The sequence below is a fragment of the Pempheris klunzingeri genome, chromosome 23, assembly GCF_042242105.1.
Source record: "Pempheris klunzingeri isolate RE-2024b chromosome 23, fPemKlu1.hap1, whole genome shotgun sequence".
Taxonomy (NCBI): Eukaryota; Metazoa; Chordata; class Actinopteri; order Acropomatiformes; family Pempheridae; genus Pempheris; species Pempheris klunzingeri.
In genome coordinates this window covers 9,410,678-9,645,607 of record NC_092034.1, presented here as the reverse complement: position 1 = coordinate 9,645,607, position 234,930 = coordinate 9,410,678, and the positions used below count along the sequence as shown (strand labels likewise).

Genomic DNA, 234,930 nt, shown 5'->3' with positions numbered 1-234,930 from the left:
CAAATAAATATTCAACATGTCGAGAAACATCTACAAGATTGAGTGTTACAGATTTTGCCACGTTATAGTACAACTCAAATCAAATTGTGGTTTCATTTTGTTTCAGAATACACTTTTATATGAAATGATGACTGTGAGTTTTGTTTCTTCTTTCTTACAGTGTGATCACAGCACGAGGGGGGATCTCCTCACAACCACTACGGGAAGGAGTAATGGTTAAGGCGACCGATAACACCCTCAGCATACATCCAAGCACGTGAGTATTCTGTTAAAAAGTTGACTTTGTTGAGAAAGCCTTTACTCAAAAGTGTCGATATCTTGACAGTCACAACTTGTTTAAACCTACAAGCATTTATCCAAAAACCAAAGGTGTGACATGTTAAGCTCAGGACTTTCATCACACTTTCACTGGTATCTGATGGAGGTTACAGGCCAACATTTAAGGGCTTGTTTTTGTTTGTGTCTCTCATTTTTCATATGAATTATTTATTTTTTTCCCGTCGTTTTGTCCTCAAAAGAAAAACATAGCACTTATGATTTGTTCAAATGCCTGAAACAGCGTATATTCAGGCTTTCAGTACCTGGCAAAGATTTCTAGTGGCAGTGTAAAATGATGCCTCTTGTGTGTCAGAAACAAAAGGCATAAGTAGTGGGATGTTGTTATTAGCGTTAGTGTAGCTAGACAGTCAGCAACTTCACTTCAATTTCACACCATACCCCTGTCAAACTCCATCACATGAAAATCACCTGTGATCCTTTTTTGTAGCCTGTGTTCAAGCAAAAGTTCAGTCAACGTTTCATCCTTTGTTTTGGGGCTGTGCGCCTGTTCGACAAAGGTGGACAAATGTTGCATCCAAATTGTCCAATTTGATACTGAAACCGTGCCTGTAACTATGTGTGCTTTGATTCTAAATGACCCATCAGTTCTTAATCTCTCCGAACTCAAATAGCGTGTCATTTTTGCCGGGCTGAGAGCAGCCAAGAAAATGATTGCAGCCTGCTGGAAGCCACCTCACTGTCTTACTATTAGATCTCCTTTTCTGTCACATGGAGTGCTCAACAGCTCGAAGTAATGGTGCCGATGATAACATGCCTGACATAGTAAAAATAATAATGAAATAATAAAACAAACAAGAGCTGCTATGACATGAACAGGGAAAGGCTTGTCTGTTTCCTTCAACAAGTTAACGCTGATTTCATTTTACCAAGACCTGGATGTGACTGTCTTTTGCCAAGTAGTTCTACTTTTAAACACGACCATGATTTCTATTCTTAATCGCATTTTTTTTTTTTTCTCTTTAATCCAAACCATGATCTTTCCTAACCTTAAAGTGAGCCAAGTGCACATCCACACATTTCCCCACAAGCAGCTGAAGGAGAGCGTCTAGTTGTCTAAACACTTTAAGCACTGCTGCATATGTGAGTGTCAGCACTGTGGAGATGATAATTCCTAGGCTTGCTAGCATGGATAAACAGAGAAAATGGCTTCTACATTATTGGATTCACTTTGCACAACAACTGTCCCCATAAGCCTTAATTTTCCTGAACAGCTTTATATTTGGCAGGAGTTTCTCACAACAGCATGGTGAGTAACTGTACAGAGGTTTTATGGTGCCGTGCATCACTTTATGGTGTTCAATTATGACTGTGTCTCAGGTGCTTAACTCTCTCTATTTAGTAAATCCATCGTTGGCAGCTGGAAATTTAGCATTAGCATGTTATGGACACAATTATACGTACTGCCATACAACTGAAATGTTGGTGTTTACAAGGAAAGAGACAGAAATGAGTCTGTCTTTATACAAATGATTTGACTCAGAGACAATGTGTGCTACATTTCCCCCCTTTTCCTTCTGCTTATTTTTATTCATTAACTTTTCAGAGTTTAGCTCATGGCATACTTGAATACAATTACAAAAATAAACAACAAAAACAGCCAATTTCAGCCTGATGTGCAAAGATTTTTCAGTTCTTTTTTTTCTCCATTTGCTCTTAGGAAACACTAACTCTGTGGAACCAAACACATTCTACATTAACTTGGCACAGTTAACTTTGTGAATATTATATAATACCCCAATATGCATATTGTGTCCTCAACAGCAGGACCCAGTAAGGCAGGTGCTCACAAGGTCCCCCAGTTTGGTATCAGTGTCCTTTGATTCTCAATGTGTGCCAGAAAATCAAAACTGCTCTAATAACTCAAGCAACAGCACTATGTAGACTGTTTTTCCTGAGTTAAGTAGAGTAATCAAATATTTAACAAACAGCAATTCAAATGCATTATTGATTGTATTTTACCCATGATATATCCATCTTTAAAGAGGAAATAATTCTGTTGTAGTAAGAAATCTTTGGCTGTATTGATGCTTAATGGATTTTTAAAGCCAAAACAGTTTCCTACACATCCAAAGGATACGCAGCAACATCAGCATTCATACGGAATCACGCGTCATCGAGTGCAAATCCAATAGTTATTGTCCTTTTAGCTCAATTTGCGGTCTTCACTCAGTCCTGAGGGGTATATCTGGCTCTTTAGCTGATATATGGTCACCAGCTGTCAGCCAGTTGTGCTTGTCTGATAGAGTGTAGTTGGTTTTGAAGAGAGAGAAAATAGCTGCCTGCTGCCACGAATGATGAGAGCCGGGAGAGTGAATCAAAAACAGCAACGTTTTGGGCTCAAAAACCAAAACAACGAGCTGGTAGAGCTGAAAGTAACAGCAGAGTCTGGTGATTATTATCTGTTGGGTCATCTGCATGAGCAACCCCATTCACATACGAGTAGTTATGCCATGAACTAGAAAAATGAAATGAAATGAAAAATAGAAATATTGATTATAGTGGCTTTGAAGTTGTAAAATTGTAAGATAGTGCAGGGTCAAACTTAAAAAATATACAATTGTATTGCCGTGTTCCCTGATTGGGGTTAGCTACTGTAATGAAATAGGTCTCTAACCCCTGTTTTTCTTTTGATAATATGAATTTTCATGGTGATGTTGGTATCCTGATGACTATGTGTGTGTGGGTGTTAAATTCGATTTAGTAAAAACACTTCACCTCAAACATTGAACCCAGTCTAATTTTGCAATTTAGAAGAGGCATCTGAAGATGAACGTAATTTTTTCCTGGAGTTCCTGGAAGAATCCTGTACGGGCACTGAAAGCTTTTTTATCTCTATCTAGAGGAAACTTAGTTTAGAATTAAGATGAAGAAATCTCTATCAGCATGAAGTGAGGAACACAAATGTGCTCATCCACTTCCTGTAAACAGTAGACTGGCAATGATAGAATAAAAAGTAGTTTTAATGCTGCTGACGGTCATTAAACTGTTGTCTGATCAGGGCTTTTTCTTTGTTTTACAGCTTTGACTAGAAATACCACTCATTCTTAATTCATACGTTTTGATTTAGAGTTTCAGCTCCCCTTTTTTTTTTTTTTTTTAAGTTTTCAAAAAGTAAACTGTTATATATTCATGCAGTTCAGGGACACTTCCTATCACTTTCATGATTTTCTGTCTTTTTCGGCAATAAAACCAGATACAGTGGGGTCTACCTCGTCTTCATTTCCATGTTTTTGAAATGCTTTTTCATTTCAGTGGAGAATGTGCAAAGCTGTTCATACTTTAATCATGAAGAATGTGTTATACAGATGATAAAAAGGAACTGATTCGATTCTGACTAGTACTGTTAGTCTGTAGGCATCTGCATCTCCAATATTGGTGTAATATTCATGTTACTCCTAATGTTGAGACTGATATTTTGTAGTTCTTGTATATTTTATGTAGTCGAGATGGCGGCAGTATATCGCACGGCACTTAAGGTATCGCTTTGAAGCTACCTGGTTTATGCAATTGTAATGGCAGGCAGCTTTGGTCAGTCTTCTACCTGGATAAATCCATTTGCATCGGGGGTGCATGGAAAGCAGTGCCGGGGAGCGATAACGCTGCATCTTTTCAAACGTGGGCAGCCGGTTATTTTTCATCGGGCCGTTCAGGAGTTCAAGGTGTTTCTCAGACAGGAAACAAGTGCAAAAATGTGCTTTACCAGGTCTGTGCTCACATGGGCTCATTAGTGGAGCACTGGGTGAGTGATTGCATGATTACTTGTTATTGTTTGATTGTAATTAGGATTATTAGAGTGATTAATTGGCTATAGGATGATTGAGAGGTGGGATTCTGGCTGGCTCCAGCTGGAGTGCAGCTGGCGCCAACCTTTAAAGGTCATAAAAAATAAATAAAAGAAATCTGTGTTGTGATCACTGCTTTGCCGTCAAACGGCGAGGTATCTAAAGATGTATCTGTCATTGTCAGGTATAGCAATGTGAAGACATTTTTAACTTATATTTCATACAATATTCAGGTGAAAATACAGCCAAGAGAACAGCCGGACCCACAGTAGATGTAGTGGGATAAAAAGATGCAGCCTCAACAGCCTCCAGCAAATTGATATATATTAATAATAGGCTTCCAGCGAGAAACAGGACCATGAACTCTTCTGTGAGGATGTATTGTGAAAAAAGAAAAAAAAGTAACCTTGCAAGCAAACTATTTTTCCCTCAAGGGAACAGTGGTTGGATTTTTTTTTTTTTTTTTTAGTCATCAAGGAAAAATCTTCAGCCGACATTACTTTGATTGAGCAAGTGATGGGCAGTTTTTTTTTTTTTTTTTTAAAGAAGTCACATTCTCAAGAAGCGCTGAAACTTTAGAGAGGCAGTGGATTTCACATAAATATTGCAGTCACAGGCGCACACACAGAATGTAATATAACATAGGTCTCCTTGCCAGCCTCAGGCAAGATATAGTGTAGGTAGAGCCTTTGGTTTGGAGCATGTTATCTAGTGCTTGCTGCTAGGTGGAGCCCGAGTATACTGCGAGAGCGGCAATCCACATCCGAGTTTTTCCTCTCACCTTTCACTGGCTCTCCAAACCCTCGGTCTCCATACAGAATTACTCCCAGCCAGTGCGCTCAATTGGTTTGTCATAGTCGCAGAGAGCTCAGTTTTTGGACCCAAACATCTTAGACTCCTTTCTCCCTGCGAAGCTTTTCTCACAAGAAACCCCCTCCCTCCCTCCTCCCTTCCTCTTCCTCCTCCTCCTCTTCCTCCTCTTCCCTGTCAAATTCTTCTGGATACTCTCTCTCTCTTTCTCTCTCTCTCTCTCTGTTGGTGCGCGTTGGTGTGCGTGAGTGGCGAGGGCTGCTGGCGTTTCGCCTTTCAGCTTTACGGGACGTGATGTAGCCCCCACACAGAAGGACGCCTTGTGCCATAGAGGGATGTAAGGGACAGCACCGTGGATACAACGCGAGGAAGCTGCCGTTTCTCCCGCGACATCACCAGGACTTTCGGATTCGGGACGCACGGCAGATTAAACCGAGGCGATTTTTAATTTTTTTTTTTTTTTTTACGAGGATATTGAACGGAGCGACAGGAGGCAACTATTTGGATTCGTTGTTCTCCCCTCACCGACCCCTGTGATCAAGTCCATTCCTCACAACACAGTGCGTAAGGACGGTGCCCGGCGCCCGAAAGACAGTTTAGAGAGAAACCATCGCTCGTACTTTGGATGGAAGGACGCGAGCTTTACCTCCTTTTCGCCAGTCATTTCTAAATCCGCGGTAAGTGTGACTGTCCCCCCCCCCCCACCCCCGTTTGTGCGCATACGCACAGTTATCTGCAGATTCAGCTCAGGGCGATGATAATGCCCATGAATGAATCCCCGCAGCGGTGTTGATGTGCTGGGTAATGTCAGTCTTGGCATGCACTCCACTCTTAATTACTTTAACTGGGCTATCGATGCGTTCAGGTGCAATCAGCGCCGATCAACGCGAAACATATTGATGACCAATATGAAAATTGCAATTTCCTGTTGGACTAATTAATCCGTTCAGTCAGAGGGCTGGATTATGATCTAACGTGTCCGGGGATTTGTTGATTAATGAAGGTTTTTTTTCTTTTTTTTTCTTCACCATTCACATTGCGCTTGAAACAACGTGCTCCTGGTCTGGAAATGGCTTTGCTAAGAAGTTGCATATTGGATGCACACCGATGAATGAAGTTTTTTTTGTTTTGCATTCTGAAGTCTTGCAGTTTAATAGCAGACAGATCTCTGTGTGAATATGTTGCCCCTGCCGCGTTTGGGTAAAAGCTGAGACAGTGGCTGGCTGTGAAACCAGAAATTGTGTCTTTCAAAGGTGCCTGAATGAAGAAATGTACCAATGCAGGCCTGTGCTTCCTGTTGCAGTTTGTTGTTGAGAAATGCTCTGGAATGTGAGGAGAGGTGCAGTGATAGGTTGAATTATGTTAAGAATAAAATATGCAGGTTGTTGGTATATGCAGTGTAGAATCTTCATGTATTATTTACTGGCTATCGTCCCTCAGTCTGTTGACTCATTTACATTTCTTGGCTTTTTTCCTCAAAATATCCATCGCAGACAAAAACACACAGCACATATATTTGAATGCACGCGTAGGAAAAGAGGGAATGGTGAAAGGTTGGCCATGCTGAGGAAGACATGACGTCCTGTGTCTCTTTGTGAGGAGTGCAGGGTCGAGGGGCCACTGTACCGAATGCTTTGATGTGAGGACAGCACACTGTCTTTCAACATCAAAATCAAAGTGGAAAAGGTAACTAAGCATATCACTTCGACTCGCATCTGAAGTTTTCTCATCACCACACAATGCTGCCCTTCATCCGCAGCTCACCGTTTGAAACGTGGCTCCGTCTCTGCAGAATTTCATCCTGAATAATATAACAGCTTCTACACGCTTCAGATGTGTGACTAACTTCTCACGATGCCCCTGCGTTTCACTTTATCCTCAACGTTCATGTTGGTTGTACCCTTGTTTGACAATATCAATAATTATATTCAATGATGCAGGACCATCTGTCACAGAATCTGCATTGGTAAAAGTGCCCTCAAGCAAATGACACACACACTGACACACACACCACTCAGGCACACACACACACACACACACACACACACACACACACACACAGTTTCCTCTACCAGCAGTAGAAACCTTGACTTCCTCCTCCAGGGGAAACAGAAGGGGACATTTGATGCTTTCTGACTAAACGGTTATGTCAACCAGCACTTTGTTTTCGGTGCGTCTCATCTATTTTGATTCAGCTAAATGCTCCGCGTGGAATATAATCAAGGCAGTATTTAAAATAACAGCAGCTGAACCTTTCATCTGGTGTGATACCTGATGGGACGGCGCTGTATGAAAATAAAATAATTGTTCCCTTGCCTTACCTGAAGCTGTTGTTGTGTTGCAGTCCATTGTTGGGAGATAGCTTGGTGGACATGAGACAGTGATATTGATTGAAATGGTTATCTTGGGTAAAGGAACACAGTAAGATAGTGATGGGTGGTAGAAATAAACATGGAAACAACGCGATGTACTCTACTATCTTTTTTTTTTTTTCTTGCAGCGCTTGAAAAATGAAGTCTCCTTTTCTTTCCCAAAAATGTTTGGAACCCTTTCCCCTAAAACTCTTTAGTGGATTCATTAGAGGCCTTTTAACAGAGGTATTCAGACCCTCTTTTGTCTGCAGAGTGACTCATTCTATCGGACATTTTTTCACAGCCCAACACTTTGTACTGGCACATATTTCCTCCTGTTGTATTGTATTCCACCAATATGGGTTAATTTGTTGTCCTCATTGGCAAGCATGCTTTTTTTTTTTTCATTCTGGTGTTCGTTCCTCAGAAGCAACCCCACTCTCCGCGAGCCTCTCTGATTCCCTCTTTGACCCCACTGATGTAGTGTAGTTTTTCAATCCAGCTAGTGAATTTCTTTCCATTGGCAGTTCCATTTATTTGATTTGATTTTTTTGCCTTTTTGGACACGATCGCAAGTCAGGAGGAATCCAATTTGTCTTTGCTGTATGAATAGAGACATGGGCTCTCAGATTTTCTTCATTAAGTTAGCTTATGTGGGGTACAGCTTCATGGCTCATTATGTACGGTGAAGGCTTTTACTGGTATATCAATTTGGATAACCATTCTTCAAAGAGTAACATTTGAAGAAATACTCTGTCAGTGGCACACACACACACACACACACATACACATACTTGACAACATGTTTTGAACAGCAGATTTAGGTTAGATGCAATGAACTGGCATTGATGTTATTTTTCTTTTCAGATGAACTTCACCTATCGTATGTTTGACACTGAACTTTTTTGTAGCGAGACCTTAATCCTGCAAGTTAAACCCAATGCTCACAACCCAAATAATAAGCAACCCTGGTCTGAAAAGCAGTATAGCAGATTTACTGAGTGAATGAAATCCTTTTTATATACCTGTACCTAACTGCTTGGTCTGTAGTGATCTGGCATGCCACTGTACAGCTGAATATAATGCTCAAGGTCATTCGCTGCACCTACATTTCAGATGTTGGATTCATATTTTCTTGCCGTGAATTTATAGTCATCTCTCTGGGGATCACAGGCTGTGGATTGCTTTTGATGCAAAGCTTTTCATATTCCTCCTGCCTGTTTTTGTTTATCAGAGTCCTAAAAAATGTTTTGTAGTTGGTACAGATAACAAAAGCTGTCATTAAACTCAAACTGTATTTGGCAGTTAGGAATTACAGTTAGGTTTTAGCAAATGCATTTCAAATTGACCCCATTGACCCCACCCCCTTGTTTTCAGCCGCCGCTAGTCCGTCAAAGCTGTCAGAGCTAGCAGGGTGCCCACACTGCACTCCTGAAGAAATATGACATGATATGATAAAACTTTTAGAAAAACGAAAATGCAATTTCAGAGAGAAGCAGAGAGAAGGGTCTACAATATGAGATTTACAGGACTTCAAAGTGAGTGTTGGAAAAACAGGTTAAAAAGATAAAGATAGAAGCTAAAGCCTATAATTCACAGCGTAAAGGTGAAGCACCTCATTGCCTGGCGATCGAGACCAAAGACAGTGAAATTAAAGGGAAACTGTAGTGATGTTCAACCAGCTTTGTATTATTCAGTGTGAGCAGTATATTTAACATTAACTGAACAATGTTTAACTTTCCTCTGTGTCTCCTGCACCTCCGCTCAGCACCAGCAGCCATTTACCGGCTCTGCGGTCGGGGCTGGCTGATGCCGCGCCGCGATTGGCCAGTCTGGGTTCAAAGGTCAGGACGTGATAAACGGTCAATTCCAGCAAAACTGATGGTCTACATGGCCACTAATCACTTGCCTCTTTCATACACTGTGTCAGCAACTTTGCCGCCTTAAATTCTCACAGCAATGTAAGAACGTGTAAGTCATCTTTTTGTGAAAAATGAACCGCTCCCAGCCACTCAAATGTAAACTGAATATCTTCTGGGTTTTGTACTGTTTATCAGAGAAAAACCAGACATTTCAAGACATCACCAAATATATTGGAAATTGTGATAACCATTTTTTTTCTCCAGGCATTTTAAAGACCAAATGATCAAACGATTGTCAAGAAAATAATCCGCTGATACTGAAAATAATCAGCAGTTGCAGCCCTAGTTTCCTGTGTTGGTGTGTTGTTGAGGCAGAATTTGATGAACGTGCAGGTCAGGTTTCACCCTTGCTCAACTTAAACCGGCAAATTCACACTGTGGGTCAATAGAAACACTGATTCACTGTGTCTGGCATTCATCTAACAATGTGCCATCACCTTATTTTGTTACACTCCGAACTACAAACTGCAGTATCTCTCTCACGCACCACTTACACTCTACTTGAAAGTTATTTATTACCCACACTGGTACTTTTTCAGGGCTTTCAGGTCATTGTTTTCCAGCATTCATAGATCCCTTGCACAGAAACTTTTATGTTAAATCTCCTTGCAGATGACATGACTGATAAAGGATTGAATGATTTTTTTATTTAATTCATCATCAGCAGCACAACATGAGATCCTTGAGAAGTCACAGAATAAGGACGCTACAGAAAGAGAGTTTTCTGAATTCTCACACAAGCTGTTCAAATGATTTAAAAGTTATTTTGCAGTTGACTGATTGTTTATCCCTGCAGCTAGATGTGGACATGTAAGCATTACTGAAACATCTTCACAGAAGGGAGATGACACTTTTTTTTATTTTTTAAGCTGATTTTTTTTCCCCCCTGTGATTTTGAATAATGGGTGGCTCTATCACCAGTGTAATCCCATAGATGGGGTAGCGTTAGTGGCTAAAAACATAGTTTACATGCTCCATACACAATTTGAACTTATAGTTTTTGTCTTTTTAACTATAAAACTTAAACCTGTGGTTAAGAATAGAAGGCAGGTCACCGATTGTATTCACATTCCTGTGGGTCAAATCTCACACGCTGCTACAGTGAGGCCCTTGGTTTTTCTAAGGTCCCAAAGACTGAAGTTATCATGCTGTTAGGAATGAGACAGGTTGGTCTGCTGGGGCCTTTTCTTTGGCATGAATGTCACAAAAAGAAAAAAGCAAAAGCTGAAAATAAAAAAGAGAGCACATGGCCGAGGAAAAGGTCCTTGAGGTCCATGCTGCTCAACACTTTAGCTGTCCTGTCTCATAAAGAGCTTGGACACAAAGGTTTTGACATATGCTTTCACAACCCCCTGCAGGAAATGGGGGTTACAGTTGAGATGGAGACTTCAGCTGGTGGTTGATGGAAAGAACAGACAATTAGTTTCTTGATTCTGTGTAGCACTGTGAAGAATGAACCCAATGTCTGGGAGTACTTTAAGTGTAAAAGTCAAAGAAAACAGCAGATAACTTGGACAAATAGCATATTTTCTACAGATACTGCATTTATTGAAATATACTATTGAATACAAGGTCAACGGACTTGAGCTCAGGCTTTTTTTATGTAATTTGCATGTTTGGCATCATTGTGTTTTGCATGTTTATCAGAAAGAAAGGAAGATCTAGGAAGTAGGAAGTACAAATGCACCCTCATATATATGAGAGAGAGAACATTCTATGCATTTCATATCAGATAAAAGGTTTGAAAAACACAGGGTGAGGCAGCTACATTTGTAAGAGAAAAATCCACACTCACTACACCAGTGCACCTCTTATTTACCTCACAGATGGGGATTATCAAATTAATTCCAGACCCTTTCTCTGGAGCTGGTTTATAACCCAAAAAAGCAGCTTGGATAAGAGAGAAAAGGGTGTGTGGTGCGTTGATGAGCCTCTTTAAATCAACAGATTTGTGGGGGATTTTATGCCACTCCAATGAGTGTAGCATGTTAAGGATGGGGTAAAGTAATGGAAACACATTTTACAATTCTGACAAGCAATAGCAAAACAAGTGTGGATTTAGGCAAGGATGTTACGTCGTGCAGAAGTGAGAGATAAGATCACTGGTTGACCGTGAAATCAATTCAGGCTACTATGCCATTTTTTACTGTCACCTTCACAGAACACACTAAGCCTCGACTTTGTTTTGAATTCCACTGGCACGTCATTTTAATTTATGCATTCAATTTTAATAAAGACCTGCAAGGCTAGTACATTGTCAAGCTCAATTGCAGATGTTACTATGACCTATGCTTTAAAAAAAAAAAATCTTCTGTTTTAGACTGCAGTTTTTGTTATCTGCAAGCTACCCCTCCACCCTTAATTTGACACATACTTAAGTTGTCCCTAGGGGGTTCAAAACACTTAGCAGGCGCCTTGTAACACTCAACTGCCTCTGCGGGCAAAGATACAAAGACTGCATGTCAAGGAGATGCGAGCACAAAACATTAACTAGGTTGTGCAGATGCAAATATGCGTTCATTTTATGAATGGAGATGGAGATGCCATCTTTGTAATGCTGCATTCGTACGAGAACATTGCTTGTAGTTAAGGGCCATCATATTATGTCTGATGAGTGAACAGCACAGTGATCAAATCAGTTGTAACTTATTTGGTGAAATCAGCACTGATGTTTTTAGGAATTACTTCTGTAGTCCAAAATAGTATTTCTGTTTTCCAGTTTGTTGTATCACATTGTTAACCCCAGACCCACTAAGGCAGAGCTTGCCCAAAGAAATTGAATGCCAACGAGTGAAAATGATACGTTCTCGGCTGGAGCACAGATATGGACCCAAAAATGTCAACTTAGCACTTAAACCAATCCAAGCCACTCTTACGACCCTGTTGGTGGTGTTAAAAGGTACCCAAATGCTATCAAACTGACAAAGCCTGACGGAGCGGCAGTACATCAGCGTCTTTACTACTCTGTAAAATCTGATACATTTGTCTATGTGCATTTTACAGTATGACATAGAGTTTTTTTTTTTGCACCAATACTGATGGCTATCCTTTGTTCGGAGGGTTTTTTTCCTCGTGAACTTTGGACCAGTGAAGAGGATTCAAACAAAGATGCAATGCTTCTCTGAGACCGAGGCTCTAAAAGAAGTTAATTTATGGCCTGTTTGGGAGGCAGGTTTGGGCTTGAATACATAATAAGGTAGTGCACCTGCAGCTGCATACAAATGAATGGAAATGACGGTTAGTATTTACGCCTCCCTAAACCATTGGGACCTCCTGATCTGACCACTAATTGGCCAGCAAAGAGAAATGAAGATGGCTTCCTTGTTCACTGGCTGCTGTATCTGCAAATATCAGGTTCAAGTGTATGCATATCAACTTTGCACCACTAATCTTGCACCAGTTATCAAAAAGTGCACCCTCAACTTATAGAGTAAACCAGTGCACGAGAGAAATAGATGTGTTGATGCTTTCTGTTATCACAATTTGCTTGATGACATAAAGTACTGTAGCTCCTCAGCTTGGCTGGATTATAAAGGCAATCAGACCCTTAGGCAATATATTGTCCAAAATATTCCGAAACACTGAAGAACACTTAAGTTTCACAGTGTTACTGTTACGTTTGGATACAAATTTCATTCCAACATTTTTTCCAGTTTGCCATACCATCTGCCTTCCGCTTGAAAAGAGCTTGTAATGGAACACAAAGCATGACTGCCTTGCAGAAATGTTGATAACAATATCCTGCTGGATCATACTTGATAAGATTCACAGAAGGAAGACGCATTTTTGCAGGCGGTCAATTAAAGTATTTTTACACACATGGATAGCTCCACAATGATGGATTTATGCTTCTATCATGCAGGGTTGTTTGCTTTTTTGTCTTGATTATGAGAAGACATTTGTCAAGCATTAAATCAGGGTGTATTCGTTGAGCTGATCAGAATCTGCTTCCACTTGTGACTTCAAAATGTATTGCAGCATTTCAGCATCTCCCTCTCTGCCTGTGACTTAGACCAAATTGATTTTCCTAATCGATAGCATGGGATTGGATTTAGGAGTGTGGGAGTGGGCGGTGGGATCTGGCAGGACCGACTGTCTCAGCCATCGGGCTCCTCAGGAGTCCCTTGTTCATTTCCGTCTTTATGAGCTTCTGTTCATGGGGAATAGTGCATTTTAAATCTCCGTGCTTTGTACACCTGCTTCATCTCAGGTTGGTATAATGACAGCAGAATGGTGGGACTGGCAAATATAAACTTCCCTGCCAGCCCTTTGTCACCTCTGGAATGGAGATGACTGAATTGATGCAACGCCCCAGTGGAGCAAAACGGTTTAAATGACAACACATTTTTGTCTCACCTTGAACTTAATTGACTGCCTGAAAGCTGGCGTTTGAAAACTGCTGACAGAATGACTTCTCCTGTTGTTTGGAAACGGTAGCTATTGACAAAGCCTGTTTTCAGACTGCTGTCACACCTGCATGCATCTGTATACCACATTCATGAGTAAGGATCAATGGCGTCTTAATAAAGCTGTGCATTATGGATGGTTCATGTGACACATATTACTTCTAACAGGCTTAATGTCTGTATGCATTAGCATGTCTTGCATTTCCACAGGGAGGAGAAGTGGCAAATGCGGTCCTTATGATTCAAGGGGCGGATTAAAATACATGGATTGGTATTTAGTCACATTCCTTGCAGTTTGTTGTTTTGTGTGGTTGTTATTCCCATTTCAGCCTGCTAGTTAGAAAAGGCAGTTGTTAACAAGATGCTTTATGACAAGTAGGTTGATGACCCAGGTGTCCACTAGTGTCTCTGTCAGGCATGACAGCTTGAGGACTGGGTAGCAGTTATGCTGTCATTGGAAAAGACCAGATACCCTCCCTCCTTGCCATCCACTCATATATTGGTCTTGCCTGTGATGCTGAGCCACCACGGTGCAATGGTGGCAACTGTGGGATTTCTTAGAGGGGAGCCACAAGACTGTAATCAGTCATTATGTCAGAAGCGAGCCCCGTGAGCCTCGCTCCAGCTCATTCAGCCAAATAATAAGCAGCAGATAACGGCACTGGCGTGCAGGCAGGAACACAGCCCCCGCAGGCGAGGAACTAGAAAACAGGGGGCCTATTCCTCTCGTCTGCCTACGCAGGGACGTTACCTTGGTTCAAGGGCTAGATCAAGCTTTTCATACCGAGGACTGAAAATTTCAGTTGTTGTTCAGAGCGTCAGTAAATGAAAACACACTTTGAGGTGCTAACGGGGAATAATCCTTACACTTGCACTTTAAAGATTTTTCGTCTAATGATTGCAAGCAGAAATATGCTTTAGAGTTAAAAGCTTTGTTTAAATGCAAACTCAGATCAGGTTGCTTTACAAAGGCTAAACTGGCTGCTAGATGATTTTGCCATATAGAATGATGTTATTGTTTTTTTCTTAATGTGTTCTTGCATGTTTTTGCAAAAACATTCTAGTGTTAGTTCCTATGATTAAGTTTTCAATTCAAGTAAATAAAGCCCTGTAACTTGTTGTCTGTTGTTGTCTGATAAATTTTATATGGATATATAGAATGTTGTCAATAAACCAAACTAACTAGCCACAGGTGGATCCAGATTAGCTTTGTTTTGTATTTGCTAAGATATTCTTGCAATGTTTAATCATTCAAATGCCACCACAGGACTGCTGATGTTGTGATATTGAATTTAAAAAAAAAACCCTCCCCCTTTAAGCCCCATCCCTTTCCCCTCCACCCTCATGCAGTTTTGTCATTCCATAACAAGGGTCACAGTCCCCCATTGTCTCGCTATAACATTCCTCTGCATGTTATTATTGACTGGTTCTGCTGGGCGAGTGGTGCCATATAACATCCATACATCACTGGGAAGACAGAGTGACAGACAGTGGGAGTTGAGATGTCAGATCGTCCTCTCCAGGCAACTGACATCCACTCCCTTCCTGTTCTCCACAGTGATACTCTATCTTCTGACAGAAGCTGCATTGATAGTTGTAGTCCCCGGCTTCTGCACCTTGCTAGTGCACTTGACATTCTCATGATATAAATTTTCTTTTGGTGGATTGTGCAGGAATAATTCTGCTTCCAAATAATTTTTTTTTTTGAAAAGTTCTCAAGCAGCTCGGAACAGACAGAGATATAAATGTTATTTGTTCATTGAGTGCCATAATATAATTGCCTCAGTACTGTATGCATGCAAAGATTGATAGCTAGATTAATCTCATCAAAATGTTAAGCTTTTATAATCTTCTCATGGAACCCTTTTACCCTCTCATACATAATAAATGTAACTAAAAGTCAGACTAACATAGAGCAAATAGCTTAACACAGTATCATGCTACATGGAAAATAGGAAACGGCAGCATGCCACCAGACAATGAGCTCATTCAGGTCAACATAGGTCAACCCTTTATGGAATTTCTGCCCATAATGATTAATAAGGTAGGTACAGTTATTGCTTAGGATGTCATCAGTGGAATGCTGGAGATAAGCAGTGATCTGTAACCCAGTCTCATAACACCTGCGGTTTCTCTTTCTTAATGCATTGTTCAGTCTTTGTCTGTTACTGTTGTGTGCTTTACAGTCTCTACTAATGAACAGTTCATTATTGATTGGTGTAGACAACAAGGATTGCTTTGTTCCACAATATCTTATCAGTTCAGCTTCTCCCATAGAGGTGTCGAAAGCGGTAGAGAGACATCTCACTTCTTTTTGGTATCTCCCGACCAAAAGTCCTTGTAGCAGGGGTCCTGTTGTCGATCGGGAGCGCTGTGAAAGGTTAGGCTCCTGTAATCTTGTTTATGTTTTTGGTCAGTAGTGAGCCTCCCTAAGCCAGCTTTGTGTCAAACGCAGCGGGAGAGGCCTTTACAGTTGCAGCAGAGCAGAAATAATTGGTCCAGCAGCTTGGATGCAGCCATGACACACAGGTAATTTGCTAATTTCTGTCTCTAAGCTGATGCTATCAGTGTAGGAAGCTGCAGCTTTCGGAAAGAGTGTGAAAAAGATTTATACTCTTTATGTTGCTTTGGTTGAAATGGGGAATTAAGGGGGACAAACAAATTGTATACAAGAGGTTTTTGTTAGATTTTTGTGCCAGTTTCTGCAGTAGCAGTTCCTGAATGTTTGACTGTATTTTTAAGGGGGAAAAATCAGATTGTGATAGTACAATAATTAAACATAACCCCCTGAAATCTTCCATTAAATGTCTTCACCACCTTCCCCCTTGTTGGGTTTGTCGTTTCCTGCTGTGCAGTATCTGTCACTGCAAACAAAGTGCACATGGTGATTCAGTGAATTGCCACGGAGCAGTTGTCAATAACCCGATCTTCCATACAATCAACATGAGTCCTGCCTACGTGATGCCATAACAGTAGCAAGAGAAGACGTTTCCCCTATTTAGATGACTTTGAGCTGGCCACCTCCAACAGATGGAGAAATTTGGACGGGAAAGTCTGAAGAAGCCACTTTTAATTATACTGCCAGTAAAGGATGAAATTGAGCAGGAATGAAGTGCTTTTTGTGCATCGATTTTTCTCAGCATCTGTGGATGCGCTGGAGAGAGGGAGAGACAATTGTAACCTGCCCTATCGCTGCACTACAGGCAAAGGGGTCTCCATGCATGGCCTTTTTTTTTCTCGCTTTCTTTTTAATACAATGAGACATCAAACCATCCTTCTCATCTAATTAGGAAATGCCACTGAATTGAAAAAGAACTCGGGCAGGTCTTGAAAGAGGCTACACAAGCGCTTTACCTTTATAGAGTTTTGATGGTTTTTGTGATGATTTCTGACATCTGACAAACTGTGGCCAGTCTTTGGTGTGGATTTTTGTAACTTGGATGACAAAGTGTGGCAAAGCATGTGGATGGATCCTTTGAGCTCTTTCCCCCGAGGATCTCTGCCCATTTCAGGTGCTGTTTCCAGCAATCTTAAGCCTTTATTTTGGCAGAATGTCACCTCACTTGGGTATCCTGAGAGTGACTGCCACCTTGATTGCCCTCAGGTTCCCGCAGGATTCCTGCCCAACTCAGACACTGCAGATGACTCTGGACTATAAAAAGATAAGTTACTTTGGAAACAGATGAGAGCCTGACTTTTGTTTGCTTGTTTTTAGATGACGCTTTCTCCTGTTTTCTTGAGAACTTCCCCTGACCACACGCTTTGCACAGTCACACCAGCAGATGCGACAATTCGTCATGCATAAGAAACCCCACTCCGTCAGCCATCTGTCTCCTTGTGTCTGTTACTGTGTGCCGGCAGTTTGTTTTCGTACCCATTACCCATATACAATTTTAATGGCATGCAAAATATGCTGAACCAATCTCATGACCTCCGAACTTCATTCTAAAATCTCATTCCCGACCTGTATGTGACCCAAGTAACAGAAACCAGAAAATATACTGACTGTCACCATATATTGCTTCTGAGACTTGTGGAAAGATTTGCCATTTGGTGCCCCGCTATACTGTTACCTCCGTTGGATAGCTGGAATGAATTATTACCTCCAGTTAAAATGAAATTTGACTCCCCGACCTGATTTCTACATTGCCTAACAAAAACAACATGCCAAACCATAACAGGTCAAAAGCAAGGAGGTCTGAGGGAGCACTTTAACTGCTCAGGGAACTGATACCAAATTCAGGAGCCATTTCACCAAGCCAACTCACAATATGTAAACCAGCACATACTGACAAGAATATTTAAACACGATGGAACAAGGTGTGAAATTAGACCATCCGTATTGCTAGACAAGAACACGAACATTGGACTATTCTGCAAATACCTGGTTTACATTCGATGTCAACTTTTTAAAAATTCCTGCTTTCTGCAACTACGGTACGATTAAGATCTGGGAACACAAATAGCAAATAAACTGCATGTAAATTATGGTTAACATGAGGTTAGGGCATGGTAAGGGTTAGGCAATGAAAACACTTGATTATGGTTGGGGAAAGATTACAGTTAAAAAAAGTAAATTTCATATGGGCTACATGAAGGGCACATTACTTCCTGAAGCTACACTGAACGCTGGCATTAGACTTAAAACGTCAGTTGGGGAATCGTCGAATATGGACATATAATTCTTCGGATACTAGACTGAATGAGACAGTTGTGGTGATGAATATGCTCTTGTTGTACTTGCAGCATGCCCAATTAGACACCACCAGCAGGAGTATGTTGAGAATATGCCATTTGCTTCAGCGATCCGGGTTGTATGCCCCCCCTTCTTTCAGTTTCAGTGAGCATTGGCAAACGCAGCACACTGCTGCCCATGATTATGATTTTTTGTGGTTCTCTCACCGCCACCCCACCATCTTTTCCTCGCAGTCACATCCTTGTTCAGACAACTAAATCTGACATTTTTGGTGACATTGGAGGTGGGATTTGGGTGGTTTTAGGGTAGCATAAAGCTTATCCATACCTTGTTCTGTACTACCAGCAAAAGCACATACAGTAGAACATCCAAGTGTTTCATTTATCTCTTTGACCATGAATCCCTTTTTATTAAGCACACCTTTTCTTCTCACATTGTGCCCATGCATCAGTGAGGCTAGCTGCTATTTCTTCTCCTATCCATTCAGTTCAGTCACATTTGCTCATTGCAGGTGACTTGATGAGAACATGGCCCTTATCTTTTGCTTTGCCCAAGAAGAATTGAAGCCGTTTGCTCAGCCCATATAGTAACATTAAAGCAGTCAATTGCTACATGCTATCACATCAGCCACTAGCATGGAAGAATGCAGTGCAAGCTTTCAGTGATAGAAAGATGCCTATCATTCTTTGCTGAGCTTTTACTCTCCTCAGGGCTACGTGTTTAATATGACTCTACAAATGTGATTTAGTGGGCAGATAGCCTTGGGGTTCAGGGGTTGCTGCTGCAGAGACCTCTGGTTTGTAGTATATGGCAGCAACGTATGTAGGTTAAGGTTATCTTGCCAGTGTTGGATATGTTGTGGAACTGGATATAGCAGAGGAATTCTTCAAGAAAAGGCGTGGATGATGTAAGCGAACAACCACCACGGCTTTTTGCTCTGTCATCAAGGGCAACAACACAGACCACAAAACTTTTTAGAATTTCCAGATCATTTCATAATTTTCATCAGTTTTTCTCTTTCCCTGTGATAATTTGTTGCTTATCCTTTTGAGCAGACTTGTCCCTCCTGCATATTTCCTGAAAGCATTCTCTCACAGAGCATCAAATTCATGCGACATGTTTTCATTCAACTCTCATCCCACCCTGTCGGTATTCATCCTCGATTCAATTACTTTTTGGTTTCAGCAGAGACTCATTCTATAGTATATTGCTCTCCGATGCGTGTTGCTACCCCACAGATTTATGTCAGAGCTGAAGGATGGCTGTCCAATTTTCTGCATGGGTGGCAGTGCTGGTGGCATTGTGTGTGTTTTAAAAGCTCTCGTCAGATGTGCGTTAAGGATGTATGGACCACACAACCACGCAATTCTTCCAGACGGAAGGCCATTTCTGTCACATCCTGCCATTAGCTTGTGTATCGTAGTGATTTGTCACGTAAGTTCCTTTGGTCTGAATGTCTGAGTGCGTGTGTGTGTGTATGTAATTCAGTGACTGTGCACATGCATGTCCTAGCGGTTAAATTACTCAAATTACCATTTTTTAAAATTAATGTCAGGGATAATAAAAATGTTACCACTTGAATGGTCACTTCATTCAACCTTGTAATATGGAATGAATACTAAATTGGAAATTAGTTAAACTAGTCACATTTGTTGTTTTCTGCAATTTTGGCAGAGTAACTGATGGTGGAAATTAGCTTTCTGCAATGTTTAGAAAAGGAAAATGCATCCTTTCACTTTTCAATGGCTTGTTTTCCTTTGACAAATTTGGCATGAACAGGGTTTATATTGGATAACAACATTTGCAAAAACTGTGATCCCATATAGGTCGCATGATACAACTCCAGAATCATTCATTCTGACAAGTCTTACAACTGTTTCCACTCTTGGTCTATTTAAGAAGATAGTCACACATTAAACCCCATTTTTGGCCTCAATAGTCAAAGTTATCTCATCAGAATCTGTCTAGAGTAAAAATTCTAGACAACCTAAATCCGTCACATACCAGTAGAAGGCTACCCAGCATGGGGGCGCACGGCCTATTACTGTGTCGATGCAGTTATAGTTATGTCTTTCTTTGTAGTCACAGTGAAAGGTTGACGTGCCCCACGATGGCCGCCCCCTCCTCACAGGGGTCCTGCGATATCTCGCTTGTCTCCTTCCAGGCCTGAATGGGCACATTGTGCTCCTGCCCGCTGCCGCTCTGCAGACCACTAGGTCCTCCACACACACCTGTCAAGCCATGTCCTTGGCGCCTTGGGTGCTGAGACACTCCAGAGCCCCCCTGCTGCACACATGGTTATTGAACCCTTGCTCACTCATACATACACACATACACACACCTAAAAGGAGTCGGATAGGAGCAAATAAACACATGCATTTGTGCAGACCTGTGTGAAGACCCAGACATGTTTATGCAGAGGCGTACACAATTCAATTTCACATAAACAAAGACCATGCATACATGCTCTTTTACCCCCTCCCCCCCCAAAAGACTTGACTTTATTGGAAACACACCTCTCTCCTCTCCCATATGCTAAGGTTATATTCAGTGTGCAGGTCGGCCTCAGAATTCAAAAAGGGTCAAGTTCCATATTTGTCAGGGTGGGGAGGGCAAGGGCACAGAAGGTTGGTTGAGGTGCACAAGCTTGCACATGGAAACAGGATTTAGAAGTAAACTACCTGTAACTTGATCCACTGCTTCAATCAGTTGCAGGTTTTCTGTTTTTGGCCTGAGAAGGGGCGAACCTCTGGGGGACATGGTGTCCCTTCCAAATGTGTGTGGTTTACATCAGTGCGAAAACGACGGAAAGAACATCAGTCAGCAACACTTTTATTATCAATTAATCATTTTAGAGCTGAAACAATTGGTTAATTAGTCTATAGACAGAAAATGAATGGCAGAAAATCATCTGGTTAGAGCTTCTTAAATCTGAATATGGGCTGGTTTTCTCTGTCTTTTATGATAGTAAAACCATTATGTTTGGGTTTTGGACCATTGGATGGACAAAACAAGATATCTGACGATGTCATCTTGGGCTTGTGGTAAATTATTATGGGCATTTTGTATTGTTTTATTGCATTTTATAGACCAAACGAATCAACCCATTATTTCAAAAATTACTGCCACATGAGTCGATAGTTGCATGTTGCAGCTTCTCCATTGTGAGAATGTCTTATATCTTTACAAACTATATCCTTTTGAGCCCTTGAACCCTTTTTCTGAATCAGTTTTTCAGTGCAAAGATGTTTTATAGGCTAAAGAAATGCTCAGTTTATCTGAAAAATATGGCATTGATTCATTAAGAATGAAAATGAATTAGTTGCAGCCCTGGATTACATCAAATCAGCTTCAGAAGGACATCATTTATAATGGCATGACACATTTTAAGAGGACTAAATAACTCATGACCCACTGAAAGTAATCCTTTTTTTGATGTCTTGGAGCTCTCATCTCAAGTACATCCTCTGTCTTACTGAGTGTCTCTCCATGGCCTTGGCCGGTAACCCTCCACAGAACAAATGTGCCTCTCCTTGTGGTGTTACTATCACAGAAAAATGCTAAATGGCTGTTTGTACATGCACACAACGTGCACCCTCGTGAAGGACCTATGGTGTCAAGTCCCACAAGTGTCACCCATACAATTTTCCCCTCTATTGACTTTTATGTTCTGCTGCAAGGTTGGTCATCGTGGTGGGAATATGTATGTATTCCAAATAAAGACAAGCGTGATTATCATAATGATATTCCACAGCTGAGGTAAACAGCTCTCTAGCCTCGGGAGAAGGGGACATTTCCATGTGAATGTATGGCGTTTTGACAGCTTATTTTTGACTATACATTTCATGCATTTAGTATTTGGCGCCGTAGACGTAAAGCCTTTTAAGAATCAGCTCTGAGCCGGCATTGCTGGTGAGATCATGTGATAGCAGAAATCTCGTTTTGGCTTTAGAAGCAATCTCAGGCCCAAAGACTATGAAAACATGATATTTACATAAATATTCAAACACATGAGATTGCATACACCCACGTATGAAAATTTAAAAAGGAGGCGTTTTGTAGCACTTAAACTGAATGCATTATTCTGGAGGCTGTATGTGTTTATCACCTCTGTCTTTTCTATGTTTTCTCAGACAAATGGACCCAAATAAGAACACACGCATGCATTCAGAGGATCGTAACCTACAGACTCATATCCTGAGGTTCATCCCTTTCCAATTAAAGCCAATTAGGGCCCGTGTATAAGCACGTCTTAAGGGAGGGGACCGCAGTGTTCAGTTTTGTACGTCCCTCGTCCCCTCATCTCATTGGTATGCCAACACAGAGTGTGAGAGAGACATAGGGACTGAGGGGAAACATAGACATAATGATAAAAGAGATGTAGGATTATGAAATATGGGGAAAAAAAAGCAAGAGAAAGAACGAGACCACACGAGACAGGTGGATACTGAGAAAGTGAAGGGGCAGAGAATTAGAGACAGACTAGAGAATGAGGAAGCAGACATGTAAGTATACATAATCTTCCTGCAGTTGCCAGCAACCTCAGTCAATTGTTATCAGCTTCCCTGAATTTAATGTGACCCTTGGGGGTAGGGATGCTGCCCATGCATTATAAATGCTGCCCATTGACTTTGGTTGGTAAGCTTTTCCTCCCTTCTGAATGAACAGTCCCTGATTGGCTATGATTACTTAGCCAATAATAGCAGTGCAATATAATTTCTTCAATTTACATTTCACGAACAGGGTGCTTGTTTGTGTTTCACACTTCGATGTCGTGATGAATGACTCTCCTTTGCCTTTATGTTTTCATAGAGTCAGTAGGATTATACGCTTAACATATGCAGACTATTCTACACATTGTGAGAGATGCAACAGTTACATTTGGTGAAAGTCATGGTATGTTATACTAGAAGAGCAGCGTACCTTGGGGTGCAAACTAAATCTTTATGAAGCCCGGTTATTTCTGTCTCTGAGTGTAGCTCATTTGAAAGTCTGTATAATCTGTGACATAGCTGCAAGTAGTCGAAAAGGTACTAAGGGTGCATACTGCATACTTCACATGGGAATATGTAGGTTACTCAAAGCTGACTCTACTTGTAAAAGATGCCACCATTTCAATACATTTTCTGTTCATTAGCCATATCTCCTTTGCCTTTGGCCTCAGCATGCACAGGCCGGCTTGTCAGTTACAGTGTCGCAACCACAGGGTCATTTAATTTAGAGCCCTGCTCCGCCGATTAGGGCTTTTGTTGTGAGCAGCCGTGACTACTGTAACGTGGGTGTTTGGGTCAGCGATGGGCACAATAGCTTAGTTACTCTCGCTGACTTCCTCACTATTGCCTCTCCCTCTCTTTCTCAGCACATTTTCCACTTGGCTGATAAAATAAGCCACTCTTTGATGAGCTTTCGGCAGGCCACGGTGCCGTGCCTCAGTAAATGCTTTTATAGAGACACACCACAGGCTGTCGACTTGGATCAGTCATACAGCGGCTGCATGCGTTCGCTGCTTTCTCATATGTTCTTTTGTCTTCACATTGCAAGTTTTTTTTTTTTTTTTTTTTTTTTCCCCGACACACAATGATAAGCTGGTGCTGGAGCTGCTAATATATTTCAAGAATGCCTTAAAAGTAGAAAATGCAACATGTTGTATTGTGAGTATTGTTAGTCCGGCCTTCTTTCTCTTCAGTTAGTCAAATGCACGCCCATGCACTATTCATCACGATTAGTTGTCTACCTTGAAACAGCATGAAGCCCGAGGGTGAGGCAACCAACAGCTGCAAAACCAACACAGGCTGTGGAGAAGCAGACAGCGAGTGTAGCCAACCGAAAAAAAGAAGAAAAAAATTATGATATATATGCCAGTATATATATATATATATATATATAGATTTTGGTCTTGTCTGCATCATGTGTAGCTTTGTAGTTCTGTTTAGTACTATTTTTTCTCCACTGTTGTTACCATTTACCTCCATGATGCTTTTGTTCAGCTGTTCAACACATTGCACTTGAACTCAAGTGTTGTATGTACTTTATCTATTCACACTGTACACATACATGAATGAAACAATTGTCAGTCAACAATTGCCAGCTCCAGCGTCTTTGATGAATTCAAACAAGTTCATCATCGTCAGCACAGACTATGTAAGATAATGGGGGGGGGTCAACTAATTTATTTGTGTGCTTTTGAAGCAAGTGTTGGTCAGCTGCTACATTGTAGAGAGCGCATCCACACAAATAGAAGAGACGGATTATTACTCCACAGCAGATTGTCGTCGACCCTTGATAGCTTGAATTTTTCTCCCAGTTTTAATGCCTTCTTTAGTTTTGTTGAAATGAACTTTACAAAGCGTGATGAGACTCCACATCTTTCACAGCAGAAAAGCATCGTTACACCCGACATTACTGTCTGATGCTGAGAAATATGGTTGGTCGCACTTGTGACCACACTCAACACTGATGTCCAGCACATTGTACCACAGTGAATCACTTTTGGAGTGTGAAATCAAATTTGGGTGGAAGTTCGTGGCAGTGAAAGCAGGACAGTCGGCCTTTGTGTCATCACTTTGTAATTTAGAGAACACTCCTTTCACCATGGGAACTGGAAAACAGAGTTCAGTAGATAATGTGATGAGGAAAGGGCCCAAAGGAGGTTCCTAGAAACTTTTTTTTTTTTCGTCTGTGTTAATGCCATGAAGTAGCTACATTCAGCACCTCCTCTTGTGCTTGTGTATTCCTGCAACAGGGAATCATTCACTCACAGACAGCGAGTGATCCTGGCTGGCTTACTTGGCAGTCCAACAAAACTCTTTCCCATTACATTCTACTCTCTGTAATATCCTTAGCAGTCAGTAAAAAGTTAATAACATGATGTAAAACCAAAATCCCACTGTCAGTTCGGTCCCAGCAAGCCTTTCTTTCCCCCTGTTATTTAAAATGGCCTTTCTGAGGATGTTTTGAAACAAAACTCAGTATGCAGAGATGGCATGCTGCGTTAGCTTGCGTTAACATTTGCTTAATCAGCTGCAGTGCAGAGCTGTCAACAGTAGCATTCAGTGGTGTGTGTCCAATATCAAAAACATTGTCAGATGTGACTTAATATGTTTGTCATTATTGCCATTAGTAGCTGCGTATACAGCTGCGGCAGTAAATATGACACCACTTTTGAAGGTCATGATTATATCTGAATATTTTTGATTAATGCCAAGTTTGTTTTTTTTACTATTTTATTCATGTACAAATGAGAAAAGTTTGTGATAATGGTTGATGCACTCATATCTTATTTAATACTGCCAATACCATACATATAGCCCCCCAGACAAATGTAGCAAAGTAAACAATTTATTTTTAAAATTGCAATATTGCAAGAGAAAATGTGCAATTAGCTAGTTTTCTCAGATTGTTCAGCCCCAATGCCAGCTGTGTGGTGCTGCAGTGTGCAATGCAATTCCAAGTAATTCCACACTTGTGTTTTCCCTATTAACAAGCAATATGGCATTAATAAGCAGCTATCTCATACAGTGTCACGTTGAGTCAGCCATGCCTAGTACTTCAATAAAACTGCATATCGTTGGAATGAACATCATAGTAGTAATGATACAAGAGTGCTTGGAACTGCCTGGTGTACATTTCTCTGGTCCAAAAGCCTTTGAAGATATTTTGGAAGCCTCAGTTCTCAAATACTGTCGGTACTTTAACACAGATGATTACAAGAGAGCAGGTTTGAATTGGGCTTTGACTGTGTCTCTAGTCAGTGAGGAAGATCAAGCAGAGGAGCAGCCAATGTGGGTTTCATAAGAGGTAAATATGTAAAATGTAAAAAGATTTGCACAATTGCTAAAATTACTGTAAATTAGGTCTGGATTTAAAAAAATAATGATAATACAATCCAGTGTAAGCAGATGATGAAAGCCAGCTACAGACCATTAAACTGTCTGGAGTATAATTTTTATTTTCTGTTGTCTGTGAACTCTGCCTCTCCTTTTGTGCAACAGTTTGGAAAGGAACACAATCATACCATATTGCAACAATCCTAACCACAAACACTTCCAGGCATGCTAAATGACTGGCAGATGCTCTGTTGACCAAACTAGCTTCAGCGGTTCAGCTGAATTGACCTATGGCATCTGCTTTCTCCGCCAAAATCTCAAAATTTGATCAAACATAATGAACAGCAGATTTAATGCAGCACGTCCCCAGCACTTGTTCACAAGCCAAGATCGGTCGACTATTGTGCCCAGATGATATTTGGAAGTTTGGCAACATAATTGAGATTTTTTTTTTTTTCTTTTGTAGCATCTCTGCACAGTTTGAAAAAAAGATGGAACCATTTTGCTCAGCATGTTTTTGATCAGTGCACAATATCACAACGCACACACACATGCACAATATCAAACCTGATAAGCGCTAAAAACACAAGGATTTTTTTTTCTTTTCTCTTCAATTTTGTTTGTCTGTGCTTTGTTTATGACTTAAAACGTGTGCCAGTGCTATTAAAAGATATGTTGACATGTGACGGACAAACCAAATTGGTTCGAGTAAAAAAAAAAGAAAAAAAAAAGAGGTCTTTTTAATTCAGTCTAATCCAATATCTACTTAATTTGCATAGTAAACACAGCACTACTGATTAATCCTTTTTTCATTTTGGCTTATTATTCAAGACCTTAACCTGCTATAGACACCTCAATTACAAAAGCTTTGGTGCTCAACACTTTTATGATTGCAGGTGAGATTTAATTAGAAACCAGGTAAAGATAGTTTGCATCACAATATCAAAAGCGAATAAGGAGACATGTTTTTCAGCTTTGGAGGTGAAGAAGAAACATGCTTTTCAATTTCGCTGGATACAATTTGAATTTACCTCAGTGAGACTGTTCATTTAGCTCATTAACTCAGCCATAATTAAACTTAACCACTTCACCCGCGCACATTGGTGTCAGTCCCAGAAAAGGTTTGTGTTGAATATGATGAGTGACAAATCTAATGAGCGGAGTGAGGGCTAAAAGAGAGAGAAAGCAGCACGTGCGAAAGATGGATTGATACAAAGGCGAGGAGTCATAGCTGGAGAGTAAAATGTGTGCGAGGGCGAAACGAGACGGCGGAAAAGGTGACTGGGGCAGGCAGTCATCAAAATGCTAATGTTGTATGGGATATTTACTGCAGAGTGTTAATGCAGTTTAAAACAGGCTCTTTGTCCTGCAGCCCATCACCAAGCCCCTGTTGGGCCCTAATAAATCAGCCATTAAAAGCTGATGTGACCTGAATAGCACTTCATACAGCAGCAATCCGGCTCCATCACCAGTGTGGGAACCAGACAACAGCTGAAAAATTTATGAAGATGCCACTTAATGATGGTCAACCTAGAAGACGGAAATCCAGAGTTTGAGCCTGATGTGACGGTGATAAACTAACACTTCTGACACTGGAAAGCAATTATTTTCAGTTGTTTTTTTTTTTTTCTTTTTTGAGTTGCAGTAAGAAAAACTATGTCCAGGATGTGCACAGGCCTGTTGAAAGTAACAGACGTTAAAAGTTCCTCCTGCTGGACTTTTTAATTATGTCCCCTGATGAATGTTTTTGAAAGAATAAGTGCTGCCATGTTTGACTATCCGCTTCTATCTCCTAACCTGCTTCCTCTGTCTGTTTCCTCACAGGGACAGGGCATGGTTTTACTATCTGGAATGTGATATACAGGATTTGTGAGGAGAATCGCTCAAGAAATCACACTCCTTCTCGCGCCAAGGTATTGTACAATTTTTTTAGCATCATTTCTGACAGCATTGGACTTGACAAAAGGAGCGGAAAATGTGTCATTACACGTCACGATCCCATTGATCCCACACTGAGCACGAAGACACTTTCCACCCCAACACAGCACAGTAATGAAGAGTATTCATGTGGGCCAATTGGACTTGTTCATTTTGTGCAATAGGATGTTTATGAAAATGATTCATGATAGGTACTCATCTTCATATGCAAATCTGTGGGACATCACTGGTAAGCCTTTAATTTCTGCCGCCAGCGACAAGGTAACCATACGTATCTACCGAGCGTGTTTGGATTTCATTCCCTGATGCAAATGATGTTTTCGGTGTAATCATGCAAAAGCGCAGCTGGCTTCCATTTCTCTACGCCTGTAGTCTCTCCCCCCGCCCCCCCTTCACCACCAAAACCTTCATGCACCGAGCTCTTCCTCCTCTCCCTGCCTGTTTGTCAATGTTGTCTTCTACAACCCTGTGTTTGCTCTCTGCTTCTTGTACTTATCTTCTCTCCCTTTCCTCGCTCACTTGTCATGCCAGCTAAAGACCTCCCCTCCTCATCCCATCGATACACTCACACACAAACACACAAACAAACACACACACACACACACAGGCGTCCCTCCACCACGCTACCTCCACCAACCCTCTCCACACTTAATGGAGCCACCAGCCTCGGTGCCTCCTGTGGTGAGCCTGGATTGAATTCAATTAGGGAGATTGTTTGCCCTCCAGAGTTTACTGGTGGGCTCTGTGGATGATAGGTTTGCCTGCTGACGTCCCCCTCCTCCTCCTCTCCTTCACACACGCACACACACACACACACACACACACACACACGCACACACACACGCCCTGCTACATCCACCTAACCTGTTTCCCCTTCATCCAGCCCAATGCAGCCACCCCTCCTTTCCTCTTTTCCAAACAACTTCCTTGCGACAGTGCATGTATTTTCGCACATACATTGTTTACATTGCTTCCCAACCCCTGTTGATGTTGTACTGTTATTTTACAACATTTCATTCAGTGAGATCAAGGCATAACAACTGTGGGAGAACGTGTCCCATCGCCTGCATGGTAAGGCCTCAGGGGCTCATATTCTCCATGTGTCAATTTCACGAGAGTTGATGGGACGGCAGATTTCAGAGGAGAACAATTGGGAAACAGTTGAGCTCAATCCCAGCAACCATGCACACATGCTAAATTAATCCCATTTTGTGAATGAATTTGCCAGTTCGCCAGCATATTCGACACAAAAGAAAGGACAGCAAATGTTGCTGACACAGGAGGAATGGTCACATTAGTTTCAAGGTGAAAATAGAATTGTGCTGTCTTTTGAATAACGCTGGGAGCAGCAGGCGGTACTTATGCGCGGCGCTGCCTTACACCTTTTTAGATATGAAGTGTAAATCTGGTACGCACATAACAGCCCTGGTCTCTATTCTGTGTAGAAACACATTTTAGTGACTTGTCCTGCAACCCGCTGCTTTCCTCCAGATGCCACGCTGTGTGACTGTGTACTGGTGCTGCTCAGAAATCAGATACTGTATTAGTGCTGAAAGATGTCAAATTGATTAAAAGCTGGGGATCACTGTGATGATAAATATCCTAATGCACCCCGACGTGGAATTACAACCTTCATTTGATGCACCTTCTTTTGCTTAATTTGTGGTCACTTTGGATTATGTCTCATTACTTAGGGGAGATGTTTTTTTTGGGCTAAGGAAGGCAGAAATCCAAGCACAATAGTTTGATTCTGCAAATTAGAAGGTGAGGCAGTAAGAGATTTCTGGGATTAAGACATGAAGATGATATTATGTAGGCAAGATCTTTAATTTTGAAAATCTGGAAACTACAAACTTCGTATGTACGAACCTCTTCACCCTCTTACAATGCTTTGAATACCGTGGTTGCCCATAGCACCACCCATTCAAGTTAGTTTGACCATAATAGCCTGTGATGACATTGGCCCAGTCAAGTTTGGTTCTGTTATCTTAAAGCCCTGCCATTTGTTTTCATAGTGTGATCCTGCCCGGACTTCTCCAAATGATGCAAAACAGGTCATTTGAATGGAAAGGCAGTGAAATCCTTTTGGCCGATGTCAGCAGTGTTCTTGGATTTGAATCCCGTCCAGAGATAGTTGACTTTGCACGTCTTTGTTGTTGTGTCCTGTTACTTCGGCAACTACGCTCAGCACCGGAGCAACCTGGCTCAAGGATACCAGGCAGAGCCTCGCAACCCTCTAAATGACCGAATTATTTAAAAGGCACACATAGCTTGATGTAGAAGGTGATAGGTGATAATGACAAATTTGTTGACCCTCTGTGCAAATTGCTGTTGTCTTGACGACAACAACCTGCAGGAGATGTATTTGCTCCGACACGTTTGTGGTCATCTTGTCCCGACAGACGGGAGCGTTCACATGAAAACACTCCTGCAGCTGCATGAAAGTGTCACTTAGTCATCTCATCTTCCCTCATAATCTTGTAAAGGGCAAAAAATAGAACGCGCTTACCAAACCACCACACTAAGACTTTTATTTCCCTTTATTTTTATTCCTGTTTTGCTCTGAATTTAAGGCAGTTGTAACCTCAGTTATTCTTAAGCAGATATATTTATCTGTTTACAAGTATACAAGTCAAACACAATTCTCATGTCTTCATCATGATTTTTTTTTGTGATTTCTGAATGCATGTTTAATCCTACAAACTCTGCGTCTCACTGTGGAGTACCTAACAGTGTTGAGATGGTCTTCACACATTCACATAACTGTAAAATCAATAGGTCAGCTGCAATTCATTAAAAAGTTAAAAGGAGTTAAAGGAATAGGTAGACATTTTTTTTTTTTTTTTTTGCCAGGAGAAAATTCTCATATCTTCCAGTCAGTATGAAGCTGGTTAGCTTAGCTTTGCACAAAGACTGGCTTGTGTTGTTTGTTGATCGTTTAATGCATACAATTGGCAAAGTATAAAAACATGTACCCCAAGAAATCATTGAGCTCTTGAACCATTTCTTTACCAGAAGTCTAGTGGAGTGATTTTGGGGAAAAAAATACACTTTTGTAGCAACTTGTAGTTTTTCTCTCTCTCAATCTATCTCTCGCACACCAAAAGCCCACATTGTTATTGCCTGTCACAGCCCACCTCCTCAGTCTCAGAGGGCTGTGTTTCACTTGCCTTGATTGGTAGAGGTGAGAGTCCCTTCGACAATGGTGCCCCCCTCCTCCAAGTCTGACAGAGAGAAAGGTAAATTTGGACGGAGCTATTTCGGTATGAGAAGGGGTTACTGGGATGTTAGCGCAAGTGTCTTGTCATGTGCCCGGCTGCTCCCCCGGTACCTGCCCTGACAGTTTGGGTGTCTTAATAAAACAACACCCTTGACAGCGAGCTCACTCTGCAGCTCAGTGGCCTCGCTCCATCATCTTCTGCCAACTCCTCCTGTCCTCCTCCTCCTCCTCCTCCCACTGTGTCTTTCTTTTGCCCCCCGCCCCCCCCCCCCCCCTTCTCCTCACCGTGACCATTTATGCTAATGTAAACGAACAGGACGATCTGCTGATGACGATTAGATTCAAGCACTGCTTGCACCTCTGGGGCTACGCTGATATCATCTGACATGACAGAAGAATCCAAAACAGCACACTGGCCCTAATTTGAAAGACACTGCTGTTATTTGAGCTCCAAGGCATTGGGTTAGAGATATGGTAAGTGGATACTGAAGTCAGTCTTTGCAGTCACATGTTGATTTAGTGGAAGCTGTTCAGATGTATTCAGTCCAAAGAGATGCCTACTAACTTGAAGTGTTTTTTCCTCTTTGGTTTTTGTAACACCGAGTCTCCATTGAACTTCGGCTGCTCCCTGTCCAAAGCTTGAGCTCCGGCAAGGTGTGCAGCTCTAATCAGCTCTGTTTGATGTGCGGAGGCAGCAGGCTTTACGGAGGAGCCAAGATCTCTTAGGACATTAAGGGTAGAGGAAAGGGAGGAGAGGAAAAGATTACTGCTAGTCTTTTTATAGAGGATCACTCCATCTTGTCCTTTTTAGCTCACTCATTAGTTCTCGCTTCCCCCCGGAGGGTGATTCTCTCTTTCTGTCTCTCACCAACACCATGGCCACTTCCCTCGCTTTGGCGAGGAACGTTTCTGGCTATCGGTTAACCAAATATGATTCCCCAGCCTTTCTGTCATTATCAAGTCACAGTCAGAAGGCGCTTGTGTGGTCAGAGCTACTCCCGTTCTGGCAGGTATGGGGGAAAAAAAAAAGATCGGCCCAGGAGAGGAAAAGAGAGACAGATGAATAATGATTGCACACGCTTTCTTTTGTTGGCAGTGGAGGCTGTGGAGCCCATGACATGCCTTTTCTTCATTTTCTTCCCCCAATTCCCTCCATTTCCACCCTCCCTTTGGCTAGTACCTGTGAAATCAGACATCCCTCTGTGCCCGTCAAAAATAACCAACACTCTGCAACTGCCTGTCAGGGGAGTTCACCGCCTTACAACCAGCATACACACTGAGGTAATCAGAACTTGTCAAATGTGAAGTGTCCTCTGCTATGACTGAGAGTGTGCTCTGTGTTTTCCCATCCAACGTCTGGGCTTTGGCTACGGTGTAGGTGTACTAATGGCCTCTTTATCAACAGGGATCATTAAATAATGTCCTGCGACTGCAAATTTGGCAGCAAAATTGTTGTTTAGCAGAGGAAAATGGAGACACAGATGGATAATAGGAGCTCGTTGTCACTGCCAGCCTACCAGCCAACCCAGTTGTGTGATGGAGCATTTTCATACACTTTCATGACCTCTTATGATTATACATCATTTTCAAGTACACCCACCGCTCTTCCTTTCACGTATTCCCAAGTGGTTTATGAAAATTTAATTTACATATTTGTTCTCCATATGCATGACCCACGCCTTAGCCTGTCTTATAAAAACACAACTAGAGGAATTATTGATTTGCATCTGTTTATCTGGGTTGAGCACCTCCCTGCTGTCAGCCCCGTGGTCTGCGTGTGAGGATCCCAAAGGTGCCATCACACCCGTCTGTCCTTTTTACAGTGGCTCTAAACCGTGGACAGGGGCTGCAATCTGTTTCCACCCTCCCTTGAATTTTATTTACAGCCGCAGCCTGGCAATAAAGCTCAAAATTTATGACTTACTTTTTAATTAGAAATAATGTCTTGTAGAGTTTAAGTGATGGATGGTTTAATCAATATATAGACTGCGGCTGGCCCAATGATGAACGTTGCTATTGACAGCAAGCAGAGTAGCCTAACTTAACACTTTCTCTTTCAAAGAAATATGTAGTGTTTTGTTTGGTGATGGAAACTATACACTGCCCCTTTCTACGCCTCTCCTCATTCTTTCTCTTTCCATTTCACTGTCTCCTGCTAGTCTGTCAACACTTTTTCTCAACAGGCAATATTTTCTCCAGAGTGAATCAACCTCCCCTGTCACACTGTATTTGGGCAATTATTTTCCCTCAGCAAAACCCTATTGTGTTGTGTGCCACATTTGCTCAGGTTTAAGTAAAATGAGTGTTGAAGGTGGGTTCACGTAAGTGGAATTTGACAAGCTGTGAGGAATGTAATTCTTGAATAGGTAGAGATTTTTTTTAATGGGTAACGCAATTTCTCTTTTTCAGGTTCAGAGAAAAGAGAGAGCAGAAAGGATTTTCAAGTAGAATAATTAAATAGCAATCAAGTCAATGGGATTTGTTTCCTGGCACCGTGGATGATTGCGTAATATACACCGGGGATAGAATTATGGTACTTGACAACTGAAGTTCAATTTTGTCACTCGTGGCTTATTGTGAAGTGCTCAAACACGGTTGTGTGAAACTCAGTGTGGCTTTTCATTCACCAGACAATACCAAACACTGATCAGAAATGGGAACAGTTTAAATTCTCTGTCACTACACAAAAAATGCCAATTTTACTGCAGACTAATTTCAGTACAGATGTCATGGTTGTGATGGTCAAAACATGTAGAACTGTTGTTGGGCAGATATTGCAATGCATAAATTGAGCTATAGTACTCCACACTACTACTCCCAGTAGTACACATGACAATTTACAGAACATGTTATAAAAGTTATATTAGAATAACCTTTACTAAACACATAACTTTAGAACTGATACGAAAACTGTCTCTATTCTTCTATTCTTTCAAATGCCTACCACGTAGTAAGGGAAACTATATTACACAGGCTCAAGTCAAGGTTAATTGTTAATAATTAGAAACTCTAAGAAACAATAGCCACACCCACATTCCTGCCATTGTGGGACTGTTGTGCTGTTATTCCGCATCCACGGCCACGTAAAATGTACAAACACAGAATTCTGGGGGTGGAGGGGGTAATGTTGTTCTGCTTTTAAGCCAGCAGCAGACGCACTAATGAAGACGACACGCTGCTGTTACACGCCGCACGCTTCGTGCCTCTTTTGCTTCCGGGATTCCAGCATCCTATCTGAACGCACACATTGAAGAAGCACTATGCCGGCAGTATTTGATTTAGCATAAAAATGCAAAGCTGACTCAGTGACGAGTCTTGTTTATGCCAATATTGCGAGTTCTTTGTGTATAGAGGGCGAAAGGTGACAGAATGTTTGTGCCCTTCCTTCAATGTCACAAAGTAATAGTTGCAATGTGATGCTAACCATTCAGACCACCTACCTCAAAGAGAACACTAATAGACAGGATAATCTTATCCATATGCACACACACACACACCAACATATCACCTGTCCTCTAAGACCAACCACAATGTCTTTCTTTCTCATTGATTAGTGTTGCATTCACTGCCCAGGGCAGGCAGAGGCCTAAATAATGACTTCATGCTTTTGTTTTCATGGTCTCTGGAACAGAATAAGCATGAATGACATTGATCCCAAGATATGTAGCTTGGCTAGTCCCTCTAGTCAATGGTTAACTGTTCTTTGGGCAATTCAAAGCATCCAGGCTCTGTCGCAACTGACCGCACTCCTGTAGATCTTGACCTGGGTACGTTTTCTTCACCCCCCTCAGCCTAATTTCCACTCATTTCTCCATTCCCTCGTTGTGCTGGCATGTCTGAGCTTATCTGCCTCCTTTGTGCAACATAAGCTTGTAGATAAGCAGTATATTGGACTGGGTTACTCATGTCTGTCTTGTTCATTCATCAGAATCCTCTAATTCCCCCCAGAAACCTATTTCCCAGACTGCAGGTGGCCCGTGTTGTAACACGGAGGGCACGCCTGATCTCTCCAAAGCAAACATAGACATTAAGTCACCGCTGCTGCTTTTGTATTCCCTGCGAGTGCCAGTAATGTCCCGATTTGTATGTGCACTGTGAGTGTACACATGACTAATCTCAGGCACAGCGTAAAAACATGCCACTGATAGGTACGCAGCTTTAGCCGAGATTAGCCATGAAGTCGGGGAATTATTCATTTGTTGTATTTGCCCCCTCTTTATTCCTGGTTGACAGATAGCACATACAAAATAAACAGAATCCTATTGGGGTCTTTAACAGTGGTTACCCATAAGCCCCCGTGTCCACAGGTGTTTCCCCTTGTGCTATGTCTTTAAAATGCACAGTCTCCAGTGGGTTTTAAGTTGTCTTTCTCAAAGCCTGACCCAATTCTTGTAGTTTCATGACACACAGTACAGTTACTATGTTAGAGGAGGGTTTATTGGGAATGCGCGTTCACTAACCTACGTAAGAGTAATGCCCTGAGACTCCAACTGGTCCTGGTCGCTGGTCAGGGTCACTGCCAACCATGATCTCTGTTGTGGGTAGTTAATTAGGAATTAGAACATGGCATGACCCTCAGGATGTTCTCTATTGTTAGAATAATGAACACCTGGATACGGCGTAGAGCAAAAGCGGGGAAAAAAATTCATTTGGCTTGTGCAGAAGTCATTCCATTAAGACTTTTGAACTCTTGTGGCCTTTATAATTACACACTAGTATTTTTTTTCCCCATTTCTTTCCACTCTTTCCATGTGAGACTGTAATTTTTTTTTGTTCACTTTGGAAGATTTAAGGGCGCGAGGTAGTGTTCTGTAGTTGAATAAATTGGATTCCTATTTGTCATGTGATATATGGTATAATACAGTTGGAGATACACTGACATTTATTACGCACAGATTAGAATTAATGCAATCCTATCCAGTGCCAATAAAATCCTTTGCAAACCAATTTAACTCTCCTCACTCTTTACCTTAATGCGATTGCTGTAATTCAATAATTTGACGATTCTCATGGGTTAGCCTGATTGATTAGCGCCATTCCTCAATTTTATGAAGAAATTTATCAAGAAGCCTTTTGCAAGAATTCCAGAGTTATATATTGTTTGTCGTAGACCATAAAAGCTTTTCTTTATCACTACATTTAAGTCGTCTCAAATATCTTTCTGTAACAGACTTAAAATCCAGGTAGAAATGAAATCTGAGAGAAGTATAACTGGAGATAAGGCAAGTAAAGGAAAAGAAAATACATTTTGCCATATTACACTCTCTTGTTTATATTGTTTGGGAAGTTTTGAACATCGCCCCAACTTGAATTTCCTCGTGAAATCTGTATTACCTGGTTATATCTAATATTCCATTTGTAGCGTCAAAACAAACACTGTCTTGGTGCTGGTTGTGTATTCGGAAAATAATGCAGCACAGGTGGAGCGTGGGTTCCATGGCTAAAAATACATACCCGAAAAATTACATATATATTCTCTGTTTAAAAAAAAAAAAAAAAAAAGAAAGAAAAAAAAAATCCAATTTAGGATGTAATTCGCGCATTGCTTTTCTGGTGCAGCTGGTGCGTTCATGTGGGACGACAGCGATTTCGACATTCTTCTGTCTACAAGGCCCGGTTTTGCTCCCGTCTGCCATATCATAATCATTTGGCCGGATGCCTTGATTCGGATTGGTGAATTGTTACACGCTGAGGATGATACATCTGCTCACAGGCCACATTATTTTATCAACTGCATTTGCAGGTCACAGCGCAGTGCAGAGGGTGGTGTGTTTTTCCCCCCTCTGTCTGTGCTGGCAGTGAGCACGCCCCAGCACACACAGTCCCTAGATGCAGTCTGGCAGGCCCAGTGAATCATCTTCCCGTCACAGGTGGGGGAAATACAACAGCGGGATTGGCAGTCCAAAGGTGGCGTCTGGCCCACTGTTGAGTGAGGTGTTTGGCTTGCTTCCGCTGGAAATGTGGATATGTCATATTTTTTCATGCAGCAGAGGAAAAGTAGTCATGCAAGTTTTTATTTTTCTCTAACCAGAAAGAGCAAACCAGTCATGCTGTAGATCTTACAAGCAATGTTTTTATCCACATTTCCAAATATGCGCGGCATTAGTCTGCATATACCTCGGTGCGATTCTTTGCCCTGCTCGTTTGTTTGTGTCTGCATCTCTTTAAGTGTGGGTGTGCTTCTCTCGCACTCTGCGTGTGTGTGTTCGAGAGGCTGTTTCATCTGAGCTCTTGTAGCAAGGTGGTTGTGAGGCCCGCTGATCAAAGGGAGAATCCTCAGGGCCAACGAGGGCCCAGCGCGAGCAGCAGATGTTTCCCATCTCTGTTAGCGCCTCAGTTAGAGCTATCCTTATTTAACCAGCTCCGGCTAATGGCCCTCGCTGGTGTCGAATACACTGGATCGCCTTTCTTCTCTTTTGTGCGGAACATGGGACAGAATGCAAAACGCCAGGGATATCTTGTTCCTCTGTGACACTCTCATTGTGCTCCTTGGTGAATTTCTGGCCAGAAAAATCCCTTTCACAGTAATTGGGTGTGAATGAAACACTTGCGCCTGCCTATTGTCTACAGTATAGACTTGCATTCAGGCCAGTGGTTAAACAAGCCAAAAGAGAAGGCAGAAAAGGGTAGAGAAAAACTGGGTGGGAGGGGGGGTTGTAGGAAGTGTACTGCAAAGTGAAAGGGATCAAGAGAAGACATTGCTAGAAAAAGAACAGTGCTTGCGGAAAATGACGAAAAAATGTGAGCTTTGTAGCTTGCAGAAAATGAGGGAAGCAAAGAATACATTAACTGCAATAGCAAGGAAGGAGGAGAGGCACTTTTCAGGAACAGCCAGCCAAGAGAAATAGTTTGCAGAATGTGAGAATAAAGACAATTTGGAAACTAGGGACCGGAATACAAAGTGGACAAGCACATTGGTTTAACAGGTTCTTCATATGGCATACAGGAGAGTGATTGAGAGATTTGGTGGGCCTAATTGTGCTGTACCATCTGCCCAAGTTACAGAACCTGCCAGGCATGTGACAGTTTCCAACAGGCTCAGTGATGAGCAGATGTGTGCAGGAGAGTGCACCCTCATGCATGTGTGCGTATGCGTGTGTGTGTGTGTGTGTGTGTTTGTATTTAAGCACGTCAATCTCTTTAATTTGCGATCGCATCTTAGTTTAAGGAAATTAAGACAAGAATTCTTGTCTCGAACTACAGAGAAGTGACAAATGCAAATACACATTGTAAAAGTTATTTTTTTGCATAATTGCGTCTCCCTACGTGTGGTACTTTCTTGTGTACTTTATTATTTGTAAGATCTGTCAGTGATGTTGCAGTGGTCATTGTCGCTGTCAGTATTGCTATTGATATAACAGCCTGACAAATGTCATAGGCATAGAATGAATTTCCATAAATCAATCAAGCATTTCCCCATGTCATTTCCACAATGAAATGGATTGCCGGTGGAATTAGACAAAGGAAACCAACAAAATGCTCTACACAAAACATGCATACTAATTCATCCAGTAAATTTGTTTGCTATTCAAACAGATGGCCGACAAGGGAATGTTTTCGAACCAAAAGCGCAGTCATCGTTTGTATTAACAATGCACTGACCAGAAAACCCACAGGAAATTCCTCATTCATTAAATCAATTAGTCCACTGAGATTTGTAATTTGTAATTGAAAAGAATAGGTTGACATTCACGGAAATGCTCTTACTCCCCTTCTTGCTGTGAGAAGAAGAGAATTAGCTTTCATAACACCAATGCTGGAAATGAAGAGAAACAGCTAGCCCGGCACACGTAGCTCACTAATTACCATGTTATGATTTAAACAGATATATGTTTGAAGTGCAACATTTTAATTTGTGAGTAATTGAGGTGCTGGTAGGTGGATTTGGTTACGTTTAGACAGTCAGGTTAGCTGTTTCCCAGTTTTCAGTCTTCATGCTAAGCTAAGCTGACTGGACGCTGTACAAACATGGGAGTGGCATCCATTTTCTCAGCAAAAAAAGAATCAAAAAAATGCTTACCTATTCCTTTAAGTATGTTTTATTTTTCTTTCTGGAGGACATTTGACCCCAAAAACATGCCATAAGCCCAATATTTGTACAAACCTGCCCTTACACACATGGACAAATCCAACCACTAGAAAGTGCTTCTTGCTGCTTTCGCGGCCAAAATGTCTCTATAACTAGACGGTAGAGTATACACATCAAACAAAAGGAAGCTGTTTCACTAATGAAGCTACAGTATACTGCTCTCTACTTACAGATACAAAAAAGTGATAGGATTCACCTGAAATTAGACACCTTTGTCTCGCCAAAGGGGTGACATCGGATTAGCAAATAAGGTAATTGCATTTGCATATCAAATCACCAACAAGTGTCTTGCTGCTGCTTCGTCCATGCCAGGGGTTCCATTTGGCTGTTGTATCTCCTCATGCTCTGTCTGGCTGAAGAAACTTGTTGCCACCAGCACGTCTTACATCATTAGTATTATTACTATCATTAATGAATTATAAAGACATTAATCTACATACTATTTTATGTGTATCTTACCGACATCTTTCAGTGTTCATTAAAGCCAAAAGTTCAGCAGTGAGCTCATGGCTATTGAAAAAGATTTTAATTCATTGCTACTTATAAAACCCAGCTGAACTCTGTTGTCCTCAGTGTGAACATTTAACAGCCTTATTCATTGAGTTATCAAGCCGCAGTATTTCAAGCGAAAAAAAAAAAAAAAAAATTACAATCAATCCTTGTAAATGTCCAACAGCGATCCAAGCCACAAAATGTGACAATAAAGTAATGGATAGTTAATTTACAAGCCAGGATAGGGTTGAATCCTACAGATGATTTTAACAATATGACAAGTAAATGTAAAATGTAAACCTAAATTGCAGAAGACTTTACATTTGACATGGAATATGTAAAGACAAAGGAATCAAAAATTCTATGTTGTATTATATGTGACGTTGTCATATTTTTTTTTCTCTCATGATATTCTGCATGCCTGTCTCCTTTCCTTGATTTGGCAATGGATGACAGGAGATGTTGGCATGTGTTTCATATTCTGCATACTCATATCCCCAAGTCCCCCTCGTAATTAGTATTCAGTAGATGCACTGTTTGGCACAAGGACAAAAGTTTGCATAATTTATGCAAGGCCGTCATCAATTTTTGAAAAATGGCTCCGGCCTTTTCTTGTGCTTTTAACTAAATAGATGCACTTCAGCTTGGACATAAAACGACCACAAGGAACAGAGAAAACTTTATTTATATCTTTACCTAAACTTTGAACCAATACAGACTTTAGAGAGTATATTAGGGTTGCTATGTCCAGCTCAAATACATTTATTTTACATGTTCTCATGAGCCTGCTATGCTCTCCCATCGGGATAGTGCCACTACAGTGTATGAAAAATTTAAAAATAATACTTTGTAAGGCATTGTCTCTGCCTCCCGACGAAGTCAGCTTCTCAGATAAAGTATTTGGAGATGAACTGGGTATGATAACGTACAGCACACTTCCTCTGGATGTGTCCCACAGGGCTCTCACCTGAGGACTTGGAGTTATTTCCAGCATATCGCTCACAGGAAGGAGGTCCTCTGAGAAAAAGAAACTTTGTTATTTCCACGTCCCAAGAGAAAGCACTCTATATTTAATCTAATGAAGGAGGGGACGTTGTAAATAAACCCCCTTTATTGTAAACCTCTTCTCCTCTTTTGTCCATACATCCCACTTTCCATCCCTTTCTCCCTAATCCTGATTGTAAATGTTTTTCTGCTGCATTGTCCACTGGTTTAGTAGTCTATGGCTTGGACATTGTAATCCTTCTGTGTTGCCAGACCATGGAAGGGATGTTGGATGTACCTCTGGCTCTTTTGTTTGATGTCTTATGAGGACAGAAAATTGGCATTTTTCCTTTAATTTCTAAATAGGCTATATTTAGTGGACTGGAGACCATTATCCAGAATTCTGGAGGTAAATGGCAAGGCTGAATAATCTTTTTGGCTCCTCTGCTTCCTCTGTTTTTTCAGTCTGTGGTGATAGAGTATGAAAAGGAACATACAATGTTATGTTTTCTCTGTTTTATTCTTAAATCTGCTGCATACTCCGAGGTTCTTACAGACATTTTTAATCTCCAAGAATGATTATACTATTATATTTTCTTTGTATTGACATGTACATATAGCTTTTAGAATCTATTTTTTAAATAATTGTTATATAAGCTGTATTTGGATAAGGCACATCAAATTCTCATTATATTTGGCAGATTGAATCAATCTTGCTGGCTGAACCCTGTTGCAACAACCTACTGACTAATAGTTTTTCTTTGCTGAAAAACTAAAGCTTTAGGATATACTGCATGTTGTTGCTACACAGTCATTTCAGTAATGCTTTAAATGGGCTATGTTTTCATGCAGACCAAGCTCATCAGATCTACTTCTCTCTCCATGCCGACTTAGCATTTCCATTTAAACCTGCTGTTTGCATCCGTGGAACCAATCAATAACTCAGCAGAGTGTGTTATTTGCATGGCAACTGCTGTGGAAATGACAAAAAAAGTACAGCTATGAAAGGGAAGTTCTGTGCAACACGCTTTTAAAGGTTGCTTGACAGCAATTTGCCCTCTGACCTTGAAAAAAGATTTGTTTGGGAAGAATAAATTCAAGAAAAAAATCAGTCTTTGACTGCGCGTAATGACCATTTGACTCTGCACAGGAAAAAAACAAGGGCAACGATGCAGAAATATTTTGAAAATGGATTACTAGTAGTGTTCTTGCCCAATCGCTCATTTAAGAGAGAAAACAGATCGATGTGCTTCACTTGGTTAGGGGACCCAGGGGATGCATTATTTGTCCATGACAAGAAGCTCCAAATCCAAAAGATTTTTGCCAAGATTTCAGGATGCCAGACAAATACATCAGATGCATCTCACTTCACAACCTGACCTCCAGAGCTGCGGAATTTGAATACATACATATTAACAAAGAATAACATTTGGTCACGGACAGACTTGTCTGATAGCCCACTTACTCTCTGCCATCTATTGTGTTGTCAGATTTGAGCCCGGCCATTTATTACAGCTTATAATAACTAGTGTGGAGACAGTGATGGAGGATGCTGAATACTCAACCGTATTTCTTACTGAATTTCACTTCAAGATAAAAAATAGTAAGAAACGTCAGTGGCACATCCTCACGTAGCGCGCAATTCAGGGATGAGCTAATGTGTGTAACCTTTGCCGAAGTCTTTAGGTGGAAGGATCTTTGATATACTGAAAGCAGTAGCATGAGGACACATCTCCGCCTTTTTTCAGCTACCAGAGACAGCTTGAGTTTATCCTTTTGTCCACCAGTTTACAGACAACACTGCTGAAAGTGGATATGAAGCCATATGGCACCCTGAACCCTCAAACTACAGTTGTCTAAGTGCTAAGTGCTTCATTTTTCACACGAGCGTGAGGTCCACCATATTTATAATTCATTTAGCGGAAGGGCAAGCTTCACATGGTAGACAGGACATTATATGCATATTTAAACAATTTAACACCCACAAAGTGCGATGCCTTGTCTCTGCTAATACACTACAACGTTTTCAATTTTTCCTAGCTGTTTGAAGATGTGACCCAGGATACGTTGCCCTATTTAGAAAGCAATAACGGATAAATTGCTTTGCAGAAGTATAATAAAGGAGCGCTGTGAAGGACCGCAGGCGCTAAATAATTTAATTTTCAATCGTTCAAATGTGACACATTATTAAAATTTTAAAACCAGTTGTTTTTTTTTGGTGACCTGCGGGGTGTTGCTGTGTTTATTTGGTGGAAAATATATCATATGCAGCTTAGACATTATCTGTCAGTGCATTCGTACGAGTTCAGTTATGCGCACAACACTTGTTCCCTGCCATGCACAGGCTCCATATGAACACAGATGTGCATTCATGCTTCTCACACTCAATTTAGCATGAAACGTGAGCCAAGTTTCAAGCCCTGGCTTTAATAACCGTGCTCTGGTGTTTAATTTGCGGGTCATGCTGTTGATGTGGTGTGCTGTGCATGTGCTCCATGTGAATGAAAACGTACTTTGAATTTGGCGTGTACACCTTGTGTGTTTTGCTCACAGCTGCATGGCACTGACATACCGCCGTAAGAAAAAACCAAGCTACTCAAATCCCACATAAAGAAGAGGAGAAAAGAAAAACACCAAATTTAGCCAGATGTTATGGTTTCTCCTCGTTCAGCCAATCAGTGGGAGTGTAAACACACAAGTTTGGCGATACTCGGCTCGTTTAGATTTCCAGGTGGTACGCAGGCATCGAATCAGGCAATGCGCTTCACGTATTGCAGTCAACAATGAAAACAGTGGAAGGTGAACACCTCAAAACTTTTAAACAATGGATCCTTGAATTTAAACTGAGGCAGACGAGAGCAGCTTCTCGTTTCCAGCCCGCAACTGTCGATTTTGGCATCTGCTGGCAGATTTTATCAGCTGTAGCATTGGCTGCTTAGCTTAAACATGTCAACATTGTTATCATCAAATTGTATGTTTTTGCTTTTAATGTTATTAGAGTAAAGGTATATTGGGTGAGGGCTAACTTCGGCAAATATTATGCCATATCATATAACATTGTCAGGGGTTGCTAGACTCTAACTTTTCCTGAATACAATAAAGAAGAGGACGCTGACTTTTTTAAATTGTAACCTGCACCTACAAGATAATATATGCATGTTAATGACATGCTCCTTGTAAGTAACACTTGGTTACGACTATAGGTAGTATAAGTGCAGCTTAGATGGACACACCATTTAATCTATTCCTTACATTTTTCCTCTTGTGGTTTTGGTTTTGGAAGGGTTTAAAAAAAAAAAAAAAAAGAACCTACCCCCCACACTCTTTAAATGTCAAGTATCACTCTTATTGCAGTCCAACATACACAGCTTTAATGTTATAAGAAATCCAGAGCTTGGCAGACCTGCTGTACTTAGTAATGGTCGCTAAAACTATGATTGGAGAATTGTTTTTATACTGAGGGATTTTGTGCCGAGTATGTTGACAGTGTGTCTGATATGAGTTTATGCGAGCTGCACAGCAACTCAGTTTATTAAAGATTAATACTTCAATGTAATGTTCAATGACCTTTTAATAATAATAATAATAATAAGTCCACTAAATCTGAATGGATGCTTATGTTGCACATTGCAAACTTCAGCTCAAGTTTTTCACACACACACACTGCTTCACGCAAATCCTTTAAATTTTTAAGGGATTGTCAAAGGAACTGTCGGCATCAGCTTGCACGCAGGAAATCACTCCGATATACTGAGTTATTGGTACCATTTGCGGCGAGCATTAGTGCATGGATACAGGCTTGGATCGCTGAGGTGTGCTTCAATCTGAATAATGATTTGCAGAGTCAGACTGAACAGAGGACATTTCTCTGTGTCACTCCACTTAACATGTACAGTTTTCATCCCGGTGACAAGTCCCTGCGTTTGATAGAATGTCTGCTGGGAAACTTGTGGAAAGATCTCGCGTGCTGCTTTCCTCACAAAGCTCAATTAAACTATGTGGTGTTTAAATGCAGTGTGAAAAGAAGAAAAAAAAAACGCCGTTGGCTGAACACATCAGTGGGAAAGGGCAGGGGGACTGAGATTTTAAATAAAGTGTTACTGTGTACTGGTCTGAATCAAGCTCTCACAGTCAACTGTACTTTCCCCTTGACATTGTCCTCTGATATTACATCGCTATTATTATGTTAATTCTGTTAGTAGTAGTTAATGTATCTTCACTCAGTCAGTCATAAAATAGCATTAGCCATCATGAACCTTATTTCCCCTAATGATGATTCAAAGAAATCTTTGTGATGTTCACATTACAGTTGTAGCACAATGCTTGGAAATACGCACATACTAGGACTTGGCTGATGTCTGATGCAGCTCAGGGCCGTATGCGAGGTCAAAGCAGATGCCGCCTATATGCAGATAAGGCTGCAGCGGTTGGAGCATAAACGATTGCACTTCGCGCTCGTGGGCCTTTTCCTCACACAGTTTAGACAACAGAAAACAGGAGCAGCGCAGCACATGTTGCCATAATCAATCACTTTCGAGACTCAGTCGCTGTGATGTGTCAAAAGGATGGAGGGCATGATTCTCAGCGATAGGGCTGTTAAAAATTCAGGCTTCTGAGTTGATGGCATCAGGATATGTTGTGGTAGGAGGCTCCATCAGAGCTGAACCAGTGTGGAAACTCAATTCTCAGACCCAGTGACTATGCTTACATGCACATAGGAATCCAGGTTATTAAGGGAAATCAGGCATGGAGACAGGAAATCAGACACACATTTACTGTGATGATTACTCTAAAAGTTCTGTTAAACGTACACATGGTCAGTAATCAAATTTCTCCTTTACCCACTACTATATATTTGATGCGAAATAGGAAGAATTTGTATTGCTAATAATAGTGATATTTGTGATTACTAATGTTTTAAAGAATGTTTCGTTTCATTATTCTGTGAGTGTTTCTAATGGGTTTCACTTTTACCTTTGTCACACATGAAGTACAAAAGATGCTTGATCATGAGTAACTAATTTTTGTTTCAGCTCACAGAGAAGTCTTAACCTGGCGAAGCAGGTTTCTCTTAATCATTTACTCTGCTTTAAGGAAACCAGATCTTAAAGGACACGTCTACAATTTCTTATTGTCAACAAATTCCATGGAAATACATCTAAACCATTAATGCCTGTTTTTCAGTATTCTCTGACTTTCCTACTCTTTTGTACCTATTTATTCCTGCTGAAGACCTACATTTTTAAATTCACAAATGTATACTTACACATTAATTGATACGATTTAACAAGTAGTTAATAAAGCAGCCCGGCACTGCAGTTTTTAGCAGGAATCAATGGTGGAAGTGTTGGAGTCTATTTTCTGCTATGGATTATTACACATTTGATGCTGTAGTGAGTATTTGCAGCATTAAGACAGTGTATGTGGGACTGACTTAAAATAAACTGCAAAGCCAATGTTCATCATAATGATGTAACATGTCACTTAGTGCAATGGTGTGACTGATTCTAACCCTTTTTTAATAGCTTTTGGACAAAAATGTAGCTGAATGGCAGGGAGGAATAAGCTATATTAGGGTTTGGTAACAAAGACAGTACTTATTAGTAGGATCAAGTCATGGTTGGTTTTCATGGGATACATTTACACTAAAAACAAAAATAGAATATCTTCACACTTCCCCATGTTCAGCTTGTCCTGCTCAGCAATGAGAGTTTCTTCCTCTTACTTCTTAATGCTTTAACATCCTTCAATGTGAATATTTGCAGCAGTGAAGGAAACCTCCCAAGCTAAATGCGCCCAGTGATTTACATATAATCTCACACTAGGCTATACCATTCCGATTTTGAAACTGATGAGAGTCGGATCTACCATTAACAAGAATTTAACACTCCCCATTGGCTGCATCACATTACTCATTTTTCAATTTCTTTTTGGAAGTATCCATCAAATTTGATGAAGCCTCTCAAACTCAAGATGGTAACAGATTTTTAGAGGGAAGGCAGCCCCTGTTCTGGGACTTCTAAGTCATCTGTTAATCAGACACAACTATAATTATGTGAATTGCAAGGCCTATCTCCATTTGTATGCCCGGCATGGCCAAAAGTTGCCAAACTATATCCATTCGAAAAATTCTTGACAAGAGCACTGTGGTGTTGGCTGCTGTTGCGCTATTTCCACCCCTCCCGATAGGCATATTGGGTTATAAATATGAGATCCACCACTACTGTCTTGCACAGATGATGTTATTAGACTAGCCAGCCTGAGGCATCAGCTGTGTGTACTGGACGTCTGTCAGAGCAGAGTCCTCCCCTCCCCCAACTCCAGACTCCCCACTGTGCTGAAACCAACTGGTCCAGGAATTCCATGCCAGACTCATGGAGAGTCCCATAGACTCCTTTTTTGCTCCGAGTCCAAGTCAAAAGAAAGAGTGTGACACCGAAGTAGACCCCTCTCTACCCATGATGTAAAAGTAAAACAAAAATCTCTTTTGCCTTGGCCAGCTTCGTGGGGAATCAGGGTGGGGGTGGATTGCTAAGGGGTAGTGGGTAGGATAGAGTTTCAGAGTTTGCTTTAAACGTGGACCCCCACACACTCCTGGTGGCCTGTTGTGCAGGTTGAATAACATTCCAGTGTCGGCCTGATACAAAAATGAAATGAGGAGAATGAAAACAGAAAGGATGGAGGTGTGGAAAGTCTCTTTCACTTAAGCTTTGGGCACCCGACTCCCGCATGGGATAGATGTGGCTGACAGGACTCCACAGAAATTGAGTCGATATTCTTCCATCTGAGAGAGTGTGAGGTTTTGATCAAAGAGGATCATCAGCGATGCAAAAAGAGCTTCTGAGAGACGGGCATCAGTGTCAAAATGATTTGACACTGACGCCATGAGTCAGTACACAACCCTAAGATTTTTTAAATTTACAACAAATGGGAATGCAGATGGGCATTCTGACATCACATTTTTGTCTAACAGATGTTTTTTTAAAATGCTGCATTGTCTGGGTTAAACAAGATTAAGAGTCCACCTCCACAGTCGCAGCTGTGAGGTTGTGCCAATGCATAGCAGCGCTTAGAAGCATGCTGACATGCTCATAATGACGATGCCAGCATGCTGATGTTTAGCGGGTGCAGCTTAGTTCATTCTTCAGTTAGCATGCAACATTTGCTAGGTAGCACCAAACACAAAAATACAGGTGTACAAAAGTATAGTTAACAGTGTTAAAAAAAAAAAAAAAAAAAGGTGCTAAAAAAAGATCAGGGGTTGATGAAATTTACCATTTTTATCTCATTTTTCAGCAAAGACAAATTTTTCTGCAAAGACACTGTAAAGGTTGTTGATTTGGTTAAAAGAAAGCATGACTTAAGCAGGAAAAAACTAGCTGGATTACTTGTCTTTAAAACTTCATGGGCCAATGTTTTTTGGCCAAATTAAATACAGGTTGTGCCCGGAGACCTCCCAGCATTGATACGCTCAATATTGATTGCAAAAAAGCCAATGCCATAAACCAAGTCCTCTGTTATACTGTCTGTGTAAACAGAAGGCAATCTCATTAAAATGACTGTGCTCTGAGTGGGTCTGCGAAATTTCCACTTATTTGGGGTGCAGTACTCTGGAAAGTCAAAAGCAATTACTGACTTCCTCGCTTTCATCCGCTCTGTGGAGAGGGCAGAATGGTGTTTGTGGCCACGGCGTAAGTGGACGAATAACATTACACCAGAGTACAATTAGGACTTGGACTTGGGTCACAAGTCGTGATGATTGTGCGCTATGTCAATTAGTGTTTTAGAGAGATGGAGAAGGATGAAAGGAAAGAGCAGGAGGTTGAGGGTGTAAGAGAATTTGAGGATGAATCTGTGTAAGGGTATTTGTCATAGATTAAGACGGTGTGTGTATGCGCTTGCTCTGTTTTCCACAGTGTATCCCAGCTGCCAACAAACACACCATATTACATTTTCTGCAGAGGATCTGGGTGCAAACCCTATTATTATGCTTTCCAGTCCAATCATACAGCAATTGTTAGGCCTTCCAGGTCCATCTATCCAAACCCTTTATTTGAATACATATTCTTCATTTTTAGTTCTTGGACTAAAAGCTGTTTCTGTAACAGATTGTCCAATGTGTGTGCATGCGTGGAAACTCAAATCACAGCACTGTAAAAGCCACGGTTTACAGTCTGTTCCTGTACTTTGACATTCGCTAACTATCCCCGACTGTTATACGACTGTCTCACCCCGGGAGACCTCCACTTTTAGATTTAGAAAGGTTGGCGGCTGACTCCAACCCAAACACATTCTACTGCGCAGCCAAGAGACACAGGGGCAAGGTCACTGGGTTGTGTGTGTGTTTTCACGCCACTCCCCAAAGTGCGTCTGAGTGTGTAAAAACACAAAGGCACACACAGGTCACAGAGTGTCCTCTCCTCCCCCTGTGTACTGCAGGTACTCTTCGTTCATGTTCTGTTTTGACACTAAGAAAATATAACCAACTCGCCCAACCATCCCCTCGCTCGCACACAAAGCAGATAGAGCAACCAGCAATATCATCAACATGGTGTCAATGTGATTCTCACTTTGTGGTCCCCAATTCACTTAATTAAATCCCTTGTGTTTGCAGATTTGTACTTCAAGCTGAAGTCTTTAATGACTTAATTAGAATTACTCAGCATCTAGTGAAATTAAACCAGTACCTCCTAAATGTTTTTTTTTTTATAAGTAGCTCAGCATGAGAGTCCATGCTGCTGAGTCCATTACACAAGTACTACATTAGTTGGAGACATGGTTTATGCAATGCTGCTGCAAAGCTCAATTTTTCTTTTGTGTCCACTTATAGCCAATAAAATACTCTTAGTGGGCCGCCGGAAAAAGTACATTATTATTATTATCAATAAAAAATATTGCTGACCAATAACCATACCAAATCCTAATTTTAATTAGTATTATTAAGAAGAAGGAGAAGAAGGAAAAGGTTACTTGAAATTCAGTAGACTTTCAGATTGAGGTTGATACAATCCCAGGGGCCCCAGCTATCTCATCAGGTTTTAGAACTAGTGGTGAGACCTGGCACCTCGAGACCAGCCATGATTTGTCAGACCTGAGAGCATTTGCCTCAACAAGAGAGGAAAGTATTGCTCTCTTTGTCCAGAGACATACCCCATGAGGACGTTTGCCCAGACCAATCAGACTTTGATCAAACTCCATTCTATACTATCTGAGTGAGGACTGAGGGACCCCGCAGCCCACAAGCTCTCTACACTTCACTCCATACTTTACTCGCCAGGCACCTCTTCCCTGTGGCTTGGAAAAACAAAATACCCAATTATAGATGATTATCTCTGAGCATTTTGTGATAAGTTGGGCTTGGAGAAGACAGGGGGAAGATGTGTTGGCAACTAGAGGGGCTTCATGGGGTGACCTGAACCATAATGATTTGGAAATGGTTCATAGGATTTTGGCTGGGCAGGCAGCTGCTGCCAGTGTTGTCTCTTTTTACAGCAGTCGGTGTCACTTGACTGTGAAGTGCCTGGAAACCACCAACAAAAACAGTTTGAAATAAAAAAATAATGTTACTTTATTACCTTATGGTATTATCCACATTCCTCCTCTACTTGACATTTTCAGTTCTCATTGGAAAGTCAGTCCTTGAGCATACCACCATGTATCCACAAGTTTATTCTTGCTTGCTGATCGATCACTCCAAAGCCAGGTCACTGTGGTCTTTGACAAGAGGAGCTCTCTCGCATTTCAGCCAGCATTTTCTGAAAGCTTCTAGACAACACAAAAGGAGCCTACAAAGCAATTCCCTGTGATGACCCTTGACCTTTGTGTCAACTATGCTTGGATGATTATTTACCTTTCAACACCAGGTGAATACAGAGATCTGATTCAACAAGGAAATGGACTATTGCTGACCACAGACAACAAGGCTGGAGTGGTTTGAATGTTTGCTCTGTTTTTTTTTTCTCCACATTTTTCATCCTTGTAATGTTTTCTTTTAGTCTTTTTTATATATATATATATATAAACAAACTATTGAAAGTCTTTTTTTCAGTCAGGCTTATTTACTCTCATTCAGTTCAAAGCAGCATAGAAAATAAATTGGTGACTGTAGACAAACACTGAGCGATGTTGCAGAACACTGGATTGATGCAATTGAAAGTTCTTGCCATGTTGAGGGTTGGGAAAGCAAAGGTTAACTCATAGCACTCACTCACCAAGACGTTTATTTCAACATGAGCATGTTTGAAATAAAGATGGTACAGCCACAGGAATGCACCACGAGACAATATATGCAGGCACAATAATTTTCAAAGTGCCAGAATTATTTATATACTGCACATATTGACTTGTGAGGTCCTTTCAGTTTCACAGATAACGGAGGTGAAAAAGAATGTATTTCAGTCCTGGCGCTAGTGACTCAATAACATCTCGCAACAAAACCGACCACAATATATACATCGATTATTTGTTCACACTTTCCCATCGATATTTGCACATTCAGGAACATTGCTGGGACCAGGACATTTCACACTAACAACTAACAAAAGATGTTTTGGCCGAAATATCAGTTAACCCTCAATAAAAAAGGGCCTTTAAGTCATTATATTACATTGAATTTTGTTCTTAGAAATACGTTGAAAATGTTATGTCCTGTTAGGGTAAAATTTTGCAAATGAGACCAATCTAAAATGATATACGTCAATAATGGAATGTAGAAGTTGGTCAAAAACAAATAGATTCAACAAATTGATGGGTTTTGCTGCTACAGCCTCACTTGGCTGTTATTGTATGGGGGATAATGTTGGCGAACTTTAGACAGAAAATGAAGAATAATAAACTATTCTGTGCTCTCTCTTGTGCTATTGTCCTGCTTATTGTGCTGTTGCATTTGTGTTAACATTTAATATCACCCTGTAATTGTCATTTGTCACATTTGCTGCTGCTCAACAAAAAGGTTTAGCTTGTTTCCGTGCAGGTATTCTCTGCGATTACTGAGTAAACTTCCTGGTGTGCAAAGAATGACGCAGTAGTGAATGATCTAAATTGCCACAGCAGTTTTCGGAGTTTCTGACCTCTCTTGCTGCTTTTCCTCAGTCGCTGGCTTCGCTAATGTACTCCACTTCTTTCCAGCTTTGCATTTGTATGTATGAATTCAACGTTTAGTGGACATTGATGGATACACAAGCATACACACACCTGCCTTCTGTTCAAACCACTGGATCTTTCGGTTTCTTTGTTTCCCTCCCCCTTCCTCTCTCTCTAATTGAGCTGTGAGTAGAGTCCAGGTGGAACCCATTTGAATTCCCTGTGGTCATGACCATTGTGGTTGCTTGTGACACTGTCATACCTCTCATTTCCAGACCATTTACAACATATTCTTGCCATCGGTAACACTTGGGATACAATCATTATGCCACCTAGACACACCATAGCAATTTGTGGTCAGAAACACTAACACAGACACACAGGACCAGATGGAAGGCAGAATTAACATTGTAATCAAGTCTGTATTGAGTGCATGCAGCATCATACATAATGCACTTTAGTGCATCACATTTGCCTAGCCCGGGATGCTATACAATTCATGTTTTAAGATTTCATTATATTCTGCACTTGGCTCGGCATCAGATAATGATATTGAAATGCATGCGCCATTGGGATCAGTGTTATTGACATTGGAATTTGCTGTACCCCTGATTCAGAGGCTGAGCTGAAATTGCTGTTGTTGTTTGTGTGTGTGTGTGTGTGTGTGTGAGACTGTGAGTGTGTGTGTCTGCGATTTTTTTTTTCTCCCTTCTCAAATCTGGCAGGGAATTAAGTGTGTGTTGGAAAATTATGCAAATGCAGTTAGAGGAAATACAAAATGCATAGAAATTGAGACCTGAAAAAGTCAAATACAAATAAAAAGAAAATAAATGGAGGTTGTTCTCAGCAGATTCCCTCCAAAGATGGCTCAACCAAGTTCAGGCTGTGCTGAAAAATGATAGCAGTAATTAGAAAAAGGCCTGGTTTGGCTTTGTTTCACATGTGAAAGGATGTGGCCTGTATTGTTTGTTTGTATGCTTTAGAGGTCATAGTTACAGTGCTTCAGGGCCCGTTGGGGCCTGTGTTGTCCATTTTGAACAGTAAAGAGGTTTGCATTAGATGGACGTCATACCATTTTGTTCTGTGTAACCACAAGCTCATTCAGATATATTTATAGCTTCAACAGGCTTTCTTCTCAGCCTGTAGCCTCGCTAGGTGGGATGTAAGGCTTTACTTCGGCACAGCAGTGCTTTGAGCTAAATGCTAACATCTGCATCCTAACTGCTCACTAAGGCAAAGTAACATGCATATTTTAAGCAGGTATGATATAGTTTCTCAATAGCACGGCTAAGGATGATGTTAGCTTTGCAATTCTAATTAATGCTAAGGGATGAATGCATGTACCAAATTTCATGCCAATCCATCCAATAGTTGTTATTCAGTCCGGACCAAAGTGGTACACTGAGTGACTGACAAACAGACAGCAAGACATTTCCATTCCTACAGCAATGCCTCTAACTTGGTTAAATATCACGTTAAGACTGTGGCGTCACGGGCGAGGTCAAGTTTTTTCACTACATATCTATCATGCTCACAACCTTGCCAATGCTGTGAACTTGTATCTATGAAAATTGCTCTGGTCAGCATAATACATTGGCAATATCTTGATGCAGCTGTCTAAAAAGAAATCTATAAAGTGCATTGGGAATTACCCGTGGGGTCACAGTGTTTTAGATCTATATGTTATATCTCTTTATTCGGGAGCATTTTTGCTACGACGCAGTCAAGTCCCCAGCAGTCATGTAATGTGCCGCCTTTTAGCTCACATCCAAAATCAAGCATGGCCAGATAATGGCTTGCAGTGTTTGTGGGCACAGCATGCCAATTGCTCCTGGTAGGTGATTAATGGCCAACAGGTAAGGTTGTCATGGTAACCTGCCCACCTGAGCCACTAAAGCAACAGCCGCTGAAGTGAAGGGTGTACATTGGATTCACTCACTCTGCAATTCTTTACCTTCAAACTGTCAGCGAATATCCCTTTTCCTTTACATCATCGTCTTTTATTTTCTTTATTCATTTGTGAATCCATTTCATCCATCTTTCCCATTTATCTCACTGATTTCCCCTTTTCTCCATCTGTCCTCCCACCCTCTTATCCTCCACCTCTGGATCTTTTACATTCCTCCCTTTCCCAATTCTTGATAGTCCATTCCTCTTTCTCTCCTGTCCTGCCTATCACCCCGCCTCTTCCTCTCCTCCTTCCTTTGTCTGGGATCCATTTGTGCTGCATTAGGCAAGATATGCTGAGAGAGAGAAAGAGAGGGAGGATAGAAAGAAGGAAGACGTGGAAAATGGATAGTGTCTGAGCTTTGCATTATAATGGAGAGCTGTCTCAAGGCAGATTTGGCCTGTCTTTAAACGATGCATCTATCTGCATTTATTCACCCAACTGTACATCTGCTCTGCTCATCTGCTTTGTGCTTTTATTTCTCTCCTATGTGGGAATGTAACCCCATCCCAATTGTATACTTGTATACTGTTAAATATTTGTAATGGTAATTTGTTTTATTTGTTTTGCAGCTAGGTTTTTTTATTGTATGTGCAAGCAATTTCCTGTAATGGATTGTGCTCCTATTGTCTTGTAGTTGGGAAGTGTTTTGTGTGTCAGGAGGGGTTGCAATGCCTTTGTGCGCATGGAAGGGAGGAGGGATGGTCCCATTATTTACCCCAAGCCATCAGTCACACTCAACAAGCCTATCATATAGGGCCATTCAGAGACTATGCCGGCTAAAGTTAGTGCTATTATCTGCCTGTCAGTGGCTAGCTGTGTTGGGGTCCCTTGTGGAAAACCAATTGTATGAGTGAATGCCTGCTGCTCACGTTGTCAAGCTCCAGGGATGCGCACAGTGCCTTAAAAGAGCACTCTCCATTTACCTTCAGCTTTTCACACCTTTCAACTTGCATTAGAAAAGCACGATTTTGACATTTCTGCTGTGTTTAGTAATATGAAATTGACTGCTCAATTTTAAACCATCAGCAAGGTTTGGAAGCTCGTCCGAGCGGAAAAAATAGTCTTCAACTCTAGAAGGAAAGGATCATCTTGGTTTTAATCATCTCAGCTCATATCCTAAGATTTCCAAGTGAGTGCTCATCAATCAAACTGTATGCAGACAGTGTGCTTGATTAATATTCATTTTATATGAGACACTTAATTTGCATGAACACACTGTCTGTCTCATAAAAATTACCAAGCCCTCCCCGTTGGCGTGATAAGCATCTGGACATGAAACAGTTGAAAATCTGAAACATGGTGCTTAACCCGGCAACACGATCCCACTTCATTACATAGTGTTACGTGGGAGGGCTTCAAGCAGGCGTGACTAGTAACATCATACTTAGTATGCCCCCATCAGATAACACCGAGGATCAAGTTTCACTTTGTTGCAGAAGCATTGTGTTGAATGCGTTCGGATTAATGAAAATCATCTTTGGTTTCCCCAGGTCAGGAAGCGACAGATGGAGAAATGCCCTTAGGTAGTGATGTGCATCAGTGTGATGGTTATCTCACCGTTGCTATTAGGGTTACAGAGATGAGAATGTGAACAAATATAAATCCATCATGAGAAAGGATTTGAATGATGTATAGTCATAGCAAAAGTAGGCATCCATGTAATATATACATTATAAGATAAAAATATATTTTTATTTTATTTGTTCTTTAAGAATATAAATATATTTTAGGTACCATATAAAAATGCATATAGGCTTTAAATGTAACCTTCTTTGTGACAATCATATCTGTAAAACTGAAACAATATGTTGATTAATCGATTAGTCAGTTACGGAAACAAAATCTGTGCTTTTAAGCAACTTTTTCATCAATTAAATATTTCCGTTACTTTTCAAGCGAAAATGCCAAAACCTTCCTTGTGTCGGCTTTATTGTCAGTGATTGACAACTGAAGATTTGTAGGCGTTGGAAAACAATTTGATGACATCACCTTGGACTTGAGTTAAGCAAAAGCATACATTTACAATTGAATTTCCAAATGTAATTTGACATTTATTTATATTCATTGAGAAACAGCATTAAGCTTGGTAAAACATTTTATCCATATTGCCCACCCCTGACAACAACACTCAGTCTGTACCACTAAGATCTGTTCTATTGTAACCTGTATCACATGCTTCTGCCGGTCCATTACAAGGGGAAATGGGGGGGAAAACATTTGGATTCATGTGCTATTGTTTGCATTCCAATGAAAACAGTCAAAAAGTGAAAGTAGAAGACGGAGCAGGGTTCAGTGATGCTGCTCGGCAATCACGGTGGAGAGACAGCGACTCGTATGGAAACTAGTAGTTGTGTATTTAAATATGAAAAGTATATGTAAAAAGCTTGTAAAACAATTGGCGTACTTACACACTGGAAGAAAATGAAGGCAGAGACAATTTACGGCAGGAAGGCTGACCAGGGTTAAAGAGAATATATGACGAGGCTTCCAACAATTTTTCATGCGAGAAATGACACCATAGTGGCGACAGGTAATGCACCCAATGCCCAGTATGTTATGATTACATTTTTTTTTCCCATAGAGCTGATTTAGGTTTATAGCTTGCTCTCCTGAGAGTTAATTTTTTTTTTATTTCAGGTGTTGTCATTGACAAAGCGCAGTCGCACATCACGTCTAATTACTGTACAACATAACACATTTGACTCGCACCCAATTCAGAGAGCGCAGGAGTGTTACCAATGTCACAGTAACGGGAGGTGTTCAGCAGTAAATCAGCAAAGCGACTCTAAAATCTCATATTTATACGAGTATTCCAGATATGTGTTTTTGTCATTTTCAATATTACCGTACATGAATCGCGAGTGTTTATGAATTTATGGGTTTGAACACATTAAAGCTGGAACCACATGCAAGAGAGCATCCTGTGTAATTTTGGATCCAACGTAAATCAAGCTAATAGGTGCCGTTTCCCTGAACGCTCTTTGCCTTCCATTTGTCTTTTTCTCCCAAGTCACGTGACTGCTGTGGGACAACCTTTACCATCTATATCACCCAGCTCTGTTTTGCTTTAACTAGACAGAAAAGTCAATTAATTAAATCTGTCAGGTTTCATCTAGGCTCCGTTGGCACACGCATGATGACTGAAATAACAAAAACAACATCATCGCTGATTAGAAAAAGTTGTTCTGCAGGAAATGGCGCGGCAGTAATGAAGAAGTCTCCTTGATGTGGCCGAGAACAGAAGCTGCGGTCGCTGCTAGGCCCCGCTAAATGTTGGCCAGCTTATCTAAGGGAGTTATACTAAATCCCCCTCAGAACAAGTACCCTTGAAACGTCAGCACCATAATGTATCATAAGGCTCCTTCTGGAATACAAGACGAGTTGGCAATGCCCGGCTACCTCTCTGTCTTTTTTTTTTTTTTAACTTCCTCCTCCTTTTTTTTTCTCCATTGAACAGGGTCCAAACCCTTCTCATAAATATGTATTTTATGTTCGTCTTGCGGTTGATAGCAGTTCCTGTATCTCAGCCCACACGTTTTTTGAGAGCAAATTAACAGCTGTGATAGTGAAGTGTTTTTCATTTTATGTGATAATTTCTAAATAACACCTGTGCAAGTAGTTTCTGCTTTATCGGTTGTGCTGTGAGATATGGCACTGACTGAAATACACACAGATGCATGCGCACGGCAATGCACGGGGAGCTGTATACTCTCATTGTCTTCTGCCATAGAAACAGCCTCTATATACTGCTGCGTGCTCCCTGTATTTTTTGTGACTGTTCGGGTGCAAACCTGCTAAAAAAAAAAAAAAGCCACATGCCAGTAATCACACCATAGAAATCAGCTTTAGACTGTCTTCTCTGTGATATGTCTTCAATATGTTGTTGTTTCCTGAGCATCTTTCTTAGTCTGTTTCTCTGCCACCAATTTAGAAGTTGTCGCACAGTATAAACTTCATGTCCAATTTACCGCTTGGACAGTGTATTTGAATGCGATTATTCCTGGAATAATGCATTTCTTTGTCAAGGGAGTCACAGTATCTGATTTGATGCCATATTTAATTTAGCTTTCCTGCAGCTGTCAGGGCATTTTATTAAAAGTGCTGTTTACTCACAAGAATATTTCTTTGATCGAATACGTTCTTTTATATTGCTATTTTAATGTCTTAAAAGTCCTGCCATATATATATATATATATTTATATATTCATATTCAAGGAATGACAATAATACAGTAGATGTGGTTCAGACTAGTTGCTCTAGTTTTGTTCATTTGGGCCTTTTGCCAAGACTTTGCAGATGAGCGCACTGATTTTAAACCTCTTAATATTGCCCAAATGGTCTGTTTATGTAGAGACTCATGATTGGCTTGCTGCCCTTCTCTTAAACCCATTAATATCTGCTCAAAAAATCTGATTACTCTAATGTGGGGGATTAAGAGCTGGATTTTGAAATGGGGAAATGTCGCTGCTCCCAAAGAATTCAGTGACATAGGAAGCATAACTCCATACAGGAACGGATGTGGAGATAAAAAGATAGAGATGTATTGAAGTACAGTGTTGGTTTAATTTGAGATTTTGATGTCAGTCAACCTCCCCAGCGCTTTGTGCAGTGCTCAGGTTTTGACCTTTTGTAACCAGATTTTCTGGTATCCCACGATGGACTTAACTCTCCGCAGTATTAAATGCAGTATAGAATGCCTAATGTGGAAGGATAATGCTTGTGTGGAGGATGGCAGCCTTGTGTGTGCTCTTTGGCTTGTATCATTTTGCGGAGATTATATTTCTGCAGCAGATCGTGGTTGATAGTGGATAATAGAGGGGTTTGGATTGCCTAATCATTAAAGCTGACTTAACCTTAATATCATGATATGGGTTTGATGGGGATATTCTCATTAGCATATAGAAAAAAATATCCTCATTCTGTACTGTTTTTTGCATTCATACTTCCTTCATGGGGCGTGGAGTTGCAAATTTTCACACACTCTTTTCTGAATATTGACACATCCTGTTAATTTCACAGCAGTCACAAGACAACACCACATAAATCACATCTGATGTGTGCAATTCACTTTCTGTTAACTAGCAAGAGCTTAGCGATGACTTCATCCAGTGTGACGGCACTCCCATGAGCTTAGAGGAGGTCAAGGCGAGATTCTGGCTCATGCAGCCCTTCAGAGCGGGCCTCTGGAGAGGCTGGCCATTTTGTTGACTGGAATTTTGGAGCGAAGCCCGCAAGCGCAGTAGTCATCTCTTAGGCCGTGCAAATACATATACAGGTGCAAAAAGTCAAACTGTGAAGTTATGGTTCACGCCCACAGGAAAGGGAAAACACTGCAGCGTTTCTTATGTCAATTATCAACAGCCTATGCAAGAAAACACACAAGGTCTGGAACACATATGCGGGTGCAAAGACGGACGCAACATGCACTCACACACACGGCACAGCCTAAAGCAGCGTGTGCTTCATCGCTCACTCCTTGTCTCTCTGTGGGAATGATTTCTTGGTACGGTGGGGGAGTTAACACATTGATGAGCAAATAACAACAGAATATACAAAAATACATTTTGTGGTTCGCACTGTCTCAGTGTTTGGTCGATCACACCCGGTATGAGTTCAGCTGACTGGAGGTTGAGCAACTTGCACCCAGTCACTTCATGACAATTTGAAACCCACAATGCCATAAGGACTGCGCACAAGGATGATAAAGCCATGGTGAATCCATCTGTTGTTTTTCTTACTGGAAAAATGCATTCCTATTAATCCTGTAAACGAATAAAGAGCTCATTCATATCAAATCTTCTGCTCGGCTGACATGTATAATTTCCTATTTGTTTTCACAGATTTTGGACAGCATCTGGCCTTGGAGCAACACAGACTTGTGGTCTAGTGGGAAGACTGGCACAGTGGAGGGAACTGTGCCATAAAAGAAACACCCGATTCGGGCATTCGCCAGCAAAAGACTGACCTCAACTGGGACCTTCAGCAGCGGGCGGTAAGAGGAGGAGGCCATGTGGACCGCACGCCTGCTTGTCCTCGCCAGCCTCTTCGCACCAGCCGCTCTGGGTGAGTTTGGCTCGTTAGAGTTGCGCGTGTTCGTGCCCATGTGGACGTGCAGATGTGGGCACCAAACATAGCTCTTGCCTTTTGGGACTAACATGGTTTTAAAGCCGTATCAGAATTTCATCCTTTTGCCATTTAAGTGCCAGATTCTGTCAGCCAACAGTGATAAAAGCCTCAGACTTTGTCTGCCTCCTTTTCACCGTCTTTCTTCCTCCTCTCACTAATTATCAGTCTTTTTACTCCTGAAACCTTTTTCTACACTTTTCTTATTTGCTCTCTGCGTCTGTTTCTTTCTCTCATTTTCTACCTATTTTTAGATCTATCCCTCTCTCTCTTGTCTCAGTCTCTTGCTCTCCTGGTGATAGGAAATGAACTGAAATTACTTTCAAAGAATCATTAACACCGTTTTGGCTTTGTGGCTCATGTTTAGTACAGCGAGAACTGCAGGAGGAGAAAAAGACTTCTTTTATCATTTCACGCATTAAGATCTTAAGATTAAGTTGCACAGTCTTTCTTTTCCCTTGTCTCAGTAAACAGAAACTGCCATAGTTTTGCAGCGTTTCCCTTTGGCCCTCTGTGGATTGTTTCAGAGGCAAACTAAATGAAGTCATTTAAATTCAGATTAAAAGGCATCAATGGTGGTGGCCGGGTGCAGGGATGGTTACTGAAACCTGGTATTAAATGGGCCCCAGGGCTAAAACATTAAAGGCCGTAGTATTGATAAGCTCCAACGTCACCGGTTCTGCTCTCATTATTGTAGAAATTAAAAAATAGATTCCTTGTTTATTCATAAACATTATCTTATTATTTATCTCACCAACTCTGTTTCTAATTATAATAAGATTAAGTCATTCATCTATGATTGCACTTTCGCCACTCCCAACCCAGAAGAGAGGTCTCTCTCTCTCGGAGTTTGTCAGATATGCGAGGGGGTGGGGGCCAGCTCTCTCTGCCTCCCTCTCTCTCTCTCACACACACACACACACACACACACACACAGACACAGACCCTGCTCTTAGTGACAATGGGGGAGAAAACTAAACACTCAAACTGCTGACAGTGCCCAAGCTGCTCTTGATTTGTTGCTTTTTTTTCTTTTTAAAAATAACAATAAACGATAAGAATAAAGTTAAAGAACCGAGCCGATAAGCAGTATCAGCGAGAGCAGTACTACTGTTAAAATCTTCATGAAACCCATCCCCTGTCGAGTGGTGTGTATGTGTGTGCGGATGGGGCAGTTGGTCACAATCAACTAGGGTTTTGATGAAGGGGAAGTTGGGAGAGGGGCAATAGCCCATAGCAATGTTAATTTGATATGGCTAATGGGAGATTTGAAGCTAATTGAATTGTTTTTGAGCTGTGATATCTACGCAGCACGGTGGCAACTGGGTTCACCATCCAGTGCTAATGAAAACACACTTTCTGGCATCGTTAGGTTTGCCTTAATGCTCAATGGAAAGAGTTCAGGGGACAGCAACATATCATGCATCTCTATTTAGAGAGCTGTAGTGACCAAATGTTGAGACATTATGAGGCAGATAACTGAAACTGAAATTGAAATTCATTTTTGCTCAGGAATCACTATCTATCCTTTGTGTTTCTTTTAATTTTGACTAATTTGGTCACTTTGTAATAACCAGAAAGATTAAAAAATAGATATTTTTATGTCTGTGCATTGGCAAGAGCCATGCTTGATTCCAAATGAATTATTATTTCCTAGTACTATTTATTCAGAGAAGTTACAGAGATATAGTGGCATACACACAACTGCATTATGTTATATTTGTTGTTACCTTCAACATCAATTTTAAGGCACACAAACCAGACAAACCCATCCATTCATAGAGAACCATATTCTAGACTGCAGTGTCAGTGTTATTGGTCTTTATTGTTGTAACCTCTTGACCCGGTATTTGATTAGCATTGACTCTAAAGTGCTGTCTACAACAGATGTGTCAATCAGACAGCATGTAAGCGGTTTCGGACCTAACCATGTGAATCTTCTGTCCGTCTGCTGCAGTTTAGCTGCACTTTCAGACACCATTATTTTTTTTTCAAAGATATGCACACTGTCTTCTTACTAGGAATCTATTGTCCACAAACACCATTGGAACAAAAACCATTTAAGCATGTCTTGGGATTAGAGAGATGCATATCGATGGTCCATTTCGCTGGATAAACACTAACTGTTGGACCACCAGCCTCAGCCAATTAGAAAATGTCATGGGGGATGGATGTGAAGAGGTTTAAAGAAGACAGACTTCTGAGAAATGCGGCTGAAACGTGTCTGCTGCAGACACCCCATGACATCCAGTTTATTTAAAGGAAGTAAGTCGTGTTTTGGGATGTTTTAGCCCATTTACCACAAATCTAATATACTTTGCATTAGTGCATTACTTTTTCCAAGCACACCATAGTTTTCTGGATTGGTTACTGCATTTTCCGATCTTCAAAGCTGCCAATGCTTTTAGTTTATATCAGTATGGTATGCAAAGGTAGGAAAATGCATTCATCAATCTTAAAAGCTGTTTGAACCATTTGGAAAGCGCATGCTTTGTTTGTCATAAATGGGCTTTAACGTGAAAAAACACCTGCACAGTCCTTTAAATCAATCACTCTGCTTTGTTACTCTAACCCTAACAATCAATCATGTATTGATCCCATTGGAATTGGTGGCGTGAAAGTGACAAGTCATCTAGCAGCTATGGGTAAATAATTTGGCAGTTTTATGAAGAAAACCCAGCCCTGATCCTATAAGCGGACATGGCCAGCTGTTGCCATTGAATTGTTCTCCAGCTGGGGTGGCTATAGTGGGAATATTCACCACGATGTCATTGTGCATGTTTCTCCCTGAGAGTGTTGGAAATGGTGTACTCCACGGGACGCTGGCCTACTTTGGGATCTATAGTCCCTTTTGTCTTCATAGAGTCAGGCACAGGCATGCACCTCCAAGTGCACTGATGAATGGAATCAAACACACGAGCAGCACCGTTTCTGACACCCATGCCAAGTTTGACATGCTGTAATCACAAGCTGTATACAGAAAAATGCACCATGTTAGCCAAAAGACTTCCAATGGAGCTGCACAGTGTCCTGCCTTTTCTTGTCCTTATTTCTGTCAACACTTCCCCAACTGTCTGACACTTAACACTTTTCTAAGGAAAATAAGGAATATTTCTGGATAGGCGTCGCAGCAGCACATAAAAAAAATCCATATCAGTTTAAGAAGCGATGGGGATGTGTGGGTGGAGTTAAACGTCTTTTGTTCGTGTATGTGCTTGTATATGGGCTTGCATGTGATTCTTTTTGTGTGTGTATAAGTATAGCTACAAAGTCTTGCAAGATTGATAAAAGGTTCTATCACAGATGGAGTCACTGGGTTGAAAAATAAGTAAAAAGCATACTTTTTGTATTTGTTTTGGTAACAGTGAATAACAATGGAAAAGCAATGTCCCAAAAACTCCGTCCATGCCTGAGCACATTAATCATGTGTTTCTGTGCATGTAAAATGTTCCAGGGAGGATTTTACATTCATTCCACTTAATACCACCTCATGGAATCAGAGACATGGCAGCTATAATGGATGACGGTTCCTGTTCCAATCCTAGAGATGAAAGCCTGACACATATTTTTCATGGTCAGATACTAGTACATGCATCAAGCCTGGAAGGGGATAGGTATGTAATGAGGGATGGGCGAGACATCGAGGAAGACGTGTGCCTAAGGCATCTGCACAGCATGTGTGTGTTTGTAGGTTTCTGTAGCACTCAGAATAATGTCAGGTAAGTGCCAATTCTGCAAAAAGGCTAAGAAAGATGTCCATATTGCTTTTTCATTTTCTTTCCTTTCATTCAAATAGCCCTACACTGTCTCTCAGAGCTTATCCAGAGCTGAATCCAAGCCAACGTACATCTTACACATCAACATGCAAAAACCCTCTGTAGCTCACATAGCGTATTAGCACCAATGTACTAAGATAAGCTATATCTAAGCGTTAAAGGGATCGTTCAGATTATTTGAAGGGGGGTTGTGTGAGGTACTTATCCATAGCTGGTGTATTACTTACAGTAGATTGTGGTCACCATGCCCCCAGTTTGGAAGACCTGGCAGGTGTCCTGGCACAGTTGGTTAGCAATGTTCTGCTGTGGATGTAGTCAGCAGAAAACTGTGTTTTAGCAACCTAAAAAAACAACAACATCACTTTAAGTTTAGCTATATTTAGAAAAATGTCACTGCTTTACATCGGCGTCAGACAGCCCTTTCCATGGAGCTGGAGCTCTCTTAATCTTAAACGCAATCTGCTTCAGGTGATACACTAACTGCAGATCACTACCTCGTACAACCCCACTGCAAAACATCCACACTGTCCCTTTAAGCTCCAATGTCAGTCTCGCTGTTCCCGTACGCGATCCACTTAATTAATCTCCTTGTGCCAGGGCACCGACTCCATCCGCTAAGGCATCCCTGGATTTGCCTAATTTACTTAATTAATTAAACAAATGATTTATTTGAGCTCATATTTCAAAGGGAGTGAAAGTTCTTTGTAGAGCCTACTGAGGCATGTATTGTTTTGTTGTGACTGTGAGATGCCTGTTGAAGCATTGAAAGTAAGTGGGCTTCGGAATGGGAAGATGTCAATCATTCATTTGCAGCGACATAATGTACATGCAGATACAGTACATCAGTGCAGGGGTAAATTATTTATGCTTTTGCATGCGACAGTCGATTAAGGAAATAACTTTCAGCAGTGACTGAGCTTTATGAAGGTGAATAAGGGGAGGATCACACTTGAATTGTTTCACTCTGCTGAAAGTAAATAGAAAGTTTCAGTGTAGGTTTTGTACAGCCAAATTCTCAAAAAGAAAACAGGCCTCATATATTTTGAGGTGTCATATGAGTGGGTGGTGGAAGGCTCAAAGTTACAGAAGTGGGCCAAGAAAATTGGGAAAACTTTGTGCAGTGCTTTTTGTACCAATCTCAACTACCAACTGATTCCCAACCAATAACTACTGGTGAGATGCAGCTGAACAAGGCACTTCATCCCAAATTGACCAAATAATGGTTCCTATTGTTACGAAGTTGTCTGGCTGGGCTCAAATTTGAAGCACAATCACATAAAACTATTTTGTCATTACCACAGCAGTTTACAAAGTGTTTCAGATCAGGCCCAAGTCAAGTGTCAAGTCTAGTCAGTATTTCTGTGGAAAGTGAACATGCCTGTCCCCATTATACACCATGCGCAGGCTTCCTGTTTCTTGCAAATGAGCATGCAACGTATTTTGTCTTGCATTATTTTGGTTTCTTGTAATAAGATTGAATACATTACAGAACTTGTTTTACAATGTATGTTAGCGACAGTGGCCACAAACCATCTAAGATAAAATGCAAAGAAATAACACTGAATGTTCTTAAGTAAACCTGAAATTTTATGGATGGACTGACATTGCCATCCCTCGGACCACACCGCTAACATGCCTAAATACTATTATATTCAGCCTCGTTTGTGTGTTTATTTTGTTAGAGCCTTAGTGCTAGCTCTGCAAGATAGTATGCCTCATTCACACTGCATGAGGCTTTAAAAATGGCTCCAACATCCCTCAAACTAGAGCTTGGATTGTGCAATGTACTGCACATACTGCTGCAATAAATGTCAAGGCAAGGCCACAAAAGTACTAAAGAGGCGCAGGAAGGAAAACATCAGCTTGTGCCTGTTGACAATAGCATGTCCCCGGTGCATGGCCACTGCACTCCATCTGTGCTGGAGTGCAAATATCACACCATTCATGATGATAAACATGATTCAGTTTAATCTAAAGTATAGCGCTGATAAGACCAGACATTTTTTTTTTAAATGCAGTGCTTCTTTTGAGCACTGGATCAGAGTTCTGACTTTAATATAATGGTTAAGCAATTTGCTGGCAAAATGTATAGTTTAAGTCATTTTGTTACTTGACTTTCACATAAAAGTTTGATCGCTTTAGAATATTTAGAATATTCTTAAAAATGCCCTAGGTTTAATGCTTTAACAGATTTTTTATTTTATTTGCCTCTCGTTTTCCAGGGAATGGATTACGCTTTTTCCCCAAGCCACACAAGGCTTCCTGAATGTAGATAATAGTGCTGCAGTGATGGGAAAAAATTACTTAGTTTTTATACATACCCTAAGGGCGGCCTCCACAGTTGTCATTTGGATTCCAGTGTATTCCATAGCACCTTTCTGGATGCTATTTGGTTGTTGTTGTTGTTGTTGTTTTTGTATAGCAGTTTTTCACTTCGTCAGGGCATGTGGCCTTATTTAAATAGAATTAATAGATTTGAATTAAAGGAAATGTACTGGGTTTAAAATCAACTTTTCTTTGTATTCAGCTCCCATTTCCATTTTATCCCCAATAACATTATGTGTGGCATTTGGAATGGCACTCAGAAATCCCCTCCCCTTTTTATGTTCTTCTGTAATGAGTGAAAAATCAATATTTGCTTGATATGGGGAATAAAAGAATGGCCTTTGCTGCCCATGGCATCAGTATTGACTGCATGACATTGCCAAATTGCTGTCAGAACTCGCAACCGATGAGGAATGAATGACAGGAACATTAAGAATGGCCGGGTGGGGTTAAATACCTCTGCATGTTTTATAGGTGTCAATACTGTAACCTGTGTATGTCTTCCAAATAAATGAATTACACTTACCATTCATCCGGCCCAGTTACGCCGGCATAATTTGGTAAGCGCTGAATGATGCCATTTAAAGTGGACTTGCAGCTGGCCGAATGGTGTTTAATGAGGACAGATATTGACAGCAAGGTCAAGTGGCAGTGGCTGCAAGTTTACATTAGGCTGCATAATGTGCGCGTGTGCATAGTGCACGTACATGTTTGTGGTGTCTGGCAGCGTGGAGAGAGAATTGTTAAGTAACCCCGCAGACCAGCTCACAGGGCAAAAATGGTGGGCGTGCAGTACCACAGGGTTTCCCACACTGCATAACAGCAGGGGTCAGGCAGTAATTTGGGGTGTGGGCGGAATGCAAGGAGCAGGAAGGGCAAACAGAGACCACGCAGAGACACAATACAGCGACCTATGCTTTACTCAATTTGTGAAATTAATTACTTTTTCCTTCCGGAGCCACATTGTGAAATCTTCACAAGTAACATCTGCTTTTTATCCGTCACCTGTAAAATAAATCTAATGCGTGTGCATACATCTGGCAGTTTGCATGTGACATACTTGCACTCCAATGCTGTGACAGACTGGGCAAATGATTACATGTTGCAGTGTTAGATTCTACAGTGTGCAGTATATGCAAATGTGCTGGGCTTTGTATTATAGGCCCCCTAAGCTGTGTTTCTACCATAAGGCTTTCACAATCATGGGTGAGGGTCTGACAGTGTGTGAGTGAACCCACACACACACACGATTAATTGTTACTGCAGCAACGCATGATTATAAAACATGCCTCAAGGCTATACTATATACATGTTTGCTAATTATACAGATTAGAATCTCCCCTTTTAAACCACATGTTGCAAATAACATGCATTGCTATTTTTTATTTAGATTTTTTTTGTGTATGTGTGTTTGCATGTGGGAGGGAAGTTGGGGGCGGCTATCTATCTATTAAGGCTGTCTTAGACGATTCAAGAGATTAGATTGTATCTAGGTACACAGTAGGCAGATACATTTATAATGATATGATATACTGCAAGTTAAAGCCCATTTAATGCAATTTGATTCAGCTGCAATTAGGATTTGATGTTTATTACTTCTTTGATGATAAATATGTGACCAAAATAAATAAATTATTCACAGAATTGTTATTTCAAATACTGATTCAGAAATGCTCCAGAAAATTGCCACACAAATCAGAGTTAACATGGGCAGCGTCCCTAAGGTGGGTGAATTTTTTCAGGAAAATGCTGTTTACTGAATATTGTTTACCTCAGTTCCTGGATCAGTGCCACCCCTCTGAATTGGGTGTTTTTACTAAAGCAGTGTAGGTGCATGTGGCTATAAATATAACAGCCCGTGGCTTCTGTAACCGGGAGGAGTTAGGGGTCAGCTGCAAGTAGCATCAGCATCAAGTTGTAGTGTTTTTGGCATTGTTCAGTGACATCGACGCATGCAGATCTTATTTCAAGAGAGGCTCTCTGAGAGCCAGTGAATGCCTACTTCAGCTTATGTAACATGTTGCTTTAACGGCCACGCAACAGTAAACAGTAAAGTGCTTTTCCAGTTGCTGTGGCTGAGATACACCAGCACTTTCTATTAATGAAAAAGTCAACGCCATGGCATCCTGTCACCAGAACAAGAAAGCAGTCTTGCAAATGAGGATCATATTCCTTTAACAATTTTTTTTTCAATAGGACAGCAAGAACATCTGTTTTCATTTGTGCATTGTCTGTAAATTTTGATCATAGTCTTCTATTGTTTGGCAAGTGTTCTGGGAGTAATTGAGGACATTAGAGAACTGCAGAGGAAAATGCAGGTGCCTTGGTACAACTCAGAGGACAGGGTGAAGCGATACCACCTTTGTTTGGCCAACATAGGGAATAATTGAAAAACAAAAGAGACAAAGGATTAATTAACTGTTGTTCCCTTTGATCCCTCTGTCTTTGTCTTATACAGCACTCAAGCTATCAGGGTGAATTTTAATGCCTTGATACACAAACTAAAGATCCGCACCATTTGCCTCAAACTGAAGTTCACCACAGCTGCAGTGGGCCAATTATGGGCAAGACGGTCTGTGACCCTGCTCTCTCTTCCCTTTGCTCCGTCATTGAATAAACCAAGCAAGCACAGAAGCGAGTGATTTCATCTCAGCGAATCAATATGAAGTATTGTTAAGTCTGCATTCTGAGCAGGTGGGGGGGTTCAAATGATACTGTGGCACAGATTAGCCCATGAGACCTTGAGGATAAGACAGAGAGGGAACAAGCAATAGAGAGGCGGTGGTGGGGAAGGTGGGGCGATACTGGAGATGGCCTTCAATATGGCCCAGTGGCCTTGTAGGGGAATTCAATACAGCCATTGACAAAAGAAGGCTTCCATTGTGGAGGAACCAGCCTCCTTTGGGAACCTGTTCCATTTCCTTATTAATTGTGCTCTCATTAAAATAAAAGGAAGGGGAGAGGGGAACGGATAGTGCGAGAGTAATGGTAGCTCTTCAGCGTGGCCTCCTTGTTTGGAAGGATGCCAGGGTCAAGTAGTTTACAGTTCCAGTTCTTTGCTCGGGATGGAAAATACACTGTAGTTTATGTATTTAATGTACTGCCCGCTCAGTACACACAGATATACGCGCACAGTGCTCCCTTTATCTTCCTTCTCTCAAGCCTCCAACACACAGGAACACAAATCTTCCTCACTGGCCCCCAACGCATCATCTGCAGATGTACAGTATCAAGACTCTGGAGGCCACAGCTTGGCCTCAGTCTCGCACCACAGCTGTTAGACATGGGAGGAGTTGTCAGCTTATGCCATGGATCACTGATATCCTGACCAAATATACTCCCTAAAGTCGCCCTTGACCTCCTGCTTAAAAGATAATTCTGGTTTATTACAACTCGGGTCATATTTTGTAGTTTTCTGTAGCATCAGCATCAGTTACGGTGACATTGAACAGCGGTGTTGAAGGTCAAAGTTGAACCAAGAAGTCTGTAAATTGTGATGGATGTTTACAACAGGCAGTCTGGCTCAGTAGAACGTTAATAAAGCTGATAACAATTTATTTTTCAAATAGCATACTGTTTGGATGACCGGACTGACAAACGTCATCACAAAATACAACATAACAAACATCTGAACTTACTTTATAGTTCAGTTTTGTACATTTTCTCTAATTTTAGTGTACTTTCAACATTAAGGCTTATTCTAGATATCGTCTTTGTTCCTTATGAACCAATGTGTCGTGCTCCATCAACATCTTGTGTAAAGTAAAATACAGAGGCCAACTGATTGAAAGTATGAATGCAGTTGAGCGTATGAATACATTTATTGTCCTTATAACCATCCTTTGAACTTGTTTTCACTGCTATCTTTGGTCCTCTTCTCCAATATGGATCTGCAGCCTTTTTCCTCTAATAGCTTTCAAGTGGCAAGATGTGTATGTATGTTATGCTTCTGTTCAGCCAAGTCTTTCTGTCATCTGTTGAATATCCCCCCCCCCCTCATTACACCATTCATTTCATAGGCTATTCTATGGAGAGATGGAGAATACCAAAGTGAAGATGTCTTCTTTTGGGAGGAGGTGGGGGTAGAAGGCAGGAGTTATGATTTCCAGAGGACCCTACAAAAGACCAACTGTGTCAAATGAGAAAAATTGCAGGTGCACATTCCCAGTGGTGCACTCCCTCTTGCCTCCCACTCTCCACACACATATTAACACATGCAAGCGCACACACACACACACACACAAACTCACTGCCTCCGTGATCACTGCCCCTCATTTTGTGGCAGGAGGAGGTGGGGTGTGGGGGGTTAGAAGCAGATCCTTTTTCACTGTGATAATACTCTCCTTTCTCTGCAACGAGATGGACTGAGGAAAAGGCTGAAACTGGAGAGGCAGAGTGAGCGATGTCATTCCACAGCAAGCAACAGCATCAAACAATATGGCACGCCATTTTTATGGGCCCACTGCAGATGTTTCTCAGCTGCATGTTAGCCCTGCGCATACAATGGTGGGCATTTTGTATCGGGGTCATGGTGAAGATCATGGGGGCCAACCTTTAACTGGGAGGTCCGGATTTAATCCCAGATGCCCATATTTCCATGGTTGCAGCGCAAACATGAACTGCGAATAGCTAATACAAAATTACTCTTCATGACATTGATTTGCCAAAAAGTCCATGTCTCATGTTTTTTTTAAGGCTTCCTCTGGGGACTTGCTGACTTCCATGACAACATAACACTTCCCGTTTAAATCGGTTGAAGTAGTGCTACCATTTAGAATGCGACAAATTGCACATATTAAAGAGTTATGAGCTGTTTCACCAAAGATTGATTACTCTCCTCTGAGATACACAGATACATTTAAATACATAAAGCATGATGGGAGACATAGTGCCGAAACTGAAAATGTAGTTTTACTGGACTAAGTCGGAAGTTCCCATCAGCAAAGATCTTACGTCCACGAAACTCTGGCATTAAGACACACATCAGAGTGACTTTTATTTTACACTTTGAACCTAAACGCCAGTTTAACACATTTAACACTTGCATGAACTCGCACACATTCATTCACACATTCGCCCTGCAACTGTACTCACTAAGTCATGTGGATATTATGGAAGCGTTAAAATCAGGTGTCTATTGGCATTCGTTAAGCTCAACTACATGACTGATGAATGTGACTACCCGACTCTGAAGATTTAGGGCCCATCTCAGCTTGCTTGAGAGATGTTTAAGAAGAACTTTCAGTGATTTGAAGGAGTTTCATTTTAAACTAATATATGCAAACACCGAAGCTTCTCTGTTTCCCACTGACACGTTTGCCAAATAAATTAGTTGTGTTTTTGAGGTGCAAGCCTGCCTCAGTGTGATATTGTATCACGCATCACAGCTCTGCACCTGCTTGTGTGAAACCATGTGTGGCATGTTTTACCTAAAATATCGCATTCCCTCCCATTTCATGCTTCTTGTGCTCGTTGTCAGATTCCAATATGCCACATGTTAAGAGTTGCGGCCAGATGATTTGATGCGTGAGCACCATGTACATGTTGCTTCATACATATTCAGTGCTCATTATCTCCGCACAATAACCCCATGTCTGATACCTGTCATTTTGAATACAGAAGAAAAGACGATCAAAGGAGATCATCTTAGCTGTGTGTCTCAGATATAGCGTAGCCACCCAGGCTAATTTCAGCAACACTGTCTTGATTGCGTACATGTGGAATGAGATTACTTCTCACTCATGTGGGTGGTTGAGGAAGCACATTTTCTCACAATTACCTTCATCTCCAACATTAGTTTTGTGTCTCTTACCCACTCTTATCCTTAAAACCTTTTTATCTCACTTTTCCCAGTACTTTCCCTTTCTTTACAAATCCACCTTTGCAGCGTCACACATTTCCCTCTATCTTTCCTGTTTCTTTTGCTTCAGCGCCTTGACTGGCAGTATGTCAATGCTAACTATATTGCCTTGCTACGAGCTAAGACAATCATCTCCTTAGCCACTGTTGCCCCACTCCTAGAAATCTAATGGCGTGTAAATGGCACACGAGTGGCTTGTGCTGTCCCACGGGACAGACTGTGGCATTGGGAGAGGATTGACATAAGACTGAGTGCTACATCTTGCCAGTGATGTTGTAGCTGAGGGAGGAGGAAGTGAAACAGAGCAAGCAGGGGGCCTGATTTAAAAACAATCCTTGAACGATGTTTGGTAAGCGTAGGTGTATGGACGAGATAGTAATATCCCCTATAGAGAAACACCCCCCATCTGATGCATAATGTATTAAAGTGGGCATATGCACATGCAAACACAGATGTTAAGAGTGAATAAACCACAGGGGAGATAACAAAAGAAGTGGGTTGCTGTTAAGTACAGATGCAGACAGCCTTTAATCTGCTGATGCCATCTAACACATCAGATTGCACCACCCTTATTGCAGAATATAGGGCAACCCCCCAACACCTACCACCACCCCCAACTGCTGCCCACTTCATCTCACTCATCTATATTCATTCAAATACCTTCGCACTGTGGCTTTCTTAAACAGGTTTTATCATGCACCGGCTGTGTGAAACCATGTCGAATATTTGCAATAACACTAATACAAAAGTGCCAGATTTGTGCTGTGACTAGAAATGTTGTGTTTGGCAAGTGCTTCATTTTATGAATGCAGCTCCAGTGGCACAAATAATTTGAGAAATATGAAGTAATGTCTTTGTTAACCTCAAAACATAACAGATGCATATGCATGAAATCACATTTTAATTTTGTCATTTAAATAATTTCTTGTTCTTAATTATGTAAGTAAACATTACAGCACTGAGCTTTAATTGGTATTAATTCATGCTTTTTGCCCCTCGGATATTACACTGCAGTAAAACTTACACTCGCTGGAGTATGGGAAAGAGAATTGGCTTAAGTTTATTTCCAAACATGCTCTGCTGCAGAAAACAAATCACTACAATGGAATTCATATCGGTCCTTGTGCAGGGATACTTTTGATAAACTAGAATGCCAACAAGTTCATACAAGGACGCTGTGAAAGCGAGCTTCAGTTTCCAGTCTTCAAATGGCGAGAAATTGAAAAATGCTCATCCTGCTCTACCCCAATTTCCCAACAAGGCCAAATGTTTCATACAGCCTTCACAACAAACAGAAAAGGAAATTTCATCTCAAGATTTCATCAACAGCCAATATGCTGTTTCATGTAAATTATGTTACTATCTCTGCTTGTTTCAAGTTGAAAAATACATTTGTTTTTTTTTATCAGCTTCCAGCAAATTACTGACTGTTGTACATGTGATTGATGTACTGTTGAGTGTGGTGGTGTGTTCATTTGTCTCTTGTCATGCCAAACCAGTTACAAGTTATGAGTTTGGTCGTGAAAGCTGGGGTAGGGTTAACCTGTTGGCCGGTATATCACAGTTCTACTCTATTTACACTCATTATTGCACTATTAATACCACTATAGTAAGTAGAACCTGAGGGAGCCATTCAAGATGGTGACATTGCCTGGTTTCCTATTCATTATAAGAAAAATCATTTTCCAGATGTTCTCTCATCTGTTTGTGCTGTATCTCATGTGAAATAAACTCATGGGGCTTGTACAGTACTGTGGGTTGCTATGGCAAAGAAAGAAGTGAAGTCAAGCGTTCACATGAATGGCGCATCCTTAAGTTAAAATGGACAACTTTTTGCTTTAGCTTATCAGTATGAAGTTGATGTTGGTTGCCCAATGTAATGGATAAAGAATAATGACACCATCAGCACTTAGATTGTTTCATTATAAACAATCACTGTTACTATGCAATTCTGTCTGGGTTCCAGTGGGAAAAATTGATTCTCAACTTGTCTCACCAAGAAAATGGCGTCATGCTCTGCTCCAACAGACCACCATTCAGATGCTTTTGCTTTTTGTATATGATTAGTAACACAACCTGGTTACTCATTAATACACCTGGATGTTTGACTCAGTCTTTATCGTAGCACTGAGATCAGGGTTTAATCATCTTCTTGTCCTGCTTTTCTGTAGTAAGCACTACTGAAAGCTACTATATTTTGTTATGATCAAGGAGTTGAAGAGCAGACAGATGGCTGAATATTGGAGGGTGCCGATCCGGTTGTCTAATTCCACTCGAATTTAAGTTGTACTTTACATTAGACAGTGTATCACCTGCTGGACAGGGGCCATAGTGAAGTAGGTATCAAATCTACAAGAAGAACCACCGATTTGCTGCGACCAAAATAGCTCCCTCAGAATGTTTTAGAAAGTACCATAGTATGCATGTTTTTCGCAGTGATTCCCTAGCCCCTGTACTTCAGTGTTTTCCTTGACTGAACACTGAACAACCTCCATTTCCTGAGAGGTTCAGATTAGCGAGGTTTCACTGCAGTTTGTCTCACTTCACAATGCTAAACTTAGCCATGCTCTTGCCTCCAGTGTGCTGTTAGGCAATTCCATCTGATAATGTGCGGTGAAAGAAGAGTGAGGAAAAGACCTCTTTCCCCTCACACAAGACGAAAATCAGCCTGTTGTTTCTTTTCTTTGACCTCAATTACGATCAGGGCATGTGTTACTATAGGGGCATGTTGAGTCATGTCTGCTCTGGGAGTGTGTGTGCGTCTGTGTGTATCTCTTATGTGTATGTGTGACAGGCATTGTGTTCATTTTAGCCCAAGAGGCACCATACAGTAGGTGGGGGCCAAGGTGCATTAGTCTTGGCTGAGATGTTCCCTTGAGTGATCCCGGCGCATGTGGGTGGGTTACAGGAAGGAGGGAGAAGGCAATGAAAGGAGGGGAAATAGCAAAACGATGTCAGACATGGGGGGGGGGGTTGAACAAAGCCCAGCTCGCTTTCACGAGCCGCTGCCACAGCAGCTGCCAGCTCCACATACTTACCTCCGGTTTGGACCTCCGGACAAAACAGCACTTCGCTGATAGGATGCAGGACACACGTGTCCGCTCTGTTTACACCTCGGAAAGGAAAATTAGGAAATGACCAAAACTTAAATAAAAGTTCCATATAAATCTGATCAGGTACCAACTAATCTCAATAAAAAAACAACATCCTGCTTGAACCACAATTCCTCCTAAACTAGAGTGGATTTGACCTAAGAAATTAATGTTGTAATTTGCACACCGAAGTGGTTTTAAACATAAGACCTTGATGGGAGACTTGCTTCCCATTTCCTCTTTTTTTTTTTCCTTGCTTGCCACGGCTATGCACTTAATGAATTGAAGTAGTGATTAATTAGATGAAAGTGCTTGCTGGATAGAAAGACTCTTCACCCTTGTGTTCTGAGTATGTGAATCAAGCCTTTATGGAGTGATGGCAAGGTACTTGATATTTGTTACTGGTGTGTACGCAAACATAAGGTTACTGTCCACTGGAAGTATATCACAAAGGGATCCACAGAGTTGCTGTGCTCTGCAGATTTCCCCCCATCTAGCGGCCAATTTATTAACTTTCAGCGTGTCAATACATCGTTACAGTGGGGAAGAAAAAAAGCAATATGCTGCTGCTCTGCAATGACTATTATCTTTTCCATTTCATCAGGTAGAAGTTGCATGCAGCTTCTCATTAAAAAACTACAACTAAAAAACGAAAACAAAAAACAAACGTTTCAAATATTCACCATGTCAGGTGGTTGATCTAGGAAAGTGCATTTATTACGACTACACTGTATCTGGTCGTCCCTCAGAGCTAATTTGTTAACACCAAAGAGCTAATTTCCCCCCAGGCATCACGGGCAGTTTGACTGACAGTTAGAAACTCGCATTTGCACGTTGCCGCCCCGCAAAAAAACACCATCAGTCTTTCCCCTCAGCTGGAATTTGCAAAGTGCGTGATGTGTTGCCAATTAATGTGTTCAAATGTGTGTCAGTGAATGCGAGCGGAGGCAAAACAAATGGCTGGCTCATTCGGCGTGTTGAATGGATATCTGGGTCCTGTCATAATGAGTAATGCTAATTGTCCTTAGCAGCATCATTGGTCAAAGTGTCAAAAGCCATCAAGTCGATTTGAGAAGTTTGTCACGATCGTTCCCGTGGTCGGCTCATGAATTCATCATTAAAGAGGCGCTATCTGTCATCCTGCTGCACATGCGTCAATAAGATGGCTTATTTAGTCTAATTTTTAAAGCTGTGGGACTTTTTCCGAAGTGCGTCTGACCACCTAGGCAGTGTAAGCAGCAGTGATTCCAATCCTCAAATTCATCTCATGCGGCACAAACATTGTTTTATTGATGCTGTTCTCTTAATCGCTCCATCCGCCGAGTTCCTTGACAGTTCTGCTCCTGGATAATTTTGCACTCCGCGTTAAAGCCTCTGAGATTTTTGCTTGCCTTAGGCCATAAGTAAATGTAATTTACTTGGGAGAACAATTTGCCTGAACTGTTTCTCACTTCAAGATAAATAATCCCTCATGCATTATTGAAAATGCTATATTTTCTCAGAGATCACTGGATTTCTCCCCCTTGTTGCAAAGTAGTCGCACAAGTGACTTCTTCTTTTTTTTTTTTTTTCCCCTTCAGAAAATGTCATTTGTTGCAAACTAGGAAGTGGGTGTGACAGGCTCCCATTGGTCTAATCAAATAACGGTATCCAGATTCATGCACTAATTAATCACTAGCTCTGGGGGCCGGACCCTTCCAGCGATTCTCGGTGGAAAAAAGAGACATTTGATCTGTTGAATCAGCTCCCTCGCCGTCTCCTCCTCTCTCTTCCATCTATCTTACATTAATTCAATGAAGTCAGAGTTCATTTAAATGCAACCCACCATCACACTCACACACACATTAACTTTTCAGTTTGTATCTTCTGCTACACAAACTCTCCTTTGAAAGAATAAAATATTGTATCTTCATATTCTAACAGCCTATGGATTTTTTTCTCTCCTTTTCTGGGAAGGTTTTTGGCACTTTGCCAGACTTTCCGGCTGGCTAATTGTAGATAGAATTATTATTTATTGGGAAACTATCTGCTGTGTGTGAGCTTTCGCACTCAAGCTGAAGCCCGGAGATGATCTAAAACCATGTTTCTCTTGTTGAGAGCTGTCACAAGTCCGCGACATCTGTTTATCCGAGTGATGTTGGCTCATTGAGTCAGACTCATTGTAATTATGTGTGGTGGTTGACCTTAACCCCTTCACCCTGACATGTTTTCTTCAGAGATGAAATGAAATACAAACTCCCCAAGGCCCCTGTTTTGTTACTAATGATGACTTTTAAATGTCATTGTTACTCTGCTCCGTCTGTGCTTCAGTGCCCGGTGGTTCAGAGACAGTAATGAGTCTTTGCCCTGTATCTGTGACCTAAGAATAAGCTTTGCTTTTAAACAGCAGAATTACTCCCTTCTCACTATTAAGCCTACAATCAAACCTCCAAACCATTTCCCCCTCGGTGTGGTTTTTAGAAGCTCTGCAGGGGAGCGACATTTTCCAAATGAACATTTTTCCCTCTGACCTTTCTGATGCCCTTTTTGGTGAGTAATTGCAGTTTTTGAAATATTCATTTGTGAGTTATGTCATTTGCAAGCATCATAATTAAAACCACTGCTCTGTGGTGTGAAAGTAATGGAAGTATCCAGTGTGACCCTCACAGTTTACTTTCCCCAAACTCCTACTTCTTTTTCCCCCCAATATTCAGCAGTGCACTTGTCTGACGAATTATCCAGGGAGAATCTGCAACGGAGAAAAAAGAGAGATACGCACTGCATATAAATACTCTTCTAAAGTATTATCCAGAAAGGGAGGGAGAGAGACGAATTGAACAGAGCATGGTAACTTAGATAAGAGGATGGACTTTCAATAAGACTATTTCAATTTTCGATAGCTCTGTCAATGATGTGTACAGGTAGACAGCGATACGTGCGAGCGGGGCAGGATGCTGGCTCTGGCACCCGAGGAATATGAGCCCTATCAATCACCGCCTCCGGGCACAAATGTAATTACACTACAGTTGTTGACTAGCCGGGTAATCTGAGACATCACTGGCATGCATTTACTCTCTAACATTAGGGGATTGCTGGTGCCCATGTTGACGGCACAATGCTCGCTACTCTCTCATGTGTTTTTAATGCTTCTTTTGGGGACGCTGGCATGAATAGAGCCCTTGCTTTAACAGGGTTGCATTATTATTGATTAGTATTCATTATTACTAACTAAGCTTTGTTATTTCATAATCACACAGGTCAAGATTTATGATGTAAGCTTGTATAATAGAAACCACTGAACAGGACTTCTTGGGTGTTTTTTTTCCGCACTTTGGGTGGCAGCTCTTTAAACGAGAAGAAATTCATGCACAAAGGCAGGAAGATCAATAATCAAAGCAACATTTGTGTTTTTCATTCATAGTCAATTGCTTTTAGTCAGTTGTCAGTTTTAAAGAAGTTTGGTGTGATCTAGACCAGTACTTTTCAGGGGGTGGAATAAATCTTCCTATTAAGAGGAAGATAATTGATAGCTTTCATCACCAGAATGAATGCAGTTATTTCAGTCTGATATGTTTCAATGGTAAGTGCGCTTTACTGTGTTGGGGCCTGAATGATCTATGAGAGAAAATGGAATGACACGATAATGCAGGGCTTCTTTTGTTGTTTCACCTGTCTCTGTGTTTTCTGTTATTGCTTATTGTCAGGGAGATTGTCAGAGATTGGAAGTGGTACCTGGATGACATTTGAAAATGGCAGATATTGTGTACTCTTACAAAAATGCAGTGGCCTGACCACTTATGTCTGTATGACGGATATCATTTTTTTACATTCTCAAAAACTACATGTGGGTATTTTTTTATCACAGGTAAAGTGTAAAAAACGTGGATGTTTTTCTATGTGAATCACAAGTAAGATATTGTCTCACATGTGATATGACATGGATCATTTCGGTTACATCGTCTGATGTTTCACATGCATTATCATGAAATATCTTAAGACCACATTAACCTATGTCATGTCAATGTTTGCATGTGAAATGTGTTTCATATGAAGTGAACGCCAATGTGCTTTTTGTAAGGATATACATGTAAGTTTGCTAGATGCACCTGTAGAAAAGTGTTTTTATTGTTTGTTGTAGCTTGTTTAAAACACTGCAATATGCTGACATTAATATTTCAGTGAAACCTTTTTCTTGGTTGAAAGTTTTAGGGCAATTAGTGGGAGATTTACCCAAATTGACTTTACAACTGGCCTAAGTTAAATTTACATTTTTTACACGTATTTTTAGTTTTCAGTGTAGTTTTTTTGGTCAGTTAGAATAACCTTGCTACCCAGTCTAACTTGGATAAAACAAACAAACAAAAAATCTGAATGAGATGGTATAGAATGAAAATCTGCCAGAAAATATTTTTAATTATCATAACCTGAATCACAACCATGTCATATACATCAAGAAAAAAGTAGCTGTAGAGACGTGAAAAATTTCCAATCTCAGGAATAAACGTGGAAGCTGAAATGCCTACATGTGTTCTTAACTACTGAATATGTGAAAGAAATATCTCGCTGTATAATGTTCACTTTATTGGTCACTGTAAAGAGTTGATAGGAGTCCCAGAGAATCTTGCGCACATGTCATTTAAAAAATGTTGCTTCATTTATTGTTGCCACTATTAATCCTGATATTGATTTCAGGTGATATCGCCTCACCCTATTTTCACACGTGGACACACTCTCCCCGTGCCTTTCTTTTTTTCCATCGTTCTGTCTGTCGTCCCTGATGAATGTCTGTGCTGCACGTCGTCCAGCGGTGGCTCTCACCGCTCAGACACTCGTCTGAGAGGATGTTTATAAAAATCTATAACTGCCACAGTCCTCCTACAGTCACTCGGGCCACTGTTTACGTTTCTCGCTCATTTTTTATTCTCGCTGTAAACACAGAACTCATCCAGTCTGTTGTGCACATGCCCGCTCGTGCGCGAGTGTGAGCCTCCACAGACATGCGTGGGCGTGCTTGCGCCTGTGTCAAAGAGAGGGAAAACAGCAACCTCCGAACTGCCGTTGCTCGGCCCCACTAGCCCTCCTGGCCATGTTGGCTTTGCGGTGAGCAGCAGATTTTTGCCAAACAGACTCTCAGTTTTGGCTTGAGGCTGTGAGCACCTTTTGACCCTCTGCCTCCTGCTTAACTGAAGTGCATTGTGTCACCTTAAAAGACAAAGCATGAAGCAGCTCTTGTGGTTCATTTTCTTGTGTGAAAGGAAATTGTAACAATTTACATGCACTCTGCTCTGGTCTCTTTGTCTCTGCATTTCTGTCTCCCTCTAATTTCTCAGTTGAATGCCCATGTAATGAATGCTTATTTTCTCACAGCCAAATGCAAACACCATGTCTATTTTCTTATGTTTGATCTGTGTCAATCTCACACTCTCTTTCCACAACTCACGGCCTCTCAAGGGCCCCTGCGGTATTGCTCATCCTCCACCTCCAAACAACCAGCATCTTGCCCGCCCACACTCTGTAGACCAGGGTGGACGACCTTTTCTCATATGTCTCAGTGTCAGACCTTTTGATTGCAGGCCCTCCCATCTGTTCTTGTATTTTCCTGTAGGAATACACTTGACTTTTTTATGGTCTCAGCGAACCCTTACTCCAGGATGAAGCTGTTTTCATACTTAAGTGCAGAAATCCTTTAACCAAAGTAGAAAAGGCAGGAATCAGAATAACACATTCTTACATTCTGCCCCCCCCTCCTCTTCTGCAGCCTTCAGTCGAGCACCCATCCCCATGGCGGTGGTGAGGAGGGAGCTGTCGTGCGAGAGCTACCCCATCGAGCTGCGCTGCCCGGGCACAGACGTCATCATGATTGAGAGCGCCAACTACGGCCGCACCGATGACAAGATCTGTGACGCAGACCCAGCACAGATGGAAAACACGCGGTGTTACCTGCCAGATGCATACAAGATCATGTCTCAAAGGTAAGGACGTGTCACCGGACAACAGGTCCTCCTTAATGTTAAGCGTTAAGTCAAACAACATATGTGTGACGTGACATATATGTGCTTGTTGAAAAAAACGGGTAAAATAAACATTGTGTATGAAGGTTAATAGGCTGCGGGGCTATGGTGTGATCCAGTTAGGAAGTTTATGGTACATCTTCTTGTTTCCACAAAGTCATCCAAAAGTAGTTCTGCCAGGATATCCACAGAAGTCTTATTAAATGGTCTTCCATTTGATTTGGAAAAATTAAGGAAAAGTAACAGTCACAGGGGTTATCAGGGCAGCGAGGGAGCACCTACGCAGTTGTACATGTGTGTGACAAAGAAAGCTGTGTTTATGTACACGTATGTGCTGTGTAGTGTCCACAGATGTGTTGATCAGGTTTATATTTTCCCTTATTTTCCAGCCTTGGAGTGTGATAATTGATCTGTTGGCAGTTTCAGGGCAGACCATTAGTTGTCTGTATGTGTGAGATGTGGTCAGATCTTTTGGATGCAATTATTTGTGCAACCTGCACTTTGACAGCGTTTGAATTTCTTCAGGTTAGTTGAGACGGCAGAAGTGGGGATGTGGTTACAGGAAAGTATATAGTTTAATTTAGTTTATATATATAAAAAAGTGTAACATAAGCATTATAAGCATTTATACTCAGATGTCTCTGTCTAGGAAAAGTGACATGAAGTCTCACCAATTAGGTGAAATGAGTCAGTTAAGGTATGAGTTCATCTCAAGTGATACAGCTTATTGCAGCATGTACCACGCAGTTACCTGGATTTAGAGGAAAATTACCAGACTGTCTGCAAGCTTTTTTATTCTGAGATACAAGCTTAAAAATTGCTTTGGACTGTTGTTGTACTCTTGTAGGACAGTGTTTGTTGGTCTTGGTCTTTACTCACTCTAAGGCTTATTTGAACTCTTGATTATGTTCGTTTTTAGACTGGAGTGGCTTTGGCATTCCTGTCTATATTTTTTTGCATCAGGGCTGGGCAATAATATGGTATTACTTTATAATTTTACTAATTTCTGTTGTCCTAATTACTGATTTCAACCAAATTGTAATCATTAACCACCAAAAAGTCCTGTGTGGTTGTTTTGAACATGTGAAGGGGTTTTTATTTCAAGTATTTCATAAACACTAGAGCACAATGCATTGCTTTAAATATTTTAAAGTGTATATGTTTGCTCTGCTGTGGAAATGGTATACATTTTTCATTGTTGTTGTCTTAAAAAGGTCTTAACATTAAATATGCTTACAAAAAGTGTGCAGAAAAGTGTTCATCCTCTTCTGAAAAATGTTAAATATTTAGTATCATCAATTTATTAAAGTATCACCATTTTATTTATTTAAACTTATATTTCCTGAGGCAAAAAGAAGTAGAATTCGAATTTCGGTTAAACTTTGATATATATCTAGGGTCGAAACACATGTTTACATACTGTAGGTGATTCACATTAAGGGTTACAATCAAACCTCTTTTGTATCTAGTCATTTTAAAGCTCTTTAGATAATGACACTAAATGACGGTAATAAAAAGGGCTTGTTTGTAGTCGTATTTAGAATAAAGGAATACGAATATTTTCATGTATGAATATGTACACACACAGCCACACTTACAAGCACAAGGCATGTGCTATTAATGCTGTAGAACAATTGACTCAAGTGGCTGTGTCTGTTAAAAAATCGAGAAAACATCATCAGATATTCAGTTAATGAGATGACGCTGTAATTCACACCTGAGGTCTGCCGAAATGGAATATAATGGGGCTCTACTCAAGACGTGTTTTTCTTCATGAAGCACCTGTATTTATTGATCTTGCTTCAGAGAATATGGACATCTAATGGCTTTGTGGAAAAATGGTATGCAATGTCGCACACAGTATCTCAGTGATTTGTCTTGTGCGATAAATACAAGGACTGGCCCTTGAGATTTGTAGAAAGTAGAAAACACTATGTTTATACAGTAAAGTCAGTACTGTTTGAAAATGAATACAAAAGCCCTCCTTTACGTAGTTTTGTGGCTTTGTGACATTTGCCTGTTACGGATTCATTGGGTGAAGAATCCCAGTAAGCCATAAGCGCGTTCAAACCGAAGGTTCACCATACCTGGCTACTACTCTACATCAGTCGTAAATTTGGTCTGACACAAATCAATGTTCATTTGAAATTATATGAATACATTATCAGTCATTTGTCAAAATAAAAATGTGCTGGATGAGCTTCGCTGCCAGATGTGAGTCTTGTTTTTAGAATTATGACCCTGTTGTGCAGAAACCGGGACATGGAGACCTATTTGTCAGGGCAGATAGAGTATAGTCTTACTGTGCTTTGGCTTTTCCAGTATAATGGATTGCTAGCATTAAGGTAATATATACACAAGTTTCGGGGGTTTTAACCAAGTAGTCTGGATTCAAGAAAATGCAGAGCTTAAGGCGAATGTGGTGTGGATATATGTATATCCAGTCTAGTCCAGCCTTTGTTGACTTATTGCAGCACTTAGAAGGGCTGGACTTGATCTAAATTGCTACTCTGAGTTAACGTTTGTCCACTTCTTTTTATATCCAACGCTTTAGTTCCACATAGGACGGACCCCTTTGAGAATACTAATGGACCTTTGGGCTTTATCAAACAATTGCTCCTGGCTTTTTACTTTGGTACCATAGAGTTTAGATAATCAGCTGTGCGAAAAGCAGCTGATGGTAAAAAGAGCCAGTTTGAAGCATGTTGTCAGATAATTGATGCACCCTGTAGCTCCCTTGTTCTCCAGCCGCCCACTCAGACTAAAAATCCCTGCTGGAATGAATCAACGGGTCCTGCTACTGTCAAGAGCACAAAACTAACATAAAGTACTAGGGAAAAGCAAGTCTTTTTAGCATCTCGTCGCTACTGGGGGTGTTTCAATGATGCTAAAAGGTAACTACAACCCAATTCAGAGCCAGAGCACTTTATCTTGGGAGAGGAAGTTGCTAAGTAGATGAAAGGTGTGGGCGGTATGAATTGAGAATGGGTGGGGAGGAATGGTGCCAAATTAGGGACAGGGTGAGAGGGTACAATGATATTTGTGGCTGTAGCGACACAGCTACACATTAGCATTCGAAGGTTAGCACAACAAACGAGTGCCACCCCCGACTATTTCATTGTCGAGCTGTCAGAGCCGTTGCTAGGCACCTGCGGCTAAGCTCATTAGGGTTAAAAAAAAAAAAAAAAAAAAAGCGAACAAAATAGAAACAAGCAATCTGAACAGGGAAAGTCTTCAAAGACTGATGATAAAGCCGAGGTTAATGCACAAAGATTTGACTCGATACATTTGTTTTTACAGATATATTCTGTGTGATCTGAGTGAGGATAATGTTTGAAAGAATGAACTTCAGATTAATGTCACTTGTTGGTATGTCTTAGTTAATTTAGTGTTGCTTTCTCTTTTTAAATTACAATGAACTTGTTTTGCAGATTTGTGGCCTGTAAGCCAACATGGGTGCAATTCTTACATTTATTTTTTTCTTCAGTAGCCTGTGTGCCTTATCATCTTCAATGAGTTGATATCAGCAGTGGTGCAAGCTCAGTCTTTCATTAATATTTTAGCTGGATTTTCCTCCCTTGTCTCGTACTTTTCTGTCTCCTTTCTGCACCTCTATTGATCCTGCAGTATGTTTACATGCACACTATAACCCAATCACTGGAAACAACCCAAACAATGTAATAGTGTGATTAAAGCATTTACATGATTCACAGTAACCTGATTTCCCCAATAATTGTGGTTTCCATGGGTGGCTTGATTACAGAGCTGATGTCTGGAAGGATATGTTGTAGACTGCAGAAAACAAACAGACGGAAATGGGCAGATTCGTTGTTGTTTGTGGGGGTGACTACATAAATCCTCCACTGTTTGTGTTGACACTATAGTCGGAATCAGTATTGTATTTTTAAAGCAGATACCAATGCTGTTATCGTGCAATCACAATATCGTTTTCCACAAAATGTCAACATGCAGTTTTGACAATGATGCTTTCAATTTTTTTGTTTTTACTTATTTATTTTTTCATTGCAACAAAAAATAAGAATAAACTGATATTCAAACAATGCAATGGCGACTGATATATACCCCCTGAAAGGTTTTATAAAACAGGCATTATACATTTAGAGAACCCATTTGTTAATTGAAATGTGAATTCTAAAATTGCAGTTTGATTGATGTCTTTTACAGAGAAATTATTGGTTTTCTGTTGTTACGAAATGGTCAAATGTGTTGATTCCTTGTATTTTTACTGCTACAACTGTGTGTTTTAGCATGTGGTGTGGAATTGGGACACAGCAGAGTCCGCAGGATTGGCGACTAATCTAATCTGATTATGTTTACTGTAATTACAATCTTAATTTAACAAAGATAAACTGGTTAAGGTGCAATGATCTGGGCATTACCTTAAAATCTAATTGGCATTCTTGTGAATGCACTGATAGTATTTTCCTCTTGTGGGACTCTGCCCCCTTTTCCCCCTCGCCTGTGTACCACCTGCCTCTCCTGCTGGCACCAGTTAAGTCGTGTTGACTGGCAAGCGTGGTCGTTAGCATTCACATCCCGTCTGAAGATGAGCCACGCTGTTGCCGGCTTAGTCTGTGTGCCAGGCTCACATCCATCACCGGCAAATGCCCAGCCATGTCACCGGCTCTCGCGAGCTGTCAATATACATTTAGGCAGCTCAATCCCCCTTCTCCCCCAGCCCCTGAGAGCGCTCCATTGATATTCAGCTATCAAACCCAAGCGCTACCTTTTTCAGCGTTTAGCGCACTTATGAAGGTGTATACTGGGCTACTTCTGCAAGGTGCTTGGTTCCATTAAAGTCCTTTAAGTGAGAGCTAATAGCCCCCTGTACCTGAGTGATAGCACACCACTGAGCTTGTGAGTGCTGTAATGCATCTCAAAATGAAGGTTGTCTCGCACCATGCTGTGACAGGATGAAATGAATGGGTCCCTTTCATTAGCCATTCCTCCCTTTGTGTTGTGCACATCATGGCTGTGCAGAATCCACAGCACATAAACACGTCACCTATAGTTGGTGCCATGCTGCAAGCTAGATAGAGGCCAGTGATGCTGTAATTCACACGTTACCAAGGATTAATTTAGCTCAATTTTGAGGACATTTGCATAGCGTGTACACACATACTCCAGCCTGTGATTTTGCAATCATTGCTATTCCCCTGTGGGATATTTTTGGAGCTCATTGTTTGGAAGCTGAGGCGTCTGTTGAATCTGCCTTTCTTCAAAACATGTATAGATCTAGTGCCATTCGCCACTGTTAGAAATCACTGGAGAGGCCAGGCACTTGTGCTATCAAACAACAGTGACCCTTTTCTCATCAGAGCCCCAGTGTTTCTCTCCTCCCTTTTTTTGTGTTCCCCTTTTCCTTTCCCCAAGGCGGTGTGGCCTTCACGGCCAGTAATTACAGGCTATATCAAAGCTATATATCACCTTATATCTCAGTAGACCTCAGCAGACACCTTTAGGGACAGCTGATAGCATTGTGGCAGGCTTGTGCATGACCCCTGAAGGAGAAAAGCAGGTCAGGAAGGAGCAACCCCCCACCTCCTACCAAACACATACAGCAAAACACTGTCCAAACTCTCCTTTTGTATCACTTTATTTTGTTTTTTTCAGTCTCTCTGGGATTCTTTCCATTGCTATGTACTACACTTGTCATTTCAAGGAACAAAGAAGAACAAAACACATTTTTTTTTGTCGACCAGCGTTTTGTGTTGATGCACATACAAATGATGAAGGTTAATAGATATCACAGCTTGATGAGTCTCTGGAGGACAATAAAACTAAACTAGCACAACCTGTGATTTGAACCTGCTGGCCTCGTGACAGTTGACATTTGACAACCTTCCTGTTAATGACGTTTATGCGGGAAATAAAGGCATCCAGGCCATTATTTACTTCACCACACTTGGGCTGGAATCCATGAGACAAATGACTCTCCCGCTAGATGAAAACATGTGCTGACAGAGGGACAAGAATGATTGAGGGATAAGACGGGGAAAGCAGATGGGAGGATCCTTTTTCCTTTGCTGATGATCTTCCCCATACGTTCCAGTTCTCATTATCCTTGGCTTTTGACCTTATTTCAGAGTTGAAGGATTTGATGAGATATTTGTTTGAGCAGGAGAGTAGGATTAACTGAAGAATCCCCTTTGGTTCTTTTGCCCATCTTCATTTAAATCCCCTCATTTCAAGATGTTATGGGTGTAGGTTTTTCTGGGAAGAAAACGCAAATTCTGAGATGCATCCATGCATCGCTCAATTACCAAAAATACTAAGGAGATGAAGATTTATACCCATAAAATTCCTTTTAACACATAAGATAACATTATTCCTAAAGCAGCAAAGGAAAATACTCAAAATTTGTCAATCAGGCTAAGCGGTAGTGAAACATAAATAAACATACAAAACACAAACATGATGGTTGTAATTCCAAACAGCTTAAAACACAAGCACATGCCTACCTGTCCTCACTTGCCCTCAGCTCTGAGGGTGGCTCGGCGCATATGAGAGCCTGACCATCTGCCTCATACTCTCTCGCATATCCCTTGTCTCAGTTTGGTTTGTAGGGTTTTGTGCTTAGATGTGTGCAGCATAGATAGTTTTACCTTTGCATATTCAAAAAGGACACTACATGAAAGAAAATTAAATAAAAGATCAAACCTTTAATCAATGTGTACAGATATCAGTGTTTATCAGAAAAATGAAATGATTACATTATGGAAGGGCATCATAAGATGTCATTTGGCTATTTGCATGTTTTGCTTGCATTAAAGAAAGCCGAAACAGTATATTCACATAGTAGCCTTATTATAATCTTTAATATAAGCAAGTAGACCGCTGCCATTGACATTAAGACAGAGCTTATCATGCTGAGCAGCTGTGAGAGTAATAGCATCATTGTTCATGCGTGACTCCCAAAGCCCTATCACAAGTGGACGTCCTTTTTTTTAAAGTTGAGGTTTGCATAAACATTTAACTGCCCAAACAATGAGATGTCAAATGCTTTAATTTCATGGCTTTCATGTTGAAGTGCAAATATCACGCAGGTTCTGCTTTAAATTAAAAAGTTCTATTAGGCAGATTGTAATAAAAGGGGCTTTGTAGCACTTAATTATATGGAATGATCCAGTGCTGCTACCCCTGCTACTATTAGTGATTTCATTCCAACTGTGCCATCCAACCTCGAAACACAATATGAAATATTTGTATATATGTACACTTTACACCATTTTCTTAACAGCATATCAGATTATATTAAGTGCATATTTTACATTAGTCACTCAGCAGAGTATCTATGAGGTCCTGACTACAAGCTTTTTCTGCCAGCCTGTCTCTATTTATGTGGGAGTCATTGGTTTGTCTTGCTTACTCTTGGTTGGAGGCTGTTTTTCCATGATACAATTATGTGTTGAGCACCTGACAATTACAGAACAAAAACATGACCGATGAGCGCAGCGGGGGACAACTGTCTGTTGTAATGGTATGAACAAATAGAGAATGGTGGGTGGTTTTGCAGCCAGCATTAATATGCAGAAGGGTATTAATAAAAGCTCAGACAGAAAGGGAAGATAAAGACTCCCTTTTGCTATAAAGCAAACATGCAAAGTAATAAACACATTTCGAAGTTCTCTGGATTACTGTAGGAATTTAAACCGCCTTCCCATCTGTGCATGTTTGCCTCCTGCCCTTGCGTAACCCTCTTTCTGTAAAGACTTTTTAAATTAAAGAGGTTTATTTCTTCCACTTTCTATTATTTTCCTGCATTGGATGACATCACCTGACATTCATTATCTTGTCTCATTTTTCAGCCCCTTCCTGCCTCCAACCCTACTCCAATCCTCTTTGATAAGAACCTGCCGCATTCAATTTTGGCCAATTAGTTGCTGTAAATTTCAAGCTGGCAGCCTATCCAGTCAGCCCAGGTCTCCAGACGTGGCCATACAATACTCTGTGGTGATTAGACGGAAAAGGAAACCCGGGTTGGCAAATGGGAAATGTTTAAGGACATCTCCCCATACGAAGCGGATTGGTATATCTCTGGAGATGGAGATAAAAGCGGAGCGGATCGACTCCAACCATGCCAGTGGTTTGAATCGACCGTAACTGTGTCCATTTTTGGATTCTGAGCTGAATGCCCCATAGACTTTGTTGTGCCCCTATAAATTGAGCGCTTTGCCAACGAATCTAGAAGTTTTCAGGGAGTTTCCAGGGAGTTTTCCAAAAAAAAAGAGTATTTTCGGCCCCCTTCATATTACCCTCAGGAAGCTTTGGCTTGGTCATAGGGTCTTTTGGTGTCAGATTAATAGCCGTCACAGTGGTGGCTCACTAAACATGGGGTTTAGGCTCAGTCCATTTGTCAGCTAGGGGAGTGAGTTTCACTTGGATGAGTGCAAACAGTAAAGAAAGGGCTAATTCAGACAGGAGCAGGTGGTTAGTCAGTGCAGGGAGCAGACTAGGCTTTTTCCCTCCCTCTATCTGATATTTGCCCTTCTCTGAGCTCCATAGTCTTTCATCCTTGTTCTTCTAGTTTTCTGCTTCTTCTTTTTTTAATTGGCAGGTGGGAGTCGGCAACATACACATTTGATGTCTACTGCTCTATCTCTTTCTTCTGCCCTGAAGCACTGGATCCATTTTTTTTCCTCCAACATAGAGAGGGCATGCAACTTCTACTGACCTTTTAATAACTTTCCTGGCTATTCATCATCTCTCCCCCAAGATAAAAACAACATCCTTTCATGGCTCATTTTTACAATGAGTTCCAAAACTTACTGCGGTTCTTTCATCCCCTCAGTCTCCCACTTTGCCATAAAACAACTTTCCTCTGATGGTTTTCCTTCAGATTAACATCTGCAGTTGTTGAGATACAATATATTAATTAAGGGTCTGGCTGGAAGAAGTCTCAAGTCAGCTTGAGGAATGTTAAACTAACCTGAGTTCCCACAGTACTGCGGTCATATGATGCAAGGGAACAGCTCATTACCGTCATCACTGCAATGTATTAATATAGTTGAAACAATTAATAAAAGCCAAATCGTGTTGAAGCCTAACTATTTTCATATTTAATTAAAAAGTAATTTTGGAGATTGTTTTATTACTAAATGGTAAAACAAACCACAGTGATATGTTGCTTTTTCATCGCGGTAAAAAAAGCCACACCATCACAGTCCTTATGTTGATTTATGACCAGCTGATATTTCCTACTTATTGAGGAAATGTTCCTTGTATGTACCACTTCCTAGCCCATCCATTGGTATTTTTGTGCCCTGGGCAGCTAGCATGGCGAAACGAGTTGATTGTGTGGTGATTCCATCAGGGAGGTTATGAAATGTGGGATAGAAATGCATCACAATCACAGAATATTGCTAAATTTTGTCAAAAAATACTTCAGGCATACTTAAACCAGAAGTAGCATTTAGATTAAACATAAAAGATCATTTTTACACACTTTTTTATGTCATTATTACGAGACATTTGGTGAACATTAATGATTCTTACTATTACCTAACAACCACATTCAGCAGACGCAACCAGCGCCAGAGTGCTACAGAATAACCACTCCGCGCATTCATGTTATCTTGATATTCACTCATTTTAAGCTTTACAAACCATCAGTTTTAGGAGATGATGACTTCCTGAGGGATACATTAATGGACATACAGTTCAAAGTGAAAACTCTTAAGTCAATTTGAAAGTTCCCTCTTTTCATCACTGAACGATCTCGGGGCTGTTTGTTCCCACCAGTCTTCTCTCCATATCCTCATCCAAAAATCCTGGGTTGCCAGGGGCAACAGCTGCGTGAGTCACAACCTTCCTTTCAACTTGTCTGGCAAAGCTAGCATTGCATTTATAATTGCTGGAATGCATTTTAAATGGCAGTATAATGTTATGCAGCGGAATTATGATTGTAGTGGTTTTGATTAAATTTGATAGGGATGAGCAGACAATTTGTCTATGGAGAAGAAAAAAAAATCAACAACTCTCTCTGGATAGCCATGTAAACAGGATTATTGTGGGGAATTGTTTGTTTATGCAATCATATAAACAGCTTCAACAAAAAAACTTCAGTCTTAGTTTTGGCAGCAGCGGCGTTATCGCTGCATATGAAAGTAAGCATATCTAAATTAATCCAACCTTATTAATCACTTAAATGAAACAATGGCAAACATCAAACTAATGTAATACATAATTCATTAATACAGAATCGGTGTGCAACTGAGGATCATTGAGAAGCCATATGAAAGTTTCAGTGTCTCCGCAGACACAAAGGCACCTGCCTTTAGTGATATGTATTCGCACCTTGCCACTCTGAACCTCCCAGATAACAAAATTATTTTCCTCCCCACACTTTGATCTCTATTGGGGGAGCCATCTTTGTCAATCACCGCTGCGTTTGGCAGAGCTGTTTTAAAATGTATGAGATCAGTAATGTGGCTGCCCGGGAAGATCATCATTAATCACCGCACCTACACTGGTAGTTATATTCCACTTCGTCCAACCTTTTGGTGCATAACTCACTGTGCTTACAGTATATTCATGAATACAACAACTACCTTTAGATACACACTCACAGCACATGCTCCAGTGTAGGTTGACAAACAAAGCTTTTCTTGGATTTGGCTTTCAGACCCTCCTTCCAACCAGTGGACTGGGCTTTGGTGAACAGGTGTTTCTCCAATGGGCCAGAATTTACTAAAATTAATCAATTTACTAAAGTAGGGTCCTCCATGATTCATTGCACTGTGCTGATGAATCATGTTTTATAAGCCACGTTCAATGGATTTGGGCTGTAATCTAAATCATTTTGCCACTGATTTTGGAGCACTGAGTCATTGCTAAGCACTGTAGCTTTTTGTTAACCTTCCAAGTGTCAGATACTTTGGTTCCATAATAAGAGGGCACAGCTTTCTAGTTTGTTGCTGAAGCAGTACAACTATGGCTTCCCAGCATTTGTCATGGATATTTAAAACGTGTGATTGCTCTCTGGGTTTTCTGTCTTTGTGAAGAGTGATGTTTGTCATCTGGCTTGGTTGGCGTTGAACATTGCTTGAAAGTCACAAATGTCTGAGAGGTTAGCCTGCGATGAGGTACTGTAGTCCCAATGAAATAGTGGATGGCTCAAACTGCATGACTGGGAAAGCATCAAGTTATTGCTCAGCCCAGCATTACCATGCACTTCCTACCTCTCTTAATCCTGCTATCCTCTCCTCTCTGTCTCTTTCCCCGTCCTCTCAATTACTGTTCGACTCTGAATCCCTCTTGCCTTCCTTAGCACTCATCTTCCAATGTCTCTGTTTCTTTTATTTCACTTTAATGTTTCCCTTTTTCTTTGTGTCTTTGTCACATCACCCTTTTTCTAATAGGCTTATGCTGGGCATGAATGAGTAGCCGCAATCCTAAGTCTCCTGTTGCTGTACTTGCGAGGGCAGTGAAAGTGGGATCTACATTCACGCCGCATGCCCTCTAACCTTGGCAAGACGAAATCAAGGGAGCGAGACAAGGAGCAGTTTCACCTTGTTTCCTTTGTGACTCTCTGATGGCTGCACACGGTTAGCACCTCACAAAGGACCTCTTTTATTAGCCTGGTCTCACTCACCCACAGTCACCACTCTCATCTGCTTCCTCCATTCCATTTTGGCAAGAGGATGTATCTGCATTGGTTTTTTAAGATGTCTCCGACACAAGTTTAAGAAATGACATTTTCATGATAAATGCGATAGCTGTGTTCGTGTTTATCTAGGGAATGAGGGCGTTTTGTTTGAAGATTTTGGATTCCTATTTCCTCTTACTCTTATAAGATCTCAAACTAGATTTTGTCTCTGTAGATATGAGTTAAGTTTTCTTTGAAACATGACAAACTTTAAATACTAAGGAATTAAAACTGTGCATATGCCCTCTGTTTGATCGTAATGATCAGGCTGCTGGATCCACCTGTATAGATAATATGCAATGTAGAGCTAAATCATGATGTGTTAGTCTTTAAGCTGTCATTCATTCAGCCCAGACATACAATTATTTATAGAGTTTGTATCACTTGGATTCTACACATATCCAGTATACAGTACCAGTCCATATGGAAATACACTAGGCTGGTATCCTGAGTGATTCTGTTCTGCTGACTTTCATTGCATTTAGATTTGATGACAATAGATACATTTAATTTGATGTCTCTTGTCCCCTAAGTGACTGACACATTTTAAACTGTTTTGCAAATCACTAATTGGCCAGTTGACCATTTATCACCAATGATGTCCTCAGTGTCTGTGATTTGGTTGGTGTAATGGTTGGCCAAGTTGTTTTTACAACTTCTAGACAAGTCCAATTTAGTCTTAGATGAGCAAGTTTCAGTTCAGTTGAACATTTTGCTGTCAATTTTATGTTAAAAGTGCTTTCTTACATGGCTGAAACCGAATAAATAATAAATAATTATTTCGAGGTATTGGCTATGCAAAGCCTGCCAGTCCCTGCCTCATATAGTTTTATTGTTTCTCTAATTTACAATGTTCAAACTTGAGCTTGATTATTAAGTCAAGTCTTTAGGGAAATAGGTCTCAAAGTTAAGTTAGCTAGCTGTGTTACTTAAGTCTGACTTAATTACCAAAATGATACGGTAAAGGAAAATAATTGTTTTCCTGGTTTCATTTTTGAAAATGCACACATTTCAGAAAACATTTATAAGCAGTGCTTGGCAGAAATCTTTTATATCTAGTATGAAAATATATCTCTTCTCCATGCCAATATTACTCAACCTTTTTGTGACCTGTTAGCTTATTTTTGTGTCCAAAAACTCTCAGACCTGGGCAACTAAAGTTTTCTAAATTTGTAATGTCCATTCAAGTGTGCCAGGAAGCTCCAAAAGTAATATAGAAATGAAAATATATTTGAAGCTTCAATAACTTTGAAGCTCAACTATTTTAAACCCTGTTATTTTATCATAAATATATCAACATCGTTTTTCAAAAATCCTCCACAAGCCCATCTGAAAATCAGGTAATCCAAAAAAGTTCTTCAGGATTCTGCAGTAAACTGTGTTTCATGAAAACAAAGTGACTGGGTCTCAACATCAAACTACCACTCGCTCATTTTCATTGGCACACACATTCATGTTGAGGGTTTTGTCTGTGTCTACAGTGGCCTTCTCCTTTTTTTTGGCCTTTTTTGAAAGCTAATTATGCCAGGCTATTTTCTGACTGGGGAGCACGTCAATATTACACAGTGGGAGAGCTCTCACTCACCCCGTGCTGCATTCTTATTCATGAGCCTTAATTCCATCAATGGCCTCCTCAGCCACTCGACTGTGGTTGTTCCTTGCTATGGTGTGTTTTTAAGGAAAGAGCTTGGAGCTGCCACAGAGCAAAGCCACACCATAAAGGGGTGAAGCTGGTAGCCCCGCCTTCTCACCATTTGCTTAGAACATGTTCAAAAGTCCTGCATACGGAGCAATGGAAGGGCTTTTGTGGGTGATGACATGGACCTAATTTTCTCATGTACAAGCTCATTGAGGTGGGGGGCTAAATGGCTCTTGTTAGGGAATTGAACATGATGATAAGCTGTCCAGTGGTGCAGAAATACTGTTTCGGATTTAGCCTTTATCTGGATTTGAGACGAATTGTGGTTGGCAAAACCCCAAAAGACATTGCACCAATTCTAAAATCTAATTTTGGTTACTTACTTAATTAACACTGCAAGTTTTTAGGTTTAACGTCATGAATCAGGGGTCGGAGTATTAGCACAGGATGGTTGATCTCTACCTACACTGATGAATTTTCAGTCTAATGAGTATATGTGACCTCTTTTTAATCAGGTAATTCCCATTCCCAGCATTATATTTTCAGGGGAGACCTGAGTGGGTTTAAATTATTTTAATTTTTAATTTAATCATTCAAATTATAATTATTTGATACAGTTTGAGGCTACTTATCAAATGTCGGGGAAAGTGCTTAAGTTGTATCTAAAAACATTTACATGTGCTCAAGCTCTTAAAATGGCTAGAAAGTTACGCTATTTTAATTTGTCTATTATATCATAGATACAGGAAAGAATCTTTCTCCACCAATCCACTAGTTGACTATTGTTTATTTGCCATTTTGATTCAAATGACAATTAAACATCGTTAAAGATTTTAAAAGTGTGGCAATAGTATTGTATCTGTGTCACAGGAGCAAATAGGTTAAAGGATACACCAAGAAAGTTTGGAGGGAGGGAGTGAAACAGAGGTGGTTTTCATAGCTGGAGAATGACAGAAGGATGCAGCAGAGATAAAAGATGGCTCATCTCCGCACCCTTTGTCCTTTTTCTTGCAGCTACTGTCGCCACACAATCAAATTTCTCGTGTCACCTTGAAAAGTTGATGGAATTCACCTTACGTCCACTGTTTCCTGAAGCTGTTGTTTACAGTCTTACAACTCTGACATCTGCTGGTGTTTGATTAGTTACAAGATCAGAATTTGAATCTGCCTTTCCTAGGATCTTAAATTGATGTCACATTTTACAGTGGTGTCTTATTGGCACTGTTGTTAGTCACAGTCACATGTATTTAAATACAAATGTAAAAAGAAACGTGTCGTCTTGTCCACCATTGATCTTCCACTATTGTCTCAGTAGTTTGTATCATTTCAGCATTCACAACACATGTTCTTTTCTCTGAGCTATTTCAAGAGGGTACCCCAAATGCTTCTTTCAGTGTTACGTCTGAGGCCTTTGTCATGATGCAAGTTCACATGAAAGAGGTGAGGATTGTGCAAACAGCCAATTGCATGACAGTAGTGTATTTAATAAAAGATATGATGGAAGTGTAGATTCCAGTTGGGAAATTAGGTTGCTGCAGTGGCATAAAATAATAAAATTCAGCAAAGACATAAAACACAAAAAATACAAGAGGTAGAAAGCTATGTGATATGTAAGGGATAATGTACAGTGAGCTGGTCTTTATTGCAAAACCATCCCTGACAGGGTGATGCAGGACTTGAATCATCCTTTCAGTTTGCCGTATCCGCAGCTCGCTGTATATTATCCCACTTATTACAGCTTCATACTAAAGAAGTTGTTAATTTGACACAAAAAATAATTGATTTAAAAATTATTATAATTATTTTTTTTACTGTATTGCTTCCACTATCGGAACTGCATCCATAGCAATGGCCTGTTACACAGAGATAACAGACCATAGAACGCTTTAATTGACTAATCAGAAATGAGTACTCAACAAAGCTGTGTAATAAAAATAAAATAATAAATACAATATAATAGTGTATTTAAGTTAGTTACCAATAGCACAGCTCTTTGATCATGAGGCAAAAACAATTTTTGCATAGATAAGAATGATTTATAAGGAAATACAATATGTAACGTTAACACTAAAACAGTTAGTTATGCTGCAGATGCTGAAAGGGGTGTTAAAGGAGTATGTCACATATTGTGAATAAGAATTCTGGAGTTACTTTAGGTTTTTTTGCAACTGCAGTGATGGAATTGTAAATATATTAAACAAATCACTGTTAGTAATTCTGTATAATAATTTGGCAGCTGGTTACTGATAATAACACCTAGCTACCTACTGCATGTACAGTATGTCTTGAAAGTAGCCACTGTCGACCATCTTCTGCCTACCCACTTGGAAAGGCATCACTCTATTCTCCTCTACTCCTCTATTCTTCCATGTGAATGCAGTATATTTTTGTCTCCATTGGAACTCTACTGAAATGGTCTACGTTTTCCTCACAATCGATTGGCTAGGAGGTGGTCTTTTTGTACGGATTTATCCACAAGCCTGGACCTTGCGGTTCCCCGGAGGTTTGGTGTGTGACATTAGAAACCATGGCAACAGAGCTCGGTTTGAACTTGAGAGGTCTCTGTGAGAAACTGCGAGGCTTAAACCCAAAGTTAGCTTGCCTACCCACTAATCCTGCTTTGTGAGACAGGACTCATGTCATAACAGATACTAGGATTGATGGAATTAGGTGAGGATAACACATTTCATGTTTGGTACAACAGCACAACAAAGTGTGCTCCAAAAATCTGTCATTTTTCAAAGTGTTTTGCAATAAATCCTCTGCTACAAACAGACGTTGACACCAAATACATAGCGTAGTTGGGAAACAAGCCGAGCAGAAACAAACAGACAGGATGACACACTCTAGACTTTGTTTTCCACCAAAACGCGACTCCTCTCCTCCTCAGGCTGTATCTCAGGAGACCTGTTGGTATGGAAGAGAAGTTAAAAGACAGCTAAATGTCTTGGCTTCCCTTGACAAATTCAATAGGACAGTGGTGCTGCGTGGGGTGAAACACAAGGACCGCCTTGTCGCCTCTACCAGTACAGGAAAGGGTCAGAACTATATCAGTCTTTGTGCTTCTTGTTCCCTCCGCGTTCACCTTGCTTGCACTGCTGGTCTGTCAAATGAAGGCTCTGCATAAATCTGAAGCAGTCACACAGAGTTTTCAGGAAGTACGGCTACTGAAGAGAAATTAAGAGGAAAAAGAGTGCTTTAACAGTAAATCGATTAAATGGTGAAGTAGTTATTTTTCAAGCAAGAAAATTTGTTTCACATTATTGTTAATTTAATAGGTTATGGTTTTAAACATTTTGTCAGACATACCCTCAAATTGTATTTTGCCAATGCTGCCATCCTACCATCAACATAACTGATGCATCATGTACTGAATTAGGACTTTTCTGTCTCATAGGCCAGTAAATTACTTTCCTCTCAGACTTAAGTTGTGACTGACAGTACCTTGGGCGTATTGACACAGAGGAGACAGGAGAGCTCAGTCAAGCCCAAGCCCTTAATCCCACCCATGCTTCCTTCAGGACAATTCCTTAAGACCCATGGTTATTTCCTGCATGCCAATGCAGGCCTGGACCCTTGCCGAGATATCGACGCCTGACCCCTCCTGTATAGAGCACTGAGGTTACTCATAACCCCTGCTCGTCTTTCATTATTGAGATGTGAATGAGGAAGGTCAGGGGGTGGCTCTCATCGATCGGTCAACACAGGAATATTTGATTGTCGCACAGGCGGCTTTGCCAAGACACTCATCTTCAAGGCAACAAAGGTGGCCATTTTGAATGTACAAAAAGGCTGAAGCGGAAGGCTGCAGACTTACAGTTTTGAAATGGCTGGTTTAAAAACCTGCAAGGTCACGTTCTGTCTCTGCTCTGTTACTTAAAGAGTTGTGAAGTAGCAGGCGTAAAGAGAGGTTTATTTATTGCTAAACCCTGTGACTTGTATAGAGGGGGTGGTTTGTCATTAGAGACACCTATTTGCCCCTTTTGCACATGAGGTATTTAGGCACAAAACACCCTCCTAGAAGTTAAGCAGTATGGGTGACCGTTTGTGAAGCAATGCTGTTTTAGGCTTTGAAAAAGGGCTTTGAAGAAATGCTGGAAGCACATACTGGCCCAAGTCGGACATTGGAAGTTACCATGGTGACAGCGACTGGAAATGAAAAATCTGTGCTTAAAGGCAGGCCTTGGTGTGTGCGTGTGTGTGTGTGTGTGTGTGCATGCTTGAGAAAGTGAGAGAGCGAGATGGCGAGGGTGTGGGGGGGGGAGTCAGTGATACAGTGTGCTTATTGATTTGTGTGTAGATTATAAATACAGCGAATGGAGTGCTATTCTATGCTGGTGTGAGTGGTTCTGTATTCTTTATTCAGACAAACCTCAGAATTCCTTCCAATTTTCCAAAATAGAGATTGAATAATGGTCCAAGGGAAGGATTAGAATCTTTTTGTTAACGCTGTGCAGTGCACACAGCCACATAAGCTCCCCAAAGCACTCTTTTGACTCAAACCAGCAGCAGACGTCGCTCTTTGTGCGTAACAAACAGGACTTGATGCCACTCGTTTTGACTTGAAGTCAAACGAGTGGCATTTCTGACTCTCTGTTATTATTCCCCGTCCGTCCGTCAGAAGGCCAGCACAGCAGTGGCACCACTGGGTATCTGGCCGAAGAATCTGACGCTTGCAGAGATGCTCTTGAGATGGGCTTAGAGTCCCAGCAGGAATGGTTCAAAAGGCTAACCCTGGTCAGCAATTCAATGGGGCCTGTCACTGGAATATTTCAGGATGGATTCCCTTATGCTGTGGGAAGGGTATATTGAGTGCATGCCTGTGCATGTGTGAATGCACACTAGCCTCTGCAGAAATTGTAGCGCTCATACATACACAACTTCAATTTAGCCACTGATGCACATACAGTATGAGTGCTACATGTCCATCAGAATTTTTACTTCACACCTTGCATGTAAAATTATCATTTTTCCTCAATATGTGACACATTAATATTCATATGACTCGTGGTTGTTAAAAAATATGACCCAATCCTCAGTTTTACACATTCCCCCTGGAATGAGGCTTAGCCTAAAATGGGCCTAGAGGCGGAGAGTCCCAAGGGCCGTCGCTGGAAGATAAATCAAGCGTCACCAGAAAGATAGGGAGCAGCATCATTTGTTGGCAAGAATAGAAAAATTCATCCTGGAAATCATAAATCATTATACGGGCAGGCCCTAGTGAATAAGCCTCACCCACCAAACAAATCGATTCGTGAAGTTATTGCACCATTTCAATCCTCCCCTCTGCCTCCTTACAGGCACCTGGAGAGACCCTGCGGGCGTCATGATTTACATACATATACCCGGAGATTAGACGCTTCTTGTTTTTGACAGGCTGGCAGATATTTAAATCATACATTGAGCTTTATGTATTGTTTAGTTTCAATGGAATAGATGTATCAAAAATCTGTTATGAGTCTTGTGTAATGAATATCAGTGTCAGCAGGTTAGTTGGCGTGGGTGCCTGTAAATCAAGTGCGGGTGAAAGCGCTTTTCCAATCGATGCCTATTCTTCTCCTAGCAACAGATTTCAAAACATGTCTTAATTAACTGGTGGAAATAACTTTTCTTTTCACCCATTTTGACTTAGTAGTAATCTGTCTCAAAATATTAATACCTGCTGCTTCTAATGACTTCATGCATACAAATGACATTTAGTCAGTTTCCAGTTTGAGACCTTTTATTGAGCTTGCTAAACAGTTTTGGGCTCATGAAATCCCACCCATGCAACGCACAAGCCTCTTAGACAACTGCGATGTTACTTTTCTGATCATGACTATGGGAAACAGCCCGTCATGACTTCTAACCCAACATATACTTTATCCCAGTTAAATGAAAGTGGTCGGGGGATTTATTGACAGGAGTGAATCACATATCTCTGCATGTATGATGGCATCATTTGCATACAACTCTGCCTCCCGGCCATCTCTCTACTTACGACCACACTATAAAAGGAGTTGTGATGATAATGGTGATCATCTGTATAGAAAATGTATAGTTTCAATAAACGGTGTGGTGGATTCAGCACATTCACAGGATAAAACGAGGAAAATTCAGGGCAGATAATCAATTATTTATTGTTTTTTTTCCACTCTGGTTACAAGGCTGCTGTTCAATACATATATGTGTGTGTGTCTGTCTGTCTGTCTGTCTGTGAGAGAAAGATTTAAACTAATATTGGTCGAACTTAGAATCGCTGTGTAGTTTATACTAAACATTATTCTTTTTGAATTTTTGAAGATGCGAGTCTCCTGACATCCAATGAAAGGGCTGAGTAAGATACTGCTGTATATTCGCTCACTCATGTCTTCGCTCCAAAAGACTGCTTGCTGTGTTAAGCTTTGCATGTGAAGGGTCTATTGTCAAAGAGGATTCAATACATAGGGCCTATTGGCTGTAAAAGAATGGTCGTGTATTAAATGTGTATGAAATTGATGAATTGAGTTGAACTGCAGCAATACAAACTTGCTCATCTAAATTAATCATCAGGGCCAAGCTTTCATTGTTTAATTTAAACAATACACATGAGATACTGCACCCCCCCCACACCAAAAAGCAAATTTACTGGATTTATTTGGATCAGCTATCCATTTTTTTCTTTTCCCTAATGTTGAATTTGGAATCGTCTAACTCCCCTAGCACTCTTCCGCATGTGCCAAATTCAAACTTTAATGGAATTATGGTGTGCACAGCCAGGCAGATGTCTACAGCATGTGCAAAATCACGGACTGACCTTTCAGGTGACGAGAGAAAAATGCATCACCTAATACCTGTTGTGGCACAGAAATGGATGGATTAATTTCAAAGAGGCAAGCTGAGCAAATTTGATCTGTCTGCAGCTGGATTACCTCTCCTTCAAAATAACAGGAGGAGGAGTCTTATTCAAAATCCTTGCAGAGAAAACACAGTGGTTCTCTGGTTTAATGTGTCCCACGGCTTAGATAAATGGTTATATTTTCTGCATTTACTCCGAAAAACAAAAAACAAGGCTAGCTTTAACGTGCTGGCAAAAGCATGGTGCACATGTATGGACACAAAGAACTTGGTTACTTTCATGTACATTTACTGTGCTCCAAACATATTTGATTTCCCTTTGTTTTCACTCCCCACTTGCACGAGCAGAGTGCTTTTGGTGAAGGTGAAGTAAACATCAGCTGTGTAGCTCAGAGGTTCGTCTTCCTTTCAGAATTCTGTGCGGCGGCCTTGTGAGCTTTGAAAGGCGCCCTAAAAATAAAATGTATTATTATTATTATTATTAAATCCGAGCTCACTCAGAGTAGTATTCAAATTTGTGAGACCTAAAAAGTTACTTTAGATTCAATAACCACTGATGCCACAAAGTATTGCAATTGCAATAGAAATAGGAAATGTATCTTTGTCCTATCTCATTCAGTCACATCCCGTGTAAGGTCATATATGAAAACGCTTATTTTTAATCAATGCAAGTTGTGCTGAGTAACTAAACTATAACTATTGTAAGTGTTAAACTATAAGTGCTTGGATTCTTCCTCTGAAGCACCTATTTTTACCACAGCTGATCGGCCTTTGAGGCCAGTTAACATTTCTCTGCTCTCATGAAACATCCCTTGGTTTTAGACCTCACTGAGAACAGCAGCCAACCTGAAGGAAACAAAGTCCCCCTCAGAAGCAGTGCTCATCATTGGAGGAGTGCATCCCCGGAGGTGATAACCTTTGTCTGGCCTGACCTCAAACCCTGACAACACAGCCCAGAGAAGCTTTTTGTTTTTCTCCTCTTTTCTTTTTCTGTGGTCCAGAAGATAAAATTGTCTGGCAACTCAAAATGAAGGAAATTCACACAACATAGACACCAACAAATAAAGAAACCTGCGTTTCTGCGTTTTTGCTGCTGCGCTGCATTCAGGCTCTAGATATTGTTGGAGGACTGAACATCAGCAACTTCAACTTTTTGTGACTGCTGCTGTGTTTTGTCTTTGTCCTACAGCGCTACAGTAGAAGATGTCGTTGTTGAATACATATTTTTGAACACGCAGTCAGTACAACTTCAGATGTGCTGAAAAGAAAGACCTGCCTCTGCAAACCAAGTGGTAATAAAAAGTACATGAAGCAAAACAAATTACGAGACAGGATATCTTCTTGGTGTGGGCTTCAGTAAGTGGGGGAATGTACAAATAAAACAAATCAGAGACGGAAAATGTGTTGAGCGTTGCTTATATTTGCCCCATCCATCATAGTGAGCCATAAACGAGCCCAATCTCTCTTCTCAGTTACAAAGCATGGTTTTAGTCATCACCTCGGTGAAAGTGCCCACTCGTCCGAACACACAGCAAAACAGGGAAAAGCATGTGTTTATCAAACTGAGCTTGTGCTTCACTTTAGGCTCTTGGACTGTAGCCAAGCAAAGGCGCGCGTAGATGAATCCATACACGGCCCCCATCCATAAATTCTCTGTATGAACTCTTGATTTTTCAAAATAGTCAAGAAGTGTGTAATCTAGTCGATCGTCTCTCCACATCCAGTCGTAGTGCCTTAGTGCTGCTGTATTTTTCTCAGCTTGTTGATGCATTGGGATGAAGTGCGGCTTATCTTCCAAATACAATATTAGAGGGAGAGAAAACTGTGTGATGCAAAAAATCTTATGAAAGCTACTAATCTGTGTGAATGGCTAAGAGGGATTATGCTTGTCAGGAGAAAAAAAAAATAGCTCATGATGCTCATTTTTTGAGAAATTGCATTGAATTTATGTAAGCAGTGGAAGTAGGTCATGAGAGATGATCAATCTTGACCTTTGTTTGACCATCCCTAATGAAACTCTTATTCCAAGTTTAATAGAGCCTGATAAAGGTCACTCATATAGCACATGCACATAAACACTCAATCATTCCTATACTGAGCAGTCAATTTGCACTTTATTTTTGCTTTGTTCCACATAGTTAATTCTTTAAAAAAAAATGGAATATGGCTGATGTTTTGTCACCCCAAGTGTGGCAGAGCTTGATGTGTCTGTGTTATGTAGCACATTGCTAATATCACCCAGCAGGCGTGCAATGCTGCAATGTGTTCATCTTAAATACAGTTGTTTCTATCGTATTATTCCTATTCCCACTGACACTCATCTGTTGAACATATAGGTGCATGCATGCGTTTCACCACAGATGTTCACCCGTGTTTGTCTGCCGCTATGTGAACTTACAGCAGGCACCCGAGAACAGCGAGCTCCTTCACTCTGAAAACTCCACACCCACACTCTGCCATTGTGTTTATGTTGTATAAGTTAATTCTTCATTGCTCTCCTGCTATTTAATCTGCATTGAGCAGCTCTCTCTGTGTTTTGTTTAGCGTATTACATTATGTTTATGTGTACAGAGAGCATCTCTGCGTAGGCCATTTGAATATGCATGCAACAATCCTATGCCACCCTTGAGATCCCCGTACAACCTGTAGGTTTAAAAGGTTACTTATTTCTAAGGGTTTTTGAATCCTGACACCAGAGAGAAAAATCCTTAGGGTAAATGAAGGAAAATATGTTATGTACTTCCAAGTTGCCCTCAAACTCTCTACCCCTGAGTGCCATGATGGTCAGTAGCCAGCAACACAGTGATGCATGGGGCAGCAAGTAAAAGTAGTATATAGATAGAAAAGACTGGGAAAGATCAGTCATGTACAAACATATGTTAGGTAGGTAAACCCTTCTTTTAGTCTATTCTTCTTAGACAGATGCTGTATGAAAAGGTTACTTGTTTATTTCAGTGAACTTTGTAAAGCACGATGAGAAACTCTGTTGTGATATTGGGCTATACAAATAAAACTGAATTGAATTGAGTTATTGTGATGATGCATTCAAATGCTACCAACTACTGTCGTAGTTACACTCAGCAGTCAGTCGGCTTTTGATCATTTTGTTGTTTGTAGGAGTGCAAAATTATTGTGTTATCTTTAAAAATCAGGCTAAATCTTTCCAGCTGACTGGCATTCCACGTATTGAAGGCTGGTTGGTAAACAGGTACACCCCCCTGGAATTAAAGAGGGGCAACGATTACAGGAGCTAATGGGAACACCTCTGTAATCCAAAGGAATTCGTCCTTTCATTTATTCTACTCTGCAAAACACTTTTGCAATATGCACTGCTTAGGAGAATAATCGTAGGTACACACAAAACCTGGCGCCTGCATTACCCACAATGCCACTTGATTCTGGTGTGGTAGTGCTAGTAGCGGCTAATGCAGCCTAGAGCTGCCTCAAGCATTGACATGGCTTGAGGCAGTTTATCAGACTTTATGCAGCTCCTTTAGGAGACACAAAAGGCTGGATAATACTTAACACAGGCAATAGTCTGCCACTAAAGCTGGTGGTACTTTCTGGTATGATTGGGCGTTTTGCATCTGATATTATAAAAGATGTCACACTAGTACGAATAGCTTCGCCGCTTTCCAGCTGGAGAGAGCAACAACAACATGAATAAAATATTTTTGCAGCAATAATTCTTTCCCTTGAAACACCCCTTTGTTAAGTAGTAGCCCATAGCATTTAAGGGGTTGAGTTAATAAAATCTGTGTAGTTTCACTGAATTCTATCATGTACACCCAAGCCTCCCTAGCCGAAGCAGCACTTAGAGAGTCTTAGCGTGGTTCTTACAGTTTGTTTGATAATCCCCAGCTTGGGGTATCTTTTAAGTACCTCCAAATAATTGGAACATAGAAAAGATACATTATTCTATAGTAGCTATAGTAGTAGTCCACAACTGAAAACATGGTACATGTGCTCCCTAACAAGCTGCTCTATGTGAACAGACATCCACAGGGACTTGAACTGATAATTCCTCTTTCTGTAAAAGAGCTACATTAATCGACACTACAGTTACCTTTTAATACTTCCTTGTTTTACTCAGGAGCTAAATGCACAGTGCTCAAGGCCATTGCTTCTCTTCTTGAAACATTTTCTTGAGGTTTTCATGGGAGTTTTAAAGGTTGTTTTTTGTGCTGCGCCAGGAGACAGGCTGAATGAGAAAAGATGGATGCTGCGGCGTGCAGCTGGGAAAGATAATGAATGAAGTCGACCGTGGGTGGCGAAGACCATCACTAAAGCGTAATGGGTCCCAGCAGAGGGACGGGGATATTGACCCGTCCGTCACTTTTTCCCTGCTCCGCTCCCCCCGTCTTACAAATACAAACTCTCACAAGTGTGTACACAGCCGGACACACACAGACACACAGTGCAGTGTACACATAAGGAGGACAATACCAACACACACTTTGTCATTGCACACACACACACACACACACACACACACAAAAGTCCCTAAAGCACCTTGAGCATCATTTTCTCTTAGCAACATGAGAACTGAAACCAGTCTTTCTGTGTTTGTGGGTGACTTTTCTCTCTTTTTAACCGTATTTGCTCTTTTTAACTGAAAGCAAATGGAGAGTTTGCGTTCTCTGATAGGGACTGCTTCATCAAACATATACGAGCTGTGGAAGAACTCCACAGAGAGGAGTCCCCTCTAAGCAGAACACCACCTGAGCCGTCTCTGGTCTTATTTGACTTCCTTCAGGCAAACTAATCTGATATGGAATCTATGGAAAATCACTCAAAGCAAGTTGGCATGTTGGGAGCAGATTGCATTTTTCTTTTTCCTCGTGAACTTATAAAAGCGGTGGAGGACCTTTTTCTACTCCCACTTAGTTGGTATTTTCCCTCAGATATAAATCACTTAAGTTTTGAAAGGGAACAGTGGTGCACACCAGTTCTCTTCTACTACTCTCCAATGTGGACAAATCTGTCTAGCTTTGACAGGGATTGCACCGTCCCTGTCTTAAACTGGTGGTTTCCCTTTTTTCTTTCTCTTTCTTTGATTGGTTAATTTTTTCATCCATTCATTCATTCATTCATTCATCTGTTATTTTTTGCCCTTTGTCAGTGGTCAATAGACTGAGGGGACTCAACCCACTTACATCAGAGGCAGCAGCAGGATCAGCCAGCGATTATCGTCATTACAGTTTGTGCTTACATAGGGCTCTAGTGCTTTGTGCCACATCTACCCTCGTCAGCTGGCAGTCTGAGCTCTAATCTGCCAGTTATAACAAACAGCAGACGAGGGAACAGGAGGAAAAAGCTATAAAGGAGAGAAAGCGGGTATGCGGATAAAAAGGGGCGATTGGTGGCCAAATTGCTAAATGGAGTTTTGTGTCCTCTTTTAGAATCTCAGCTCTGATAGAGAGGTATATCCAGATGTAATCCTTCATCATTTCCTCTCATCATTCGTTCAGTGGAGAATTAATAACGGCTAGAATTGACGTATTACCGTTGTTTGCGATTCAAAGAAGAAATTTCAACCTTTTGTTTACCACTTCCAGCAAGACTCTAATTAGAGCATTCAGCCTGCAATAGCTTCTAACCACCTGCTGTCTTCTTCCTCATATCATGCATATGTAAACCCACCTATCCCTGTACATATCTGAATGCATCACTCAAAATGGATCCACTTCCCTCGCCCCCCTGCTAGTTCAAAGGGCTCCATCAAAGCCAAGTGTCTGATGAAATCCTAATTACCCCCCTAATTGGTAATTGTGAAGTTGTTGTGGCACGTGGTGTGGGCAGCTTCTCCCGAGATCGATCCCCCTCCTACGCTGCCATTGATTTGGACTTGATACATTTAATTGTAATTATTCTTTTTTTTTATTTTATTCCTCTGCAAGATGTGAGTGCCTTCAGGACACTCACGGAAAACTGATCACAAGGTATTTGTGGCTGTTTGTGCAGAGGTAAAAATGCACAGCAGTGGTAAAAGGGGATTTTGAATATGGGTCAAGATCAATGTTAAGGCTGGGATTAAGTTTGCAATCCACGTTAAATACACATTATGATGCTTAATCCCTGAGGAGGAAGTTATTACAAACTATGATTAAAATTCCAGATTTGGTCCAAGCTTAACTTCAAGGGCATTCTAGGGCAAAACATCAATATTTTCGTGTTGTTCATAGACAAAACAAACAGACAGCCATGTTGCTGAAAAAACGTACTGTATGTGTGCACGAGTACATGTCAGTACAAGTGTGTGTCTGTGCTCCAACCTCTAGCTAGTTACATTTCTTCTATCCATCTCACTTCTAATTCTATGTGACACTTAATCTTAACTTGTGTTCTCACCTGCTGATTACAATCCCCCCCACCCCCCACCCCCCCAGGTTCCAGATAGAATAAACCAGAAATGGTAGTAAGCAGGACGGGTGTAGCGATGAGGAGACTACCTCTATAATTGTTTCTCAGTTTCATAGGCTTGACCCCTTATTTATCTGACTGGCATTTACTGCCTGGGAATTAACTCCTCATAGTCAGGGACAGGAAGCAGACAGCTGACTAGAGTGAGTGAGTAAGTGGCAGAGGGTGATGGGGGTGGTGGGGGTGGGTTCACGAACCCATAAAGCTCGCATGGGAGAGACTCGGCAGACCATATCTCATTACTGGGTCGGCTTGAAATGAGATGGGCCCCTTTTTGCTTGTCCCTCACTGGTTCGATTGATTAGTCGGCAGCCAATCAATGTTAATTAAGGTGTAGAGAATCTTTTAATTGTGGCGTATGAATCATTGTGTCAGACCCCGCCTTGACCTTCACAGGACTTGCACTGTGAACCGCCTTGCTGGGGAATAAATACCTTTTATATATTGCAAGATAATGGTAGTTCGTAAATGAGTATAGATTTGATGGACCGACGGCGATCCTGTGTACACTGTAGCCTGCAGCAGCAGGCCTCATGGAGATCACACACACAATAGTAGCTAAAAAAAAAATAGACAGGATGGACCTTCATATCCTGTTGATTTTGCAAACAGATGCAGAGCACCAGCAGATCAATACTTGTCAAAACATTTAAGAGTTAATGTTGTGAGATAAGTGTTGCTATTATGTGTGGCGAGAGGCTCTCCGTGCATATGAAGTGGGGCTTTGATTGATGACTGCCAAAAACAAAATGGCACATGAGAACACCACTGGCACCATAATTGTGTTTTTTAATGAAGACCTACATTTCACGTTGGAGCTGATTTCGCACTCAGTTGATTGTGTCTACCCCCCCGCCCCCCCTCTCCTCTCCAGCACCACCTCTACCATCCATCATGCAGTAATAACATTGTAACCTGTACGTGGTTTAAAGCACTGGTTGTAGGTCTGAGTCGTCTAACTCTACTCCTCAACAGAAAGATGAATTTACCCACGACAGTGCTTCCTGAACCTAAAAAGAAGGGTGAACATCACACTTTCTTTAAAATTAAACATGCCGCTCAACTGCCGCATTTTATTCCCCTGCTGTTTTCAATTCGCTTGTCATAACAGTGACATCAGAGACCACTTCCTGTTTCCTGACACAGTAGTAGACCATCAGTAATAAATGGTAATAAAAAAAAAAACATATCCCAAATTTGTAACACAAGCTTTATATTAAAAATGTGTAGACAGTGACATCATGATGACATCATGGTCGTTTTTCAAAACTGACACAGAAGACATTTTTTACAGGCTGACGAGTGCTTCCCGCGACAATGAAAGTGAACCTGGTGTGTGAAAATCGTGGAGCGCCCCTTTCGAAAGCCCCAATATAAAAATCCCACCCAGTTCCTACATATTTAAGGGAAGAGACTGGATGAATCCTCTCTATATAAACTGTGGAGTTTCATAATCTCTGCTACAGAATGAAATACTTTCAGCATCATTAGCCTCACACTAAACATCTGACTAATGTGCCACGGTATATTGTGGCCATTCAGAAGGACAAAATTGTCTGATGCTGCTATTAATGCTATTTCCTGTTTTTTAAATAAAGACCTTTTCTCTGCTTTCAGATGTAACAACCGGACCCAGTGTGCTGTTGTGGCTGGACCAGATGTGTTTCCTGACCCTTGCCCAGGAACCTACAAATACCTGGAAGTCCAATATGAATGCGTACCCTACAGTATGTATTCCTTAATTCTCTCACACACTTGAACACCTCCTAATGCTCTTACCCATTCTCATTTCCTCTTAACAGCAGCGACTCATCGCCAACCCAATCAACATGCATGCTAGTAATGTTCCAAGTGTTCAGAAATATCTTGAATGTGTCATCCAGTGTAGTAGAACAGATTAAGACGCAACAGTGCATGTGAAGACAAGTGATGATTCCTGTGATTTGAAACATAACACCCAGTCTGAGCACAGGAAGCACTGTTGACAGTGTTGTTTGCTTGAGAAAAATGGTGCAGTGTATCAGCGTGGAGGCATGTTTATCCATGGATGCAGTGCTATCACACAAAACGGTAAAAGTCTTTGACTCGTAACTGACGAGAGATTAACGCTTTCTTCAATCTCTTTCATCCTGCATGGCTTCAATTATGCCAGTTTAGTGGAATTTGTTGATGATTAAGTCAGCGGATGTTATGCATATACACATAGATACAGTATTAACATGATAAAACAGACACATAATATGAGACCAGTATAGATTTGTCATCCACAACAATGCAGCTGTGTGGGAATTGTGTCAACAGAATTCTAATGAGAATAAAACTACGTATCTGTTACTGTATTCAGTCAGAGATAGTATTAGCTGATTTTTGTTTTTTCCCATGGTGCTTGTCAGGGCCTTCCCATCAGCTCCCACAGTTTACACCACTGTAATATCTTTGAGGAATCATGTCTGATCACGTCATGTCTCTGTTAGCTGAACAGCAAGAAAGGCGATTTCACTTTCATCAAAATGAAACATACTCGTTGTTTTCAGTTTAGTTCAGCTCAGCGGACACCAGTTAGTGTTCAGACTCGTGAGGGATCTCTGAGGGGAGTAAATAAAAAGGATTTAATTAGTCCAGCAGGTGAAAAACACTGTCAGGCTGCAGATATCTTGAGTGGAAACATTTGGGCGGGGAATGGAAGGATCAGCGTGGGGTGACAGGATGAACACACAGTGAGGAGGTCCAGGTGAAGCCAGAGGAAGTGGAATGGACATTGCAATCCGACCTTAGGTATTGTGTTATAATGACCTCTGGAAGCGGACCACTAAAGTCACAGCGCTGAAGCCTGCCAAAATCCTGACATATTGTGTGGCTTGCTCAGAAATTATATAAATCTGGAAATATTTGGTCATGGGCATTTATCTGTGTAGTCTGCAGCTGCGGGGTTCAGGCAAACTCTGATCACTCAAATTCAAATCAAAACCATCTTTTTAACATTTGATGTCCTTACATGGCTCCCTCAGTCGTCTGCCTGAAAGGGGCTTTCATGTTGTGAGGTGAAAATCATTTCTACCTGTGATCCAGAGCTGGCAGATACCTCTTTTATACCTTACTCTTTTTCTGTATGCACATTTTGCCATCGCACCCACCCAGTGTCAATGTTTTTCCACTCCACATGTAGAACACAGAGCCAAACTAATGCTACTGTATTAGTAGCAGTAGTTTGGTCTGTCACAAATCCAGGACAAATAAAGCCCTGAGTGATGGGAATATGTGCATATTTTCATCGCTGTCAGGTGGTCATCATTGCCTACTAGAGGGTTACACAGGAAGGATTTCTTTGATCTTGTTCCACCCAATCCTGCTTTAGTTCTTTCCCTATCCTACAGATGGCGTGGTTTAAATAGCTTCTGTTATGGCAAGTTCCATTCTATCCTGATCCCATCACTTTTACTTTTGCTTACTGATTTTAAAAGGTGAGTTTCTATCGCAGACACATTCTCCTTTGCCCAATCTAAAATTATTTCTACTTAATTCCACATGGTTGCATAGCTTATGTCAGTTTCAGTCCCACGCTGATTCAATTACTTTCTCTTAGTTTTTATTAAGGACATCGTCACCCGTTATGACATCATGTAGAAAAGGTTTCCATCCAGTGCTGAGGCTTGGTTTTGCCACCCTGTCCAGATCGCTGTGACACAATATATTAACAATTAGAAATTCCGAACAAAAGCCAAGTCGAAACATCGAACACGGCCGAATTGTTTGAAAACTGCTTCCAGCAGCTTTGTTCCTGTACCATCAGGGCTGCCTATTGCGGATGCACCAGAGACGGAAATGGGACCACCTTGTCTGATGTGACTGTGGATTGTGCCCGGAGCCGTCATACGAAAGAAAAATTCTGCTGGCAAGGCATAAACGTTGCAGAAGTCATGTAGGCGTTTATTTGTGTATTGAGCCAGCAAGCAAAGTGTAATCACAAACGGTCACTGGAGACGGACTTTGAGACACATTTTATTGGAGGGTGTGAATGCAATTCTTCTATGACGACCCAGTGGACTTCCTTTCTAACTCCCATATAAAGCAATCAGAGCCTTTTGGCTGAAATGGCATACATTTGGGGACAGTTTCTGTGCTTACATTTTTATATCTCGTCATGCAAAATGAATCATGAACCCCTAGATCAACGGACAAGTCTTGTTGAAATTTCCCAAAAAGGCTAAATAGTTTCAACTGTTTTGCTCGTTAATTAGTGACAAATAATTAGGTACTTCCATTGGCAAAGTGTGTGGTAGCTCAATTGTGAATGGGCTTTTAACGCAAGTCTCCTTACCAAGTTCCTGAGACACACTGAAGGATTTGAGTGTCTAATAAGAGAAGCAGCCACCCATGACTCCAACTCTCCTTCAGCGGTGGAGTCTTGACTCTGTATTCTACTGACAAGCTCTCCCTCTCAGTCCTAATACTCCTTTTCTTCCAAGTCTCCCTCACTTTCACTTACAGTTTGTCCTTTAAGTGCTCTCACTGCCCCCCCTCCCCCTGTTTGCCCCCTCTGTTCCCTCCCTTCGCAATCTCAACTGCCCCTCCTCCCCTCTCTACCACCTTCACTGACAGCTTTTATCTGTTTTCTGCTTGGGGGAGATTCTTTACTTTTAGGATAAATTACCGCTCTCTTCTTCATATCTTTATAAGCTAGCGAGGTTGTACCATCAGATCCGCCGTTAATAACGGCACAGGAGTGTGCCAAATCGATGGACACATGCCGCAGATACAATATTGATTTTATTAATTTGCAATTTGATCCGCTCCATCAGTTGTAATGGAAAAAAAATGATTCAACAATTACTACCAATAGTGCCTGTTCTGTGTAGCAGTGTCACAGCACTAGGCAATCCATCATGTGCCCATTTGAGCCGCTGTATGAATAATTATTTGATATGTGCTGTGCTTCTTGTGGGGAAACAGCATCTCAATGATCAGCAAGGGTTTTAGAATAGCGCAGATAGAGAGATGAAACAATAAAAACTGAAACGGATACAAACAGGATTTTAAAAATGAGGCATTTAATACTGAATTCTGACTTGAATTTACATTTTGTACTGACCCCTGTAAGTCATAATGGAGTCTTGTGAACATCAGGGTACAATCATTTTTCATCTGCAAGGGGACTCTTTGTACTAGTGTTGCTTGTGCGTGCTCCCCCATGCACTTTACAGATTAGTAAGGCTACCCTCAGGCAGAAGTGATGTGCTGACCCCTTATGATGACTCATAAACATGACTGTGCACCAAAGGCTGACATCAGTCTCTGCCCCGCCCTCTCACCTTGATTTTCCACGGTTCAGCGGAGAGATGCACATCTATTCTCTTAGCGCCTTATTAAAACCTCTCTCCCTCGCCTGTTCGGTCTTTCTCTTTGTGTAACTTTCACTGTAACAGCTCCTCCCAAAGGTCGAGCTCATAAGAGGTCAACACAACTGTGTCTCCCTGCTGCCCACCCAGTGTTCTTCCTCACCACTAATGAAGCAGTTACATCCCCCCTGTAGCCCCTCAAATTCTCAGACTTGTCACACAAGAAAGCTCATGCGTTGGCATGCTTTGCAGTTGAAAGTCTTTCTGTTGTCGACAGCTTGCTGTTACCTTTCTTGTCCTTCTACCGAGCATCAGCCATCTCCCTCCAGTAATTAGATGTACCTTTCTGTGTAGTTTCCATGGCAAATTGACTGATTTGGTCCAGGCGAGCGGTCAAACCCCTCGTTCCAAAAAAATTAGGCAGGGGATAATTACACATCCTTTCTGGGAAACGCTTTTGTTCAGTTCACTTTTCAAAACTGACACTGAAGTGTGTATGGCAGATGAGGTGGAGGGAAAGTGAGAGACGGAAAGGCACAGACAAGAACAGAGTGGAAGAACAAAGGAAGAAAGCCTGCTGGCAGTCTGTTGCTATACATAAGCCACTAGTTCCCCCCACTGTTTGTAGCTAATAAGGACAATGTAAAATCCTGTCTCGCACAGTGGGATCCAGCTCAGCCCTGTCAGATATTGCTCACACTTTGGAAGCTAAGCCAGGACATATAATCACGCAATCAATTCTCGTATTTGAACAGAGCGGTGTAATCCGGAGCTCGCACCTCATAGAAACTTGCCATGCATTTTGTCAAGTTCTTTTACTTCCAACGTGCCTAATTGGTTTTTAATTCATTCTGCTAATAATAACACATCTAACAGGTTCAGGGGGCCCTCATAGAATAATGGAGTAGATTGTTTTGGCATGTTTTACACAGCACCTGCTACCAATCTCTGTCCTTCTGTGTTGGCAGGTGAAACCATGAAATTGATGCGCTACACATGGCTATCACTTACAATGCAGCTTGGGCAGAATGTGGTGTGATTACAGGGCCCATTATGCAGTGGTCACGCCTAAGGTAAACACCACCTGTGTGACCAGGATGAGACTTCATTGCTGTGATTCGGGCAGTGCGATAGGTTATATGTCTCGATGGGGCAACTCATTGTTTTCGTTTTTCTACGTATCTAATCATTTTGATTGCTCGCAACGTCATCAGCAGTCTACCTTCCAAGCACCCAGGCAGTTCTCTTTGCCTTGGATAATCTTGCAGCAACTTTTAAGCTTCTTGAAGGGTAGATCACTCCGTTTGATGTTATCAGTAAATCTAGTAAGCAGATTGTATTGAAGTTCAGTGGCTTTTTGCCCTTGAGCTCTCCAATCCACGTTCATCAGGTCTAGGGTGGGAGTCAACACTGTGACAGCAGATACATCACACAGCCACACCCTCCCCGCTTCCCGCTGAAATGCCAGTGAGCATTAGCCTTCTTGTTCAGACAGCTTTTTTTTTTTTTTTCTTCTTCTCCCCACCTGAGCGACCAGCTCCACTTCTTCCCATGTGTGAAGGGGGGCCGTAATGCCATCACATCACTCAGTGACAGCTGACCACTCCCTAACCCACACAGCAAGCTCTGATGACTATGGCTTTCTGTCACATATTTCACACAACAGATTCACACCGGTGTTGTGGCCTGAATTCGCGAGATTGATCTTGTCACAACACATTGGTTTTAAACCGTGCTTTGCAGAGACGTCCATTTTATACAGGGATTTACCCTTTACATGTTATAACCCAACTGAAATGTGGCCCAACTGGCTTTTTTGCAGTCAAAAATTATCTAAATAAATGTAAAGTAGAGTAAAGTCAGATTTCACCATTGAAAGGAAGAAAAACAGGGTCTTGGGAGGAGCTTTCCCTCAAGCTTCTGGGTGGGCGTGTCAGTGTCTGTGCTTGATGGACAGTTTAGCCAGCAGGCTCATTTGCTGCAGGGGCAAAGTAAACAACCGTGTCCGGTATCTGCTGCTTGCAAGCCAATGACAGACAGCATTTTCTTAGTGGTGGTAAGAAGAATAGGGACCACAACAGCATCTACACTGACCGATCTCAAGCGGTTTGCAAGTTTTTAAGGAGTTTAAAAATGCTATATGTTACACCTGACTAGCTGATTGGCTAACTAGCCTGCAAAATGGTCCAAGTTCTGTTTTTTTGTTGTGGATGTTTGTTTGGTATATCTTTCAATAAGCTAGAATGAAGGACAAGCCATGTTTTCTTTTTGTAGATTAATAGAAAGCCGTTCAACGTCTGAGGCTCATGCCATCTTGTGTAGCAGGCTGCTGTCTGGATGTAAGTCAATGACCGTCTACCTATGATTGAATGTGATTGCTTTAAGCAAACACGGCTCAAAATAAAATGAAGTGATTGGCTACAGGTTTAGAAGAAAACACAGAGGTGCAATTATGTAAGCAAAACTGTGAAATATAAATTTCTCCTCTTTTTTTTTTTTTCCAAAAGAGAACACTGGGCATGTGATGTATAACCATCCAATTTGATATCAGTCACTTTATATAATCCGTCATCATGAGTAAATGAAGGCACATGTTTAGAGGGTGGGAGGTATGGTTACAACATTTTGTGATATCAATCAGAATATTTTATATGATGATTATCACTTTGGAGAAGGACAACACAATAGCATCATATTCTCATTATACTAACCAACTAGCTGTATATCCACTATTACATGGTGTTTACGTTTTCGTAATGAAAGTGGGGGTGAGTGTAATAATGGTCCTACAGAAAAGGAGATTTTCCCAGTCAAGAGGAGAGATAATTGCACGGGGAGGCTGTGATTACCAATGTGGATAGATAGTGGTGTGAAAGGGGTGAAACCGGACATGTGGAAACTGTTCTGCGCCACTAATAGCTGAATAAGCTGTTGTAATATATCAGGTTCTTGTTCTGTACCAGCTGCTCTTTTGCTCAATAACATCCATACAGGATCATCCCTGCTTTTTCGTAGACGGACAAAAACATGCATACCCCAACATATTGGAATAAATACGGTTACAAGCTGAACAGGCGTCTACTGTAGTAATGTTCATGAACACTTCCATTTATATAACACAAGCAAAGCTTTTATCTCAGTGTTCCCTTCAACAGCTACCCACACACACACACTCCGGCATACATGTCTGAAAGACTTGTTGGGGTGCCAAGTGTCGAGGATATAGCACTAATTAGGGATTGGTCTCTTCAGGGGGTCTCTCCTTTTTAATGATCACACTACTAATCAAAGCTCCTTTTCTATTTCCTTGTCTTCTCTCTGTGTTCACTGGTGCTCCACCACGTCCAGCCACACACCAGACTAAACACTCTCCCTTTTCTCTTTACCCCCAGAATACCCCCCACCCCCCTTCCATTTCTCTGCTCTCCTCCGTAATTTCAAGGTCCTTGAAAATCAAGACATATTTTAGGAGGTGCAATTAGGTTATTTCTGCTCCAATTGCCGCTCTGTTCCACAAAAATATATTTAATTTTGTTTTTCCTAGGCTGCTCTTGTCTTTCCTCCCTCTGTTGGCCGGTCCCACGTGGGTAGCAGGTTGGACGAGCGCCAAGTCCTTGCACCTGTCCCTCAAAGAGAGACAAACACACACATAAGCATGCACACAGACAGAAGAACAAGCTTACACACACACACACACAGCATCCTGCATTGTCAAGGTTATAAGATAGCATAGCAGCTTCCCAGTAGGAGGGAGAGAGAAAGCGATGGAGACAGACAGGAGACACTAGGGAGGAGATTGAATAAGTACGAGAAAGGAGCACAAAGAGAGCAGACAAGTGGTTGAAAGAAAAAGAGGGGTGCTGAGAAATGGAACCTGTAATGATGGTATGGGAGACTCATGAGCACCAGCCGAGGGAAATGATAGGAAAAAAGATGAGGGAGATGAAGAGAGAGTACAGAGCAAGAGATATGGTAGCCTGCGTGTCCTCCCCCATCCTTAGGCACATGCTATTCAAAGCCCCGTAATTTGTGTCATTAATTAAAAAGCTGATGGGATGGAGTTTGGGGGTTTGCACTCTGCAACTCCTTGGTTGAGAGAGAGTGAATGGAAAAAAGAGTGTAGGGGGGGTTTTGCAAAAAGTATTGCAGTCATTCCACCATGAATCTCTATTAGCGCCTAATGATACCATTCTGATACCTCTCAACCATTAGTGTGAAATTGGGAAGCGTTAATTATTGAAATGAAAATCCATACAGCCGCTGCTCACATGACAAGGTCGGCCTCACAGTTGCTGAAGTTCCCCATTGTTAGCTGCTCGGCATGTGCCTTAAGTAGACTACAATAAGTATGCAGAGCGACGTCTCAGGTGAAAATAATATTTGAAATTATGCATTATCTGAACAAATATAGTATGGACTGCATTATGTACTGGCAGTATAATTGAATTTTATGGGGTATGGTATGGCTGAACAGTAGGATGGTTCAGCATTGCCTTCCAGTATTATCTACATTGTAAAAGCTGAATTATACTCAAGTAAGGCACTATTTGCATTTACTTAAAGTTTTATATATATATTTTACATTAAAGGGAAGCCACATGTGTAGGTCGCCCCTGCTTATTAAATTTGATACGACAGCTTGAACGATTAGGCAAGCTGCAGAATCAGCCATGTTGCGTTTTCCAGCTTTATGTGTCTGGCAGGGTGAACCATACAGCAGCCAAACTGTTACAAGCTGCATGCACACGGTTCAGCGAGTTATTGTTTGCCCAAACCTGTTGCCAGAATTTGCCCCAACCTGGCCAAACAATGTATTCACTTAAACTATGGCCTGGTAGAACACTTTGATTGGCCGCTTCCATAATTGCCATAAAAACAAACCGGCATGCATTTAATTACATATAAACATATAACTGAAATATAAAATTACCAATTCATTCATAGGCATATGATGCTCCCAATGTTTGTGTGGGCTGCAGTTTCCCATCCCTGAACTACTCCCAAATAAATCTATATTGGCAAGTGCATATGGCATTGAGATGTCCTACAGCAAGGCAACTCAAACTGCTTCCCAGTGGCCAGAAGATAAGAGTGCTCCTGTCGTATCGTAGATAATTGATGTACAATAACAGAACTTTTGTCAATTGCCCAGTAGATCTGTTAATTTTTAGGGGATATTTTCTTGCCAATGATGGCATTTCCTCCTTCTGGTTTGCTTTGGCATCCAAGGGAGGGTGATTACAGCTGGTCATTTTTTTCCTCTAGGCAAATGTGCCAGACCCATGCAGTTCTTGATGAGAGCTCCAACTGTCCCGCCTAGTGCAAAAGCAGAATGATGAGCTATTTTAACTTTATCCATGGAATTGGTGCAACTATTTGTCAAAATACAAGTTTAAGCGGATTTTGAAGCCACACATGTCCTCGCCGGCTAGCCGTGTCTTTCCACTCTTAGACTTCGACGTGGGTGCAGCCCCCCAGACCCACCATGAAGTTGGTGTATATTTTCAAGTTTGCTCAATTCCATATCTGCCTTTGGTGGCCACTCAATGCTCATCCTTTCTTATTCAAGTTCATTACCTCATTCACTATTCTAAAGTTGATTCCACTGAAGCGCAGCGTGTCAAAGAGTGGTGTGATTAACATCATCATTACACAATTCAGTGGAGTATCTCCATTAATTGTATTTTTGTATACCTTCAAATTATCTCTAAATGAGTAGATAATAGATAAAAAGCTGCTGTATCCTTTGTCTTTGAATGTCAGGATAAGGCTTTTGTGCTTTGAAACAGAAGTACAAACACAGGATCATTTTTATTATGTACAGACTATGAATGAGGTACTATTTTGTGTGATGGAAGAGATCGTAACACTTTTTATAGAGGTCAAGGTAGCTCTGGAAGGACCCTTATTTACTATTTTCATTTTTTATTCGCGTTTGTGTGCATATTTTCATCTTCTCAGACGTCAGAGAGGGGACAGAGGGAGACAAGAAGCGGGGAGAGAAAAGGATGAGATGAGAGGATGAGAGAGCTAAGTGCTTTTTAGTGACTCAATGACAACCGTGACCAAAATCGTATTAAGGTCACAATGGGGGCGGTGGGGTGGAGTAAAGAAGCTTTTCAAATGAATCAATTCTCTGTCTCAGTCTGCTTCTCCTGCCGCTCAACTTGTATCTGTGACGCAATAAACGTGGATGTCCGAGGCTCATATCACAGGGATATCTCAGCCTATATTGTATTTGCAGTGAAAGATGAGTGGATTTGACATGAACAAATTGGTTCTGAGTGATCTGAGAAGTGACCTTCCTGCAACCAGCGGCATCTTCTGGTCAAGCGACAGGGCGATGTACTGTACAGCAGCCCTGGGAGTGGCGCATTTCCTTGTAAGGGATTTCATCCGAATCCTTTACTCCCTTCTCACACCATCTCCCTCGGCGATTGTGTCGTATACCACTTCTCACATCCCCACCACTAATGCCTTTTTCTATAGATCATTACCCTCCTCTCCCCTTGCCACTGTTAGCGATCGCTCAATCAGAAATGCCGGCCTCCCCGTGGTCCCTGTTGTGTGGCCGTTGCTCATGGGAGGTGAAGAGGCTTCGATCGGGGACGTTTGGCTATTTACTTTGATTTGATCTATTGGGTCCATGTGCAGTTCCGAGTTATTGGCGAATTTGAGTTGCCAGTAATGATGATTCAGATGTAGCCCAAAGCTATTGTTGCCCAGACATGGTATGGACTTATCGTGTTTCAGTGACAGCTGGAGTGTTTGCTGTTGATGAGGTGTCGTGCTGTACCAGTGTACAATTTTATGATGTGACAAACACAGACGACTCCCTGAAAGCCTCTCCCCTCCCCATTATTTTTCTCTCTTTTCGCTCTTACCCTTGCCTGACACAGCCCCACCTCACTCTCTGTTTTTCATTGGCTCACCACCTTGCATTAATATTGTTCTCCTCTAATAACTTTCCCATCTTTCAAACTTTACCCCGCCCGCCCCTACCCACTGACCTCCATACCTCACTCTGTTGCACTCTCCATTTGGAGGAGAGGACTCTTGTAAGCCCTGGTAACAGAGGTTAATCCTCTCTTATTAGAACCGGGATTACTAGAGGGGAAGGGACAGGACCAGCAAAATGCCATGACTGACATAAAATGCTTGCCCACAAGAGGAAGCAATACATATACTGTGGAGAGAGTTCAAATGTAATGGCTGCAGTAGTTTTTCAACAAGCTTTCAGTGTGCTTATTGAGCTGTTGAATCAAGACAGCTTTTATATTTCACTTACACCTGCAGCTATTTACATTTAATAAAACAGGACATCCATAAAAATACTATTTTCTTGCCAGTAACCACTGTATAGAAGTACATTTTAAAGCTGCACCAATCAATATTTTTATTTTAACAAATGATTGTGTGTAATGTGAAAGGGACGACTCTTATTATTGCCCAAGTCTAAAGATTCCTTTCATCTCTGTGTGCATTTTAGCTCATTGTTTTAGTTTTACAGCCTGTAGCATCACATTTTGGTTCAGTCCCACCGCTTTAGTCAGTCTCTCCTCCAGCAGGCAGATATTTACAGCGAAAAAGTTCTGCTAAACCCACTGAACACTTCATTCTGACACAAATCAGCACACCACAGTTGCACCTCATACTCAAAAGCTTGTTTGTAAGCAGCCACATGTCTGAATGATTTTACATCTCTAGGAAAAGTCATGTACTGTACGTCTGCTTTATACATTCACATCACACACATATCTCTGCAAAAAAAACATTTTGTAAAGTTTAAGACCTGATTAATCTGTCTTTTTCCTACAGGCTCATGTGCGATGCAGTGCTGTTTTCTTCTTCCTAAAAGATTGAATGTTGTGTGTGCCTATTCCACTAACCCCAGGCTCTTCTTGTACTGTTGTGTGACTGTTATAAAAAAAAAAAAAAAGACTTTTCCCAGTTATTACATCAATAATCTGTTCTTTATTTTTTCTTTCTTTCTCTCCCCTTCATGCCTAAAAATAGAAGTGGAACAAAAAGGTAACTAAATACCAACAACTTTTCTTTTTCATCTGCATTTTCATTTGGGGTACTTGCTTTTGGTGACGGGTTGCTAAAGCAGGTTTCTGACATTTTTAGGTTTGTGTTCATTGTGTGGTTCATTGGTGAGGTTGAACGTGTCATTCATGGGGAAAATGAAATTGCTCAGGGAAATGGTGGTAGACATACACCTAATAAGCACAATGGTTTCTTTTATTTAGACCTGTAGACTCCTACCTTCATTCTCCAGCGAATTCACACACAAGTGTTTTTATTCCCTAATATAACTGAAGATTATTCCAACTAAGCATTATCAGCTGCATAATATTAAAGGAGAGGGCTACTGTATACGAGGTGATCAATAGCTTGTCCAATAAGCTGTCAGCATTTTTGATTACAGCTCTAACATGATGATGGCTATAACCTTCAGGGACTCTCCAGTCAATACTTGAGACAGATCATAACAGTCATATTCTTACCTTATCAGCACTGCACGATGCCGCAGAACATTCGCCAAATCTTGACTTGGAGCATCTTGTTTGCAGTGTTCCCTTTTTTGCAGGAGCTGGAAATATGTCCTGTGTCAGACATTAACTATGAAGCTTGATTTAAGTCAAAGATGGAAATGGAATCATTAAACAAGAGTCAAGAGTTTTAGTAGCTATGGAATATATTTCAAGTTTCATAGTAGTCATTAATTAATGGCATACCACTGAAATATGTGGCAAAGAGAATGGGCAATGAAGGTGAAGGGGATGTTAAAAAACATTTCATAGAGATGACTTTATAGAGATGAGAGTGCTGCTGTGATAACTGTTTTTGTGCAATTCCCCATGAAAGCCATGATTGCTTTTGTATCGCTTCTCTAATATCTCTCATTCACTCCTCCATCTCTGTGCTTACATCCTTAAATAGCATATTTTACAACCTCCTCAGAGCCCAGTGTGCTGTCAGTACAAAGCTTACCTACTCTGACCTTGTACCCTAGCACAACTCATCTTTTTCCACCATAGGAACAGCCCTTTTAGCTTTTAGCAGAGCAACCGCTGAGATGTGTGCCAAGGCGCTATGTCAACGGGACGCATCTCGCCACATTTTTCACCTGCAGGTAGACAACATGTTTAATCTTAAGAGATTACAAGGGAAAGAAGCCTCTGTTTTCGCTGTCTCTTTTTCCCTCCTTCTCCTCGGAGCGTGCAGCTTTTGCCTCTCGATGGATCTGCGGCTACAACCTGTCAGCACTGTGTCAGGCTCTCGACCCAATACAGTGAAAGGAGCCTTCACACACACACTTTGTTTTTATATGCGATGCACCGTGGGCCCAAACCTGTGGATAAACGGGAAACTGTACTGTCTGAATTCTCTCTTGTTCCTTTCTGTCAGACTTGCACTTTGGCCAGTGTTTCTTTTCCTCTATGATGATATATTTTGGTCAGTAAAATACTGACATATTTGATTTTTGATATTTTGTTTAATTAAAATGCTAAATCGTCTTTGAATTTATAGTAATTAGAATGCTTGATTTAGATGTCATCTTTTTATAAAATGGAATTGCCTCAGTCCAAGATAATCCATAATGAACTGAAATTCGCTTTCACAAACGCTGCTATTGACCTGCTCTAGCTGTTCTGCCTTGGCCTTCCTTTATCAGATTTGAGTACAAACCAATTCACATATAATTAGTTTACTGTGTGTGGTGTTGTAAATCATGCCGCAGACTAAAAATGTCATGTGGATGAAAAAATGGACAGGCAATCATTATATGGATGATGTAATTACTGTATTTGTTTTTTTTTTGTTGTCTTTCTCCTAAAGGGCTGCCTCAGCCAATAATTACAGTGTAGCAATTTGTCAAAATCTTACTTTGGGTTTTGTGTCTTTAATAGTATTTATTAAAAACTGCCACCAGGGTGTTTTAATGAAGGAAACGAAGGAAACCTTCTTTTCTGGTGCAGGTGTACTTAGTTTAGTAGTAGTTCTGTACAGAGAAGCCATTCTGTCAAGGGAAACAATCAAAAGTGCTTAATTTCTCATTCTGTGGTAAGTTTTAACAGCATCTTCTTGTTGTTTCTGCTTTACATTAAGTCAGAAGAGATAACCCTCACTTAATCTATTCACCCCTCCCTACAAACTCTGTCAGTTCATTCAGTGACATTGTTTAATAATTGCCTTCAGGGTCTGAGTTTTACAGCATTGACAGTGTCTTATACAAACATTTTAAACTGCAATAAGTGACTGAAAATCAAATAGCACTTATTGAATTTGGAACGCTGCTTGAAATAATAAAAATCAGTGGAAATGTTTCTATATTATTAGATTAATTTTAATTGCAGATTTAACTGCAGATTTGAACTTGAATGTAGTTGCATCCAGTTGTGTGTTGTCGCTGTTTTATTTATTTACCTATAATACCTGCCAATGTAACTCTGTACTTGTCTTTCCCCTATTTTGGCTCCTCAGTATTCCTGTGCCCAGGGCTTCTGCGCAGGGTGTACCAGAGCGAGCACCTCTTTGAGTCAGACCACCAGTCCGGAGCCTGGTGCAAAGACCCTCTCCAAGCCTCTGATAAGATTTACTACATGCCCTGGACACCATACCGCACTGACACATTGACCGAATATTCCTCCAAAGAAGACTTCATCGCCGGAAGGCCGACAACAACCTACAAACTCCCTCATCGGGTTGATGGAACAGGCTTTGTGGTTTATGATGGGGCGCTTTTCTTCAACAAGGAGCGCACTCGCAACATTGTGAAGTTTGACCTGCGGACTCGTATCAAGAGTGGCGAGGCCATCATTGCTAACGCCAACTACCATGACACATCTCCATACCGCTGGGGAGGGAAATCAGACATTGACTTGGCTGTTGATGAAAATGGCCTTTGGGTGATTTATGCTACTGAGCAGAACAACGGGCGGATTGTCATTAGCCAGCTCAATCCCTACACGCTGCGTGTTGAGGGGACCTGGGACACAGCATATGACAAGCGCTCAGCATCCAACGCCTTCATGATCTGTGGAATCCTCTATGTGGTAAAGTCAGTGTATGAGGACGATGACAATGAAGCAACAGGAAACAAGATTGACTACATTTACAACACAGAACTAAGTAAAGATGGGTTTCTGGACATCCCTTTCCCCAACTCCTATCAGTACATTGCTGCAGTGGATTACAATCCCAGGGACAATCTGCTGTATGTTTGGAACAATTACCATGTTGTGAAGTACTCGCTGGACTTTGGAGCATTGGACAACAGGCTCGGTAAGACCAACATATTTTTTACATTCATTTTCAGTACTTGGGTCAATTAAGTGTTTCAGAGTGGGCATGATGGGCTAAAGTCATGGCATGCATATGGTATTGACAACAGCTGAGACTTGTTTTTTTATTATAAATTACAGAGATGACATTGAAAAATCCCACATTTGGTTTTTACCCATGAATGTTGGGAGAGGTGGTCCATTTAGCAGTCCTAACCTTTTGGTTCAGAAAAGATATTCTAAAAAAATACTTCATGAAATTTTAAATGGATTTTCATACTTCCAAGAGGATAATTATCAATAATATTTTGGTGATCTACTGACGTTTCCTCAACATGAACCATCTTCCGTTCAGCCACAACAATATACTGTCAAAATGGAATTGGCAAATTACCAGTTTACTATGCAAACTCCCCATGGGATGAACCTATACCCTGCGCAAGCTATTTTCAAGCATCACCAACAGACCACAAACCCATTTGATCTACTGAAGAAGAACAAATTGCATTTGTAGCCTTGGTACTTGTTAGGTTCTCAGAATAGCCCAATTCTGTGCAAGTTGTTTTTGTCAACCCACACTTTTATATAGTGACATGTAAAAACCACTTTGTTTGGAAAGCTTTTACACTTTAAGCCTTATTTTTTTTCCAAATCTGATCATGTAGAAAGACATAATATAGCACCTCAAGAAAGTGTGAGCTGGTGATAATTGCCTATATGGAATGCTGCTCAATGTGTTACTTCAGTATTTTCAAAAAATCACCAAGATGGAAGTAAAATTAAGGTAAACACAAAATAGAATACTATAGATACTTAATGACAATGGCAAAAATCACAGCAACAACCACTGGTAGCATCCATATGATGATTATCAAAATGAGGAAATATTTGTCAAGCACAAAAAAATGATGATTATCTTTAAAGCTATGACACATTGGGAGTTTAACACAGTCGGTATTTCACACTTCGTGTTTTAGCCACAAGCAAAATCTTTTTCTCACTCTAGCTGTTGGCTTTGCAAAGGAACAAGCGACCGGTCACATTGAACTTTTTTGAAAAGTCTAATTTCTCCACTCCATTGTTCTTTTTATAAATCGGTGCTTGTTGGGAAGCATGAAACGGAAAAAAAAGAACCTGTTTTGACACACCAAGGCATCTCATCAACAGCTCTAGTCAAAAATGTCACAAGTTATTTGACTGTGAAGTCCTTACCTTACCTGCTTTCTCCTCTGGAGCTCTCTTTACCTGCCGCCTGCCGATTTAATTTATTTTCCTTAGCTGGCTGCTACTCTAACCCAAATCTTTTTTATAAAAAGTCCTGCTTCAACACTCCCTGTAATATATTCATTCATTCTGTGACCATGCTTACAGTGTTTGGTTTTGATAATACACAGCTACCCTTAATATAATTTGTTGTAGTTAAGGAGAGTGAAATTGTGTTGTTATGTGCTTTCTGTGTTAAATGATTATCCATCACCTTTTAACAGTGATACATAATGATGATCACACACACTTGCATGTACACCCCCACACATATTCACATGCAAATGAAAATTCTCAGTACTAGACTTCCCGGCGAGATGTCGAGTTGTGTGTTTGGCTGCTGTTGTGCAGAATAGGCTGCCCTCCAAAGAGGCTGCTGCATGAATATAGATAGTAAAATGTTGCATTAAGTGGATGGATGGAGTCAAAGAACAAATATAAATGTCAGATAAACAGACTGAATAAGAAATGAGAGAGTGAATGAATGGACTGTGGAGTAATAAACCATTTAATCTGACTCCCAGACCAACTACAGAAACAGAGGATGCAGACTTATTCTGGTTAAAGCGTTTGTAAAGTGTTTTTAGCTGTGCAGATTTTCCACACAATTGTCTCACGAGGAGCCTAATTTTGAAATTGCAGAATAGCTGCCACAAAATTGTCGGAATCAGCATCAGTCTGTATTTGCTGTGGAATCATATTGTTTGAACCATTTACATGCCCCTCTAGTGAGGATGTGTATAGATTGAATAGCTGAATGTGATTGAGGAAAACTGAAAATAGTGGTCACAGAAAGTTACAACAGCAATGGCTGCTGTGAAAGAGCAACTAGGTTGTGCAAGAGGAATTTAGATATCCTTTACCAAAAAAGAAATGCTTTTAATACCAAAACTAAGGCATACATAGGTTTAGCAATGTAGTGCAACCAGTAATGTGAGTTTGACAAGTTAAACCAGTGAGCCAGTGCTGCAAACATGAGTTTATGAAATTTGATCCAGAGTCATGATCATCGTCAACCTTTCCACGAAGATGTCATTGTGCGATCTCTCTAACACAAGCTCATTTCCACTTGCGCTTCCACCACCATGAGCATGCATGACCTGTCATACCAGTGGAGCATGTTATATGGACAGCAGAGCAGGAGAGGCATGGCCGGGGCCCACAGCTGGGGCCCAGTGCCGTGTGCCCAAACAACAGGGCCATGGCACACCACATGCTACAGGGCGGTAGGCAGGGACAGGGAAGTGATATCTGGAATTGCACAAAAGGCAGTATCTCGACTTCCAGCCATCTTATAATCCTTTTGATGCCTTGATCTCTTCCGGCAATCTTTTGGTATCATTTCAGTCTTTTGGTAAAACGCAGATAGGAGTTCGTTTTTTTTGGGTTGGTTTTTTTTCTTTGCCAAAAAAAAAGTGAATAACAGTTCATGATATTCATGAAAAGAAACCTATTTTCTCTGCATTTGACGTACTCTACAATAATCTGTGCACACAGAGCAATATTTTTGCCCAAACAGGCTGTTTTCAAGGACGGATGGTCTGTGCCCAAGAGTGCTTCCATGACAACTCCATTAATAATTAAAATCACTGAGTTGTTGATAATAATAAAAAAAAAGTGCTAAATATGCACTCCATACAGCTTTGTATAGCCAGTAGCATTCAAGAACATAAAGCTTAATTAAGAAAAATTTGACTTTTGCCCTATCATTATATGGAAGTTATTCAAACTCACTGACAAATGCAACAATGACCAACCTAGAGGTCGTTGATCTTCCTACAGTTGTGAAAATGTATTGACTCAACCTGTCCATGACCCAGTTTAACCCAAACCCTCCAGATCCACCTTTTAGTTGTGTTCTCACCTCTGCCATGACTGTGTGGTTCAGCTCAGGCGCCCCCTCTTACATAAATTGTAGTGGATTGTTAGCAAGATGGAGAGGCTTGCAAACACCTCTGAATGGAAAAGTTGCATGAAGTAAGTGTCAAGATAACAAGAAGGATAATTATAACTGATCAGGCGATCACCCTTGGGAAAATGCTATTGCTCCATCACATTCAATACTGTACAACACATCATTTTAACAATGTCTTACTGAAATCATGTCGCTTCTCAACAAACCATCCAACCACCTATCCATCCATTCATCCATCCATTTAGTGAAATCTCTCAATAACTGCTGGATGGATTGCCACGGAATTTGGTACAGGATGAACTGTAATAACTTTGTTGATCCCTTAACACAGAGCACCACCATCAGAACCATTTTTTATTTTATTTTTTTTACAATGGTAGATGCTATGATTTGTAGTCTTTGTGTTGTCCTGTCAGATTAAGATTGTTGTATGTCTCAGCGCTGATCCAACATGATAGTATTAGTAACTGAATTTAAACCAGATGAAGACTAGGTGCACGCATCGCCAAAATAAATTGCTCCTGGCCTCACCTTTACTAGAATAACCCCTGAGCTGTCTGCCACGGTGAGCATGAGGCACTAGCTGCATTGACGCCACAGGACTACAAAGACGAGGGCAGCCACATGAGAAAATGTGCATCGGTCTCACACACCCGCTGCTACAGCATTAATATGCTGTCATAAGATAAAAATCTGTGCTGCATATGCTACAGTATATTTGTGTAAACATAGATGCAGTCTAAAATTTAATCCCACGTTGTTGTACTCTATAGACATCTTGTGGACGTTACAATGTTGTGTTTGCTGTTTATGCACTTTTCATTTTCAATGATTTCTATCATTCAAATTAACATATTCAGATCCAAGTGTGTTGAGGACTGTTTACAGAATACAGCAATCAGTGTGTATTAGTTTGTTGATACTTGAGCATCTGCGGGATGTTCCCTTTTTCTTGCTTTTTAGTGAGGCAACCTCCGATGCCTGAATGTGCCACCGTAGGAGTGATTCTTTTGTTGGCTCATGATTGGTGCAAAGGATGCGGCACAGCTGGTGTCATAGATACATCCACTGTCTGGCAGTCCTGTAATTTTGCCACATGTTGCCATCTGGCCAGGGCACGGTGCCAGCCCTGCTAGCCTGGAAGGAGCCCACAAACGTGGCAGCCCAACCTTAATACCGAAACGACCAATGTTTTGGATGCTCCGGCCCGACTTGGCTCTATTTAGAAGTGCCTGACACATGCTTAATTCATTAAGACTGTCTAAGTAGTAAATGTAGGCTGGCATATTTTGGTGGCGATAATCTGAGTGTGACTCAATGAGTTGTTAAAGGCACTATTGTTTTGGGCTTCCATTGCATGTGCACTAGCCTTCCAGTAACTATCATTGCTTTTGATTGATAAACGTATACGTGGTATTATGTAGGTGACACTCTGCCTTTCTTTCTTGATTCAAAAACTTTATAGAATATCCTGCTTAATAATTCAAACTAAATGCTACTATTCCATAAAAAACTCTCTTTTGCATGCCACATGAAGCCCTTTTGATGTTGAGGCTTAGAAATGTAGGCTACATGCTTATTTGCAGGCTACGCACTTACCACATGCCTGGTGCACCTCTTGCAGAGGGCAATTTCCTTCGAGGGAAAAGTGCAAGGTTTAGGATTATACTTTGGAATGATTTTCCTAACACGTGTACACGCATAAACACACACTCACGCAAACACATGCACAAATGCACTGTGTTCTTGCAAACCCTTTAATGCTGCAACACAATGGGGCTCTGTTAGTAATGCAGCTTTAGATTTTTTAGCATGGAAACAGGGAGAGCTTTGTTGACGCTTCAGAGCCTCTTTGAGTATTTCAGAACCTTATTCCCTCATGTAACAATCATTTGTAAAACATAATCATTGTAACCCTTTTAGCACAGTTGTGTTTTGCTGATCTTAGTATACTTTTGTTTTATTTCTCATTTCATGAATTTGAATGAACCCTTTGTCAATTATAGCAGGCAAGCTCATGTTTCAAGTGGTGCAGTATAAGCATGCTCATTCGCTCTGTGTGATGCCCCATTATACATCACATGATTTTGTCTGGCGTCCCTCCTCCTGACTGGCCATCCATCATGGGCCTTTGCGGCTCTACCTTGATCCAGAAATCATACACAGATCACCTGTGTTGTGAGAGGGGTGGCAGGCAATCCCTCAGTTAAGGCCAACACCCTATCCATCTCACCTGACACATACAGAAATGGAAAAAAAAACATACTTAGAGTAAAAATACAAAGGCTTTTGTCTAATGTCAAACTTGTGGGTGAATGGGCATTATTAGATACAGGTGTATTTTCCCTACCTCTGTACATGTATATGCATCTTTCAGTGTATAAAGCAAAACTGCTCGTGGTGTTTCAACCCAGCTATCTTCATGCAGCTGATCAGCAGCGCAGTGCGTGATCTAAGCAGGTAGTTGGCAGCGATTTCACCTGATGATATAAAAATTCTAAAGAAAAAAAATGTGTGTAGCCTGTACTGTAGTGTGGGCACTACTGGTTTCTCTAGAGACAAGAAAAATTGCCACATTACAGTAGATTTGTGACACACAAGCTCAAAGTGATTTATTTTGGCCAATCATCCGAGTAAGCCTAATTGAAGGTCTCTGAAGCATTTTTAACTCTCTTTATCACTAGTGTTGTAGTTCCTCTGCACAGCTTTGCCCTATCCATTTGGCCTATTCTTTTGTTGGTTGACAGTCTTTTGAAAAGCCTGACTTCAGTTTTTTATTTTTCTATTCTTTTTTTTTTTTCAAATGGCAAAACCTTGGAGGAGTGTGCCCTCCCTCTTACTGAGCCTGAAATCTCCACACTCTTCCAGGCTTTCTTCCTTTTGCTTCTCCTGGTACATTTGACAATATTTGGCCTTGTGAGTTGCCAGAGAGACTTGAGTTTGGCTCTAACGATAAATACGGAATCCAACATTCCTCTGTTTAACTTGAAAAGATGTGGATTTCTGTAGATTTTAGTGCACAGCATTACACAACTGTATGTTTTGTATTGATACTATAGATGTGTCAAAGTGTGGCAGATAGCCTCATGCATTTTTGATTTGGGTTTTTGAATGTATAAAACGAATAACTACAAATCTAGCTAGCAAAATCCTCTTTTGCAAATGCAGATGAGCTAAAATTCACGCACATTAGACAAAAAAGCAGCACTTTTGTTTTTGTGCCTGTACATACATTTAGTGCACGTCTGTGTCGTGTATTCAGCACACAGTACTTCACTGTAGTGCATATGCAAGCAGGCTTTGCTCAGGTCTCCTCCGTCATTTAACTCAGACACTGCGAGTGTCTGTGAGGGCCTGTGTCCATGTGTGCATATATATCAGCACAGAGCATACGCTTCTCCCAGTGCCGTGTGACCTCCATCGATGCCCTCTCAAGTCTCGGGAAGAGAGCTCCGGAATGAGAAATTAATTGCCAAACAATGCATAGCTCCCATCCATTACAGTTCTCATCATGTCAGATGATATCGAAGCATTACCGGATGTCTGGCTGCATAATTTACCCCCCCCCCTACTCACTCCACCCAACCACCACCACCTTCACCCCCCCCACACACACACAAACACACATCTCAGTTGTACTCTGATGGATTCGTAGGCCTGCCACATAAGGATCCATTAAATGTATCATCAGAAATTGTTTCATCGTTTTATTTTCCCACCATTTTCCTCAGCAAATGAGGACATGTGTAGCGTGGTGGGGGGGTGGCATGACACGACCATTTGAGAATTGATAAGCTGGGAGCTGAGTGAATTATTCCATTATGAAGCGGGTACTGATTTTGTTAGATGGCTTAAATTAGATAATGTTCCCTCTTTCGATGCATGGATGTACAGTGCTTAACAAATGTATTAGACCACCACCCAGTGTAAGGTGTTTGCCCCCGCTGCCCTAAATTAACAGTATTACTGATAACCAAAATATTTTTTTAATTTCTGTAATGGTTAATCCACCAGTATGTGTAAGCTCTTTAATCAAAATGATGTATTTGAAATGATGTAAAAGGAATCTGGAGTAGTGGAACTGATGGACTAGCCAAGTCAAAGTCCAGACTTGAATCCTATCGAACAGATCTGGGATTTATTGAATTAAAAAATAGATCACACACAAATTTAATCCAAAGCAAGTCTCTGGGAACAGCTCGGAACTATTTGGAACTCAATAACAAAAGAGACGGTCGAAAAGTACATGAAAACAATCAGGGCCAAAGGAGGTCAAACTAAATATTAAGATTTTTGGTTAAAATATGTGAATAAGGACTATTTAGTTGTTCCAGTTTGTTATTTGCCTAATAAATAATGATACAATGTTTAATTTGAAACAAGTTTTTGACAGATTTCTAAAATATTTGTGTTTTCTCGTTTTTATGACAGGTGGCCTGATAAATTTGTTAAGCACTGTACATTTTTCACAACATAGATGAAATTTTGCGATATGAATTAATGCTCAATTAGCTGATGGCTGAAAACGAACAAACCGTTTTTGTTTACATGTTAAATTCTCAAATTTCTTTTCAGTTCTCTCTGCTTTTATTCTGAAGGGTTTCGTTCACACTAGAACACATCCTTGAATGTTGATCTCACATTTGTTACATTTCTGTACTGGTACCAGAACCTAAATAACCTGTTTTATGTCATTTATTTCAAAAAAACGTGCAATGATGCAGTTAATGGGTATTTTGTGCTAAAAACCTTAATTTCTGGTGTCATAAATTGTCAAAATTTGTAATTGGAATGATGAAGAACATAAATAATTCCATTATAGTTTGTAACATTGAAGTTTGACTTTCTTTTAGCTGCCTTTACTTAAAAAGATGTTCTGACTTCCGACCTTCTTTTAGAGAAGTAGACCTATTCACAAAGTGGAAGCATCACCTTTAGATCAAATAGCTAATTGAAAGTGTTTGGTTGAAATTCATTTTTGAGATATTCACATTCACTTCCCTCTGAAAATAAAAGTCTCAGCACCCAGAAATCTAGTCCAAAGTTAATGGGTGACACCACACATAAGACTGTCCAATATTTTCTACAGTATGCTAGTCCCACTGAAGATGTAACAATGTATAAAGGTTCAAATACTAAAATTAGGAGATAATTGGGTTCAGCACAAGGTTGGAAGAGTCACTTTACTGTCTGACACTCGTTTCATTTTCACCACCCGAAAGCCCTTTCCACCTCTTTTGATCTTGAGTCTGGAGAAGTTTCTCCGAGCCGACGAGCCCGCTCTCGGTGCGGAAATGGCAAGTCATATAAACCGGATTCATTTCATAATAGCGTAGCAGGTTTTTTTCCTGGAGCGAAGTAGAGTGGGCTTATCTAATTGTGAAAGTCACAAGCCCTGGGATACAGAGAGAGAGGCTAATTAGTAAGAAATTAATGCTTTGAAATGAAACACAAAGCTCTGTGTGTGGTGGAAACAGACTTCGTGCATTTGGCGAGGGGGATTTTGTGCAACAGAAGCGGGGTGGAAACGATGAGTAGAGTTTGTGTGCCCAGAGAAGTTGGTTCCTCTCTTTTATGAATGAAAATGTTGCCTGTTGAGGTGTAGGAACATTCTTAAGCCCCTTAGCTGACAAATCATGAATATCTCATAGCTGGCTGTTGGTGTTATTCATTTTTAAGTAACTTTGTAGAGCCTTTGAGAATGCATTGAATCTTAAATATACAGCTGATAAATTACTTTGAGGTTTGAGGCCATTTTATTTAATTGTACGCCTTTATTTTGGCTTGTATCACTGTGTAATATCTATACATTGTAGGACCTCGTTAAAAATACTACAAAGAGGGAGGACTGGTGAAGTAGAGCTAGAGAAGAGTAGATCCATGATTAGTCATTGTTCCATGTTTCCGTTTAGTTCTATAGTTTAGTTGTTTCATAAAACTCCAAACTCACATTCAAATCTTCCTCTAAGGTCACTCACGACTCCCCTCGGAGCATACCAAAGCCTTGTTCACCTCGGTGGTGCTCTTTTTCTCTCTTCATCCCTTTGGATAGAATTGGAAAGCTGGCAAAGCAAAACAAAATGTCCTTGTGTTGTCTCCAAGGCGATAGTGTCTGCAGACTGTGGCTGCTGTGTGCTGCTGGCTTTCCGTTTTTTTTTTTTTTTTTGCGCGCTCATCTCATGGAAAAGATATACAAGTTTGCTCAAGGACACTTTCTTCTTTTCCACTCCTGCACTCTGTCTCTTGTGTGTGTCTTTGCTGGCGTATTTAACATGCTGTGTGTTGAAAAATAATTCAACAGTGGGCTCAACCGGATCATCTGGAAGTATGGAATTACATTCTAGACATGGTTCCTAGTGACTTTGAATTAACCTCAGGCTGTGATGCTGATTTTCTCATGCCATATTTCTCTGTACTGTCATATTACCTTCAGCATTAAAGATTGATTGATAATTTCCTTATTATTATTTAAAACGACTAATAAACTAAATTCATGTCATTGTCCTTGAAATTTAGATATAATGATAGCAGAGTATTTGACACGGTCCCATTCTGCTTGCTCACTTGTTGCACTCAATGTTGGCAGAATAGGAAGAACAGGAAAGCCTCTTGTTATTATTTCTTAAGAGTATTATTCCAAAATGATTACCACCACCACACCACTAAGAGCTAATTTTGCATTGTTATGCATTTGAAGTACAGATGGGTACATTAATGAGTAAAACTAGATGAAAACAAATTGCACAAAGTTCCCCTTTAAGTTAGCTGAAGCTGTGACAAGCTGAAATATAGTGTATCAGAAGCATATGAATAGTGTTCTGGATATGCCTGCTAACATTAGCCACCATAAGCTTCTGGTCATACCAGGTCAAGCCAGTGTATGTTATTGCACAAAATAAGTTTACTGAACTGAGCAATAGTGTACTTTACTACTTGTGAAAAGAAATGCTTTAAAGCCTAATATATAATCTGGTGTCCTATTTATTATGATATCTTTCTATAAACCTATGACGTCATGTGTCCCTGTGCAGTTTCCTCCCTTATATCAGTCTGCATTTTGTGCAGCTAAAGCAGCAAACTCCCTCAGCAAAAATCTGTCACAGTCAGAATCGCTCCTCTATCAGCATCCTGACCAGTACGATAATACCCTTATCCTAATGGGCCGTCTGCACACCTTTTTAGCCACTAGCTTTCCTGAGCCTGTGCTTTGTGACCTCACCTGACCTCAATATGAGCAGTGAATTTCCATGATCAGATTTCCATGAGCCACTCTAATGGTCTCCTTTGCTATAAGCAGTTTAAGCACCACAGGCTGATTTCAATTATCCTTAAATTGATGCCATTTCCCTTCACCATGAGTTGGTTAGACATATTTGAGGTTATCATCACTTCTCCTCAAAATACAGAAGCACAAATAGCACAAATAATGTCTCATCATAAATAATGAAATAAATAGACTTGCGTCGTTGGAAATATTTCTCCCTCATATTAACATGATCGTTGCTGCCAAAGGATCCACTGGGCTGCCGTGCCGCAGATTTATTATCATGTCTAATAGTGGTTATAGAATGTAAATGGTGATGTCTTGGTGGCTGATGGAAATGTTAAATTCCTATTTGAGCATTCATCTGATTTATTTATTTTTTTTAAAGCCCTGTTGATGGGTGTAAGTGTCAGTTTATGTTAACTGATCAAGGTTTGTTCTTCAGTGTGTGGCTGCCATTGTGCGAGCATGTGACTATGCAATTGTGTTTGCTTATTCGAGTGTTTGCATCGATATACATCAGAGTAATAGCATTGTCTCCAACCTCCTAATCTTACCAGTTTACTGCTCTATACTTTGTCGATTTGTTTTACAGCCTGCATAACCAGGTAGTTGGGAGTAAAAAGGTGTATGCTTATAGTTCACATTTCAGTTCAATGAGATTCTCATTTTAGTTCTACTTTACTGATGAGTGCCTCCACAGGCCCGCAGATCTTACAAACACAACAAACTCTTTTGTTAGCAAGAGAAAACAAACACTTACTCAGTCTGGAACTCCTGCTGCGATGGCAACCTATTTAATCAACCTTGGCTGTCGGTGAATGCTGTTAAGTGTTGAATGCATCGACTGCTGATAGAGGTCTGGTTGTTGTCATTACAGCCTCCAGGCATATCTGCAATTCCCAAACAGTGGCACTAATTTATGTTGTCTTATTTCACTGCTTTCACATTCACCATACAGAGAAATCGCCCGATTGCAAATTGAAAGTCACTGAACTGGATTTGAGCAGTGATGTCTGTTATCTCAGCTCTGTGAATGTGCGACGTCCATTACACCTGCCAACCCAAAATCGACCCTCATTAAATTTTGTTTTGCTCCCCTTTCATACAAAGATTGGGACCATTTGTCACTTCTGTCATTTTGATTGTATCTCTGCATTAGGCGGAAACGACGTCTATCCCAAATTGCATTTTTGCAAAAGGCCCCGATTGCGTGTGTCTGTGAGAAAGTGGTCTCGCTTGGGAACTTATTCAAAGGGTCTACTGCAAGCTTTCCTCTTTGTAACCACACACAGTAATAACATCATGATGTATAGAAATGTCAAAATAGTATATTGGAGAATCTTTGTGCAAAAATAACAATTCCAATGTATAATGAATAACATAAAGTAACGTGACTAAATAAAGAACTTCTAGAGGACACAGTTTCACAGAAAAAGCCTGGCGGATTTTCACTGTCTGTAGATACAGTATTTTATGAAGTATGACCTCTCTTTTTGTCCTCTGACCCTCTGTGGCTGAACCAAGTCCACACATTCATAGAGAGCCAGTAGCTAAATTAATTTTGGGCCTTCTATTTTCCAATCAGGGACACAGGGGAAGGAATATAAAAGGGGCAAAATGGATGAGTGGATGGGATGATTGATGACTGTGAGTCAAGGAGGTGTATATGAATTTGAGTAGGAAGAAAAGGATTATTGAGCCAGTGTATGGGTGCGTCTCGGCATGCGCATTTGTTGGTGTTGTGATGGCCCCTGGCCCTGAACAGCTCAGGTAAACAGTGTCATTAGCAACTGTAACCACAGGGAGGACTCACATCCAGGAAATAGGTATTCCAGTTTGTCCCAGCTGACCCTGACATAGCATGTAGCTGCAACCCCCAGCTATTGACTCGGAGAGATGTGCAACAGCTCTCGTCGACAGCTGTACTTGGACTGCACAGCTGTGTGTTAGCTTAGCCAGGGGAGGTCCCAGACTAGACACCATGCATGCCCATGTCACACCTGCCACTTCCAATTGATCCTCTTTGAACTATCTTTTCTTAAACTGACACATAGAAAAGAGAGAAGAATTGAATGGCCCTACATACACTGTCTGTTGCACCAGCACCAAAATACATTTCCTTCTCTGACAATAATGAAGCGTGACTGAAAAGAAAAAGACGTTTACTCTCATTCTTCTCTTTCAAACTTTGCATTTTCCCCCAGAATCCACTGGTTCACTTTGTTCCTTCTTTCCCTCTTACCAGAAACTTCCTCCTCCGTGATGGTGTACATGGACACAACGACCATGACGACCAGGACCACCACTCGACCAACCACCGTTACAATGACAACCACAACATCCAGGACTACCACTACCAAGATGCCTGCTACTACAACGGCACCGGCCCAGTGGCCACGGACCACATCCACAGTGATGGCCCCTGTCCAGACGCTGGTTGAGGGTTTGGTCCCAGAAGAGGACGACAGGGCGCCAGCTTCCTCCAAGCTTCCCAACATCAGGGTGGAGTACTGCAATCTCCTGGTGATGATGGACATCGCCTGGCCCAAGACCAAGCAGGGCGTGGTGGCCAAGATGCCCTGTCCTCCTGGAACCATTGGTAAAGTAGATTTTTGCAATGTCAAGTATTCAAAGGGAAATTCTAGTTCTGGGCTCTAATTTTTGTAATTTTAGCCATCATTCCTTCCGGTAAGAACCAAAGTAGATTAGGGAATACAGATGTTTGATGGGGCAAGAAATATAACCAGTCAGAGGATCATCAATTTTTAAACAAACCCCTAGGTTTGCATAGCTTATTTTGGAACATAAAATGAGACCCATTCATTTATCTCTTAATTCATTTTCAACAAATAATTTCCTTCAGATTCATGATGGCAGCAGGCTACAATCACATACCTTTATATCCTATCATTTGCCCCCTGCTGTTTTCTCTTCATGTCTCATTTGGTGGTAGGTCTGTTACTTAACAGTATGTGGCGCGCCAATAGAGTATAACAATGTTTGACATTACATGTGATTCCAAATGGTCATATGCAGTTAAGATGATTAATTTTCCATAACCTCAAACATTCCTCTGTTTGAAAAACTACTGCTACTGAAATATATATGTTATTTCCTTATTTACTCTCCTCTCTGCGACGATGTCAGTACTCTTGTTAGGAGACATAGTCTACTGTAAGGCTCTTCGCCTTGATGTTGGTCGTTGGTGTGTGTTTTGTTTATGTTTACACTCCCCCTGCAGCAGTCGTTCTCTCGCTTCCTGTCCTCCCTGCTCGCTCTTCATTCCTGACTCACTGATGCAAGCCTAAAGATAGCTTAGCTGTGCATCTGTATGGAAACTAGTAACTAGTACACCACACACCCATATTTATTTCCCGTCTCTCAGGATGCAATTGGTTTAATTAATTAGTGGCTCAACACATTTGTATTATGAAAAGGCTATTGAGCTTTGTTTATCAGGCATCACACTATTCGTTTCTATATATGTTGCTACAGCTCTGTCTTTGTATCAATTCTAAGAGAATGAAGTCAAGTGTGCATTAAGATAAAATCAATGTTGGCTGCTTTAGAAAGTAAGAATGTCTGAGAGCAGCAGTTCATATTGTAAAGAGACCTTGCCACTGAGCAAAGACTCTGATGCCATAAGCTTGTAGATCATGCTGCGTTCTTAAAATTAGGAGATGAATAACAAGGGAGGAATTGAAGCGTAAACTTTACAGAGAGGTAACCTAGAAACTCTGATTTTGTGGGTGTCTGTTGTCGTGTTGCATAAATAAAGCAACTAAGTGGTGGTAATACATTATTCCAAAGCTGGAAGAGGAGGTGGTGCAAAATCAGATATGTTGAAATTGTTGAGGAATTTGAAACTTCCCTATGATATTTTTATAGAGCAAGTCACCCTAGACCAGGTAGTGACGGCATACCCTCAAACCTGGCTCAAAGCCTAAAAAAATCTGTTCACTTCAACACACACACACACACACACACATATGCAGGCTTCATTAACGGGCAACACCGCCACCCGTCGAGACCTCACTAACAGCCGTCATATGGCAAGATAAGAGGAACACATACCCCATCTCCCCTCGGCGCACTCTTCAAAGCCATTGCTCTTCAGACGACACTGCCAAGCAGAACACGACTGTGTGAGCTTCCTCTGCCACTCTTTGAAAGTTCCTCGAGCTCCCCCTTCCATCTACCTCACTTGGCTCGCTGTCATTCTGTCTCCCCCTACACCCCTCCGATTCCCTCTCTTACTCCTCTCTTTCATGCTGCTTCTCCTGCCTCTCGGTACAGGAGGAAATGCAGAGTCCCTTATCTTATAAACCCATCAAACATAAGGCTGTCCAAAGTGGACAGGGGGAGGAAATTATGTGTCAATCAAAATTTATATCTGTTAATGCTGGTCGTCTCACCCTCCAACACAACCTCCCTCTAAGTACAGACAAGGGCAGTTTAATGTCAACACTCAGCATGTAGCCTCGCTGATGTCAGCTCTAAAAATATAGACGCAAGTTATTAGAGGTATGTGAAAGAACATGTCAGACACTGTTTTTTTTTTTAATGCTTTGGATCCATTGTGAAATAACAGATGCCCTCAGAAACTGATGGGTTACATTATATGTCTCTTGTTCTTTATTTATTAATCAATACAGTTGAAGGTAGGTACAGCAGGATCAGAGAGCCTTAACAGGTGACAGTCGCACTGTTTATTTTTAGTCAATATGTATGTAGGTAGTACTAAAGCCCATATGGAACACTATTACAGTCACTCCCCAATCCACATCTCTGTCAGCAGAGACAGTTTTTCTCGAATGGGCTTAATGAATGAATCCAGCTATGGCTGACTTAATTGGCACCTATTTTGGTGTATTTTGTCTCTCACGCAGGAGTTGAACTGTCGCACACATGCGGACGCTGTCTGACTTTTAATGATTAAATACAGACACTGTCTGGGCGAACAAGGCTGGCCTCAAGTGAAGCAACTTAATTTCAGTCACCATAAGATAAAACCATCCAATTACATTTTGCTACATCCATTAATTTAATCACTTAAGAATTGCATTTCTTGGGATGTTGTGGTTTTATTTGGGCAAGTTTTGCACATTAGAAAAGTGCTTGACATTCAGAAGAATTGGGCACAAGTTGACAAGACTGACAGCTTTGTATATAATGGAAAAAAGTAACGTAGTAATGCAGTCCCTGTTACTACGGCCACTGACCCCTGCCCGATGTTAGAACCCTTTTTAGTGTATTTTTTGCATGTCAAGCAGTCTGTGGAGTCCCAGGGCTCAGATGCTCCTCCCACTTCCTGGTTGGTGATCAGGTGACACTGATCAGTACCCAGTTTGAGGACTTCAAACAGCTCGCCACCATGCCTCTCTTTAATGTTTCATGTCAACTGTTTGAGAATATTAAAAACACTTTGTGATACTGGAAAGAGGTACTCATTTTGCCAATGTACCTTTCTTGGTTGATTGTTAACAATCCACTGTTTTTGCAACCACTTACTGTGGTACTAAGACTGAGAGCACACACACACACACACACTTCAGGATTTCCTTTGTGAAAAACACTGGGCGCAGGGTCGCTGTTTGATTGCATCTGTGGCTTTTGAATAGGCAAGAATTAGCGAGGTTTTATTTTCGTTTTAGTTCCTTTTAAAGAAACAGTTTGTAACTCTATTTTTAAAGGTCGTCTTTTGGTTCTATGTGCTTATTTGATTTGAACCACACCCCTTTCTCCTTTGCTGCATTGCCTGTTGAGTTTTGTATTCATTAACTATCTATGTTCTTCGCAAATAATTGACTTTAACCAATTACATCAGGTTCCATGTTGCTTCCCTTTACCCTAGCGTGCTGGGTCGTAACAGTCTCCTAAGAGATATCTCAGAAGCATGCGCGCACACACACACACACACACACACACTGACAGACAAAACATGTTTCACTGTAGCTGTTCTCTCTGTAATGACATGACATCCATGTCACTGAACCCCTGTCTTTTTTCTCTCTCTCTCTCTCTAGGCGTGGCCTCATACATGTGCGTGGGTCCAGAGGGATACTGGGACCCCCAGGGACCCGACTTCAGCAACTGTACCTCCCCCTGGGTCAACCTCATCAGCCAGAAGGTACCAAGCTGCACAATATAATCAGCAGAAATTGTGCTACTTTAAGTAACATCACAGCTGGTTTGTTTTGAAAGTGCTCCTTGTAGTTTTTCTGATCAAGAATCATTACATATTATTTCTCTTTAGAGAAATGATGATGGCCTGAAGGGACTGTATTTAAATGTTATTGTGGTGTGTACTTTTGGTGTTTTTTAACAGAACTGTGCCCTTTTAAGCTTATTGTGTGTAACACAGCTCACAGTGCAAATCAAGGGTATATGTATATCCCTTGTACTCAGAGGGCTTTGGTTTTGTATGTTTTGTTCTTTGTCTCTTCTTAACTGGTCAATTCATGTAATGGATTAGCCTGAGGGTTTACTCAATAGAAGGGTTATACTTGTGTGTGTGTGTGTGTGTATTTGGCGTGGGTGGTTGATGGGGGCGGAGTGAAAACCAATACCACAGGGCCATAGTCTAATGGACTGCAGTGGGTAACAGCTAATCCAGACCACTTTTTGTCCTACAACATGATACGATGGTTAGTTGCATTCCGTACTTCTCAACACAATCGATTATATGAATGTGAACTATTATGCAAAGCCCCACATAAAGCCTCCAATGTTTAAATCTGTAATGGAATCAAAGCAAAAGAGGAGAGGGTTACTGCAAGTGAGGATCAGGGTTCCAGGTTATGAATTGCAGGCAATGTTGAAAATGTTCTCCCTTAAACTCATAGGACCCTGAGGCGTGCATGGTATAACACTTATGATCTACTCAACGGCACAAAGCTCGGCCCATTAAACAAACGGCAGTTTGCAGATATGGCTGGAGAATGGCTGTTGGGGAACAAAATAGAATGGAGAGAAATTATCAGGTGCATTTCTGTTCGGCACGGCGCCATTTGAGCAGTGCAATAAAGCTCCACTACAGGCTGCTGTTGTGAGAAATTAACTAAAGCTGAACTTGCTATAGAGGCTGTTTTGCTTTTGCCATGTTGTTGCATGGCTTCAACAGTAACCGTGTGATTTTAATGTAGAATATTTCCTGTTAAAACCCACAGTGACAATCGAAGAAATGCATGTATGAAAATGTTATTCATTTTCCAAAGGAAATCACACTTGCAAGTGCGCCTGTCGTTGCGGAGACAGGAATACTTTAATGAAGATCAACGTGTCACAGATCTGGAATGCCCATCTGGCACTTCGTTATATTATATCCAAAGCCATTGTCCTGTATGTGCACTGCTCATTACCAGATGGTTTGGTAGACAAAATGAGAGAGGAAGAGGTAGAGAATAAAAAGAGAAAGAAATGACATCAGATGAGCAGAAAGAGGGTGTAAAAAAAGCAGAGCTATTTACCCTGCATCCTCAGCTCCCCTCATTAGGAGACAAGAACAGGAAGGTAAAAGAGGAAAACATCTTCCATGGACACATTCTCCTGCATACACCTCTGTGAAGACCAATTTAAGCAGCATAATTGGCTTGACTAATAAACTCACAGGCGATGATAGCAGGTGATGCCAGAGTAAATCAGAATGGGCCTGTTTTAGTGGGTGTCACTGCGGTTTTGAGGCTCATCTTACTGCACCTAGCCTGTTCAAAAAAAAACCTTGAACCTAACCGTCCTCTCACCTGCAGCATCAGACACAAGGGGTGTTCTGCATTTAGTCCAGGTGACTGCACATTCAAGTTATTTACTCTTCATAGCCAAGAGCAACTATCACATCATTTTTGTGTCATAGTTGCACACAGATTTATATGCAACGTGTAAGGTTTTGGATTATTTGAATGATATTGCATTGAAACTGATTAGTTGTCACATCTCTAGATCATTGGATACGGCCAGTTTATTTAAATCTGTAGCAAGCAGAGACTCAAAGATTAAAAGTGGGACATTGTTGCCAGTTGCCTCTTTCACATTATTAGGTAGAAAGACCTAGTTTTGAAATTTACGCTGTAATTTGAAAAACCAGGATGAAGAACTGTACAGAGTAAAAGTTTGTGAGCAAACGTGTCAGGGTTTGTGGTGAGTCTCATTAGCCAGTAAACAGCTCACAAGTTAGATTCCCTTATGAGAGAAATAGCAAGGGGCACTTTTCCCACTAAAAAGTTCATGATACATTTTACTGTTGTTTTTCCGAACAATTCACCGTTCAGTATTCCCCTTAGTTACTGTTGCTACGCCTGTCTTTCTGTTCTCTCAGCTTTACATATGCAGTTTAGAAAGATGATTTACCACTTGAATTTCCAAACAGACATAGAGAAATGGTTGGATGTTTTTGTATGATTTATTTTGGCTATAGCTCACTAGCTAATTAAGGTAATGGCAGCACCGTGAATTAGTTGAAAATGATGTTTGCACTGTTTTAAAGTTTCCATCTGACCTTTAAATTTTGAATGTAAAAAAAAACTTGATGGCTACATAATGCGAACTGACAAAAGCTTAAGCTAAGAAAGTTCCAGGCAAAAAGTCAATACCCATACCTGTTATTGACCGTTACTGACCTCTTAGCTCACATACTTGTTAATATTCAATGTTAAAAGACAAAGAAGCTTTTAGAATTAGAACTAATGAATGTATTTGGTAAAGGCGTTATCTTGGGTAATGTGGGATGGGCTTGCTGGAGTGTAAAATGAGCAGGACAGAGCTGCTAACGTTAGCCTGAACTGATAGCTGACAGCATCTGGAATCAGCTCCACCGCAGTGGGAAAATGCTGCACAGGGATTGCAACCCCAGAAACTAATGTGGTGAGCTAATGATGTGAAAACAAGCATGCATTCACAATAGCTGTGACCACATGCACTAGTGCATCTATGTGCTCATATATTCATACACCCACAATGCCTCCCACAAGAGTCTATCACAACCATTTCATGAGTTATGGAAGGGAGTGTGGCTGCTGAGTAGGGGCAGGCAAACCATTACCAATTAGTAAGTGTGTGTGTGTGTGTGTGTGTGTGTGTGTGTGTGTGTGTGTGTGTGTGTGTGTGTGTGTGTGTGTGTGTGTGTGTGTGTGTGTGTGTGTGTGTGTGTGTGTGTGTGTGTGTGTGTGTGTGTGTGTGTGTGTGTGTGTGGCCATGTTATGTGAATCCGTATACAAGTTATGCACCTTTTTGTGATGGGCAACTAGCCCACCCCCTTTTCAGCCAATTGGCATGAACATAAGCTTAGAACTTCATACACACACACTTGACTTCCATGACAAATTTCAACATCCTAGAGCAGAAACTATGGCCAACAAAGGGTGGGGGAATATTTTTGGACCAGCCAACTAACCAACCGACAGAGCTCAAGAGCTGTTTGTTGTAGCTAATAAAACACCATTTTTTTTTAAGGTAACAACAAAAAGGATATTCTCAGAAATAACCATTGATATGTTTCTTTTTTTCTACAATTCCCAAGACACAAAAATCACATAAGCTTTCAAGCAAAAATTATAATCCAACAGCATCAGTCCTCTGTGTACAACATATACACTGTTTCCCCCAAGCTGCAGTGGTCCCATTAGTTTCATAAAGGTGTAAGGCTATCTGGGGAAATTCCCTCAATAGTTGATTTCATAATTGCTCCCGGATACAATATTGGCCCCAGTGTACACCCAGCTGAGTACAATCTCACTATATTAATTGTGTGTAAAATAGCAGCAGTTGGTGAAGCTGCTCAGGCTGAACTGCATTCGTTTCACATTTGTATGTTGCAATTTCTCATGTTTTCCACTGTTTTCCAGTGTGTTGGTTGTAGATAATAAGTTCATGTCACAGTAAAAAATACAGAATACAAGGCTTATTTTTGTACAGGAGCCAATCTTAGCCAGTACAGATATTGAAATGTTTCCAGCAAAAGTTCAATGAAGTTTTTGTTATTGAATGTGCTTCTATTTTTGTTTTTGCCTTTTTTTACAGCTAAAAGCTGGAGAGACAGCTGCAGTCATTGCCAGAGAGTTGGCAGAACAAACTAAGCGTAATCTTCAGGCAGGGGACATCACCTACACAGTGAAGGCCATGGTTCAGCTAGTGGATCTACTTGACGTGCAGCTGAGGAACCTCACGCCTGGCGGCAAAGATAGTGCAGCACGGAGCCTCAACAAGGTAAGGAAAGAAATGTTGTATATAATGTTGTAACAAAATATCTAAACTGCTCTTTATTCATTTTTCATTTTTAAAAAGCTGAATAAATGATCTGCAGGAGTGGTGACCTATTCTCCTGCTAGTCGCCACTGTTGGATGAACCTTTGTAAAGAATCAAACTCAAAATAAAGAATTTTAGGTGAAGGATTTTGCTCAGTAATGTTAACTTAAAGTCAACATTTTCATTCTGACTTCTAAACCCGGTGCGATGAGATGAAATTATATCCCCTAGTCCAGTGCAAACTAAAACACATCTCTCTCTCTAGTGTCACGTATCATGCTATCAATTTTACTTTGATGCAGTTTAAAAGATGTTATCCATATGTCATGCTTGTCAAATACGTTACATTTACACCACTTGATTTTTCCTAATGGGACAGGGTAAGATTTCAGTGGGTTGGGATCTAAGCTGTGGGAGTGCAGAGTTTTTCATTGTCGGTGAACGTGAAGCTAATGCATTTATTCCCCAATTCACAGCAGAGCACAGTAAGGGGCACTCAGGCAAATCAAGCTAAAATAATACTTTCTGTCTGCTGAGCAGCCAACAGAAAAGCAAACATCAGTGAAATTCAAAATGTCAGTCGTTAATTTGCTGGAGCGGCTTCACTTGTAGAGGAACATGAACACCTGTTCTCAGATAGCTTTTTTCGAGACAGTTTTTATTTCATTGCCGCAACAGACACAGATGTCCCCATTGAGATTTTAGTGCCAGTTTTCTCCAATGGAGAAGAGAGGCAGTAAAGACGGCCAAAAGGCCTCAGAAGGGAAGGGATGAGTAAATTCACATTGAGGAGCAACTAGAGTTTATAATACCTCTTGAAAAAAAAAAAGCTTTCTCGTAAAACACAGCATTCAATGTAGAGGCTACTGCTGTTGTCAAAATTGCTGTTGTAGTCTGAAGTTTCTCTTGTAAAATGAGGATTGGCTCGAAGAAAAAAAAAAGCAGTTTGGTTGAGGGAAATGAAAAATGCTTTTAAAACCATGATAATTTATTCAGAAGGTCAGAGACTTACCTATGATTTATAATTCTCTGTCCCCTGATATACACTCCATTCTTGCAGTGTGGTGCTATCTATGGAGAAAAATGGCCCTCCAGCTTTCTCTTGTGTTCAACTTCCTTTGCTAATGAGAGCTCTCCCCAAGGAGCCCACAGGAATCTTCCTCCCTGCTCTGATAGTGGCTGATGTTTACCTCCCGAGTTCAATCATTTTGACACAATCTGCAAAGAGCTAAGCGAATTAAAGATTTTCTTTTTGATAGCAAAGCACAATGCTCCCTGCCAGCAGACAATGAAAGGATTGAGTTGGCAAACGGTGAGATCCGTGTCGTTTTCATGATCAAAGGGTTGTTGGCTAACGGTACGGACGGGACCGTTTCCAGAAGAGTGGGCTGTGATGTAGAGCAGGAGGCTCCTTTATAGGGAGATGGTACTCTTTGGAGCTAATCTGCATGGGATTTAGCATGGTACTACAACGTTGCTGTTAAGCCACACAGTAGCTCTATTGGTTATCCCACTTGTATCAGAACTCAATTAAAATAATTCACTCTCCATGCAGTGCTAACAGCATTTCTTTGAGCCCGAGCTTCCAATCTTTCCCAGACATTTTTCAGGTATGCTAAATTGTTGCTGGAACTAACTCTCCTTCAGTGGTGGCAGAGGTTCAAAGGATAGCTACCTCTCTCTGAGTTCTCACATGAATTTCAGGTGAAGTGAAAAATAAGTTGAATAGAATTATAACCTTGAACATACATTATAGAGTGTCAGGGGTATTCCCACATGTCTTGTACGTCTCAGTCTCATGCTAATTAACGCAAAAGTCTTTGCTGTTTTTCCAAGATGGTGTGTAATTACACTGCTTTTCACACAGTTTTTCCTGGTTTTTTTTGTTTTTTTTTCTCACTACTCTCAACTCTGTACATAAGCGAACATGTATATTGAGCAGAACTGTTTGAGATGTTGACCTTTTGCTAACTCTTGAATTTTCTTTGGGTTACAGCTACAGAAACGAGAACGCTCTTGCCGGTTTTATGTTCAGGTATTTTGGACCAAATTTTCCTCATACCTACCCTCCATTTCCTCATTGTGGTTTTGCTGCCATTTTCATTTTTACTACATGATTTGAAGTTTGACCTTTTGATGTAGAAAGAACTAGCATAGAAATTGAAATTGAAAGCCATCATATCAAAGGCGGTGTATGTGTATACCATATATAGAATTTCTGGTCATGTAGATGTTAAATCAAAGGGTCAAATTTCAGCGAAAATCAATAACTTTACGTCTGAGTAATACAGTCAGCGCCTCAAACCTAAATGTATGTGTCATATGTCGTCATATCCCCCTGCATGCATATGTGGTGATTTTCTCCCTCCTTTTCTAATATGTTCGGTCTGAGCATGAGGCTGAGAATTCCTGTATTTTCAAATGCCATTTAACCCATTGTGAGTTCTCAGATGTCTGTCACTTTAAAAGTGCCCCAAAACTATCAGATCAGTGCTGCCTCCCAGTGAAATAACCTCCATAAGTGGATAGCATCAGTCAAAAATAATGCTCTCAGGCATGTAATACACTCCTACATTTCTCAGCAAATGCTTAAGAGCCAAAAGAGGTGACCTCATTATACCAGCAAGGCAACTTCTAACTACTAAGTCAGCCAAAGTCATGACATGTTATGATTCTCCCTGATGCATAATACATATGTGTCCCAATTTAGGGGGGGGGGGTCTTTATCACTTCACTCAGCGATTTCTCAGACCACTGAGTGATTTAGTTATCCCTGGAGTGACATTTCAAATGTCATCGGAATCATTTCTATCTAGACAAGAGAAGTATGGAATAAGTTGACATCCCTGTCTTCCATACAGATGGCTCCAATAAAGCTGCACATTAGAGCCAGATGTTGTTTTATATGTATGCTCTGCAGCGCTCATGTTAAGCAACATGTAGTTTGGCTCTATTCCTCTGAGGCATGTCAGAAGGCACTTAACTATGTACAGTCATGTGATTGTGCAAATGATATTCAAGTGGGTTGTGTGTTTGTCTGTCTCTCATGAGTGGGAGATGCTTAAAGGATAAGCCCGGTCCTGTTCTATCTTTTTGTTATTGTCAACGCATGCAATGGAGAGATCAACAATCAACCAAAACCAACCTTTATCAGTTGTCGGTATAGCCACAGCCATAAACCTCCATTGATGGTGGTCTGTGGCATTGAGCTCCACTGGTGCACTGCCTGAAATGTTACTTCATTACAACAAACATGGGCTCTGATTCTTTTGAGTCATCCACCATTCTGGTGCTGTGAATACTCATTCGCACATCAAGTGTATATTAATTGCTGAACATATGCACAATTTACCCCTATTTAAGTAACTTTTTCCAAAAACTGCGGTGCCCAACTGTTTCAGTAAATTAATGGACCTGTTTTTTTTTGTTTTTAAAAAAAATATATTTATATATATTTGTGACCCATTTTTAAAGATGTATGCCTGTAGTTGGAACAAGAGTGGTTGAGTACCCTGAAAAGTATTTATAGATGCATTAAGACATTGTTCATTTTGGCCATTTCATGGGATTTGTTGACAATAAAAAAAAATGCAGTTCAAGTTCAGTAGTTGCAGTTAGTAGTTAGTCTGGACGACTATCATGGTTAAAGAGGGAAGAAACAAAAAATCTTGACTTCCTTCCCATTTATATGCATCTTTAAGCTTTTGTGCCTACATCTGGCGTTGCCGTGCAGTATATCCTTTGAGATGTTTTGTGCACTACCATACATGGCTGTTTAGCCTACTCAGCTGTGCACGCTCTTCTCTGTTCTGTTCCCTTGCTGGGTTGACAAATTCAAACAACAGTGAAGAGCTTTCACTTGACGAACTGGAATAATGGAGCAACATCTGCGGCCTTAGGTAAACACAGGCATTGACTGTGTGTGCTGCCAGCTTTTGAGGGACTTTCATTGATTAGGGAAATTTGCCGATGTTTTCTCCAACAGGGCCCTGGTGGTTGACATAAGTGGGATTAGCAGAGGAATACAAAGCAAATGCACCTGCCTCTGCTGTCCCCCTGCTCAGAGACCACGCACAGAGCTGAAAACAGACGCTTGGCGGTACTTTGGGAGAAGGCAGATTGTGTGAGTGCAAGTGGGGTTGTGGTAAGGGAGGACATAATCCAAAACAAAGTACTGAGCTTGAGGGTGATGTCAAAATGAGATGAGGATCTCATCCTGATTGCTGACTTCTATCTTGTTGAAGTGGTAAATGGCTAGATGACACTTGAAATCACCTTGTAGCGTGGTCATCATGTCCTTCATGTCGAATCATTTGGGAGTTTCAATACAAAGAGCTTCATTGGCGGTTGGTTCAAACGGTAGCAATCTGCTTGCCTGTTGATCCTGTGCAAATGAAACAATCAGTATGACTATTTTTGAAACTTACTTGATTGTTCATAAGCACGTGTCATAGCCAATTTAATCCCAGCGAACCGGATTTGGCCTTGGTAAAGCTACAAAGCGTATAATGATCAGCTCCCCGTGTTGTGCATTCCCCCTGCAGGAATGTTTCTCTACTGTGCCCTTTGATTTTGAACAAACATGATAAAAATAGCGGACTGCCTCCCGTGCCTTTTGGTCATATTAATGGCAGTTTTTTTATGTGCAGTGACATTATGGCCGTCCAATTACGGTGATTATGTCTGTCTATGTTGTACCAAAGCTAAAGTCAAACACGCTAGCTTTGAATGGCTCCTTTGTGATTTTCAACTTTTATTTTGTTTAAAAGCACGAAGATGTGGGATTTACAGCTAATTATGCCATGAATAGTGTTATTTCAACACAAAAGATCAAAATAATATCTTGTGCCTAAGTAGGAGCCAAGTGAGTGTGAGTTTGCACGATATAGGGGAGGATATTTAGCCTGGAACCCTCATTAAAATGACACCTTTGCAAGTAAAGATGACTAGGGGGAGTGTCACAGCGCAAGATGACCTTAGAGCAGGCAAAACGCAGGGAGGCTCCTGGTTCAGGAATGTAACGAGATGATAAAATTTCCCTGGTAGTCAATTTGTTGAAAGATGAAGATAACCACATCCTTATAAACACAGACCTCCTCATATGGCCTGCAGTGCAGAGTTCTGCTTGAATAATCTGTGTGAGGCTCTTCTGTTCAAAGTGGTGCGAGTGGAAGGATGTCTCTAATGCTCAGGAATGTATGTTTGTGTTCATTAATTAAGCACAATCTTCAGAATGTCCTTTGATTTTCGTTTATTATTTTTCTTTTTCATTGATATTATATTTAAGATGTATATTAATACAAATACAGCACATACGTACGTGCATACTGTACATTTCTAAATTAAACCTAATGGCCAAGTCTCAACTAATAACCGACAAGCTCAAATGACTGGCAGAAACAAATGAAGATGAATGTCACTGAATGGCAGAGTAAAAATATTGAGCAGTGATGAAACTACCTGCACTCATTGCCTTTCATGATTCAATTCAATTCAATTTAGCCTAATGTTGATTTACACAGCACTAATTCCATCTGCTGCTATGCGATTCTCTTTTAACAGAAACATTTTTATCATTCACTATTTAATTTCACTTGCTTCTACTATGCTGTTTTAGGGACCGATGTTCAGTAATGTCAGCCAAACTCAACACTTTCTGCGTGTTTCAGATCCCAAGAGCCCGCACAGCACGACGCATATCAGTGTGAGCCTCAATGCAAATTCATCAAAAATTAAAACATGTTCTAAAGATCTTTTCAAAAAATAAGCAATGTTTCAAATTAAAAGCCTAACATAAACTAGAGGCATTATGCCATTCGACTTTGGAAGGGTTTTAATGCAACACGTTTGCGCAGGAAATCGTTAATGTTAGCTTTACAGTGAACGGAAGAATAAATGGTAGCGAATGGAAATAACTGCCGAATAAGAACTGTATCTTTTAGAAAAAAGAAACTCTGAGTTGAAGGGTGTTGAGTATAATTGAGGCTGATAATGACTCTGCTGTACTGCTGGATTTTGACAGCAAACATCATTAATCAGAAAATAGGAAGGCTTCCTTTTAAAATACAATAAAATAGATTTATAAAACAAAAAAGGAAACTCAGAACTAAAGGCAAGTCTCTAATATATGCCTATTTCAAAAGAAAGTCTTCCTCTTTCGTCTGTTATTTGGGAATTGTACCATGGTAAGATTAAACCCAAGACATAAGACAAAAAGCACAAAGGTAATCCCTCAGTAACTCACATACACCCCCCTTACTGCAGAAAAAAAAAAAGTTTTCATGAAATATTAAACAAGAAGGTTGCAGAGATTCTCAAAGAAGACGGATGATTTGGCCAGCAGGTAAAATGAAACAACACAGTGAATGAAATACAGAAGTGATGCAACAGCTTCACCTGTGCCAAGAGACATCTAGTCAGATAGAAGAGGACAGAGAGTACAAGATATCCCACCTTGTTTGTGTTGTTTTTTTCCCCCCCATTTTAAGATCTGCCTTCAATGTCAGTGAGAGAAAACAAGTGAGAGGAACCAAATGGTGAAGAGGAAGGGAGGAGTGAGGAGAATTTAGGGGACAAGAGCTGAGTGCACAGAGAAAGCCGACCAGCGAACACGCCAGCAAAGGGAAGAGAGGGAGATCCGCCTCAGCCAGAATCAATTTCCCAGACCCAGAGTTCATTTCATCAATCAGCACACAGATAGAAGCACACACACCACGGTTTGGCCTGGACTCCTGCCAAGCACCGGCTAATGTCCACCTCTCCCTTCCTTCCTTCTGCATTGGTATAAATGGCCCGTGCGCTGCAGCTTTTCACGCCCAGTCATCATCCTCGTTCCATGTGGAACATTCCAGCTGCGAGTCCAGTTAACGATTAGCATTTCCTCATGTACTAGAAAACAAGAATGTAGTTATTTTATTGCTGGATTAGATTCTTTCAGCACAGGAAAATAAAGTAGCTAAAAAAAATGGCAACACTCTGCAGCAGCAGAGTGAACTGCTACATTTGACAGATGGAGTGGCAGTGTGCTAATAGCAGTAAAATAGCAGCAAGCCGCCATCACGTCTCTACGACTCTACTGCACAGACTGTGATGATGGTAGTGGTGTGCTGCTTGGGTGCACCCCTCCCCGTCCCGCTCCCCTCTCTGCGTTTTCCCACTGAGGCTGGAAATGATGCCGTTCTCACACTGATCTCATGAAATTTTGTAAAATGAGCCCAACAATTTCAAAATGCAATTATCATGCTCCGTGCATAAAAAGTGAGAGAAACAAGATTCTCCATATGGGGACGATTACATGGAGGAAACAAATAAAAGCAGGCAGGGCTCTGGCAATGAAATTTCATCATGGGAAGATAAGTTATGGGGTCTGATTTGTAAAATATAAAATATATTCCCCCTCTGAATACATTTTTCATCTTTAAAAGATGTCATTTTCAGTTTATTTTTCAGTTATTTTTCAACCGTTGCCAACCACCCACCCATAAATTTAACCTACTTGGTGTCCATAACCTTATCGTCACCATCTCAGTTTGAATAAATTGTCTGCTGAATTGGTTGCCTGGCAGCCTCACGGTGATGACAGGACAAGTCACTGCATCTGGCCAAGAAATATTTTTGTACAGCTTAAACAAACAAGCTATAATGTGTTAATTAGTGAGATTTGATCAAATTTGCACGGGGTCAGGCTTGTGGGTTTCCAGTCTCTATGAAAAGCTAAGTTAACTAGCTGCCAGCTGTAGCTTTCACATTTATTGTACAGACATGCGAGTGGTATCAATTTTTTCATTTACCTTTCAGCAAGAAAGCAAAAAAAAAAATTATTTCCCAAAATGTCAAGCGCTTTCCTCCACCTCAACTGAAATTTTAGTTGTCAGGGGCCAGTAGTGGAGTGTAGGAACAACTGTTTAAACTCCACTTCGGTGTTAAACTAAAACACTCTCATCTGTATACTCCAGAATTCACCTGGACCACTACTCACATGACAGGACTTTTTAGATGTGTATGCTGCTAACTGGATTAGACGAAGACCATTCATTAACCTTAATGGTCCCATAAAATGGCATTGACGACTTGTACTGCAAAAGTTTATTGTTTTGTCTTTGTACATTGATAAAGACAGAGAGGGGTGATGCCAGGCCATGCTTCCTTTGACAGTTGTTGCCCGAATACATTTCTTTGACACACTTCATGTCTGTTTATAAGTTAAGAGGCAAAAATATACCCGCAGGTTTTATTTGGTAGGAGGGGTTGGCTGGTCCAATCCAAAATCTATGATGACATTTTTTTGGATAGGCTGTTTACATATGTCCCTAGGTGAGAAATCTGTCTGCAAAAATATTTTGACACTAAATAGGAGGCAGAAGTGGTGGCTTTGATGTAAACACATGTAAATATGCAAATGTGACATGTATTTGGCATCACAGCCATAGCTGGGATTTTAAAAATCCTGAGATTAAAATAGTATTGTTTTCATCCTAAAAAAGTCCCTATGTACTCACGGTACATTCAAAACTTGGATGATTTTCATGTTACACCATCAGCCAGTTAGCTTAGCTTAGCACAAAACTTGGATAACAGCTGGCTTGGCTGCGTCACCTGTGAAGCTCACTAATGAACACATTGTGATTTTTTTTGTTTAATCCATTCTAAGATAAATTAAGCAATCCAACTGCTGGCCACAGCTTCTGACTTACCAAACAGGCATGAGAGCAGCATCAATTTTCTCATCTAACAAGAACTCGTAAAGAAAAGCAAAAAAGAATATGTCCCAGTGTCGCTCTTTCTTTTTACCCTTTCAACCAGAAAACAAATATGAAGGACATGACATCAGTGTCTACAATGACGGCTCCAGCGTGTTTTGGCACACATAGAGAGCAGTACAAAACACTCAGGGACATAAGGCAATAATACAGCAAAGACTTTCATTCAGTGCGTCTAAATTATTGATAACAGTCGTTAGACCATTTTACTGGACAAAGGCATTAAACTGGTTGAGTTTTATGACAAAGGAATGTAATTGTCGCGGTGTGCTTTAGAATTTCCTATCACACAATTCCACTGTAACTTCAGACTGCAGCACCATTGTTGGTAACAGCTGGCTTTAAAATGCTTCCCATTGGTCATTATAAACACTAAAGGAAACATTTAGTGCATTATATTGTATGTGTAGTGCGCAATAAAGCGCACTGTGAGTCACAGTGATGAATAATTAGCATCACAGTGATTCGGTAATCTCTTGCATGTCCAAATGATGCACCCATCATAAGGGAACGTCAGCTTTATTGCTTTTCCACAGATGATCTTATAAATGCCCGAGGGCCAGTAAGAAAGCTAATCTTTATCCCAGTGTTAATTTTTGATGCATACTGTATACTCTGCCCTCAGTTGTTTTATTCACTCTTGTTTATCAATTATCCATTATAAATATTCCCCCCTCATCAAGTGTCTGACCCATCCCTCTGGCTTCGGGTTGAGCCACTCTTCCACCCTTTTTCTTTTTTTGTAAGTCTCTTCTGCATGTAAAAAAAAAAAAAAAAGACACAGACATCCTCCTCTGCAAGTCCATCAATCCTTTCCCTGAAGAACCATTACTTCAGTGTTTTAAGAAGCGCTGAGGGAAAAAAAAACCTGTGGTGGCGAACAAAGGAAAAAGAAATGTCAGTGCCTGAAGAAAAAGAGCTCCTTAATTGAGAGTGAATCAACCTCTGCCTCTAGCAGAATGTCAAAAGGTGTGATTGGAGATTGGCTGCAGATAATGAATAATTACATCAAAGTTGTGTACGTGTTTTAGTTTGCATAGTCTGTGGTTTTGTGCATGTGCCGCGGAGTTCGTCTCTGTTTCTCTATATAAGCAGGTGCAGAGGTGTGTGTTCACTCTTGCATCAGCCTTTCACTGCGTGCGTGTGAGTGGTTGTGCCTGGGTGTGGGCGGCTTAATGTGTGCAGGGTATGTTTTGAATGAGGAAAAGCCAGCTGGTGCTATTTGAAATTCTCAGTGAGCATCAGTGAGTTGAATACAATCAGTGCCCCGTCTCCTCTTGCTATCATGATACAAAGATACAAGTTAACATTATAAGGTAAAAGGGGTGGGGGTTCCTTACACTTATGCTTTGTGACTGTAAAGCCAGTTTCAATTTTTTGATCAGGAATTAGTTTGATACAGTAGAGCACATGATTTCCCTTATCGCCTTTGGCTTTATCCCTGTGCTGTTTTGAAGTCATGCTAAAACTCTTATTGCCTTTTATACTCCATTGATCTAAAGAGGGATCTAAGTGAAGTTCAGAGAGAAGTTTTGAGGCTCGACACCCCGTTTCATAGCTTCAATCTTCAGGATTACAAATGTGTAAACTGGCTTTTCAAAAAGTCCAAAGGGAGCGCCACAATTTGATGCAATTTTTCATCTGATTTCTAATTTCTTCTGTGGAGTGTGGTAATGTTGTATTATTAACAGTGCAGGAAATTTCTAATAATTATGCGTTTGACCACCCACTGTACTGTAATGGTTTAGGAATACTTTTTTTTCCCCTTGTGCAGTCTGGCTCATTTTGCTCTTTGGAGCAGTGGTTCTGAATTGCTGTGCTTGACCAATTAGTACTCCATTTATAAATCTTGCCATTGGCATTTTTAAATCTTTAATGGCTCTTAATTTTTTATCTTGTCTTGAGAATGTTGTTGTTTCTTTCTCGCTAACTAGCTGCAGCATTGTTGCACGGAGATTAAAGATGGCATTATAGCATTTCTGGGCTATTAATATTCAAGAGAGATGTGAGCTGCATAGTTGCAGATAGCCGCTACCAGTAAATACCTTGTAAAGCTATTGGAATCTCTCAGTGTTGTGGTGTTTTTTTTTTTTGTAGTGCTTTTGTGTATTGGGATTGTCTGCATGGAAGAACATTAATCACACCAGTTAAAGACTCTAGCCTCAAGTCATGTACGAATTGGCCTCTAGTCTTGTTAAGCACGGGCTCTGATTCATTTACATGATTCATGTACATATAGATAAAAGGAAACGGTAACAAAAGCAAGCAAACAACATATTCAATGTCATTACAGATTCAGGTGTTGTTGCCACTAGTTGTGGATCCATGTCTAAAAGCGTAGGTTGAAAATGAATTTGAAAAACGCTCATGAAATTCCTCAGTAGAAAGATGTTTACGAAATTTTCAGTTCAAATGGGAAAAAAAATATATTTCATGCTTCCTCCTTGCACAATCCCACAGGATTGTGTGATTTGTTTTTCAGCCCTTGGTCTTCCTTCACTCATATCATACCGTTTACCAAATCACCATGTCAAACAACAGCAGTCCCAGGCCAGCTTAGCTTCTTTTCACTAAATCGATGATTTGGACTCCCCAGGCCATGGTGGAGACGGTCAACAATTTGCTGCAGCCGCAAGCCCAGGGAGCATGGAGGGAGCTGAGCACAGGCGAGCAGCTGAGGGCCGCCACCATGCTGCTGGACACGGTGGAGCAGGGGGCCTTCGTCCTGGCCGACAACCTGCTGAAGACGGACATCGTGCAAGAGAACACGGACAATATCCGTGAGTACACGCTCAGACATGTTATTTGTGTGTCCTCACGTGGAAATGTCACGTTCTGTAAATGTAAACTGTGTCCATCCATGAGTGTGAAAACAGCTGCACATCATTACTCTTCACACTAAAACTCAAACATCCCAATGAAGTAATAATAATCAAAATGCATTTATGAGTGGAGGGGGACTGTAAATATCTGTATTTTTTTTTTTTGAAAGAAATTAAAATTTTATGCCTGCAACCAAAGTACATTTTAATTTGGTTGCCTTCATCAGCATGAGTAAACCAGCTTGGACAGGATTAAGTTAATGTCTCCTCAAACTGCCAAGGAAGAGATTATTAGCTCAGCTGGAAGACTCAACATTGTCAATTATGATATTTAGTAAATTACAAGCAACATTTAAAGAGCTGAATGTGTTGTTTGGCCTTTATGACGTTCTCTAGTGGTGTTGCTTGCGTGTGTCTGAAGGGTTTCATCCTTCGCTGGTCTTGCCAGTTGTACACCGGTTACAAAGTTCACCATACTGGTATTGATTCAGGGTGCTCTCATATTGACAGCAGAACTCTTGAGACTGTGGAACAAGTGTGAAGGTCACTAGATTAATGCTTTCTCCCTCACAGGAGGTTAGGTTTGGCAGGGCTGGTTATGGCCAATGGCAATCAGCTGCAAATTGACAATTATCTCAAATGATTGTGTTCATATTCATGTCAATTATTAGCCAGAATTAACCACTAGATGTGCAGATCAGGGATCATTGCTCATTATTCAGTGCATAAATGCGAAGTGAACACAGATAATAAAACTCTTGTCATCAGCATTTTCCCTCCGTGGTGCTTTTTGGATGATCTGGATACACCAGAACAGTCAAATTCATTAAATCTGCAGTTTACATTGAAAAAGTCATTTCTAAAGCACAGAATGAAATTGAATCAAATAACCTTTTTTTTGCCGACAGTGGCTAGTGGGGAAAGGGGAATTAAGAAAAAATAATGTTATGATGTATCGCCCTCTCCTCTGAACAAGTGGGTTTTTTTTTTCCTGCTGCCATGGCAACCTAAAAATATAGGTCTACTGACTTAAAAGGAGGCAAGCGTAAGGAGAATTAATAAAAAGGATTTTATTGTATCTGGCACACAATTCATCTGGGTATTAAGGAGATTCTGGGGGAACGAGACGATGCCTGCTCAACTGGAGTGAGATTTTATAGCGCATAGTGGTAGTCTGGTTAATTATGTGCTGGTGACATGTTTACTAGGCCTTATCTCTCTGTTTGCTCGGCTTATTTTTTTTGAAGCCAGTCAGCTCCTGCAATCCCTCGTGCCGTGCAGGACAGTTAAATGAGGACAGGGAGGCTCATTTAAACATTGGTAATCACTGCAGCAGCTAATTATTGATCTCTGACATTGAATTACATGTAAAGTGAAGAGCATTGTGGGTGTGCAGGTGGACTGCAGCTCGTAAGCAGTGCACCAGGTGACGCGTTCTCAATGTCAGGGTGAGCCGCTTTAAAAGTGAATCTCGAACTGTAAGAACGCCTCGTTCCAATTGTAGGCTCAAGCTGATAATGAGATCTATTTTCTTCGCTTTCAAAGAAGAAGGATATTTCCTCACCCATTGTGTTTGTGTTTGTGTTTACACGTCACAGTGCATGTGCTCGTCTAGGGCTTTGTCTGCACAAGAGCGTGCTCCGCTCTCTGCATGATAATCTTATGAGCAGATTTCTGCCGATTAGCGTGCTATTTAAATGGGCTTTGAAGGTATGGCCTTTGGGTCCAACAACTACTATGGCATCAAAGAAATTCCCTAAAGCCCACCGTAAGCTCTTTTACACAACCACACAGGGAAAAGCGAGTGAGAGAGGGAAAGAAAAATGCTTCCTTTATTCCAAAGGCAGGCTTGGAATCCAGGGAATGGTGAGCTATCTGGGGTATTGTCTTAGCTAAGTTGAATAGGAATGTATCACCAAAACCCCCTGGCCTTTGCAAAAGCACAAGAGAATGTTAATACAAAGGGTTTTTTTTTAATAGAAAGTATGGCAAGCCTTGGTGTGAGAACAGATACAAAGGGAGGATTAAATGTGGCCTCTTTGTAGCTTTTCGTGAGCACTAACCTTTATCAAAGACAGAGGTGTCACAGTCCACTGACATCAGATCATCAGCTGAATGTCTTACCAGGCTTAATGAAGTTTCTGTTTCCTATACTTTCTCCGCTGCAGACTAATCTGCCAGTCAGTTTATGTGTTGCACTACCAATGACCGCTATTCATGTTGTGGCATAACAGAGGTCATTGACTGTGAAAGTGCAGATGTTTGGACTGATCAAGTTCGAAAAACCGCCCCCCACTTTGATACATGAGCGTAGCCTGCATGAAAGTGAATGTTATTCCTTCTGAAATTGGTTCAGTTTTGTATAAAAAATAATTTTCATTTGCATTTCAGTCAGATACACTTGCGTCTACTATTTCTCTCTCAGTGTAATCTGATCTCATACATAAGATCTGAAACGCGACACATGAACACGAACATGAAACGTCAGCTCTTAGCAGCCAGGAGAGTATTTTGAAGTATGAAGAACAAATGTAGCAAAAGAATTTCATGGAATTTAACTTTCAGTTCCATGAAATGAAATTGATTTACAACGGTGGGTTGGTTCAAGTTCTCCATTTGTTTCCCAAAGCCACATTCCACGTGGCACGGCTTTGATTGTTTGCTCGTGGCTGCATTTCAACACAAAGCAGTTTTTACAAACTCTCTTTGACACCAGCGATGCGATTGGCACGTACATTTTCAGGTGAGATGACATTACAGTAAAAGCAGCTTTTTCACTTTTACCAGCCACCTGGATCACTCCATCCTGCTCACCTCTTCTTTAAGAATATGACCTTTCAGCAACTTTCTTTTCTGTACTTTTACCTAGCAATGAGTGGATTGAGTGGATTCATTTCAGTGCTTTGGGAGTTCATATGACATTTAGGAATGCCTAGACATCACATAGGTCACCTGTACTGGAGATTAGAGCACACTTGACTGCTTTATTAAACTGAATTGTATCATGCCATAATAACTTTGATGGAATGAGCTTTTTATTTCAGCTGGGCTCCTATCAGCAGCTCATTTTCCCCTGCTGTATGACGCTGGAGTCTTTGAACCATAAATTAGGGGCTTGCTTCAGACACAACAGCTGTTGAGCTGCCGCAGAAGCAAGCTCGTCTTCCCTAGCTGGTCTTTATCTCCTTGTATCTCTCGCTCTCTGCGCTCTTCTCAATAAAAAGATTCCTTGAAATGAAGGCATCTTTGTTTATTCAAAGGGCAAAAACATCCTTTGTTTTTACAGTATAAGAGGAAACAATGTCAGCTGAACACTTGATAGTCACTTGATTAAGAGGTCTATAGCACGACACTAACCTCCCCTGCACTCAGAGAGTTGAGAGGGAGGCAGTCCTTCAAAGCAAAGCAAGTCAAGAAAGGATGTGTTGCATTTAGTGCTTGTTGGAGATGCACTGATTAATAAAATCAGCGACTAAAGGAAGGTAGCTTTTTGAATCAGTGAACTGATTGGAGATGCGTTTGAAGTTTGCTCATGGCCGGCATCTAAGATCAGCTTTATTCTTCTTTTAGTTCAGTACTTCTCTAATCGCATTACTTCTCGTTGAAACCATGTTTTCTAAATGTCCAGGCTGGCATGTTTTGACTGTCCTTCGTTGTGTTCTAATGCCTTGTTCGTGTGACATGGGATGAAAGGTAAAGATAGGAAAGATGATTTTGCTTATAACTTGCGAGCATTGACATCAACATATAAATTATATCAGCAATATTTCTGAACATTACATATAGTAATATAGTGCAATATTTTGAACAGAGGTATTCTTTATGCTAAGCTAATTATATCTGGCTCCCTAGCTTCATACCCAATGCACAAACATGACATGATATCAATATTCTCACCTAACTGTCAGAAAGATATCAACTGGGCTCATAATGTCAAATATTTCCTTTAAGGCCTCAGCTGTAATATCATACGCTGCTGTGCCTCTGCAGCATTTTTATGTCAATTAGCTTTTGTATCATAAAAAAAACAAACTTATTGATTACTAAATGCATGCTCTGGGTTTGTTCTGTACGTGTGCAGAGCTGGAGGTAGCGAGGATGAGCACAGATGGGAATTTGCCTGATCTGAAGTTCCCACAAACCGGAGGACAGGGCAACTCCATCCACCTCTCAGCGAACACGCTAAAGCAGCATGGAAGAAACGGTGAGTTGTCAAACCTTTTGAATCAGCCGTTATTGGTCCCTATTGTTGGTCTGAAGTGTAATCATGCTTTGTGCATGACTTCTGTCGGTGTATTATTCAAGCTTGTTATAAAACACAGATTTAACAGACAAAACACGACTTGGCTATCATAGAAATGCTGTTGTATTACTTGAAAAAACTTTCTGGTGTACAAGATTCGCTGTAATTAATCAAAAATTCTTTTTGTTATATATTTTTTTCACATCTGGATGTGCCATTACATGGCGCTGCAGCGGTTTTGTAAGAATTTCATTAAAGATGCCTGTGAATAACTTTCAATTTTCTTCTCAAATCCTTTGTTGGGCTGCACATAAAGCACAGGGATCGTTCTGCAGCCTTCAAAGAGGACCCTCGCTGTAGAATTAGTTACATTCAAGCACTGCCTCTAAACTGTAAATGAGGCAGTCAGACACAATACACAGCTATCTTCACGAGCGATGCAGCCCCATTTTTAGAATTTATTATCAGCTCATGCAAATCAGAATCGACTCAAGCTGCGCCCGCTGCCTCTCAGCTGGATGACTAAGTCCATGTCCAGCAGTGCCCAGGCGGATCATTATAGCAGGGTGGCGCATATTTCCTCGTGTTTCCTCTAGTGCTATAGCACCCAAATTGTTTTCTTTTCATCTGCGTGAGTGATCTCAGTCGTGGCGGGAGGGAACTTTCTTTCATATCAGCGCTCAAAAGTGAGACTGCAGGAGGGGAAAGAGATGTGTATAAGAGAGAAAGAGAGGAGGAAATTATTAACTAGAAAAGCGCTCCCTTTTGTCACTGCCAATCGAAAAGTCGTAACCACAGTTTTTGAATCCTGAATTAAAGTAGCTGTTTGTTGGTGTAGGAAAGATTTCTCCTTTTTTGCTCTTGTGGAACTAATCTGCTAACCTTGAGTTTGGTCTCTTTTATTGACACTTTTACAATATATACTTTCTGTTTCTAAGCTGAGTGATTATTTTCAGTATTCTTTTAGTCATTTTTCTACAGTATTTCTGCAGTGTTGCTAAGCCATATAACTAACATAAAATTGACCATGATGTATACTGTTATTACACTACTTAAATACTTTGCATATGTATATATAAGTGTGGAGGCTTGTGCTTGTAGTTTAAACTTATAATAATAATAAGTTTGTAGCAACTCTTTAACACCCATGGTTTACAGGGGATGTAATGTTAGGGTATCCACGTATTTTTTTTTGCTATGTAGTGTATTCTTTGACTCAAGTGTCACCTAGAAAACGACTTGTCCCAATTGTCCCCCTGCAGGTGAGATCCGAATAGCGTTCGTCCTGTACAAACACATCGGGGTGTACCTTTCAACGGAGAATGCCAGCATGAAGTTGGGCAATGAAGCCATGGCTACAAACTACTCCGTCATTGTCAATTCTCCGGTTATCACCGCCGCCATCAACAAAGACTCTAACAAAGTCTACCTCTCTGACCCTGTCATTTTTACCATCAGACACCTACAGGTATTTTTCCATCTCTTTATGTTCAGCGCTGAGATGTGTTTTTTTACTTTGATGTGACTCTCTCTGCATTTAATGTGCTTTTTGTCCCCTTCTCTTTTACTTACAGACATAAACACACTTTCTTGATAAAGCCCTTTCATCACAATTTTCTCTATCCCTGAACTGCAACAAGAAAGGCACAAAATCCCATCTCTTAGCGAGAAAATGTATGAAATGTGAAAAAGTGTTACTCGATAAATGTGTTTAAAAATGAAGTTAAGGGAAACAAAACTGCTCACAAGGTAGTGCTGGGGATGCGTGATGTTGCTTATTAGTTTGAACAAATACCAGACTGATCTCCTGAACAAATATCAGTCATATCGAGCCTCACTGGAGGCTGTTTAGTCATCGTGGGGAGTCGCGACTTCTCCCTCTTGACTACATTATCTTCTCCACACTCTGCTACCCTCAAAATATCCCTGTTTTGTCTATGAACAACGCCTTCAGCGATTATCAGGGATGTTGAACAACCATGTGAGAATTGGAAGCGGGTCTCGTGTGTAGGAGGGACCTGGAAGGAAGCAACAGCGGCAGAAAAAAAAAACCTCACAGAGCGCAGAGGGATAGAGAGAGTAAAAGGACGATAGCTCATGGATGTCAAAATTAAATGGTTGGAAAATGTCAGGGGGCAATGTCAGCGCAGTTATTGCTGTGACTCACCTGCCTTAAGTGTAATTTGTAATTTGGACTGTAGATTCACTAATTTTACTGTTGGTCTAATGTTGGGGCATTGGCACTTTTATACCCTTTTCTTGCGCAGATCAAGTCATTTCAATAAAACAGTGCCCTTTTGGAAAAGTGTGTTTTCTGGACTGTAGCTTCTTTCACTTGTAACGCTGGAGAGCTGCTGCTGGAATCGTCATTTCATCTGGTTTAAAGGCCCGTGAACACACACACATTCCCAGTGCACATACTGTGGAGTGCATTTTGGTACAACTAGGGCTGTACAATTAATCATATAATAATCATGATCTCAATTATGACTTCTGCAGTGAATTAAACTTGATTGGATGCAGTGTTGATGCTTTGCATGTAGAGTGCTGGCTCTGGCGCATCAAATCAAGAGCTTCCCATTTTCTGGTAAACGGGCAAACCAATCAGAGGTTTTGTTGAGAGAATGCTCTGATTAACTGGTTGCTGCTTTTCAAGCATGGTTGTGGCTGCAGGCAAAAACATCTTGTTATTATTTTAGTTTTTAGCTCCGTTTGTTTTATATTCGGCTGTAAGAATCAAAGACAAATTACAATTATTGTGATCATCGTAATCACATATTAGTGAGAAGCAAAAGAAAAATTATATTTTGGCCATAATGATGCAGCCTTATAACTGAAAGCAGCCACTACCTGGAGGCAAGTGCATGCATTACATAAGTGCAAGTGCAAGTATTGCATAAATTATGCTTCCAGATAGCGTTGATTATGTATCTCACGTATGTTAAATCTACTTCAAGTCAACTTTGCCCTTGAAAATAAACTTAAACTAAATCTCACCTCTGCCAACAATGGTGGGTTCCATTTTTTTTCTGGCTTCCCACACTTAAGTGTCCCTCTCAACCATGAGGTTTTGCATCACTGGTCATCATGAATGGTGATGTGTCCTCTAGTTATTGTTTTGCTTCCTTGCCTCGCCACTTAATGAGACCAATTAAAGGCATTAATGGGACAGAGGGTCATCCTATCTCCTTGTTGAGGAATATTTTACACAGGGTTTGACTGTGTGAAGGGTAAACTCGATCAGCGGCAAATTTTCATTCACAGAGGATAAACCTTATTAGACTAATTACCCTGCAGCAAGTGTGAAACTATGAGCAACTACAGCTCCTTGTGGTGTTCTTAGTAAGAAAGCAGATGTGTTTAACCTTGGAAGCTGTGAGACACAAAGGAAAGGATTGTGTGCACGCTCTCCTTTGTTTTCCAAAGCCACAAAAGAAATTAGGCTCAAGAGGGAAGGGCATCTATTTATCAGTCGTTATGTTTTGTTTTGCTTGTGTGTTACCCAGTCTCAGTGTCATGGATTACTTTTATAAAATGGCAAGCGAGATAGCGGGGAGGCGTGCTTGTCGTTAGAGCCATAGCCCAGTGCAGGCAGCAGTGGTGCCCATTAAACAGTGGGGCAGTCCATTCCCACGCAGTGAAAGTTAAAGAGAGAGGTCAAAAACCACAATGAAAAACAGGCATGGTGCCGCTTGATGCTGAATGACAGTAAAACCACCTGCTATTCACTTCACAATGGACACGTATTGCAGTGGGGAAAAAATTAGCCAGTTTTGCTGATATTTTTGCAAAAAATAAAAGCGCAGTGGAAACAGACTGTGCTATTAACTGCAGACCACTGTGTTTCACCTAGTGAGGGGACAATCTTTATGTTTTCCTGTTATCAGCTCCATTGTGTCTGATTCTACTCATTCATTTATGTTTTTTTTTGCACTCTAACAGCAATCTGAAGAGAATTTCAACCCCAACTGTTCATTCTGGAGTTACTCCAAGAGAACCATGACTGGTTACTGGTCGACGCAGGACTGCCGCTTGCTAGGCACCAACAGGACGCACACCACATGCTCCTGCACCCATCTAACCAATTTTGCAGTCCTCATGGCCCACGTGGATGTCAAGGTTGGCCTCCTTCTTTTCCCTTTCTTGTTTACCAATGCACCTATTTATCTTCAAAAATGTGCAATTTACCATATGCAGCTGAGAGGAATGAAAACACATTGATCCATCATGGTTTACACACCCAGTGCATTTCAAGATGATTGCTTTTTTGATTTTGACTTGACTGGTTGACAAGAAAAGTAAGGTCTAGACAGTGTGAAGCATTGTAAAGCAGAGGGCATCCTTTTTATTGCTGTTTGTCAGTGTATGTTTTATATATCCCTTGCTTTTTAGCTCAGGGAGTAAAATGGACTGGACAGTTTTCTGACCTTCACAGCAGTTTGTAGACTAACACCTAAAGTGCCAATATACACATGATATAGATTTAAACAATGACCCTGGCAGTGTGAAGTGTGTATCGATTGCAGCCATCTTAAACCTCCAATGGGTGAAGTAGCCCAAATGATTTGCTCCAGTGTGTGGTGTGTTTTGTGGACGCAGTTATATCATGCTACAATGCTTGTTTAAAACTTTAAGAAATGTTATATGTTTTTTGAATAACAGTTTTAGTTTTGTCCTCCAAAACTTTTTGAAACTTCACGTATGACATCAGAACAGGCATTTGTTGTTTGGCACTACAGGAATGTCTTCACGTTGCCTTTTGCTACTTTTCTTTGTCGGGACACATGTGGAAGTTATTCATTGCTTTGTGGTGGCACAGAGGGCAAAGGATCATTTGGGGTTTTTAATTATATTTTGGACCCGATTCCAAGTCAGTAAAACAACAAGATTTGTGTCTGTTCTAACCTCACTTTATGCACAACAAAGACCAATGTACAAAATATTTACTACAGGCAGTCATTCAGTGAATATGTAATCCTTAACAAAACATCGCTTTTAGTTCCTTGAATGCCAATCTTAGTCTGAGAGGTGTGCCTACTTTCTGACTTGCCAAGAGTTAGGTGAGAAGATTGATACCAGCTTGATGTATGTATGTATGTACGTAAGGACAGAAAAGAGGAAAAATTATAGTTTACACTCTCCACAATGCAGGGTTCTCGTTTTCTTTGCCCTCAGGGTAGCCACAAAAGCCAAGTAAAATGACTACAGTGCATGTGATGTGGGACGCTGGAGAGCAGTTAATTGGGAGGCGCTAATGGAAGTTGTCATTCAAAAAAATCCTGCCCAAGTAAAGAAATTGTAATTTGGCAGTGAGATTTGTGTGGATTGATTATTGTAGGCAGCACTTACAAAGCTTAAAAAAAATAGAAAGAGAGGTCGTAAGAAAGAGGATGTTGGAAATGGAAAAATCGAGCGAGTTGGATAAGGAAAAGGTTGGAGAATTGGTGGTCAGGGAAGAAGTTGTGTCATCCTTCTAATGCTGACAGACGACTTAATTATTTCTGTCACAGGAAGTTTGAGGAGCTTGCTGCTGACAGAGCGGAGTAGTTTTTGGTATCTGGTATGGCATCTGTCCCTTCAGAGCCTCTCTTCTGAATCAGTGGCAAAAAAACCACTAGACCTTCCTTCACCTCCTTCTATTCCACAGTCTGACTATATCTCTATTTTTTTTTACTCACTGGCACAATACTTGAACCCAACTGCAAAAAACATTCAAATCAAAAATTCAGCAGGTTTTTTTTTTTTTTTTGTACCCTTCACACACACGACTCCAGGGGGGTCTGGGATGGTATGGTATACTTCTAGAGAGCCACTGTTTGTCACTGAACTGCATGACTTTTGGACCCACTAAGCTCTCTGCAGGGCTGAAGCCCAGTCTGGAATAGAGAGGGAGTCGCAAAGAATGGGAGCCTTCACGCAATGAAAGCAAAGCAGCAAAAGAAGGGGGAAAAAAAAGGAAAGCAGTAAAAGGAGCGCTTTCAGTCAAGCCAATCCCTAACATTCCTCATCAGAGAAAAGTGGACAGTGGTTACACCCCAGTTCTGAGTGATAGCATTTTTTCACCTTCCCTTATTCTTTATCTTTTCCACTTGGATGTTATAAAAGGCAGCTTGTTGGAAGGTGCCACTGAATGGGAGATATGGAGGCTTTTTATTTGACAAACTGTCACTATGTTGTATCTGAGAACACAGTGAATGGAGGGAAAGTGGGAGTGTGTGCGTGCAAGTGAGATGCAGAGAAAAAAAAAATGTCTTTTTTTTTTTTTTTGTATCCATGGCAACAGAACATACCACTGCTGATCTCTGCATTGTTATTACTCATTACCCTCAGAGCAACATATTATATTCTAACCTTGTTTATTTCTCAGTGGCATCTCAGAAAGAAAAAAAAAGATAGGCAAGCTGTAATTACAATTTTCCTTTGGAACAAGAGGCTCGCTACATTATCACCATCATCTTTCTTCTTTTTGTTTTTTTTGGCCAGTGTATCGTATGCTAGTTGGGAATAATGATAGTGTTATATTCGAGATCTTTATGTTTGGCTTAATAAGCTATTGCCTGTATCGAGCTTGTAGTGTTACATTTTTAGCATCAATGATTCCATTCAAAGCACCACATACAATATTTAACACAAATTAGAAACGGCAAAAAGGTCCTGCTTGTTCGGGTGACATTAGGAATGCTGTCATTTTGTCCTTGCTGTCAATTTGAAGCTGCTGTATAATTTCAGCAGTTTTGACAAGCAGAATTGTGTTTTCAGATTTCAGCTCACCTGTAGAAGGAAAAGAAGTAATTTCTGTCTGAAAAACTTGCTTTGTAGATTTTGTCCATGTGGTATACGGTTCATTGTTGTCAGGAAATTACAATCATTATGATTTCTTCATACACAATTACGTCCAGGCACAACTATATATATATATACATACCTATACACACACACACACACATATATATATATATATATATATATATATATATACACGTGCACTAATATTACTTTTGAACAATATGTGCCTTCAAATCATGTTCAACCTGACATTTAAAACTGCCCGCACATTTATATTCAGTAGAAACCCTTGAATTAGGATGTACAGTATGTGAGATTATTAGACAGACTCAGCAGTGGAGAAACTCCAGACTGTGTCTCATCGGGATTAATTATGTTTGAAGTCAATTAGTTTCCTCAGAATAACTTCTAATACACATATTGGAGATGTATGAACATTGTGGAAAATCTGTGAGCGACTACCCAATGATGTTTAAAGCCTTGGTGGTTTCTAATCCAATGTCTTTAACCAAATTACCAAATGTGAAAGCTTTTTCAAGTTTCCGGCTCACAAAAACTCATTCATGTCATACATCTAAACCAAGGCTCTTACTTTTCAGGAGTGTCACCCATACACACATATATCTGTCAGACACAGGGGACCAGGTAACCATCACTTAGATGATCACAAGGGCATCGAGTGCCATCACTGCTGCCCGTGTCACCACTCAAGCCCATTGTTTGCTAATTTTGAGCTATCTAGCCAGAGAGTTGATGCCTTTGAATGATCCTGCAGTCTGAGCCGAGAAGCGCCGTTGGCCACGTAAACAAATTAAAATTGTACTCACAGATGGCAGCTGCATGTGAGAGATTATATGTCTCTATTGTATCTTTTCAGAATGATTGCAAGCAGGGTTTGTGAGCGAGTGATGTGGGAGTGGGTGTACTTTAATGTGACTTTGCTAAAAACGCCGATGATTCCAACCTCGAGATGTCCTCTTGCTGAGCCTTGAGTCTTTTACTGCAAACAAAGATGCGTAAAAAGTATTGGAAATGAATTCACTCCACTCCACTCAGCATTGAAAGGCAGGGTTTAGCCTCTCAACGAGGGATGTTGAATTTGACATCAGATGAAATCTTTTGTCCTCCATATCGTTTGATTGTAGACAGGATGTCAACTTGTTTTGATTTACAGGTGGACAAAGAACACAATGACTTTCACAAAAACATGCCATCAATAGTGTATCAGGGCCTGCTTTAAGCATATTTTTCAAGATTCCATAATGTCTCATGCCCATTCAAGCTCCTGAGGCTCTCTATTGAACCATTTCCTTTGAATTTAAGGCCGCCATTTGTGAAGATAGCTAGTGGGCATTGAGATAAAAAAAAATCCTTTAAATATGGGATAAAGCCTTGGCTCAAGAAATATAGACCTGCTCTGGTTTCACCTACAGGCCATTATTTACGTAGTAGATGTGTGTGCTAAGATAGGCCCCGGGGAGGCATTGAGCTACTGGTAAGTGGCACTATTCCCGACAGACCAGTGAGTATAAATCAATGGTACATCCCACTGCATGATGGAGAGGGTGATATTTGGGTAACATTCATCACTGTCCTTATAGAACATCTCCACGCTGGCACCATCAGACAGTAACTATGATGAGAAAGGACAGTCAAGGTTAGTTGTGTATTTTCTGATGTCACACATAAGCATAGTACTGTACACACACCAAGAGAAATGGTTCCAAGTAAATCTATTTATATGTTCAAGGCACAGACCGAGAAGATGGAGATCGCATTAACTGCCATAGCGACCGAAAGTCGTGCCTGGACGTTATATCCTAGTTATTGTAGCTTAGAACACAGTGTGACATTACCTCCATGTGCTGAATGTCAACTCCAGCCATGCAAGCTGGAATCTCTCTCCCAGCCCTTTTAAATGTGACGAATTTGCCAGGACCCCTGATTCATATGCCCTCTCTGCAACTGTTCCTCATCCCTGTGCAGATCATAAATCCTTGGTCATACCGTAGGTGAACTTGTCACATGACTCCCTGCAGTGGGCCACTACCCCTCAGTGCAACTGTCTGCCCTGCCTGACCATATTTCATGAGTCAAAGCCCAGCTCTGGAGGCATATAGGGAGATTTATGCATTTTAATTGGATTGGCTCCACGGCCCCATGCTCAGAGCAGTTCTTTGAGGTATAAAGGATTGACGCTCTGTTCTCTTCACAACTTCACCCTCTTAACGCGTTTCAAAGAACTGGTTCAGGAGATTTTGGCTTTGGATGTTGTTGTAATTAAGTGTGTGTGATGTGATGTCAGGTTTAGATGGCTTGGCTGGAATGACCAGTGCGTGAAGGCTCCTTGCCACATCTGCTCCTCCATGTCAGACTGCTTGAGTGCCCAGAAACATTATTTTGTGCTACGTGCGAGCACATCAGAGGCAAAGCCAATCTCCTCAGGCATCCGTCTGGAATGAAAAATATGTGTGTTTAACAAATAAGAGAAAAGTGCAGGAGAGAAAGATTGGAAGAGAAATCGAATGTGCACAAATGTGCCTGGCCCCACTAAGTAACATGGATGCTGTATGACTTGGTCACCCTTGCGACACAGCGAGTGAATTTCAGAGCATATTACGCCTGCCCACGTTAAGACCCCTACACTGATTCCCATCATGGAGGTTTGTCGGTGTGAGGTTAGGTGCAGAGGCTCTGCAGATTTCATCATTTGCCATCCTGCCTGGGCAGAGCCCCCTGTAAAGGGAAACTTTTCAGCAGAGACATTGTGGCTGGCGACGTCTCAGCTATCATCCACCTCCCAGAACAAAGAAATCATTCCACAGTAAATCCATCACCCAGGTGTAGATACACTCCATGCCCTTCTCACTCTTTTTCTATAGCTTTGTGTCTTCTTCTGTCTTCCTCTGATGCCTTCTCTTTCTCTCTGACCCAGCCCCTCTCCAATTGAAGGTGAGATTGTGATGGATAGAGCCTGCAGCCACTGCACAGCTCGCTAGCCCGGGAGACCTCAGGGTCCCCTCACAATGCACCACAGCTAGTACCACCCACCACATCAATACCTCTGGATTTCAGCAGACTGAACAGATTTATGTGTCACATGCACCACACACCTACAGAGCATGCAAGCACAAACATCGACATCTGTTGCCACCCACCGTGTAGGCACCCCTCTAAAGTAAGGGGGCTGAAATCAGCGTTACTTTCATATAGACTGACACGCATACACATACACACACTCATAAACGTCTGCTCTATATAACATCTTGCTAGGCCCCCTACCCCACCAACGTATACACAACGGCTCATCAGGCAGGAAAATCAAAAGAGCGTTCTCCCCAGACTCAAGGAGCACTGCGGCTGTTATTGTACCAGAGCCCCTTAATGATCAGCATCTGTTCCCCTCTCTGCTAGCGTTAGCTGAGCTGCCACTAAACAAGGCTTTTGTGCAATACTTCATACCCCAAGTTTCCTCACTCTAACTTGACTATGGGGGAGGAAGATAAAAAAAAAAAGAAAGAAAAACCACCCGTGGATGATGATGGCCTCTCTCTCTCCCTGCCCCCGCGGAAAATTCTGCTGACTGTGGTCAAAATATGATTTAAAGACGTGCTTGTTTGAGAGACATATTAGACATATAGTATGCTTTTGCAGTGTTATTTCTCAGCGTAAGCAAATATTTTCTTGGGTTTGTCCAACGCCATAGCTCCGAGTCATACATTATTTGCTGGAGGCCGAGACTGCGTGTACCGCCTTTGATATCAAACAGCCAAGCTGCTCTCTAAGTCTGGTGGTTAATGTACAGTGTCTGTGCCTGATGTTTACACAGGTAAGGGTAAGAGTTTTGCTTAGCTTTCACCTGTGTTGATTTTTAACTGCCTGTCAATGCTAATTAACTGTCAGCCTTCAAGTATTTCCTATGTAGTTCTGTGTTAAAATAATACCTGTTTGATATTCATTAGCATTCAGATGTGGCCGTCATGTCAAAACTCAAGTTCCACCCAGGTAGTCCTCGAGTCCCAGCAGGGATGACAGTCAATTGTGAGGAGGATGGCAGTTTTTTAAATTACACCCCACCCCCCATCTTTTTTGAACTTATGTTTTCCTCCCTTGTTTTTAAATCAGTTCCCAGCAGGCTGAAAAGGAGGACTATCCCATTGGGAAATTAGGAAGCCTCAGAAGCTGACCAAAATGTTTGGATGCAGTAATTATATTTAGTTAATAAATCAAGATGTCAGTCTCCGATGCGCAGCCCTCTGTTTTACATGTAGAAGAAACTTATTTAATGCCTCTGTCATGATTTGGCATCTATCTTGGCAAGTCTTCCGACACTGGTAGCATAATAGAAAATTATCCGACGACAGTGCATTTCCTCATACCAGATGGAACCTGCACATCTGTACCCCCACACTATAGCTCATCACAGCTGTGTCAGACAAACCGAAGTACCCCTTAATTGACATGACCTGCCATTTTCCAAATGTGTTCATTTGAATTGTTATTAAATTGGTTGCTATTGAATTATTAATTATATAAAAGTGGATGTTAAAACATTAGTTGAATAGTCAATGTTTGCATTTGTGCTACTATCACTTAGAGCAGTGGAAGCTGGATGTTTTAACCATTTCTCCATTACCTTTAGCTGTTTCAACCATTTATTCATTACTTTTGACTATTTCAACCATTTATCCACTCCTTTAAAGTAACATTCAACCGTTCATCCATTACCGTTTTTCTTTCATCAAACTGTAATCTCTATTTTATGACATATTGAGATGCTCCTTAGTCATTTTGTGTACCTGTGGGGTACTAGCACCCCTTCTTGTGAAACACTATTTTAGAGAATTTTTTTGAAGTTTGCTGATTAAGCATGAAAGGCATTAGGCCTTCAAAATTTTCTAGGGAACTTATTGACAAAATTTCACCTATTACACATTCCTAATTAAGCTGTAATTCTAACAGCCCTCAGTTTTTACCCTTGGCAGTTTCTTGGCAGGATGTGGTTTCTAATGTGTTTGTTTTAATGTGTGTAAGGCCACAGAAGTCAGCCATTCTGCAGAATCTGCTGTTTTAGGGTGTGTTCCCTTTTCCCGCTCCTGTCCAAGTATCCCTACGTGCACTTGGCTTTTATGGACTGATGTAAATTCTCTTTCATGGCTGCGGTGGAATCACTGTTGATCCTTATCTCTCCCATAAAGCCACGGATATATTGTCAGCAAAAGACTTTTTAGTGGCCAAAATGGGCTTTGGTGGCAAATTACTATTTGAAAAGACAAAATTATCTAAAAGCAACAGTGAAAGTTATTGACCATGTTGTGGTTTGATTGTATTCCTGCTGTGTTGGTCTTAGACACCTGCGGCCCTGTGGACTGCTCACTTTGTTTCACTTTGTTGCCTGACCAAAATGCAACGATAGGGGGGGGGGCATTTTAGATTGATTCACACTGACTAATTCATGAGTCATGTCTGCCACCTGTGGCTCTGTGAGCAGTGGTTTATTGGAGGGATGAATGATTGCGTTTTACTCCTAAAAATAATAATAATGAAAATAAAAGCTTGGGGTTCTTGCTGGGATAGACTGGTGATTGAATTTTATAGTCATTTTTACCACTTTTTTTTGTTTTTATGCTTTACAACTGAATCCCCGTACATGACTTACATATATTTATCTTTCCTTACAATCTTATGGTTATGGGCACAATATTTAGAACAATATTTTGAAAGACTTCTTTTTTCCTGGCATGACGTCAACCATCAAATGACTGACCACTTTCTCTCATCACCTCTGTTACAGAACACAGACCCTGTTCACGACATGCTTCTCGATGTCATTACCTGGGTCGGCATCCTCCTGTCGCTGGTCTGCCTGCTCATCAGCCTCTTCACCTTCTGCTTCTTTCGCGGCCTCCAGAGTGATCGCAACACCATCCATAAGAACCTCTGCATCAGCCTGTTCATCGCTGAGTCCTTGTTCCTGGTGGGGATCAATCGAGGTGACCAACCGGTAAGACTGCTGCTGGTGGATACTTTACTGATGTGCTACTGTAAAGTATCGACTTATTTAGCACCATGGCATCAAGCTTGCTGCTCAAAGTACTCCAAACAATAACCATTAAAGGAGGAACTGTTAATAAAATCATCAATAGATAATGCATAAGCTGACATATAAAGGAATAATGCCATATTTTTGAAAAATGTGTTTATTTTCTTTCTTGCGAAGACTTAAAAAAATATATACCACTGTCATGTCTGTACGGTAAATATGTAGCTGGCTAATATTAGCTTAGCATTAAGTCTGGAAACTGGAGGAAATACCTGGCATGGCTATGACCAAGGGTAACACAATCCTCCTGAAAAGAGCCAGGCCAGCTTTTTTCCTGTTTCCTGCATTATATAGTATAAAAGTATGTATTATATGTGTGAAGGAGTCAGTTATCACAACCATATTGGCCAGTTTTTTCAACTTTTTGCACTATAGTATCACTACATTACTATGTTGTTTTCAGTCCATGTAAACACTGAGATAGCAGCCTTTTGGATGTCAGATATTAGCCAGTAAGGGTGCATTACAAGTGTCTAGATGAAAAAACAAAGACATGTCTGTTTCTTTGCACCTTTCACAGAAGAAAATGAATCACATAGTCCTTTGAAAATACATAGTCAATAGGGGCTGCTAAAGGGGCCCCCTGAAAGGTTTGTATTAATCTCCACTGTTAAGTCTTCACCATGTTCTCTAACACTATGACACTTACATTTTAGAGAAAAAAATAACCTTTGGTGTCCTGCTGCGTTGTGAGTGGTCCTGATACCCACATAGTGCGACCGGTCGTGAACCTTTTGGATTCTGCCTGGCTCACTAAAACAAAATACTGAAATAAAAGAATAGGATGCTCTTCATTCAACAAATTCCTCTCTTGGTTGCACAGAGGCATACTTGGAATTACCCTGAAATCCCACCGGGCACGTCTGTGTCGCATTCTGGCTGAGGTTTTGCTCCATAACCCACGCATCTTCATGTCCCATCAGGAGCTTTTAGCCGTGTTGATTAGTTGACTTTCTCAAATCATTTGGTCATTTTCCGTCGATTTATGTGCTTCTAACATGAGGAAAATGACTGTTTCTTTTTTTAAAATGTGTTTCTTACATACTTACTTTACTTACTACTATGTTGTGCGGTAGCCTACACACAGCAGCTAAAGTAAAAATGTTTGTCCACATCCTAGACGAACCTTTGGTTGTTCAACGTGTTAAAAAAAAAAAAAAAACCTCTGACAAGTTGACATCTGGCCTGGTGCCACCGATTATAAAATAATATTGATGCCGTGGTGAAATATAAGATTTAAAGTCTACACGTGGTGTTTCATTTTGAAAACCGAGCAGATTCTCTGTGGTGCTTGTTGGCCTTACTTCCTGCCTGCCTCATCTGCTCTGTGCTGCTTGATGAGGCCTGGTCACAGCTTCTGTCAAAAATAGACCTGGCGCGTATCTTAAGCGGAGCACCCAGCCGCTTGTGGGATGCTTCTGGTGGGATTTGAAGCATTAACTAGAGTGTGTGGGATCAACTCCAGTGGCCACGTCGCAGTCGAAATGCGATGGTCCCAGTGAGATTTAGCCTTTAACATCTAACATACTGAGTCACAACTAGACTAAATCCGACTCACAAAACAAATCATTTTGTCAGTTTGAAACAGACAGACACAGTAGTGGAAAGATAAAGTTCCATCTCCTCTTGACATTCCTACTCTGCAGATGCCTCCACAACTACTTCAATCAGAGCAGCTGCCAATCACAGCTCTCAGTCATTACATCACATCCCATCAAATAACCAGATGAAACCAAAAAACACGTACATAAACATTTGAAGATACATTAGCATGATAATACCTATCTTACAGATAATAAAAAATAAATTTGGTGTGTACTTGATGTGATTTTTTAGCCCATTCCCCATTCGGTGACATGGAGGCAGCAGGGTTCATGACGTCTGCCGAAGATATTTTGGCGTCACTTTTGGAGAGCTGTCATGTCTTCCATATTTGTATATAGTCTATTGTTTACACGCACAAACACATAAACCCCCTCTCCCACCAACCACCTCCTGGTGCAGTTTTCCAATTTGTAAACACTTCAGATTAATCTGGATTAAGCTGTTCAATACACTAAACCGTCTAACCTTCTTCTAGTATAATAACTGTAGTTTGGATGGCATTACTTCCCTGTATGAGCTCAGCTGTGGAAGCAGGTGGAGGCATGCTGTCACTGCACAGTCATTTTCAAGTCTGTGTGTGCTCAACACTCATAATGTCGACAAATGCGGAATCATTGCATGTATACAGGATTGCGTGGGGCTTTATTCCACCTACAGCTTCTTGCAATCATGCCACTTTTGCTTACTAATGAGGCAGAGTACACAGTCAGCTTTGCTCTCCAAGGGGGAAAAAAGCTGGAGTGATTGCCTGAGCACAGTATGAAATGATCTCTATGTCGTTACATTTCTAATGGGATCAGAAACTAGGATAGAACTTATTGCTAATAGTCTTTTTAATACTGGTAGTTATTTATTTACTGTCACTTTTTAAATTATATTATCCCATACCTTCATTCACATACCTTCAGTTCACAACTGTATTATAAGTGCAGGTGATTTATGATTAATAGAAATACTGAATTCATAGAGAAAGAAATGCTGTGCTGGTACCGTTCAGCCTCATGCTATCAAAATACTATCTATAATTTTACTCTTCAAATACCACCATAACTATCAAAACCAAAACTCACACGGCATAGTTTATCCACAAAGCTACATCCCTGTGAAGTTAAAGATAATGCTTTGGCCAACACCTTTCCCTTCCATAACATTTTATGGGTGTGATTCACAGCTGTGGCTCTAAGATCACTCTCCCGAACTGCAATTAATGTCCACTCAACCTTTTAGTTATTTAATTGAATCCATTTCAATGACAAAATACTCTAGTTATGTTCAACTGTGCCAATAATTAGATCAATCCATGTAAGTACTGTATCTTATTATTGTTAGAAACTATGTGGACACGAGCTTACATGCAAATGAGGGTTTGCCATATTTTAGTCTCGTCTCTACATATCTCTGTGAGCTCAGGAAGTGCGTGACCACATTATGTGCTCGCACCTGGCCGTGGTATAAGATGCAGTGAGCTCCAAATGGCTCTTGGACCGCGGACTTCACTTCTTCATATCTCTCTTTCATCAATGCCAGCTACAGCAAACAAGACCACATGGGCTCAGTAGCTGCAGCATTCTTATGCCAGTCACTACAGGCAAACATCCAATCACTTCAGCCAAACAAAGCTTAGCAATGCTAATTGTTATGAAGACACAAATATGCAGAGGTCAGTAAATGCTGCTCGGTTATAGTCACTTGGATGACACACTTTGCCATATTGTGCCCTTTAGCAAGGCATTTAATTGCTCAGGAAAGTGGCTAAATGCTGAAAAGTGATTTGATTGAAATGTGTTTTCAAGTCGCACACCTCCCCTCTTTTCCTCTCTCTTTATCTCCCTCCACTTTCTTTGTGTCCGCCACTATAAACCCTTCCCAGATTGCTTGCGCCGTCTTCGCCGCCCTGCTCCACTTCTTCTTCCTGGCAGCGTTCACGTGGATGTTCCTGGAAGGCGTGCAGCTCTACATCATGCTGGTAGAGGTGTTCGAGAGTGAGCATTCACGCAGACGCTACTTCTACCTGGTGGGCTATGGAGTTCCTGCGCTGATTGTGGCCGTCTCTGCTGCGGTGGACTACCGCAGTTACGGGACTGACCGAGTGTGAGTACATGTGGAGCTAGCTTTTGAGCACACGCAGCTTCACAGTGTGTCTGAATGCTGCAGAAGAATTGACTTAACCTTTCTGCATGTAATACTCAAAAGATCACATGAAGGTACCTTTTTCAGATGGACAAGTCTTCTCCTAAAGTGTCCACATAACCAGCAGATCTTTGTGGGGAAATTTTGATATTAAAGGATAATTCCACCAATTTACATCCCTTTACTATTTACTTTACAGTAGTAAAGACTACTCTCAAGTCTGAGATAATGAGAACCCAAGAAAATAACCCTTGAAGACTGCTTTTTGGGTGTTTCCAGATAGGGAACACAATGTAAGTCATTGCATTATGAGAAGTGAAGGATCCAGTTTTTTTGGAGACAAGACAAACCTTTTTGAAAATGAAATGCAAGATGATTGAGTTCTCTTTAAATACTCTGGAGGGAATGTTGCATCAGATATGTACGTGTGAACACCACACTAAAGGAACTGTGAAATTATACAGTGATTTGAATGAGACTTAGTATAGACTTTTTTTGTTTCAGCTTATATTCTGCCTGCCTGTATAATACGCTACAAAGGATTTTAAAGGAAGGTGATTTTGTTTTTCGTTTGCAATACTCTACTGACTGAGATACAGGTACACCTACCAATTTCACCCATTATTGTCACTAAAATCAACAGTTAAATTTGTCAAACATGGTAACGTTGACATAGATACCAAATAAAGCAACATATTCTTAATACATAGTTAGAAAAATAATCTAGACACAAGGGATCTGCTGGGGTTACGTGGGGAAACTATGAGGCCAATAAACAAATAGGCTTTCCTTGCCTAACTCCACCATTCTGTGTGTATCAACACAGAAAGCTTCAACTTGACAACTGTTTGTGTTCGTTTGAGGGGCTTTAACATTATTGCAACTATTGCTCATCATCACCTTTTAATGAAGCAGAGCAGTTACCCAAGCTGCGTACATTTTACCACCGCTGACTGGCATTGTTTTGACAGTGAAAAATGCTAACTTAAGGAGATGGTGTTGCTGGATGAATGTCAGGTTATTGTAGTTAATGTCTTCGGCATTTCAGGATGCACAAAATTACAGCACAGGGATGGAGGGATTCAGAGGAGGGGAAGGAGGGAGAGTAAGTGTGAACGGGGAGATGGAGAGTGAAACGGACAGAAAGAGACAGGAGAGTAACAAAAAGATGTGGAGTGACAGACTTTTTGTGTTTCCCACAGAAGCTACATAAGATATAATTTCCCAGCCATCTTCTGTGAAATGGAAAGTGGTCTATAAAACATTATAATGCCAAGTAGAGGATTGGCCTCCATTCCTCTCTGTTAATCTCAAACCCATCTGAAAATAATGAAGACCAGCATCAGCAGTTTGCTTCCGAGATGTTTATCATATAGGGCACACACACACATTGCCACACACAACGCAACTGGTAGACACTGCATTTGTAGATTGGCGAAGCCATAGTTCTTGGTGATGGATGAGGTGATAGCTGCCACCGCCTGAGCCTTGGCATCATGTGAATAATTAAAGCCTGCCACCGGTGGAACAATTATATGCAGCCATTGAAGGATGAGAGAAGGGACAAGGCATGACACGTGGTGAATAGCAGAAGGTGGGGGAGGGCACACAGTCCTCCTGTAAATTGATTTGGGGGCCCTAGCAGCGCTATCATGAATGATCTCACTTTGAGCAGAAATATCCAACAAGTTGCTGTCAAAAGTGACCTCGGTTTAGTAGATGTCCCGGTGACATATAATAACTGAGCACATGAAAAAGGCCGCCGCAGCCTGAAGGTCAGCAAGCATGTGAAGTCACCTGTTCAAAGTCTGAGATCAAAAAGGAACCTCTGATCCCAGCAAAGTTGGATTTCCATTCAATTACTCTCAGTGATTACTCTAATTATGCCCTTGAGCAAGGCATTTTACTGTTCTCAAGCCCAGCTTAGGCACTTAGTGGTCAGCAAAACAACGATGTAATCCTGTGTAATTCCTCCAGTTTAATGGAGGTAATACATCAAACCACCTGTAAAGGAGGTAGAATTGCCTTTTTCTTTCATTAATGTAGTAAAGCACCACTAGTGGTCCAAAACTTCACAGGGTGCCTTTAATCAATGTGACCAAACGGGGGTCATACTCTGAGGCAAAAGATGCGTCAAAAAAGGAATGTTTAACGTTGCTTCACTCAACTCAGTTGGTCATGAGCTCAGCATCACACCAAACTCTTTTGCAAAGATGCCTTTGCAGATTAAGCTGCTTCGGCTCAAAGGACAACCTGTGTCAGATACCTGCAGACTGGCAGCACAAAGGCTGTTTGCTTTAACTGCCACACGTTTGCGTTATTTACTGTTTTGTCACTAAAGGAATAGTGCACAAAGTAGGGAGGCCAGGAGGCTAGATAAAACGCTCCAAAACCCAAGCACAGCAGTGACACAAATGAAGATCGGAAGGTAGTTGGCACAGAAAAAAAAAAAAAAATGAAAGCTGCTAGCTCCCACCGCCTCCATGTCTTTAAATCTTTCTATGATCTGAAGAAGAAGAAGGCAAAAACAAACAAAAGCTTCAGCATAATTTATAGCAGCAATGTTTGGAACAGGTGCTTTGATGAGCTGCCAGAGTTCTATGCACGTTATACATCTTTTGTTTGCGCTTCCTCACTACTTTATGCATCCATATGTGTTTTTCTGTGTTGCCTTTTCTCATCCATTGATATCAGTGGGGGAGACATATCAAGTCCCAGTAACAACAAAGAGACAATTGTTTTTTGTTTTTTTTTTACATTTTTGTCCTGTCACGTCTTGTGCAGTATTATCTCTTGTTTGTCAGTGAGTTCTTTGGTGACGAAAAGGGAAACATGCACAAACCTGTCCACCATAGTTTAGGTTTTCAGTCTGAATTTTCAATTTGTTGGCTGTATTGCTGTAAATACTGGAGATGCCTCATTTTGCTTTTCCTCCCAGAGAATGTGACCAAAATAGCATTCATCATATCATGGCTCATTGTATTTTGCTTTGTTTTGCTATCACATTGTGTCTACAGTATCAGAATAGGTTTTATCGGAAAATGGCACCTACTTTTCTCCAAAAAGACCATTTTAAAGCCATGTGCCATATTTTTGACACATATAATTTTTTCGTCCATTTTGTCATTTGTCCACAGTCACTGTCTAGAGCCCAGTTATGTGTTCCTGTAAAGTCCCCCATACACTTTAATTTGCCTTAAAATGCCACTGAATTGCAGTTAATTCTCTGCCACTTCCATTTTCCCTTTCTGTCAGCCTGAACGACAACGTGGCTGTATGAACTGTAATTTTCCAGTGGCCAAAAATGGAGGCGCCTATCTGCTGCAGCAGCGGAGATTAAAAGATTAATAATTCAACCATAGGTCATAAATCTTTTTTTTTTTTTGGAAGGGGGGCATTTCAAAAGAATACTGGCACCTTCCACCAGCCCTGTTGCTTCTGATCTGTATTTAGTTTTAGTCTGCAGAGAGGAACTGACCATCTGTAATGTTTTCATATGAAGCGTGAGGTCAGGAGAGCACCTTATTTAATTATTGACCTAATTATAGCGGCCCTGCAGTGTCATCACATGAGAGCATGAACATGTAAGACATTTTGTTTAGTGCTTTAAGGACTGTGTGTGGTCATGTCTGGCAGGGTCAAGGTCAGCTGATTCCTTTGGAGTGATACGGTTAGGATTCAATTGAGAACTAATTGAATCATCCATAAATTATCATATATAATGGTAATTTCATACCTTCAACCCAACAAATTGAAACTGAATGGAACTAAAGTCTGGCCATTCTCAGCATGTAGGGTACATCATTTGCAGTTTTCGCTTTATCCATCCCTGTTTTTTTCTTTACCTTTAATAATGCACCTGTTTGGCTTATGAAAGCCCATCATTGTTGCTATCATTGACACTAAAAGCCCCCTTTCCTCCATATTCTTACTGGTGGTCATAATTCTTAAAGCCCCTTGCGGCGATCTCTGTTCTGAAGTGCCTATTCCTCTGTGTCACTCCAGCTTCCCGCTTGATGTATATCCTCTGAGTAGGAGTATAAAGCTGTAACCTCAAATCTTTCTCTCCCCCACCCTCCCCTCCTCACTTTCTCCACTCATATTCACCATCCTCTCTCTTACTTCATATCCCCCACTCCTCTCGCTCTATCTGTTTCATTGCAGTTGCTGGCTTCGCCTGGACACCTACTTCATTTGGAGTTTCATAGGACCAGCAACCTTGATAATTATGGTAAGCGTGACACTCCCCAACCCCCACCCCCCTTTCCTCATTAACCCTACTTAGCCTGCGGGTCGTCGCTTAAATGGTCCACCGAGATCCCTTTTTCCAGCTCCTATCCTCCCTCTTTTTCCCTGCCCTGTTGAGCATATATGCCACCGCCGGGCACGGAGCCGTCCAGAAAAACGAATGAGGGGTGTAGAGAATATATTGCAGTTTGTCACCCCGCTGCAGTCACCGGCTGAGACAATTTTTGGGGGATGGAGCGGGGAGTTGAAGACAGAGAGACGGAGAGAGGGAGAGAGTGAACTCTGCTCAGTATGCAGTGTTGGAGTAATCCGCACTGCGATTATGATTGATTTTGTTCCCGTTCCAACTCGTACTCCACTACCTTTTTCCATCTTCTCCTCACAGGCACACAGACAGCAAGATACACAAGCATTATATAAAGAGGACACACACACACACACACACACACATTTATTGTGCCTTTCCCAACTAGGACAGCCCTCATTTTCTTTACAAAAAAAAAGCACATTTATTGATCCAACTCCTTTAAATCTGGTGTCAGCCTGGTGTTAATCTAAGTATTAAAGCTGATGCCAAGCTGTAAATATCACCGTGGCATAAGAGATGCGCTCCTGATTTCCCATGACACCAATCAGCCATCATAATAAATATTCAGAATCAGTAAATCAACCTTGCTGTGAAGTTGTTACACACACAACTTAAAAAAACAAAACAAAATTCTTGTCCCAGAGGATCCAAAATGTGGAATTCCAACAAATCTCAACTCTCACTGCCCAGTCGCTAAATCCAAACAGGCATAATGTACTTTCACGCTCCAGTTTGGCGTAATCATTCACAAAGCATCTCTGTGCATCTCATGACTCACTCTTTTCTCTCTTAGATTTACTAACAAGAATATCTATGTTTGAAATAAGGCTAGAGCTCACACCCAATTCTGTCTCAGTTTGAAATTTGGGAGAAGATGCATCATAAGCCGTTAAAAATGGCAACGTTCTTTTTTTTTTTTTATCACTCACCTCATTTTAGTGGGATGTTTGTTACCTGTAAACTAGAAGCGCGGAAGCGAAAGTTTTCTAATTGCTGTTATTTTTAGTCATGCCACGACCAAATGTGACCCTTTCTTTGTGATTTCTGACTCACAAAGAAAAAGAAAATAATGAGATAGATCAGAGTAACTAATTTATTTATTTATTTATGAATGTATTTATGTATGTATTTATTTTTGATAACCAGCTGTCAAACACAAGGCAATTTGGTCTTTTTCTCACCAATTAGAATGTGTTTGGCAAAAATTGTTGCCAAAGTTCAACTCACTGAGATGTGCTTTACTTAAGTTTTGTGTACGATTTTAAGTCTTATTTCACTGTTGTTGTTTTTTAATAAGAAATCTGGTAGAAGACAGAGTTCTCCAGGAACACTTGCACAGAACAGGGAGTTGAATTGTGTCCTATTTTATGGCAAATAGGCCACATCAAATTATATTCCACCCATTAAAGGCTTGTAATATAGCAGGGAGCATGATGTCATAAATGTTGAAAGTTCTTCAAGCATTTTACAAAAATTACAACCAATCTCAGGTATTTCTTTTTTCTAGATGTAGAAACTGTAAAAGAAAACAAATACAGCAGCAGTGACAGTTATTCCCTGTGGTTGCTGCTAAGTGTGAATATGATGAGACAAGTATGAATAAGTCAGACGGAAAGGCTTCCTCATGCAAGTATGCAGCTGCCTTGTCTCACCGTTCCCTGTTTAGTATGTTGTACCACCATAGAGGTTTCATAGGATTTTGCGCTCTGTTTGGCAAAGTGGGAAACCAAGTCTGGCTGCAGCGTTTCAGCTTTGTGTTACAAAGTGCTCTGATTTAAAATGAATGGAACTGAAAGAGGAAACATTCAAGCTTTATTCCTCTCCCTCTCTGTCTCCCTCTCTCCCTGTTTCTGTTCCCACCTCTGTGAATCTCTGTCTGTCTCTCAGCTCAATGTGATCTTCCTGGGCATTGCTCTCTACAAGATGTTCCATCACACGGCCATCTTGAAACCAGACTCCGGTTGCCTGGACAACATCAAGTAAGAGCACTCGAATCACCCAGATATCCATTAAAGTTGTCCAGAAATAGCGTTCCAAGGAACGTTTTGTTAAAGATGGCAAGAATGCTTCAATTCTGAGTTGTGTCTAATATGACTCAGTTTGACTTGACTTTCCTCCTGTCGCCCTCAGTTTAATGAACCCCCCGGTTAAAGAGCCATGTTTTGGATGGTATTCTGTATTCAAGCCGCTGTTCCCGAGCAATTCACTTTGTCTTGCCTACCCCTTTGATATTTTGAAACCTCATTAAAAGCACTTAAGGTTGTGAACACCCAACCCAAGGGTCCGGGAGTCTGAGCCTGCAAGGTAAGCACCTCCCATTACGCTGAAAGGTTGTGTCAGGCAGGGTTAAAATCAAACAGGTATTCTGTTACGTCTCCATCATTATCTGAAGAACCCTGTTGTCTGCAAGGGAGAAAAGGCCAGGAGACAATCTGACAGAGCTGACCTGGTGTTATCTTGGTGTCAACATGCTGCTGATGAATATTCATATCGTGTGTGTTTTCGCGTGCGTTTGATTCTGTTTATCTGCCTATGCCTGGCTGTTTCAGATAGTACAAGAGCTTAAGGGACAATAACGACTATACAACACTAACATACAAACTTTCTTTGGTTTGCAAGGAAAAGTTTAAAATGCATTTATTGCACGGGTGAAATTCATTTCAGTTTTGCTAAGCTAATCGAAGTTTCAGCTTATAAAAGGTTTCTATTAAAGTTACAGATAAAATAGCTTTACTTTGGTTAAGATGTCTGGGAGTGCAGTTTGGTTGTGTACATTCATTAAAAATACATGTAGCCCTGTGTAATAACGAAAAACAAGATTCTTCTGTTTTAAATTACGCCAAACAAGTGGCTTTGAATGTTTTAGCTTATTTATCTTGGTATGCATCACAAACAATGCATTTTTACGTTAAAGTATTCATGTGATCTGTTATTGTTATAAAAATATTGAATACTGCAGCGTTACGTACTAAAGCATTACATTTTACATCATTATGTCTTTTGCAGTGTTTGGAAACAGAGTACCATCATCAGTCTATTAACCTCTTAAGACTTAGCTTCATAGACTGGTTCAGCTCCACTTTCAAAGCTTCATCCAAAAGTCTGGCTAGATGGGGAAAAAATATGCTTTTACCCTGTAGAATGACACAGCATTTTTTTAGTCATTGTCTTTTGACGTAATCTCCAGCTACCTGGTGTCAGGGCAGACTCGTTGTACAGACGGTGTAAAGTTGTTTTGCTGCCTGTTTGCTATGATGGATAAGGGTCTCAGCTCTGTTTTTGCTTTCTGCCTCGCTTTTTTGGAAGCCACTCTGGACACATTAGTCTACTTTATGGCCGGCGTTCTGGCTGTTTTTTTTTGGTGCATCACATCATTGGCTGCGTCTCAGCGCAGTGGCCCTGTCTGCCCTGCTCCTCTCAGCACAGCGATACACACATAAAAAAACAATCTTCCTGCAAGCATGATATAGGCTGCTTTAGCTGCGCCATGTCAGACCGTACTGTGCCGATGTGTTTTTCCATCACAAATTCACTGCAGGATGTTCCTGAGCCAAGCCAGGGTTTTTAAGTGCTGCTTGTGAGCGGGGCCAAAGTGTGGCTGTGCATTACAGTCACCTCAAGACAGCATGTAGTTGGAGGGTGACATTTAAAGATGTTCGGTTTTCACTACATTGTCACTTTCTGACAAACACCAAAGTTGCTGTATTTTGAAGTGTTGTCATCCTCCTGTGAACTGAGGTAACGCAGTCGCCAGTTGCATCAGCTCCTCCTGCGTTCAAACGTACCCTTATTATAATATTAGTGTCTTTATGCATCAGTGAATTAAATTGGTTGCACCACACAAAACTATACTATATTCTAAACTATATTTTTCATCATTTATGCATATGTATATGAAACAAAGACCTAGAATACTGAATGATTGACAGTTAAGTTTAACTTACTTTTGCCTCCCTTTAAACTTTAAACTAAAATGTATTTTGGACCTATTTGATTTTGGCGTGGAACAAAGAAAATGGGAAACAGCGGTATGCACTTTGCAGCAATGACAGAACTCCAACAGTGTTATGGCTAGAGATTGTGTAACAGGCGAGTCTCAGATGCTCGTGCTTGTTTACACGCAAGCATGTATGCACAAACTAATGCACAGCCCCAATCTCAAACATCCATCATAAATTACACAAGCGGTTCAAACGCTGGCAGAAATACAGCCAGACCACCTGCAGCCCCTTGATTGGCTCTCTACCTTATACGCCAAAGCTTGGTGTCGAAATAGATTTCTTAGCAGAGCACTTTGATACAGCTCCAGACCACGAATGGACCAGAACAGTAGGTACATTGGCCAAAGCACTGATCCAAATATACTGTAGGCAGTACTCATTTAAAAGCTTATTCTGGTATAAAAATACAGCTACTTTTGTAATGTGTTTATTCATTTTCAAAGTTTACAATTACTCCATTGTTTCTGCCAACTACTGTATAACTGGTCAGTGCTTTCCAGGTCCATTCATGCGTGCCACCCATCTTTGGTACCGCATGATACATGGTGTAGTTTGTTCTGCAGCAAAATATTGACTGCTGGAGTTCTCAGTGTTGTATGATTTATTACACTGGTCTCCCATAATGTAGCAAACAACTGACCGCCTGACCCCGAGCCTTACTGACTTCGTAACAGTCTGCAATACTTCAAATGACCGTTGGACAAATGGTATGAAGCTGCGCCGCTTTTGTCAGCCCTCATTCATCTGACACAGTTTTTAAGTCAAGACCCATTACTCAACACAGAGTGCACAAACACATTCAGACTGGCTTCAGTATTGCCGACTAAACGATACTGCTCAGCCAAACATATCCTGTCATAGCCATTAACGAGTGCGTCTGTTTCATCATAAACAAGTAGTGAGAGGTAAGTATGATGAAAAAATGAAGTCTGTCAGTTTCTGACATGCATTGAAATACAGTTTATTTGATCCTTGTGTTTTCTTCAACACTTGAAAATATCAAAGCGAGTTGTGCGTTTGTCCAATTTGCTGTGGCATCAATGCATCCCCAATTAATATAACTGAGACAAACAAAATGGCCTCTTAACATCACGTTTTCAGTTTCATTATTGCAAGCTTTTCTTCAAGTAATCAAGGTGAACTGGTTTGATGACTGATGCCACGGGTTAATTAAGTCAATTTAGCTTAGTTTAATGAGGTGTGTCTTCTTTTGTCTTATCTTTCTGCCATTTGGTTCCTCTTTATGGTTTGATGTCACATTTTCTGTTCAGATTTCATCATGCTGCCTTGTTTTAATATGAATGTTTCATCTCTCTTTCGCTGTGTATTTCTTTCTCCCTCCTGCTTTTCTTCCTTTGATTAGCACCCACATCCTGCCTTTTTACTTTATGTTGTGTTTATCTTTAACATCTTTCTGTTTCTCATCTTCCATTTTTTCCCCCTCTTTATTTTAGCTACCGTTATTATGATGGATGTGTTATTGTAGAATGGCACTGGTAAGATGCAACGTTTCTCAGCAGAGGGTGTAGAATAGAATTGATATTGTGTTTGACGTGTTTTTTTCCCCCTCCTCGCCCTGTAATGGAGACAGTGGCTGCCACTGCCCTGTGAATCATGGATTACAACATGACTTTTGCACCATTGTGACCTTAAATACCAAACTTGCTTCAGAATGTGGCCTATTTAAACCACTATTTTTTTTTTTAGAAAGGTGTGAATTATGGCTTGCATAACTTCTTTCCCATGCGGATAAGAAACATCAAATGAAATATGCTAATGAGGATGATGTCATAGATAAAATCATCTCTGCCAACATCCAAAACTTTGTGTTATTGATGTCTTAAACACTTTGAAATGATTAGCATTTTAAGCACACCTTTGGCTGAATAATTAACACCCTACCAGCATTTCCTCTTTCCCTCTCAGAAACAGCCTATGAAATGACTTTATACAGATTTAAAACAGCTTAAATTGACCAATTGCAGTCTCATTCTTGAATGATCTGTGACATTGCAATGAATGGCACCTCAGCAAATTAAGTCATTTCGAAGGAAATTGTTGGTAATTTGAAGCCACAGTCTGACGTAGTTCTCTGCTTAAAATTGCTTATTTTTGGCATGTCTTCTCAACAATTTGCACAGTAGAGCGTCTCTCACTTCTTGTGCTTGCAAAACCCAGAAGTGCTCTGCTGCAGCCCTCAGGAATGGATAGTACATCTGTATATTGCACAACAATTCAGATCGGTCGATGGTTTTGTGACAGGCACAGTTGGGTTAAGTTACTTGATTAGAGCACACATTTAAATAGAATTATTCCTAAATGACATTATACTAAATACTACGCATTACATAAACAATGTTGAAGTTAATGATGCCAGAAATATTAGCTGAGAGATTTTTAACTGTTATTGTATTAATACGGTAGCTTTCAGTCATGCAACAGCCCAGACAGGCAGAAACTCAACTGAAATGCACCCTCTTCATTTGTAAGTGAGCTGTTATGCTTTTCAGTGACTGTTATGCAGTCTCAGAAGTTTTGCCTCAAGGCTCCTTCCATGCAGCTCTCAAATTCATCCCCACATTTATCTGATAACTCCAGAAGAAGATAAGCCATGTGCGATATGAGTCGTAGCCTCTTCATATCCTGTGCTTTTGGATGCATTTCTTATGACCTCTTTCATCTCTATCATCCACCATTCTTCGAACAAAACCGCCACTAGTTAGAGGACAATATTTAATTCTCTTTGTGCCCACTGCTTGTGTTTCTGTGTCCATTCCGGGGGCAATCACCTTGATGAAGTACCGCTCCCACCAGGTCATTAAGACAGCCCTGGGAAAATTATGTTTAATGGTTGCCCTGGTGAATTCATAAATCATTTATTTTGCCGCACACCTGGCCCATTTATAACAGCTTAAATGCGAAGGTCTGCCAGCATTTATGAGGGGAGCTAGATACTTCTGTGAACTGAGATAATTATGACTATCGCCTGTAAATCACAGACAAACCCTTTCCCAAAATGGGAAAGGTCTGGCCTTGATGTTTGGATGCGGATGCTGTGAATGTAGCTTTAATCTCCCTGCCAAAATAAGCCATCTTCCTTCTTGGTGTATTGTTTCCCGTTCCATGTCTAAATTTGCACATTGTATTTATGGCCACACATTTTGGATTACACCTCTCCATCTCTTTATGTGATTTGATTTATTTGTGCCTGTTTTCTTTTTGTTGTTTCGTTCTTGTCATATTGCGCAGCTATCAGGATTATGAACCTGAGATCAAGTAAGACAAAATTGGAAGGGTCCTTTTCCCATAATGCCATCTTTCATTTACTCCTTCATATGAACAAATCCGCACCCAAATCCATCTAGCTGCCTCCCTGAGTCATTAACGTGATTTATCGTGGACTACTCAGTCATGTTGAAGGCCGCATTAGAGTGCACACAGCACTCCTGTCTTAGATATACATAGCCTGCAGATGTGACAAGCAAGATTAGTCTTAAATGGCACCTGTATTTCCACAGTGCACTCTGTAGAAATATTAGTACTGTAATGCAGATACAACACTGACATTTGCACTGCTGGTAGTCTTTTTTTCTATCTGCATCCAATCTGTATAAGCACATAATGGCACTCATTTCTTGATTCAGAAGTATAGGGCAGAAGTTCTTAACCTGGAAGAATTCTTAGCTCAGGGGGCAGTTCTGCACCAGTGCTTGAAGCCTATTTGAAGAGGAGTAATGTAGCTCAAGTAATTATAATAAACAACAACAGAAACGCATAACTGCCCCTTTCAGATGCCTTTAAACTTTTTTTAATTAACTCAAAGCGAAGATCTTCATGCATGCAGGCTGTTGTGGATGACAGGTGCTGGCACGAATCAGACATCAATCTCAACTCGGTCTCGCCTAACGCACCACACAGGGAGTCACCAAAATACCAAAAGGGTCCAGGTGGAGAAAAAAAAATGCCACTACTCTCCGCAGTGTGCCTGCATGAAGATGGAGCCCTTCATTCTTAATAGACTCTGCGTTCTCAAGGGCATTTGTCTCAGTTCAACCTTTCAGCTTGAGTATGAATTTACAAGACACTTATTCCAACCCTCAGGCAATAGAGTCCAACAGTTAATGCACACATGTAAATAGTTTTCCAATGAAAATGCCATATTTGTTACCGACTTATACAGACTTCCATTATCGTATATATGAATCTGCGGCTTTATCTCATCTATGGCTTGTCAAATAGTGAGCGGCATGGCTTGAAAGACTGCAAAGAAGAGATGGAGAAAGTATTTAATATGAGACAGAATTAGAAAATGAAAATTAATTGTCATTTCTCACCACTTTCTTTTCCCTCCTCATTTGTTTTGTGCCTTCTGTCCCTGTCATTGGAAAACCTTAGTTTTTAACGGTGGAGTAGATGATTTCTTTTGGATATTTTTTATCCACTGGTAGCACATATTACAGCTAGCTGTTGCTTTTAAATCTGCCATACCTCCATTAATTCCCACAACATATTGTATTGGTGCAATTTACTCTGCTTCTTGTAACTCCAGAGCCAGTTTGAATATAATAGTGTTCTGTCAAATGGTTTGTGAGACGGCTTTTTGTTTCTGTTTTCAGATCATGGGTGATTGGAGCCATCGCCTTGCTCTGTCTGCTGGGCCTGACCTGGGCCTTTGGCCTGATGTATGTCAACGAGAGCACGGTGGTCATGGCCTACCTGTTCACCATCTTCAACTCCCTGCAGGGAATGTTCATCTTCATCTTCCACTGTGTGCTGCAGAAGAAGGTATGGACTCATTCTTAAGATGCACTGTGGGGACTTCACACTTTGATGTACGACATCAGTTGACTGCACATACCACTGACTCCATTTCATGCTTCAGCAAATGTGCCAGAAAAGCATCTCCAAATGTGGCAAGTATTAAATGCCCTGAGGTCGTTAGCCTTGGATTTGGTCTAATTGTTAACTCGTATGTGCTTGTGTGTGTACTTTTGTTTCACACAGGTGCGGAAGGAGTATGGAAAATGCCTGCGCACTCACTGCTGCAGTGGCAAAAGTGTGGACAGCTCCATTGGCTCTGGGAAAGGCACCGCCTCTCGTGCTCCAGGACGTTACCCCACAGGGTCACAGGTGGCGGGACACTTTTCATGCTCCTCTTTCTTTTCTTTCTCTACATTCTTGATTTACTGCAATTCGCAATATCTTCTTTAGCAAACCAGGACTTATTAACACATTTGTTTTTGGATTACCACTGAATTCTACCTTTAGGCGTTCCTAGATAATAATCAGTAACATTACACAGATGCACACGGGTGATTGTTAGGTATGCTTAATAGGTTCTTAAGGAAGCACAGCGTATGTCCTCGTTTGGGATTGAAAGCAGTAAAATGTCGTGCATGTTGAGCCAAACATTTTCTAATTACATAATGTCAGTCCGCAATTTGCCGGAGCAGGATGCACGCTGATTCTGTGCCGCTGACTAAAATACTGGCTGGAGCTTTGTCAGGCATTGTGCATGAATGCAGATTTGATTGTCTCAACCAAAACATGTATATTCTGTGTGTAAGTGGTAAAACTCCTTGTAAAGTAAATTGTTGATGGACTACTCCCACATTGACATGAAGTATAGGATGAATTTCCATGATGCACGATAATTGAACATCATGTCCATATTCTAAAGAGTGTGATTTCCTTCCAGTGTTCAATTATAAATATTCCTTAGAGTGAAGCATGCATTGGCAACCCACGATACAAGCTGGGTTCTGCATACAGATCAAAGTGTTTAATTATACACAGTGCGGTGACAAGATGGCTCTAACCTCACGCTCCGTCATTCTATATGAGCGAGACAGGAATGGAAACACTCTGAAAGACATGGCTTTAATTGATAACTCCAAGGAAGAAAAAGCAGTGTCATTTTCAACCCATCTGTGTCTCCAGTGCAGGGGACAGGATGACACACAATATGCTAATGAGATCAGCTGTGACACTGTATGTTGCTGTAAATATATATGAGCTGCGTCACCTGTGGTTGACACAGAAGTGCCCTGAAGCAACATACCCGTCTGACCTGTGCGGTATTGATACTCTGCGTGGGCGTTTTTCACTTTATTTATGACGTGATGATTAAGCTTTTATGAATAAAAACAAGTTAATGGTCTGAATGTCATCCTTTAATGGAGAATTTCAGGAAGCGATTACGTGAGGTGCTTTGGCAGTTGCTCCAAATCTAGTTAATGGCGATGGCAGTGGCAGTGACTTAATTAAGCTGAAACCTGTCTCAGACGTTTGAAGGCAATCACAGAAAAACAATTCTTAAAAGCATTTCTTCATTGCTTGACTTTACTCTTAAACCTGTCATTTTTAGCTCGGACCCTGGTTTTATGCTCCCTATCGCATTCATATACAGTAAACTGGAATTCTTTTATTTTCACCATCACCAAACTTATTATATATTAATCCTGAAATCCTTTGCCAAGCCCCTCTGGCACAGAACCTAGTCAGCTCTCTGGTTGGATATCCAGACCCTTAGCTTGTGCAACAGCCCATGGGACTCTATCATAATTAACCAGGATGAACCCTCTTGGATTGAGCCTTTGCAACCCGAGACACTGATTCGGAGAGCTTGACTGATGACTTTATTATTGACTTCACCTATCCCAGTACTAATGCTCATCTTTAATTGGAGGTTACTTATCCCCACTGCTGACATGTTTCATGGTTTAAATACCAGATTAAAAAGCTGACAGTCTTTTCTTCCTTCATAGCTCAGCCTTTATTGTGTTGCAAAGTAGGTGAGCTTTCGCTTGAGGAAGAATACTTGCATTAAAACGTGAGAAATATACTAATATCGCTGTTTATTTCATTGAACCTGTCTACCCGTGTGCAGAATTGTACTTTTCAGCTGTATTACTGACAGGGTTCAGAGTGAGAATTTTGACGTGTTTTGACATGCTTGTTTGTTTGTGCAGAGCCGGATCCGTCGAATGTGGAATGACACAGTCAGAAAACAGTCCGAGTCCTCTTTCATGACCGGCGACATCAACAGCTCTGCGTCACTCAACAGAGGTACTTGGTCCTGCATCAAATATTTACTTGAATGACTCTTCTACCGGTGTTCACCTCCAGCTTCATGACTAATATAAGACTTTTTCCACAAAAGCTTCACAATTTCTTGAATCATGGTTATAATAAGTTTCCACATGGCGTGGCACAAGGCCTTTAGAGTATCCCAATTCTTTTTCTTTACAAGTAAAGCTTTTTAATATGAACCTTGACATAACAGTCAAGTCAAGGCAAAACAGCCAATTCACAAAAGATTGAGTTTCTCTCAAGATATTCAAAATTCCAAAGGCATATTTTTCTACTCCATCAATTATATCCAAGTACAGTTTTTAATTTCATGAGAAATGAAACACATTGAAACTAATGTCTATAGCCTTGTAACGCTCAAATATCTAGGCGCGTTTCTTAACGCGCTTGCCTGGATGAAGGAGAACGTGATTGTGAATACAAGACATTGATTGGAAGGATGGAATCTTTATTTGGTGTCACACTGCTGCAGAAAAATGCTCTGATATTTTGAAGCATCAACAAGCATTTCTACTATGTAGTAAGTTAAAGAAGAACACAAAAAGGATTCGATTGAATTGAATCTAAGCAATAAAAAAAATCTAGTAAATATGATACTGATGCATCGTGCTTATGATCAAATCGTTTTGTTGCATTTGATAAGGGTGATTAAATTAAGTCTTTATTTTTTCTCTTTCTCTGTCAAGTAATGCAACATCATGTCATCTAACTACAAAAACCTTCAAACTAAAATGGGGCATACTCTCTGGAAAAGCACTGAATATTTTTTACCATAATGCATTTGACAGCAGTGCAGTGAATAGAGTTAACTTGGGAGTCCCTCAGGTTATACAGAAAGTAGATACCAGACTACATCTGACATCAAGCAGCAAATACCGCCCTAGCTGGCATTCCTCCCGAACACTCTCCCCACTCATCGCATCTCTTGATGGAGGGCTCGAGTTCCACACTGCTCACGCTCTAAATTCGCTCTGGGCGCCTGCTCGCGAAGACACTAATGCATAGTTACAATGATGGATTAATGTTCGACACTGGGAGGAAGTGTCAAGATCTCAATAATTAGGCACTCAGCTTAGCACAATCAGCAGACACAGCCTTTATCCATTGTGGAGAGGCTGAGCTCGGGCTGGAGGTGGAGTGCTAGGTTGGGACGAGAAGAAAAGTCCACATGGATCTTCCATAAAGGCAAAAGGCGGAGATTTATTAAGTCTGAGAGTTAAGAATTATTAACGTAGTTTTATACCCCTGGCATCTTACCAGGCGGGATTTGATACAGACAACACGAGAAGCGCGTTCTGCCGTCATAAGTATCATGAGGAACAGATGCAAATAGAATTCCACTTATCCGTGGCCGCTCCCGTGTTGTCATTAAGGAATTATGTATTGTGGAGAGAATATTTCTTGCTGATTTGTCCTTTCCATTCCTCCCCCTTCTCCCTCTCAGCCCCCCCCCCCCCCCCGTACCTGAGAGCGAGCTCGCAGCTGACAGACCTGCTGGGCTCTTCGTGAGAGCGGAGTCATGCAATCATCTTGATAGTGTTGCATGTTCAATTTATCCCAGCATTCAGGATTATTGCACCATACAATCAGTGTGGTTTTGAAAATTGTCCAATTTATCAAACACAGACACAATAAGTGGGGGATCTGTCATTGGGAGAATTCAAAAGGGGCCAGTGCTCATGGAATGCACTGTAATTAGGGCAAGCAGCAACAGCAACAACAAATTACTCTTCTTTTCTTCTTTTTTTTTAAAGCAAAACAACATTCTGATTTCCAAGCAAAATCATACAACGTTTAATTAATATGAAACTCAAACAGAAAAGTAGAATAATGCTGAAAGATTAGCCTATTTCAGCGAGTCTTCCAAGATATAAAGTACTTCTGCAATTAGAATGCTGTCAGAAACTATAAGACTAACTTTTTGAAAAGATGGGGGGAGTCACAAGGTAATATAAAAGGTCTTTCACCATTGGCATGACAGATTCAGAGCATTGAAAAGAACAGTACACCGTGCCAGAGGATCTAATTGCTGTGTACCACCTCAGATAAATGATGTTTACCCACTCTGGCGTAGAGCATACTGGAAGCACATGCATGTTTCGCCCTCATAAGTCTTGAAATTGGCTGCTTTAAAAATAATAGCATCATATCTTTTTGACAGGGAGGCGAAAAAAAAAATCTTGTAAACAGGAAATGAATGCAAGTCACAAATATTTTCAGCATACTTGATATTCTGCATAATGTATTCAAACACTTGAAAATAAATTATTTTTATCAACTGCAAAGAAAAACAAACATCAGGGAATCTGCTCCATTCATGTTTAAGATTGCAGCCTTCAAATCTGCAGCTAATCACAGGGCTCAGACTGTGAAGGTTGCTTTGGTGTGGTAGTATGTGGTTGGGAAACTGATGAGTCATTCGGGCAAGATCCTGGCAGCAAGTATCTGAGGACGCGCATTGCATAAATAGAAAATGAGCCTCTGTTCTTGTTTGTGTGAAGGAGGAGAGGCTGGAGCAAAGTAATGACAATCTTGACTAAAGACAGGACATGTCACTTCATTCAGTGGTTATTTCAGCAATGGCACAAAAGAGAATCAGACAAATGTGGACTTTGCCCTTTGGAGAAAAGGAAATATTACACCACTTCAGCTCATGAGATTGGCAATGCCACAAGCAATAATAAGTATGTATGTGGCCGAGCGCCGGCCCCCCTCACTACTCGTTCTGTTAGTGCGCCTGTCAAGCTTTCCATTCTTGCACTGCACATATGCAGTTTACAAAGATAATGGTGGCAGATTTACTGCCAGTGGTTACTACAGCCCCAAGAACACAGCTTCATCATATGGAGAAGTCCAAAGTTTGACAGGCCTGCCGTTCTCAGTTACCATCGTTATTGGTGCAGTTCTAGGAAGGTGTGTAGCGAACTGTCAGTTACAAGAATTTGGAGCGCTTCTTCTTTGGTTTATATCTTCAGCCTCAAAGACCTAACAGCTGTTTGATTATTGTGTTCTGTCCTGTTTGAGGTCTAAAGGTGTAACATGTTTTCAAGTACATGTGTTTAGTTGGCCATGTCAGTGCTTCTTTGTAATTTATGTCTGTAAACACGAGTGCACTGCCTGAATGTGGAGCACAAAAACAGGCCCAACACTAATGGCCGGCATTAACAATACAATTAACACGCTTTCCATCGGTCCCATTAGCCATGTCAGTTCAGCTCTGCCACTTTCATGTAGTAAAACCCCTCACATTAATGATCATGTGATCATTTGGATGTTAATGGCTGTCATTGCTCAGCTGCATCTGCCCAACTGATATGTATGTTCTCTCTCTTTCTCTCTGTCTATATCTCAATTTATCTACCCACCTACCTTTTTCTGTCTCACTCTGTCTCTTTCTGGCTGCTCCAGGGGCTATGGCTAACCATCTTATACCTAATGCACTCCTACGTCCTCATGGCACTAACAATCCCTATAATACATTGCTTGGGGAATCGGCAGTCTATAACAACCCTCTGGGCATGTACAACACACAAGGTGTGCTAGCTTCTTTTCATTCTTTAACATTGTGGCTAGGGCGGTGTTTTTTCATGCCTGGTCCTGGAGAAACTGTGAGGTTGCACATCTTTGCTCCTGCCCAGGAACAGAAAACAACTTTATGATTGGAAAGTTAAAAGTAATGGACTTGCACAAAGCTGAAATGCCAGCTTTGTTTCACCCTTGAGGGTTTTTACAGGACTTTGATTAAAAAACACTGCTCTAGATGTTGTGTGTTAGCATTGAATCTATTGCTTTGTCGCAAAAATCCTTCAGGTTCATTTTGCTGTGGGATTTTTCAATGGAGGTGTATTTTGGCTTCACGTCAGGGCCTGCAGTTCAGCTGCAGAATTCACACTCAGATGTGGCTGTTTGGCCGGCATAGAGATTGTAAAGATCAAGAATAGCTGCCCTCAGTGAGCCACATACACCCCCAGTCATTTATTTTAAATGTGCTCTAATGTTGTCAGTGAAGCTTGTGTGCCATGTCTCCTGTCTCTGTTTTTAGTTTTAGCGTTTCTTTGTTTTAGATGCTGCTCTTGAATTGTCAAACATTGTTGTTTGGGATAAATGACATTGAAATTTAAAATCTTTATTTCATAGATGGGAATAGTCACAAGGTAATAGAAAAGTATAACATCAATATTAATATACCCATGAATACAATTCCCGGCTTCAAGGCATTCGGATTTCCACGTCCTTCCATAGAACTTAGCAAAAACTAAATTTCCCCTTTTTTTTAACTTTTAATTGTAATTATTTGTAATTCATATGTTTAAAATGTGGATCATTAAATGTAAATTAAATCTGCACATTAGATCAATATATTGGTCTTTGACTATAACATCAATGCAAATCTCAGACCGGAGTATTACACTGGGATCAGTCTGACTTCTCTGTGCAAAGCTACCGTTATTTAATTCCATCTCTCAGCAGTCAATCTGAGGTTGCTGTAACTTCTTGAGTCTGTAAAACTGAGAAACTCGTGTAAAACTGAGATAAAAACTCAGAGAGAGCTTTGATCAGTGGATAATTTATGTAAGCAATACAAGTACTGCATTGGAGCTCGTGACAGAGAGCTATATTTCACTTTCATTGCCATAGATGTACAGAAAAATATCTGTAAAGATGAAAATGCTAATGCATCAAAAGATTTACCTGTGCATTTGACGTCAAGTACCATTGCCATGTTTTACCCCAAGGACCCTGCAAAGTACCAGCAAAGTGTCTTTTCTTTCTATATTTGTTAAGAGATATGTTGTGGTTCTTGCTATGAGTGCGCAAAATTTGCATGGTGACATAAAACAATTGCATTCCAGAAGCATTTTCTTGATGCGCCATCAGCATACTGTATGTGCACATTTCTCTTCAACCTGTCACTGTTAAGCTTATTGTGTTTTCTTTTCTTCTTTCCTTTCCCTCATGCTGTCCCTAAAAGAGCCCTACAGAGAGACAAGTATGGGAGTCAAACTAAACATTGCTTATCAAATGTAATTGACTTTGGCTTTACTTTCTTTTCACTCAGTGTTGACAAAGGGGTTATGAAAAAAAAAAATCTTTCCCTTTGGAAGTAATAGCATTCTTTTATGACAAAGCCCCTCACCATTTCAAATAGACCTGTAGAAATCACTTTAAATCACAGCCGCTGCTTACTGTAGTTTGCACCACTTGATATATAAAAAAATAAATAAAAAAATTTCACACATTTTCTGCTTCTTACAGACAAATATCCACTGGCCTATTTGTTATCCTTCTCTTGACTAAGCTAATCCAATTATAATCAACATTCAGACTCACCTCAACATTTCATAAGGCACATCAATATAAATTGATCTGTATTCTTTCCAGTGAATATTGAACATCCACGCTTTTGTTCATGCGCTTAGTTTTGATCTTTGATCGGGCTAATACGCTTTTTGAAGGTCTCAGAAAGGAGTCTTGTCAAATTTTGAAGAGGTCAGAACATGCGGATGGCCTTGTCTGAGGTAGTTTGAGTTATTGCCAAACATTTGCTTTGATGTTGATAACATGAACTTGGTCATCCTGATAAAATATGAAATCTACACGTTCATGCAACAGAGAGAACAGAAAGTCTCCTTCCTTCCAGTGAGGAGTGATTCTGAGATATTTTAACAAATTCATGTTTGGAGAGATGACTAGTTGTGTTCACGCAGACAAAACGGTTTTGCAATGTTCCACTGCAAAGCTCATATGGGACAATATGGCTGGGGTCCAAATTTACAGCTGGTGCTCTGGTTTGTGTTCAAGTGTTAAAAGCATGGCTATGATTTATCTCTTTGTTTGCTTGAATTTAGTGCATGAGCTTTGTGCTTTTGTGCTGTGCTTGAGCTTTGTGTCGTCGTGTGTCGCACATATATCTGTGTTCTCATCACTGCCATAGAATAACTTGCAAGATGTAATGAAAAATGAAATTGGGCTTTAGAAAATGTTTTTGTGTAACAAGGTAAGTGTGTATGATGTTCATATTTGCAGCATATCGGCTTTTAAATATCGTGCTTCATGTTTTACCGTGTTCAAAATACTGTAGGATCTTAATTTCCACAAAGTGCACTTTATAGCATTAAGGGTGACATTACAGGCTCCAGTGCGTAAGGGTCAGGGATATTTCAGAATAAAAGGGCTACTCTATTTGATGGTTGTAATTTGTGTTTGTTAAAATGGCTGACATTTAGCTGTGGCAATTACATCCCATCAGATTTCACCCTACTCATTCGCCCACTCTACCCCCCAACCCAACCCATGTTTGTCATTCCAGAGGGAATCCTGAACAATGCCCGGGATACAAGTGTCATGGATACTCTACCACTGAATGGTAACCATGGCAACAGCTACAGCATTGCCAGCGCTGAGTACATGAGTGACTGCGTACAGATCATTGACCGGGGCTATAACCACAAGGAGACCACCCTGGAAAAGAAGATCCTGAAAGAGCTCACCTCCAATTATATTCCCTCCTACCTCAACAATTCCCACGAGCGCTCAACTGAGCAGAACCGGAACCTAATGAATAAGCTGGTCAATAATGTTAGCAACGGTGGCAAGGACAGCGGCTACGGGATGGGCTTGGGAGTGGGGATGGGCATGAATGTCGCGCTGAGCCTGGATGACCACTCCACTTTTGGTCCACACCACGATGAAGGCCTGGGCCTGGAGCTAATTCGCGAGGAGTCTAATGCCCCGCTGTTGCCTCAAAGACCACCCCCGTCGCTGCAGGCGGTGGACAACCTTCACAATCACCTCCACCAACCGGTGCCGCCACCCCTCCCACTGCCCCACCATCCCTTCTCGTCCGCCACCACCTCCTCCTCGTCTCGGAGGAGGATCCCCCAGGAGAACAGCGAAAGCTTCTTTCCCTTACTTACTAACGAGCACACCGAGAATGAGGGCTCATCACCCAGCCACAACCACCAGAGAGACTCCCTGTATACCAGCATGCCCATGCTGTCCGGCCTGCCCGACGTGTCTGCAGAATCTACTGACGGGTCCAAGGACGGCGGGGACACCAAGAGCCCAGAGGCCAGCTCAGACGACGTTTACTACAAGAGCATGCCCAACTTAGGCTCGCGTAACCACCTCCATCAGCTGCACTCCTACTACCAGCTAGGGCGGGGCAGCAGCGATGGCTTCATCGTGCCCCCAAACAAAGAGGATCTATCTCCAGAAGAGGCCCATCAGGAGCCTTCGCACCTGGTCACCAGCCTATAGGCCCAACACCTTCGCACCTCTCCAGTGTTCCTCTTATTACCGTAGTCCTTCTCTCTTCCCCATGTCCCCTTGTTCCATCAGTCGTTGGCAGTGGTAGCCTTTCTTTTTATTCTGTGTCCCGAAGACTGAAGGGGAGCAAATAACTGTACTCTCGCTGATACTGACCACAAACAGGCTAATAATTGCTACGTGTGGGGGATAATATGTGACTATATTTGGTTAGACCTTGCGGGAATCTGTCGTTGTTGTGTTTCCCCCCTCAAACCCTGTGTGGTTTGGCGTGTTTTGTCTCAGTGTGAAAAGAGACAATTACCCACACAGGATTTTTAGGTCTCAGAGATATAGTCTGACAGTCAAAAGGAACTGCGTAGCCCCAAACTATACAAGTCTAAACTATAGACTTCACCAGAATAAATGGGAAATTTAAAAAAAAGGACTATTTTATTATACTTCTGTATCTACATTGACTTTTTGAAAGATTTTCTTCCTCTTTGGTGAGTTGCAGCACATTTTGTTTGCTGAAGTGTCCCTTCAATGAAAAAAAGACAAAAAAAAAAACACATTTTGAACAATTACCACAAAGGAATTATTGATCGTATGCTTTCAAGCATAGCTGTTCTTTTTTTTTTTTAATTTACTGTAATAACAGTTGTTAAAAGAGGGAGAAAAAACTAATAAGAGAATTATGAGATATTTCTATGTAACTGTACAGATAACTAGCATTGCACATAATAGTATGCTTTTTTTGTTCCGAGCAAACCGTTTGTCTCTGTAAATGTAGTGGTTAGGAGCAATTTTGTTCTGTTGTGCTGGCCTTTCTGGGTTTCTGGTACCAGTCTGTTTTTTGTTTTCCTATTTTATCACTTTCCAAGAAGTGACCATCTGAATAGAAACAAAATAACACAAAAAATATCACAACAAAACACTTATCGTGCAGGCATTCTTGTGCAACATGTTCACCATTGTTTTCAGGTCTGTTTTCTGTTTCCATTGGATTTCTCTTTCCTTTCTTTTTACTGCGTAAATGGCAGAGCTCTGATTCACAGATCGTCGCGGAGACAGAAAAAGTCCAAGTTAATCATGAGGTGTCCCTCAGAAGGGTTCACAGTGCATTCTGCATCTCTATCGGCATTCAGAAAACACTTGTGCTTCTCAGAAGGAGAACAAATTGACCATTGATGAGCACTAGGCGCTTGTACAAAAAAAAAGGAAGATGGTTGTTTTACTTATTAAAGAAAGAGCTTTTGGAGTGAGAAAAACTGGAAGTGGTTTTCTTTTCTTCTTCGAGGAGAAAATATATTTATTTATTTGTTTAAATAAACAGTAATAAAACGGAGGTTGGAAGTAAGTTTAGTGGCACAGATAAGTTTTTATTATGGGCTATAATTATGGCTTCTTATTTATTCCGTTTTGTAATGGTTTCCAAGTTGAATGACCTCATAACTAATATTTGTTGTAACAGTGAAACTTGTTTGCCAACAAATAAATTACTGATTAAGATTTATCACATAGCTATGGCAAAAGTTCTGGTGTTTTGTCTGGGTCTTGGAACACTTTTATATGGATAACGGTGAGACGGACCTCCAAACGATTGACTGATCAATTCTTTTTTTTAAATATCAGTTAATACCCCTCATTAGCCCTCTGTCCCTTTTAGTGCCAAATACATTTTGGCCCAGCAACAGTGGATGTGCTCTGTATGCTCTGGTCTGCTTTACATAGAAGCAGTGATTTCATAAGCTGTAATAAATATTTCAGTATCATTGCTGGTGTAACCAATGAGTTCTTTCCAGATATTGTGTGTTTCACATGAGTTTGATAAGCAAAGCAGGAGACATTAAAGTCACGTGGAACATTCATCTTGGCAGAAGACATGAAAAGAGGTAAGTACGCTCTGTCCTACAAAGTAACTTTTCAATCACACAATTATATCGCTTCATGTCGTAGCAAGTGAAAGAGAAGCCCGTAAATAGAGAAAAAATGCTATTATATGACTTGTTTGACTTTAAAGCTGCCTTAATGAAAATTTTTAGAATCACAATGTATCAAATAACTGTGTTTCATGTGAAAAGTGGCGCTTTTAGTGAAAAGCTAGAGGAAAACTATCACCGCCATCTGCAGTTCACTTCAGCTTGTCAGAGCATTTTAGCATCTTTCAGCTCATTGTTTTTGATTTTATGTTTTGGCTCAGTCACACCACTCTCATCAGCGCCATTGCCATGTGTAGCAAGCAGTTGGTCCCAGGATCTGACAGACTGTTTACAACCTGCCAGCACCAAATGATACACAGACAGAGTTAGTGACTAGCTAATGAATATAATGGAGCATCTAGGTGCTACAGAGCCACACATTTCCCTTAGCAGTTGGCGGAGACCTAAACAAAGGAGAGCAAATATTGAATTTAATTGGACTAAGCTGAACGGGAACATGACTCTAAATGAATGCTAATTTTGCTTCATGTCTGCTGAATGTATAAATAGGCAACCGTTTGCTATCACGGTCACCACAACAATTTTTTAAGACGTTAATAGTCGGTATTGTGTTTACAGCTTGTTCTGCTGGCCCCAAGTGGCCGAAAAATCAGTGCACACAGCTCTGAATATTAAAAACAGAGACTGCATGAGACAATGAAAGAGAATATTTAAATGTAGACTTTTTTTTTTTAATAGAAAAACTCACTTTTTCGATTTTCCCTTTAAAGCAACATTAAGCAACTATTTTATCTCGAGAATCACTTTGATGATAAACCGATTGGCGCCTCTTTTATTCCCACTCCAACTTGAGTTGAATGGGTACTATCTCCCACGAGAAGTGTGTAATTCACTACATCACACAGCAGTTTCTGGTTTACTTATCTCTCTGACCTGGTCTGGTGTCAAAGTCTGTTCCCTTTTTGAATATTTTTGCTCTAGTTAGAGTGGTGCGGTACCCTTCATTTACTCAGATAGCAGCAGAATAAAACATGCCAAAACATGTCCTGTAATTACCATTTGTGATGGGAGAAGCTGCTGCTGCTGCTCATCAGGAGTTACACAGTCGTGCCTTAAGTTTCTGTAATGATGCTTATTGAGGATGTTGTAGCCCAAATGGTTTTGATTTGAGAGTTTATCTGTTTTTAGAACTTGAAAAACTGATGAGATGAATCAAAGTATTTCAAAGCTGCGTGAAGCGATTACTGACCACAAGAGACAGAAAGCCTCTAAAACAATCCTACAGAAACTGTTAGCTTGTTAAATGTTAATACAGAGCAAATCTGCAAAATTCAACTTCCAGCAAATACATAAATATCATCGTCTTTAGCTTCGTGAATGTTCGACTCTGTGTTGTTTACTCCAACCCTGTTGTTGTGTGCTGGTCAGGTAGTGTACACTCGGCTTGTCTGAGCTTCTTTTGGAGGTTAATGCAGCTTTAAATCTCTTCTGCTCTATTAATGGGGAATTATTTACAAATGGGGTCCGGCATTTGACATTACATCGTTCAAATTAAATGATGAAGGTAACTTTTCTAAACCCATAAGGATAAGGGACTGAATTGAAAATGTGAATAAATACATTAATTTAATTCAAGGCCCAGATAATTTGCAAAACATACTGTGGAATTACATTTATTACTATCACTATTGTATTTAACCATATCCTGCATATTAAGTGTTGCGGGGGGAATTGAGCCCATTTTCACAGAGCTGGTACTGTGATTGACAGCTGAGTCACTGTGAAAAATTCTCAGAGATGTCTGGCTCCTCTTATTGCAGCCTGGATCTTGCGTCAAAAGATGAAGGGTGGGGGCCGAGCTGCGGCGCTCTCTCTGGCCCATATGCTTAAGCATGGATCTTCGCGCAGAGATATGACTTTGGTGGACAGAAAGCACTCTGGCCGTCGGCTCTGCATCACTGTGACTGGCATTTGCAAACCCGAGCGAGTTCATGAAATGTGCTGAAGATGTGACTCTGGACCCTTTCCACTTTATTAATGAGTTGTTACGCAAGCTCATAAGCCACCCGAGCCCCGACGCTGTCCAGGAAGATGCTTGTGCGGCACAAAATGCCATGGTGAATAAGCAGTACTGCGGCTCACTACTTATAATGCCATACAGATGTTCACTGGCACATAAAAAGATACAGATTGCAGTCAGTGTATAATATTTTGAAGTCAAACGGTATCCGTTATTTACGCTGTTTACCCAAGTGAGAACATTTTCTCACCAGCACAAATGTGTATTGATTTTACCAGCCAGGCCATCAGACTTTAGACTGAAATCCTTAATTGCTGAAGGTTTTCTGCTTACCTCCCTAACCACAAAGTAAGTGTTGACATGTGGTCACTGCTCTTAAAGCAGAGCACTTTGGAGGTCTCAAAAGAAATTATTGCTATAGAGTAGTTGTGCTAGAACTTATTTTTGGCTCCCCATCAGATGTTCTAGTATATAATGATGGCTATTACAGGAACACGACCATCTTGAACATTCCGCATTAGTTTCACATCATAAAAGATAAAAAATTATTTACACTTGTGCAACCTTTTAAGAGACAATGTGGCAGATGACTTTGATAGAAAGACCTACGCATCTCGAGCCGTCCCTGGCGAGCTGTTTCATTCAGCAATCATAGAGACTGGAGATATCCTTGTTGCTGACAGTTAAGGGCGATGTCAACTTTCCCCAAATCCCTCCTCCAGCACTAAACCAATCTCCAGTCCTACCATCTCCTAATGCATGACTGATTTATGTGATTTCATCTTAAATTTAACGTAATATCAAACTCAAAAAAACCTTTATTTATGAAATTAATGTAATTTTTATGTTGTCATAATTTTATGTCTAATTGTCTGCATAAATATTTCTGCACAGTGGGCCAACTTTAACAAGAATGTGTACTCTTTTCTGAGTTAAACACTATTTTCAACTTTTTTCCTGCCTTGTGTGATGACTGTGGATTCAATTAAACAGGAAAGAATATTTGAGCAGTTCAGGACAGGAGGGAAAATAGAGTTGACACTGATAAGAACAGACGCCGTGTTGGGGAAACCGCTGTCCACCATTCGTGTGTCTACACGTGGCTGTGAGTGGCTGGTGATATGTATGTTCACGCATTGTGTGTGCGAGGACGTGACTCTGCATGTGTGTGTCTATACGTGAGAGGAGCACGTGCACACCATGAGGGCAGCAGTGCACGAGCACCTCAGATGTGATACATAAAATGGCAGATTTCATATCTCGCCCCCCCCCCCCGTGAAAAATCAATGGTCGAATGCCTGGCAGAATTCCAGATGAAAGGTGAATCAATGTCATCTCCAGCTTTGTGTACTGGGACAACTTGACATAAATGAAACTACCTCTCTGGCCTTTTTTTTAGTAAGATAACATTGATTTAAGGGGGGGGGGGGCTGGATGTGGTTGTACTTGGGATATTAAAACTTGGTCAGTGCTGTGCCTTAATGCTCCTGATGAAAAAAATAAAGGTCACAGAACTTGATGAAACTTAAGTTATTATCAATGCGTATCAATAAATGACAGGGCTCACCCACACCGGTGAGTTTAGAGGAGCTGAGAACATGTTTTCATAATTTTTTTACTATGATTAATGAGGTTTTTACGTGAACATCTCATTATTTTACGTGTTACACCTTTAATGCCCCGCTCAACTTTGATTGTTGCACCTGTCAATAACAAATAGACATATTAAACCACATTTTCAGGGGGTTTATTTTAGCCGATCAGACACTTAGTGTGTAAGTGTGTCTTTTAAATTTATACACATCAATTTGAGTTAACATTAAATGGTAAATGGTCTGTATTTGTATAGCAGCTTTCTAGTCATTATGACTAGTCTAAGTGCTTTTACATCACATCCTCATTCACCCATTCACACATCATTCATACAGGAGGAACCTAAGTTGGAGGAGGACACTTCTACACGCTGACTCATCGGAGCCGGGGATCGAACCAGCAACCTTCAGCTTGATAGACGACCTGCTGTACCTCTGGCGGCGTGCTGTGCACAGGGCCGGGAATATAAGATCAGTTTCCTCTCTAGCAAAATGTTGTTAGATACCACTGTATAATTTAAAAACTTGATGTCTGGTTTGAAAACAAATGTTGGCATGTAGGTCATAAGAACAAAAAAGAGGCCTAACACTAGATAGAGGATAATGCTGTAAACACATTGAATGCAAAAGATCTTAGTTGCCTCCTTATTTATTTATTTATTTATTTTAATATCACGAGGAATGTGAGTAAGGATTTAAACCTCGTGAGACTATTAGTATATGAGAGTGTTGCATTGTGGGTTGTTTGTAGCCTAAATGTCGCTAATGAGTTTGACATTTGGGCCTGTGGGACTCCTCTGCTCCAGGGAGCCGCCCTTAAAGTGCCAAGTAGACTGAGTTTTAGCGGTGAAAGTGTCCTGCTGGGTTGTGATTCTGATGTGTTTGTAAGTGGAAAACGTGTCACGGCTCCTTAAATGATTTTGGACGTCGTCACCGTCTGTGCAGCGGCCGCAGGCTTCGCCTTCAAAATGGCTAATGCTAGCTGGCAAAGGGCAGTTAGCTAGCTAGCAAGCTAGCATCACAGTCTACAGTTCACAGTGATCGAAAATGTTTCTGTGTTCCTCCAAAAAAAAAGGTCAAGTAAGAGTGTCTGGGGACAGAAAAACACCATGAGGGACGGCAAGATACGCTGGAAAAAAACATCCCTGGACAGGACGAACAAGGTGAGCTGTACACTCAGTATACTTGAACAGTAACAGTAATGTCAGCCATTTTTAGCTTATATTTAATCATGAAGACAGCTGCTGAACCTGTTAAAGTTTACTTTTAGAAAATGGTATTTATATATTATATTATATTTTATATTATATTATATTCTAGTTCAGCTGGTAGTTTTGGAGCAGTAGGCTAAATGTTGCCTATAGATGAGGTTTTATTCTTGGTTTAGTTTCATTGAACTAATTAATGTAGAAATGACAGCACATTGAAAATACATCTGTAAAATATGATATATTTACTTTACTTATTTTTTGTTTAAAAGTCGACTTGCAATAGGGTCAGTGTAGTGATGCAAACAGCTAATGAAAGAATTTGACTTTGAAGAAACCTAATCACGGCTATGAATACCACGATGAGGTCAGGCTGAATGACAGTGAAGCGTTTGCAGCGGGTAATCAGCACTTTGATTTCTGATTTTGAAAAACAACGTGAGATTGTTAACACGCGTCTGGAAAGGAACCGAATCATCCGCGGCCAAATTGCAAAACAAGTGTAAGATGATGTTTTGGCACCATGAGAAGCCAAAACCAAAACAGACTTTAGAGGAAAAAAACAAAAGAAATCTAACTAGCAGTAATTTGGCGCTCATTAGAAATGATTGGAGCTGCCACAGCAATTGTTTTCTGTAATAACTGTTTGATCGTTGATAAATTTGGCCTTCACTTCCCACAAAGCAAGCTGACACTTTTCAATGTCTTGTTTTGTCCAACCAATAGTCCAAAATCAAAATGTATTTTACTATCATTGTGACAAAAATCCCCCAAAACTAACATAATGTATTCACATTACAGAGGCTTTAAACACGAAACAACCTAAATGATTAATCAGTTACAAAAGATGTTGCTGCTTTCTGGTTTTCTGGCTATCAACTAATTGATTAATTGACCAATCACCCCCCAAAAATATGGCTTATGTTATAGCATGCCACCTTATTTAAACCACCTTGTCTGCAGTGCTTTTAATGGTTATTCAGTGTGTTACTGTCTGTCCTGTGTAGTTCTGTATTTCCATAAATCACACAAATGCCCTCTCCTGTATCTTAGACTCCCTCCCGGTCGCCCTTGTCACTTTCTGTCACTCATAAACAAACTTCATCATGTCCCATCACGGCCTTGTTTTATGACAGAGGGGATAAGGAGCAGAAGCCCGTCGTAGCCCTTTAATGCCTGACAGTATCACAACACTTACTCACCCGGGGGAAGCTAACAGGCCCCTCTTGCCACGGGCAAACAGGTTCTGTGACATTCGAGAAAAATCCTCTGTGAGTTAATTTGGAGGATAATTTTCAGTACACAGGCCACAGGAGAAGGAGCATGCTAGCCAGGAAAGCGGTAATGGCTGTCCAGGGAATTTGTGTTACTGCATGTAACACAAACACAGGATGGAGTGTGCTATGCAGTAGATAACCAGAACGACTACTGCAGCATGATGTAGTTCACCTGTTACTTAATTCTTGGTATGTTCTCAGCGGTCTGAAAGCTCTAAAGCCCAGTTAGCAGCAGCCTTATTAACAGTCAGTGTGGAAATGAGTTGTTGCAGCAAGTTTGATTAGATCATCATGAGTTACAATAATATACTGTGATTAGATTACACATCTTTTAAATATGTGATGAAAACCTTTACTGGGGTTTTTTTTTTTTTCCCATATTTGGGGCCACTAGGATAAATTAAATTCTCCTTTATACTCAGACCTGATATACTGCACATTCAGCAATGGCAAAAACAGTTTGTGTTAAAAGCATGAAATAGTTTATTTATTTACGTTGGAGCAGATTTTTAATATATATTTTACTTCTTAGTGTGAAGCAACATTGGAGGCAGGTGCAAATTTTCAATAAACACGAATTAATTGTTTTCCATGGAAATGTAATATACATTTTGCTGTTAAGTCCTCTTTAATTTGGAACACATCGTTTCCTCAAAAGCACTTCATGTAAACCCAGCTGAAATTTAAAAGCTGCTTCGAGCAATGTTAGTGATTAGAATTTCATTTGTCAAAATATTCAGGATGTTTTCTTTGGAAATAAACATTAAGCCTACAGTCACTTTTGATAATTCAGTATACCACTTTATATCATGTTAACAAACAGAGCCGCAGCATCATTTAATTAATCGAGTGGTCGCTGATAGAAACACAATCAGCAACTATTTTATAATATATGAATCGTTTTGGTCATTTTCAATCAAAAAATATCAAACATTCCCAGGACCCAGCTTCACTAATGTGAGGATTTAATGCTTTTCTTAGTTTTTGGACCATTAGTTGAACAATGCAAGACATCTGAATACATCCCCAAGACCTGTGGGGGGCATTCCATAGATTAAATGATTAATCAGTAAATAGAAAAAATAATTGGTAGAAAATAAAATCAATAGTTGCAGCCCCACTTGTGTCAATTCAATACGACTGTACAATATTTTTGCCCCGCAGTTTGTTTTCCGGGCTGAAAGTGTATCAGTAGTAGATGAGACTTGTTGTAGTGAAATGCAAAGGTTTGGTGGGTCAGCGATACAAATTTTGTTGTTGCAAGGTTGTGACAGCCATAATGGCACTGTAATTATGCTCTCACACACCTCTTGATGAATGATAAAATTGCGGCGATAAAGGTAAAATAGTCCTGTCTCCGAGCCAGATGGCACGCAGTGATGATATCTGGCTCGCAGTCAAGGTGGACGGCAGACGAGCCAGTATTCTGACAAGGCAATAGATTCCATGCTCACCATTGCCCCCCATCCATCCCACCTCTATGGCCAATCAACAAAGATAATCTTTTGAATTAAGAGAAAAAATCCGGGGTGAACACTTTGATGAGATAAGTACCCTTTGTCAGTGCAGGCAATGGTATTTTAATTAAATATATGAACACATGGTCCTACCCCAGATGCTCAAGTCCAAACAAAGATAGCATCATCTAATCAAAGCCAGGCCCAGAGTGTTTCAAGGGCAGAATTATTTTCTATTAGGGCCCCTCTCCTCGGGGATTCAGCCAATTTTCTTTATTATGATAGAATCAGCATATTGTAGATTGACTGTGGCGATAGTGTCACGGTAGGGTAGGTGCGTTGGGCCCAGACGCACCACCGGCATCTTAAAACCTCCAAACATGCACGCTGTGTCTTTTTACCTCACATGTCCAAACCGCGGATATTTTCCTTTTTGATCCACCTACCATTTGGGTTGAAAGCGAAGGAAGAAAGTGTACAGTTCCTTAATGTTAGTTCACAAGATCACTGTGTGTGGTTCTAATGATCTCACTGATCCATTAATCTCTTGACCTTGTACGATTATGATCAGCGGGCTTTCAAAATATGCTATTGAGAGCCAAGATAAGGCTTCCTATTGTGAATGGCCTGTGTTTTGCCTGTTAATTGCAGACATGGAAACATTAGAAACGTTAAAGCAAAAAGAAGCTCCGTATGCTGCTTCTGCTTAGATAATAAAAATATATTCCTCTGGATTCTCTGTGGATACTGTTGATTGGACGCTGCTGTGATCCAGCAATTTAATGAGATCTCCTAAAGGGATGATCTCACTAATGTGTACACATCTGCCTTCATCACAGGGGCTGGATATGGCTGGATGCTAATACCAACACTGGGTAATATCATGAATACCAGCACACACAGTCAGATATACATGATGAAGTTGTAGAGTGCCATGTTTTGTAATTGGGTCGCTGAGCGGCCCGGTTGAGTCTGGATTTCTTGGAGAAGCAGAGATGCCTTCCGGAAACAGGAGGCTCAAGTTGCATAAAATCTCTTGAAACAGAAACCTTGGATTTCCTGCTGACAAACCAGCTGACATTTGAATTTATGTAGGATTATTAGCTTTTAATGCGAATGGTGTCACATTCTCGTATTCGGGGCATAATTGTGTTTAACTGAAGTTGCATTTTATTAAGTTGACACAGTGCAGACAGGCTCAGGTCTCACTTCTACCACAGGAGAAGGCATTTTAGTCTAAATCCTCCACTTCCTTGCTACACATTAGAGGACTGTTTCTGAGAGTCTTTGGATTTGTGCAATGATTAAGTAGTCTGATTTCAGGCTTTGAACAAAGCATTCAAATCACTAATTGCCTGGCATTCCTTGTACATTCTTAATTGGCTTAATTTCAATCAATGGCTCTCTGAACCAACATGGTGAGTCAGTTGTTGCAAATTCTTTACTGTGAATTCACTTTAGTGAACAAATGTAAAGATGAAGTGAGATACCAGCGAGCAAGAAATGTACGTTTTATCATTTCAGTTTGGGCTTTTACTCTAAATATGCAATTGTTATTATAATTGTTGATAATATAGCTTTCTCTTTGAAATGAAGTCAATACATTAGTTGAGGTCTAATAATCAATAATGTCCTTCAGACCACAAATAAACAGTAGAGCATTTCTCTCTACTTTAGTACAAATTTGGTTCTCGCTGAGTATTAACATCTAGTTAGCACTAAATTGTTAGCACAAGCCTGGCTTCATCACACTTTCCTTATTAATTACACCCTTTTCTCTACTTTGTTTGTCTTAGAGAAAGAGCCCATGAAGGTGCTACAGACTGTTAAATACGAGGGCGGGAGGGGGTTGGCTCTGGAGGAAAGCCTGGGGTGGTGGGTGAGTGAGATTTTTTAGGATGGATACTTTCAAAATCGTGCTACTTCTGTTAGTTTCTCCCACGTTACAGAATCTGCCTTTGACATTATTCTCTGATTTGCCTTTTCTAACGTCATGATAGCGTCGGGGTCAGTAAAGCAGCCTCTGATGTCAGCCAGCAGGGCTGAGCATATTTCTGGAAGATCAAGTACATCTTTTACTGTGAATATAGAGTTTTTTTTTTTTATGAATCTCAAGCCCCCTTTGTGTCATATTACCATTGTTTCCTGCTTCATTGTGTATTTTCAGAACTGCTGTTGAATGCTCTTAGCCTTGCCACTGACACAGTAGACTGAAAGTTCAGACCTACTTCGCCACCATAGCAGCTGAATCCAACATTTAAGTTATAGAGAAAGTAGCACTAGCAGATTGCTTGTGAGTTTTCTAAGAGTGATAACAGGTCACTGTAGAACACTGTTGATTGCAGACCTGTCCTGCAGTGCCAATACACAGTGAGCCTAGTAATATATATTGATTTTAAGTAATAACATTTCAAAATGTAAGCAGCAGTGACTTTTGCATAGTCTGTGAAAAAACAGCTTAATTAATGGAATTAGCATTAAATGTTTGCCTCCTATTGTAGCAAGGTTCATGTCTGGCTTGCGATCTTTTTTCAGAACCTTGACTGTGACAGTAACATTGTGGGTACATACTGTCCTTCGTGTCACCACAGCAAGCAAAAGTTTAAACAATTCAACGGTACTTAATTTAATCCTTGATTTTGTCTGTCTGTATATGGAGAAAAAAAAAAAAGGCAAGGATGTAATTAAATTTGGATTTAGTTTAATTCCATAGCCCACAATGAACAAAAACCGTTTGCAAGACAAGATGCCATTAATTTTTGTTGGGATTATCTTTCCCTGTCAGTTAGTAGTTGGGATAAGACCCCATATTCTGATACAAAGGGACATATTTCTTCAGCCTTATTTGTAATCGCATCACATTTGCTGGAGCTGATTTGTAGAGAAGAGGCTTTGATTATTCCTTGCAAGTGGTATCTGTTCAGTGGCAAAATTCGTCTGTGTACCAGCGAAGCGGAGAGAGATGCTGTGAGATGGCTGATTGCTGTTTTGATAGAATCAAGAGCTCTGTGGTGCAGCCATTGTGGTATCCATTGAAGAACTGATTCAGCACTTATACAATACAGAAACAAAACCTTTATTGAGATAAAGGTGTTGTTCACATACTGTAGCGTGACCCATCTGATGCTGAATGTTTTCATTTATGTTGACGACGTACAAATTGATTAATTTCTTCTTTCCCTTGCCTCTGTTGTAATTTTTCGGCAGGCCTGCACCACCCAGTCCCCATGACTGCCACATCCTGGTATGTATTGACCAATTTAACTACCAGTTATGCTTTACATTATTGCTAACCATTCTCCATGTCACATTATAGTAGTTTAAATTATCGAACATGTATCTCACACCTTCAGAGCAGCAATTTCTGTAATTAGTGTGAATACTGCAACACAGCATTCTGTGCATTTGCATTTGTACAACAGCCAATAAGAAAACACTTTGTCTGAAAGCACCTGTGATGTCTATTTGTCACTCAGACTACTTGAATTACAATATACTGAAAGGTTATTGTGGAATTTTCGCCCAGTATCACCAAAAATGAACAGCCTACTGTAGCCTTGATGAATGGAAATCAAGTGTTGCCAGTAATAATATAATGCCAGTTAATACTGTGTTATAGGGAAGAATGAATTAACTTATTTTTAGGAAATCAGGTTTAAATGGAAATTTAGTTTGGAATTATTAAAGAAAAGTGAGTGGCAAATTAACCCGAAAGCAGACTGATAATCCAACAAAAAAGACAAATGCTTGTGCAGTTACCCATCACAGTACTAAAGGATCTAAAGTATATCAAGCCATGAGTCATATCATCCATGGTCTTTAGAAATAAATTCATTTACAGACTCTCAGTGGCAAAACTAAATGGGAGTAAGTCGAATAAAGACATTTTTTACAAGACAAAGGGCAGCAAACACAATCAGTTTATCTCAGATCTGTGGAACTTTTCTTTTGTATCAAAATGTCATGGGACTGGGAGTCAATAACTCACATTTAATGACTGAGGGAGAAGTTGTGGTTTCCTTTAATGAAGCAAGAAAACAGTTTATCTGGCTAGATTGACCTTAAGCAATTACTTTGAGCGTATTCCTCAATCAATAAAACACTGGTTCTGCTTTTGTGTGAGTGCGCGTGCATGCGTGATACACAGCTGTGTGTTCTCCAGCTTCTTTGGTTCATCTAGCCCAACGTATTGGGATCAGATGTGTTGCCGTCGTGTGATATTTAAACTCGAGGATTTCGCATCTCAATACCATTGAAGAATATCGTGTGCTGAGGCTGAGCTTCAGTTGTCAGTGCATACCTCTGCCGTCTCCTTAGTAGATAAGGAGTTGTCCAGTGGGATTGGCAGCATTTTGGAATGAGGCTCGTGGCCTTTCATTATTTGATATGTTTTGATAGGTTTTGCAGGTGTTCTGTGTAACCGCTCTGTGAGCTCCGCACAACAGCTGTCAAAACTAAATGCCCACTGGCTGAATACAGATAGTGCTGCAGGTGATGAGTCTTTAATTTATTTTTTATTTGATTTAATTTAGTTTATTCAGTTAGTTTAGTTTTAATTGATTTTTTTTTTTTAATTATTATTCAATTTAATTGTTACATTTTAATGATTTTAATCAACATTATATTTGTTTAAGTTTTAAATTGTTAATCCAATCTAATCCAGGGGGGTTCATTTTCACAGTCAGTGTATTGATGTCTGTTTTATTTCACATTCACTGACCTATACCTGTCACTCGCCAACAATCACTGTAGACACAGTGAGTAAATTCATTTAGAAACATTGATCATGTGTAGCATAAAAGCCCACTGGCTGTTTAAGAGAATACAGATAAAAGTGACCCCTACAAATAGGCTTTGTTCTGCTCAGGGTTTGCAGTGGCACAAGGGTAAAATAAGAAATCACATTGCAGATGAATATCTGTTCAATGGGCCTTTCTACTACATGCCTGGATGACCTTGTAAGATCTAACTTCCAGATAAAGTATAGTGAAGATGCCTCAAATTAAAGCTTTGCACAGGAAATTGAACTGTCACACAGATGGAGAGGGGGAAAAAGCTAGTTTATAATATATTTGATTTTTATGCTGAGGGTCTGCTTGTGCAAATGTCAGACTTAATGGTACTTATTCTGCATGAAATACTGTATAGGGAAGGGAGACTGTATGTTTCTGTACCAAGCAGCTGTTATCAAGTTGATTGATTGTTGGCCACAGTTCTATGTTGACGATACATGAAATATATACTACATAACAAAGATAAGCCAAGAGTACACCACCTTGAATACTGCTTTGAATATTAAATGATAAAGAATATGTGGTGGAAGTGCTCAGGTGCATTTTCAGTTCAGTAAGATGTGATATCAGCAGGGTTTTTTTTTTTTTTTTTTTTAAGTTATGGTCGGCATTTATACAGCACAGTCTACTGAGATGTTCTATGTACTACTAATATAGAGGAAAGCCCCAATATTCATCCTGTATGTATTTATATTCATCCTAAGCTTCCAGCTTCTAAACCAACCAGTCAGTGAATCATGTATCAACCTATTTTAATTACATTTAAATTCTAGGCAAATACAATGATGCATTTCCTGAATGCTAAAGGATTGTATACACAGGAGGCGTTTCATTAGCTAAACTGGTGCTACTGACACATAACTGGGACCTGAAGCGTATTTTTATGCTTCATCTTTTTAACTTAAGTTTTACGTGCGTATCTATTGTATGTACTGTATGTTATGAAGATTATGTGTTGAACTCCAAGCGCTCCAAAATCAGACGGAGCATTCGCTCCGCCGGCCATGCAGACATTGTGTAGCTCCTCTTGAGTTAACGAATTATATGCACAGTCACTGTTATGAAATTACTCTTGGGTTGTACTCACAAGACATCCAAAGGCTAAAGTAGCTCCTCGCTGATGTAGCGAGGAGAAACTCGTAAAGATAAGGAGCATGGTCAGTTCTACTTTAGGAGGCCTAAGTTCTTGGTTCAGTACTGAAAGCAAGAGCAGTCTGAGTGATGTTAGAGGCAGTCCAGGAAACTAGGACCACAATCAATCAAATGCTGTGGATGATGTGTCTGTAATTTATTTTTTAAATTTAATTTAGTTTGGTTTAACTTATTTTTCAATTTTACTTTAATTTAAATTGACATATTTTTTTAATGATTTCAATCTAAATTCCAATAGAATATTTAATTTTAATTCAGTTTAATTTATAAATTAATGTACTTTGCTTTAATTTAATTGATGTTAATATAAAACTTATGTGAATTGATTACTTTAACTTGACTTTATTATTTAACATTTAAATTATTCATTTACCCTAATATAATGAACTCTAGTCGGACTCATTTTTACACTCTGTATTGATTCATTTTGTTCGACATATACTGAGTCATACTGTTAACAATCACTGTAGACATAATGATTAATTCTCATTGATGTCATCCACGGCATTGGGGTCAACCCCACCCCTGCTCTTTAGGAGAACTTTAGGAGTTCTCTCGTCCCCCTAGTTAACGTTGCTCTTAGCAGCTTTGTGAATGCAGTAGCTCAAATTCTTACTACTACTACTATTCTCTTACTAACTTCTTAGCTGTTCTTTACTTCTGTCTTGACAAAATGATGAATTGGCACGCTGTCCTGTGCGGGCCTGTCTGGATTTAGCAATATGCAAAGAGGCTGTGTTTAAGCGAAAACATTGTGTTGCTGCTTCCAGTGTCAGAAAAGATTGCAAAAAAAAATCGAATGAAGTGCAATAACACAGCGATCCTGAAGTGCAGGTCCAGATACAGAATTGGGGCTTGCTTAAGGGGTAATTTTGAGCAGGGACAACTTGAACCTTTTACTTTCAGTCTATTATTCATTCAGCCCATTGCATTGAACAAGCACACCCCTTTGTTGTCAGCTCCCTGGTTCACACTCACAGTAGTCCTGTTTTTGTGGTTTGTTACACCTATCCTGTTTGACAGTACCAATAAAAAAAATATTCAAAAGCGAGCAAGCCCACTGGCAGTGACACTTTTCGCACCATGTTTGTATTTTCACGCATTAAATTCAGAAGCCACTTGGAGCCACTTGTCAAGTTTTGGAATAGCTGATTCAAATAAACAGCAGGTTGCCACACAAGTCCCCCATCTTCGCAGAAGTGTATTGATAATAGTGTTGACTATTCACCTGACAGTTTGGACATGATGTCTTTCTCACAATCCATTTTAAGGCTTCCTTTTCAGTATTTTGAAAGTGGCAAGTGAACTTTTGGGATTCTTTGTGTGTCCTGTGTTATATCTCTAGATCTTTTGTCAAATCACAAAAGCTATGAAAGATACCAAAAATGTCAAGTCTCTATCCAGTGTGTTTCACAGACGGACATCCTGTTTGTATATTAAATTGTGTCCATTTGGGAACATGAAACCTTTTTGTGTTTTTCAGGCCACCTGCCAGTCGATCCGACCATCAAAACGTACTGTAGTAGTGCTGTAAATCAGTCAGTGTTACAGATAGTGCTCCTTCAACACATGATCCATGATTCCACTGCCCTTCCCCTGTGACTGCCACATCCATGCAACTGCCATGACCTTCCATTATCTCTTGAGATATGAGTTTCAGTCAAAAATCCCCTCTTTCATCTAACCTAAAGTAATGACCCTAAAGCTTACCAAGACCTATTTCAATTGGAAACTGCAGCTATTCATTTATATCTGATATCATGGACAGTTGTGGTATTCTCTTCCCCCGGAGAGGCAAACCAAGACAAGTCTCTCAAGCCTTTGACGACACACCATTTCTAGTAGATCATACATGAGTGAACCAAATGGCCTTGTCTTGGGAGCAATTTAAGGGAATAAATGACCTACTGGATAGAAAGTCCACTTCTGCCCCGCCAGGCATTTTCATATCTTTGAGGAAAATACAGCTCAATGTCTGGCACCCCTTTTGAAGAATATCCAATGTGTTGATTTTCTTTAAAATTAGATATGCACAGTTTTAGGGTGGAGCAAAAACTAATACCTTATAAAGTTATAGTTACCACTCTATGCTGTACTCTACTATGTACTATAACTATACTAATTGCATTTTAAACTGTAACTACTAAGTTCATTACCTTTTTTTAGACAAAAATGGATATAGGCAAGGCAAGTTCATATATAGAATAACTCAATAAAAAATTCTTAATCTTCCTGTCAGGCAGGCACTGTCCTCCGTCGTCTTGGGAGCAAATTGAATCTCGAACCATAAAATGTCCCATACATGTCATGCGGTAGCATTTCTGGCAGTGTCCTTTATGTGAGCGATGACTGAAATTAGTATCTAACTAAATCTGCAATAAGCTCCTGTATTAGGACAAAGCTCCCACAGGACAAATGATGTGCCTGCATTAAATTAAGTGAGCCTTCTGATGCCATCATATCACCCAGAGCATCTGTGTCTGTGTTTCCATAATTATGCATGTCCCACTAAGAGAGCTTTAAAGGCAATCTATGCCATTGCTTATTTAGTATTCCTGCGCAAATAGTGTCAATTAAGTGTGGTTCCCAACAGGCCACCTAGACGGTAAGTGGATTTATTAAATTGTACATTTCAATGCGTTTTTTGATTGTTTGTTTGACTTTTTCTTTTGACATCTCTGCTGACAGACGGATGCTTTCTAGTAAGTGGGAAGAAAACATGCAATGTTTTATTTTTTTTTTTTTATGCCGTCTTACAGTTGACGTTTGGAGTAGTACAGTATTATTGTGCAGTACACACATTGCATGATGATTCCAACAGCAATATCTTTGTGCTTTAAGCTCAAGCTTGTGGACGCTGCAGTGATGCTGAAAATGAACTAACTCTGAGAAATCTGCATTCACTTGCTTTCTTTGGAAATGTACTAATGTTTTCACTGGAGGCAGTTTTCCTCCGCTGACCTTTGTGTAGTCAGACATCTCTACAGCTATAACTATTCAATTCTAAATCAATAAACAAATTATTTAGTAGGTAATAATGCCAAAGTATGTGTTTTGTTTTCCTTAACCAAGTGAAACAAAACAATTGAGTCTTTGAGTCAGTTGACATTTTAAAAGTTTTCCCCTTTTTACTGTGGAAGTTTCAACTGAAGGTGTCCGTTATTTAATATCACATAATAAATAATTCATCGCTGTGGTGTTCTGGGTAATTTGTCTGTGAGTTCAGGGTGGGACAGCGCAGACATTAAAAGGCAAGCATCCAGCGATAAGTACAACTTCATTGGATTCTAATTTGTCATTCCTCCACCAAATACGACCATTAGAGAAAATGGATAGCTGTTTAATTGTCTTGCTGTGGCTATACTTCAGCACTTTCAGTGACAGGAGTGTCTATAGCCTTGTTGAATTACCTCTTCTGCGTTTATTTTGATTTGAGATCCACATTAAATTCCTCACCTTTTTAACCCTCCCTTTCTGGGCTCGTATCTCTCCGGCTCTTCCTGTTGTTCTCTCGCAGGATTGCACAAAGGTATGAATCACCTGTGAGGGTTGATAGTCTCCTCCAGGGACACTTCTCTTTGGCCAGCTTAAAGGATTTAAGGTTTGCTGAGCCATGTTCATATACTGAAGTACATATTTTTGATACTCAGTGGGCTGATCCTCGAAGAGAATAGGGACAGTTCACCTCATTTCACCAGCAATCTTCATAGTTTATTGCTGTTTCTTTCCGTGCCAGGTAATTTTGAAAGATTTCATTTTATATTTATTTAGTCATATAACTAATGACTCATTTATATGCAATATCATGTCTCCATGGTGTCTGCTAGAAACAATGAATGCAATCATAAGCTAGCATGATATCAATTATTAAAACTCCATATTCTTTATTAGCTTAATAATTCTGGTTCAGACCCTGTTACTTTCCAACACATGAAGCCAATGAACAGTTCATCAAACTGACCGATCCGGAAAAGGAAACGGCGTTTAGCAATGTGATTAATGGGGTCAATATGCTGCTAACGGGGGACACTAAAACATGTCATTTTAATCATGGCAATGCCTGTGGGAGCGACGGGAGCAAATTATGTCATTACCATTTTCGAGCATCTTGCTGCACTGCGTAAAAAGAAAAAATCCTCCTCGAGCCCTGCAGCTTTCCCTATCTAAGAATGCAAGGGACAAAAACTGTTGAGCTGCAAGCTCAAAGGGAAGAATGTCTTGTCATTTCATATGGCTGTTTCCCAATAGAGTAGAGGCATAATGGCAGAGAGTGTTCAGTGTTTTACACCGGAAAACAGCATGCCATCAATGTCAGAGCTTCTGAACTTTGCATTTTTTATGGACTTGTCGTGTTTTGTCAGAGCCGAGGGACCTAGCTTTAGTTATGTGTCTTTTGTGTGTGTTGACACGAGTTTCTGCATGGGATACTGATTAGGCAAGTCCATGGCTAATACAACCACATTGGAAAAATGTTTTTGTTCACAGCCCGCCTGGCAGAAATGGCAGCTCGTCCAAGCACTGGTGTATTTGTCACAAGTAATTAATTTTTCTCCCATAAAAACGCCCACTGGGATGATGGAAAAGGTGGGTTCATTAACCTTCCGCACCCAAGCTTCCTGTGGCACTTTACAATGTGTTGGTTGATGGTTCCTCCAATCGCCCGTAGCAGAAAATGTGCAGGATTGAAACACTTTTCTTCCAAGATGGCTGTTTTGCTCGGGGAATAAAAAGGATTTGCTTGGCAGCTCGGTCTAAAATTTTTAGACGCTTTTATGGTACTTTCACACTCTACTTCTTCCCTCGACCAAAACACATCAGATGACATCTTGGAACCCCCCTCTCAACACTCCTCCCTTTTTTCCTCCTCCTATTCTCCCTTCCCAGTCTCTCCCTATTCCCTCCCCTCTGTCTCACTCACCGTCACCACCCCACCTTCCCCCCCAAAGTGCTTGGGCTGGATTTTGAATCGCTTTTTTCACAGTTTATTTCAAATTGACATTTCATGGAGTTTAATCTCCAGGGGGGAACAATGGGTACATTCCATCACACAGAATGATATGAAAAGCCCCAAACCTTGTGAATGGGAAGTGAAAGACAGAATAAAATAAATAAATGAGTATCTCGGAGTGACCCAGAATACTGATGACAGGAACCACAGTGCTGGGCAACTTTGCATTTCAGCTTGAGCACGTTCTCCTTCCTTCTATGACACTCTCTTCCTTTGTCCTCTTTATTGTCAGTCAAGGCACTTCCAGCCTGCTTACTCGAATGTGCTAAAATATTCACAGATATTATCCACGGACTGAATGTAGCATGTTTAAAAGGGAGGAGCGTCTGCGTGTGTGTGTGTGTCCTCCCATATTGAAGGCATGTAGATCATTGCTCAAGCGGCATCTTGACAGCTCAACCTGCCTTGTAGAGAGGGAAATTGACTTGCTCATACACTTGAAGCAAATGAGTTGATGATTTAAAACCATTCTGGCTGCCTGTAGGCACTACAAGAGGCTCAGATTGTATCCTCGTAGTAGTATATTCTATCTATGTTTTGGTACTTCCTTTTAACAATGGTGTGATGAGAACATGCTCTAGCCTCCTAACCAGCTCCAGCTATGTAGAAGAGCTCTAGGGAAACGATATATTGTATATACATGTGGACAAGGAAATGTGGATGCTACTAGACCATAGATAAGTTCAGCAGTGTCTGACTTTTTTCTCTGCAGCCAAGCTTGTTGTTTGTGGACTTGTAAGGCCTGTTTTAGTGTGAACAATTAGCTCCACAAAGAAGAAATGCATACTTCACACATTATGTGTAAGCCTAAGGCGGCAACAGAGATTATTGGGTGTGATATTATTTTTTTCCTGGGGGACACAGTAACCAACCAACCAGACAGCCTGTGTCATCTAAAATGAATTAACTGCAATAGTTTTTAGAGTTGATTGCGGCACATTGATTTACAGTGTCATCATTCTTTCATAATTTGATTATTTATTCCATGTTCATTTTATTGATGTCTTTGTGGTACTTGTATGGAATAAGTCTGTGATGAAAGCTTGATAAATGATCACTACTCATATATAAGATGAAGAAAATTCAGAAATACTGTATCCCAGTGGTGGAAGACCTGTGGTTTATTTGGTTATTGTTCTGGTTGTATTAATGTCTTTATTAATGTCTTAGCAGCATTTAATGTAGCTAGTGGAGGTGGAGCTAGTTATAACTACTTTATATTTTGTTGGTTAGCTTGTAAAACATGTAAAACTGCCTCATATTTAATAAACTAATTTAGTAAACTGATCTCACGGATTAGTTTGTATCCATCGCTATCAAATGCATATAGTTGAGTAAAAAGTACAGAAGCTCCCTCTGAAATATAGTGCAGCAATAGTATAAAAATATGGTAAAACAGACATGTAAATTAAAGAATACGTGTCACTGCAGAAACCTGCTCAATTATTGATAGATTTAATGCATTTAGTAGAGAATGGCAGTGGAAAGAATGTGCCATCAGGCTGCTGGCCAGTGCAAGAAACACCTGTAAGAATCTCAGTTTGAACTAGAACTCTCGGTCACAGTGCTATGATAAAGGCAAGGTAAAACATTTGGTAGTCTACGCGGGCAGGCTGTTATTTCCTGAGTACAAAGAATGCCAACTGAATTATAGTTTAGTTTCGGAGTGGTTTACGCACTTTCTTTGTGCCTTTATCAAGCCTTCATTTTCCTGGGAGATTGTCCCTGGTGGCAGACAGAATTACATAGTGAGAGCGAGGGGACCGATCTTTGCACCGTTGGTGTCATTACTCTGTGGGCATTACTCTGGGCAATCAACATTGACTTTATAATTACAGCAAAAAAGTTGTCTACTACCACTTTAAAGAGTTGAAATACATGTTTATAAGTCCTCCCGCTGTACCTCAAATACAGAATTCATTCTCAGTTAAATAATCCATTATCAAGCATATCCATGTTCCTCTTTATTGCCAACAGAGCTACCCGTGGCTATAATTGTCATTTTACTTTGAGTTGCAAGATGCCATTGAATTAGTCTCTGTGGTTTGTCCTTTTTTTTCTGTCAAACAGCAACGGAAACCTTTCTGTGTGTCATTAAGTCTGCAGTAGTGGATGTTTGAATGAAGCACAAAGGGAGGTTAACGCTCGTGTGGACTTCAGGCAACGCATCTACATGAATCTGAGAATAAGAATGCTAATAGACATCACATTTCATTCTCAACAGAACACATTTGGGACCTGGATTTGATATATATATAATTAAGCGAGCATGGGGCATAGCTGTTAAAATAAATTGCTTGGCCACCTCTGAAGCTACAGGTCTTGCAGTAAAGTAACTGGCGGCTTTAAAGCTTCATGCTTAATTCATTCTTGATTTGTTTCATCTATTGAAATGACAGAGGAGCTCTGGATGAACACATAATAGCGAGAGAGGCAGCATCATACTTCTGGTGACATAGCCAGTAGATGACCTAGTTTAAATCCACTATCTCACTTTATTTAATTTTATTCGGATAAATTGGTTGAAGTTTAATGATTGTTTCAGACAGTGCTTCATGAATTTCTTGTGACAGTTTTGCGGGAGTGAAATCTCTTTATATATCTTTATTTAACTAGCTATGAACACCATAAAATTTGCTCATCCCTCTGGAGAAGCCTTTATAACAGTGCTGTACCTGGTGGCACAATAACTGAAGCAGATGGGTTGATCTTGGCTCTTGGACTTGGAAGACGTATTTGAAGGTGGTATATTAAGTCTCAGTGTGTTCCCTGCGGCTTGGGCTTGGCTCCGCTAACAGTCATTCATCTTCACAGTCATCACCCACATCATTCACAGTCATCCCACCACCCCTAAACCCCAAGGGTGTTGAGGGAGACTCACAGAGAGACTCTTGAGGCTCCATGAGTGGCACCATTATCAGAGCCCAGTAATGGATTACCTCAATGGTCAGCCTGTCACGGTCAATGTTTGCCCTGACATTTCATGTAAAGTTTCCTTCCCAGGTGAGATATCATATTGCAGTAGCCAGGCAGTGGTTGTTTTGCCAAATTGCTTGTCACTGTGTTGGCTGTATAAATTCCTTGCTTGCCCCCTCCTTACTCCTTCTGCCTGTCAGTCCTTTTATCTTGCCAGTTTGACGACATGGGCCTTGTTTTTTTGCACTTGCAATGCTTAAAAGATAATACTGTAGGTGAACAGAAATGAGGTAATTAGGAAACACTTCTGTCTAAATAGTTAAGAGGCTGATTATTAGTATAAACATAGAAATATGTTTTCATGCACGTTATTTTTTTCCCTTTATTTAATCAGAAGCCCTGCACAGTGATTCCAGTTATTCAGGCTGATTAGACTCTTCCTCTCTGGTTAAATGATGCTGTGCTGGGAATTATGTGAGGTTGCCAAAATCAACATACCATTAAGAATGTTGATGGTAAAAGTTATCCAACTATAACAATCTCAACAGAAAGTGAGGAAGATGTCAAGCCTGTTGCCTGTAGTGTGCACGCCCACATCCGTGAGAAAAGGTCTAATCAGAAAGAATAAAGGAAAACTTACAGCATTTTCATGTCTTCAACAACACAGTGAGCACGCATCAACAGTGTGTGCATATAGCAGTTCATATATTTTGATCATATTCAGTTAACTTGCCACTTAACATCTCTACAGCATTGCAGTTCCAGAGATTTAACCCTTGGAGCCAAACATGTATTTACCTGTTTTGAAATTCTTCTCATGAGCAACATCATCTCCTAGAAAGCCATTGTGCTGCTCATGGTACAGAAAATCACCACAGGCAAAATGAGTTTGACATTGGTCCATGGTGCAGGCAATGGAGGGTGACATATCCAATATCGAGAGAGTGGCAGGGCTAAATATTTTTGTCAGGCCAGCGGCTTTACTGTGAAGAGATGTGGATGAAGGGTTCATTTGGGTCTGGATTTGAACACAGCCTTCTGGAAACCTGTACTCCAGGTAAATGCTTCTCTTTGGTGTACCCTTGTTGTAGGCAATCACATGGCACAGGAGGACAAATGTGCCGGCTTTTAGTGTTCCAAAAACCACTAAAGGGACGAAAAGGCAACAGCAGTGCCAATTGTTAATTTTTTTTTAGATTAGTCAGTTCTAACAGGGTATATTGAGCAGGCATGTTAAAATGCATATTTCACTACTATCAATTAAAAATCTGTTATGGCTTCAAAAATGTGTCCGCTGAAATAGAATTAACATGGATTTTAAAATAAAATGAACATATATATACACTGTTGCCCGTAAGTTGGAATAATTGTTCAATACCCTCAATTTTGTTAAAGCCTGAATACACAGTTTGCAAAGGTTAATTGTGGTTTAAGTTTGTTCAATAAAGTTGAGAAGATATACACTTTATTTATCAAGAATATATCACATTGTCACAATCATTTCATGAGAAGTTTATGGACAACAGTGTATTTATAGAATAAATACCTAATGTGTACAATTGTGTAGAATGAACATTGTTGCGTATTGACTTAAATCAAGTTGTAACAGTTTCTGTAAGCCAGCCAGTAGACAAAGATGACCATCTTGCTAAGCTATTTATTTTTTCTGTTCTTTTTTGCAAAAAAACAGAGTAGACAGGACAGATTCCGGGCTTCATAGATAAAGTGTTGTCCATATCCTGTGGGAGATGGGACAGCACCATTACTCATTGTTGGAAACCCTTGTGTATACTAAGGCCATGCTGCCAGAGCAGATTTTCAGTCAGGGACAGACACAGCCCACATCATTGGTGTCTAAAGATTATAAACACTTCATTGTGCATTTATGGATATTATGTGACTTTGGCATTCTGGGTATTCCAGATTTTCTTCTTTATCTTTTGAATCCCCCCTTGATTGTTGAGTATAGATGCGCAGTTCAGCCTGTTTATATACAGCTGAATGTTTTGGTCAGCATCTGTCCACTACCGCTGTTTCACAACCACAGCTTGTAATGTGGTGGTTTTAGCCAGCTCATGCTGCCTGCTCTTACACTGAACCACAAGTCAACTTCCTGCTGGGATAACAGCCTGGGGAGTGTGTCACTGTGGAGGAAATAACCTGGCCAAATCGATGGACTGTTTTTTGAAATGCCAATCAGACTTTGAACACAGAGCAATTTGGATCAGCCTGAGCCGTCTGCACTCGAAGGTGTGAAACCAAGGTCAAACCTTTAAGAAATCCATTGTCACTCAAAGCTTTACAGTTTGAAAGACTAGATAAAAATATGTCATGGAAGAAACATTGTAAGACTGTCTAATGGTAGATAGAAATATATACTGTTGACCTTTTGCTTTGCCTGTCAAAGATTATTTTGTAGCTCAGCATTAGGCAATACAATACACCTACATGAATGACGTCGATGGTGTTCTGTAGCAACTGTTTGCAGAGTGCATGCCAAAGGTTATCTTTTCTCTCAAAGTAGAATAGTTAGCAACCCCTCTGCCAGATGTTGTAATACTTAATCTTTTCATTGTGGTGCTATGTAGAGCTGTGGTGCATTGCAGATATATTTACACGACAGATCGTGTACTTACCTTTACCTTTCAAATCACTATTACTACACATGCAGATGCTGCTCCGACCAGCGTCCTCCAGTGTTGGTCTTTATTAAGAGACCAACACAGCTCGTGCAGACGTCCTCCAGCCAGTTTATCCACCTTTTATCGACTCTTTTCCCTCATGCAGTGAGGTGAATCAGAGCTACCTCTTGTTCTCAAATACAGCATGAAAAGATACAAGTCAATTTCCTGTATTCCCAGCTAGAGCTCAAGGCTGGAACATCACACTGAGATCAATTTCTAACATCTCTGTTACCTTGGCCACATTGTGTAAAGAATAGGTTTGGGACTATAGTGAATGTGTGGCATATCATGATCAGTTAACAGCTTAATGGTTGTCCGGCTCTTTTGCGTTGCATCCGAACCCCCTTTTTAACACATCAATCCCGAACAAATCGTGGTTCATATCTGAGTAAGACAGCAGCTTTTGGCTCTCATACATAAAAAAATCTGGGTCTCTTTACACATGGAATAACATGTTCAGGATAGATTTAGGCTTTTTTTCTACTCACCACAACAGCAGCACTTCAAAAAAAATGGAGCAGGTTGACAAATTCTTCCCACAACAGACAAAAGCATTTTCAGTTCCCATGCAGGTTGTATAAAAGAGGATTTGAAACTCAACTTGAGTTGTATGGTCATTCCCATGGTTTGAATGCAGATCATAAGCAGTGTATGTGTGTGTGTGGGGTGTGTGTGACATTAATGAGGTTTCAAATGACATTCAGCAGCCTGTTTGAAGGGCACCTATTACAAATGGCCAAGACATGAAAATTGAAGGTTTCAATGGTACAATTCCTGTCTTGGTCACACACTTGATCTGTTTTGGTGTATTTTTATCCGGTGAGCATTTGGCTGACAGATAACTGGCATTCTTTTTTTTTTAGAGCATGTAAGATGCAGACAGATTATTATCTCACATATAGATTTGAAAAGGAATGAATCACTTGTAGAGCTTACAAAAATAAGGCTGATATTGCTGTAACAGTCTAACAAGCAAAAGGGCTTGAAAATGAAATGATTTTTAAATCGCTTTGCTCTGAAAAGAAATTGAATTTTTAACACCTGTTGTGTTTTGTTGCCTTCCGCATGGTGAAGTTCATGCGCGGGCGAGGAATTAAATTAATATTTAATACTTTCTTTTACAATTTTCATGCCCATCCTTGAATTCCCACTTTTGACAGTTTTGATGATATAACCTTTATCAAGGCTAAACTTAAAAGCTCAAGCAGCCTTCAGACAAATCAAACCACAACAATTTGAGCGGCCTGTTTGTGAAGAAGACACTGGATATTATTTTCTGATTCATCATCAGGTGGATGCATAATCCCCCAATGTATAGAAGATGTTTTTTTTTTTTTTTACAAATTAGCACCCAACACCAACATGTAGAATTACTACAGTATTCATTGATTTAAGATGCAACAGTTTCTACACCTTGCTTTTACTATTTTGAGACTAGAATATAAACTGGTAAATGTCAAAAACCACTAGTTTACGTTCACTACACCCATTTCATGTGTGACCAATTTAAAGTGTAGCTCGTAGACATGACTGAAGCTGTATTAAAGGCTTCCACACATCATTTCTTTCACTTTTTCTGTCAGTGTAAGCAGCCAATGCAACAAAATGCTTCTCAGCCGGCCTCATTGTCATAGCTGTGGATGTTACCGTATTTTCCCTCTTCCCAAAAGCATCTTTTCAACCAATTTTATTTTCTGTCACGGCATTAAAACATGGGACCACTGAAATGTTAAATGATTTGCTGAATGCAGAGCACCATCTTATCTGTGCCTCACTTCTCAAAGACTTAAAGAATCAGGTTAAGAGCTGATTTGACTGTTGTACTAATTGACATTAATACATGTCCATTTGTGTCTGAGTTTGTGGAGTGCTTACTCCGGGAACATGGCCTACCATTAGCACTCTGCCATTTTCTTTGACGTGGAACCATAAACTGTGGGCATAGCACACTACTCACCAAATTAAAACACTAATTCACTTTGAAGGCTTTACAGTATGATAAATAATGTCAAATTTAAAGTTGTGTACAGTGTACAAAATAAGCCCTTAAAATGCATTCAGATTCAATATAATCAGAATAGCTCTTTATGAATTATAAATTAACTTTTTATGCTGAATAACTTGAAAAATCTAAATGTTTTTTTCTTAAAGTGTCAGTAATCAGACTATCCCCATTTCTCCTATTAACGTGGTGCCCCATCTTCCAAGCCCAGGACACCTGTTTTTATCAGTTTTGGTAACATAATTAGATATTGAACCAAGGCACTCACACAATAGATGAGAATAAACTGCAAGAAAAAGAAAGATAGAAACTACAAATGAGTCGATTTGTGATGTGTCCCTAACCAATAGAAGACTAAAATTCCATTACTTGCCTCTGTTCCTCCGTATGCAGCCTTGATATCTGCAATATCGTAGAGCTTTTGGTTTTGTCTCATAGTGAGCAATAGGGCTTTCCTCATTGACCTACACTGACAGCTGATATTGTGTCAAAGACTGCTTTTTATTATTCAGGTGTGGTTTATTTGAACAAAACACTTGTTAATCTCTTTGAGACGCCACATATCGGCATTACCCGGGCAGTTCTTTGTCGAGGCTTTAGATTTGTGGCTGTTTGGTGCAAATGATGGCTTCTCCAGATCGAGACTGCCTTTGTGTGCTGATGAGATGTGGAAAACTTTTGACAGTTTGCTCTATTTAGGCATGCTTCACTGCATGCCTAACACCATTCATACTTTTAATAAGGGTCTGGAGCACATAACATCCAGTGACCTCATCATCCTTTCAAATTTATAAGATCCTTTGAAAACACTCAAAAAGGGTTCAATTATCTCAAGAAGTCACAATGAGTTCCAAACACATTGGCAGCGAGATCGGGGACAAGATGCCTTCCTCTAATTGTTTCACTTGTCAGCAATCAATACGCAATCAGTTGTTATGTTTATTTTGCCTTGTAAAGGAATGATTTGCTTGCACTTCCACGGTATTGGCAATGTCACTGGAGGTGGACATTCAGTGGAACATTCAGCACAAAATAATGCAATTCAATACAACAGCCACACAATAAATGCTACCCTTGTGAAGCTTATAATGTGTCTAACAATGTGTGAGGGAGGTGCTGAATCAGGCAGGTTTTGAGTCACCCCTATGGTCTTTCTCGTGGCTTCATGTTGTGTATGGTGGCTTGATGATGATTGTAGACAATTGGCGACCTTGACAATTCAAATTAAAGCTTGAACATAATGCAGCCTTGAACTACATTGATTTGAGACACCTCTGTAATTCCAGCATTACTCGTGTAGCAGGACATTACCAGCCTTTAGGTGGTACCGTACGTTCTGTGGATTGCCAGTCATGCTGTACATGCTGCTTTGGTACATATACAATACAATAATATTCGTGACCTAATTGATATTTGATGATGACAACAATGATAATCACATGTGCTGTTTAAGAATTGACTGCAATGAAGACACAGCTTTCCACCAATATCTAGCGTGCAGACATTTGTTTAGTGGTTGAGGTCAATCCAAGATATATTTTCCGCCATTCACAATGTCTGTTGAGCAGAGGGAATTATGTTAGAAGGCTTAGGCTGATGAATGGAATATCAGCAGGCTAGACGTTGCTGTCAAAATTATTATGTCTTACTCAGCAGAGCCAGAATTGTCTTGGCCCCGAGTCAAACTGTCCAGACACTTGAATAATAGAATTAACACATCGTAGAAATAGAGCTGTTGATTGGATCTTTTAAAGACCTTGCTGTTTTTGCTTATAAAATCCAGTAGTACTTGCAGTTTTTGCATATACAAGGAAGAAAATGGAAAATGTAAGTCTGCACTGTACAGTATACATTTTCTCTTTGGCGCACTAATTCTCTACCATCCAGCAAACACTCAACTTTCTGCAAAAAATTTCAAATTAGTTGCCATGAATTTGGAACTTGGTGTCATTTTTCATTCAGGTTAGAATTTTCAAACTCCAACAGGTTGTTCAGTCTTTCTTTAATAAGAACTGACGCATTAAAAATATATTTTATATCTTTTATAATATCTATTTATACACACATATACATGTGTGCGTGTGTGTGTATGTGTGTGCCTGTATAGTATATTTGTATGGGTACTGGAACTAAACCCTCTTATCTTCCTCAAAATTAAAACAAACTTCTTACAAACAGTTTTTTAGTTTATCCTTAGTTTCATTTATTATTTTTTTCCAAAGGTACTGCAAATTGATCCATTTGTTTTCCCACTTTTGAGCTAAAAAAGTAAATTGACTGGGTGCAGGTAAGAAAAAAATGCTCTCAACCAACATGTAAGGGCAAATTTAGGGCATAGGTCACTTGATTTCACCCAGTTGGCAGATGCTTATCATGTATTCACTTACTTATTCACTTATTTTTCTGCCATGCCTATTTGGAAAAAAAAAAAAAAAAAGGCCATCCAGACTACTCTGCAACCACTCTCCAACAGATTGAGTCTCAAACTATTTCCAGGCCACACATCAGTCTGGAAGACACCAAAATGTGTGTGACACTCTCAGATAATGACATGTGGAACGGTCGAGCTGGGTCTATATAATGGAAAAGAATTTCTGTCTGGGGTCAGTCTTGGAGAGCTGAGATCTCAGCTGCTGGGAGGATACAGCGCTTATTAAGGGAAGCTCAATATGATTAGCATTTTGAGAACTGAGCCCGGGCCAGAGAAACACACACAGTGTCTACACACATGTAGACACAGATGCCTTCAGTGAGACTTCAATGAGACTTCAGTGAAGCAATGTATGGACAATTCAGATAAGTCTTTAGGTTAAGGTTCAGGAATGAGTGTGCTGAAGTAAATAGACTTTTAAAGAGTTTTTAGTGTCAGTATTAATGAGAGAGTCTCATTATCTCCAAGTATGTGGTATAAGCTGTTTGTGTATCTATCCATCTATGTGTAAAAACAGTCAGTATACATGAATAGACACTGCGTGTGAGTATCTTAATATTAGCATTCTTGAGACTGACTATCTGGTGAATGGGTATGGAGATTTGCAGCCTCATGCAGTTTTCATTCCTGTGAAAATGAGAGCTTGATGTGCCCTGTCAAATGTTCTCAGTCATGCTTTGAAACCATATAGACTGCACTGCTTGCCATTTGGATTTAAATTAAAATCCTAACCTTGTGTTATTCGTCTTGTTGAGTTACCTGTTTTTAGTTTTTGAGTCTGACAATTAGGTATCTACCGATAACACGGGCATACAATTCAACAGTGAAGCAAAGCATATATTTCCATGAGGGATACAGATAAAAAGCAGAAATTCTCATTAGTGCTGCTTTTATCTTGGTTGCAAATGTTAGACTGCCTTTTCCCTGCTTTGAAAATGAAGACTGAAAAACAACATGATGTGTTACGTTTGGGAAATGAGTTTTTAGAGTTAAAAGTTTGAAACATCATCATAGATGATGGCACAAATACTCTTTTTGAAAATGTCCTTCAGCACACAAGTCTGTGAGTTGCCCTATGGTTACAAGTCTATCCCTAATGGTTTGTAAATCAGTTATCTTTTAAAAACATAAATCACATTCGTATTTCACCAAAGGGATCAAATTGTGGAGTTACTGAGTATTTTGTTTCAACACAGGACTACAAAAAACACTGCAATGTGCTTAATCACTGTAAAATGTATGTTTAGACATGTATCACTGCATCTAGCTAGAGTCAATGTAGACATTACGCATCTCTGCAATACATGCCAATATCATCCAACGCAGCTATTGATAACACTCTCAGACTTTGTCATAATTGCAGCCAGGATCCCAAAAGACTTGTTAACAAGCACTCAATGTGATGAAAATCTTTACCAATACAAGTGAGTGCTCCAGCTAGCCAAGCTGATGGAACCACACCAGCTCCTGCAGATGATACCACTGCTGACTTTGGCCTCATCAATATGCTGCCAAATATCTGTTGTTTCCTGAGGTTCTGCATGCCAGTGTGGCAGCAGGTGTCACACCTGGCTGTGGCGTGGCGTGCCATTAGCCCATTTATCACAGGCTGTCCACATACTCAGAGGAGAAAAATCCTCTTTTTCAACTACCTAATTTGGTATGACCAGTTTCTAAAGCACCGCACGCTGTTGCTGTAACCACCCATTGTTGGCCCAGGGAGGGTGCAGGTGACCTTTTGCTTCCACTGTTAAAAACAAAGTCACTAGCTGATCATTTTCAGCTGTCAGCTAAGGGCTTTGGCCGGACATCGTGATATGTGCCTAATTTATGGATAGCCCCAGCTGATCCTGTCCCATTTGTGTAGTTGGCCTGACCAACCATCAGGAACCACTAGTGTAGTGACGAGGATGCGATCCCTCACCGACTTCCCACCATCGAAATTGCCAAAAGAGAGTAAGCTAATGGTGCCACCCTACATGGAAGTTGCTGTCTTCATACCCCCTTGAATAGCAGACACTTATTAGTCAATCTACTGTCATACATTCACGTGGGGAAAGAAAGTTTTCTATAATGCTAAAAAGCTTCAGCACAGCACTGTGAGGTGATTCTCTCTTCGTGTCTGTGTGATGTTGACGTCAGCCTTTCCAACTTGTTCACAGACAATTAGAATATCCTTTGAAGTCCTCATGAGGAGCCGCAAATAGACACAATCTTTTCTGCATTCCAGCCTTTTGTTTTTGCTCATTTCATAACAATAAGAAATTGATGAAATTTGTCTCAGGAATCTCATTGCTCATTGCTCACAAGTAACGCAACAGTTCTTCTGCTTGAATCGAAGTCAAAATTTCAATGTGTTGTTTTTCTCGCTCCATGTTCTCAGTGCAGTCCATACAGTGGTGATGTCAAAATAGACTAAAGAAGTTTAAAAAAAAGTGTGTTGTGCCTCTGCATGTGCACAGTCTGTGTGGGCTGTGCTGGCTGAAGTCAAAACAAACACAATTGTACCCATAGCCAGCAGTCAGGAAGAAGCAGCAGCATCTGTCGAGGAAGGCTGTTATTTGTTTTTTCCTCAACTTTTCTGGTTTCCTTTTCCCCAGGACAACTCTCCACCTGCTAAGACGAAGACATAACACGGAATAGAAAGCAAAAATGCCAGCTGTGACCCTATGGGGCTGTCTAATGTCTATCCTAGCCCATTGTCCATCAGCTGTCCGGTCTGTCTGGATGGACATGGTTAACAAGCACCTGTGTGTTTACACCTCACCTCATCAACTAGGAGAGAGAGACTGCAGAAAGTAAGGGAAGAAGTGATCCGGCTAGCTAGCTAGCACAAACTCCCAGGGAGATCTCAGTGGTGTTTGATCTGACATGGTCTCAGTACGCGGCTTGGGATATTGACTATTCTTGCTTAGGGATTCATCTGTGATCATTTCTCTGATTTTGTTTTTTGGAGCTGATGGAAATGCAAGCACACAGGGGTCTAACCAAGCACAAGTGCCGGCTTGAACTTTGATGCACATAAATAAGTCAGTGAACTTTTCTGTACTTGACTTCCCCTGAGCACGCAATAAAATCAGCAAGGTTTGCAAAGAAGCTTGTTACTTCTTCCACCAGCTGTGTGGTAAGGAATATTTTTACTTCCGTAGATCACAGCAAACATTAGTGCGCCATAATGATTTAAGTGGTGAGATGGTGATGAGGAAGTGTTAAAGTTGAAGCACCAGCAGGCATTCTTCTAGCTGTGAGTGATTAAACTAAGTGTAGAGTAGCTTGTTTGAGACAACTTTTCTCCCAGCTTTACTTGACTAATCTCACTTGTTTGATCGGATAAAGAATTAGATGTTTGATCCGAATGCCCCGGATCATTTTAAGATGCATCTAGTCTGTAAGAACACTTGATCCAGCACACTTTCAGTGTATAAATTATTTCAGCTGTCTGCTTTCCTCTTTAGAATGAGAAATCACTTGCCCATCATTCTACGCAGACATCCCAAAGCCAGTAAATAATGTACTGCCACTGAGCTCCTCAGAGATGCAAACTATTAAATTAACTATCTGCTACATTGAATATTTGCTTTCATTATTGCTTTTTCTCTACTTTGCTTGACTTAATGTATGCTCATTCGGCTCCACAGTTAGTGGCCCCTGGCTCATTTCTTCTTGTCATGTTCAGGTTCTGCTCCCATTATCATTTGTTCCTTAAGGTATGCCAGAAACAAATTACAAGTTAGTGCTTTTGCAAATGCGCACCTTGTTTTTCATTAGTGTGGCTAGGCTAATACCGAGTTTACTGACCTGGGAACAGCGGGTCTACTCCAGCACGCTGGCACCTTTTTCTAACAGCAGCACTTCATTAGTCGAAGCAATTACTTTTGGCCAGTTGAGGTTTCACCTGGGTTTCATGGGTGTGAGCGTGTGCAGCGAATAGAGAGTATGGACCTACACCTCATGAGCAAGTCACGGTGACCCCTCGGTGTTTGTGAGGGACAGAAAAGTTTCCTCTTGTAGTTTGTGGGAGCACGGAGGATAAGAGAGTTTGATCACAGTCGTGATAAAATGTCACACATCCTTACTGGCACATCGTATTGGTATTTGAAGGTCTGGCTGATATTTTAAAATCTCATTTAGTTGTTCAGAATGATTAAAAACTATATAAGGTATTTCTTAAGTTGCCGTCACATGAATTACGGGAATGTTAATCAAATGTAATATCTTAAATGGGAATGATGAACGGCTTGAAGCTTTATGTAGTAGCCTTACTTTAGCTTTGGTTCTCCGTGACATATTTCCTAATGAACACAGAAACAACATCCAGCCGAGACTTCCCTGTTTGTTTCCTGTCTAACCACCCATCTCATCTACATGATTATATCCTCTCAGTGCACCTTTGGTATTATTCTTTATCAC

The 234,930-nt window shown here is 40.6% G+C and overlaps 1 protein-coding gene across 3 annotated transcripts; it reads left to right on the top strand.

The window, feature by feature from the left end:
• The first annotated feature begins 59,826 nt into the window (after positions 1-59,826).
• On the top strand, positions 59,827-201,783 carry LOC139222593 (adhesion G protein-coupled receptor L3-like). Of its 3 annotated transcripts, XM_070854394.1 has the most exons (21): positions 59,827-59,951; positions 80,802-81,015; positions 109,218-109,327; positions 123,428-124,228; positions 136,918-137,271; positions 140,699-140,802; positions 144,687-144,872; positions 146,909-146,947; positions 156,268-156,451; positions 160,575-160,697; positions 161,999-162,204; positions 164,679-164,855; positions 173,317-173,526; positions 177,101-177,321; positions 181,525-181,591; positions 183,584-183,675; positions 190,314-190,482; positions 190,702-190,827; positions 192,669-192,765; positions 196,198-196,323; positions 199,100-201,783. In XM_070854394.1, exons 1-21 carry the CDS (start codon positions 59,897-59,899, stop codon positions 200,047-200,049), a joined length of 4,611 nt encoding a protein of 1,536 aa, XP_070710495.1. In that variant the 5' UTR covers positions 59,827-59,896; the 3' UTR covers positions 200,050-201,783. The 3 variants fall into 3 exon arrangements, with proteins under 3 accessions (XP_070710495.1, XP_070710497.1, XP_070710498.1); XM_070854396.1 differs by lacking the exon at positions 196,198-196,323; XM_070854397.1 differs by lacking the exons at positions 146,909-146,947; positions 196,198-196,323.
• The last annotated feature ends 33,147 nt before the right edge of the window (positions 201,784-234,930 follow it).

Bases quoted from the DNA above. Each gene is read 5' to 3' on its own strand.
- LOC139222593 (XM_070854394.1), top strand. From the start codon at position 59,897: ATGTGGACCGCACGCCTGCTTGTCCTCGCCAGCCTCTTCGCACCAGCC. The intron at 124,229-136,917 runs GTAAGACCAACA...CCCTCTTACCAG, and splicing joins AGCATTGGACAACAGGCTCG to AAACTTCCTCCTCCGTGATG. The intron at 164,856-173,316 runs GTTGGCCTCCTT...CCTCTGTTACAG, and splicing joins TGGCCCACGTGGATGTCAAG to AACACAGACCCTGTTCACGA.